Here is a 288358-nt window from a genome sequence, read left to right as displayed (position 1 = left end):
CTGGGCAGGTGCAGGTGTCAGTATTCCAGGGTCCCAGCACCTCTAAACCTTAACAATACAACTGATACTATAGTATATATGGTACCTGGGTCACCTCCTTCTCACAAGTGGGTTCCCCAGAAAAGCTGCCAAAGGTTCTATGTTCTAAGTGGACATACCTCTTTTAAAACTATCTCAAGGTCCCCCAGTAATGTTTTCCTTTGTATTAATAAAAGAACTCTATTTGAAGAAAGGAAATTTAATAAAATATCATCATAAGAAAAAAGAGCAATAGAACATTTCCCCCCATAAACAAGGAGAAAACTCATTTGGAAATATGCAAATCAGCAGTGGGAAGACTGGACATGAATATATCCGGAACATGTGTGAGCATGATAAAAGTGTGGAGCAGCATAATACTCCGGGGCCATTTATGTCTTCTGTGAATGTCTTTATACTGTTGATCTCAAGTAGTTAGATGAGGAAGAATGGTCTCTGTTAGCTTTCTTTTACTTCTGGGATCATAGATTAAAATTTTAGCTCTTGTAGTGGAGGGAGACTGGTCTTTCACTCACCTGGTCTTTCTAGACTAATGAGGAAAAAGAGAATTTTAATTGCTTTCTTAATTTTTTTTTTTCTCTTGATCCACACCTGAGAGTTCATCTGTGTATAAAGTTACTAGGGAAAAATCTCCTACTAATTCAGAGCAGCTACTGATCTGTATCTTGATCTGAATGATCTATAGACATACTAAACTTGACATGCCTAGAATTGAACACATCATCTGTCCCCCAAAACCACCTCCTGTTCCTAACTTCCCTATTTCTATAGAGGGTACTACATTTCTCCCATCACCCAGGCTAACAATCTAGGAGTCATCCACAAGCTTTCTCTCCCACCACCCCATATACAATTTGATGTATAGATTATTGATTTTACGTTCGTAATATTTCTCACATATGTCCTCTCATTTACACAGTGACCCATTATTCCCAGCCCTGATTATCAATCAGTTTTGAGGAGGCTGTGCTGACTAAAGTGACAGTCAGTCTGCAGTTTTTTGCATTACCTGTTCTTTGCCACACACTTGGACTTGTGGACTGTTGCATCGTCAAGGCAATATTCACAACACTGGTGTTGACTAAGAATATATTGGCACAGTTCTCAATCGCAAAACATAAAAGACTCTCCATATAGAAGGCAGAAGAAAAACATTTATTTAGACACCAGAAAGCCAAATCCCGGAACCAGAAAGCAAAATCCATCATGGTGACCAAGATGTTAATAAACACGATCACTACAGGGAACAAAGCCATTTCCAAGCCTCTGCCCCCTCAGCCAGGGTCTTCTCATAAGCAAATACTCACAAGCCTGAGCCTTGCTGCTAGCACCTGCCTGAGTCTTCTCTCCTCTGCCCTGACCATACTCACTCACTTCCTCCTGGTTCTGCTCCACCCTTTCTGTTCCACCTGTTCAGCAAGTTCCTCCCATCACACATAACTTAGGCTTCCAGGTGATTTAAGCAGATCATATGGGCATATTAATGAATGAGAAAGATCTTTGTATTTACATTACTTCAACACATGTATACCCCTCCAGCAAATCCTCACACACTTGCTACCTTGCAAAGGAGCTGAGATGGAAGGGCCCAGCTTCTTTTGCTGACATGGACCTATCTTAATTGTCTTTATCTCATTATGAAAATTATCCATAAAAGCTGGTCCTACCTTGAAGACATCACTGATCTTTAGTGATCAACCCATCAACATGTTGTTACCTAGGCATGTTTATAATAAATTCAAATTCTCTTCAACCTGGGTTTTGCTTCATTAATTACAGTAAAAATTCCAGACAAAGAATTTTCCTTTCAATAAAGGACAAAGGCAGCTTGAAGTTTTGTTTTATTTTTGGTTTTCTGAGGGGTTTTCACATCTGGATCTATCTGTGGGATGGCCTGTTCCACCCTGAAAGCCTTCATTCAAGCATTGCCTGAGAGTGGGTTAGAGTGGATCTCTCCTCCCCACAGAGGTGAGTTAAGCAGTGAAGTGTCAAAAACTTTAGCTCCCCAGAACTCAGGGCAAGAAGGAGAAATAGGTCCCAAAGTCCAAATTTTTATTTTTTTTCATTTGTGCAAGGGAGAAAGGAAAACTAAAGAAAAGGTACAGAGCTGATGGGGCAGTTGAGTAAAGGCCTTGCATATATTTGCATGGAAGTATCAGTATTCATAAAGGTAATGGTACTCTTAGGGAATCAAACCCTAAAAGCTTGCTATTATCCAAACAGATAAGTCCACAACTGAGACATGATGCTCAGTAGAGACTGGGAGAAAAAAGCCATATTTTATTCAGATAAGAGATGGGACCTTTGTTCCTAATCAGAGGTTCATTCAAAGCTTGATTTTCAGTCATGCTGAGAGAACCTTTGAAATAAAAATATCCTCATTTTCATAAGACAAAGACCAGTATGCCCTGGAGGATAACAGAAAGAGGTGAAAGGTTTAAGGAATGGAAAGGTATATTTATACATCCCGATACCAATGAACCCCACCCCCCAGCCACCAGGAACAGCTTTTCCCACTTCAACCAATGCTTGAGCACAGCCCCAGCTATATATAATAAGAATAAGATTGACTATGAGAGCCTACCGGAAGTAACTAAAAACTGAGAGGAATTCATGGAGTAAGGAATAGACTACAATATGATTGGTAGGGTAAGTGTTTGATCAGGATGCTAAAGAAACAAGACAGGTGCAGGGTTTTTAAAAGCTTTGTTTAAAAGAAAGAATGAGACATTTAAAGAAGCTAGAAGAGGAAATGAGTAGAAGGTTAAGGAAAGTTGTGTAGTCTGAAGTAAAGAGTTTTGAGGTTTGGAGAGAAGTGAGCAAGGGTCTTGATTTCATCTAGATGGGGATATGAGAAACTGTATCTGGTTATTCTTTGATGTGCAGCTTTGAATTAATTCCCAGCTCTGGGCTCCAAAGCTGAGACATGGATCTGGGAAAACCGTAGCTAATCCTTATCTGGAAAGCCTCAGGGAAAGGTAAACAAGGCTGGGGAGTAAGAATTCGTGCCACTCTTTGAGGAAATTAAGGGACAAAGTTATAGGGAGCTTGGAATTGTTACCAAAAATCTCTAAAAATTAGTTTATTGATTATAATGGGCTCTCTTTTGTGAAGTGCTAACATTGCTACTGAGAAAATGGAACATAAACCGACTTTGCACAAAATCGGGATGAAATTTTTCAGCCTACTTATAATGTGGAGTGAGTTTCATCTAAGCTTGTTTGCCTGTAATTTGGTATATTTTGAACCAATTTTGTCTTAACAAACTTGAGCCTTATTTATTTTTGCTTTAGGAGGTAAATATAAAATACCTTAAGAGATGGCTGTGTCTGTTAGTCTGGGAGGTTTATAGCAATTGGCCAGTGTTGTTTTTTGTAGGATTTTAATTAAACTATCTTATATTTACTATATGTGTGGGATTGCAGAACATAATTATTTTCTTAATTTCTAGTGACAGATTTTATAATAGGATGAGTGTAAACTCTAGAAGAAGAAGGAAAGGAAAGAAGATATTGAGTGAGTTTAAAGGCTTGGTAAACTCCATTATTGCAACACTATGAGAGGATTAATAATAACTTATCACTAAGTTGTATTTAGTGAACTTTGTTATTTGAGGTAATATTTTGTGGGATTGTAATCTTATTTTATTTTGAGTTTTGATTTCAAGTATGATTGTCTGCATTGTCATGAGTCCAATAGTCTACCATTCAAGAATGATACTTTTTAATGCCTAGAGAAAGTGCAGTCTGGAAACTATTACACATGGGATGTCTACATCTAGGAAAAGCTGAGAAGACAACCTTGGCATGGCCAAAGGTAATATCCTCTTGACTTAGTTTCCCCATTGAGTTACTTCCTCCTGAATAGCAATGTTTTCCTTATCGTTAAATCCTGAGTCAAGCTTTGACACACTAAAAAGAAGTGGGACTTTACCTTGAACTTAACTATGACTCTTAACTGAACCCAAACAGAGCTAAAGATGCTTTATTCTTGTATACCTGTGTTGAGTCATTTTATGGTCTTTTACTTTAACCTAGAGAATCTGTTTTGATGTTGTTATAATCATGTCCCTGCTTCTTCCTTTCATGTAGCTATATATTCATGTGAAGAATGAACTCTTCAAAGTATCTCCTATTCCTATAGAGAAAATTAGCAAGAGTGGAAAGTTTTGAGAAAGCAACAAGACCTGATGATTATATATGTCAACTATAACTGGTTATATGTGTGTGTTTGTGTATGGATGTATATGTGTGTATATAGATATATATACATATTCACATACATATACATGTATATGTGTATATTGCATGTATTCATATATTCCTTGAACATGTTATGATAAATTTTAAGAATTAGGTAAAGGATTTTAAATATAAAATTACATTGATAATTATAAAGGAGATAGAAATAGCAAGAGCTATGTTTTAACTGAAATCCTCTGAAGTTTCAAGTGAACTGTGGGTTACTAAATTGATGTTTTTCTTGAGGATCTATTGTTAATAAGATCAGAATTATGAAGTTTGAGCTGATTTTCACCACATGACCTAAGGAAAAACAAATTTAGAAGGGTGCACTAAATTGTATTGAATCCTGACCATTACTGACAGACTGTAGAAGAATCACTGAGGATTCTGCAGGTGACTTGGAGCCAGAGAATCAACTTCACTGGCAAGAAACTACTCCAGAGCTGTCTGAGAACAACGTCTATTTAGGAATGTCCAGGGAAGGAGGGTTCCAGGGACCAGACAACTCCACAGGACATCTGGGTCTCAAGACGAAATGTGCTGATTAACTGAACATTGGGAGAGGGTTATATCAGGTTATAAAGAGGACTGATGTTATTTGAAATTAATGATCATTATTGTATTGCTTTACTCTTTTGCTTCATGGCATTTATATTTACTTATTTTTCTTTAGTATGCATTGTGCTCTATAAAATGACTTTATCTGTAACATTCTTTAGTTTACCTGTAGAGCCTATTTAACAAGGTTTGTCTCTTTGGGGGATAATGATTGTAAGTTTATTCACCTTCATTGTAGAGATGGAAATAAGGGATTATGATTTTTGATACACAACATGCTTGTTTCCTAATATGAGTTTAAGTCCCCTAGTTTATAAGCTCTAATGCTTGCTCAAGTTCATCTGGCACAAGTGACAAAGATTAGGTTGTTATAGTTGGGCATAAAGGTGCAATACAAGACTGAATATGGTGCTGAACCATGTATATATTTTGTTTTATTATCCAGTCATTTCCATAAGTATAGTTCACACCAAAGGCGGGAATTATTGAAAGTTATTTTGACTCAGTGACCCTTTATTCCCAAAGAATTTTCTTTCAACAATTTTCTCTCTGACATGGCCATTTCCTGTTATAGGCACCCATTACCTCAAGCATGGACTATTGTAAAAGCCTATTGCTTAGTCACTCTGACACAAATCTCACCCCACTTTAATCCATCCTCTCCTCAGCTATCAAAGTTATTATCCTAAAATTTAGGTCTGATTATGTGACCACCATCATAACCACCACCCCACCGACCCCTGCAAAATATGCACACATACTCATAAACTCCAATGGATATCACAAATCCTATGTTTGGAATTCAAAACCATTTATAACTTGCTCACAGTCTTTATACTTTACTCTCTAACACATATTTTGTGATTCAGTGACTCTGGCCTCTTTCTAGTTCCTTGAACAAAAAACTTAATCTCTTAACAGGACATTTGTTCTGGTTATCCACCAAGTCTGGAATACTTTCTCTGTTTATCTCTGCCTCCGGACTTCCCTTGTTTCATGTCCCACCTAAAATATCACCCACTTTAGGAAACCTTTCCCAATGCCTTGTGATCTAATGTCTAACCTCTAATGATTATTTTAAATATATCCTGTATATAGTTTATTTATACATAGTTATCCTCATGCTGTATCCTTTATGTGTTATTACTTAGTCGTTTTACAGTTCTATACAACTATGACCCCATTTGGGGTTTTCTTGGGAGAGATACCAGAGTAGTTAGGCAATTTTCTTTTCCAGCTCATTTTACAGATGAGGAAATTGAGGCAAAGAGGATTAAGTGACTTGCCCAGGGTCATGTAGCTTGGAACTACCTATGGCCAGATTAGAACTCAGAAAAATGAGTCTTCCTGACTCCAGACCCAACACTCTATTCAATGTTCCACCTAGCTGCCCTGGGTATCCTATATATAGTTTGTTTATGCATAGTTGTTTCCATGTTGTCTCCCCCACTGTCATCAGCTCTTTGAGGGCAAGGACTGTTTTTCACCTTTCTTTGTGTTCCCAGCTCTTAGCCCTATGCCTAACACATAGTAGATACCTAATGTGTGTGCGTGTGTGTGTGTGTTCGTGTTCGTCTTCGTCCTTCATTGCCGAAGAAGACCATGCCATCAGAGAAATAATGACATGACTTGCACTTGACTTTGTTTTGAGGGAGGGAGGGTTGTGCAGGTCACCAGCCTCACTTCTCCTCCAGAGCCATCTGAATCCAGTGACCAGATATTCATCAGGATAACTGGAGATTACCCAGGATGAGGCGATTGGGGTTAAGTGACTTGCCCAAGGTCACACAGTTAGTGAGTGTGAAGTGTCTGAGGTGAAATTTGAACTCAGGTCCTCCTGACTCCTGCACTGGTGCTCTATTCATTGCACCACTTAGCTGCCCTAGGTACCTACTAAATGTTTACTGACTGACTGATTCATAGTCTTATAGATTTGCTTGGAGCACTGAGGAGTTAAATAACTTAATGAAAGGCATGCAGTAAGAATGATTTAGAGGAGAGTTTTGTGCTCAGATTGCCCTGGTACATAAATGCTTTATGAACGCATTTTCTCCCTCTATGCTGAAAGAAGTCTGTCAGATATAAGTTTTTACTGTGTGCAACTTTTCTTTCCAGAAGGGCAGAATTTGCCTTTTTAGTACCAGTTCTTTGGGACCATAGAATAGTTGTTTCACTAAGTAGAACCATAAGAATTTAATCTATCTTTGATCAAACTTCTTCCTACTCACCAGTTGCAAAATGTCTGTTCCAAAATATTATGTGTCTTAAGATTAGAAAGTTCACTTCAGTTTCTGGCAATTGGCAATCTCTAACCTATGCTCTAATATTTCTGAAATGTTGCTAAATGCAAGAAGAAAAAAAAAATCATCCCTGTCCTCAAGAAACTTACATCTTAATTGAGGGAGGACAATACATAGATATGTAAAACTGAGTTAAAAAGAAGGCAACCAATATAGAAAAAATTATGATCTTTAATCGGAGCAAGGACATTGCAATAAGAGTATCACCCAGTAGTAGTACTGGGAGGAGAGTGGGTTGGGCATGGGGTTCTAATAACATATTAGGATTGAAGGAGAGGGGTGCAGGAGGTTGGGATGTAGGTTTCACAAGGTAAATAGTTTTGCATAACAACTGAAAGTCCACAGAGAAAGGTTGGGAATCCCTGAGTGGGATAAAATCTGGTGAGCCTCAGGCAATTCATGGGTCTGGGAATGGGAGCGAGATTAGCTTCACTAAGGTTGTATTCTACAGTGTTTGACAGCCAAAAGCTGGAAAAAAAAAAAAAAAGCAGATTATTGATGAAGAGATACCTATCTTTGGGGCATGGTCAAGAAAAGCCCTGGAAAGAAATAAGAGGAAACTGACCTCAGCACTTTCCTTAAATGGAGGTCCTGGGAGAAGTGACCCAATCAGGGAGAGACCAAAGCAACTGAGGGTATTTCCAAATGTGTGAATTCCCCAGGTAGAATGAACTTCTAGGATTAAGAAGTTACTAGGGCCTGCCAGAGAAATTCTGAAGCAAAAATGAAACTAGTATGAGCTATTGGGGTAGGATCCTGCCTGATTTTTTTTCTCTCGCCCTTCCTCTTCACTCCATCTGATTATTCCTTTATTGTTTTGGAATCTAAGGATATGTTTTGTGTGTGAAAAGTGGGAAAAGATAGCATCAGCCTCCATCACTACCACAGCAACAAAACAAACAACAACAGCAAATACAATAACAAACCATGTGGAGTCAAATGCATTGCCTTCTACTTTCATTCTTTATTAAAAAAATTCTACTTTTATTATATAGAGTAGTCAGTTACAAGCCTCTAAGGCTTTGAACTGCTTTAACTAGTGAATAAAAACTTGCTGAATGATTCACAGCTACACGACAGAAGTCAAAGGAATTGATTGGAAAAATTGCACTGAAATGATCTTAAATAAGTTAGCCTTGAAAACCTAGAAGTCTTCTACTAAAACCAGCCATTATAAGAAAATAAAAATCCCCAAATTGTGCTAACTCAAAGCTGTAAATCCCAGGGTTCTGTTTTCAACAAAATACCAAGGGATGTTCTTGAAGGATGGAGTTGTCTTCCTTTCCTTGATATCAATTTCCAAGTATATACTTCATACAAATCTTTCTATCCTATTTCGATGCCAGGTCTTTACACCATACTAACAACTGAGGAGAGTTTGAAAGGATTCATATAAGAAGATATTTGAGCTGAACTTTAAAGGAAATTAGACATTCCAAGAGCAGAGGTGATGAGAGATTATATTCAAGGTATGGAGGACAGTCTTTGTAAAAATGCAGACAGAAGATGGGGTGCTCTGAGTGAAGAGCAGCAAAACATCCAGTTTAGCTATGATTGGGTATGATATAATTAGCTATGATAGGGTGCACAAAGCTGGAAAGTGGATTGAAGTCAATTTTTAAGAGACTTACATGCCAAACATAGGTCTCTATATCTGAACCTACAAATAAAAGGAAGCCCCAGGCATTTATTCATTAGCAAACTGACATGGTATGACCTGGGCCTTAAGAATGTCCCTCTAGGATCTGTGTGGAGGCAGAATTGGAAAGAAGAAAAACTCAAGGCAGTGATAACAATTAGGAGGTAAATGATCATTCCAGATTTGTAGGACAGACTATACAAATCATGTAGATGGGAATGTTGCAGTCTAGGGGTTCTGGGAACCTTGAAATTCAAGGACAAAAGGCATGGATCTGCCTGGAAAGAATTTGACTTAAACCTTGCTGTCAGGGACAAGGTTGTCAGAGACAAGGTTTATTGTATTGCCAACAGAAGCTGGCCAGATTCTTAAGGAATCTGACCTATTTGTGACGCTAATACAAATTCTTAAGGAATCTTAGCAATGTAATATAAAATGGACACTTATGTACAGAAAGACTGTGGGAAGATCTGGATGTGGAGAAGGAATGGCCAATAGTTTGAGATGACTGAGAGGTAATGGAGAAGTGGTCTCGATGCAGTTAAGGAGTGATGAAATAGTGGGACTTAGTGCAACCAAAGAGAGCTACAATGAAAGGGTAGTTAAAAGGATTATACTGGGATGAGATGAGATGCCTCAGACAAATGCCAGAGACTTGGTTCAGGGGCTTTGGGGTTTTTTTAAGGGTCTTGGGTGAATCCCATCCCCCATCAGGAAATGGAATTCTGTGTATAGGAAATTAAAGTTAGAATAGCTTGTCTAGCATAGGTTCCCAAAGGGAACAATGCCACCCCCTGGGAGAGGCTGGAATGATCTGGGGAAGGGAGGTCGTAATAGATTTCCAGGGTGGTGCTGAATATTTTTTTTAAAGCAGCAGTAGGCCAAATAAGTTTGGGAATCTCTGATAAAATGTAAAACACTGCTTTGAAAAGTGTAAAACACTGCTTTGGCATGTGGTACTATTTGGGCCACTATTTCTTAAAATGATAAATGGCACTAGTGAATTGATTTTTGCATTGATTTTTCTGTCAACTTATAACTTAGTCTATAATTTAATACTTCAGATTCTTCACTTGCCCAGAGAAGTTATAATCATGCAAAAACAATAACAAAAAATCTTTTAATCACCCATAAGCTACAGTCAAGAATTTTTATTTCCAGTGAAAAAAAGTGTTTATCAAGAACATTCCTCGGTTTACAAATGAAGAAATGGAGACCACAACAGGGGACTTAAGATCATTCAATAGTAGTTAGAAGAGCTGGGATTTTAATCCAAGCACCTTAGTTCTAAATTCAACTTTTTCTATTGTACTATGCTAGACAAGCTTCATGAATAAGATGTAGCTTAAATTGCAACTTTAAAGGTGTATAGGATTTGAAAAGTGCAAAATTGATCAGGATATTTCAAAAGAGTTTACTGTGTGGGAAAAGAGGAGAAAGACACCCCTTCCATATGAACATCAGGCAAATTGTCTTGAGCTATTTTCTTGTAAGTGAGCTAAAAGACACAGCTGCAGCTGTATTTTTTTAGTGTTTCATTCTCACCTGTTATCATAACCAAAAGACTTAGCTACTGAAGGTAGAGAATTCTAGAGTCTTGGGAAAGTTCTCCTCCCTGCCTGGTCCAACAGGCAGATTAATTTAAATGAAACCAGTTATACTAGATGATAATTCCTTTATCTTTCTCCAATGGTGCAGAATACACATTTTTCTCCAAAAATATAATATTGTTTTTACATAACCACCTATTTTATGAAAAGCCATCTTTCTTTTCTTTGTTTTACACAAATATTACTTTGAATAATGTTTAGCTTGTGAATGATGCCCTAAAAATCTGATTATAAGGAGACATGTCATGCTTGGAATAGATTGCTGTCCCTTTTGCAATCTGCCCGAGCCTGCCAAAATAAACAGCTACTTGCTTCACTCTTAATTGACTTCTCACTAAGATTATGCTACCCTTAACTCAAAGATCCTGATTGATTAGTAATGACCCTCTTGGATCCCTAAAAATTTCACTACAATTGCTACCCAATTGGAAATCACATTATGAGGCAGCAATAAATAGAGTATTGGACCTGGAGCCAAGAGGAATGAATTCAAACACTACCTCAGATACTTTCTTAATTATCTCCTATCAAATTGTACTGCAAACTCCATGAGACTGAGATGACTGTTGTCATTATTGTCATATGTGTTTGCATTTACATTAAATAGCATCATTGCACACATGAGGGCTTAAGCTGGATGAGAATCCTTGTATTTTCCTCATTGACATACTTAAGGTCTTAAATAAGTTGTTGAATGAATGTTGGGTGAGTGAGGAAGGGAAAGTGTGGGCACAGACTTGTCTCATTCTATTGAATTTTTCAAACAGCTGCCAGAAGCTAAAAAGAGGAATGCAGCTTCTCTTATTAGTCTACTATTTGAGGTCTAGTTTTGACCACTTGATGTAGGCAGGACATTGTGTACATTAAATTTGTACTTCCAAAATGGGAATCAGATCAGTGGTTCTATGAGGAACACCTGTGATCATTGAATGTAGAGTCTTAGAATTGCCCAGTGGAAAATTACCCTTGGCCATCCACATGGTATTTTGTTGTCCTCTATTATTCTTCAATAGCTTAGTATCTCCATTTGTAAGTGCCTGCATTAAGTCCAGAAGCAAACATTGTGAATACATAATATCTAGCTGTGCTAGAGCAGTTTTAAAAGGCTATAAAATGCTTCCTAGTGGTTAATTTTATTGTGAGGTAAGGTCTATGGTGTTTTTCCTCTAACAAAGTACTCCTATAGAAGTAGAAATTAAAATTCACTCAGCTTATCCAAAAACAAATACCTAATGCCCAATCAATAGGTCAGTGATCCTACTTGGGTAGGGAACAGTGGGCAGTAGGACGATATTCCTTTGTTATGTTTTCAACTTAGTGAAGCCTTTAATATAGTGATTTTATTTTTTCCCCAAAGAGTTGTTTCTAGTACAGGTTAGAGGAAACACAGACTAAATGAATGATGGTTAATGGTTTCCACAGTACTAAAGGGATTGCTTGACAAATAGTTATGCAATGACCAGAACTCAGAGATTATATTTATGCTACTGCAAGTCAATGAAAAGCTTATTAACTAAAAAGCTGGTACCTTATCCTGCCAGGTGATCTTCAGAATCTTCCTAAGACAATTCAAATGGACATGATTCAATTCCCTGTCATGGCACCGGTAGACTGTTCAGGTCTCACAGGCATACAACAATGAGGTCAGCACAATGACTCTGTAGACCTTCAATCTGGTAATCTATTTAATAGCTATCCTTTCCTCTGGAGTCTCTCAAAAATTTAGCTAGCTCTGGCAATGCTTGCATCAACTTTCTTATCAACGTGTACATCCCTAGAAAGTGCACTACCAAGGTAAGTGAACTTATCCACAGCATTCAGAACTTCTCCCTTTGCTCTAATTAATGGTTCAATGTATGGGTGGTGTGGTAGTGGCTGATGGAGCACCTGTTTTTCTTCATGTTAATTGTTAGGCCAAATTCAGCTAATTACATGGTTCTTACATTAAGTAATCATCCTCAGTCAGAAGCTGGGACCTCCAAGTAGAACTCTGAGTGTTGCCATATCTCTGCTCTTACTAGTTTTGACAGCATTCCTAATGGGATATAAGCACGACTATATCTCACCATCATCCACCCTGCCCAAGGAATTTATTGTCAATACAATTCTATTCTACCTTATTTTGCTAATATCCATACTTTAGGAAAATGAAAATAATCTCATCATCAAAAAAGTAATCAGAAACACCTTCTCTCTCTGTTGTATTTTTGTTCAATCATTTTTCAATCTTCTGACTCTTTGTGATTCTATTTGGGGTTTTCTTGAAATACTGAATACTGGAGTGGTTTGCCATTTCCTTTTCTACCTGATTTTACAGATTAAGAATTGAGGCAAACAGGGTGAAGTGACTTGCCCAGGGTAATCCACACAGTTAGTAAGTGTCTAGGGCTAGATTTGAGGACATAAAAACGAGTCTTCCTGATTCAGATCCCAGTGCTCTGTCCACTGCACTACCTAGCTACCCTCTTCTTTTGTCTACACATATTTATTAAGTACCTACTATGTACAGGGCATTGAGCTGAGTCTTGAGGAGGACACTAAGAACAAATAAGGCATTGTCCCCTTCTTCATGGAACTGACAATCTAGCAGGGCCAGCATGATATTGTAGTAAGTACACTCAACAAGGTTTTTTGAGATCTATATATTTTGAGCAAGTCACTTAAGCTCCCTAAGTTTCTTTCCTCATTTGTAAAATGACAAAAGTAGATACTGCCATACCATCTTTAAAAGCTGATTAAATTTAAAATGTTTTATAAATATTAAAATATTCATATCAAGGTCAACTATTAGTGCAAGATATAACGAACAAAAATAATGCAAATTGACATATAGTGTGTTAAAATGGTGAAAATTAGGTGCTAAGACGGAAAAGGTAATTACTACTTGGAAGGGATTAGGAAAACTTCACAGAGTAGATAGCACTGTGGCTGTGCCAAAAAGAGTGGTAGAATATCAATAGGCAGAAAGGGGCTACAGAGAAGGAGAGTGAACCAAGACATGGAGATAAACAGTATATGACACGTCCAGCGAATGATGACTAATCCAACTTGGTGAGAACATTGCTCACATGAAGAGGTATGAGGTAAGACTGGAAAGTTACAGTGACACAATATTGTGGAATGTATTGAATGCCATATTGAAGAGCTTAAATCTTAAATGTGGGCAGTAGGAAGCTATTGAACATTTTTGACTGGAGAAGTAACATGGCCAGATTGAAGGAAAAAAAAAAGATTAACTGTCAGAGGAGCAAAGAATAGGTTGAAATACTGAGAAAGTGAAGGTAGGGGGACCTACTAGGAAGTTACTGCAAAAGTCCAGACATGGTAATGGAAACCAAATATTGGAACAGGGAGGAGGTGACAGATGTGATAATGTAGAGATAGAATGAACTGAATTTAACAACATTTTGGACATAACAAGTTCTTAAGAAATGTTAGTTGAATCTTTAGCTAATTAGATGTAAAAAGTAAAAAAAGAAGGGGTAGTTCAGTGATATACTTAATAGACTGCTAGATATGTAAGGAAAAAAAAACTTGAATTCTAATCTTTCTTTAAATAGAAATTAACTCTTTGACAGTGGGCATATTACTTAACCTTTCTGTTTTGGTTTCCTCTTCTGTAAAATGAAAGAGTAGGAGTTGATGAATTCCAAGATCACTTCTGGCTCTAAATCTACTATCCTATGAAGGAAGAAAAATGGAACACGGCACCAGTATTTCAAACATAGGTTACCAGGTGAACGGGGTAGGGGGAGTGGGAGGGGATACCTTTGACAGAAATACAGAACAAATCAATAGGCAGATAGTATGCATTAGCTACCATGGGAAGTTAAATAAAAATTGTGGCACTCCTAGGCTTCAAATCTACATTTAACAGGAGAATGCAACATATTAACTCATGAGTAGATAAAATATGTCTACCAACTAACAATGAGAAGAATCAGAATCAAAAGGTAGCTCTTGATTTGAGCCTTGTGGGAGCAAGATTTTCAAGACTTCATAAGGAATTTGTCCCCCATGGGGGACAGCTTATATAAAAGGATAGACTAAGGAGAGAGATCTTTTATATATATATATATATATATATATATATATATATATATATATATATATATATATATATATATATATATATATATATATATATATATATATATATGCAGAACAGAGTTGGCTGGAATGCAGAAAGTGTGCTGGAGAGAAATGACAATTGGACTCGAATTAACTAGTAGGACATACAAAAGCTTTGTCAGACACAGGAGTTCTATTCTATTCTATTATTCTATTCTATTCTATTCTATTCTTTCTATTCTATTCTATTCATCTAGTGTTAGGGTACGTGGGGGTTTAAGAAAACATGTAATAAAGTCTGTATTAAACATTTTGTTTGAAATAACTGTGGCACTTCCAGGAAGAGAATGTTTTAAATAAATAAATTTATTTATATCTAATCTTTTTTTTTAACATTTTGAGCTCCAAATTCTCTCCCTCACTTCAGTAACCCCTCTCTCATTGAAAAGGAAAGCAATATATAAATTATACTTATGCAGTCATATAAAACATATTTCCATATAAGTCACGTTGCAAAAAACAATCAAAAGAAAAAATGCTTCACTAAGAATTCAGCTAATCAGTTCATTCTTTGGAATTTTCTTGTGTCATAATATTATTAGAGTAGCTAAGATTTTCACAGTTGATCATCCTTACAAAATTGCTGTTACTCATGGTAATATTCTCCGGATTCTGCTCATTTCACTTTGTGTAATTATATACATCTTTTCAAATTTTTCTGAAACGATCCTCTTCCTCATTTCTTATAGCACATTAGCTTTCCATCAGAATCAAATACCATGACTTGTTCACTCATTCTCCAGCTGATGGACATTCCTTCAATTTCCAGTTCTTTGTCTCCACAAAAAGAACTGCTGTAGATATTTTTATGCATATAGGTCATTTTCCCTTTTTCTTTGATTTCTTTGGGGTACGTATCTATTGCTGGTTCAAAGGGTATGTGCAGTTCTATGAGCTTTTGAGTAGAGTTCCAAGTTGTTCTCCAGAATGATGGGACCACCTCACAATTCCACCAGTAGTGCATTAGTGTATTTAATATTCCACATTCCCTCCTCCATTTGTCATTTTCTTTTTCTGTCATGTTAGTCAATCTGATAGTTGTGAGATGCTACACAAGAGTTGTTTTAAATTTGTGCTTCTCTAATCAATAGTAATGTTGAAAATTTTGTACGACTATTTATAACAATTTCTTCTTTTAAAAACTACCTGTTTATATCCTTTGATCATTTATCAATTGGGGATTGCCTTTGTTTCTTTCTTTCTTTGTTTGTTTATAAATTTAGCTCAATTCACTATGTATTTGAGAAATTTTTATTAGAGGAATTTCTCATGATTCTTCCCCCCACCCCACCCCGCCCCAGTCTCCTGCTTTCCTTCTAATTTTCATTGTATTATTTTTTTGGAGCGTAGGAAATGCTTTTTAATTTCATGTAATCAAAATTATCTATTTTACTTCCTGTAATCCTCTCTGTCTCTTGTATGATTTTTCTCTTCTTTTATTCATAGATCTGGCAGGTATTTTTTTTTTCTCATCTTTCCTTAATTTGCTTAGGGTATCGTTTATGGCTAAATCATGTACCCCATTTGACCTTGTCTAGGGATATCATGTGAAATAATGTTCTGCACCTAGTTTCTGCCAAACTGCATACCAGTTTTTCTAGCAATTTTTTTTTATCAAATAATGAATTCTTGCATAAGATTATTATGGCCATTCACTACTATTTATTGTATGCTTAATCTATTCCAATAATTAATTACTTTATTTCTTAGCCAGTACTAGATCGAATTTTGCTTTGCAGAATAGTTTGAAATCTGCTACTGGTAGGCTGCCTTCCATCAGAGTTTTGTTGTTGTTGTTTTGTTTATTTTCGTTAATTTTTTTGACATTCTTGACCTTTTGTTCTTCTAGATGAATTTTGTTACTATTTTTTTCTCACTCTATAAAATAATTCTTTGGTAGTTTGATTGGTATGGTACTGGAAATGCAAATTAACTTAGGTAGAATTGTCATTTTTATTACATGGGTTTGGCCTACCCATGAGTAATTAATATTTCTCCAACTCTTTGGATCTATCTTTATTTGTGTGAAAAAAAATATTTAGTAACATTATTCATATAGTTCCTGAGTTTTGCAAAGGCTATTTGCCTTTGCAAGTGGACTCCCAAAAATTTTATCCTGTTAATAGTTACTTTAAATGGAACTTTCTTTTCTATCTCTTCCTACCAGATTTTGTTGGTGATATATAGAAAAGTAGATGATTTTTGTGAGTTTTTTAAAATACTGCTACTTTGCTAGAGTTAATTGTTTCAATTAGTTTTTTCTGGGGTTCTCTAAATATAGCATCCTATTGTCTTCTAGAAGTGACAGTTTTATTTCTTGCTTGTCTATTCTTATTTTCATTTTCTTATTTTATTGCTATAGTTAGCATTTCTATTACAATATTAAATAATGGTAATAATGGACATCCTTCTTTCACTCCTGATCTTATTGGGATGGATTCTAGTTTATCCTCATTGCAGACAGTACTTGCTCTTGTAGTTAGATAGGTATGACTTATTGATTTACAAAGGCTTGCATTTATTCCTGTACTTTCTAGTATTTTTACATAAATGGATGTTGTATTTTCTTAAAAGCTTTCTCTATAACTATTGATATAGTAACATATTTTTTGTTATAGTTATTGATATAGTCAATATAGTTTTCCCAGTATTGAACCAGCCCTACATTCTTGGTAGAAATCTCACCTGGTTATGGGATCTTTGTGATATATTGGTGTAATATCCTTGCTAGTATTGCATTTAAATTTTTTTGCATCAATATTCATTTTCAAAATTGGTGTATAGTTTTCTTTTTATATTTCTTTCTTATTTTATTGTCAATTTTATTTAATATTTTATTTTCCAATTACATGTAAAAACAATCTTACATTCTTTTTTTTCAAATTTTGAGTTCCAAATTCTCTCCATTCCTCCACTTTTCCCAATTGAGAATGCAAGCAATTTAACATAGATTATACATGTGCAGTCATGCAAAATACATTTTATGTAAGTCATTCTATAAAAGAAAACACAGGCAAAACACCAAGAAAAAGAGAGAAAGTAAAGAAAAAATATCTTTGATCTACATTTAGGCTCTACCACTTCTCTCTCTGGAGATGCATGGCACCTTTCATCATAAGTCCTGCAGAATTGTCTTAGATCATTGCATTGTTAGGAATAGCTGTTATTCATAGTAGATCATCACACAATGTTGCTGTTACTATGTGCAATACCCTGAGTCTACTCTTTTCACTTTGCATCAGTTCATATCTCTCCATGTTTTTCTAATAGGATCCTGCTCATTTTTTTTTCTTAAAACACAATAATGTTCTATTGAAATCCTATTCAACAGTTTGTTCAGTATTCCCCAACTGATGGATATCCATGAAATTTCCAATTCTTTGTCAGCACCAAAATAGTTGCTATAAATGTTTTTGTACACATAGATCCTTTTCATTTTTTTAAAGTTCTCTTTGGGATATAGATCTAGTGGTCATGTTCTTGGTCAAAGGGTATTTTCATGGTTTTATAACCCTTTTGACATATCTCCAAGTTGCTCTCCAGAATAGTGGAATGAGAATAAAACTTCAACAACAGTGGATTAGTATTTTAATTTTCCCACATTGCCTCCAACATTTGTTATTTTCCTGTACTACCCTATTAACTAATCTGACAGGTGTAAGGTGGTAGCTCAGAGTTATTTTAATTAACATTTCTCTCACCAATAGTGATTTAGAGTATTTTTTATGTGACTATAGATAGCTTTGCCTCCTTTGTCTGAAAACTGCCTGTTGATATCCTTTAACCATTTATCAGTTGAGGAATGGATCTTATTTCTACAAATTTGACTCTGTTTTCTATAAGTTTGAGAAGTGAACTCTTTATTTAGTGAAATTTACTGTAATTATTTTTCAAAGTCATTAATTACCAACTATGTATTTCCCTCCATCCTATCCCCCCTGTCCATTCTCAAAAGTGTTTTATTTCTAACTTTTAGCTCCCCTAAACAGCCCTTCATTCTATCATCCTCTCCCTTATCTCCATCCCTTTGTTATGTGGTAAGATAGATTTCTATACCCACCTGAGCCTGTACATTATTCCCTCTTTGAGCCAATTCCAATGAGAGTAAGGTTCATGTGACCCCCTCCCTGCTTCCCCCACTTATCCCTCCACTGTAAAATCTCTTTCAGGTCTCTTTTATTCCAGACAATTTATCCCATTCTACCTATTCCTTTCCCCTTCTCACAGTGCATTCTTCTTTTTCATCCCTTTATTTTTTAAGGATAATCATACCATCACACTCAACCCACACCTCTGCATTTTGTCTATGTATGTTCCCTCTAACAGCTCTAATGATAAGTAAGTTTTTAGTATAGTATAGTATAGTAGTATAGTATAGTATAGTATAGTATAGTATAGTATAGTATAGTATAGTATAGTATAGTATAGTATAGTATAGTATAGTATAATATATATCATTTTCTCATGTAGGAATATAAACAGTTTAACCTTAGTAAATCCCTTGTGATTGTTCTTTCCTGTTGTAACAACAAGTGAAGTAGGATTTTTTTATTGCTGTTCTAGATTGAGTTTTAGCCAATCAAGTGCCTTTTATTGAGTCTTGCCTTTGATTGAATCAATCAAGAATCCATGATTGGAAACAGTGTGTGTGTGTGTGTGTGTGTGTGTGTGTATACATATATATGTATATATGTATGTGTGTGTGTGTGTGTGTGTGTGTGTATATATACACACACATATATTGTATTGCTTAGAGAGAAAGAATAGAGCAGTCAAAAGCAGAGTGGAGTGATAGAAGTAAACATGAGTGGGCTAGGGAAACTTGCTTGGGTAGAACCTAACAGAAATAATGATTGTGATGTTGGAAGCCCTGTCTGTTGATCTTTGTTAATTCCTCAGACAGAAATCCTGTTTGTTAGTCTGTGTTAACTTCTCAGACACAAGCCCTGTCTGTTGGGCTTCATGAATGAATTGAAGTGATGGTGCTTGTGATTTGTATAAATATTGTTATAGCCCTGTTAAGTTTTGTTTTTCTAGAAACAGAAGCTGCAATCAGGAGACCCTGGAATTTGTTGTCAGGCAGAAGCAGGAAACCTTTGGAGTGGAATAGTCCCCATGAGCTGAGATAAGGAGCAGGAGCAGAGAACTGCCTGATGTGAACCCAGGCAAGAGCCAGGAGCAGTCAGCCCCTGGAGGATGAGAAATGACGTTTGGAAGTCAGCCTCGAGTCAAGATGAGAGAGAACTTTACTTGGACACTGTGTATTTACTAAGGAAATTGTTCTCACAGTGTCCTAGGGGTGGATGGTGTGGTATGTTCTGCTACCCCTTAAGGATGTATCATGTTAAGGAAGACCCTAACTGGGACCTCCTGACTTTGTGGATTCAATGGTAAATGCTATGTGCCATATGACGTACTGAGTATTATGAGACACATATATGTATTAGATGATATCTTTTGCTTAATGATTTTGCTATGAATGTTATATTTTATTTTATTGAACAATGTTTAGGTAATTGCTGAATAGAGTTCATCATACTATACAATTAGACCCTTAAAATTATTCACAGCAGTAGTCTTCAGGTGTGCTGCCCTGGTTGGCTTTATATGTTTACCTTTTTATGCTGCTTTTGAGTCTTCTGTTTGAAAGTCAAATTGACCATTCAGCTCTGGTCTTTTCATCAAGGATGCTTGAATGTCTTCTGTTTCATGGAATATCCATTTTCTCCCTGAAGGATTATACTCATTTATTTATTTTCTATTTATTTCTATATATTTCTATTTATTATCTATTTGTTTTCTATTCCACTCTGGTCTTTTCATCAGGGATGTTTGAAAGTCCTCTATTTCATTGCATATCCATTTTTCCCCCTGAAGCATTATACTCATATACTGTTGGGCAGGTGATTCTTGGTTGTAATCCTACCTCCTTTGCCCTCTGGAATTTCATATTTCAAACCCTCCAGTACTTTAGGGGAGAAACTGCCAAATCTTTTGTTATACAGACTATGGTTTCACAATTTTTAATTGTTTCATTTTGGTTGCTTGTAGCATTTTTTCCTTGATCTGGTCCATCTGGAATTTAGCCATAGTATTGCTGGAAGTTTTCATTTGAGAATCTCTTTCAGGAGGTGATTGGTAGATTCTTTCAATTTCTATTTTCCTCCCTGGTTCTAGAATATCAGGGCAATTTTCCTTGATAATTTCTTTAAAGCTGATGTCTAAGCTGTTTATTTCATCATAACTTTTGGGTAGTTCAATAATTTTTAAATTGTCTCTCCTAGATCTATTTTCCAGGTCAACTATTTCTTCCAATGAGATATGTCACATTTCTATTTTTTTCATTCCTTTGATTTTGTTTGATGTTTTCTTCATGTCTCATAAAGTCAATAGCCTCCACTTGCTGAATTCTAACTTTTAAGGAATTATTTCCTTCCAGTTAACTTTTGTACCCCTTTTTTTGTTTGGACAATTCTACTTTTTAAGGAGTTCTTCTCTTCAGTGAATTTTTTTATATATCTTTTTTCCATTTGGCTAATTCTCCTTTTCAACTCATTCTTTTCTTCGTTGAAGTTTTGTGCCTCTTTTATTATTTGGCCTATTCTATTTTTAAGGTGTTATTTTCTTCAGTATTTTTTTTTGTGCCTCCCTTCCTTTACCAGTCTGTTTACACATTTTTCATGATTTTCTTACATCACTCTCATTTCTCTTCTCAGTTTTTCCTCTAACTCTCTTACTTGATTTTTAAAGTCTTTTTTGAGTCCTTCCATGGCCTGAGACTAATTCACAGTTTTCTTTAAGGCTTTTATTGTGGGGGTTTTGATTTTCTTGTCTTCTAAATGTGCATCATAATCTTCTTTGTTACCATATTAACTTTATATGGTAAGAATTTTTTTCTCTGTTTGCTCATTTTCCATCCTATTTCTTGATTTTTTTTACTTTATGCTAAAGTAGAGCTCTGCTTCCCAAGTGGGAGGTGCACTGCCCCATGCTTCAAAGGTTTTCTGCAATTATATTCTTAGGTAATTCTGGAAGTGTGTAAGTTTTGGCTCTTCCAAGGTGGTATGATCTTCGTACTGTGCACTGATATGTGAGAGACCACAAGCAAATTTTTCCAACCTGGAACTGTGACCAGGATCCCTGCTCTTCTGTAATCATAAGCTCACTGCAATATTCCTCCTTGTACTGGGACTAAGACAAAGGACTATGACCTAGATGCAAGTATTGGCAATGCAACAAGAGTCCTGTCTTTGGTGCCAGCAAAAGGATCCTGTAAATCTTCTAATCCATCGCTCAGTCCCTTTATCATCAGTGGGATGAGAGGTCTGGAAACCACTATTGCTGCCACTGATTCATTCACACCAAGACCAGCTCCTGGTTTGCTGTGGCCTAGTCTGCACTTTCACTGCCTGCACTTAACTACAATCCTCTCTCATATTGGCACAACAGAACATTCCTGCTGACCTTTTAAGTTTCTTCGTCTGGAGAATTGTTTCATTTTCTGTGTGTGTGTGTGTGTGTGTGTGTGTGTGTGTGTGTGTGTTTTGTAAGTTCTACTGCTCTAAAATTTGTTTAGTCATTATTTAAAGATATTTTGAGATGTTTGGGGGATAACTCAGTTGAGTGACTTCCTTTACTCTGCCACCTTGGCTCCAACTCCCAGTGTATATCTTTCTTTCTGGATTTTGGCACTCTCTGGTTTACATACCAAGCCTTCATTTGTGTCATAGAAAGAATTTGGTAGGAATCATTCTTTATTCATATTTTTTTTTCAAATATTTTATGTAGCTTTGGAATTAATTGTTCTTTAAATGTTTGGTAGAATTTATTTGTAAATCCATCTGGACCTGGCAGTTTTTTCTCAGAGAGCTCATTTATGGCTTGTTCAATTTTGTTTTTTCTAAGATAGGGTTATTTAAGGATTTTATTTCTTCTTTTAATCTTCCCATCTATTTCACTTAGATTTTTAGTTTTATTGGTACATAACTAGGCAAAGTAACTTTTGACAAATTCCTTTAATTTTATCTTCATTGGTGGTGAGTTCTCTTTTTCATTTAAAAAATTATTATTAATTTATTTGATTTTAGTTTTCAACAATCTACATGTTTTCAGTTTTCTCCTCTTCCCTCCCCACTCCAAGCCCAAGATAGTATGCAATCTTACATGGGTTCTACACACACATTCTTATTAAGCACATTTTCACATTAATCATTTTGCATAGAAGAATTAAAATGAATAGGAGAAACCATGAGAAAAGCCAAAACAAAGCAAAACATAATGAAAGAGAAAATAATCTGCTTCATTCTGCATTCTAATTTTTTAGGTTCTTCTCTGGATGTACCATTTCACATCAAGAGGCCTTTGGATTGGTTTTAGGTCCTTGCATTGCTGTGAAAGGCTAAGTCTATCAGAAACAGGCTTTGCACACTGTGGCTCTTACTGTGTATAATGTTCTCCTGGTTCTGCTCATTTCACTCTGAATCAGTTCATATAAGGCTTTCCAGGTTTTTCTGAAGTCCACCTGTTCATCCTTTCTTACAGTCCTTTTCATTTTTTACTGGAAATTTGGTATTCTTCAAATTTAAAAATCAGATTAATCAATGTTTTATTTTCTTTCTGTTTTATTGGGTTTTTTTCATAAAACTAACTGCTAGTGTTATTTATTAGTTCAATTTTTGTCTTCTATTTTTTTAATCCCTCTAATTTTTAGGATTTCTATTTTTGGTGTTTACGTTTTTAAAAAATTGTTTCTAGGTTTTTTCTTTTTGTAATTGATTTGGACTTTCCCTTTTTTAATTGTTGTAAATATTTAGAGATATAAATATTCTCCTAAGTGATGCTTTGAGTACAACCCCCAGATTTCAGTATATCATCTCATTGTTGTCACTAGCTTTCATTAAGTGATTGATCTATTCCTTGTTCTATTCATTCTTTAGGATTAAATCACTTAGTTTCCATTTAATTTTTAATCTATGCTTCCAATGCCTTTTATTAAGTATAATTTTTGTCACATTGTAGTCTGAAATGGTAGCATTTAATATTTATACTTTTCTGAATTTCTTGAGGTTTTTATGCCCTAATATAATACAAATTTTATTTTTCTGAAAACACCATGTATAGATTAGAAAACAAAAATTGTTTTTGTTCCTATTCATTTTCCCCCAAAGGTCTATCTTATTTAACTTTTCTAAAATTCTATATATCTCCTTAACTTTATTTTTATTTTTAATTGGATTTATCCAGTTCTGAGAGGGGAAAATTGAGGCCCCATACTAGTATAGTTCTATTGTCAATTTCCTACTGTAATTCATGTATGTGTATATATATATATATAATGTATTTGTTTTTTATGAATGTGAATGCTGTGACATTTTTACATAAATGTTTAATATTGATGTTACTTCACTATCCATGATACCTTTCAGCAAAATTTAGTTTTCCTGATTATTTTACTTTAGTCTATTTTTCCTTTTTTTTGTTTTTGAGATCATGATTGCTAATTCTGACATTTCTATTCAGTTTCAACACAATGAATTCTGTCCTAGACCTTAATTTTAACTCAGTAGGTATCTTTATGACTCTTTATTTTAATTCAGTGGGCGTCTTTCTTTTCAGGTATGTCTATTGTAAGCAATGTATTGTTGGTTTCTAATTCATTCTCCTATCCACTTCCTTTTATGGATGAATTCATTCCATTCACATTCACTATTTTGATCACTAACTGTATTTGCTTACATCTTATTTTCTTCTGTTTGTCTCTCTCCCTCTTTTTTAACCCTGTTCTTTCTCAAAAATGTATTTTGTTTCTGACCACTGCTTCCTTTATTCCCCCCTCCCACTTATCACCCCATTCATGTCTCTTATCCTCTTTCTCTCTCACTTCTCTGTTCTATCATCTATTTTAATTATCTAGAAACCTATTTTGCTTCTATAATAGACACAAATATGTTGGTGCATGCTATACACATTAATTTATGGTTATTCAATCATTTCAGTCATTTCTGATACTTTGTGACATCATCTGGGGTTTTCTTGGCAAAGCTGCTGGAGTGATATGTATGTGTATATGGCCACAGAGGAGGAACATACTCTGAAAGATGGGAGATGTACTCTAAACCACCCTTCTAATAATGGGAAACTTAAACCTTGATCTTGGTAGCTGCCTAGAGTTGTCCAATTTGCATGTTAAGGTTCAAGGCACCTAGGGAATATTTGATGTACATAGGTACAGGGTGAGGCTCAGATGGGATGGAACAAATTAGTGGATGGTAAGATTTTATTTTTAGACACACAGCTGAATTATTTTTTAAATTATTACTAATCTTATAGCAGTTGTTTCCATATATAAATTCTCTGAACTACAGCTTTCCTTAAAAGGTGATTATCATGGTAGATTCAGGAACACTAGGTCTTATATTAAATTATTATATTTCCTCTTTGAAGCTGTTTAAATGAGAGTAAAATTCAAGCATTACCACTCCCTCCATTTTTTCCTCCACCTTAAATACTTTCCCTTGAGCACTTCTTTTATGTGACATAGTTTCTTCCATCCTTCCATTATTTTCCCTCTTTACTTTTCCTTTATTTTTTTGAGGTCCAAACAAAACTGACCCACACCCATACCCCCTGCCTATGTAGACTCCTTTTAACTGTGCTAATAATGACTAAATTCTTAGGAGTTATATGTATCATCTTCCCATATAGAAATGTAAATAGTTAATCATTATGCAGTCCTTTCTTATTTCTCTTTCATGTTTAGTTTTCCCAACTTCTCTTGTATATAAATTACATATTTTCTATTCAGCTTTGGTCTTTCCATCAGTAATGCTTGAAATTTATTTCACTAAATGTCCTTTTTTTCTCCTGAAGGATTATATTCAGTTTTCCTGCGTAGATTATTCTTGGTTGTAATCTTATCTCCTTTGCATTCCAAAATATCACATTCTAAGTCCTCCATTTCTTTAGTGTTGGCTGCTAAATCTTGTGCAATCCTGACTATCCCTCATCTTATTTGAATGGTTAGTTTCCAGCTGCTTTTTGTGTTTTATCCTTGACTCAGGAGTACTGAAATTTGATTATAATATTCCTGGAAGTTTTCACTTTGGGATCTCTTTGAGAAAATGATTGGTGGATTCTTTCCATTTCTATTTTACCCTCTGTATTTAAGGTATAAGGGCAGCTTTCCTTTAAAGGTTTTTTGACATAAATTACCTAGACCTTTTTAATTTACAGTTTTTATCTAGTCCAAAAATTTTGATTTTTCTCTATTTCATGTTTTCCAGATCATATTTTTTTCTGCTGAGATATTCACTTCTTATTCTATTTATTTTTATTCTTTGACTTTTTCCCTTGATGAATCATGGAGTCATTAGCTTCTATTTGCTCAGTTCTAATTATTAGGGGATTATTTTCTTCAGTGCTCTTTTGTATCTCTTTTTTCCAATTGGCCAATTCTTTTTAAGGAATTCTTTTCTTCAGTAAATTTCTGTGCCTCTTACCATTTGGACAATTCTATTTATTAAGGGTTTTTTTTTTCCAGTTCTTTTCTGTGCCTCTTTTAAGAAGCTGTTAATTTTTTATTTCATGATTTTCTTGTATCACTTTTCCCATTTTTTCCTCCACCACTGCTACTTTTTTTTTTTGGTAAATCTTTGTTTGATCTTTTTTTTTTTTATCTCTTCAAGGAATTCTTACTGGGCTTATGTTCAATTTGTAATATTTCTTTAAGACTTTGCTTGTTGCTCTTTTTATGTTTCTGTCTTCTTTTAAGTTTGTGTCTTTGTCTTCTCTGTCACCATACCTTTTTTTATTGTCATTTTCTTTTGTTGCTGCTTGCTCATTTTTTTTTTTCCAATTTATTTCTTGACTTTAAACTTTATGTTACAGTTTTGCTCTTCTCACCTGGTGGGGAAAGGCAGGATCACTACGCTAACCTTCAGGCTTTTTTATGCTTCTGCGTTCATGGCTAATTTTAGGGGTTTGGAAGTTTTTATTGCTTCCAAAGTGATGAGATCTAGAGAGAGGCAAAGTTAGTGTTCTCCTGGTTTGTACTATGGTCCTTACGCAGAAAAGGACCCTGATTCCTTTTAGTTGCAAGTGCCACTACTCTTCTTAGCTCTGTAACTGTGATTTAAAGATGGGTATGATCAGCATAGCCAAGATGGAGGAGTAAAAACAAGGACTTGGTTGAGGTCTCCTCCAAACCCCTCCAAATACCTGTTAAAAATGACTCTAAACAAACTCTGGAACTGCAGAACCTACATAATGATGAAGTGAAACAAATATTTAGCTAAAGAGAGCATGGAAGATCAACAGGAAGTGTCTATCACACCAGGCTGGGAGCAGAGTCCAGTTTAGTGTGGGCCATGCTGACAGAGACAGGGCCTAAACAGGCCTCAGAGGATTGAATCATTGGCAGCTGTGGCAGTTCCCAAATTTCTTGACCCCCAAATACTGAGTGCAACTTAGAAGGTGAGTGGAAGAAACTCATCAGACCTGTGTGATAGAGTAGTGTGGTCCAGACCCAGCCCCTAGGTGACTGAGCCTGTGGTAGCCACAGCAGCATCAGTGGCAATTTCTGGAGCTCAAGGCCCATAGACTGTGAGGAGAGTAAGCAGATGATTGGATGGTGATAGCAGGGATCTCTTTGCCAGTGCTGAGGAAGAATTCTCTTGCTTTGTCCTTGGACCTGGGCTGCAATCCTGTAGGGCAAAAAGCAGTGCTAGCATGGTGGAGCTTTTAGCAGCAGTGGAGAGGGATATTTCTCATGGTTCCAGGGCACACAGGTATGCTTGGGGTTCCTCACAGACAAGGGCACAGACCAGGAGAGGAATAACCCCTTCTCCTTTGATCATATAACCTTGGAAGAACTGAAAATTTGCAGCTCCCTAGAGGTATTTCTGAAAACAGCTGCACAAAACCCCTGAAACTTGGGACAGTATACCCCCCACCATCTCTGGAAGCAGAGCACTACATTGACAATGAGCTCAAAAGTCAAGTAATTGGTTGGAGAAATGAGCAAACAGCAGTGGAAAAAATCAGGCTATAGAATCTTACTTTGGTAACAAGAAGATCAAAATATACAATCAGAAGAAGACAAAAAAGTCAAAGCTCTTACATCCAAAGCCTTCAAAAAAAAAATGAATTGGTCTCAGTTCATGGAAGAACTCATAAAGTATTTTGAAAATCAAATAAGAGAAGTAGAGGAAAAACTGGAAATAGAAATGAGAGTGATGCAAGAAAATCATGAACAAATGAATCAACTGCTTGCTAAAGGGGACCCAAAAAATGCGAAGAAAATAACGCCATTAAAATATGTTAACCCAAATAGCAAAAGGGGACCAAAAAACCAATGAGGAGAAGAATGCATTAAAAAGCAAAATGGCCAAATGGAAAAGGAGGCCCAAAAGCTCACTGAAGAAAATAATTCCTTGAAAATTATAATGGAGCTTATGGAAGCTAATGACTTTTTGAAAAATCAAGGAATTAAAACAAAACCAAAAGATGAAAAAAATAGAAGACAGTTTGAAGTATCTCATTGGAAAAACAGCTGACCTGGAAAATGGATCCAGGAGAGACAATTTAAAAATTATTGGAATTCCTGAAAGTCACAATAAAAAAAAGAGCCTAGATATCATCTTTCAAGAAATTATCAACATAAACTGCCTTCATATTCTAGAGCCAGAGGATAAAAGACATATTGAAAAATCTACAAATTGCCTCCTGAAAGAGAAGGCTCCCCCAAAAATTCCTAGAAATATTGTAGCAAAATTTCAAAGTTAAGGTCAAAGAGAAAATACTGCAAGCAGCCAAAAAGAAGCAATTTGAATATTGTGGAAACACAAGGAGGATAACACAAGTACTAGCAGTTCCTGCATTAAGGGATTGAAGGACTGGGAATATGATATTTCAGAGGTCAAAGGAGCTAGGATTCAAACCAAGAATCACCTACCCAGCAAAACTGAGTATAAAACTTTAGGGGAAAACATAGCTATTCAATGAAATACAGGACTTTCAAGCATTCTTACTTAAAAGATCAGAGCTGAATAGAAAATTTAAATTTCAAATTGAAGAATCAAGAGAAGCATGCAAAGGTTAAAAGGAAAGTGAAATCATAAGGAACTTACTAAAGCTGAATTGTTTGCATTCATACATGGAAAGATTATGTATATATATGTATATATATATATATGTATATATATATATACATATATACACACACACACACACACACACAGATATATAAAGGAAGTGATATCTGAAAAATAAAATTAAGGGGTCAGAGAGGAATATATTGGGAAAAGGAGAAAGGGAGAAATAGAATAGGGTAAATTACCTCACATAAAAGAGGAAAGAAAAAGCTTGTATACTGGAGGGGAAGAGAGGGGAGGCAAGAGGGAATGAATGAACTTTACTCTCATCAGATGTGGCTTAAGGAGAGAATAACATGCACAGTCAGTTGGGTATGAAAATCTAAAAATCTGTTTTACCCTACGGGTAGGGGGAAAGGAGAAATGAGTGGGAGGAGGCTGATAGAAGGGAGGGCAAATGGGAGGAGCTGGTAATTAGAAGTAAACACTTTTGAGGAGGGACAGGATCAAAAGAGAGAAAAGAATAAATGCAGGGCAAGATAGGGTGCAGGGAAATATAGTTAGTCTTTCACAATATGACTGTTATGGAAGTGTTTTGCATGACCACACATGTATTACCTATATCAAATTGCTTGCCTGTTCAATGGGAATGGGTGGAGAGGGAGGGAGGGAGAGAATTTGGAATTCAAAAATTAAAAATTGTTTTTACATGCAACTGGGAAATAAGACATGCAGGAAATGGGATATAGAAATCTCTTGTCCTACAAGAAAATAAAGAGGAAGGGGATAAGAGAAGGGGTGTGTGTGATAAAAGAGAGGGCAGATTGGTGGAAGGGGTAATCAGAATGTGTAATGTATAGGGGGAGGGGTGAGATAGGGATAAAATTTGGAACTCAAAATCTTGTGGAAGTAAATATGGAAAACTAATAAATTAATTAGCTAACAAAAAGGAAACATTTTGGTTATTGTCAATGAGGTTGCCAAGTAGTGCTAGTCTTGTGTCCAAGGACAATACAAAAGTTCCCTGAATTCTCTTTTTGACTGGCTTTCCAATCCCCTTACTGTTTTTGGTCTAAGAGCTTCTGGAGAAGCTGTTTATGCTGCTGTCACTCCCAAGGTCTACAGCTGTTACTGTTGCTGCCCATGCTTTGAGCCAGTCCCCATCCCAGTGTTACAAACCTCTCTTCTCAATCTCAGAAGTTGTCTTGAGATAGTAAAATGTCTGCACCAACATTTTTATTCTTATTTTGCTTATGCTCCTCCAAAATCTGATCTGAGGCATTATTTTAAAATTATTTGGAGGATAATGTTGGAAGAGCTCAGCTCTTCCATGTTGGTTCTGAGGTAGAGATGTTGAGAATGCTGTTGGAGATGTAGACAAAAGATGACCCAGAAAGAGACCTGGAGTACACTTATAATAGGGTATGGGGAATAGATGATATACTTAATAAAGAAAGGAAAAGGATTCATCCCAGAGGCAGGAAGAGCCTCATGAAAAAGAAATGTATGGAAGAGGAAGTATCAAAAAGGAAAGTGTGGTCAACTTTTCCAAATGCTGCAGAGGAGTCAAAAAGGATAAGAAATGAGAAAAAAATTGCATCTGAAAATAGATCATTAATATCTTTGGAGAAATACTTTCAGTTGACTCAGAAGTGCAGTTGTAAGGAATGTGAGTGGGAAGTGAAATATAAAGAATAAACTTTTGAGAGCTACATATGTTAAATTTAATATATGTGAGGGGTATGCCAGTGGAGAAGCTGTTCAGGGAGTTGGACGTTTTGGTTTGGAACTGTCAACATTTCAAGGATTTCTCTCTCCCTCTCTCCCTTTCTCTCCCTCTCCCTCTCCCTCTCCCTCTCCCTCTCCCTCTCCCTCTCCCCCCCCCTCTGTCTCTGTCTCTGTCTCTCTCTGTAAGTGTGTGTGTGTGATTTGCATTAAAAGAGTGATTAAAGTTACATGACCAAATAAGATGTCCTGTAGAGAGAATATTCCAACAGAGAAGAGATGAAGGCAGAGGAAGTGTACCATCTCAGCTAATATTTACCTTAAATAGTAAAGATGGGAAAAAAAAAAACATTAAATGAGAGTGGTAAGTGTTTAGAGGAATAAGAGAATTGAAGGAATATGAGAATCAGGAGAGTGAAGCATCTTGGAAGAAAATAGAGGAGAATGTAATAAGGAGGACTGACTAAGTATCAAAAGTTGCTGAGATTTTAAGAAATTGAAGACAAGTAAAGATCCACTGGAATTAGTGATAAAAGAGGTTACTGGTCACCTTAGAGAAAGAAGTTTACATGTATTTAATAGGTGCCTCTTGTGGATTATATTTTCTTTTCTAAATAGCAAGAAAACTGAATAATTCTTCATGATCATCAAAATTAGCCATCATTTCCTTTCAACAGAAAGTCATCACTTGAAAGGTAAGAGATAGAGGTTAAGTAAATGTGAGTAAGAATGTTTTCAGGTCAGCTATATTCTATATTCCATTCCTAAATCTGTCTATGAGTTATATGTTTATTTCACTGATTTTGTTTTCATTTTGAAAAATAGAGTAGCAATATTTCTTTCAAATTTATTGGTGAAAATGATTTGTCTAGCTTTTCCAGATTGTAGAAAATGAGAAGCAAAAATACTGTTACACACCACCTTAAAAATCTGATCAACAACCTTCTGCCTTAAAATCATGCTCAAAATTGCTCAAGAACATGACAGGATGTAAATACCCAGGATTTTTTCCATTAACCTAGCAGTTCTAAGGCTTCAAACCTTGATAAATAAGGTATATATTGTCTCTACTTAAATTTCATTAGGTCATTTTTTTAAAATCCCAGACAAAATATTCAGATATATTGTATAATTTAATCTTTAATAAGATTTCTTCTTCAGTAGCTTAATAGTTTTATTCTGGAGATTCACTTGTACAATTCTTGTCTATTAATTAACTTGCTCAAGGAGATAGCAAAAGGGTGTATGTTCTTAGAATAATAATATTTTGCATTTAGATGATACCTACAAAATTTTTCCCCAGCAAATATTTATTGAATGAATGAATGAACAAATGAATAAGGAATCCCAATAGAAGAGTATATGAATTGTTCATAGAGGAAGGGGTTTAGTGTGCTACTTTCTGAATCATAAACAGGAAAATAAAGATATTTAAACAATCAATTTACTTCAATGCATCTGAGATCTTCCATAATTTTTTACTCCCTCTCCACCCACAGCAATATATCTATTATATGGTGCCAGGCCTAGAGCTCTGTATTGGGCTACCCGAGTCTTTCTTACCTCACCTCCCGAGGTCTTTGGCTGGCCAAAACCGGATGCACATATGAGAGAAAGGACGTTCCAGAGTCGAACAAGGGTTGAGCTTTATTACAGGGTCTAGTTACAAGTGCAGGGGGGTCTTCCTTAGGAGGAAGAGGGGGAGATTTCCTAAGGAGGCTAAGCTTAAGGGATTGGAAGTAGAAGTACAAGCGGGGAGAGAGGGGGAGGGGAGAGAGGAAAGAAGAGGAGCGGAGCCTACTGTCCTCTTGGCTCCACACGTGCTAAGAGAGAGCTTTCAGGCTTCCTCAATCCTACTTAACCTTCAGCCGCACAGTTTGCATCTCAATACCGTGCTGTTAGGTAACTAGGTGTGCTCCAATCCGGGACAATCTCGAGGGCAGGGAGACTCCACCCATCAGGTATCTCCGGGGGAGAGGCGGAAATACCCGAGCTAGCCGAGCTAGCTCAGTCTAACCTTCTCGAATCCCCGCTGTTCATGGAGGGCCTCGTAAGACTCTAAGATTTAGAAGTCCCACTTTTACCCGCCCGAGACCGTCCACACAGAATTGAGCTTCCAATCCCAACAATATGGTGTACAAATTCTCCCCATTCCCTTGTATGTACAATTCTTATCCATGCTTTTCCCTTACTCCTGCATAAATTGTTCACCCAACGTCTAAGAAGGTTTTCCTGATTCTTTCTCAATTTTGTGCAAATCAATACAATCTTTGGCTTGTCTATTAGGTATAGCTCAAGGTCACTACAGAACTATATTATCTACTTTTCTAATTCGTGGTGTCACTATATAGATACATTACCTTAGTGTGGGGAAATTCCATATATGCAAGATGATAAATCATTTTATAATGTTTGAGAGATACCTGGGCAACAGAAAGATTTAGTGACTTGTCCATGGCCTTATGACTGCATATATCAGAAACAGGACTTGAATCCAGGTATTCTTACTTCTAAAGCTCGTGTCCCATCCAGTCTTAGTTATTACTTGAACACTTGCATTTCAGAATAATTGGCATCATTTCAGTTCAACATGTTTCCATTTATAGATAATATGAAAACTCCCCATAGTTTGAAATTCCTCAGAACTTTTGCATTTTCCTATACTATAAAAATACTGTTCTAAAAGGTCAGAGGTAGTCAAGGGTTTAGCTTGCTCTGTCTATTCAGAGTTTTACCAGATCCGTTAACAAAAAGTAACATCGTTTTGGTACTGTCCAAACACTGAACCAAGTTAACTGTTCTCTTAATAGTTTAAGCAAAAGTCGGCATGAGATTTAGAGCTCAAAGCTTCTTAGATGTTAACATCCAATTCTCTGTTATACATTTAAGGAAGTGGAGGTACAAATAAGTTATGTCTGAAGTCACACAATTAGTAAGTATAGGAGATGGGATTTGAGTCTATGTCCTCTGATTCTAATTAAGAACCTTTCTCACATATCACAATGAGTACCTCCTACTAGTCAGATTATGAGATGCACTTAGGATGCAATAATAAAATAGTGCAAGAGTTAAAAACAACAAATTGGCTAACTCATTCCCATGTATTAGTTATTTTTTTCTGATGAAGAGAACAATCAGAAATAAATATAGCTACAAGCAGCTACAGTGGTCAATATTCTTCCCATTTGACCAGAAGAATCTGGGATAGGTGATTGAGATTTAATGAAAATTAGTTGACATTAATTTTATTGTGCAATATATCTTCACCTGCCTTAGTTGAAATGCCCCCTATGCTTCTTTAACTGAGCATGTGAGAAGCTATAAAGCCCAGTTATGTTCCAATAGAGATAAAGTTAATTGTATCAGGAGGGAAGTATTCAATGACTCCCAAGATGAGAATAGCTGATCCTTGCACGGCCCCAAGGTGACAGTATTATGCTAGAAAGTCTGATTAGCAGGATGTACTGAACCTTTTATGCTGAGAATGGGTAGAGACACTTTAAAGGGCAATTCAGTATAATCTCCTTTGAAAGGAATAAGCCTGAAACACTGCAGAAGGTTCAACATAGCTGAGGCAATACACCTTGCCAATAAATGATTTAAAGAAACTTTGGGCCAGTGCCCAGTAGGAGTTAAGGAATTGAAAATTATTACTGAAGTAGAATAGCATAAAGGTATCTTCTAGAAAAAAATTAGGACTAATAAGAGCCAACAATAGAAGTTAAAATATATTTTGGAGACCTGCCGACTGGCTGATAATCTCTATTGTAAAGAACACAAGATAAAAAGTGATGGAGTGGAAGATATAAGACAGAATGGTTGGTTTGGCAGAGCAGATTCTATAATTTAAATTTAGAGAAAAGTAAGAAATTGACCAATAAATTCATTAGCAATTATTTATAAAATACCTACTGTGTGTCAGATACTGGAGTAGGTGCTGAGGATGTAAAGACAAAATTAAAGCAGTCTCTTCCCTCAAGAATCCTACGTTCAGTGCCCCGATTCTGAACTACTAGAAATTCTAAACTAATAATTGCCTGTCCTATAAATGCCATATCATGGCATAAGGAAAACTTTCTGAATCTAAAATTATGTATAGGAAATAATTCTTACTATTTCTAGATTATTGGCACCTTCTTCTCTTTAGTGGATACTATGTAGCATACAGTGTTTACATTTTTAAAAATGAACTAAAATTAGTTGTCTTTTTACATTTAACAATTTCCCATTAGATAAAATAATGGAAGAACCAGGCTTGAGAAACATTGAGTTAGACATCACCTGGTAGATTATTTCAAACTAGCCATATCACTGAAATCATAGTTTGGTGGGGGTGGTAGGAAGGGAACAATAAATTCTACTTCCCAACATCTCTTTGTATTGGTCCCTTTCTCTTCACTCATATAGCACACCACAATAGGGACTTTTTATCAGATCTTGTCTAGGCTATTGCAATAGTCTTCTCACAGTCCTCTGGCATCCAAGTCTCTCTTCATTCTAATTCATCCTCCATCTGCCAAAGTGATAAAAACTAGTTCTACCTGTGTCATGCCACACCCTACTCAATAAAATCCACTGGCTCCCTATTGCCTCCAGGACAGTATATAAAATATTCTAGCATTTAAAGCCCTTCAAACTTAGATCCTTCTTACTTTTCAATTCTTCTTAACCTTTGCTTGCTTCTATGCATTCTATGATCCAACAATACTTCTGTACTTGCTATTTTTCCATATAATATTCCATCACCCAACCCTGTGCTTTTGAGAATATTTTCTTTCCTCAGCTCTTTACTACTAGCTCTCCTTGTTTCCCTCAAGGCCGATCTCAAATTTCACCTTCTATAGAAGCTTTCTTTAGTGGACTTCACTGACTCCTGCTTTCTCTTAAGATTGTCATTGTTGTATGCTATTTATCTATCTATACATATATGTATAAGCATATGCTTTATATTATTAATATGTATACTCTCTATATATATACTCATTCATATATCATATACTTATACATTTATTTGCATATTCCCCATTAAAATATCTTTGACCACAAGGAAAATGTTTCTTTTTATATGCATGTGTAGTATATTGTACATACATAGCATATATACGTATGTACATGTGTTATATATATGTATATTGTAGCTATATGTGTGTAATATATCATATACATAGGCATCTATTATATATTTACATAGTTATGTATATGTTGTGTCCTCCATTAGAGTGTACCGCACCTTGAGGGCACACTCAGCAGAGTGCCTCACATATAGTAAGACACCGTAAACAGTTGTTGACGAAACTAGGTGTTGGAGTGAATAGAGTGCTGAGCCTAGAATCTGAAGGCATGCATTCAACCCAGCCTCTGACATTTACTGTGTGGTCCTGGGAAAGTCACTTAGTTTCCACAACTGAATGGGGATAATAATGTCACCTACCTTGCAGGGTTGTTGTGAGGATCAAATGAGACAATAATTGTGAAGTACTTAGTACAGTGCTTGACTATAGTACGTAATTGTAGGTGTTTAGTACATGCTTATTTCCTTCCTCTTATTCTCTTGTTAACTAATTGGTTTCCTCATCTATAAAATGAGGGGGTTGGACTAGATGACCCCAAAGGTTTCTTCAAACTCTAAATCAATGATTCTCTGACCTAGCTATATTTCTTTATGATGTACCATAATCTTCAATAAAGTCTACCACTTGTACTCTTTTGATTCTTCATTATCCCAAGGAGGTAATCTTGCACTCTTGATGGCTATGGCAGGTTACCACAAATGCTGTCAGATTCCACCAAGGTGGAAAGTCCCAAGTATATACTGGCTGTCAAGCTGTGTGTTTTTTGACCACCAGCCTATCTAAGTATAAAGAGTCTCTTCAACTTGTTGACTCAAGTGTGATGATTTTATCAGTCATGAAAATTCTCAAGACTGAATCTGGAGGGATTGAGTTTTGCATTATTGGATGGGATAGCCACACTGCTGAAATTATAGATAATCAAAATTTTGTATCAATTGAAATCAAACAACTTACTGAATTGATTCTCATTCACACTCTATCCCTTCTTATCACTGAATTTATTAATGTGACTGACTGCTTTGTTTTACTATATAAAAATAGGCACTAGACATTCATATTATTTTATTTAGTTTTATTATCATGTTCCCTCTCAATGATCTGTCTTAAAATTATCTTCTGTTGTTTATATAAATTTGTCTGATAGGCTTTCCTTCTCCTTTACTGAACTCAGTCTGTTGCTTTATGGCTCAGCTGAAATGCTACAAACTCCATGAAGACTTCCTTATGATCTTTTTCTGTCCCCAGCAAGAAATAATTCATGACTTCCTGTAAATTCCCATTGTACAGATGAGGAAATGTATTAAGCAGGGTTTAATGACTTGCCCAGGGTCACATAACTAGTAAGTCTCTGGGGCAAGATTTGAACTCAGGAAGATAAGTCTGCTCTATGTACTGTACCATCTAGCTGTCCTGTAAACTCTCATACCAGTTTGCATATTTCTTGTACTTTTATTTATAACCTTAAATTACATTTATTCCTGCATAAATTCAATCTCCTTTAGTAGACTGTTAGGAACAGGAGGATAGGGATTATGTCTTATTATTCATGCCCCACAGAGCCTCGAAAATGTAATTTCTCAATGATTATTTGTGGGTTGATTGAATGAATGATGGGAAGTGAATGCAACAAAAGTGTAGGGTGTATCAGTGAATTAGTTAATAATGTAATTTTATTGTGTGTTCATGAAGGAATTATCTGTGCCACATTTAGGTATTAAAAGAGACTGCAATTATTTCATATTTACTCTGGACTCCACAGAATTGTTAGTTATTTTAAAAATTACCCCTGAAGTAAAAATAGGTCTTTTATTAAAATTTGACAGAATTGTCCATCTCTTCTATATTTTTTTCTACTAATTTTCTACAAGGAAAGAAGGAGGATTCAGAGAGAAATTAAAAATTCAGTGCTAGTCAATAATTTAGTCTCCTCTCCCTATCAAATCTTCTCCTAGATCCACTAAAATCTGTTATGTCCTGTGGTATGAATTTTGACTGTGACATATTTAACAACAGCTTGGAGTAGGGGGAGGGGATCATGACGTAAAAGAAGCTATGAAAAGAGAAATGTTAAGTGTTATAGAATAGAATGACCTCTGTTAGTTTGTTTGTTTATTTATTTTTTTTAGTCTTTCTGGTAAAAGGTTATCTTTGTTGTAGAGATTAGTACTTCTCCAGTCTAACATGTCCCTTTCCCTTAAATCTTCCAGGGAACTTAAATCTCTGTCATAATCTCACTGATTTTTACCTTCTTGCCTTTCACATCAGGGGTGGGAACTACTGATGCAACCACAGATTGTTTTTGTTGTGTTTGTCCTTAGTTGCTGAAGAAGACCGTGCCATCAGAGAAATGATGACATGACTTGCACTTGACTTTGCTTTGAGTGAAAGAGGACTGTGCAAGTCACCAGACTCACTTCTCCTCCAGAGCCATCTGAATCCAGTGATCAGATATTCATCAGGATGACTGGAGATGACCCAGAATGCACTGGGAGAATTTGGCCCCTTTTGGCCAAGGTCTTTGCATGACTCACTTAGGGTTAGGTAATGCCCATTCATGGAATAGACCTGTTTAAGAAGTAGCCAGGGGATGGCCCCTTTAATGAGGCAAAGAAAAAGAAAGGCATCAGATTGGGAGGGTAAGAGCAACAATTACTATTGGTAATCACTCTTAAGCCAGGAGGGTCCAGAAGAGAGCCAATAGGCAGGGGCCCAATGTTGTCCGAGCTTCAGAGTACAGTAGGTTTAAGGTTTGGGGAAAGAAAAGGGAAGGGAAGAGAAGGGAAGGGAAGGGAAGTGAAAGGAAGGAAAGGGAAAGAAAGGAAAATCACACAAAAATATATGTGTTCTCATTCAGATTGTCCTCCCTCCCTTCCTTCCTGCCTGCCTGCCTCTCTCCCTCCCTCTTTTCCTTCCTTCCTTCCTTCCTTCCTTCCTTCCTTCCTTCCTTCCTTCCTTCCTTCCTTCCTTCCTTCCTTCCTTCCTTCCTTCCTTCCTTCCTTCCTTCCTTTTTCTTTCTTCCTTTCTTTCACAACTGCAACAGTCATTCACAGGCAAGGTCCCTGGCTTGGTGGCCTCTTCCTATTGGGATTTCATATTGGTTGCAGACTTAGTGCAGATATTCATTCAGTTAAGCCTATCAACAATCCTTAGCCTATCAGACAGCAATGATCATAAGAATGTGCCACTATGCCTAACAAATATATATTTTCTTTTGACAATATGACACTATATTTAAAAGTATAATCATTAATATCATTTGCATGTATCCATCATGATAGTTAATAACAGGAAAATTGTTCAATAAAAGTTCTTTTTTCAGTCTCTATACCTTTTACCTTCAGAAAAAAAATTATCCATGAGTTGTAATATTTCATAATTATTTTTGTCATTGAACTTTTGTTCTAAGTTTTGGTTCTTTTAATAACCGATTAGTTGCCTTACTCCAAGAGTATTCCAGAACATATTCTGGTTATGTTTTCAATTTCATTTCATATTCTTTTATGAGCCTTGATAGAATTCACAACCTCAGTTTGACAATTTAAGAACTATTTAGGAAATCTTTTCAAATTTATTTCAAATGCCCAGAAAGGTTGCATTCCCTAACGAATATTCCACAATATATTCTAGTATTATTTTGATTATATGAGATTTATGTATTTTTTTCTAAATTATCTGTTCCCTTCCAAGTGAAAAAATACCTCTCTGAACTGTACAATGATATGCCATTCATAGCAGAAAGCTGAATGCTTTTGATTCTGCTAAGGATTTTAAGTTTAGAAAGAGTTAGTGCTGTCTGGAACAGAATTTATAATGAGCATCTACATCTGAGTTAATGAGGCTGATAAAATACTCACTGAAGTTATTATCTTGAATTAGGGTATCTTATCAACATAAAAATATATAGTTTTGAGAATATATGGAGTCCATTTTTGTGACTCTTCCTGTGTAACCATGGTGTTGGATAAAGAAATATATGGCACCTTTTATTGGAAATATTTTTGAAGTGTGTTAAAAAATAAGGCATTGTCAAGGATATAACCCTCAAAATCTAAGGAATAGATCACATGAGATACTAGGGACTCCATTTGGTCACTAGATGCATACAAAATTAATCTTCCTGAGCTCTCATATTTTTATCTGCAAACCTGAACTGATCAACTCAATAGATATTTTTCTAACTTTACTCCAAGTGAATACTGCACTCATTTGAGAACAGAATCAAAGATGCATCTCATTTGCTCTTTTCAGTTATCTCATTTTCTCTTTGCTTGGACTTGATGATACACATGTGCCAGAATCTGCTTTTCCCCAAAGATCAGTTATTGGGAGATCATTGATTATAATGGACTCTTTGAATGCTAAGAACAACCATGATTTGAGGGTTTGAAAAAGATATTTGAATCACAAGGGCACATTTATCTACATAGTAGATTTTTGTTATGCTGTCCCAATGATTTCTGATTTGTAAAATTTGATCTCCCAAATTAGCTACATTGGTAATTCAGTGAGGTAGAAAAATGAATTAGCAAAGATGCACAAGTATTTCCCATTTATTCTTTATTATTATATAAATGGATGATGATGAGTATATTTTACATGATTTACATAATATAAGCATTTCTACTAAACATATCTTGGTTTAAGACTAAGAATTAGACAATATCTGCAACAGAGGAAGACTTAGAAAACTCCTTGAGCATCATCTTTTCCCTGTTGATATAAATACTTAAAATTTGTATGGTTTTTAATAGGCTATTCTGACTTCATAGAGGTATGTGTAAATTACATTTTTTAAAAAATTTTACACGTTTGATTTTTATAATAAAACACATAAATGGATCTGTGATCTGATCATGGTACTATCACCTCCAGTATATAGATCACAAGCCTTGTCCATCTTGTGCAACTCTTGTCCATGTCCTCCTACACGTACCCCACATAAAGCCCATCCAATATGCTAGGGATTTTCTTTACTCTAGGATAACCTTCAGTGTTCTAGCAGAACAAAGACGATACCATCTAGAAAATAAAAACATTTAAAAGATCTTAGCATTTTTATAGATATCCCAAGGATAGTAGCAATGTGCAAATCTACCTTTTGGTTATCCCTTACTTTCACAAGAGAATCGAATGATCTTCATTATCAATCAAACATTTCTTTGGTATTATACTTTCCTCAGGTTCTCTTTCAAAATGATTTTCACTTTTGTTTTGCAATTTCCTTGTGCCCACCATCTACATCTCGACTATCTTTTTGGTGATACATTTCATTTTTTTGACCCATCCCATGTCACTTCCATGACTAATAAACATAAAATAATACTTTTAGAATGTGGGTGTTAAAGCTGTAGTGTGACTTTGCTGTACAAGTCACACAATATAGAGTAATATGGGAAATGGAAAGCAACTGATTCTGGGAGAAGACATTCTATTTCCCATACGGTATATTTCTTAGTCTGTACTAGAGGCATTCTTGTTTCATTTTGTTTCCGCTTTGTAGATGGTTAGGCCAAACTCTTAAGTGTTTTTTTTTTCTTTGTATCTTTTCTAGGAGGTTCTTCAGTGTTCTGAGGTTTGATAAAACAAGGGCAAGGGGACTCACAAAACAAACATTTGGAAGATGCCAACCCTTTTAAAGAATTCTTTGATTTGGGCTCTGTTCTGCATCTTCTTTATGACAGTAGTGAAATGTTTTAGGAACTCAGTTCTCAATCTTTACTACTTTGAGATAAATGAGTGTTGAGTTGTTAAACAATGTTGTTGTATTCTAAGGAATTTTACATAATATTGAAGGATTTTTGTTTGTGCAGTGTGTGTGTGTGCATACACATGTGTGTTTGTGTGGTTATTAAATAGCTTGTAAGAGTTTTACACACTTATTTCAGAGCAGTGGTCAATAACTGGTCAACCTTTGCACCCCCCCCAAAGATATTAACAGTAATTTATTTATAAGCTCATAAAAGAATTTAAGACAGAATTGATGTAGTAATAACCTCAAACAGAGAAGTTTTTATTTATTCTGAAATTTGATGATTAGTTTGTGTTCCAATTTTAGCTGACATATTTATATTAAACCCCCCTTTGATTCTTCATATAACATAAAGAGAAAGAGAATTATTAAACATTAATAACTGTAGAAAGGATGATCTTCTCATTTGATTTTTGATACTTAGGTATTGGAATGTGCTAAAATGGTAGCACTGACCACTTCCACCCCCAGGTTAGCATAGAAAGTAAGTTTATAAGTACATAGTATATGGTGACGTATATATGTATGCATCATTAGTTGTTGTCCTTTGTTCTTGAAGAGGAACAAAATGACATCTCCATGATAAAGTGAAGTTTCAGTGTGTCTGACTATGGCTGATCAGACCAAAATGAGCTCAGAATACTTTACCACAGATTGGGCATAGATAGTCCACGTGAATATTTGTAGTGGTTACTCCAGATTTGCACCTCCAGTGTTTCCTTTGTGCTATCTCAATTCTGCTTTGCTCGTAGAGCACAGCACCTTTTCTGACGTGGGCACACCATACCGAGTGATCCTGTGCTAGTGTCTCCCATGTTGCACAGTCTAATCCAAAGTTCTTGAGACCTTGAGAGTGTCTTTGTATCGCTTCTTCTGACCACCACGTGATCACCCACCCCATGTGAGTTCTCCATAAAATTGTCTTTTTGGCAAGCATACATTTTGCATTTGGACAACATGGCCAGCCCATTGGAGTTGCGCTCTCTGAAGCATAGTTTGAATGCTTGACACTTCAGCTTGAGCAAGGATTTCAGTGTCTGGTACCTTATCCTGCCAGGTGATCCTCAGAATCTTCCTAAGACAGTTCAAATGGAAGTGATTCAGTTTTCCAGCATGGCTCTGGTAGACTGTCCATGTTTCACAGGTATATAACAATGAGGTCAGCACAATGGCTGTGTAGACCTTCAGTATGATAGTCAGCCTAATACCTCTTCTCTCCCAAACTTTTCTTTGGAGCTTCCCAAACACTTAGCTAGCTCTGGCAATGTGTGCATCAACCTCATTGTCAATGTGTACATCCCTGGAAAGTACACTACCAAGGTAAGTGAACTTATCCACAGCATTCAAAACTTCTCCATTTGTTGTAACTGATGGTTCCATGTATGGATGATGTGGTGGTGGCTGATGGAGCATCTGTGTTTTCTTGGTGTTAATTATTAGGCCAAAATTAACACAGGCAGCTGAGAACTGATCTATACTTTATTGTATCTCAGCTTCAGAGGCTGCATTGAGTGCACAATCATCTGTAAACAGAAAATCATGCACCAGCTCTTCCTCCACTTTGGTCTTGGCTTGTAGCCTTTTCAAACTGAAGACCTTACCATCAGTATGATAGTTGACCTTGTATATGTATATGACATGCATTGGAAGTAAGATTGTAAAAGAAGAAACTAGATGTCACAAACTGCCTTATATATGGTTATGTAAGTGACTTTCTGAGCCCCTCTCCCTTTCCATCCTCTTTACCTTACTACCTGTCTCCCTCTATCGCCTCATGCCTGTTTCTACGATATCTACCTTACTCCCTGAGTCATTTGCCTCTGTATTGTCTGTTTTACTAAAGTGTAATTAAAGCATCATTCCCCAGTTACTTCTTTCTGTTCTTTCCCCAGAGAGTAACTTAAGAACAAAATGGGCTTGCCTCCAAAAGAACCCCCTTGTAGTTCTTTCCCTTAGCTCATAAACTCAAATTACCAGAGCTGAGACTAATTCAGTCATATAGCTGACCTGAGCATGGCTCTATGAATTCAGTGGTAGAATTCAAGGGTGGGCAGATGACCCACACCCTTATGGGAAAGACTTCCCCATTACTGGGTCACAATAAATGTAGTAATAATTTAATAAATTAATTAATAGTTTGCAGAGTTACCACCCAAAATTTAGTAAACCATTATGGCATAAGAAATAATATTCTTCATGGGCACAGCTTGATCCTTACAAGCATAAAAAAATATAAGAAAACAAATAATACATTCCTTTATTTTAAAGGACATTAATAAGGGAAGTGTCTTTGGTGCAATACAAATTTGAGGTTTGGGACTAGACCAATTGTTCTGAGTGAATAAATAACTCCCTGATTCTCCATATTTTCATAGCAAATAGAATATGTCATTTTAGTCTTTATATTCAGAGACTTTCCCCCTTATTTCTAATTAATCTACTTTATATGACATACAGAGAGAATGAGGCACAAATAAAATTATTTTTTAATAAGTATTTCAGTAATGAATCATGTCCTAAATATAATTAAGTGAGAAGACATTTTGAAAATATTGACACTGTATATGTACCAGTGGATATGTTTGGAAACCAGTCGGATTTTGTGACTGAAAACAATCTTAGCAAGTATATAGCATGCTATAACCCTGCTGCGATACAAGAAGCTAAAAATTTTCTTGTTTTCAATTGAGTTTCACCCTGATTGACTGAGTTAAAACTTCAAATAAACTTTTAAGATATATAGGATTTTGTTGAAGTAACAAGAGAGAAAAGTAACATAGGAGATAACTGTTCTCTTGCAGTTACCAATAGTGTACCTTCCATATACCCTCCCTCACTCAAAACAAAGTCAAGTGCAAGTTATGTCATCATTTCTCCAATGTCATGGTCTTCTTCAACAACAAGGGACAAACGCAGTCAGATATAGATGTATAGATATAGATATTTGAGATCTAGATATGGAACAGACAATGAGCCAGTGTGTTTCTTAGAGGTAAAGAATAGGATATTATGGTCATTCCAAATACTGTTGTAGGCATGGACAATATAAATATACTTTTCCCCACTAGATGGAGTTGTAATATATCACAGCTTATGGGAGGGTTACGAATCGGTTTTATTCATATTGATTCCATTCCATTCAGTTCAATTCAAGGTCCCCTCCAACTCTAAATATGTGATCCTATTATCCCATAATCTTAATAAATCTAACAAAAGTTTATTAAGTGAAGACTCTGTTCAAGTTTCTAAATATAAAAGTGTCTGTTCTAAAAGACTGTTTACTTTTTAAAAATTTTAGTTTTACTACTACAACTTCCTATTTGTCTTTTCTTCCCTTTCTTTCCTTGCTTCCTTCCTTCCTTTTTTCTCTCTTTCCTTCCTTCCCTGCCTCCCTCTTGTGCTATATCTATGGCACTTTTATCTGTCTGTCCATAATGGACTCAAAAGGAACACCTAGTTTTAGGTGACTGGCTATTAACACTTACCAGCCAACTCAGTGCTATCCTACGTGTTCCTGACCCCTGGAAATTCAATCCTTATTTTACAGGGCCTGTTAATTGAGATCTGACATCTTAATTAATGTCTTAAAGAATGACAATTTATCATTCATTATAGAATAGAAAAAATATTTTCTTTTAAAAATTCACTAATAGTCACTGAATAACAACTCATTTGTTAAAATGATGTCTGAATATTTTCCCCCAGTTTCCAGGGTCAAAAGTAGAATTAAGTTTTTTGAATGACTTCTAAACACAATGAAGTTTCTAAAACAAGTGACAACAGAATAATTAACTTGTTAGTAACCTCTAAAAGAGTGAATTACTGGAGATTTAAAGACAGACAGACAAACAAAAACCGAGTAGCCTTTCATTTACTTTTGCTTGGGCAACAGACCACTTCTAGGTATCAAAATATGAGAATGGTCAGCAATATAATCAGTGGTGTTGACATCAAAATTTGATGTACTTCAAGAACATTCAAAAACTACTGGAGCATTTAAAGATAGACTTAGTCAAGAACTGAAAAACAGTTGGTGGGAAGTTACAACACACCAGTGGAATGTTTTTGTATTTATTGATTAATCTGTCTTAGTTTCACAATATTAGCATAATGGAGAATTTCTCTGTACAATAACAAAGCATTCATTTGGAATGTTCCATTTCATTTATGAGCCCTTATTATCTGAATATGTTCAGCCTTTTAAATTAATAAGGACAATACTGCCAATGATGATGCCTGTGGGAAGGGAATAAATGACAAATGTGAATGTCTATTAACTCTTTCTATCCCTCTTTGAAACAGCTATCACAATCAGGGCACTCATTATATTCATTGGACAAACATTTACTAAATACCTATTGAGTAACTATAATTTTCTAAAGAAGTAACAGTGAATATCTACTTCACGTAATCATTCTACTTGGAACCACTACAATCACTGCTGCAGAAGGCTGGAGTTTGACATCTGGCTTGGCTTTATACTAGCTTTAACCTTGGAAAATTATTTCTCTGAGCTTCCATGAAATGATGAAGACAATACTTTTATTTGCAGTTTGTGAAGGCAGTGTACTCTAGTGAATATAGCATTAGACATGGCATTAGGAAGGCTAGCTTTAAGTCACAATCTCTGTGGGTTTCAGACAACTCCCTAGGAATTATTTATTGACCTATAGCTAGGCTGTGATAGAAAGTGTTTAAAGCTGGACTACAGTTCTGGGCTTTAGTAGAATGAGTTCCCACATTAGTTCACCACAATTATGAAATCACAATTCCCGTGAGGTAACTCAAGTCACTTATTTTGTAACTGGAGAGTGCTACATAGATGTAATCTAACAGTCCACAATATAAATCATTTGTACTAAGAAAATATCTGTATATTAGAGATTTGTGACTTCTAAATCTGCTGGAATCTCTTCTTTCTAACCCCTAGCTACCCTGTGCTTACTCAAAAGGCATAATTGCTTATATACTAAAGATGCCAAGATCACAATATGCTTCCTGTACGAGCTTCAACCTTTTCAGGCCACAATGGTATATGTGCACCTTCTTTCATGAGAAAGGTACATTTTTTTTTCTAGGTAGAAGCAAGTGAACCACCTTAAGAGGATCAAGGTAGGAGAACTACAAACTCACTATTACTTCTCTCAATCAATTATTTATACTTTGTAAAATGTAGATATTAGTACTATGTCATTGTTGAGTTATTTTTCAGTTGTGCCTGACCCTTTGTTACCCCATTTGGGGTTTTCTTGGTAAAGACACTGAAATGGTTTGCTATTTTCTTATCCAGCTCATTTGACAGATGAGGAAATTTAGTCAATCAGGGTATGATAGCTAGTACGCGTTTGAAGTCAGATTTGGATTTTAGAAGATGAGTATTCCTGATTCCAGATCCAACACTCTATCCATTGTACTCCCTAACTACCTCTATTTAATATTTACACTTGTAAAAAATGATGAACTTGAAGCCTCTTTAGACTTTAACTATCCCTATCTACATATAAAAGCCTATGATTGTGGCACGACTGATAGAAGATGTAATTTCCAGGTATCTTGAGTTTTGTCTCTATATCTTTCTTTTATCTGCTCATTTACTTGAGAAAGTGGGAATCTGGAAAAGCTAGTGGTTTGGCACTTTTTGGATAACAAAGCCTAGACATCAGAGGTTATAATTAAGAAGTATACAGAATAGTGAATATAACCTTATACTGAGGTCATCCATGGAGACCAAAGCACAATGACCAAGAAGCTCAGTTTATAAAGAAAGACTTGAGTTTGGGGACATTAGCTGTTTAGTTAATAATGTCTCTTCACTGCAAAAAGCTTAAAACCTGGGTTTAAGACTCACCAGTATGTGAAGTTTCATAGCCAAGAATCTGAAGGGGAAAAAAGAACAATGTCTTGTAAGGCGAAATGCCAAGAAAGTATTTTTGTTTTGTTTTGTTTTGTTTTCCCTTAGAGATATTTTTACTGGTTCCTTTGAATGGCTATTTTTAATTATAAAAAGCAAAACAAAACAAAACAAACAAAAACTATAAAGCCAAAAAAGCTTCTGACATTGAAAATAAAAGAACAACAAAAGGATTGATACATGGGCTTGATTGAAGTGACTGTTAAACCCTCAAAAATTGCCTTTCCTTTTGGGAATGCAGATCTCAGTACCTGTGATAGCAGCCCCCGCTGTATTTGTTGGGGTGCTTACTAATACAAGGGTGTTTGCCACAAAAATACCACACTATCCACTATTTAACTCTCAGGGTCTTTATAAGGCAAGTGTTCTATAAATTATAAATTGAGTAGGAGATAAGGCTTGCACCTGTGGTTTGAAAGCTGCTGTATGACAATTCTCTCTATCAATGCAGGTCAGCATTTTTTTTTTCCTGTAATTCACAGACAGAGTCACCTAGAACTCTGAGAAATTACATATCTTGTCCAAAGTTACCCAGCATGTGTCTGAGCTGAGACTTGAGCCTACATCTTCTTGGGTTTGATGCCATTCAATATGCAACATTGCCTTTCATAAACACTATATGAATATAAAGTCTTAATGTGATTTTACCATCTGTAAAATGAGGAGGTTGGACTACATAATCCCTAACTATAATTCCAGTTCTAATATCCTATTAATAATTGATATTATGATCCCAATTCAACTACTGGAAGGAGGCTTTTAATAGTTTCAGCTGCTATTGTAATTCCTTGCACTATGATTGCTTTATGTAGCACTAGGCCTACCAGAAAGCCATGCTGTGCGTATGTCCTGCCCCCCCTTATCAGCATGACATTCAGCCAAAATAAGGCTGAAATAAGTATCAAGGGCAAACTTAAATGAAAAAAAAAGAGGTGCCACAAGAGAGTCACATATAGTCTGAGAATGTCTAAGAAGGGGAAAATGTGGCTAGACAATTAGCCACAGAGTGATAACTACATGTGCATAAGCCCCATCCTTTACTATTATTGTTACAACTATGCCTTATGACAGTGACGACTGTCTACTAAAGTCAGGGGTATTTTGGAGCCTGTTAGTGAGAACCAATTGTTAAATTTTTGGTGTGAGCATTTGCAATGGAAATTAGCAGCTATAATTCGAAGCTTGATTTGTTGTTTTGTTGATTGTCTTGAATGAAGAAAGTGATGGAGAAAGATCACAATAATGTCAATCTAGCTTTAAAGTACAAGGCATATCTTTTTTTTGGGGGCGGGGGGGCTGTTACTCTTTTATTTTCCTGGAAAGATGGTTGTTGAATATTTACCAGCATCCCACTGACTAAAGTCCTATTCTTATGCTTCATGATGGTATGGAGGTCTGAATTTTTAAAGACTACATGGGCATGTCTTTGTGGAACATAGACACTGATAAGTTTTAAAAGTTGGGAAAAAAGCTTTGGATGGCAGGCCAGCAATGTACCACTTCTATGTCAGACCTGTCAAACACTCATCCCACAACAGTACCAAGTATGGCCTGAATCAGTTTAAAATGTAATTGGGCAATATTTAATAGAATAAATTAAAATACAATAAAAATTAGACAACATTATATTTTAAAATTAAGCCAACATAAAAGTCCTTACATATAGTTTAATGTCCCTTGTTTCTATCTAAGTTTACCACCAATGATTTATGTAATACAAGGATTAGCCTAATTACATATAGAGGGACTCATCGCTAGAGAGTGAATGAGTGAATACATTTTATAGCTATTATTTCATTTGATCTTTACAACAATCCATGATGGTTAAATACTGTTATTTTAAATATGAGGAAACTGAGGCGAACAGAACTTTAGTGATTTGCCAGCATCATACAGTACTTAAGTACATGTCAGAATTCAGATTTAAAGTCTTCTTGACTCCAGGGCCGGAACTGTATCCACCCTACCACCTAGCTACCAGCTGATATGTGTATGTGCATTTGCATGCATACATATCTATTTCTCTAACCAATCTATCTTATCCCTTCAAATGAACAATGAGTTGGGTCCAAAATTAAATGGGAGAAGATAAATCTCAATTGATTTGGAGAAATTAGTGATGTCAACCTGCTCAGAGTCAGAAAAGTCCTTTTATAAAGAGTAACATTTTCCTGGAAAAGCTGTTATATAGAAATGAATTATGGAACATAGTGATGTCAGGAGAACTCAGTTACTATTGGCACTACTTCTACATTTTATTTTATTTCTACAAAATACTTTATACTCATTTGCTTATTTTATTTACTTGTAAAGACTCAGTCACTACTTCTTTATTTCTCACCTTCTTCTTCCCTGACCCATTCCAGCTAGGGTTGCAATAGAATCATAGTAATTTCAAACACCTTCCTCAATAAACACACATTCTTAAAGGGGAACTAAGACAATTGTCAGAATTCTCTGTTCCTAAGGCTTCCCTGTCTTAAAACAGACACAGAAGCTTCATTCTGCTGTAGATTCAAGACACTCCACAAATGAGAACAATGGAACACAGTGATTTTATTATTTGCCCTTTCCCTGATAAATACTTAACAAGGAATTTGGGGGCTGTGGTGGAGAGACTTAACATGAAGATAATGCATTTTGTAGACAAACGCCTTAAGACTTCATCACTCCTCTTTGGAAACCCATTCTAATTTCCATTTTTTCCTTTTTCCTTTCATTTCTCAGTCTTCTTCCTTATTTCATTCTTGTCTTTTCCTTAAGTGTCTTCTCTTTGTTCCCTCTTTTAATGATGCCTCCAGATGTTTTTGATCTCCTTCAGAGCTCTGATTTCTTTGAGATGTGTTCATATCCTTGTTTATTCAGTGCTCAGTATTTATGAGAGCTGTGAACTTCACTTGAAGTTTCTGTATTTTATACATCTTTGTTTCCCCCACAACACTATAGATGGGCCCTTGACTGAAGGTAAGATCTTAGTAGAAATGTGCTGAATGAAGGAATATCTTCAGAGGGAACAGCTAGTTACTGTTTCCCAAAGCATAGGGGCTTCATGCCAATAATATCAGTACATTCAGGGCAGTGCAAGTGAAAAATTGTGAAGTAACTAACATTTGTCCATATTATTCCCTATTTCTTTTCCTACACACCATTAATGATATTCCTCCATCCTTGTTGCATAACCAGTATTATCTTCCCCCAAAAACCTGCTCTTTGATCCTTCATTCATTCCAGGGTAAATAAACAACAACAGAGTTGTGTTGTGACTGCTGCAACAGCGCACTCAATGGGTATGGATACAATGACAGTGAATAGAACATAGTATATTATGGGCATAGACAAAAACACAGTATTTGAGGTAGAAAGAGCTGAACTAAAAAAAGGCAAGATGAGGGATAATGAAAAATGAAGTTAGAGACATAAAGAATTATTTGACCTGAAGGGCATTAAGTTTTTATGCAAGAAGAACCACGATAGGTATTTTAGAAAAGCAGTAACTGAATAAAAATTGTGTTTGAAAAACTGCATTTTGGCATCATAAGACCAATTTTCTTGGCCTGCCATGTTATAGCCTAATAATGATTGTACTAATTATGGAAAATGTAGAGCAAAATTGCACAAAGTGTTTTTGTCAACATAATGAACTTGTTGCCTGGTAAAATTTAATTTGACTATTCTGATGTTCTGTGGCAATGTATGCTAAGTTAAATGTCCTCTGGTAAATTAATTTAGTTCAAATTTGGTAGTTTTTACATCAAAATCTCCATTTTCTTTTTCTTTCCCCTATGGCATTAGTATAAGGGCAAGAGATATTTTTGATTGACTTGTTGAAGTATCAAGTTTCTCTGTATCTATTAACTCAGAGTTATTCTGGGTAATATATGTGTATGTTTATGTGAATATATATGTGTGTATATATATACGTATATGTATATATACGTATATATATGCATATATATACATACATATATACATATATATGTGTGTGTGTGTGTGTGTGTGTATATATATATATGCGTGTGTGTGTGTGTTCATACCTTTTCTAACAGAATTCTGGACATAAAGCATGGTAGGTTCAAAAGAATCTTCTCTTGATAGGAAATATTTTATAATGAGATTAATATGTATCTGTATGTTTTCATTTAACATAGAGATGATTCCATTGGTATATACGTGTTGCCTCCATGAGGAATGAGATAGGTATTTTAGTCCTGTTCTGAAGAACATGAGCAGTCAATCTCATGGGCCTCCCCCTCCACCTTCACAGGGTATTACTTTAAAGAAAAGTAGCCTCTGAGCCAGGAAATGCTGCTCACTAAGAACTTAAAGAACGATTTGATTGTTTGTCTATCTCTACATCTTACATACAAACATACATACATACATACATGCATACATACATACACACAAACCGGATCACATTTTAGAGAAGTGAAGAGAATAAACATTTATCTAGCACTTATTATGTTCCAGGACCTGTACTGAGAGTTGGATATACAGATAAAAGCAAAAAGAAAGACAGTCACTACCCTCCAGGAGTTTTCATTCTAATGAGAGTAGACTATGCAAAAAAAAAAAGAAGAAGAAGAAGAAGAAAAGAAAAAGAAAGAAAAGAAAGAAAGAGGTAGAGTCTGGAAAGTGAAGGGGGTAAGAAAGGATGCATGTACCTAGTACAAGGTCATGGTTTTCAAGTTCAAAATTCAGAAATAGAGCCAAGAGGAAAATGATGGTTATAAAATGGGAGACTTAGGAAGAATTTACAAAAGAAATAGTGGGCTGGCTGGGTGAAGAAATGTTTCAGGGTGAATGTCACAGGCATATCTGTGACAGTTGAATTTTCTGTGCCAGGGAGGTAACTCCTCTGCGTCGTCTTCATGACAGTTAAACATACATGCATGCTTCCTAGATGAGAACAGCCTGGATATCAGACACTTAGTTATTTTTCTGCTTGCAGTTTCTTCCCTGAGTATAAATGACTGAACATTAATCTGGAGATGATCTATCCCTGGAGACAAGTTCATGAGGTCCAGAAGTCCAAATCTCTTAGTTTCTTCAATTAAGCCTACTGTGTCACTTGTAGCTACTGCAAAGTTTCTTAGAGGAGAAGATGACCACTATCCGAGAGATAAGCTCAACCCTTGACCTGGCTAGAACATTAGACTCTGAGTTAGGAAAATGTGGATTTAAATCTTAGCTTGTTATCTTTGTGATGCTGGACAAGGCAGTAAAACTTGCTGTGTCTTAAATTCCTTATCTGCAAAATGAGGGCGTTTGAATGAATGATCTCTAAAGTCCCTTCCAACTCTAAATATAGAAATTTAGGGAATTCTAGGTAATTGTTCTAAAGTCACAACATTGAAGCGGGAACAAAATGACTGTTCAGCTTCCCAAATATGGTTTCATGGTTTGATATTTTAAGTATAATTCTATTGGAAGAGTATAATAGGAATTATGGGTCACTCCATTATGATTTAACTCTGTCAATTTTCTCTTGTGAGACTTCTGTTTTAAATATTTCTTTTGTGTGCAAAAAATAAAGCACTTTCATACTGGTTCTACATTGTACATTGAATACCTTTCTAGAATCCTATAGTTCTCTTCTGGGGAAACTCTAGACATGAATGTATCCTAATCTTTTTTGAAAGAGGTTATCTGCAGAGTACTACTGGGGGCATAGAAAGCTGATAATAACAAGAAAGTCTCTATAGTGGTCAGACTTGTCCAAAAATGTAATTGTTCCATTCCATAATGTAGAAAACATCCCCTTAGTGAGATTGGGCAAACTTAACTACCTTCCCTTCTGGCCTTCCAGACTAATTTTTTTAGATGACAGTACTTTGAAGACTTTCCATCTGACTCTAATGCACCTATGAGGTTCACAGTAGTTAACATGTTGACTGTAATTCTGAGTATAAATCTTAGTTACTCTTCCGAGTTCCAGAGGTAAGAGACTTCCAACAAGAAATCTCAGTCACCTCAAACTCAACAAGTCCAAAATAGAACTTGTTATTTAACCTCCAACCCTCATTTTCCCCCCTTCATTTCAGCATTTCTATCAAAAATAACATCCTGTTTTTCAGTCACTCAGGTTCACAGTCTCAGGATTAACTTTGACATCTCCCTCTTCTTCATGGCCCAAGTATGTAACTTGTCTTCAGTCTTAAAACTAATAAAACTTAGAGACAGGATTCAACTACAGATTACCTGTCTCCAAGTCCAGTAGACTTTTCACTAAACATATGCTGCCTTTAGAATCATTACCAATAAATGGACATAAATGATTTTATTTGATCCTCACAACATCAATTTGAGAAAAGCAATGTAAGTGCTTGCATTCAATATTTTAAATTTTACTTAGTCCTCTGCAATTTGTCATCACTCTCCTGCCATTCTACTGAGAAAGCTTCATCAAATGTCACCAATGATGTTTTAATCATTAATCTCATTAGATTATTGGCAGTTTCTATTGTCTTTCATTTTTTGATACATTTGATTCTCTGGATTTGCCCTAATTCTATATATCTTCTGTTTCCTTGACTTCATAATTTCATATTGGTGTGACTATTTCTATGATGTTTCCTTTACTTACATATTTTCCTCTTTTCTGCCACTTAAAAGGACATTTCCAAAGATTCTGTTATCATTTCTCACCTTTTTTCTCTTTATAGATTTGTGGCTGGAATTTTTACTTACTCCCTAGCTTCAACTATCTATCTTGAAAAATGACAATGACTTTTATTTTTTAGATAATAGTCATTTCCTGGTATACTACCCATTCACCCAGTATCCCTCCTCCACAAAATTGAATTAAGTAGATGAATGGTATTCTTAGAAGGAAAGATTTTAATATGTAGGGAACCAGGAAAGTCTTCTTGTAGAATTCAATGTTTGGGCAGTCTTGAAGGAAATCAAGAATTCTATGAAAAAGAATGAAGAGCCTTTCTTATATCCCTAGAATTACTAGGGACAATTAGATAAGGACAGAAACAGGAGATGAGTGTTCTATATGAGGTACAGTAAGTAGGAGACTGTGAAGAAGAGTGAAATAGAAAAAAAAATCAAAATTAAGAAGTGGTTACATTTTGAAAAATTTCAAGCACCAAAGTGCCTTTTAACCTGCTGTTGGGTTTGCTTGCCTCAAGTCTTTCCCTCCTACAATTCATCCTTCATTTAGCCATTTCCATAAAGGGCAGGTCTGACCATGTCACCTCCCTACTCAATAAGCTCCAAGCCGCTCTCTAGCATCTCCAGGATCAAATACAAAATCCTCTGGCATTCAAAGTCTTTCTTAATATAGTTTCCTCTTACTGATACCTTACTTCTTGCCATATAATTTTTCATCCAATAACACTTGCCTCCTTGTTACTCCACCAACAAGACACTTCATTTCTTAACTCCAGGCATTTTCTCTCACTATTCCTCATCCCTACAATTCTCTCCTATCTCATCTCTGCCTATTGCCTTCCCTTGCCTTTGCTCGCCAAAATCTTCTGCAGGAAACGTTTCCCAACATATTCCCCACTCCCCTCTTTTTCTTACATTAATACATATTTATGGAATAAAACAAGCATTTACATAACATAGTATAATAAAAAGATGACTGTACATGAAATTACAAATCTACTAAGTACAACTTGCTATTCCTTTCAAATGTGCAACAAAATTATCATGTCAATTTGTTTTTTTTTTCTTTTTTCTACCCTCCCCCCATCCCACCCTAGAGGTGACTACCATTAGATCCAAATAGATGTGTGTGTGCATAAATTTTTTCTATATATACTTCTGTTTATCAGTTCTTTTTCTAGATGTAGATAGCTTCTTTCTTCATATATCCTTTATACTGAATTTGAGTATTTATTATAATATAACATCTTCACTCAAAGTCAATCTTAAAACAATATTATTGTTACTATATACAAGGTTCTCTTGGTTCTGTTTATTTTGCTCTTCATTATTTTATGCAAGTCTTTCCATGTTTTTCTATGATCACTGAGTTCATCATTTCTTATTGAACAGCAGTGTTCCATCACTATCATATACCACTACTTGTTCAGAGATTCACCAATTGATGGGCATCCTTATAATTTCCAGTTCTTCGCCACCACAAAGAGAGCTGGTATAAACATTTTAAAACATATGGCTCTCTTCCTTTTTTCCTAATCATCTTTGGAAATAGACCTAAATTTCCTAACTTTGAAGTACCTATGGTTAAAGAAAACTGAAACAAACAAAACATCCTGTCTTCACCATGAAGCTTTCCCAAAATATTTTAAATATAGTATTTGCTCCCTCTTAATCATTTCCTATTCATCCTTTATGTAGTTTGCTTGTATATATGTGTTTGCTTGTTGTCTCCTATGTTAAATTGTCAAGACCTTGAGGGCAGACACCGTCTTTTGCTCTTTTTGTATTCTGAGTGCTTGTCACAGTGCCTATACACATACACACAAACACATACATATGTATAGGTACATGAGTGTATACATATATATGTGTGTGTGTGTGTATGTATATATGTGTATATGTGTGTATGTATGTAGGAAGTGCTTAATAAATGGTTTTTTTCCACCCTCTCATTTTATTTATTTATTTTTTACTTTCAGTGTTCTACTATCACTACCATATCACTTAGATTTTTTTTCCCTCCCTCTCCCTCCTTCCCCCTCCCTCCCTGAGAGGGCATACAATTTTATATAGATTCTATACATACATTCCTATTAAATACATTTTCACCATAGTCATGTTGCATAGAAAAATTAAAATGAATGGGAGAAATCATATAACAAACCAAAATGTAATGCAAAGAAAATGTCCTGCTATATTCTGCGATTAAATTCTACAGTTCTTTCTCTGGATGTGGAAGGAATTTTGCCTTAAAAAACCATTGGGAATTTTTTTAAGTCCTTGCATTGAAATGAAGTTCTAAGTCTACCAGAAAAAAATCCTCCCACACTGTGGTTGTTGCTATGTACAAAGTTGTCCTGGTTCTGCTCCTTTCCCTCAGCATAAGATTTTAAAAGTCTTTCCAGGCCTCTCTAAAGTTTTTCTGTTCATCATTTCTTATAGCACAATAGTATTCCATTACATTCATATGCCACAATTTCTTCAGCTATTCCCCAATTGATTGGCATCCCCTTAATTTCCAGTTTTTGGCCACCAAACAGAGAGCTGCTATAAATATTTTTGTACATGTGGGACCCTTTCCCATTTTTATGATCTCTTGGGCATACAGTCTTAGAAGTGGTATTGCTGGGTCAAAGGGTATTTAATAAATGTTTATTGACTGATTTTTAACTTCTGTCAACCTCTGATAATTAATCTAAGTAAGATAAACAGGGTTATATCATCTGAGTTCCTGTTTTATTCTCTCAAAGCAGGTGGTCATGCAATACATGGGAAGTAGCAGTATAGAACTGAGATCTCATTTTAGGGGTGGGATGCACAGTTTCCATACCTTCTCAACAGACGCTGATATCATTTCATCATCATCTGCTGAAAGAGGAAATAACTCTTTTATCAGATTGCCTCCAAGATTTGGGATATCTAGACAGAAGAATGTATCTCCACCTAAACCTGAGGAGAACACAGTGGGGATTCTGTACTATAAATTAAGTTACTTGCATGCTTGTGTTGGGGTTTGACCAGGATAAGGAGAGTCAATGCAGTCTGATATTCAGAAATGTTCTTCTGAAGAAAAATGAAACTTAAAGTTAGGACTTTGAAAGAAAGGGGCTGGGGGAAGCTCTGAATCTTCAGGATAATGATTATTAAAGATCATTCCCCACACTTGCTTCTGCCTTTACATTATTTTAAACAATGGAAGCACTGTTAATGAACCCATTCCCCCATGGTTTTGTATCATGTTCAATTTTTTTTTCCACTTCAGCGTACTTTTGCAATATCTGTTTATACCTTTGCAATACTTATTTATACCTTATAGTTATATCTTATTTACTTCTCATGGCATTAATTTGTACCATAATTATTTTTCAATGAAATGTACCTCTAAAAGTCAATAAAAATTAATCACAATGACCAATATCAGTTCTATAGAGATAATATTAATATTTAATAAATAATAATAATAAAGATAATAATTGTTGCTCCTCTTAGTTATAAAATGGGTAACTCAAGATTTGCAATGTCATTTTGCATCCTAAGAGATATAGTCACTGCATTAGTAGGTTTTGCTGATTTTTTTCCCCTCCATTATTATAAGAGAGAGTGCAGGATGGGGAAGGGAGGATGACTTTGATATATAAACAAGGGACAATAATACTACTTTAAATTATACGTGTTTATGTGTACTACTCATCTACTAGATTATAATCTCCATAAGGACATGGAACACATTTTATAAAAGCTTGGCATCTTATAAAGCTTTGCATTTTTATAATACTCTACAAAAAGTACATATTAAAAATTGTTAGGTTGTTGTGTTCATCCTCTGTTGCCAAAGAAGACCATAGCATCAGAGAAATGATGACATGACTTGCACTTGACTTTGTTTTGAGTGAGTGAGGGCTGTGCAAGGTCACCAGCCTCACTTCTCCTCAGAACCGAAGTATTACCATCCCCATCTGGCACATGAGAAAACTGCTGGTCTAGGTTGCCTGTGACTTTTTTGAAGTGATAAAGGTATCTTGTACGGTAGAAACCGTACAAGAATTTATCTCATCAAGCTACAACTTCAATTTCATTTGTACCATATGTCTTACGTCTATAGTGACCCATGCATACTTAGACATAGTGCCACTCTAGGATTGGTAGAAATCAAATTTCTATCTAATGTCAAAGTTCCTATGAACAAACAAAACTACTTAAACTAAAGAAAATAAATCATATCTTCTCCATAAAATGTTACAATTGTGCAATTACAGGAAGTTTTGCTAAATACTTGGAGTTATAGAAGGAAGAAGTACATTCCATATGTATTTAGGTTGGAAAAATAAAGAAAAAAATAGTTTGCATGCTGAAGAGAAAACCCTGTTTCCTTCTCTTTCTCCTCTTCCTTTTTCTCTTCTCCTGTTTTTCTTTGCTACCTTTTATCTGCTTTTATTCAACCTTTTTGGTGGGCTCAGCTTACCTTCTCAATCTCCTTCAATGTCACCTTCATTCTTACAGCAGGATATCTATCTCTCTATCTCTCTATCTATTTATAAAGAGATAGAAAGTCTGAGTGAGAAAGATGAAAAAAATGAAATGGGGTTAGGGACAGGGATAAGAGAAAAGAGTAAAGAGAGAAAGATTCTAGCAGCAATTCAAGAAATTATTTGAGAAATTGAGCCTAACCATCATTTGGAAGCTTTCCCAGCCCCATCTCTACTGTTCTCATTTATGGACCATCAATAGAAATTGCATTGTCTAAGAATGGAGACTCTAAGGTAGAGCTGAGCTACTTATGCAAGCCTGTGGTTTTTGTGAATTGTTTTTCTGCCAGGCTGAGATCTTAATATAGACTCCCTATAAAGTACTAAGTAAAACACATGTTAAAAGGGGCATCCAGCTGCTTTTTCTCCTTGCCATATATTAACTCTGGGCAGTTATGTTAACTGAAAATGTACCACATAGACCCCAGTCAGAATGTCTAGCACGGGAAGGATACTTAACAAATTTGTGAATTATTCTTTGTTTACAATCCAAGTAAACAGGTATTTTGTTTGTTTGTCTACTTTTTGGTTTGTACTGTGGCATTACGGACAGCTTGAAGGCAAAATGGTTAGAGTGCCAGTCTTGGAGTAGAGACGAGCTCAGTTCAAATCTGGCCTCAGACCCTTACTAGCTGTATGTCCTTTGGAAAGTGACTTAACCCTGTTTGCCTCAGTTTCTTCATCTGTAAAATGAACTGGAGAAGAAAATAGCAAACTACTACAGCATCTTTGCTAAGGAAACCCCAAATGCAGTCAGGAAGAATTGAACACAACTGAAATGACTCAACAGCTACAACAATAACTGTGATATTAAAGACTGTTGATAAATGGAATGTATCTTGTCCAATTTTTTTCCCTTTTAGAGCAACATATTAGCATGCCCAACAATCAAACAAATTTGAATTGAATGGTAGCAGGAAGGGAACCCAGTGCATTACATGTACCTACTAGGGTTACCCTTACCCTTTCCCCTTCTTATCATTAGGCCAGTTTTTCCATTTAACTGAGAAACATAAGACGAATTTTTACCTTAGGGTTAGACAATCCTCCCTCTACTTTGGGGAATTATTGGAAATGAACACAAATTACATGTAATATCTATTAAGCATCAATGATTGTCTAGTATATGTCAACCCATAAATGCCAGCCTAAATTGCTTCATCTGCTTCCAGTAAACTTCCATGCCTCATTTCTGCCACTTACCTGGATAGGTTATGGCAAGCAACAACAGGAGCAGCACCAACAAAAGCAACAAGAAGTTTAAAACAAACATTCTCAATAACTTCATTATCAAATACATCCTAACATCCAATCATTTGATAATATGATCTTGTTGTATTCTTTTGTCAACTTTCTCTTCTTCAGATATCTAGAAATTAGATCCCCATTTTGGGGGAGTGACATTTTTTATTATCTCCATGTCACAGTTCTTATCCATCACTTCAATTATTTGTTATATTTCTATAACTTGTAAGTTCTGTGATGCAGTAATAGAGATAGTCCATCCATCAGTGCAATATACAACCGACCAATGATTTCTTTACCTGTGCAACTCTGGCTCACATATTTACTGTATTTTTCTACATATTATCTAATTATCATTAAGAAAATAAACTTTTTGAGGGCAAGAGCTATTTAGATAAGGTTATTTTAAAAAATTGTCTTTAAAAATAATCATCTTGGCAAGCATCAACAAAAATAAATATTTCCATATCCAGAGAACAGAAGAAAAAGAGGACTATATATGACATTGGGAATATCTATTACATAGAATTTTCCTAAAAATAATATTGAATTTAATATGACAAATCTGTGTCCCCTTATGAAATTCCTTCTTTCCTTTTCTGCACATTTTAATTACCTCATTGGCATTATGATCTCTTCTTTCTCCTTCTCCTTCTTCTTTCTCTTCTTCTTTGCATCAAGATCATTTCACTTTTACTTTTCCTTTAACTCTCTCCAAGAAAAGCAAAACAAAAAATAACAAAAAGAAAAACCTAAATTTCCTGCCTTGTAAAATAAGTAGGTATAATCAAGTAAAACAAATCTAAACACTGACCAGACTGAAAATACTTTTTTTCATTCTGCACCTCTAGTCTATCACCTTTTTGAAAGAAATAGAAGCCATGTGTAATCCTAAGTCTCCTGGGAGCATAATTCTACTCATTATATATTTTGCCTTATGAATCTCTTCATCAGTTCACACAAGTCTTACAAGGTTTCTCTGAACTTTCATCAATTCTTGTAATACAATAATATTCCATTTAATTCATGTACCCTAATTTGTTCAGACATTCCCCACTTGGAGAGTATTCACTTTGTTTCCAGTTCTTAACTACAACAAAGAATGATACTGTAACAATTTTTGTCTATATGGGTCTTCTCTTTTAAAAATAATCTCGGGGGTGGAGCCAAGATGGCGGAGTAGAAAGACGCACATACGCATAGCTCCGAACCCACAACCCACAGAACGGCTAGAGGGGACCAACCCATGGTGAATTCTGCACCCAGACGCCACGGAATATTGGAGCAATGGAGATTTCTGTTCCGGAGAGACCTGCAAACCTCTCGCAAAAGGTCCGTCGCGCTGCAGACGCGGAGCCCAGCCCGGACCTGCGGCCGCCGCGGCTCTGAGAGGTACAGATCCAAGCAGGATTTAGGGACAGGATCTCCAGCAGCGGCACAAGCCCCCCCACCCAGAGGTGATGAGGGTCAGTGAGAGAGTCTCTTTGGTGGGTCAAGAGGGGAGTGGGGTGCCCCCATGGTTCAGGCCCCCCCCGGGAGATAGAAGCTGAGAGGCGGCTGCAGACAGGGGCTCCCCAAGCAGGCGGGAGCCTGGATCCATCGTGGAAGGTCTGTGCATAAACCCCCTGAGGGAAATGGGCCTGAGAGGCGGCCCTGCCCTGACCTGACCATCTGAACTTAATTCTCACACTGAATAGCAGCCCTGCCCCCGCTAAAAGCCCTAAGGTGGGAAGCAGCATTTGAATCTCAGTCCCCAAACCCTGGCTGGGAGGACCAGGAGGTAAGGTGGGTGTGAGGAGAATATTCAGAGGTCAAGCCACTGGCTGGGGAGAATGCCCAGAAAAGGGAAAAGAAATAAAACTATTGAAGGGTACTTTCTCGGAGAAAAGACACCTCCTCCCTTCCTTTCTGACGAGGAAGAACAATGCTTACCATCAGGCAAAGACACAGAAATCAAGGATTCTGTGTCCCAGCCCACCCAATGGGGTCAGGCCATGGAAGAACTCAAAAAGAATTTTGAAAGTCAAGTTGGAGAGGTGGAGGAAAAACTGGGAAGAGAAATGAGAGGGATGAAAGAGTAGCATGAAAGGCAGATCAGCTCCCTGCTAAAGGAGAACCAAAAAAATGTTGAAGAAATTAACACCTTGAAAACTAGCCTAACTCAATTGGCAAAAGAGGTTCAAAAGGCCAATGAAGAGAAGAATGCTTTCAAAAGCAGAATTAGCCAAATGGAAAAGGAGATTCAAAAGCTCACTGAAGAAAATAGATCTTTCAAAACTGGAATGGTACAGATGGACGCTAAGGACTTTATGAGAAAGACAGATATCACAAAACATAGCGTGAAGATTTGAAAAATGGAAGATAATGTGAAATATCTTATTGGAAAAGCAACTGACCTGGAAAATAGAATCAGGAGAGACAGTGTAAAAATTCTGGGACTACCTGAAAACCATGATCAAAAGAAGAGCCTAGACATCATCTTCCATGAAATTATCAAGGAAAACTGCCCTGAGATTCTAGAACCAGAGGGCAAAATAAATATTCAAGGAATCCACAGAACACCGCATGAAAGAGATCCAAAAAGAGAAACTCCTAGGAACATTGTGGCCAAATTCCAGAACTCCCAGGTGAAAGAGAAAATATTGCAAGCAGCTAGAAAGAAACAATTCAAGTATTGTGGAAATACAGTCAGGATAACACAAGATCTAGCGCCCTCTGCATTAAGGGATCGAAGGGAATGGAATAGGATATTCCAGAAGTCAAAGGAACTAGGACTAAAACCAAGAATCACCTACCCAGCAAAACTGAGTATAATACTTCAGGAGAAAAAATGGTCTTTCAATGAAATAGAGGATTTTCAAATTTTCTTGATGAAAAGACCTGAGCTGAAAAGAAAATTTGACTTTCTAACACAAGAATGAAGAGAACCATGAAAAGGTGAACAGCAAAGAGAAGTCATAAGGGACTTACTAAAGTTGAACTGTTTACATTCCTATATAGAAAGACAATATTTGTAACTGTTGAAACATTTCAGTATCTGGGTACTGGGTGGGAGTACACACATACACATGCACACACGCACACATACATAGAGACAGAGTGCACATAGTGAATTGAAGAGGATGGGATCATATCTTAAAAAAATAAAATAAAATCAAGCAGTGAGAGAGAAATATTGGGAGGAGAAAGGGAGAAGTTGAATGGGGCAAATTATCTCTCATAAAAGAGGCAAGCAAAAGACTTATTAGTGGAGGGATAAAGAGGGGAGGCAAGAGAAAAACATGAGGTCTACTCTCATCACATTCCACTAAAGGAAAGAATAAAATGCACACTCATTTTGATAGGAAAACCTATCTCATAATACAGGAGAGTGGGGGACAGGGGCACAAGCAGGGTGGGGGGGAGGATGGAGGGGAGGGCATGGGGAGGAGAATGCAATCCAAGGTCGACACTCATGGGGAGGGAAAGGATCATAAGAGAATAGAAGTAATGGGGGTCAGGATAGGATGGAGGGAAATATAATTAGTCCTATACAACACAACTAGTATGGAAATCTTTTGCAAAACTACACAGATTTGGCTTATATTGAATTGCTTGCCTTCCAAAGGGAAGGGGTGGCGAGGGAGGGAGCTAAAGAAGTTGGAACTCAAAGTGTTAGGATCAAATGTAATGTTCTTACCACTGGGAAATAAGAAATACAGGTTAAGGGGTCAAGAAAGCTATCTGGCCCTACAGGACAAAAGAGAAGACGGAGACAAGGGCAGAGAGGGAGGATAGAAGAGAGAGCAGATTGGTCACAGGGGCAATTAGAATGCTTGGGTTTGGGGGGGGGGGGAAGGGATAAAAGGGGAGAAAATTTGTAACCCAAAATGTTGTGAAAATAAATGTTAAAAGTTAAATTAAAAAAAAAAAAAGAAAATGGGAAAAAAAAATAAAATAAATAAAATAAATAAATAAAAAAAATAAAAATAATCTCTTTGAGCCATATTCCTAGTACAGATTCCTGTCAGTCATGTTGTTTTCTTTCTTCCTATTCTCCAACGTCTAGTGCAGAGCCTTTCATATAACAAAAGCTTAATGAGTATTGGTGAAATTAATTTTAGGGATTCTTTTATGTCTCTAATTTTTTTCCTGGCTACTCATACAACACTTGGGCTATCTTTATATTATTTCTTAATCTTGCTACATAAAGATCTACCTACTTTTCTTCCTTTAAATATAAGTCAGGCTGGTTAAAGGTTAAATTAAATCCTCCTTGCACCCTTCTCTTAGCCTTAAGCTTTGGTGTACGGTAAGCCAGCTGTCAGATTTTCTATTCTTAGCTTCTGACCCAGAAGGAAGATTTACTGAAGGCTGTTGCTTTTTTCTTTAAACACATTTACATCCAGAGTAACAGTTTGTTTTTGTTTTTAATGTTGCAAAGCAGTTTCTTGACAAATGAGACTTTGAAGCATCATAGATCATAGCATTTGAAGATGTTAGGGACACTAGAGATCATCTAATTCAATAGTGTTGAACAAATAGAAATAGTTATCCCTGTGAGTAGCACATTGATTTAAAAAAACATGTTAATATTACCTACGTTTTATTGTTATTTTTTAAATATTTCCCAATTAGATTCAAATTTACTTTCAGGAAGCACTCAGGAGTGTTGTGGGCCCCATTTATGGACATGTATTTAACACCTTGATCTAATCCAACCCTTTTATTTTACAAGTGAGAAAAATAAAAACTAGAGGAGAGCTTAAATTATTTGTAATGAGTAAGTAATGAGCTGATCCAGGATTGGAAGTAGGTCCCCATTTCTATTCTAGTGCTTATATTATCCTATCCTATCCTATCGTATCCTATCATATCCTATCCTATCCTGTCCTATCCTATCCTATCCTATCCTGTTGTTTTCGATCATAGCCTATTCTCCTATTCTATTTTACAAAGACTTATTAAGTATCTAACATGCTCTGGGCACTGCTTTAAAAAATGAAATAGTTCTATCTTGAAGGGCTGCTTTTTATTACTAACCCGCCTTTCTTCCTATATCTTTGTATATCTTTTTTATTTTCTAGAGATACCCAATTCCCATACATTACTCTCTTGTTGCCTATGCTTCATCTTCTAGTACCATTCAAATTTGCCCTACATAGGCAATATCCTATGTATTAGGTATATCTTCCTTACTATATCTTTATTAGCTTGTTTTTTGTTTTATTCACTAAGGGGCCTATTTTTCGTTGTGAGTTATTACCTATTTTTTTCATATCTGCAGAGGTGATGTTTCATGAACTTGTGAACATATAGATATAGGAACTTGTTTCACCAATGAAGATCATCTATACCCTTTCATCCTGCACAGCTCTCATTGATCTTTCTCCATACAGAACTCTTCATATTTGTAAGTAGCAGAAATATTCAGGAGACATTCTGTTTATTTTGGCACCTCATCCAATCAACTTGATGGAATTACATGACATGGAACATTTTTAGAAGGGAATACATGAACCTTTGTCCCATGTTGGATGACACAGAAAGCTCCTCTGAATGATTGCCATTGTCTAGGTTGTCTTGAAGATAATTGTAAATGGAAAAGCAAGGGATAAGACTTGTCAAAGGATGTTCCTCTGCTCCAGTCTATAAGAAACAATATTTCCCACATCCTACTAGACACTTCTCTCTTTTGACAGATTTCTCTCCTTTAGAGTTTTAACAAAGGTTTATGGGAAGTGCAGGAAGCTGAGGAAGAGATTTTTCTTTCTTCTCCCCTCTAATATTCCTCTCCCCATCATGACCCCCAAATTTTACATAAGGAAAATTTGGCAGTGGAAGACATGGTGGCCTGAGAAAAACTGAGGCTGAAAGTTCTTATACCTTGAATTTTTGACTGCTTTATTCTGCTTTTCTCTTCCATTTTCTGAGCTACACTCATAGTTAGCCAGTTAGCAATTCTGGGGGGGAGGGGGAGAGGATGGTTGTTATCAGCTTTGGAGTTTACTTTATGAATAAACCTAAATTCAAGATGTGAGAGCTAGTCACCCAGAGGGAGATTTTTTTTTTTAACAGTATACTTCTCTGAAGAGATCATCAAAAGGAGAATCCTTCAGCTGGAGAACTATACCCAAGTCAGGGCTGGCCAAGAGATCTGGACCCTGCCAACACTGTACGATAGTGCTATGACATCTTGCTCAAACCACACAGATCCAAAGGAAATGCAAAATATCCATTCGGCAATCCCATGTAAAGTCTTTATTTTCAGGTAAGTATAATGATTTTAGTGAGCTACTTATATGCTCTATTTTCCATAGTTTTTCATGTGTACTTATGAATCTTTTGAATCTTGTGAAATTTATGTAAGAAAGGACATAAAAATCCATCCCATATCTAATCCTCATATCATATGCTGAGTTTCCCTGTAGGAATAAACGCTCTTAAATTTGGAGAAACACTGATCATACACCAAATATAAATTTTCCTTTATAAACTTTCCAGAAGAAATAAAATTGGGGTCATTAGTGAATCAAACGAAACCTACTGACTTCTGAGTTTGGCCCACCAAGGATAGAATCTGGTGCCTGTGAACCCTGAGTCAGTGTGGGAAGTCTGACTCTAGGGTATATGTAAATGTTTCTGAACACCCCATTCTGGGTATCGGCTTGTTTGATTCTTAGTAGCCATCTATTTGTCAGCAAATCTCTTTTCTTCCAGGAGAATAGGTTCCCTCATTAATTAAATGGAGACAATATTAGCATAATTGACCTCACATAGATCGTTATTAGGAAAAGAAAATATGAACTCCAAGGTACAATGCAAATATTATCTTTTATTTTTGTTATTATGAGGATTTGGGTAACTCCAGTAGCTATTCAGCCATTTTAGCTGAGAAAATTTTATATAGCCCTCTTAGGCCCCTGCTTATATTTTAGGTTGCCTGAGGGCAGAGCCTTTGCTTTAATGGCATTGAATGTTTTTTAACTGTTTGTTCCCCATCCCCCACCCCAAGGGGTTGCTTGGTATAAACTGAGAATGAACTACTTTTATTGTCTGAGGATATTTAATGCTACATATATATTTTTCTTGTTATAGAAATAAGTGGTCTATTTTTTGACTTATTATGACATGAAAACTGAGGGAGAAAAAATAGCATTGTCTCAATCTTGATTCTTGCCTGTTCCTTCACCCCTAAACATCTGTTACTTTGATATTTGGCATAAGGTAAGAGGAAAGAGGAGATGGTAAAAGAGATAGAAATGTACTTCACCTGATCAAAATAAGGAAAACAAAGTTCTCTCATCTAAGAAGAAAACTGGAAAGGCGTTCCCCCAACACTTCTTCCCTTCTATCACATTACAGAAGTATAAAATTCGATGGCCTACCAAGGGTGAGGAACCTGTGGCCCCAAGGCTACATAATGACTTTCTAGATCCTTGGGTATGACCTTTTGACACAGTCCAAGTTTTACAGAAAAAATCCTTCTATTAAGAGAACTTGTTCTGTGAAATTTGGATTCAGGTAAAGGGGCACACTTGAGGACCTAGAGGGCCACATGTGGCCTCAAGGCTGCAATTTCCCCACCCTGACCTAGGCAGGGAAAGAAATGACCCATTGTCTTTGCCTCTGAATTTGTCTTGCATGACTATAATTCCATTCTATTTTCTCTGTCCTTTCCTAACCTACTTCCTAAAACTTTTGATAGTGATTGTCTTCAATTTTCAAAATCATTCTGAAGGAAAGTCTTTGGTTTTTAAAGGTTCATTATTACCTTCCTATCTTGAGCTACTCAGAAATGTATATCTAAAAATATAGAACATATTGAATACTTTTGGACCTCTTAGGAGAAAAAGATATTTAATATCAAGGAGGGTATTGTGAAACACATTTCTTCAATATTAACTGAATTAGGCACTTTGAGACACTATCTAACAAAGAACTGTTTTGTAGCGAATTTGCTTCTGCCTTTACAACCATGTCACTCTTGAGGCTTTTTCTTGCTATGTAGCAAGCTCATGGGGTAGGGGATGGGAAGTGGGAGAGAGTAGGGAGTAATACATAACCCATCCTGGACACTTGGGAAAAATTATATGACTAAGAGAATAGAGAGGATTCAGAAATTCACTCAGTAATTTGCACAGTAGGGATGTGAGAAAGAGTAGCTGATGAAAGGATTATAAAAATTCAGGTGTGTGTTTTCATTGACACTGAACAATTAGATTGAAGTGTCTCTGGTGTCACAGCTGGGCACCTAAACATCCTGATCTGGGAACTTTTGAGCCAATGGGGAATCTGATGCCCTCAACTCTGACCATACCACCTTCCCAGATTACTCATGGAATTCTGAATCATTTCAAAATCATTCTGAAGGAAAGCCTTCAGTTTTTAAAGCTTCATTATCACCTCACTATCTTGAGCTATTCGGAAATGCATAATAATCTACAGATGGATTGTCTTTTCATTAGCCAGGGAAATTAAAGCCTAGTGATGGGTATGACAGCCTTTCAGCTGACATGCTTTTTATGGGAAAGAAATTACAAAGTAATAACAAAGTCTTATATTTATAAGATTATATATGTATGTATGTACATTAATAATAATTTAATATCATTTTTGAACTTTAATAAGGGCCAAAGCCTGAACTATTCAATTAAACTGCTTTGCTTTGCTCTAAAATGCCCTTTTCTGTGTTAGAATTTCAAGAACCTGTTTATGACAGCATATCTGTAATCAGAGTGGTAGAACTTATCTTATCTTGCTATGTAGAGACAGAGAAAAACAGACATCCAGGGATCATAATGTCCAACTGACTCTACCATGTCAATTGTCTTGTCTCACTGTATTTATGGCCTATTCAATTAAGAAAATAGTTAAACATATATAGAAACCATAAATCTGAAGGACAAAGAATCTTGGGATTTCCTTAAAACAGATTTAAGCCTGGTCATTCTTGTATCAGTCAGTCAGAACTTACATTTTGGCTCCTTGTACAATTTTGCTAGCTTAGACTAGCTTAAAGGGAATAAACTATATGCATTAACATATTACCTAGTCTGTTTGCCTCCTTTAAACAAATTTCCTAGGTTGACAACATGTAAGCATACACACACATATACATACATATAAAAACATCACAAAATATGCACATGTGATATCTATATGTCTCATATATATCATAATTATGTATGTCTATATCATATGAATATCATACATACCTATATATAGTTCACATATCAGATTCCTCCTTCTTTCATCAAATGCATACAATGTTGTCATGCGCTGGGAGATATCTGTAAAGTATATTTCAAAAATACCTTCATTTATTATTATCTCATTTGGTCCCTTCAAAATAGGTAGGATGTTTTTTGTTTGTATGCTTTAATTTTTCACTTCTTATTTTAGATGAGATACTCATGAATTCTGGAGAGGTAAAATGACTTGCCCAAGGTCATTCTGTTAACTTTTGGCTAAACAGTTACCACAATCTAGGCCTACTGACTCTCAATACAGGACTTTTTCAAATGTGCTCTCTAGTTCAGGTCAATTCAACACACATTTATTAAGTGTCTATAAAATATCAGGTTCTGTGCTGGGTTCTGGGCATAGTAAGACCAAAACTGTACACTTCCTGTGCTTAAGATATTTTTATTCTACTGAGGGAGATTAAAAGAACTATGTAATTCAGTTAGCTATTTCTGAGATTTGACAGTTCAGCTTCACAAAATAAAAAAGCCATAGCAAACAAACAAAAGCCAGCAGCAGTAACTGCTATCTATTTACATAGAATGAGTTAGTGTTTTGGCATGGATTAAGACTGTTGGATAAGAGTGTTGCATTTCATTTTTAAAACACTGCTCCCAGGCTATAAATGGCAAAGAAAGTTTGTCTTTTCAGTGTTTAATGGATACAAGTAGTTATTTCAGATCCTATCAATGCAACTTGCCAAGTCTTTCATCAACTATGGCTCAAGTTTCTGTCAGGACTTGTCATCTTTACTAAAGTGATGACCTGATGTAAAGACACTTTATTCTAATCTTATTCACATTGAATTTGGCAGTTTTGTTATATGACCATTTCCATTGTACATTCTTTAGATGGATTATTACCAAACAGATTTCTCTTTTGGAAATTATCTATTTCTTAATTGCTTTTGGTACGATCATAAGGTAGTCAAAAGTTGTGAATTAAAAGAAAACGTTGCCCAATTTTCTTTTGTTTGGGTGAATATGCAAACTTAAAGAAATAGGTATAGTTTATTTGTCAGGAAAGAAATAGATAATTAAATACAATATAATAGCTGAGAACTCCCTAGAGAATTCTATCTCAATCCACTGAAGATTCACTTTAGAATGCTTATTGTTGTGTTCACCACTTCCCCAACCTTGAACACCTAGATAGATTTTCCTATCCACCTAGACAGAATTGTTCAGTTGGAGTTAATAAGAAATACCTTAAAATGCTTATTTGAAATTATTAAATTAATAGTGCTAGAAGACTTCCACTCTTACAGGCTTCTTTTCCCACTGGCAAATTCTTCCTGGAACCACCAGTGTTGAGAAATGTCCCAGTATAATACTTTTTATTTCTTTGGACTTAGGCACCATGTCTCAGCTGCCTTTTTTACTTTTCTCTTTCTGGCCTCTTCCCTCAGAGTTCTTGCCAGAACCTCAATTTTCAGGAAGGGCTCCAGATTAGCCATTCCTCATTCTTGGAATATAGCCATCATGCTCCCTACCCTATACCTCTTCGTTTCACTCCAGAAAAGGATCTCTTTTTTGTGACATCTCCCCTGTATTAGAATGCAGGTTCTTTGAGGGCACAGGTCAGTGTTATGCTCATAAATGTTTTATAATTAGCTCTCTGAATTGGGAAAATCTACTTGGAACTCTCCTTGAATCTTTGGGCAGTCTCTTGGGGTGAATAAGCTTTTCATTATCACTATGGCCAAATCTCTATTATACTTCCCACCCTTGATCCTATCAAAATCCCATTCTCTAAGCTACTGGTCACTCCCATCAAGATCCTCGCTAGATTCTATCTTTATTCACCCCAGGGTACTGGTTATTCCCATCAAGACCTCTAGACACCCCAGGCTACTGACCACTTCCATTAAGAACATCCCTGGAACCCCCAGACTACTAGACCACCCCCAGATCCCTCCCACAGTCTTTCTGTATATAAGATTCATCTCACCTCCATGAAAGCACTCAGATTCAATCCAGCTCAGACTCTGTCTAGCTGAGATTCTATCTGGCCTGCTTGTTAATACAAGCATTGATGAGGTCTGGAAGGTGGTAGTGGTGAGACCCCCACAAAGACCAGGGTACCAGGGGCAGGCCACCTAGAAGGACTTCACGGACTCAAGCATTGTTGAAGTCAAGGTAAAGATTTATTACACTTTTCAGCAGGCAAGAGTTCTTAGGGAAACTGCAACCTTAGAAGGATACAGGTAAAGTTTATATAGTATGTTCTATAGTGAAACACATACCAAATATGCTAACTAGGTGGGTTTAGGTGGGGTGGGATTAGGGAGTGGTCAGTTTTTAAGAGAACATGCATTTTTGGTATCTACTGCTCAGGCATTTTACCCAAAACTCATTGAGAAATAGCCCAAGGGGGTGACTACCTGAAGGTGTGGTTTTGGGCCTGAAACATCATTTCATCAACTATCATTCAGGGCTGGCTAAGAAATAACTGGTTGCTCTCATCAATGTCTTGTTAGATAAGATAAATGTAAGGTAGTATGGGTGTCTAAGTCTAGGATACGTATGATTAGTCAGAGAGTAATAAATGTCGTTATGACCCAGTGCACAGTCAGTTCAGTCAGTACATAGTTGTTTCAGACTAATAAATTCTATAGTTAAAACTGGTTGCTGTATCAGGAAGGGAGATAATGATTGTTGCTGGGGTAAGCTGTGTCCTTGGGCTGGGGAGAACTGTCTGGGATAGTGTTTTGAGGGTAAGGAGAAATGTGATTTTTAAAGAGACATGTGATTTTAGACTTGGGGCCCAAGCACATGCACCCAAGCACCCCATCAGCATTGCAAATGCTTAGGCTCCTATGATTCAACCTGATATGGCAAATCTTTAATAAATTTTGTTTTACTTTGGTTGAAAGAAGGTTTGAGTTGAATTCATTCAAGCAGGACCTAGTCTGTTGGTATTTTGGGGTCTCCAGCATCCCAAACCTCAACAGACACATTTTTATGTTTAATTTGCTTTATTAAATATTTTCTCTATGACTTTCTTAAGTGTAGATAATTAACAAATCAGTGGTTGTTGGTGGTTATGTCCTTTTTTCTCAGAGGACCCAATGACATCACTATGTTAGAGCTGAGTTACAATGTGTCCAGCTGTGATTGATCAGACCAGAATACTCTACCACAGGTCATACACAAATATTCCATGTGAGTACTTGGGATGGATTCTTTAAATTTGTGTATCTTGTGTTTCTTTCAAGCTACTTTTATTCTACTTTGTTGAAATCAATGCTGCTTTGCTGCTTTCCTTTTGGTGCAGGGTGTGTTCAGGGAAGCATAGTACCTCTGGTGTGAGGGATGCTTTCCACCTTTGGTATATACCTAGTCTACCTAACTGTGGCACCAAGAAACTGGAGCAAGCTCAGTGGGCCACACCCTGGTAAAAAAAACAATAAACAAATTCTGATTGAGCATTTGCTTTCCCTGAAGTGTAAATGTTCAGAATGAAAATGGTTCTGCTGGCTTGATCACTTGTCTAACAAGGATTGTTTTTCTTTATGCTTGTTTAACCTGTGGCTCAAAGTCCATTTATATAAGACTCTCCTTGGTGGAGACTCATTACTCAATGCTTTTCCTCTAAATGAGGTGAGGAGTTTCAGGATCTTAGAGAAAAAAGAAATTCTGGTTTTCTGACTTTTAGTTTAGAGAAATGGTTTGAAATTCTCTTTAGGACCTTGAAGGGAGAGAAATACTCTGGGAAGAAGCCAACACAAAGAGAAGACTGGCACCTCAATCATGTCCCAAAAGATGATTTCTCCTAAGCTAACAATAAGTAGTGGGGCAAACAGATATATCAGTTCTCCCTCCCTCTCATTAGAGAAAGTGACCAGCTTCTAGTCCCATTCTATTGTTTCCCTGCCTGGTAGGAATCATAACGTCTCTTTGAGAAGGATGGGTGGAAAATCAATGCCTCCCTGTGAGCCACATTTAGACTAAGTCATGTGGACAGATATAATTTACATGATCAGTACATACTTTTTAAACTTGTATTTCTATCTCTAGCTTTTAACATAATGCCAGCCCCATAGAAAGTACCTAATAAATGCTTGTTGACTGGCTTTTGCTTGACTAGACCATCAATAACCTATAAATTGTCTGTTTCTTGGTAAGAGAAAGTTAAATGTTAAGAAAAAAACCAACTTTACTAGTCCTATATATTTTCCCCTTTTCCCAGCCAGAATCCTAGGAAAAAGATATTTACATTCTTTACCTTCAGTCTCTCACCTCACATTTACTTCTCATCCCCTACATTCTGGTTTCTGACCTCATTACTCCACTGAAATTGTTCTTTCTGACAAAACCAATAATCTTTTAGTAGCCAAATCTGGTGGCCTTTTATCAATCCTCATCCTTCTGGACCACTCTGACATTTGACACTCTTTACTAACCTGTCCTCCAACCCATTCTGGTTCTTCCTTAGGCTTTCATGACACTCCTCTCCCTTAACTCTCTCTCCACTTGTGTGGCCACTTTTTCTATTTCTAGATCTATTGCTACATCATTATCCATGTTGTACTGCATATGCACATGTGTGTGTGCCCCAGGAATTTGCCTGAAATCTTTTTTCTCTTCTATTTCTAGTCTTCTTAGTTCAATTATCATCTGTAATTCTGTCTATTCAGGTCTAAATGTCAGTCTCAGACCACCAATCGTCCATTAGACATCTCTAACTGGATATCCCATAGGTGTCTCAAATTCAACATGTCCTAAATAGAATTATTTATGTAAATAACAGGAACAATAACAACAACAAACCATTAGCTCTTATATTCTTCCTGCTATGTGCCAGGTAAGGTGCTAAGAATTTTACAAATATAATTTCATTTTATGCTCACGACAAACCTGGAAAGTAGCTGCTATTATAATGATCATTTTATATTTGAAGTAACTCAGAGAAACAGAGGTTAACTGTCTAACATCACACAACCAGTAAGTTTCTAATGTCTGATTTAAATCTTTCTGACTCCAGGCTCAGTGCTTTTATATATTGAGCCACCTGGCTGCCCCACCACCCCAAAACCTCCCCTGTGTCCTCAACTTTCCTATTTCTGTCAGTCATCCTCAGCTCAGTTTTTCCTTACCCCTCATATGCTATCAGTTGCCAAATCTTGTTGATTTTACCCCTGCAATAGAGCTTCTTAAATTATGGGAGTGTATCACCAAGGAAATATTCACAGAACTGTTGTTGACTATGAATATGCCGGCACAGTTCTCAATCACAAAGTATAACAGACTCTCCATGTAGAAGGCAGAAGAAAAACATTTATTTAGATACCAGAAAGCCATATCCCAGAACCAAAAGGCAAAATCTGTCATAGCAACCAAGAAGTCAATACAGGTTACGATCACAGGGAACAAAGCCATTCCCAAGCCTCCTTGCCCTCTGCTGGGACCTTCCCACAAAGAAACAAATACTCAGGAGCCTAAATTGGGCCTGCTCTACAACATCTCTAACATCCATTTCCTACTCTTCCTTCATTTAGCCATCCACCACCCTACCTCAGGCCCTCCTCACTTCTCATTTGAATTATTGAAATGGTTTCCTAATATGTCTCTGTTTCCAGTTGGATAATATACAAACTCTATTTTCATATTTACTATTCTCCAAAATCTTAAATTTCTTTCTGGATACTTTTACATTATTACTCCCACAATGGATTCTATATTCCAGAAAACAAAAATATGAACAAAAATAATCCCCCATAACAACAAAAAAATACCTTCCTTGATGTTTCCTGTACATAATATTCCATGCCCTGCCTCTGTGCTTTTGTACAGATTGCCCACCCATGGGCAACTTTGCCCTTGGTGTCCCTTCTCAACTTTGCCCTTGGTGTCCCTAGTTCCCTTGAGTACTTTGCTCAAGCGCAACTTCCTATGTAAAGCCAATACTGAATAATCTTGTTGCTAATGTCCCTTGAAATTACTTTGTACTTACTCTATTTTTTTCTATGTTACATTTGTTCATGATTGCCCATTCTGCCCTGTAGTATGTAAGTTCCCTGAGGGTAAAGATTGTTGTACTACTTTTCTTTGTTCCCCCAGTGCTTCCCACAGTACCTGGCATTTAGTGGGCTCTCAATAAATGTATTTTGAATAAGTGAATTCCAGAAACTTAAATCTCATCTCTGTTACCATTTGCTCTTTGGATCTTTATGACTACTAATCTGGTCATGATCTCAATAACTCTAAGTCTCTCTCCAACATTGGTTGCAACATTTTCATGGCAGCATAAGAAGAGAAGCAATATTACTTAAGGTGTAGAGTGCAGGGAATTCACTCTGGTAAATCTGAGTCTAAGTATTGCTTCTGATAATTAAAACCTGTATAACCATAGTCCAGTGGCAACCTCTCTGAGACTCAGATAGCTTTCTTATTCAATGGTAGGTTTATAAAGTTCCCACATGTGCTGAAATGACATGTACTTCATATATGAGAATACCTCACATATGATGAATATGGCTGATAGTATTTTTGAATGTAAATGGGACTGAAGGCACGGGTTACTGATTGTCAGCTTGTCATTCACTGTCGTTACTGTAGTTTCATATGCAAAGTAGAGTTCTGATGAAGGTTTGTTGAAGGTCTATGGAGAAGGAAATCAGAAGAGTGATACCATAGTGCCTACCTTCCATCTGTTAAGGAGAAAAATGTTCAGCCATCTTAATAATGACATTTTTTAACCTACTGCCCACCTTTCCCCACCTTTGTCCTCAACACCAGGTGATTGAAAAATGTTAGAATTAGAATAAAGACCGTCTACTCTTCATTTATAATTTTTCAGCCAATGAAATGAGATATAGAGGGATAAGATATATCAAAATATGTTCCATCATTACTTAATGGTGGAGCCTGAAGTATAATCTAGGGTTTTATTTTTTAATATTTTTCTGAAGCTTTGAATTTTTTATTACAATATAGATGTGGTGTTAGGACCTGGAACTTTGTTGTGTCTTAGAGCCATGGAAAGATTAAAAACAAAGTATTTCTTACCTTCATCTATTCCCTTCTGTGTGTGTGTGTGTGTGTGTGTCTGTGTCTGTGTGTGTGTGTGTGTGTACATTTATATATGTGTGTGTGAATATGTAAATGGTTCTTTTTTTTCTTTTTCATAGCTAATTAATCCCTTGAAAATTCTTCCCAAATTAGAAAGAGAAAAACAAAGAAAACCCTTGTAACAAATATGAATAATCAAGCAAAACACATATCCATACTGGTCATGACTGAAAATGTTTATTCAGCAACTTGAGTACCTCATTTCTCTGTTCACAGAGTGGTAATATGTTTTATCATTGGTTCTCTGCAATTGTGATGATCACACATTGATCAGAATTCTTAAATTTTTCAAGATGGTCTTTATTTTACTGTTGCTATTGTAGTATTGAAGTATTATTTCAGCTTCAGTCAGTCTGCATCACTTGATACAAGTCTTCCCAAGATTGTCTAAATCTGTTTATTTCATTTTTTATGGCACAATAATATCGCATTAATTCACATATCATAATTTATTCAGCCATCTACTATTTGATTACTTCCTATTCTTAATTTCTAATTTATTGATATTTTTTAAAATGGTATAGGTATTCTTGAATATTTTTCCTAAATTGAATTCCTGATTTTCTTTATTATGTAGGTTTATCCTCCTTCAGGTTATTGTCATGTTTCAACCCACTATTTCATCTTCCTTTCATATGTTGTCTCCTCCTAATAAGATGCAAGCTCTTTGAAGACAGGAACTATCTTTCTGTTTGTATTTGTATTTCTAGCATATATGTACATACATCTTATTGTTCATCATTCATTTTTGGAAAGGACCAATGACTTCACAGGGTGATTTCTTTACTTGCGTGTGAACTGGATTTAAGTGAGGCAAAGTTTCACAAAGTCATCAACCTCTCTCTTCTGGAGTCATCAAATTCAGTGGCAAGACAAAGCCAGGACAGCTGATGATGGCCCAGGATGCAGCGAACAACCTTGGCATCTTTGATGTCCGACCAAGTTCTAAATATTCTATAGCTCTTGCTTCAGCCACCTTCATGTCCACTGGAACAAATTGTTCTCATCTGCCAATTGTGCCAGGAAAATTTTTAGATGCTTAGGGTAGGCATCCCTCTAATTCAACAACAGATTTGAGTACTTTCAGTTACCCTCAACCTGGTTTAGCCCAAAGAAGATTTTACCAGAGTGTGGTCTCTGTATATTTTATAACTTCTTGGAGCCAGAGGTGACAGTTGGGGAACAGGTAGACAGTAGAAGTAGATGAGCTGCCCTGAAAAGGTCTTGACAAGCCCTCACAGCAGAGGTACTAGTCCTTCATGAATATCCCATGCCCTTGCCCCCCCACACACATACATGTAGTCTTTCTCTGTACAGATATAGATAAAGATGTATAATGTCCAATTCTCTCATATATGTATGTATACATACTCACACACACACACACACACACACACACACACACACATATATATATACACATATAAACACATACACATATGCATTTGTATATGCATTGGTTCTGGAGTAAGATTTATTGATTTATTCCTTGGATAGCATTTCGTGCCATAGAATCCTACCCTAATTCTGGGAAGATAATGGGGATGAGAACATGAAGGATCAAAAGTGGTATGGAAAACTTGTCTGGATGTATGTTTTTAGACGTGCACCAAGAACTTCTATGTTCAGTAGTTGAAAATGCTTCAATATATCAGATATCCACACTTTCATTTGAGTGAATACAATTTCTGATACTATTTATTGGAATTCTTCCAGACCTTCATAGACAATTTCATTAGTTTCTCTGTCTAAGTTATTTAATTCCTTAATGGTTTACCCTTTGGTGATGAACCACTCAAATTAATTATATAGAGTTCAAAAGGGGGCATATTTAGACTTGACATTGGATGAAAGGTATAATCCTAATAATTAGAACTATTAAATACTAGAAAAGGATACTTAAAAAAAAAGTAATGGCTTTCTTTTCTTTTGAGGCTTTCAAGCAAAAACTGGATTCTAACTTTTTGGTATTTTATGTTGAAGATTCTATTTAGGGTTTGGTTTGAACTACATGGCCTCTGAGGTCCCTTCTAATGCTGAAATTCTGTGATTATGAGATACTCAAATAACTGCTATGTACTTGAGTTGAACTCTCATAGTCTTTGAAAGTTTAGAGACATATCTATGCCAAGATGAGGTACTGAAGTTGGAGTCGGTACACCGGAGCTAAAATATGATATTTCTAGTTTTGTTATTATTACTTGAATTAGGAAGAAAAAGCTGGGGAGAGAAAAGGACTGATAGCTTCAAGCCCCTTTAGCCTGATGCAAATTATGTATGAATAAATAAATCTGTCTCTGTCTCTGACTCTGTCTCTCGTCTCTCTGTCTTTCTGGATTAAAAAATGTTCATGTTTCTATCCTTCGGGGAGAGAGGGAATGCCAACAACATTGTCCAGTCTTCCCTGTAGACCTTATTTATAATATATAGAAGACATACGTACATGCATAATGTGCCATATATATGTATGTATGTACATTTATCCATTGATAAAAAGAAATGTGGCAATCAATTTATACTTCTCAATACAATTTGTTTGCATTTTTGTCCCTTTTTCTGAATTAATGAAGTGCTAATCCCTGCCCTTCCTCCCTTGCCCAATGACTATGCTACTTTGGTTGGTTTCTACCCTTCATTAAATTTAGATTAAGCATTTTACTCGCATTCCTAATGACAAAATGAATCTCAGACTTCATTAAAGTTACGTGGCTTCAACTCAATCCTAAGAAAAGGACAGGAGAAGGAGCTAAAGAAAAGATGACAAAAACAGATTCTACACAGCTGGAAATCCTTCTGTCTGATCCTCCCATCCACTTTGTCAGAACTTGCATAAAAATTGTTAGAGACAACTAAGACACAGGATGTCCTTTTGGAGCCATCTCTTTGGAAGTCACTACTAATAGTACAAGACAGGCTGTCTTTGAACCAGTGAGGAGATTCACAGCAATTCAGTCTATAGTTTAAGAATGTGACATGAGATTTCACTGAGAGTAATTAGGTAATTTTTACAAATTTCACCCAATGGAGCACCCCATTTCTGCACTATTTATAATCCCAGACAAAATGATTTACTCATCAGAGCTCAGAAGAGCCAGAATAAAAGCTGGATAATCAGGAAAATAACCATTTTGCAAGGGTTGAAATATCTTTAGCCTTTTACTCCTCTAATTACATTTTGTATGGTGTAGATTATTTCCTACTAAAGTTAAACAAAAGCAAGGAAAACCTAATTGTATTCAAAATTAACTATTGAATTCATTGATTTTGTCTCCACCAATCAAATTTTGCTTTGCCCTCTATTTCCTCACCTCTCTGAAATTAGTATCAGCAAACTGAGTTTTGCTTTTTGTCTTCCCATTTGATCTATGAAGCACTGTGTCCCTGCCTCAAGAGGTCCCATTCAAGGGGTCAGTTCTTTAGCTGGCATCCAGAGCTTGGTCAACACCAGGTCCAGGGGTGACACATCACAGTTGTGGACAGGGGGTGACATCTGGTTTGAGCAATCAGGCATCTGCAGGATGGAGAGTATAAGCCTGCAGAAAACAAATCCAACAAAACGAAGAGACAAAAAGTCAAAAAGAAACAGGGAGACATAGGGTCAACCTTGCTTCTGGAGTCCATAAACTCACCACCACAGCCTCATCCATTGTTGTTTACTGTTTTCTAACTTGCAGTGTAGGGGTCATCATTCTGGCTAGAGGCATACTTTCTTTAATCTGAGGCGAGACTTGGCCAACTTCCCATTTTCCCTGCATATGTTCTGAACTTGAATATATTGTTTCAGGGGGATCTGCAGGGGCAGTTCTCACTTCTCTGCTCAGTCTAAAATCAAGCCTCTTTCCGCCATACATTTTATATAGCTCATTAGTTGGAATGACATCTATTCTTCCAAAATCTACCCCTGCTCTCAATAGAGCAGTAAACAATTCTTTTCTTGTCAATCTATTCTGACTTTGAATCCACTGGCTATTTACTCTTCTCTCTTGAGGAAATTTATCTTTTTCACTGATTCTCACCATCCAAGGTACCAACAATTTTCCCATTCTTTGGGTGAATCAACTCAAAATATCTGGGGGCTCCTGCTGAGTAATATCTTCAATTACCTGCCCAAACACTGTGGGGGCCTCCTGATTCTCCTGCTTCCTTCTTAGTACTGGCAACCATCAACTTCCTTATTTGTTTCATTCTCCTCCCAAGCATCCTCCTGGCCTGTCTTTAGATGAGTATGAAGCCCAGCCTGTGCAAGGGCTACATTCACTTTCCCATTGTTAACTTTTCACCTCTTGTGAGCCAAAACAACAGCAGCTTTTCCTACTACCTGAAACCCTCCAGCTTGCTTTGCTAAAGGAGAGTTTGAATGCCGCAGCATAAAAAGCCTTTCATGCAAACCAGCCAACTCCCTTTCCATCTGAATCTTCTCCTCCAGCAGCTTGTCTCTGTTTTTATGTATAATTCTATAGATTGTTAGTAAGACCCAGCCCTCCTACACACTCTTGTCATTTCTTTCCCTGTTTCTATTGGTATTCCTTGAAAACCTGTTTCTAAATCTCTAGGTTCTCCTTTCTGTAGCCTCAGTTTTTAGTTTTCACAAAGCCCCATGCCTTTAGGTCATTCTCTTGCTAGGGAGGAATAAAACAAATCCCCTCACCCTGGAAGGTCCGTTTCTTCCTCTGTCTCCTCTGCCTTTCTGTTTCTAAATAGAGGTTTGATATTTTGGATCCCTTCCCCCTTGCCATGGGTAGTGCCAATGCAATATTCATAGCACCTATGGTGGCCATGAATATCCCAGCGCAATTCTGAATCAGGAAATACCACATGGAAGACAGAACAAAAATATTTATGCGAACACCAGAAAGCCAAATCCATTACAGCAACAAAAAAATACACAATAACAATGCAGACGACAACACCATCCCCAAGCCTTCCCCCTGCTAGGCTTTCCACAAACCAGCTCCCTTAAACAAAATCACAAACAAGCCCTTTTACTCACGCTAGCCAGCTGCCTGCTTGACTGCATCCTTCCTAGCTCTGACTGCTCTCATGATTCACTTCCTTTCAACTCTGCTCTAGATACTACTCTTCCTGTTCCACCCATTCAGCAAATTCTTCCCATCACAGGCTCCCTGTGACTCAGATTCATGTGACTCAGGCTTCTATGTGACTTAGGTCTACGGTCACATGGGCCTATTAATGAATATGAAAGATTTCCTCATTTTAAATTAGCATTATAAGTCATCACTGAATCTCCTCTTTCACCCCACATAAGTAAATACTGGCCAAGTCCTAGCATGTTGAGAGAGAGAGAGAGAGAGAGAGAGAGAGAGAGAGAGAGAGAGAGAGAGGAAGGGAAAAAGAGAGAGATAGAGAGACAGAGAAAGAAATGAGAGAGGATTTACTAAGCAGTTGGTATATGTCAAGTACTGTGCTAAGCAATGGACATATAAATACCTTCAAGGAACTTACATTTTATTGGATAAACACAATTTTAATTAAAATATTTTGTTTTTACATCATCTAAATTTCTTCCTCTATCTTGTGCCCCCCCCAAAAATCTGTAACATAAAATAGACTTTTTTTTAAAGCAAGAAGAAGAAAAAAAAAGGCTGACAGCACATCCAGTGTTAACCATCTGTAGAACTCCCACTCTGCAAAGGAGTGAGGAGACTTGCTTTCTCTTGTATTTTTTAGGGTTCATTGTTCAGTCTTTCAGTCATCTCTGTATGGATTTACTTGCAAAGATATTGGAGTGGTTCACTATTTTTTTCTCCAGTGGATTAAGGAAAACAGAGGTTAAGTGACTTGCCCAGCACCGCACAGCTAGTGAGTGTCTGAGGGCCAGATTTTAAACTCAGGTCTTCCAGGCTCCCTGCCCAGATCTCTATGCATGGAGCCACCTAGCTGCCTTTGTAATTTTACAACATTCACTTTCAATTCTTTTAAATTTGTTGTTCTTTCCATTTATATTGTTGCAGTCATTATGAATATTGTTTTCTGCTTAATTCACTTCACATCAGTTTAGGTAAATCGTTCCATATTTCTCTATATTTATCATATTCTTGGTTTCTTTTACCATGGAAATATTCCACTGAATTTTTGAATTTGTTTAGCCACTCCTCAATCATAGATATATACTTTATTTCTAGTTCTTTGCTACCACAAGAATTGTTGCTATTAATATTTTAGTCAATTATGCTCATTTTATCAAAGATGTCCTTGAAATTAAACACACATACATACGCACATATGTGTGTATATATATCCACAAAGTGTATACATGTATATATGTGTATATATGTATGTAGGTACATATGTACACATATGTTTATACATGTGTATATACACATATGTGTATACATATACACATATATACATACATGTATGCACATAGTCTTTGGTGACCAAGAATATAATGGCATCTTTGCAAGAAATAGAGAAGTTACAAAGAGAGGAGGCTGTATGGGTAAATAAAATAAGTTCATTATCTGAGAGTGTTCTTACTGATTTTCTATCACACAGTCTGTATCTTTTCTAATCCATTCACACAAGTGTGAAAATAACCTTTCCCAACCCATTTACTGGTAGGGAACCTGTGGCCTCAAGGCCACATCTGGCTTTCTAGGTCCTTGGGTGCAACATTTTGACTATGTTCAAGTTTTACAAAACAAATCCTTTTATTATGGGGAATTGTTCTGTAAAGTTTAGATATAGTCAAAGGGTTGCACTTGAGGACCTAGAAGGTCACATGTGGCTTCAAGGTTGCAGGTTCCCCATTACTGCATTATTAGATCATAAAATCCTTGAGAGCAGGAACTTTTTTTTTTGCCTTTCTTTACATCCCCAATTCTTTGCACAGAGCTTGACACATTGCAAGTACTTAATAAATGCCTACTGACCTGAATGAACAATTATAATCATATTGTGGGTCTACTTATAAACCTTCAGTGGTTTCTCATTGACTAACAAAGTTTAAAATAATGACCCTTTTCATGCAAAGCCATCCACAATCTAATGTCATCTGCTTGTCAGGTCTTTTTACATGTTGTTCTACTTTCTATACTCTATGTTCTAATATAAGTATTGTGTCCTGAATCTCCCATTCTCCTTTGGCTTTCTACTACATCTTTACCCTTATTCATTACCTTCTCTGTCATGCTTAAAACAAACTTCCCAATCTCCATTCTCTATCCATTAACATCTCTTTTTTTCCTTTATAAACTAATCCAGATTCCACCTCTTCCATGAAATATTCCTTCACTTATTCTAAGTAATAGTCACCTGTGCCTCCTCAAATTTCTCATAACACTTTGTCCAACTCCCTTCAAATATATTTTATGTTGCTTTATAATTGTGTATTGTTCATGTGTTTTGTCACATCTTTCATTTTTCCTGTCACTAGTATTCAAACTCCTTGAGGACGATAGGATATTGGGGTTTTAAAAAATATAATTTTTTATCTTTGCATCCTCAGAACCTACCACATTAGTAGGTGCTTAAATATTTGTTAAAATAAGCTAAATTAACTGTCATTATTTTTGTTACTGAGTAAAGAGTATTATTTATATGTGATTATAAAATACCATAAACTTAATTAAAGCATGTAGGAGACAATGTCATATATGTGCCTCAGAAATAATAACCAGGTTCAAGGTAATCTGGACTTCAGGATCCTCTCAAAACCATAGCTCACCAGTTGAGCCAGAATACACATTGACACGTATGTGTATGTGAATAGCAAAAAAAGAGACAACAAAAGTTCCCACTACTCATAAGCTGGGTACTCTCTCCAAGAAGTTATCATACCTGCAAATAGGTAGAAAACATAAACAAAGAACACATTTTTCTAGAGAATGCACAAGAAAGGCTCATACGTTAGACAAATGCATGTGGGAAGGGCAAATGCATGCATGGGTATAAATCACGTCTCAAATGTTTCGGAGCTATCCTTTCTTTTGATGATGTCCTTGAACTTCTAAAGACTGTTTGTTATGTGTTTTCTCTCTGTTGTCCCCTATATGCACCATTTATGCTGGGTCTCTACCTGTCTCCTGGATATTGAGCTGATCTCTGCCACTCTTGTTCATTGACCTTTACAATAACAATTTTACAAAAACAATTACAATAATACCTCTGCCTTTATTAAAGTTCAGCTGAAGCATATTAGATTTTGCTCTAGTCCTTCATTTTTTAAAATATATAATTTATTTACTTTTCAGTTGGCAACATTCACTTCCATAAGAATTTAAATTCCAAATTTTCTCCCCATCTCTCCCCAACCCTGCACCCCAGGACAGTGTGCACCCCATCCACCCCTTCCTAGTCTGTGCTCTCTTCTATCACTCCCCTTCTGCCATTCCCTTCCCCTCAATTTGCCTGTAGGGCAAAATAGGTTTCTATAACTCATTGCCTATACACCTTATTTCCCAGTTTCATGCAAAAACAATTTTTAACGTTCGTTTTTAAAGCTTTGAGTTCCATCTCCTCCACCTTCTTCCCTCCCTACCCACCCTCATTGAGAAAGGAAGCAATTTCATATAGGTTATACGTGTATAATCATGCAAAACACTTCCATAACAGTCTTGTTACAAAAGACTAAAAACATTTCCCTCTGTCCTGTCCTGCCCTCCATTTATTCCATTCTCGCCCTTGATCTGTCCCCCTACAATAGTGTTTGCTTCTGATTATCCTTTTCCCCAATTTACTGTCCCTTCTATTATCTTCTTTCTCCTATCTCCTTCCTCTCTGCCTTCCTACAGGGTAAAATAGATTTCCATAACCAATTGAGTGTTTATTATTCCCTCCTTAAGCAAAATCCCATGAGAGTAAGGCTCTCTTATTTCTTTTCATCTCCTCATTTTCCCCTCCATTGTAAAAGCTCTGTCTTGCCTATTTTATGTAAGATGATTTGCTACATTCTACCTCTCCCTTTCTCTTACTCCTAGTACATTTCACTCAATAATAAATTTTATTTTTTAGCTGTTCTCCTTTCATATTCAGCTCACCCTGTGCAGTCTCACTCTCTCTCTCTCTCTCTCTCTCTCTCTTTTTCCCTCTTTGTCTCTCTCTTTCCTTGTCTCCTTCTCTCTGTCTCTATCCCTCTCTCTCTATATATATCTATATACACACACATATGTACCCACACATACCTACCTACACTTATACATGAACATATATAATATATACACATATACATACCTATATGTTAATATATAAATGATTAATATTAACTAATATAATAATTAATACAATAATAACTAATATATTAATATTATATAGCAATATAATATATATTCTCTCTATGCTAATACTGAAAAAGGTCTCATAAGTTACAAATATCATCTTTCCATGTAAGAATGTAAAGAGTTCAACTTTAATAAGTTCTTTATGGCTTGTCTTCCCTATTTATCTTTTATGTTTCTCTTCATTCTTGTATTTGAAAGTCATATTTTCTATTCAGCTCTGGTCTTTTCAACAAAAATGCTTGGAAGTCCTCTATTTCATTGAAATTCCATTTTTTTTCCTGAAGTATTATACTCACTTTTACTAGGTAGGTGATTCTTGGTTTTTATCCTATCTCCTTTGACCTCTGGAATATCATATTCCAAGCCCTTCAATCCCTCAGTGTAGAAGCTGCTAAATCCTGTGTTATCTTGATTGTTTTCCAAAATAATTGAATTGTTTCTTTCTGATTCCTTATAATAGTTTCTCCTTGACCTGGGAGCTCTGGAATTTGGTTTCAATATTTCCAGGAATTTTCCTTTTGGGATCTCTTTCAGGAGGTGATTGTTGGATTCTTTCCATTTCTATTTTACCCTCTAGTTCTAGAATATCAGGGCAGTTTTCCTTGATAATTTTTTGGAAGATGATGTCTTGACTCTTTTTTTTATCATGTTTTTTAGGTAGACCAATAATTTTTAAATTATCTTTCCTGGATTTGTTTTCCAGGTCAGTTGCTTTTCCAATGAGATATTGCACATTGTCTTCTATTTTTCATTCTTTTGGTTTTATTTTATAATTTCTTGATTTTTCATAAAGGCATTAGCTTTCATCTGCTCCATTCTAATTTTTAAAGAACAGTTTTCTTCATTGAGCTTTTGGACTTCCTTTTCTATTTGGCCAGTTCTTATATTTAAGGCATTCTTTTCCTCATTGGCCTTTTGGACCTCTTTTGCTATTTGGGTTAGTCTATTTTTAAAGGTGTTATTTTCTTCAGCATTGCTTTTGGGTCTCCTTTGGCAAGCTGTTGACTTGTTTTTCATGATTTTGTTGCATTGCTCTCATTTCTCTTCCCATTTTTCCTCTGCTTCTCTTACTTGATTTTCAAAATTCTTTTTCAGTTCTTCCATGGCCTGAGGCCATTTGGTATTTTTTTTGGAGGCTTTGGATTTAGGAGCATTGACCTTGCTGTCTTCCTCTGCATGTATGTTTTCTTCTTCCTCTTGTTATGTGCTTTGATCTTCCTCATCTAAAAGGATGGAAGAAAATGGCTTTTCACCAGAAAGTAACCTCTTATACTCCAATTTTTCCTCTTTTGGAGCATTTTCCCAGCCAGTTACTTGACTTCTGAGCCCTTTGTTAAGTGGTGAATATTCTACCCCAGGTTTCAGAAGTTTTGTGCAAGTGTTTCTCAAAATATCTCTAGGGACCTGTAAGTTCTCAGTTCCTCCAAACTAGTATAATCAAGGGAGAGGTGTTTACTACTCTTAAGGCCTGCACTCTGGTCTGTTAACCACTACAAGCACTGTTATCTGCCCTGGAATTATGAGTAAGATTCCCTTTCCACAGCCTCCACTAACTCCACCATACCACCACTCCTCCTCACCCCAAGACCACTACTCATGACTGAGACCCAGATCAGCCACTTGATTCCTCCACCATCTGTAGGCCCAGAGAGTCAGAAGCAACTGTTGCTGCAGTAGTGGTTGCTGCTGCCCTGGGGATGGGGCTGGACCATGCTCCCCTCTCACCCATGTGAGAGAGTTATCTCACTGACCTTTGAAACTGTCTTTGGCATTTGTGGGTTGAGAAATCTGGAAACCACAGCAGCTGCCAGTGTGCTGAGGCCTGCTCCAATCCTGTCTGTGCAGGCTTGGCCCATACTGGTCTGCTCTCTGCTCCAAGCTCCATGCAATAAACCCTTCCTATCAGTCTTCCAGGTTGTCTTGGGCTGGAAATGTCTTTCACTCTATCATTTTTTGGCTTCTGCTGCTCTAGACTTTGTTTAGAGTCATTTTTTACATGTATTTTGAGGGCTTTGGGTGAGAGAGCTCAAGAAGGTCCACACTTCTACCCCACCATCTTGGCTCTGCTCATTTAAACCATAATTTTAAAACTGATTTTTAGTTTGCATCTATAGTCCTGTGGTTTTGAATGAATACATATAACCTCTTGGTCGTTAGATTTTCTTGGTGCTTTTGTGCATCAACATACATAATTTATCTTTTACAAGTTTTTGGCTGAATACCCTTTCCGAGTTGGAGATGGAGCTGAGCATGAAGGCTCACTGGAGGATGTGAAGGAGAGAGATCAGAGACAAGTGGGTAGCCAGAGTCCAGAAAGTGGAATGGACTCTCCAGTCCTTTATTTTAACTCTGTGCTTGTCTTTCTATTTCAAGCATGTGTCTTACTAGCAATTTCTTGTTGGATTCTGGCTTCTAATCCATTCAGCTCTTCACTCCTGTTTTATGGGTGATCTCAATACATTCATGTTTGCAATTAAGATTACTGTGTATTTCCTTCCATCTCATTTTCTTCTGTCTCTTTTTCTTCTCTCTTTATCCTTATCATTTTAATCCTTTTCATAAGTCTATTTTGTTTCTAATCACTGCTTCCCTCATCTATCCTCCCTTTTTATCACTTGATCTCCTTTCTCTTATCCAACCCTTCTTCTCCTTTTTCCTACTAAGCTACATCTCTATACAACATTCTATGTGTGTGTTTGTATGAGTGTTTTATATATACGTATACACATATATATGTATGTATACACACATATGTGTATATATATATACATATATATGTATGTATACACACATATGTGTATATATATATATATATGTACACTCATATATGTGTATGGATGTATGTACATAGTTTATATATAATACATTTTTTTTTTGCTCTTTGAACCAATTGTGATGAGAGTGAAGTTGTTCAAGCTTTGCCTACAAAACTTCACCACCAATTGTCTTTTTAATAAAAAATCTCTTCCTCATGCACCTCTTTTTTGTGAGAAAACTATCCTTGTTCCACCTGTTGCCTCCCCCTTTTTCCAAGTGCATCCCTCTTTCTCACCCCTTCATTAGTTTGGAGATCATTTGCATATAATCAAATCATATCCATGCCCTCTTGTCTATGTAAGCTCCTTTTACCTGCCTTAATAATGATAAAATTTTTAGAAGATTTACATGCATTATCTGCCATATTGTAATTTAAATGGTTTAAATTTATTGGGAACCATATGATTATTTTTCCTGTTTACTTTTTTATTCTTCTCATGAGTGTTGTGTCTGCATGTAAATTTTTCTATTTAGCTCTTGTATTTTCAAAAGGAATGCTTGAAAGTCTTCTATTGTATTAAATATTCATTTCCCCCAAAAGAATTTTACTCAGTTTTGTTGGTGTAGGTTATTCTTGGTTGTACTCCTAGCTAATTTGCCTTCCAGAGTATTCTGTTCAAAGCCTTCCACTCCTTTAAGATGGAAGCCACTGACTCTTGTGTGATTCTGACCATAGATACACAATAATTTACTTTTTCTGTATTCTTTCAATATTTTCTCTTTGACCTGGGAACTTAGGAATTTTTCTGGGCATTTCTCATTTTGCACCATCTTTCAGGAGACTATCAGTGGATTCCTTTCATTTCTATTTTACACTCTGGATGTAAGATACCCAGACATTTTTTCTTGATAATTTATTGAAATATGATGTCTAGACTTTTTTCTTTGATCATGAATTTAAGGTAGTCCAAAAAGTTTTAACCTGTTTATTCTTGATCTGTTTTCCTGGTCAGTTGTTTTTCTGATGAGATATTTCATATTTTGTTTTATTTTGTTTTCATTTTTTTACTTTGCTTTATTGTTTCCTGAAGTCTCATAGAAATTTCACTTGTCCAATTTTAATTTTTAAGGAATTATTTTCTTCAAAGGTCTACCATATCTAGCTTTTCTAAATTTTTTTCACCTCTTTAACTTCTTTCTTGATTATTTTGTGGTTATATTTATCTAGTTCACAGAAGGGGAGGTTGAGGTGCCTCAATAGTGTAATGTTGTTGTCAGTTTCTTCCTGTAACTTCCTTAACTTCTTTAAGTATTTAAAACTTAGACATCTTGGTTTATGTAAGTTTGGTAATGATATTGCTTCTTGGTCTATGGTGTCTTTTAACAGGTTATAATTTCCTTATCTCTTTTAATTAGATACATTTTTGCTTTTTCTTTATCTGAGATCAGAATTGCTACTCCTGTTTTTTTTTCACTTCAGCTGAAGCATAATACAATCTACTCCAGTCTTTTACCTTTATTCTGTATATATCCTTCTGTTTCAAATGTGTTTCTTGTAAACAGCATATTGTACGATTATGATTTTTAATCCATCCTGCTATCCATTTCCATTTTCTGGGAGAGTTCATCCTATTCACATCTACAGTTATGACTACTCTCTTTGTCTTTCTCTCTATCCTTTCCCCCACCTGTTTATACTTTTCTTTCTTCTTTATCCCTTTCTCTCCTCACTAGAGCTTTGCTTTTGCCCTCCCTTCTATGAGTTCTCCTCCCTTTTCTTTCCCTTTTCCCTTATGACTTCTTCCCTCCCTTCTATTCCATCCTCCTTTTTTCTCTTTCCTCTCCAAATGCCTATAGTCAAGTTATATTTCTATACCTAAATGAGTATGTTATTTCTTCCTTGAGCCAAATCACGAGAGTAAATTTTAAACAATACTTATCACCATCTCTTCTTTCCCTCTACGTTAATATATCTTTGTGCCTCTTCATGTGATATAATTTACACTTTCCCCTCCTCCGTTTCTCTTCTCCCATTGCAATCCTTTTTTCAGTGCTTAGCTAGATTTTTTATCATCACATCTAATTCAACTTAAACCCACTCCCTCTGCTATATATTTCCCTTCTGTGTGTTATAATAAAGATACGGTTCTCAAGAGCTGTGTTCCTTCCCATGTAGGGATGCAAACAGTTTGTCCTTATTGAATAGCACACTTTGTTCTGTTTTTCCCTTTCCTGTTTACCTTGTTATGCCTCTCTTGAGTCTTGTATTTGAGGATCAAGCTTTCCATTGAGCTTTGTTCTTTTTATCAGGACATTTTGTAATTTCACTTTTTCATTGAATGTTCATCTTCTGCCCTGAAAGATTATGATCAATTTTGCTGAGTAGTTGATCCTTGGTTGCACTCCAAGCTCTTTTGCCTTGCAGAATATCATATTCCAAGTCCTCTGATTTTTTAGTGTAGAATCTTCAAGGTCCTGCATAATCCTAACTATGGTTCCACAATATTTGAATTGTTTCTTTCTGGCTGCTTGCAGTGATTTCTCCTTGATTTGATAATTCTGGAATTTGGCTACAGTATTCTTTGGCATTTTCAATTTGGGATCTCTTTCAGGAGGTGACTGGTGGACTCTTTCAATGACTATTTTACCCTCTGGTTCTAGGATATCAGGGCAGTTTGTCTTGATTATTTCTTGGAAGATGCTTCTCAGGCTCTCTGTTTCACCATGATTCTTAGGAAGCCCAATAATTCTTAAAGTATCTCTCCTGGATCTGTTTTCCAGATCAGTTGTTTTTCCAGTGCGGTATTTTATTTTTTCTTCTATTTTTTCATTCTTTCAATTTTGTTTGATTGATTCTTGATGTCTCATGGAGTCATTAGCTTCCACTTGCCCAATTCTAATTTTTTTTCTTTTTTTATTTAACTTTTAACATTTATTTTCACACAATTTTGGGTTACAAATTTTCTCCCCTTTTCTCCCCTCCCCCCCCCCAAACCCGAGCTTTCTGATTGCCCCTGTGACCTATCTGCTCTCTCCTCTATCCTCCCTCCCTGCCCTTGTCTCCGTCTTCTCTTTTGTCCTGTAGGGCCAGATAGCTTTCTTGACCCCTTAACCTGTATTTCTTGTTACCCAGTGGTAAGAACATTACATTTGGTCCTAACACTTTGAGTTCCAACTTCTTTGGCTCCCTCCCTCTCCGCCCCTTCCCCTTGGAAGACAGGCAATTCAATACAGGCCATATCTGTTTAGTTTTGCAAATGATTTCCATACTAGTTGAGTTGTATAGGACTAACTATATTTCCCTCCATCCTATCCTGTCCCCCTTTACTTCTATTTTCTTATGGTCCTTTCCCTCCCCATGAGTGTCGACCTCGTATTGCATTCTCCTCCCCATGCCCTCCCCTCCATCCTCCCCCCCACCCTGCTTGTGCCCCTGTCCCCTACTCTCCTGTATTATGAGATTGATTTTCCTATCAAAATGAGTGTGCATTATATTCTTTCCTTTAGTGGAATGTGATGAGAGTAGACTTCATGTTTTTCTCTTGCCTCCCCTCTTTATCTCACCACTAATAGGTCTTTTGCTTGCCTCTTTTATGAGAGATAATTTGCCCCATATAACTTCTCCCTTTCTCCTCCCAATATTTCTCTCTCACTGCTTGATTTCATTTTATTTTTTTTAAGATATGATCCCATCCTCTTCAATTCACTCTGTACACTCTGTCTCTATGTATGTGTGCATGTGTGCATGTGTGTGTGTGTGTACTCCCACCCAGTACCCAGATACTGAAATGTTTCAAGAGTTACAAATATTGTCTTTCCATGTAGGAATGTAAACAGTTCAACTTTAGTGAGTCCCTTATGACTTCTCTTTGCTGTTCACCTTTTCATGGTTCTTCTTCATTCTTGTGTTAGAAAGTCAAATTTTCTTTCCAGCTCTGGTCTTTTCATCAGGAAAATTTGAAAGTCCTCTATTTCATTGAAAGACCATTTTTTCTCCTGAAGTATTATACTCAGTTTTGCTGGGTAGGTGATTCTTGGCTTCAGTCCTAGTTCCTTTGACTTCTGGAATATCGTATTCCATTCCCTTCTATCCCTCAATGTAGAGGGTGCCAGATCTTGTGCTATCCTGATTGTATTTCCACAATACTTGAATTGTTTCTTTCTAGCTGCTTGCAATATTTTCTCTTTCACCTGGGAATTCTGGAGTTTGGCCACAATGCTCCTAGGAGTTTCTCTTTTTGGATCTCTTTCGTGCGGTGTTCTGCGGATTCCTTGAATATTTATTTTGCCTTCTGGTTCTAGAATCTCAGGGCAGTTTTCCTTGATAATTTCATGGAAGATGATGTCTAGGCTCTTCTTTTGATCATGGCTTTCAGGTAGTCCCAGAATTTTTACATTGTCTCTCCTGATTCTATTTTCCAGGTCAGTTGTTTTTCCAATAAGATATTTCACATTATCTTCCATTTTTCGAATCTGCGCGGTATGTTCTGAGATATCTGTCTTTCTCGAAAAGTCCTTAGTGTCCATCCATACCATTCCAGATTTGAAAGATTTATTTTCTTCAGTGAGCTTTTGAATCTCCTTTTCCATTTGGTTAATTCTGCTTTTGAAAGCATTCTTCTCCTCATTGGCTTTTTGAACCTCTTTTGTCAATTGAGTTAGCCTATTTTTCAAGATGTTATTTTCTTCAGCATTTTTTTGGGTCTCCTTTAGTAAGATGTTGACCTGTTTTTCATGCATTTCTTTCATCTCTCTCATTTCTCTTCCCAGTTTTTCCTCCACCTCTCTAACTTGATTTTCCAAATCCTTTTTGAGCTCTTCCATGGCCTGAGCCTATGGAATATTTATTTTGCCTGTTTGGGATACAGAAGCCTTGATTTCTATGTCTTTCCCTGATGGTAAGCATTGTTCTTCCTCATCTGAAAGGAAGAGGGAGGAGATATCTGTTCACCAAGAAAGTAACTTTCTATGGTCTTATTTTTTTTCCCTTTTCTGGGCATTTTCCCAGCCAGTGACTTGACTTCTGAGCTTCCTCTTCACACCCACCTCGCCTCCAGATCTGCACAGACAGCACTTGGGGTCTGAGATTCAAATGCTGCTTCCCAGCCTCAGGGCTTTTGGTGGGGAAGGGCTGCTATTCAGTGTGAGATTAAGTTCAGGTGCTCAGGTTGGGGCAGTGCCACCACATGGGGCTCAGTTCCCTCAGGGGGTTTATGTGGAGACCTTCAACAATGGATGTGGGCTCCTGCTTGCTTTGGGAGCCCTGGTCTACTGCCGCCTCTGCTGTTGCCTCCCAAGGGGGTCTGAATTATGGGGACACCCCACTCCCCTCTCAGCCACCCAAAAAGACTCTCTCACTCACCCCTGGTGCCTGTGGTTGGAGGGACCAGCACGGCTGGTGCAGATTCTTTCCCTGAAGCCTGCTCAGATCTGTTCCTCTCGGTTCCGCGAGGCCAAGGCAGGGCTGGGTTCTGCTCACGGTCTGGTGCATGACAGACCTTTTGGGTCAGTTTTTCATTTCTTTCTGGAACAGAAATCTCCTCCACTCCATTGTTCTGTGGCTTCTGCTGCTCGAGAATTTGTTGGGAGTTCTTCTTTACAGGTAATTTTTGGGCTGTGGGTTTGGAGCTAGTATATGTGTGTCTTTCTACTCCACCATCTTGGCTCCTTCCCCCCCCAATTCTACTTTTTAAGGAGTTGTTTTCTTCAGCATGTTTCCCTCCCCCCTCCCATTTTGTCAATTGTATTTTTAGAGGAACTGTTCAATTTTTCTTCTAGCTCTCTTATTTGACTTGGAACATCCTTCTTGAGCTCTTCCAAGAACACTTTTGCAGCTTGAGACTAGTTCATACTCCCTTTTGTGGTTTCAGATGTGGGGATATGGACTATGTTGTCCTCTCCTGAATTTGTTTTTTGATCGTCCCTGTCACTAAGATATTTCTCTATGGTCGTTTTTCTGTGATTCTTCTTACTCATGTAGTTTGTCTTTTTTCTGACTTTTAAATTTGATCTCTCTTTCTGGGGCATGGGGGCACTGTCCCAGACTTCTTGTGCTGGGAGCTACAGACCTGCTCACTGGTTTTCTGTACTGGGGTCTCAGGAACTCCCAGGTGGATGTTGTAGTGGTCTAGTAGTTTACCTCATGCTGAGTTGTGGTTGTGGCTGGTGTGTCACTGGTGTTGGCACTTACCTGCTCCTCCACCCTGGTGCTCAGGATCTCCCACTGGTCCTCTGAGGAGGGGGTCTTGTTGCTGGCTTGCTAGGATGCTTGTTGTCCTGTATTTGTCCTCTTCAGCCAGTCCACTTCAGCCACAGCAAAACCTTTCCTGTTAATTCCCCTAGCCTCCTGAAGCAAAAGGTTGCTGTATCCCATCTTTCTGCTGGCTCCACTATTTGAGGACTTTTCCTGGGGTAATATTCTTTGGATTTTTCAAAGACTATAAGGGAGGGTGCCAGTAACTTACTACTTACTCTACCATCTTGGCTCCCGAATGTTAAAATAGGAGATCAAGGAATTATTTTCTTCAGTGATATTTTTTGTGCCTCTTTCACTATTAGTCCAATTCTGTTTTTTTTTTAAAGGTATTAGTTTCTTCAGCATTTTTTTGTGAGGGTGTTAATATTCTTCAAAAATTTTTTGCATTATTTATTTCTTTTTCCAATTTTTCATCAACCACTCATCTCTTTCTTTAATTCTTTCAGGAATTCTTGTTGCCCTTGAGTTCAATTGATATTTTTATTTGTTTGTAGCTTTTTTTTTTCACATTGTTGTCTTCTTTGGAGTTTATGTTTGGTATTCCCTGACACTGAAGTGACTTTTTATGGTCAAATACTTTGTTGTTATTGTTTTCTCATTTTTCCAGTCTGTTGGTCTAACTTTATGTTAAATTGGGCTTTGCTCACCAAAGTGTGGGGAAGCAATGTTCCATGTTTGTGTGTGTGTGTGTGTGTGTGTGTGTGTGTGTGTATGTGTGTATGTGTATGTGTGTATGCTGTTGTTTTCAGAGCTAGATCTGGCAGTCTAAAATTTTTTGTTGCCTCTAAGGGGGTGTGATCTTGGGAGAGGTATAGTCACTGTTCTACAAGTCTACACTCTGGTCTTTACTCAGGAAAAGCTCCTGGTATCCTGCAGCTATAAGCATTAGAGCTCTTTTTGCCTGGAAATGTGAGCAGGACTCCTTTTCCCTTTTGATTACTCCCCAGTACTTTTCTCTATTTTGAAAGTGTGAGTAAGAACTGCATCTGGACAATAACACTGAAAATCATAGCCAATCTTACTGTCAGTAAAGGGTCCCTTGTATTCTCTTTCTGATCAGTTAATCAGCTCCTTTCCCACCTCTGGGCCAAGTAATCCCAAAACTGCTGCCACTGTTTATGTTGCTCTGTGCCTGGGCTCTGGAGAGGCTTTTCCCCTAAGAGGTACAAATTTCTCCTGCCAATCTAATGTTTCTTAGGTAGGAAAAACATCTCACTTCGACCTTTTTTATTATTATTTTTACTTTTTGCCCTGACACTCCAAAATTTTATTTTAAGCATTATTTTAAAATTGTTTGGAGGGGAATGTTGAGATCGTCCAGCTGAGTTGCTTCTAATCCTCCATCTTGACTCCCATACCAACCCAGTTATTCATAGTCATCAGAACTATCACACTGCAATGATGAGAAAGCTTCCCCCAGACAGTGAGAACTATCTTTTACAACACTGAGCAGGGCTATGAGCCACCACAGCCAGCTAGCAGTGGTCAAAAAAATCTAAAGTATCCCAATGGAATATTAAACGTACATGTTTAACTACCTATGCCTAATACTAAGTAAAGCCATTGGTCAAGAAAATTATCTGAATTAGGGTAATAAAATTCTGTTTTAATTTTTATTACTGACTGAGATCTTGTGTCTTTAAGGGTTATGTCAAAGGATATATGGCCAAAAACAGAGTGTGAGCCACACTGTGACTGGGGCCACAGATTCCATCCAAATCATGTTTGAAAGCATTCCAATGAAGTTGGTCAAGAACAAAAGGTTGAGTGGAAAAGAAAAGACCATCATTACCTATTGTTCCACATCACATTGCTGCCTTTATTTCTAATGCCAGGCAGCCATGAAGCTCTTGATTTCATTGATTTTTTTAACACACCCTCAGTATCTGGCTGGACATTTGCATGATATGTCAGCCATGTGCCTCTCTACAAAAGTTTGTACCAATGGATTGATTACCTCCTAAATAGAAAATAGGAATCCCCTGATTTGACAAGATCTCTAAGGTAAATCAGATACTCATTTTATGAGTCAAGAAAATTGCTTAAATTTGATTTTGTGACAGGAAAATTCCTAAACTATGGAGCTTTCTATAGTTCATTAATCCTTTTATTAAATATGAATGATCTATGAAACATTTGAAAATAATTTCTCTATTTTTTGGCCTTCTTTTCCTTGCTACTGTCACAAACTTGGAACATTTTAATCACCACAGAATCATAGAACTAGAGCAGGAAAGGACCTGAAAGAACATCTAGCATTAATATCCCAACCCCTCTACCTCTAACCCTGTATAATTGGAAAGTGAAGCCCATGGGGATCAAGTGACTTGCCTCATTTCACAGAAGGAGTAAATTATAGATGGAATTCAAACTAAAGATCTCTGATAACAGAGCCAGTACTCTTTCTACTGTCTTTAGAAACCCAAGATTTCATAGTGTAGGATTAGGAAGGCCATTTTATGCATAGGTAGCATAGACAACCAACTATAATGTATGATTTGAAAAATATCTGAAAGGCTTCTATATATACATACACAGATATGCACATACATTGATACATACATACACATGTTTACAGATACATAACCCATAGTACATACATGCATGTTTATTTTACCCACACCTGTACATGTTGTTACATATTTAGAAACCCACACAAGGTACATGCCTGTGTATTAGATACATGCGTGATATATGCATGAAACATGCATGTAGAGGCATCATGATGCACGTGTGCACTTCTATATATGCACATGGAATGTGATGTGTTCATATTCACACATGTACTCAGTTATATAACACATGTAGACATACATATGAATGAGTCTTTATATACATATGCATTTAAACACACACATATGCATGTATATGTCTGTATATGTATAAGGATACACACATATGTACATGTATACTACTAATGATGTGCAGGTTTGTGTGTGAGTACATGCATATGTGAATGTATACATGTTTGCATATGTATATGTATATGTGTATATGTCTATGTACATGTATATGTATATAAATATGCAAATGTTAATTTACTGCCAAATCCAGGAAAAGTTAGAGATAATATCTTTGACTTCCTCGCTTTTATTTAGTTGTCCCCTTGTGATACAAAATTTAAACAAAAGATACCTAATTATTTTATATGGTTATTTGAAATAATTTCCTTCCCAGTGAAAGAAGCTTTAAATTCTAGTATTATTCTGACTTTTTTTCTCCTTTATTACCCTTATACGATTGATGAGCAAGTCAATTTATCCTTGGCAAAGCTATCAGTTCTATATTTTCCTTTCTGTTCCCAGTGAATGCTATTTGAAATCCTTATCATCTCACGTCAAGGCTGTTGTGATAATCTCCTATTTATTCCATGTACCTCTATATTTTCTCCTAGTAATTTATCTTCATCGTTACAACTCAATTTATATATCAATATTTCTCTTGACTCATTCTCATTTGTATGAAATCTAAAAATGAAAAATGTAAAAATAATGTAAAAAATTTAAAGCTCATTCCCCTCGTCCCCTAAGTCACTTCCTTGTTGTGACAGACAGCTCAATGAAATCTTGAACTATGCTGTGCAGGGTTACCAAGATGGAGAGGTCATAATGGACAGTTCTGGCAAAAGGAGAAGGAAATAGCAAACCACTCCAGCATCTTTGTCAAGAAAACCCTATAGACTGTATTAATATGATAAAAAAAAGAAAAAAAAAGATGACACTGGAAGATGAGTGCCCAAGGTCAGAAGCTGTCTAAAACATTAGTGAGGAACAGTGAGAGAAAACTATAAGTAGTTCCATAAAGACTGAAGCCTCTGGGCCAGAACCAAAGGGAAACTGAGTTGCAGATGGTGATGAAAGGAAAGTTCAATGCTGTAAAGATCAACAATGCATAAGAACATTGTATGTAAGATCTATGAACCACAGTAAGCTGCATGTGGTCAGGTAGGACATGGAAAGAATAAATATAAACATCTTTGGTGTCAGTAAACTTGAATGAATGAGAATAGAATTTAATTCAGGTGATCATGACATATATTTGTTATTGTTCTTCTTTGTTCTTGAAGAGGACAAATGATATGAAGTGGTTGATGTCTTGATTTGCAAGTGAATTATATTTAAATGAGGCAGAACCTTGCAAAGTCATCAGCTCTTCTCTCTCACAATCATCAGTCTAATGGCAAGACAGGTCAGGATAACTAGCAATGGCCCCAGATGTGTGGGAGAACTTGGCCTTTTAAAGCTAGTCATTACCAGGTCTCAGTTTGTCTCAGGTAATACCATTCAGTATTTAAAGGTTAGATAAGCATTGAGGCAAAAGATGGCTTAGTTTGCCTTCACAAAAGAATCAATCAGGATCAGAAAAACCCTCAGACTTTCTGGTCAGAACTGAAACAATTGCTATTTACACTCACTCTTAACCATCAAAACTCAAGTAATGAGAAAGAGGAGGCTTGCACTGAGACCTGTTATTGGTCGATCAGTGAAAGCCAGAGTAATTTGGGCTTAAAGGGATAGTGAACTAACTCTGAATCCCAATGGGCTTTATCAAAGCCTAGATTTCTAGAGCTGTACTTCAAGAAATGATAATTCCAAGAGCAGGAATCCCTTTGGAAAAAGAAAAAGAAGTAGCCTTCATAGTGAATAAAATGGTGAGAAAAGCAGTAATGGAGAATAATCTTATAAAAAGATTGAATGATATTTGTTCAAATCCAAGACAAACCATTCAACTGCATAGGAATTCAAGTCTATACTTCCACCCCTGATGCTGAAGAAACCAGTGTTGATCTGTTTTATGAAGACCTATATCTTCTAGAAATAACATTAAAAAAAAAAAAGATGTCACATTCATCATAGGGGATTGGAATGCTAGAGTAGGAAATCAAAAGATAATTGGAATAAAATGGAAGTTTCCTTGGAGTACAAAATGAAGCAGGGCAGAAACTAATAACATTTTTTTCAAGACAGGTCACTGGCCATAGCAAACACTGTTTTTCATCAATTCTAATGGTGACTCTTTACATAGAAATCAGATTCATTATATACTACGCAGCCAAAGGTGAAGAAGCTCTATACAATCAGTTTAAACAAGACCTGGAGCTAACTGTGGCTTAGAACATAAGCTTCTTATTTTAAAATGCAGACTTTAATTGAAGAAAGTAAGGAAAACCATCAGACTATATGTGTATGACCTAAATAACATCCCTTATGAGTATGAAGTCGTGGTGATGAATTGATTTAAGTAGATAGAGTGTTTGAAGAAGTATGGACAAAGGTTCACTGTATTATATAGAAAGCAGCAACAATAAAAATTTCCAAAGAAAAAGAAGAGTAAGAAAGAAAATAGATGTCTGATAAGACTTTACAAATATGTGAAGAAAAAAAGGAAGCTAAGGAGAAAGGAAAAAGGGAAAGATATACCTAATTGAATGCAGAATTCCAGAGAATAGAAAGGTGAGATAAGGTTTTCTTAAATGACCAATGCAAAGAAATAGAAGAAAACAACAGAGTGGGAAAGACAAGAGAGCAATTCAAGAAAATTAGAGATATCAAGGGAATCTTTCATTCAAAAATGGGCATGATAATACACAAAAATGGTAGGAACTTGACATAAGTAGTAGATATTAAGAAAATACAAAGAAATGCAAGAAAATACAGAACTATAGAAGAAATATCTTAAAATTACCAATAATCACAATGATATGGTTATTGATCTATAGTCAGGTATTTTGGAGAATAAAGTCAAATGAGCCTTAGGAAGCATTGCTAACATTAAGGTTGGTAGAAATGATGAAATTCCAGCTAAGCTATTTAAAATCCTAAGAGATGATGTCAACAATTCAATATTCCAACAAATTTGGAAAACTCAACAGTGGCTAGTGGATTAAAAAAAGATCAGTTTACATCCCAGTGTAATGCCAATGAATGTTCAAATTACCAGACAATTGCTCTTGCTTCTCACATCAGCAAGGTTATGCTTAAGATTCTGCAAGCCAGGCTTCAGCAATATGTGAAACAAGAATTACCAGATGTGGAGGCTGTTTTTCAAAGAGACAGAGAACCAGAGACTAAATTGACAATATTTGCTGGATTATGGAGAAAGCAAGGGAGTTCCAGGAAAAAAAGCAAAACAAAACAAAACATCTACTTGTGCTTAATGACTACAGTAAAGCCTTTGATTGTGTGGATCATAACAAATTGTGACAAGTCCTCAAAGAGATGTTAGTATCAGATCATCTTACTTTTCTCTTGAGGGACCTGTATTCAGGTAAGAAGCAATAGTTAGAACTGAACATGGAACAACTTGATTAGTTTTAAACTGGAAAAGGAGTACGACAAGGCTCTGTATTGTCATCTTGTTTATTTAACTTCTATACAGAGTATATCATGTGAAATGCCAGGTTTGAGGAATGAAAAGGTGGAATTAAGGGTGCTGGGAGAAATAGCAACTGTTTCACAAATGCAGATGATACCACTTTGATGGCAGAAAGAAAAGAAGAATTAAGAAGTCACTTGATGAGGGTGAAAGATGAGGGTATAAAAGCTGGTTTAAAACTTAACATAAAATAAACAAATTAACAAAACCTAAGATCTTGGCAAGCAGACCCATCACTTCCTGGTAAATTGAGAGAAAAGAAATGGAAGCATCATCAGACTTTATATTTTTGGGCACAAGAATTGCTGTAGATAGTGACAACAGTCATGAAATTAAACGATTCTTGCTCCTTGGAGGGAAAACTATGACAAATCTGGACAGTATGCTAAAAAGCAGAGACATCACCTTGCCAACAAAGATTCAAAAAGTAAAAGTTGTGGTTTTTCCAGTATGGCTGTGAGAGTTTGACTCAAAGGAAGAGCTGCAGAGTTGACACTTTCAAATTGTGATGTTAGAGAAGACTTTTGAGAGTCCTTTGGACAACGATGAGATCAAATTGATCAATACTTAAGAAAGTAATTAATTCATACCACTCACGGGAAGAGCAAACACTGAAACTGAAACTTAAATACTTCGGACACATAATGAGAAGACAGAACTCACTGGAAAAGATCCTGATATTGGGAAACATTGTTGGCAAAGATGTTGGCAAAAGGAGAAGGAGACAGCAGAAAATGAGATAAATAAATAGTGTCAAGGAAACAATGAATATGAGTTTGGACAGACCCAGGAGATAGTGGAAGATAGAAAGTCCTGGCATTCTGTGGTCCATGGGGTCAGAAAGAGTTTGACACTACCAGACAAATGAACAGCAAAACTCATTCTTCACTATCTCTCCCCAGTGGCATGCTATTTATTTATGACCTTGTACATGTTCTCCATAAATCATGTACTCCTCATGCTTGAAATTTCAAATGTTGAAGGTGCAAGGGCCGAACAATACATAAAGTTGCCAACTGTGACCTGTGACTATGTAATGACATGGGAAAGAAAGTAATCTCAGAGTTAACATTAATCATCATTGGTTATAAACTGACCTAAATGTCATGGAGAAGGAGTATTTTAGCCTGTCTTCTTCATTTGTCACTTTGCTTTATCTTTCCCAGCTTAAAGATTGTTCTTCTTGGTAGATTAACCAGAAGTTAAATCAGAGGTGAGTAGTTCTGTCTTCTATCTATCATACAATATATTCATTTCAGAAAGGGTATAAGGGCAAGGACTAAGTAAATAAAATGATTAAACCTAATGATGTGTTTTTATCCATATTTAATGATGTATTGTGTATTTTTTTTATTTTTCTATTGCTTGCACTATATTATATACACATACACACATATATACATATGTGTATTTATGTATGCATATGTATATGTGTGGAAGATCTATGTGTTTCACTTTTTTACTCACTCCAGTCACCAAAGTGATTTCCTTAAATCCAGGTCTGATCACGTGATCCTCCTTTTCAAATTCCAGTGGCTCACTGTTGCCTCCAAGAGCAAATAAAAAATCCCTTGCCTGTGGATTTTACTTTTCATAACCCAGCTCAGACCCTACCTTTCTTGTCTTTTTACATCTTACTCTTTGCCACATGCTCTTTGATCCAGTGATATTGACTTCCAAATTATTTTTTGAATGGGGCACTCCATTTCTCAGCTCCAAACATTTTCTTTGGCTGTCCTCCATGTGTGGAATGCTCTTCTTCCACATCTTTATCTACTGGCTTCCCTGACTTCTTTCAAGCCTTAATCTAAATCTCATCTTTTAGAGGAAGGCTTTCTCAAGCCCCCTTTATTCTAGTGCCTTCTTCTTTTTAAGTTATTTTCTATTTACCTGTATGTAGTTGTTTGTTTGTTGTCTCCAACATTAGATTGTGAGCTCCTTGAGGGCTGGGACTGTTTTTTACCTCTTTTTGTAGCCCCAGAGTTTTGCACACTGCCTGACACATAGTAAATGCTTAATACATGTTTATTGATTGGTTTTATTTTGTTTTGTTTTTGTATCCAAATCCATTCCCATTGCTGTTGGTAGCAGTCAGGTGAGAAGAGACCAAGGAGAATAGGGAAAATTTAAACAATACCTTCTAATGTTTGTGGATTATAGACATTATCTTCAAATGTGAAAGAAGGTTATTTAGTGTTACTATTCGGGTAGACAAGAACCAATAGTTAATCAGTCTTAAGCTTCTACCATCAGACAGGAAAAATTCTATAAAATTTTTTTGATCAGGTAAATGGCACAAATAGTTCTGGCTTATTGAAACATATATACTGTAACCTACTTTTCAATTTCCAGATGATGTTATTTCAGAATCATTTAAAAGAAAATATCAAGGTTGTATAAAATAATTTTAATTCCATTGTACCTCAGAGTTTCAGTGATGGATATTAGTGATGAATATTAAGAAATCACTGTATCCTTCAAGGCTATAATTCTGAATTATTCCATGAGAACTTTCAAAGATTTCAAATAAATCAGTCTGGAGGTATTAGGTGAATGAGATGTGGAGGCCCCAAATAGCTCCTGAAAATGTCGTCTGAAGAAGGAAGAAACTGAGACATTGACAAGGGAAAATACTGAAGAATAAAGGGATTTTTAAAAGTTAAAAATTTCAGCCTCTAGTTTGAAAAAAAAAAAAACAACTTCTAACTAACTTTAGAGACTAAAGGATTTTTTTTTAAAAGAGAATCTTCCAGAAAGAGCTGACACTTACTTACTCCAAAGGATCAGATTTCTAGACCTTGTTTTTATCTTGCCTTCTTTCAGTCTATGATTTTCTCTGTCTTTATGTTAGACTATTTAAAAATTTTGGCTCTTTATCTTAACAATGTTTAAATAACTGATTTTTTTGTTTCCTTAAATCTCTTAATGAACTGTTTAATGCTCATTGATTGAAAATTAGTGATTGACTGTACATCATTAGTGGTATATCTCATTGTACTATTGCAGTTAATGTAGACAAATACCTGCAAAAAATGGTCTGCTAAATGAGAAAAAAATGGTTTTTTTTCCTGCTTTGTTATAATTAAAATCATATACTTAAACCTAGGATACAGGTTGTGTACAGAAACTAGAAAATTTACATGAGATTTTTTGACAGGTATATATGAATATAGGTCAATGATATAATGTACATACATGCATCAGCTTTTAGACAGTTTTGATTTGGGATTGCATACATAGGAGGATCTCTTGGTATGAAATCCATTTTGTACCAATGCAGATCAGTGATACATCTAGAACTTATAGCATTAGAAAGCTACCTGAGATGCTGAGAAGTTAGGTGACGTGTATTTTGTTGTTATCTACCCAATATGTGTCAGAACCTTTATCTATCTATCTATCTATCTATCTATCTATCTATCTATCTATCTATCTATCTATCTGTCTGTCTGTCTGTCTGTCTGTCTGTCTGTCTGTCTATCTATCTATCTATCTATCTATCCATTTGTTTGTGTGTTTACTTATTTTTGACTTGGCAATCAGGCTTAAATTACTTGCCTAGGGTCATACAGCTAATGTTAAGTGTCTGAGGTCATATTTGAACTCAGGTCCCTCTGACTCTAGGGTCATTGTGTCACCTAGCTGCCCCATTACGTGTCATAATTAGAACTTTAACTCAGGTCTTCATGCTTTCAAAGTTGGCCATCAATCTTAACAAGTTCATAAGATCACAAGTTTAGAACTAGAAAGGAACTTAGAAGTCATATATTTAAAGTGTCTTATTTTACAAATGAAGAAACTGAGACCTAGAGACTTGAAAAGACTTGCTCAAAGTGACCCAAGTAGTAAATGATAGAAGTAGTATTTGAACTCAGTCCCTCTGACTCCCAAGTGATACTCTTTTCACTGTGACACTCCATCCCAAATATAAAATAGTACATATCATAGATTTAACTCTGTGCATGTGTATATATATATATATGTGTGTGTGTGTGTGTGTGTGTGTGTGTGTGTATATAGATGTAATGTGTGTGTGTATGTATTTACACACATATATAATGATCACCCACATTTTAATTCCAAATTTTTAAGGGAACAACTATTTAAAAAATCACATAGAAAAATATAGTAAGAGAGAAATGTGTAGTGTGGCCATAGGAAAGCAAAAATAAATTGAACTAAATTTTTCCATGAAGTGCTACTTTTCATTAAAATTGAAAAGTATACTTTCACCTACAGGGAGTGGTATTATCTGAAGTTTTAAAGATGAACAACTAGACAAGAGTTTATCCTTTCACTCTGCTTTGCATCTGCTACCCTGCCTGGTTTCACCTGCAAGGGACTTGATGCCCTTCCCTGGGTAAGCTCATCACTTCCAAACTTACTACCATGCTTATTTCTAACTCGAACCTTGATCACCACCTTCCTCAGCCTCCTCTCTCCTCTGGTTGAAAGGCTGGAAGGCAGAGTACCAGACTCCTCCCAATGCCTTCCCTTAGAGAGGGCAGAGACTGAACTCTTGGTTCATTCCACCTTGCACCTGCTGCCCTGCTTGGTTTCATCTCCATGGAACAAAATAGCCCCATGCCAGGTAACTCCTGGTGTCTCCCCTTCCCAGTCTTCCACTTTCCTGAGTCCTTTTGGGTATTGTCTCCTACTTTAGACTGTAAGCTCCTGGAGGGCAGGAACTTTATTTTTTTCTATTAGTTGTATCCTCAGAGCTTCACACTGTTCCAGGGTCATCATAAACATTTAATAAAGGCTTATTGGATTTATTACACTGGATTAGAATCAAGCTATATTGAAACAGTTTCTTCAGCTCTTTCCTCCTAGGCAGCCAGGGGACCCAATGGCTAGAGCACTGGTTTTGAAATTTAAAAACATCAAAGTTCGTTTCCTGCTTCAGCCTCTTACTAGATTTGTGGCCCTAGAAAAGTCATGTAACCTCTCTCAGCCTCAGTTTCCTCATCTGTTGGATGAGGACAAAGATAGAACTTACCTAACATCTACTTGTTTTGAGGATCAATTGTAATAATGTAAAGAGCTTATATGCGTATACACTTGGAGAAGACAGAAGACTCCATTGGGGACCAAAAGGACCCCTATTAGGTACTCGGAGACCTTAATTGCTGCCTAAGTTTGGCCTAAGAAGCAATAACTTCTTAAGAGGGTTTTATACACACACACATACATGCACACGTGTGTATACACATATTTTTGTGTATATATAGGTACAAATACACACACATATATACATACATATACACACATATGTTTATATGTATACACATATACACACATGTGTATTTGTATCTATATATGTATGTATATACATGTATACACACATATATGTAAATATATCTATACTTACATACTCTAAGTAAAAAGAATAGAGTAAATGGGAAATGAAGTCCTTGAAAATAAAAATATTTTTGTTTCATGGAAAGAAGATTAAATTCAATATCAGAGGACTTCCATTTGAATACTTCTGTTATTTACTAGCTTTGTGCTTTTAGGACCCTTTAGGGTCAGAGTTCCTTCATCTATAAACAGAGTCAACCACACATCTCTTGACTTCTAATGTCCCCTCCAGATGTCTGTGATTCTATTATTTAGAAACTGCTGAAAGAGACTAATGAATCATAATTTCCTAATTGTCTTTATTACAAAAAACCCATACTGGAATATAAATTGTCTTGGCTAATATGGACATGAGATTTACTGGTTTGGGGTAGGGCTATGGGAAAGGTCATAGATGGTTCTAACCTGAGGGAATGGATAAAAAATTGATAAATTTTATTTCTGAATCATGTTAGCTTTAGTTACATTAGATAGAAGCTACTACTCAACTATTCAGCTGTTCCCTACAGAAAAGGATTCAGGCAAGAATAGTTGGCTATTGTGGTTGCTATTTATTCCTAATGTATCCAGATGATCTTACTAGTTTTTCCAAAATGGCCCATTCTCAATCAGGTGATATTGGCCTTGATGATAGGTTTACTTTATAATTTCAAGGCTATCTTTGACTTTCATTTCTGCGGTCATTTTTTTCCAGAGGAAAACAAAGAAAGGATTTTTTCTTTCAGGATCACATATGTCTTGTACATTTTTAAAACAATAATTTCAAAAAAACAATCTGGTCAGGTCAGCATTTGGTGTTTTATTTTAAAAAGGCAGCTCATCCTTCACATCACTCCTGAGATTGCTTGAGTATTGATTTTCATAATTGCATCCTGAATTTTAAACACCCTTCAAGGTTCCTTAGTGTTTAGATCCTAAGGAAGATAATGGCATCCTCATATGTAGCAGCATTTCAACATTTGATTTGTTGACAATGCTATCAGTATAAAAATATACTCAGAGAAAAATAAATTGCTCTTAAATTCTCAGAACCTGCCCAGTATTAAGGGACATATTGTCTTTATTTTAAGGAGCTATTAACATTGTGTGAACTTGGCAAAGTGACAATTGAAGGGCCTCTAGTCCCTTTTTCTGCAAATTAAGGTGTTTGATTTAGAGGACTTCTAATGTCCAACCCAAGATTTATCAGAATTATATTATCTCCAGTAATATTCAACAATACTCAATTGCTCTTCATTTGATAGGAATACTTTCACAGACCAGAAACATCTTTTCTTTTTAATTCATAAGAGCAGAAAAAAACATAAAATTTAATTTGAATTGGGAGAAAGTTGGTTTCTTCCCCTTGATGGGACAAGGGGAGATGTTCTGTGATAGAACATGTAGACACCAATCTTCTGATCATAGCTCTTTTTTTTTGTGGTGTGGTGAAAAGGCCAGCCAGCTCTCAGATTTGGCATCAGAAGACCTGAATCAGTTTTGCTATTGGCTCTGTTAACTTAACCTAGTTCTTTTACTTCTGAGAGTTGATGCTTTCTCATCTGGAATAATAACAATAATGAACATTTATATAGTACCTTCTATTACAGATGTCTTCTGATTTGATTTTCACAATAGTTCTATAAGATAGGAGCTATTATTATTTTACAGATGAGGAAACTGAAGCAAACAGAATAATTTGCTTAAGGTAACACAGCTAAGAAGTGTTTGGGTCCACCTATAAGATTGGCAAACATGACAGAACAAGAAAATGATAAATGCTGGAGAGGATGTGGGAGAGTTGGAACACTAATTCATTGTTGGTGGAGCTGTGAGCGCATCCAACCATTCTGGAGAGCAATTTGGAACTATGCCCAAAGGGCTACAAAAATGTGCATACCCTTTGACCCAGCAATATCGCTACTAGGACTATATCCCCAAGAGATCATAAAAATGGGAAAGGGTCCCACATGTACAAAAATATTTATAGCAGCACTCTATGTAGTTGCCAAAAACTGGAAGTCAAGGGGATGTCCATCAATTGGGGAATGGCTGAATAAATTATGGTATATGAATGTAATGGAGTACTATTGTGCCATAAGAAATGATGAACAAGAAGACTTCAGAGAGGCCTGGAAGGACTTATATGACCTGATGCTGAGTGAAAGGAGCAGAACCAGGAGAACTTTATGCACAGCAACAACCACAGTGTGTGAGAGTTTTTTCTGGTAGACTTAGACTTTTGTAATAACACAAGAACTTCTGAAAAAAAAAAAAAATCCCAATGGTGGACCTCAAGGCAAAAAGCCTTCCACACTCAGAGAGAGAAATATGGAAGTCACTCACATAATGTAGCAGATCATGTTTGTGTATGTGTATCTGTTTGTGTATCATGTTCTGATTTGTTATACGGATTCTTTCATTTATCTTAGTCTGACTACATAGCATGACGATAGTGAAAATATACTCAATAGGAAAGTATATGTAGAATCTATACAGAATTGTATGCAGTCGTGGGGAGGGAGGGAGGTAGTGGGGGGTGGGTGGGGAGGGATAAAATCGCAATTGTATGGCAGTGATTGTTAAACATTAAAAAAATAAAAAAATTAATAAAAAAAAAAAAAAAAAAAAAAGAAGTGTTTGGGTCAAGATTTGAACTCAGGTCATCCTGACTCCTTACCCAGTGAACTGTACCACAAATGAAGGGAATTAATTGGATGGTCTCTAAGGTCCCATTGAACTCCCATATTCTGTAATTATATTGAAGGAGGAAGAAAATGTTGGTAGAATTGTGGAAGATAGGGAGAAGTGGAGGAAACCAATTTTAAAAGCAATTTCATATGGCAGCCTATTATAAGAACTTAATTCCTCCTGTGACTTTCAAAGAAGAGTTGTTCAATTAGGAAATTGATGCTTTAGACCCATTTAACTCAAGGCTCTGAGTGCCAATTGAGGAACAATCTGTTCCCTAAATGATTCAATGGTCCTCAATGAAGGTAAGTGAAGTCATGCCAGTTAATTTTTAACTGCCCCTATAAGAATTATGTTAGCAGAAATGAGATTGGAACTGTGCTATTTTTTTAATAACTGTCTAAGAATAGAATAACATCTCTGAGACTGAGATGATTTGGCTTTTGAGGGTTTTTTTTTTTCCCTAAAATTCTATAGTTCATAGCTGCTGTCTTCTGAGTTTACAATGACCATCAAAGAGAAACGTACAAATGCTAATATTCATCCCAAAGGTCTAGCTCTCATTCATAAATGACAAAATAATGTATCTTGAAATAGGTGCCTTTGCTCTTTTGCTGACAGGATATCCCAAGGCTCCTTGTTCATTAAAACATATTCCAAAGGATTGTCTAAGGAAATGATTTAAAGTGAATTTGAAAATGTGCTATAGCATGTGTATTATATAATATAAAACTCGTATTCTTCCCTGAAGGCTCTGTATCACTCTCCTGAACTAACTTTGAAATGTGCAACCAAATAACTTTTCTTCCCCAGAGGTATTATTATCCCTCTCAAGAGTATTCATTTAGCACCTAATTGCACATGGCACTGTGCTGGGCATTAAACAAAGGAAAAATGTAACAACTTGTCAGAACAGTACAGTGTTAAGCACACAGTAGGTGTTTGATAAGCACCTGCTAGTTGTTTGTTTGATTGATTGGTTCAGTCTATGCATTGTAGGAGAATTAAATTATCAGAGTAGAAAGAAGCTGATTTTCTTTATGACTTTCACTTCTAAATAACTGCCTGAATTTTAGTTAATCACTTATCTCTCTAGGCCTTGTTTTCCTTATCTGTAAAATAAAGTGGTTCTCTCTCTCTCTCTCTCTCTCTCTCTCTCTCTCTCTCTCTCTCTCTCTCTCTCTCTCCTCTCTCTCCCTCTCTCTCTCTCTCCCTCTCTCTCTCTCTCCTCTCTCTCTCCTCTCTCCTCTCTGTCTCTCTCTCTCTCCCTCTCTCTCTGTCTCTGTCTCTCTGTCTCTCTCTTCTCTCTCTCTCCTCTCTCTCTCCCTCCCTTCCTCCTTCCCTCCCTCCCTCTCTCTCTGTCTCTCTCTCTCTGTCTCTCTCTGTGTCTCTGTCTCTGTCTCTCTCTGTCTCTGTCTCTCTGTCTGTCTCTGTCTGTCTCTGTCTCTCTCTCTCTCTCTCTCTCTCTGTCTGTCTCTGTCTCTCTCTCTCTCTCTCTCTCTCCCCTTCTCTTTCTCAGGATCAACAAACACTCTTCAACAAATAGGCTTAGAAATTTGTCCAACCACTGAGAGAAAAAATAACTGGGTCACAAGACTAGTAAGGGTCAGAAGTGAGATTTCAATCCAGATCTTTTCTGATATCAAGAACACTAAAGTCATGAATGTATGAATTATAGTCCAAGATTGTCACCCTGATATCAACAGATGTATGACATATACATAGAAAAATTGAAACCATGAATAAATATTTGAATTTATAGGGAATCATCTATATCAAATGCCTGTCAGAGGGAAATCCATTCCTAATAACTACATAACTGCGATGGAGCCTGGATGGGTCTTTACCCATAGGAAGATGATGTCCAGACTGGGAACGGTGAAAGAAAGCAGAGAACTTGTCCCTGATTAATCTTGGAAGGTCTCTTGAGGGAGGCAGATCTTTAAGTGAAAGCCTATTGACTGAAAGAAGAATATTCTAAGCATGTGGCATAGTATACGAGAAGACTCAAAAAGGAAAACAGACCAAATGGGCAAAGAAGACTTGAAGTACATGTGTCTGAGGTAACGTAAAAGGACAATGTGAAGTGTAGTGGTTAGGAAATAAGGGAGGAGAAATAGAGTAAGAAAAGAGAAAAGGGTTAGAATAAAAGAATATTAAAGCTGAAAGGGACCTACTCGAGATAACTGAGGATACCCTCTTCTTACCCACCTCTCCAACTCACTTGTATGGATGAGGAAATCGAGAAACAGTTAAGATGAAATGCCTTATTGTAGGACAAACAATTAAGATCTCTAAGACTCAAGAGTCATGACCACTGACTCCCATACCAATCCTCTTTCCATTCTGTTTCTCATAATGGATTGCAGGGCTTTAAAGTGAAATTAGATAGCAAAGGCCTTTTAGGAGCAAAATAGCCATCTTAGATAAAACCCAAGGTCCATTTCAGTTTCATATTTTATTAAATATTAACAACAACAACAAAAAACAGAGGTGGTGACTGTGTTCCTCATAATCTATATTATTTGATTAATTTAATATTGTTTGAAAGAGAAAATTGACCCTTCCCCTAGACAATAATTGTCTTTACTAGTAAGAATAGGAGGAGGAAGAGGAAGAACAGGAGAAAGGAGAAGTAAAAGGGAGAAGAGAAAGAAGCTGCCCTTTCCCATTCTATGTTGGTATCTGGCGCAAAGTTATAGCAATCTCATGATCATTCAGGCAATGGCACCAGAGAGGATGACAGTAAAAGGAAAAGGAAGGAAAATCTGGGGGAAAAAAACTACAAACAAATTTCACCTACTTTGTAAATTTTTAGCATCAAACTTCTTTTTTTCCTTTTTTTTAACTTACTCCTTCCTATATTACACATCCCAGTTTTTCATGTCCCCCATCCTGAACAACAAAATGACTATATTTTGTGTGTCTGCATATATGTATTTATATGCTTGTGTGTATATATGTATGTATGTATCTGTACTTATTTATCTACATGTTTCCTGCCCATATAGGCATTCACAAGTCTAAATGAAGAAAGAAGCTGTATTATTTTGGTCTTATATTCCCAGTTCCTAATACAGTGTCTGGTATATGGATAATGCTTAAGTAATGCTTAATGACTGAGTAGTGATTCTATTAACAGCCTTCCCCACCCTTATGCACTACAAAACAAATAGCTTAAAAATAAAAGATAATGAGACAGAAGGGAAGACCCACCTTTTAAAACAGCATAGTCCAAAGACACCAGCAAGGAGATGGCACCTTCTTGTATTTAAGAGCAGCAGTTTTATTGTAAAAGTCCACAGGTGTGTGCAATTCCTTTTGGAAAAGGACTTCAAACACATTTAACAAAGATAGACGGTGATTCAGAATTAGTTTATCTTTCTGTATATGTGAATTTCCAAACCTATACAAACATTGGAAAACAAGCTTTTTTGTGCCTTCTTCGGTCATAAAACAATTGTGTCATGACAACTAGCACACATCTCTCGTTACTGAAATTTGCCGACAACTCTCCTAAAGTAGACATTTTAATACTTTGACAACTAGAGAAAAAATATTCAAAGAGAATTGATTTCATTTACATTGGCATAAGGTTGCATAATTGAGCATATCAGATATGATCAAAGGTTGGAAAACCTGTGGCTGAATAAGTTTCAAGATTCATCCAGATGGAATAGATGGTTTAAAATATACAAACTACACATAGCTTGTTTATTAGCAAAGACACTTTTTATTCCCCTCTGATTATTTGGGGTCATCTCTAAATTGTGTACTAGCAATGGTTAGATTTTGTCTTATGGTAACCACACCACAGAAGACGACCATGGTAAAGGAATATTGCTGTACAGAAACAAAGCTATGAGGTGGAACAAACTGTTGACATGGCACAATTTATCATATTTCAAAGTCATTAGTTGATTAGCTCACTAAGTGTATAGTCTAACAAGTCAAGGTCATTGGTTTAATGCCTATGTGGGTCACTCTTTCAATGAAAATTTATTGAATGCTTGTTGTGTATAGAACACTCTGTTCTTAGCTATCCTTTTAAGCCCATCCTTTTAACCCCAGTCATATATGAATTTTTGAAATCTGTGCCAGTGATTCATGTGAGAGAATGTGGTTGAATTGGCTCCAACCCATTCCCACAGATGGGAAAAAAATCAAAACAAATGCTCAAGTGATTAGGTGTTAGTAACATCATTTCTACATACATAAAGGAAAAGAAAAAAAAAAGAAAAAGAAATCCTATCGTGTAGTTGAAAAACAAAAATGAGCTTTGCCTGAGAAAGAAATAAAAATTTCAGATGACAATGACTTAAAACTGAAGTTCCTTCTGACCCTTCTGGTTATTTCCAAGAGATCATGTATCACTCCACAAATACCCCATGTGAGATGACTAATTATCATTTGAGCTTAGTATGGAAGGAGTCACCAGCAGCTTATGTATTAATAGCCTGAAGCAGATCTTGTGATGGAGAATAATTTCTATTGCAATCTAATGGACTAGAAAGCAAGAAAAAATAGCATCAAGCACATACAGTCACTTAATAAACTAGATAAGAAATCGACAATCCTTTTTGATGTATAGACTATTTAGAAGAAGAAATGTAGATTGCTTTTATATATGTATATATATTAAGGTATCTTAAACAGTAATACACAAAAATGCTGTTTTAATCTTCATGCATGAGAGGGCAGCTAAGTTTTCCTCCCCAATCCCAAACTCAGACCTGATTCTTTATGATTCTATTCACATTTTTCACTTATAGCCCAAAGCCACAAAATAAAAGACAATACTTTATGGTATCTTTGCTTCATTTATTTTGGCCCTAAAATGATGCATGCACTACTTTAAGCATTATAAGGTATTTCAATATTTACAACATTTTACATGTGCTCTTAAAAGGATAGTATTTTGTTCTTCTATCTTTAGCTTGGGGGTATGGGAGGATAACTTGTCTAGACTAGTGACACTTATTTGATTTGAGAGATGATGCTTCTCAAAATAAAAAGATTCTAAAGGGTAAAGATTGACCATGTCTCTCTACCCTAAGCAAACACATTTCTTGTAAATTTTTTTGTGTGTGTATATTTCTACAATGGAAGGGAAAAGGTATCTCACTATGTCAATTTCATACCCCCTCCATTTCTGTTACAGCTGCCATTGCTACATGTTGATCTATTTTTATTATCAGCATTCTTATTTTTCATTTACGTAACAGTTTTCATATATTCAATCAGTGATATCCAAATCCCACTAACCAAAGGAAAGTTGGGGACAAATGACATGGCATGATTAGGATATTTTGTATTATGGCACAAATGAATTGAGACCAATATAAAGCATATGAGAGATTATATTAAGTGGACATTTAAAGGAAACCTTTAAACCATCTCCCCATGGGAGTCATTGAGTATGACTCTTATTTGTTACTACACTTTTGTTTAAAGGTAAAGATAGGAAACCCAGTAGACCAGGTTGAATAAACAGAAGGCAGTGGGAAAGAAGATCCGGGCATAAGAGTCCATTTTTGCAATACGGATATGTATTCTTCCATGACGCCATGCCCCTGTTCGGCAATCTTCAAAGCAGCAGAAAAAACTGGCACAGTCCTTGCCATCAAGACATTCATAACCATACTCTTCATCTCTCTCCTGCAGGTGTGTGGCATTGTTCATTTGAATAGTGGCTGACCTAGGTCGAATATCAATTGTTGGTGCCTAAGAGGATAATACAAAGGCAAGGGAATGAAAGAGTTGGTTAGAATTCTCAGAGGCAGACGTTTTTTGTCTACAGTATGGTCAATGGGAATGATGATTCAGCAAATGGGGACTCAGGAAATTGCTATGACATCGTGATCTACCATGATAAAATTTAAATTATGAAGAGAGCACATTTGCGTATTTCAAATTTCGAGCTAAGCAATGCAGCTGAAAATAATATTATCAAGCTAATAGCTATAGCAAGGAAATTGAACAACAAATGAACTCAAAGATCTAAAGGGTTAGACCAAACAACTACATGAGACTTTATTCCACTAACTATTGGAGGTGATGTTGGAGACATGAAGGCATCAAATGGAATGGAGAATTACTTTTTTAAATGAATACTTTCTTTGAAACCAAGGCATCTGTCATGCTTATATGTATGCAAATAGCCTGTTAAAATGAACAAAGATGGTGCTAATGGCAAATTTTATTTTAACTATATTAGACTATAACTCCATGGTATGGCTAATGCATTATAGAAATGAAATTTCTAATTAAATGGTAACTATTAAGGAATATGAAAATGTTAGCTAAGTTCACCCACATGAATGAGCATTTTCAATGAGTTTCACCATCTAGAATGGCAAAACATTGTAAGTGTTTGGTGAACAGAAATTGGCATTCCCTTCTATTTGGTGTAATTGAATCCTTGCCCTTCTTCTAATGGAAAATGAATTAGAGGACAAAGGAGTTTCTTCAGCATTATCAATTCAGTTGTTAAAGATTTTGGAAAAATTAGGTATGTTGACATTTAGGAAGAAGCTTCCAAAATTCCAATAAAATTGATAATTATCATAATTTGCTATCTCGAATGATGGCAGTGTATTTAGAGCCAGCTACAACACTTGCATGGATAAGTTTGTTCAAGTATAAAACATTTTCAGTTCCAGTACTTTTCCCAAAGGACTCTAATGTGCTTTTTTTACATGCAAGAAAAAAAAACATTAAAATATATTTTATTAGAAAGGGATTGACTATGTCTTGAAACATAATTTTCAAAGATTTAAGATGTTCATTTGCCTTCTAAAGACCATAGTATAGCACTATCTCCAGTGCTGGTGGAATGGAGGTTTCTAAGGAAAAAGGCCAAATCATTTAACAAAGTCCCACTTTGTTCAAGGTGCTGGCTGCTCTTGAATTACAAATGAATTCAAAACATCTGTGACGTGGTGTAGGAGCTGCTGAATCAACTCTACAAATTTATTTCTAAATCTGTAGAACTTTCTACTTCTTAGATATGTTACCTGGAGTAGAATGCTTAAATGTCTACTTTTTAAAAAAATCTCATTTAAGCGTTAATAGTTAAATTCAGCAGTGGCATGCAGTGAATTTCCATTCCAAAAACATTATACCTTGAAGGAAAACATCCGAAGAAGCTTTGATTTTGTAGACAGAAAAGAGAATAACATTTTTTTTACAAGGAAAGGAAAACAAAGAAGAGGAAGAGACAAAATAAGATAAATTAAAGATACATTCCCAAAACATAGTAAGTAAAAAAGAACTGAAATTATAAACAGAGGACAGTCCTGAACTATAATAAAACCTGTGACTAGGGTGGAAGAAAAAGAAAAATCTGGTAATTGATGATGAATTTCCAGTTAAGTCAATATTATTCTGATTTAAAATTATCTTGACCCTAAACTATAATATAGTTACAAAACTCAGTGCGTTGCAACCTAACTTCCTATTGCCTATTTATCCAATATGGAAACATGTTTTATGATTATTTTTCTAAACCTTTTCATCAGCACGACCTGATTAGCGTAAGCCTTTACACAATTAGCATCACTACATCATTACAGAAGAATTAAATACTTTATTTCCTCATTGAAGAGTCTTAGTACTTGCCAGGTCCCTTGACTAAGTAATGAATTACATTATACAATTTATTTAAAGCATGAAAATATGCATTTGATCATCATAGCAATTTATATTTTCTCTGTTGCATTTTGTCAGCCTTCTTCTCTTCCCACTCATCCTTGCCAATTCTTTCTTCATCTGATCTACCCAAATCTCCAGATTTTAGAATATAAGTATTTCTCATCTTTGAAACACAATGTGTGATTATGGAAATTAGAATATTTCTTATGTACTTTTAGTTCCTGTTAGCATAACCTTATTGTTTTGAGAATAGTACTGAAAGATATCAATACAACTAACTTGTTAGGAGAAGAAAATGGAAAAGTGAGGAAGTCAAGTAAGAAACAGGACAAAAATGAAATAAAATCAAGGAGAGAAAATGAAAAGGTAGGTAAAACAAAAGAAGAAAAGGAGGAACAGACCTGCGAAGAGTAAGCATGTTGCATATCTGGGAAATGAAAGGTAAGTATTTCCTAAAGTTAATAATAGTTCTAGAGACAGTAATACTTAATAGAGGACTAGTTTCAAAGCCAGAAAGAACTGGATTTAAGTTATTCTTCTGATACCTGTCATTTGATTCTGGGCAACTCAGTGAACCAAACAATGCTCTAGGTAGTTCTCTAAGACTGTGACTCCCAAAGAAGGTGCCAATTTGCGTTGGTTAGGTCAGGTTTCTCTGCCTAAAAGTTCTCAATACCAGTGAAATCGCAGACTCAATTCCTATCTTTAATGTGTGTGATATAGACACCTTTGTCCATTATATACTGTAATGTTTAATTACATACTTCCTCATTGCAGTAATTTCAGCCATTTTACCTGGAGTGCCATAAGGAAAGAAACCATAATTTAAGAGACTCTCAAAAGGATTCAATCAATACATGTAATGGCTCAAATACTTGCCAAAATGTCAGCCTTCCCCTCACATTGCCTTTTGGGGCAAAATAAGGGGAAGGTCACCCCATCCTCTTGCCCTGGTGTATAAATTTATGTCTACTTACTCTTTCCTCCCTTATCCCCATCATAGCAATTGTAGAATATAAAAAGCTCTCATGGGTATTTATCAGCAAGTTGTCCTTGATGATATGAAAGCTAGCTGGATAAATGCGGCTATTCAACAGGAGAGTGGCCTTTCTTTTCTAAACAATCAAGGAAAACACTTAAACACAATTCCTGGTCAAAGAAATACTTCAGGTAGATATCTATTCCCAAGAGGTCCAGAATATATAGTTCATATTCAAAGCATCTATGTTTCCCTGTAAAATTATGTGGGATTTCTCAAACAAAAACAAAACCAAAAGTTTTGTTATTTTTTTTCTCTTTGCAACAGAACATTGTTGTCATGATCCTGGTTACATTTCAGACTTAAGACACCTACCTGGAGAGCTGCCTAGGATGTGAATTTGGTCCTGAAATATCAACAGTTTAAAAAAAAATTGGGGAGAAGGATTGGAAGGCCTAGGGGTAGGTATATGGGTGAAATCCAATGGAGTCTTGTCTATTAATGACTGGATGATAGATAAACTCTGCCATCAGTGAATATACTTTTCATAAAATGAAGATAGCATAAAATTGCCCCATTTTATGTAACCATTATAATCCCAAGGAATGCGTCAATTATATACAGGCGAGTCCTAAGAAACACATATCTCTGTTGTCTCTAATGACCATAATAGATCAGTTATGGCTGGCTAAACTTAAATTATTGTTCCCATCTTTGAGCTAAATAGCCCAAGCTCATGTGTCTGAAGACTAACAAAAGCCATAGTTTAGATATGCACTTAAAAGTACCCTGGAAGTCTAGCTACATCAATATTGCGAAGAGTCTCAAAAGAGAACTGTACGTACTGGGTTTTTCTTCTTTTTGTCTTTGTCCTTGCTTGGCTTCCGATTGCTGACAAAGTAATGCAGGGTGCCATATTCCACCAAGGCAGAAAAGACAAAAATAAAGCAGACAGACACAAAGAGATCCATGGCTGTCACATAAGAGACCTTGGGGAGAGATTTACGGGCAATCGTGCTAAGAGTAGTCATCGTCAGGACAGTGGTAATACCTAGGAAGGAAACATGATAAAATAGAAAAAGAAAAAGTATTATTGTACCAATTGGTGATCAGGATGAGACCATGAAACACCATAATGCTCAAACTCTCTACATGTAATGGGGAAGGGAGAGAATACTGGACCAAGGAAGTTATTCCTTGAATCAGAACATGTTGGCTGTGAATTCCTAAAATTGGATCTGTAATTGCTTCTCATCTACAAATATACCATGGAAACTAAACATGTCTAGTATGATAAAATTGTAGAAACACAGATGGAGAGTTGGAAAGTAATTTAGTGAATACTTAGTCCACTTTTTTTTTTATTTTATAGAGGATGGAACTGAGGCTCAGAAAGATTACATGACCTGATTCCAAAACATATAGGAAGCAAATAGAAGAACTGGGATTAGAACTCACATCTTGTGACTTTGAGGTTCATTGTTATTAATCAACAACACTGTTCATCTCATTCTAGAGAATAAAGTTAACTCAATGAAGCCTGCCAACATGAGGAATGTAGGACAGGATTTTCAGCATGATTAATTAATGAATGCATACATAAATGAAGGAAAGAATGAAAAACATTAAATGCTTACCATGTGTCAGGTTCTACGCTGAATTCTGGGGAATACGAATGCACAAGAGAGATAAACTTTGCCCATAAGAGTCTGATATTTTCAAAAGGGGGCAGATGTTTACAGGGGAAAGATGACAGAGAAGGGTGAAGTCACAGATGGCAAGTGGATTTAACAGAGCAATTGATGGTGAAAAGACCACTAAACTAGGAATTAGGAGTCTTGAATTCTTATCCTGATTCTGACACTACCCAGGGGCCTAAGCTGCTTAACTTTTGTCAACCTCAGTTTCCTCATTTGTACATTAAATGCTTTTTACTTTATATTTTCTAAGGTTTCCTCTAGCAATCAGTATGTTATGATTTTATTTTTGCATTTCTTAGCCCAGTCAAAATTACAGACAAGTTTATTTTTAAGAATCAGTAGCTGGTCAGTCTTGATGATATAAGACTTTGCTGTGCTGAGCTTTATGATTCACTATCCCAAAGGAAAAACAAAAACAAAAGCACAAAAATCTCATCATCTAAAGTACTATGTTGTGTCCATCAGAATTGTTCCTAGACATAGAGAAAACTAGGAGGCAATTAACTACCAGACACTCAAACACAGAAAATCAATATTTTCTGGGAGCAAATTTTCTTGAAGCAAATTCAATATTCTATTTCAGTAGAATACAAGCCAAAAAGAAAGAGGAATGGATAGATTTCTGAGTATGGGGACAGGGAGAACTGCTGGAACAGTTTCATAAGTCTAGAGAAAAAATTACTTTCTTTTCATATCTAGATAAAGATCATGTTTTGGTCACTGACTAGCACAATCAATGCATGCTCTCATTGATTAGGGAACTGTCCCAAGATCTATATAGGTTTTCCTCCAACCTATTAAGTGTCTTTCTCCTTAAAATATTTTCTGTCTTTTCTAACCCGCTAAAACATGGAAACTACAATTCTTACTTTGATCACATAATTCAGGCTTGAATTCAAGTCAAGTGTGGTGGTTGTTTTTAGGGATTTAAGTTCAGCAGGGGTAACAGTTAGAGATGTAAGAGACCTTAAAAACCATTCAGGCCAACTTCCTCATTTTACAATAGAGGAATCTGAGTAAAAGAGAGGTTCATTTACATTCCCCTAGTCACACTTATAGTAACTAATGAATGCAGGATCCAAATTCAGATCTTCTGATTCAAATTTATTTTTTTCTCTCCTCTCTATTTTCCTGCTTTGGGCAGAGAGCATTTAATTTTGACTGAAGTAACTAGGGAAAGATTGGTAAAGGATAAGAATTTTGAATTAGTGCTTAAAATAAAGGTGGGAAATTTGGTAGATAATAAGAGGTAGGAAGAGAGAATATGTATTCATTCATTCCAAAGACACTGATTAAAAATATCTACTATAAATTAAGAGGAAATGAAAGGAAGAGAGAAGGAAAGAAAGAAAGGAAGGAAGGAAGGAAGGAAAGAAGGAAGAAAGAAAGAAAAAAAGAAAGGAAACAGGAGAAAGAGAGGAAGAAAGAAAAAGAATGTGTAATACATCTGATAATAGTGTTATATTTAGAGTCAGCATGATCTGAGTTCAAATTCTGCCTCCAACTTTTATCAGATGTGTGACCATGAGCAAATCACATGACCTCTTAGTCTGATGTGTAAAAGGGCGGAAATAATAGCAACTACCTCTCAGAGTTGTTGTGAAGATCAGATGAAGTGAACCGAAAAGCATTTTGGAAAACTGCCGAGTGCTATATAAATGCTACTTTTTGTTTTCTTCCTGTTTTTATTACCCAATCCTATATCTGTTTGTACATCCAGAATCATAGAATCTTGGACTCAGAGGCCCCCTGTGTTTGGATAAGAGTCCTCTTTACAGCATTCCTGGCCATTATTCATCTAGACTTTTTCAAAAGACCTGTGGTGAACCAACATATTCTGAGGTGGGCTGTTCCTCATTTACATGGTTGTAATTGGTCAGAATATTCCTTATATCAAGTCAAAATTTGGTTCTCTGCAGCTTTTTAAATATTACTCTTCTGTCTACACTAAGGGATCAAGAAGAACATTCTAATCCTTCTTCCCTATGATAGCTTTTCAATTCCTTGAAGATGGTTCTCATCTTTTTATATAGTGTGAGACATAGATCTAGATTTCTTTATATATACACATATATGTATGCATGGATGCTATGTTTATGCATATGTAAATATACATACACATATGTAATATGATTTATTCCTCTAGGAAAATTTTAGTAAAGATTGAGTTTTCCAGACTTCATTAACATTAATACCTGTAAAAAAAAAGATGATAATATTTGGGATGAGGATGGTTATTTTATTCATTAAAAATAACCAAAATAAACCTTGCAGACAGAATGAAATTAAGATAAGAAAATAAAAAAATAGTTTTTAACATCTCCTGATGGACTGGTGTGAATGAATGAAATCACATTTCTAGTCTATGAAACTTTGACAAATGAAATATCCCTTATTAAAACTATTTCTGCATATGTGTGGTGCAAGTTAATACTTTTAGCCATGATGCAAAAGAAATACCATCAGTTTTCACATTTTCTATTGTAATGTGGACTTGACACATATTCATGCGTCATATTTATATATTTGGGTACAGTCTTTTGAAAAATTATCATAGGCAGGCAATTACATATTCACTGTAGCAAATTCTCACCCTTTGACATTTTGATACACACATATATGAACAATGGAAAGCAACTCACCTAATGAGGTTCTGGCTGGAACAGCATCCTTATTGATCCAGAAAGACACCCAGGATAAAACAACAATGAGCGTGCAGGGAATGTAAGTCTGAATAGTAAAATATCCCATTCTTCTGCTCAGGTCAAAGTACACAGACATTACAACATAATCTCCTAGAAAATAACATAGAGACATTTGAACCAGTGTAAAAATTATTAAAAATACACCAATAAATAGCCCATTTAGTGTTTTCAAAACCCATTAACACGTATACTAGATAAGCAGTTTATGTAAATAAACTACCCAACCTTTAAATGTTATGGTTCTCTGGAAGTTCTCTGCCTATATACTACATGTATCTTTCTAAGCAGATTACCTGCCAATACTTTTTTTGGTCTTCACTGATTTGTGGATTTAGTTTTCACTGAAGGCAAGATCATTTGGAATCCTTGTGAAAAGCATTGTTTTGTTTTGTTTTTTTTCCATAGATCCCAAGGATAGCCCCACTAGGTCTGACAGCTTATGCAATGTTCTGTAACCATATTCTTCCATCTCTTCAAGGATAGGAAGAAAGTGCATTTTCCCAATTTTTCTTCAGGACCAAACTTGGTAAATATCATTATAAAGAGCTTAGTTTTTTGTTGTTGTTGTTATTTATGATATTATTACTGTTCTTTCATTTGCATTGTCATCATTGTGTATATTGCTTTTTTGGTTCTGTTTACTTTATTTGAAATTAATTTAAAAAAAAAACTTGCCTATGCTTCTCTGAATTCTTTTAATCATTTCTTAGAGTGTAGGAATGCTTTATTATACTCATAAATCACAATATGTTTATCCACATCCTAAAATAAATATTTATCTACTGGTGCATATGGAGCCTTTCTTCCTATTCTATTTTCTCTTTAAAATATCTGCAATTCAATTTCATTTCCAAAGTTATTAGATACATAATATGTGCAAGCCGCAAGATAGTTGTTTGTTGAATCTGGAATCTCCAGAATAATGACCACAAAAAGATAACTTATAAGTGAAATTTGGGATCTTACAAGACTATCAGTATCTTATTAATTCATTCATAGGGAATAGTTAGGTAGCAAACATTGGAGAACGTCTTAAAAATGGAGAATAGTAATTTGTAGTGCATGAAAAATGGACTTTGATCGACTCTGTGGTATTTTCCTTAATCCTCAGTTAGTTAATTAATAATTAAATATTATGTACCTACAATGTGTCAGGCACTGTGATAAACTCATAGAATAAATGCTCATTTTTAACTGAAGGTTTGATGTGCAATCAATCAACAAGTCAAGTCAACAAACATTTAAGACCTGACTCTTTAGGCAATGTGCTAAGGGCTAGGAACACAAATTCAAGGAGAAAGTTATTGCCTGCCCTTGAGCAACTTGCATTCTAATAGGGGAAGGGGAAGGGAGGAGAAAAGGTAAAGGAGTAAACTTTTGTCGTAACTATTATGTACTAAGCACAATGCTAAATAAACATCTCATTTGATATTTACAACAAAACGATTATTCTCTTTTTATAGGTGAAGAACCTGAGACAAACAGAAGTTAAGGGACTTGCTCTGGGTCACACAGCTCATAAATATCCGAGGATAGATTTGAACTCAGGTATTCCTGCCTCCAGGCCCAGTACTCTATATACTACACTGAAAAGCAAAGATGCACAACCACACAGGGACATGGTAGAAAAGAATCTAAGGTCAGGAGTATAGTCCGGATGGGAATAAGGCATGGTTGACCTGAAGGACTCTAGCATTTGGAGGAAACATAGAAAGACTTAATGCTGGTGCTTGTTAAGCTGTCTTGAAGTATAGGATTCTATTGCCCAGAGGTGATGATGGAATATATTTCAGGTATGAGGGACAGCCAACCAATGCAATGCTTCAGAGGGAGGAGAGCGAGCATCTTGTGTGAGCAAAGCTTGCTGTTGTATTCATTCTTCGTTTTTGAAGAAGACCATGACATCAGAGAAATGATGACATGACTTGTACTTGACTTTGTTTTGAGGGAGGGAGGGCTGTGCAGATCATCAGCCTCACTTTCTCCTCCTTAGCCACCTGAGAAGACTGACCAGGCTACTGTTTATAGATTTAGAAAGTGACCTAGAGTTTAAACGATTTGCCTAATCTTGCAAAACGAGTTTGTAAAAGAGGCAGCACTTGAGCCTAGCAGAAGTTCTCAAAGTGGGCAATACCTCCCCCTGCGGGTCACTGGAATGATCTGAGGGGATGGTAGGCATGAGTGCTACTGGAGTGCATTGAATAAAATAAGGGGTGGTGGAAGTGTAAGGAAAGAAGATAGGAAAATTTTGAAAAACCATTTGTACATGTTTATGATGTTAACTTATGAATACTTATGATGTTAACTTTTTCTCAGTTCTTAAGATACTTGTCCTAACAAAAAAAAAAAAAATGTACCCCCAGAAGCTAAAAGCTGTTCAAACTGTTGTTTCTGGTGACTAGAAATCTGCTGGTATCAAGAAACTGGCACAGAGAATTTTGGAGCTATGAGATCAAACCAATTGTTTTATAATCTTAAAAAAAATCATCTAACTTTTCTGTGTCTTCTTGTCTTAGCTGTTTAAGAAAAGAACCGCTATTCTCTGTCCCCTACCTATCATGGAGAATCTTTGGTCCAGTGATTTGTTTGCACACATTAAACTCCCTTACCTGAGACTCTCTTCCATAACTGTGACCTTTTAATCTAGGTAGGCAAGACAATGTTACTTGTGCATGCCCCCTGCAACAGGCTTTGGAAAAGGCTAAATGCATAATAAACTGTATGAGTCAATGTTTTGGTTCTTTTCTATTGTAGTAAACTTAGAATGAAAATTCTAACAAAAGAATCAGTTTCAAGTTAACGTATTTCATTGTTCCTGACACTAATCCAGTCCTTTTTGACCCTCCACCTGCCTCCCACCATCTCAAACACCTTTGCTCCTTGGTAAAATTCTCACTTCCTAGGGGACCCTGCTGAGCAGCCCTGTGAGTGTCATAAGGCAGCAGTAGGGGCCACCATGGTTTCTCACTCCCCAATCTGTGGCAAAAAAACCAAAACAAAACATCAAAATGGTAAAGAGTCTTTAGATTACCTAAGAGGCTTCAAGGTGAACTTGCTATTTTTACACATTGCCATTCAGATATGTAAAACAGGTCCAGGCTTTGGAACAGGCTGGCAGGAAATTATGCATAAAGGCAAGCTGCATGGGGCCATGTACTTGAGAAGCACTCAGGGTAAGATTGGATTTCCCCAAAGAATAAAGTGAAAAAAACGGATTTTGAAACCTTGCTGTTAACATGGCACCCTACAATTCTATCCCAGCTAAGGCCATAGAGATTCCCTATTTTACACACACACACACACACACACACACACACACACACACACACACACACACATAATGTGTGTATGTATATATGTGTATGTGTAAAATAAAATATAGAGTGCTTTCTATATGTTCACAATTGAGAGAGCTAAAAAAATATAAAATGTGTTCCCTATCCTACTATGTTACAAGTGGTTTGGTCCTAGTTATTCCTGTCATAGATTATTGCATATATGTTCTCATGAAAATCACTGTACTTTTTTCTGGAATTCAATTTCCTCTTTGGAAAATGATAAAATTAGCACTTTTCTCTCCCTCTAATACTCCAATTAACTGATCTCCCTGGATTTTTTTAAGCCCCAAAATAAAATCCCACCTTCTATAGAAAGCCCTTCTTAATTACAATGCCTTTTCTCTATTATTTTCTATTTATCACATATATGGCTTGCTGTGTGTCTGTGTGTATTTGTGTGTTGTGTGTTGTCTGGCTCATTAGTTTGTAAGATCTTTGAGGACGATGACTGTCTTTTGCCTCTTTCTATATCTTTAGAACTTAGTACAGAGCTGGGTACATAGTAAGTGTTTAATAAAATTTTTATATTTATTGATTGATGACATCTAAGTTCCCTTTAGCTCTCAACTAGTCATCCCATAATGCTGTAATTTAATAGAAAGGTGAGCTCTTATTGGATGAAATATGGAGTCAAAGAATTTCCAAGTTTCAGGGCATTTCAAAATCATCTCTTACACTATCCTAATTTTACTAATGAAGAAAATGGGACCAGGAGAGGGTAAAAATATTTTGCTCAAGGTCACATAGCAAGGTATAGGCAAAAGTAGAACTAGGGCAAGATTTCCAGTTCCATGTTCTTTTCACTACACTACATTGCATTTATGTTTTGTAGTCAAGGAGGAGGTGCTGGATTTCAAAGTATTTTGGAAGACAAGATGGAGGTGGTAGAAAGGAAAAATAATCTAAACAGTCACATGATACTGCAAGTAAGCAGGGGACAGATAGAGAAGAGGAAAAAACAATTAGTTTGTCTGTAGCATAGTCAAGTAGATGGTGCAATGGACAGAGCACTCTACCTAGGGCCATGAAGATCTCAGGTGAATATGGCCTTAGACATATACTGGTTGTGGAATACTAGGCAAGTTACTTAACTTCTCTCTGCCTGTTTGTTTGTTTTCATTTGAAGAACCATAATAACAGTAGCTAACTTGGAGGATTGTTATGAGGACAAAATCAGATAGTATTTATAAAGTGCTTTGGAAACATTTAGCCTCTATTTAAATGCTAACTACTATTACTATTAGTAGTACTAGTAGTAGTACTAATAGTAGTAGCAGTGCTTTGTATGGAGACAAAGCAAAGAAATTCAATTTGGAGATAGACATAAAAAATAGCCAGTTTAGAGAGAGGTCAAACCTAAAGTCCTACCCGAAGAATTACTTTTATTAACTTCTGTTTCTGAGTGGATGGGGAAAGTTTATGTGGTTGTATGCACTTATATATTGAGACATACAATGTTGATAACTACTGTACCAACTATTGTCTTTCTTGTGAAATACAGACACAGATTTAGGCAAAAGAAAGCTCAGTTATTATCTAAGTGTCAGAGTGTTGTTTTTTTTTTTTAAAGACAGAATGAGTCATTTGAAGAAAAAAATAGTTTTCTATATTTAATATTAGTATGACTCTTTAAAAGATGTACATACATCATTATTTCATTTGATTCTCACAACAATCCTGTGAGGTAAGTGCTATTATTTTCTTCAATTTACAGGTGAGGAAACTGATCCCCTGAGCTAATAAATGTGTTAAGGGACTACAAACTTAAATATTTCTGACATCTAGTCTGTCTGCTGCTCTATCCCCTCCAGCACAACAACATATAAACACTTGGAAGTGGAAAAACTGCTATTTTTCCTGTTCTTCTCATAACATTTTCAGAGTTTTCTATTCCATTATAAGGTGTTTTTGGAGCTTCTGTTCCAAATAGTAAATTGACCAGCAAATGCTAAAAATACGGAATAAATCTCCTCCAACATAAGTATCTTCTATGCTCAGAAAACTAAAATTGCAGTGACAGAGTGACTTCAGTGTTTTGGATTGTATAAGTTGTGCTTTCCCTTTATGTATTACTGAATCCACCCAATTCTTACAATGGCGATTTGGACCTAAAGTTATTTCTATAAAAGCCTTGGTGAAGTCCTTATTTTAACCAAATAAGATATGCATACAACTGCCTATTGAATATGTTTTTTTGCAAAAGCAAATACTGTGAGTGCATGTGTATGTGTGTGTGTGTGTGTGTGTGTCTCTGAGACAGAAATAGAGAAAAAGAGAGAAAAAGAGAGAGAGAGAGAGAGAGAGAGAGAGAGAGAGAGAGAGAGAGAGAGAGAGAGAGAAAGAGAGAGACAGAGACAGAGACACAGAGACACAGAGACAGAGAGACAGAGAGAATATGTGTGTGTGAACTTCATTGGCAAGTATCCTGTTGAAGGATTGGTTAAAAGACCACCTGCAGGCTCCTGGGAGAATGATAAACCAATCAATCATGCCCCTGTATTTGTATAGTCAACAATGTATCCTAAATCCATAACAACCATTAATTCACTCCAGTTATTTTAATAAGTAGGTTACAGATTTGCTGCAATAAAATTATGTTCTTCTTTTATTCAACTTAGAATCTAAAATGCAGACTAATTACGTATCAGTGCCAGATGTATAGTCACAGGTAGTAATAAAATATTCTTTTATATGTAGCTTCTCTGTGGGTTCTTTACTACTGGGATGTCAGAAGGTCTACTCATTCATCCTCTTCAAAAATTCCAGGAATGTAGTTTTGCTATGTCTCAGGAGAAATCTTATAATATGATGTATGTTCCATACAATACCTCAGGATTAAAACCCTTGAAATCCTTCTGAACAAAAATTCTGTTTAGGTTTGCCCATATCATTTGGATTTAAAACAATTCAGCTGACATCTTAGATATTAAGATGAGAGATATTCCAGAAAGAGGAACAGAATCTACAGAGGTTATGATGAAATCCTGAGAAATTCTCTGAAAGACAGCAGCTCTATAGCTTTAATTTATCATGCAAATCCTACATTTGTTTCTCTAGTATATGAATATAATCATTCCAACTGGGTAATTCTAGCACAAAAGGAGAAAACTGTAATGGAAAGAATTCTGGCCTGGGAGTCAGGAAGCCTGAGCCTTGCTCCTAGTTCTGCAACTTACTGACTGTGTGACATTGAGGAATTCATTTGCTCTCTCTAGGTCTTAGTTTTCTTGTCTATAAAATGAGGTGCTGGGATCCTGGTCTCTTGTAAATATGTATAATGAAACAGGAGACAAGAGATCTTTAAAAGTGAAAGGATAGGGATGGGATCTGTGCTTTCATTTGTGCAAGGAATTTCCATATGGGGAAATGCCATCTACTAATACAAGTCCCTCTCTCTAATTTAAAATCTTCCAGTGGTGGGGAACTTGCAGTCTCTAGGTCCACAAATGAGGCTTTTTGACTGAATCCAAACTTCATAAAACAACACATGTGGTAAGAGAATTTGTTCTGTGAGGTTTGGATTCAGTCAAAAGGTTGCACTTGAGGCTCTAGAGGGCCACATGTGGCTTCCAGGCTGAAGATTTGTCAGTCTTGTTCAGACTTAGACAGTTGTCTAGAGCACCAAGAGGCTGAATGACTTGTCATATAGACAGTATGTGCCAAATTCCAGATGGTTAAACTCAGCTTTTCCTGACTCCAAGGCTAACGCTCTATCCACCATGCTACACTGTGGACATATTGTAACAAAAATAACATTCAGGGAAGCCAGTTTTTCCTCAGCAAATGTCCCATCAGTGCCTAGCCCATATCCTTGCACACAGGACCTGGTAGAATGGTTGCTTGATTAGATTGAAATCAAGCAGAAGCCAGAAAGGAGGGATTTAAGATAATGATGGCAAGGGCATATGTTTATATAGTGCATTATAGTCCAAAAAGAGCTTTAATTCATTATCTCATTTGAGAGGTAGGTATTACAAATATTATTATCTTGATTTTGTAAAAGAATTCAGAAAAAGTGAATGTGTCCAAGGTTAAGAAACCAGCAACTGGCAGAGCTCTGATCTGAGTTCACTTCTCACTCAGAATACAGTGTTCATTCCCTTACACTGAAGCTGCCTCCAGTATAATGTCAGTTGGAAAAAAATTTAAATCCATCAAATACCTGATATAGATCAGGGAACAATCAAGAAGGGAAAATGATTGACTACAAGATTAGTGTGGCTCCCCAGAGCTTAGCACAATGCCTAGCACATAGTAGGTTCTTAATACCGACTGATTTAAATACATCATATTGCCTCCCTTTCCTCTGTTCCATACATATTCCTTCCTTCCTTTACTTGTTCTAATGCCTATTTCTTAAATTGGAATTCAGGATGAAAAAGGAAAGCTAGCATGACCCCATAGATAGAATATGTTTTTGAAAGTCAGAAGATTTGTCTCTTGACCTGCTCAACATTAAAGCTATCAAACTGCTTTTTGAGCAAACCTCTGTACCCAAGGAATGGAGTGGTTTAAGTTGTATGTTATCTCACAAACAGAGATGTAGAATAATTCAGTTCTATGACCAAGAAATCACAGTTCCACTGCTGCAGGCACTGCTCAGTCCTGAAATATAGTGCCATCTTTGAATAGATAGGGGTCAATTAGTAAGCAGCTCTGACTATGTACTTCCATTCTAAATGCAAAGTGAATATGTTGAAGGTTATTATTGCAAGATGCAGAATGGGGGTGGGGTGTAGAAATCATATGGAAGAATGGAGTGGATGAAGTGGTTTCCTGCTAAGTGACCTTTAAATGATCATATATTAGTCACAGAATGTGATACTTTGGGAGTCAAACGCATTTGCACAGACACACCCCAACTCTCTGATGGAAATGAAACTTAGACAATGCCTGCTGCAGGGCCAATTGAAAAACATATTCATGCTTATGGAATAAATGTTTAAAAAATCATTTGGCAGTATATAGTTTAGAATTATACAGCTTTCTTAGTCTCATACATCTATTGGAATTTGGAAATCAAACAGTGAAATACAACCTTAAGAGGGCAGCAGGATGTCAAAATTGAAGAATTCATTATCCACAAATATGTCCTTGGAAAATGGCATCTTAAAGTAATACCAACATATTCTCCCCAGTAATCTCACAGATCTCAACCATTACTATGAGGAGAACATGAGAATATCTGTAATTCATGAAAACCACTGAGCAGAAATTAAGCACGTAGGAGTCAGGGAACCAATGTTTTCACCCCAGTTCTACCACCGACTAAAGAAATGGCTATTAACATCTCTGGGCCTATTTTCCCATTCACCTAAAAGGAAAATGAGGGAAAGGGCAAATAAGCTAATACACTCACATATACACACATATACATATATGTGTATATGTTTGTGTGTACATATATATACATAATATACATCATAACTAGATAAGAGTTAATAAAATGAATTTATAATATAATATAATGCAATGTACAATAAAATAATACACAAAATAGAAAAAATAGAATTAAAATAAAATTTATGAATATATTTATAATCATAAGTAGATATCTATATAAGTAAATATATATGATTTATATGCCCACATATATCTCTATATGTTTAAATTTTACAAAGAATAAAAGGTTTACATGTAGTATTTACAAACATATAATATAAAAATGTAAGATATTACTATTAAAATAATTAAATATGAATGCAAATAGGAATTCAGGTAATTTCTATCTTGAAGAAATCTTAAAGTAGTCATCTTCTGATAGAGAATTTGACAAACCAGAAAAGGTTAAAGAATTAATTGGATGGAAGTATCTTTAGAAAAGAAAATAGTCTTGAGGAGATGTGCCGTGTGGGTGTGAGTGTGCTAAAGCATACTTGCAAGTGTGCATGGTAATTCTTTCATGTGCTTTGGAATGGATTTTAGTTTGAAGTTTGAAGTCTAGTACTACCATTGACATCTGAGAGAAGGGGGAAAAAGTTTCTAGAGAAACTCAGAAAAGGAGTTAGAAGGTGAATGTTCAAATATTGTTTTGACAGTTCAAAAGGGTGATTACTGAAAGACTAACTTTGAAAAGGTTAAAAATGCAAAATAACATAGTCCTAAGGAGATACTTTTGAGATTTGTGTTTCTTGAAAGTGATAGTCTGGTTCTTGACTAGAGCATTAAAGTTTGGTTTGTTGTTCCTGGTCAGGATTATTCTAATCAATTTCACATGGTCATTTAGAAATCAGGAGATGCTGTTATAACCCTCTGACCTATTCCATCATTCTGTGAAGTAATATTTATAGTATAAAACATCTGACTATAACCAGTTAAGTTTAAATAGAATATCTAACTAAATCCACAAGCTTTTTAAAAAATTAAAACACCCTCCACCAAGCTTTTTTCCCTGAAAGACTTAGTTCTACAGTCATGTCCCAGTTTCCTGATGACTGTACTCTTCTAAAAAAGTCATTGCTAACCTCAGAAGATTATCACAGAGTGCTGTGATGGAAATTGTGTTGAGAGTTCTATTGCTACCACATTTGTGTGTCTGTGTGCGTGTGTGTGTGTGTGATGTGTGTGAAAAAGTGCTGGCTCTGGAGTCAGAGGACCATCTCTGATGCATGTCATCTTTGTAACCATGGGCAAATCATTTAGCCTCTTTGAGTCTCAGTTTTATTCTCTGTAAAATGAGGGAGTTGGATTAAGATCAGGGGTGAGGAATCTGCAGCTTCAAGGCCACATGTGATTCTCTAGGTCCTCAAGTACCACTCTTTGACTGAATTCAAACTTCACAGAACAAATCCACTTAATATAAGTATTTGTTCTGTAAAACATGGACTCAGTCAAAAGGCCACACCCAAGTACCTAGAAGGCCACATGTGGCCTGGAGGTCACAGGTTCCCCAACCCTGGACTACATCATCTTTGAAACTCTTTGTAGATCTAGTTCTGTGATCCATTAATGTCTTTGATTTTTACATCACTGCCGTTTTGTATCTCCCCCTGCCCATATCCCATGCCATATGGGAATTGCACATGCCCTTTTAAGTAAATAATACTAGTTAAGCAAAAATGATAGCTATCTGATAATGCATGATACCTCTGTCCCCATTCAAAGGGGATAATGATACCTGTCCACTCACAAAAAGAAATAAGGCAGAAGAAATGACATTTGTTTTTTCCAATATTTTCAAATATCTCAGGATGTTCTCTATAATTATGACTGTGTAATTCAATTGCTGAATTGGCTATTCATTTTGACTTTATTGAAATTTAATAGTTACTTGTTTAAAAATGCCTTACAAAGGCAGTACTGCATAGTAGATAGAAGATGATTCTCACAGTTGAGAACACCTGGGGTCAAGTCTGGCCTCTGACCCTGGTCAGGCGAGCCTGGGCCAAGTGCTTACTAGCCTCTCAATGCCCTTAAGTTGGTAAGTTGCAGAGGATTCTGATTTCTATGGTATAGGAAGTTTCTTCATTTGGGAGTTCCTTATATCAATGAAATCAAAGGTTCAATCCTTATTCCCTAACCTATTCCCATTCCTTCTACTCTATCACAGTATTTTCTCTAATTAATCTACATATAAGTGCTTCTGAAACTGTCCAGTTAGCAGGGCAAGTTTCCCTTACCCTAGCAACATTTGTCTTTCTTCATTAGGACCCCTCCATTGTTAGTCTTATGAGCAAAGGAATCTACTCCAGACATAGGGTCATTTGGTAGGGAGAGATTGGCTGTGTGATGCAAAGAAGGGTCTCTGTTTCTTTTCTTTCCGTCTGCCTGTCTGCCCACCTGTCTGCCCGCCCATCAGACAGTAGCAGTCTTATGCTCACTATGTGTCTATTTGGAGACAGAGGAAGAGGCCAAAACTACTGATGGAATGACAGCTGTACTGTCTCAGCTCTATTGCAGGGCCCAGTCTCCTCCTAATATTCATTTCTAAGCCTTGATTGTGGCTTGATTATGTAATGAAATAAAGCAATGTGAAGGCTTTGGGAAAAGCTTGCACTGGAATCCATTTTCACAAGATTATCTTTGGGACTCAGATCTCAGTGAGGATGGTTTTCAATTTAGATGTCAAAGAATGAATTCCAATTACAACCTGTTATATGTGTGGGGAACCATTTTTCTTTTTTTAAAGGATTGATTTGCTTGCAGGCCTGAAATTAAGCACACTCCGTCCATAGGGAAAGGAAAAGATTTTGTGTCTGTGGAGTACCAGGCCCAGTAAAAACTGAATCTGAGAGAGAAACATTTGAGATGCATAGTATTGAGATATATTTGCACACAGTCTTTCATTTTTCCTATCGGCTCCATGCTGCCTGGAATTCACAGAAAGGATTGAAAACAAGGTCCGTCAATAATGTCTTATAATTGGTTGTTGCTTCATTCCATAGTTGGCATTCTAGCTCTAATTAGATTTCTTAATGTTGGCGTGATGTGGGCTATATGTTTTCAGCCTCCTTGTTTAAAGAGGCACAGGGATTTTAATTCAATTAATTTTCAAATTGTAATTTAATTTCTGGTTTTAAATCACTAAGTCTTAGAGGTAGAAAAGAACTTCGGATCATCTTGACTCCCATTTTATAGATGATGAAACTGAAGCTCAGAGAGGGAAAATTATTTTCATAAAGGCAAATAGGTAGGGCTAGATTGAGGTCCCTTTTTTTCCAGAGCAGAAGTCTTCTCCCCAAAACTTCTCCTCCCTCCCATCATGTTTCCATTTAAATAACTTATTGAGAGTTCCAAATTCAAACCAGAGTATAGAAACAATGATAGATTATTGGACTTTTCTTACTTTTTTGTCTGATGATGATATTTTCTAAGGGAGAAGTGCCTAAATCTGTTTTGAGCTAATTGTGTTTGCTATTTTGAAATTAGAGAGAGGGGAAATAATGGACAAAGCAAAGAGCCATTTTATCCAGTGAAGATGATGGTCTCCCCAGCATCTATGGGAACTTGCTAGTTTGTATATCAGGAAGATATTCACAGGGCTAGATTAATGCTCCAGTATGATGAAGGCCTTAATGTAAGTGATTGTAACCGCTTGGAAGGAATCTGGTATGTAAATAATGTGCAAATTAAAACCTGTTTTTTTTTCCTCTCCCTCTCTGCATTCTGGAAATGAAATCTCACAGTTTCAGTTCCAAGCTCTTTAGAGAGGATCTGGGCCTTGCAGAGCCCTTCCTCATCACTCATTATCTATTTTGTCCCCACAAGCACCTGGACAACATACAGTCCTTGGTGGTGGTGGAGGATATTAATGGGTACATGGTGAAGAATGATTCACTAGCTGTAGTATTTCAAAGAGTGAAAAGAAAATAGCAAATAAAGGTTACTAATTCTAAGCAGGATGATCTTGTGACTGATGTAGTGCTTAAATTAGATGGAGGGGCTAAAAACTTCCCCTCTGGCGTTCTGGATATATGCATCCATGCTTCCAAATGTCTGATTCAACAAACTCACATAGCCCATCCCTTTTTAGAGGGTCAGAGGAGGTCTTCAAGAGATTTTTCAATTCTCTATCAAAAGCAACAACCCTTGAAGGTTACCTCGGATAAAAGGAGATCAGAAATAAAATACTGTAGGCTAGGGTGACCCAATTTGATTTGGAGGTTGTTGCAAAAGGATCTTGGGTTTCTCTAGGGATAGAGGAATACAAGAGATTTAAAGAAAGTTGGACTTGGAAGAAAAGACAGTATCAGGAAAAGATAGGGAAAATAGCCTGATTATACTATTTCCCCATAAAACTCCTGTGTTTTTTGTTTTTCTTTTTTGGAAAAAGTAGCCCAGGGCTAGAGATATCCTCTCAACAAACACTCAAGATACTCATGATTCCATAAGTCCTTTGACTCACATAGATCCCAACTCTACTATGCCCTATGAAACTATTCTAACGAGCTGTGAACCATACAATTATACTTTCAAATTTTTATTAGGCTGATCATAAGATAACAGAAACCTGGTGCCATAAGTCTGACAGTAAAAGTACCAGGGTGAACCCTTCTAATCTTTATCCAAATGCAACCTCAACCAACTTCCTCCCTTTTCTGACTCCTTCTCCTCACCTTTGTTCTCCTTCCCCTTCCTCTTCCTCTTCTTCTTCTTCTTCTTTCCTCTCTCTAAACTTCAAAACCTCCTTATCTTTTCTTTTGTTCTCTAAAGACTTCAAATATTCCCAAGTCTACCTCATCCTAAAAACAAAACAAAGCAACCCTTTTTCTGGACTTTAGAGATGCCTCAAATTATTGTACTATGTCTTTCCTACCTTTATCAGCTACATTCCTAGAAATAGAAATCTATGCTTACTCATCTTTCACTCACTCCACAACTCTTTACAATCTGGTTTCCATTCTCTTAACTTAATCAAACTGCTCCCTTCAAAATTATCAAAGATTTGTTTTCCAAATATGATGTTCTTATTTCAGAACTTATTCTTCTCTAACTATCTCCTGCATTTGATACCTTTTCCTAAGGACTGCCTTGCCTTTCTAGATTTTCTGACAGTACCATATGCTGTGGGAGGCATTGAACTGTATTGGTGAAAGGGGAAATATTTTCTTCTGCTGCTTACTTTTTTTATCCCAGGTCCAAGAAATGCTCCTGGCACTTCTGGTTTCTGTTCTGTGTTGTTTGGCCTCAGTTTCAGGTACAATAAATTATCCTGACTCTATGGGAGTTGGAGCCAGGATTGCAGTCAAGGTAGTTTAGTCAGTTGGTCTGGTAGGGAGACTATGAGAAGACAGAGTACCTGAGATTTAAACCCAAGGAGGAGATTTTATACTTGGAAATAGGACTGTAATCTATGGGAACCAAGCTAAGTTATGAATTTGATCCCATGCTCTTCCCAGAGACTGAGATGGTGCAGTGGGGTGGGGGTGGGGGGGCTACCTTGAATTAGTAAATTTGAATATTTGTGATTTTACTTTATGAAGTAAATATTCCTTCATAAAATATCCAATGTTATACAATCAGCTCCAGTTGTTACCTACTGCCACTAGGAAAAAATCTTCCATTTAGCTTTTTCAGGGTTGTCTAAAGAGGCAGATGGGTAGCTAGAGTGCATAGAGGATGGAAAAGTGGACTTAGAATTGGGAGGGCTCATTTTCATAAGTTCAAATCCACCATCAGACAGTTACTAGCTATGTGACCCTGGGTAAGTCACTTGATTCTGTTTGTTCAATTTTCTCATCTATAAAAAGAGATGGAAAAGGAAACAGCAAACCAATACAATACCTTTGCCAAGGAAACCCCCAAATGGGGTCATGAAAAATCAGACACAAATGAAATGCCCCAATAACAGCAGCAACAACAACAAAAAAAGGCAGATAGGAAGATCCTAGCCATATCTGAAATCAGCAAGAAGGAATCCAACTATCTTCCCTTTACAACATGCCCCTTACCTATCTTAATAGTCTTAATTAACATTTCTTTCCTCTCTGAATTCTGTGGTCTAGTCAAAATGGCCTTGTCTCTTTCTCATAAATGACATTCCAGCTTTCACTTCTATGCCTTTGCACAAGCCTCAAATATACTTTTTTATCTCCAACTCATAGAAACTCTTTTTTTCCATGACTCATTGTCAATATCTTGAAAATGAAATCTTGGTTTATTTCTCCCAACTGCTAATACCCTCCCTCAACTACTTTGCATTTATTGTCTTTATTTTCATGTGTATCTTTGTTACAACATCCACTGGCATGTGATTTTCTTCTTTTTGGTTGTGATCAATACCCTGCCCTGCATGAGGGCCTGGGCAGATTTGTCAAGAAATGGGAGAATTACATCTTTCAATCATTTTCTTTGAGTCCCTTCTGGGACTGTCCAAATGAGAGTCTTTGATTCTTCAGCAGGCTACCAGCCTTGAGAAAAATGATGAGAGGTCATATCCATGATCAGAAAGAGAAGTCTTTATCATGTCCCTATTTGCTACACTAAAGCCTTCAGATACTTTCCCCTTGAGTGAAATCCAACTCATTCTTTCTTGTTTGAGATGAGTTATCACACTGCAAACTGGAAAACTCCTTCACTCTGTATTGTCTGATATATATTCTTGTATGTATGCTTTATCTGATTTCTCTTTAGTCACAATTTGGATAAATGGGTTTCTTAGCTGTTCTCTATGTGTGTTCATTGTGGAATTAATATTTTGTGGGAAAAGGATCAAATTTTGGATATAGTGCACCCCCACCTTTCTGCCAGATTTATAAAGCCATTAAACATTAGATGGAACTCAATCATATCCTCTAGATGAATAATATTTAAAGATCCAACAGATATAATTCTAGTCTGGTATCCCATCTCACTGAGGAGAGCAGAGTAACCTCAGCCCCAACTTCCTGCTTCCCCTCTTGGAAAGAATGAAAGTCTCCTGTTAAGGAGGGTGGGAAAAGAAGAAACTGGAGATGTCTATTCTGCCTCCCTTCGAGCCATATACAAGAATAGCCCTCTTACCACTGATAGGTTCTCTCTACACGTCTGGGGCCCACTTTCTACCTCTACACATGTAGTGACATTTATTCTATATTCACCTATATATGTGCTACTTGGCTCTATGATTAGAATGTGAGTTCATTGTGAGTAGGGACTGTTTCATTTTTTCTTTTTGTATCCTTACTGGCTAGCACAGTCCCTGGCACATAGTGAGGCTTTAATAAATATTGAATAACTATTTATCATTGGGAAAATACTTAAAGATTTTTCCATCTTTTCAGATTCTGAGAAAGATTCTGATGCACTGTCAAAATGTTTGAGAAACTCAGGTCCATTCTTATGTTATGTCATTAAGGTAGGATGCTAGTGGAATCCAAGAAAGTGAAGGCAGCAGTGATTTAAATATATGGATAAAATGTAATACTTTAGTAGTGGCATTCAAAATAATAGTCTAATACGTAGGTTGATGCGGGTCTTATTAGCCTCATTTTATTCTCTGAGGCTAGAGAGAAGAAAACACTGAGAAGCAGCACAGTTTATAAGATAGAGCCTGGAATTGGAGGCAGGAGGGCCTGAGTTTGAATTCTTCCTCAGATGACAATACGTAACCCTAGACAGGTCTTTCATTAGCTCTGGGCCTCAATTTCCCTCACCTCTAAAATGAAGAGATTTTATTTGAAGATCTCTAGTGTTCCTGCTAGCTTTAAATCTATGATCCACTGAATTGCCCAAGCACTTATTGCTACTGTCAGGATCCATGCCTAAACTCTAGGCTGCTCATTCTAACATCACTACTCTTCCTTCATACTGCCTATATTTTTGGTTCAGACAGGAGCTATGATAGCTGCAACAACTTTTTAACTTATCTCTCTGCTTCTAGCTTTTCCATCCTCTAACACTACATTTAGCTTTCAAAAGTATTCCAGTCTCCATGCCACTGTTGTAAGTAGGTTGAGGACACATCTCCCCCTACATTCCCTATGGAAAGAAATTGAAGAAGAATAAGAGCTATGAGAATTTCAGCTAATCAAAGAAACCACTGGGGAGGATGTTAAACTACCAATATTTTTTTTCATAGCAGAATGCATTAAATCATTGGCAAAGAAGAGAAAACTAGGGGTGAAATCATAAACAAAAGCAAAAGAAGTGAAGATTCTAACAACCACCAAAAGGTCACTAGCCTCCTGGGAAACATGAGGAGGCAGAGAAGACAGTTCTTGTTATGTCTAAAAAGAGTAAGAGAGAATCCAAGGATATATCTCCAGTTTAAGAAACTATCCTTTTCTTCTTGTCTTATGAATTGGAAAATAGCAACAAAATCAAGTAAACATACTTTATAATTAAATTAATATTGAGAAAAGGAGCTCTCACAGAGGAGGATCATGAGTGCTTATGCGCAGTATCACTTAATAAAACATCAGGAAGTAGCAAAAATTGAGCTTATAAAAAGTTTCACAAGAGACCCACATAAGAAGCATCATCAGAAATATATTTAAAAATGTAACTAAATTTTCAGTGAATCAAATTTAGACCTGGGATAAAAAAAAAGTCCTAATATAGTTACCTGCCAGTGGAATGAGCTTTCAAGCAAAGACTGGATGACCACCCATTGAGTATGTAATCATATTTCTTTGGCTGCTATAAAACCTTCTGATTCTAAAATTCCATAATTCTGCTCAGGAACTTTCTGCAGACTTCCATTACTTACATGATAAATGCCAAAGTTTTAAGCCTGACATTCGCCATCTGTCACAATTCAACTCTAACTCTCCCTTTGCTATCATATCTCTAGAGGTAGGTGCATTCCTTTGAGCTATTAATCATAGACCATCTCTTATATAGTGTTGAATTGTGATTATCTTTCATGTTCGATATGATATCACAGACCTTGAAGGGACTTTGGACATTGCTGAGTCCAATCCCTTCATTTTAAAGGGAGGAAACTAAAACTGAGAGAAGGTCAGTGGATAACCTAATGTCAATTTTCTGCCTCCTGCTCAAGGAAATGAAAAATTTGGTGTAAATTCTTTAGAAGAATCTCGGGTGCACCAAGTACTCTCTCCATTGCTCATTTTACCATGTAGAGCAGGGGAAGGAGGGAGAGAAAAAGAAAGGGACTTGGCATATGGACAAGCTGATTGACTAGTTGCCAGAAGTGAATACAGGAGGAACAGAATTTCTCAAATACTGATACTGCCGCACTCCTAGTTGTCAGGAAAAGTGGAGCCTGGGCAGTTTCCAACATCATTTCTTCAAGTGTTGTGGCATGCTGTTATGTAAAACAAACCAATACATGAGGAGAAATAACAACAGACAGCTTCACCACACTTAGGCTTAGTACTCCAGGGAGAGCCTGGTGGTGTCTATTTCTCTAACATGGGATGAGCACTACAAGTTGAGTTTAGGTTGAGTGACCTAGATGAGTATCTGAGATGAAATCAATACACCCCCTCACTGCATCTCAGACATAGAATGAAACTCTGAATGACAGAGCAGGGAAATGCCTTATTTGTCACATAGCCAAATCCTTCACCCTTCAGGAAAGGAAAGGCTCTGAGGAAATTGGACTGGTAATTATAAGCAAAAAGAATGCTCTTTCCTTTTGTCCTGTGGTATTTGCACATACCCTAAAGCAAAAGTAGCTTGTTTGGGGTGTCCCCTCACCTCTTGCTTAAAAAATATTATCCTCCTCTTGTTGCCAACCCTCTCCCCTAGGTGTGCAAAACTCCTGCCCTAATTTCAGCAACTTACCTAAGACCTGCCAAAAGACAGCTCTGAACATTTGATTCCCTCCTCCCCAAACCCAAGGTCCCTGCTCTGCCTTCTTACCTCACATTGAGCTATCTTTTGGAAGAATTCTCTAACAAAATTCTTTGGAGAAAAGAACTGATGAATGACCTACTACAGGGGCAATAATATTTTAACAGGGGACTCTTGAAGACACAATGTTTTAGAACAGGACGATCAGAGAAGAATGTCTAATCATGCAATTTCAGTCAGTTAGGGCAAGTCAATAGCAAGAAGTTGATAGGGGAAAAGCAAATGACTAGTGAAAAATAACAATGATTAAAATTCACAGTTTGCATAGCATTCTGAGATTTATAAAGCACTTTCATTAAAAACAACCCAATGAGGTAAAGTAAAATAGGTACTATTGTATCCATTTTGCAGATAAGGAAACAAATTCCATGTGTAGTTCTATGTCACCTTCCTATCCTCAAATTCAAGTGGTTTCCCATTACTTATTGGATAAAATATGCTAAAAGGGCAAGGGTCTCCCATTGCATTTTGGGCTATCTCCAGTCATTCTGGTGAACATCTGGTCACTGGATCCAGATGGTTCAGGAGGAGAAAGTGAGGCTGGTGACCTTGCACAGCCCTCCCTCACTCAAATCAAAGTCAACTGCAAGTTGTGTCATCACTTCTTTGATGTCATGGTCCTCCTCGAAAACAAAGGACATAATACAATAACCAGACTCCTTTTCAGTTTTCTTAGACATTTATTCTACGTTTTGTTCTATGATCAGTGACAATGGATCCCATCTAGCTAAATTCCTCTGCATTTTTCTATCATACCCCAGGAAGCAATTCACCCTGTAAGACCTAACAGCTCATTAGCAACCTCTGCCTTCAGGGCCCCTTTAATTGGAGGGCAGAGTAAAGAGCTCCTCCTCCCAAAACCTACTTTTAAGAAGGTAGTAAGGCTAGCCACCCCTTCATTTTCCACCCAACTGAATTCCTTTGGATTTTTCTATTGTTCCCCCATTTGTCCCACTTCCACTTTTCTGCGTGTGTGTGTCTGTGTGTGTGTTTTGTCTTTTCTTTTGAGTGTAAGCCCCCAGAGGGCAGGAACTGTCCTTTTGTTTTAGATATTTTTAAAATTTTATCAGTACTGACATACAGTAGACACTGAACGATAGTTTGTTAACACTGACCCCTTTGATGTTCCTAGAACAAGACCTCTTTGCTCAAAACTCAGAGCCTTTTCATTGGTTGCCCCTGATTCTTAGAATTTTTTTTTTCTCTTTTCATGTCTGCCCCTGAGCTTCCTTGGATTCCTTGAAATCTTACATGAAACCTTCTCATTTGCAATAAACCTTTCTTGATTCCTCTTAATGGTAGTGCCTTCCTCCTGAGACTAGCTCTAATTCAACCAGGCTATATCTATATCCTGTCTATGTCTTTACATAGTTGTTTGCGTGTTATTCCCTGACTCCAACCCACCCCCATCTCCCACTTTGGAATATGAGCTCCTTGAGAGAAGAGTCTGTTTTTGCCTTTCTTTGCATTGTATCCCCAGAGCTTATGAGGCACAGGACTTGCAGATAGTAGCTCTTAATAAATGCTTGTTGACCTGATTTAAAAGAGAAATTGACTTGTCAAGCTAATTAATAAGTATGTCTACATATGTCTCCCTAATATATACATATATATATTTATACACCATACAGACATTATAGTTTGTCAACTAGATATGCTGGATTTTGTTCTTTACACACATGTGTGTGTACCTATATATGTATGTCTGTATACATACATATATACACACATATTATATACATACACATATATGTTATAAACACATTTGTATCAATATCCATACACACATAGAGAACAGGACAAAATGCAATATATCTAGCTAACAAACTATAACATATTAAGAGAGAATAGCTGTTTGGTTAGGTGATAATAAAAAAGAAAAGATTTGTAAAAATAAGTTCTTAGGTCATAAAGAACACACTTAGATCTCTGACCTTATCAATATCAGGATTCTTTCCATATTTGTATATCAGAAGCCCACCATGTTCTCTCAGCCTATATGATTCTTATTTATAAATCTTTTCCATAAATTTGTCTTCCACAAATTCACCAGGGACAATATAGCACAATAGTGCTATTGTGTAAAAAAATCTACTATTTTTTTAAGTTCAAATTGTTTCCCTTTCATTAAGGTCCAAGTAAATATTATATAGACTGGGACTCAATAAAGAAAAACATGCTCAAATAATTTTAATTATCAACATCTCCAGGTAAATGTGTATAATCAAGTAGCATTACCAATAAATCTTTAGGAATCCCATCCATGAAAGTTTATGTTTTGTCCAGGCCCAGTTCCTCTGGAGTAGAGATTCCCAATTCATCTAAAGTTGGTATAAGTTCCTAAATAATACATGAGGAGATTTCCTTATGAGGTCCTGCTTTGTCCTTTACAACCTCTAGATGCAAACTGCACTAGCAAAATCATGAAATGTATCTGTATACCCTCAAAGCTGCATCAAGGATTTTGGGTTCTGGAACCAGGTCATAACGAACCAATGTATTCATTCCTTTTTGTAATTCCTAGGTATTAAAATCTGGTTTACTAAAGTATGTCACCCAGTGAACATCAAACTCCTCATCTGTCTCATGGGACCCATGGGAATAGTAGCAAACTGAGCCAAAGAGGCAGAGGATGACCAGGAGAAAGAGGCTACAGCCCCCGACTTTGGCAGCAGGACCAGCGCTGAGGTGGAGTATTAGTGGAGAGCGGTGGCCAGCATGGTAACAGTGGATGAGGGCAACAGAACTGGCCTCTGGTAGATTATTTTTAAAAAATAGTTCATAGATCAACACATACTCCCCATGTGTTATACCTCATGTTGCATAACTAGTCCATTTCTTCCCCTATTCATATTTGTCTTTAATGTATTTTTTTCCATGTTTCATGGGCAAATCATAACTGGTAACAGAACAGCAATCATGAAATTAAGGAGCTAGAAGGAAACTCAGAAGTCTAGTTCTCCCCTCCATAGTAAAGTAAAGTAGATGGGAACACTTTACCCAGGAGTCGAGACCATCTCAAAATTAGAGGGCCTTCCATGCATTAAAGAATGTGTTCAAACCTGGGAATATAGTGGCTCTTCTCTTTCTTTCAAAAGCCCCTAAAGAATTATTGCACAAGAAATCATATTTGAAAAGTCCTTTGCAGTTGAAATTTAATCAGACTGAGGTGATTTGAGATAAAACTTAGGATGATGAAATTTATAAATTACGTGTGAAAACTGACCTCAGGGAAGAAAGATCAAGGAGAGAAGTCAAAAGAATCACTCGTGAGTGTCTGGTGGAATAAAGATGATGTCCTGAAATATTTGAACTGTAGACCCTATAACACCAAAAATATATTGCCCTAGGACTCAACAAATAAAAAGCTCTCCAGCCCATGCCTCCAGATGTCTCCCTGATTTAAAAAAAAATGAAAGCTCCTACAATGTCAGAAAACAACGTCCTTATTCCAAGGACTTATCTTTTCAAGCTTAAGTGTTTGAGTTGATAGACACACACAAGGAAAGTGTGGCTCCATGTTAAAAGAATTTTCTACCATTTAGCATTTCATCGGTTTAGGTACAAACACACACAGAACAAATGTCTTCACATTTCAGAGAGAACCATGTGTTTTATAGACTTCAAGACCGCACTCCAAAATCAATTCTGTCTTTTATAAATACTAGATTAAATTTTCAGGAACTCCCATTTGCAAAGTAAATTTTCAGTCTTTACAGGCACAATGACTCCAGTGAAAAAATGATTCAGATTTCTGTGGGAAGGGCTAGTTTTTCTCACCCCTCGCTCTGAATAATGATTCTGTTGGAAAGTGAAGAGCTGTGCAAGTTATCTATTCATCTAGACCACTAGCATTGGAAGCACAGGGTGGGTCTTTTTAACTATGCCACTGAATAGTGCTTCTTACTGTTTGCCTCCACAATGTCACACAAATTGTTCCCCTTCCCTGCATCTCTTTATTCTCTTCCTGAGCTTATCTAAACTGATCACTCAAGATCTAGTCCAAGGCGACCTACCCTATATAATTTAAATGTATATTATATGATTGGCTAATTTATTTATGATTTTTCCGATTAACAAGCATTTATTTTCTCCTCAATCCACCCAAAATTGGAAGAGAAAATATCAACAACTTTCAAACACATATGCATAATCAAGTAAAAAACAATCTCCATATTGGTGATGTCTTTTCATGAATGAGAGAAGTAGAACTTCCACATTTGGATTCTGCTACATGAGTATCACATAAAAATATAGAAAACTTGAGAAGAGAACTTAGAAGATAAAATCCACAAGAGTTGTTGCTCTTGATTAAATGTATCCAAATATATGTCAGATGGCAGAGATAAACCAAGGTCTTCCTAGGAAGGAAAGAAGAAGAAGAAGAAGAAGAAGAAGAAGAGAGAGAGAGAGAGAGAGAGAGAGAGAGAGAGAGAGAGAGAGGAAAAGCAAGAAAGCAAGTAACCAAATATCAATTATTGACCCATATGACTACTTCATCATTTCTACAATCATTATGAAAATTGTCTATGAAATAATTGAGACTATATATGTTGAAAACATGGGAAGGAAATAGTTTTTCAGACAGTTTCCTACAACAGACTACAGCTTCACAGTTACACAACTAAATGAGATGATTAGAGATTAATAAAATGTAAGTAGATCTATTGTTTGTCTGTCACTGGATGATATGATTCAGTAGGATGAAATGAAAATATAAATATCTTCTTCAAGCAAGATGACTTTCACAATATCATAAAACCATATGTCAATGGCAGATGTGACAGTAGTGACCATATTATTCTATGTTCTCCTGACCATCAACATCAGTGCTTACAGCCATCATCCTGTGAAGAATAGGTCAACTATCCCCCAAAACTGCCAAACAACTACCACTTTTATGGCAGGCAAATCAGCCTAATTGATCCAGCAAAACCCTGAGGGAGGGACAAGAAACAGCATGTGCTGGACAATTCAAACCCAACCATGGCTTTGACCACTATTTCCTCTTACACTCTGATAGGGACAGCTCAGGACCCTGAAACCAGAACCTTGAAAATCACAGTGGTTCCAGTCCAGGAAAATCATCGTCTTGGGAAGCAACCCCCCTTGGACATGCAGTTAGCAATTGCTCCTGCAAATGCTATAAGCATGGATGCTAAAGATTAAGAAAAGAAAGTTTCTGGTCCCAAAGTCAAGTGGCTCAACATCAGAAAGTGTGATTTGCACATAGTAAGTGTTTGATAAAGGCTTTGTTAATGCATTTACTCAAATTGGTATAAAACAGACAGACATATTTTCATCAAAGGGGTGTGCACTGTAATGTAGGAAATCCTTCAACAAGTCCAAATAAAAGAGTTTTTCCTTATTGGTAGACAAGGTGTCTCAGAGTCTCATTTGTAGATTATATTGTGTTGCTTCTAATGTAAGTAGAACAGTCTACTCAAAGGGATCAATTAAAAATATATATTTATCCAAATTGGAAAGTCAAAATGAATGAAAATAAATATTATGACTTTTCATTAAAGGGGCATCATATTGGATTAGTCTATTAGTTAATGTATCATTGGATAGGTACTACAGGCAGACAATAAATTGGAAAGGGATGAAGAAATGGGGTGACCTTCATTTGAGGTTGTTTTGTTTCTATTATCATTTTCCATTTTCTTCTAATCTAAATAATTACTTTCCCTTATAAAACAGTTGAACAAATATGGTTGAGCATTAACCAGATCTTGGTGAAAATCCCCAAGTCATTCAAAAAGGGGTTAAGTAATTAGGTGAACAGAAGTCTTTAAATTTCACCCGTAAAATCTCTAGAAGTCATAAAAGGAAAAGATTGACTTTCACAATACTTAACTTTCATGAAAGCTTGAGTCAATTTCATTCAGTTGTAAAGGTGAGAATAAGGAGGTGGGAGAAGTATGCCCATTTTCTAATCTTTTGAGGGTAAAAGGGATAACATCTAAATCCATTTTCAAAAATTTCTGTAAAGGAATAATATGGCACATGTCTCTCAATATAAGAATGTAGGAAAATTAGAAACAATAACCATTAGGGACCAGAAATTGAATCAAACACTTTATCTTGTTATAGACCTCAGTCAAGAAGAATGACTTTAAATTATCCTCGAGATCTGTAACTAGATTTGAAAGCAAAAGCTTTGCTAATTAAGTTAAAGTGGGAATAAAAATTAGAGAAGTATCTGGGTTATATGTAATAGCTTTACACTACCCAGTTCTGATACAGTTGCAGTGAAAAGGAAAAGCAGATATAAGAGGCATAGTCATATAAAGGAAAACCATTTTGAAAAAGTAAAGAACTCTGATCAAGGTCCTGATTACAGATAACGAAACATATTTACCATATCTTGGTTGATAAGTGATGATCTAGAGGTGCAGAAAAAAATATGACTTTTCAGACATGGCCATTTTAAAATTTGTTTTGCATTAACTAAATTCATTTGTTATAAGGGAAGAAGTCTATGGTGAAGTTACTGGAGGCAAAGGGATAGAGGATAGAGATTAAAAAGAAGAAATGAACATCAATAAAAATTTAAAACACAAGGAGAAAATTTTAAAAAAAAGATGGCAAAGTGAAAAGAAAACTTTGGAAACAAAAGATCTTGTTCCACCTCTGCCGCTGTGTGACCTTTGGCCAGTCACCTGACCTCCCTAGAATTTAGTTTCTTCACCTGTAAAATAAGAGGATAGGAATATATGGCCCCTCAGTTCTCTGGCAGTTCTAGATCTATGAACCTATGAGGAGATAGAAACAAATCGAATAATTGTATTACTGCCATGTTACATTTCATATACACTTGATTTAAAACAAAAACAAAAAAAGATCTATATAATGTAAGTAGATTTTTGTTGCTGTTTGTATATTGAAATAAGTGTATTTATTAATTATTAATTTCATAATAAAGATGTAAAAAAAAAAGAGAAAATAAATTAATATCTATATTTCCAGAGTAAGGTTGTAGCGAGATTTGAAATTAGGATTTCTGACTCCAAATGTGGTTTTTGGAGTATAACATTTAATTTTTTCCCCAGTGACATGTCAAAGAAAATTTTAGCATTCATTTTTTACAAGACTTGAAGTTTCAAATATTTCTCCCTTTCTCCCTTCTTCTGAAAATGGTAGGCAGTTTGATATAGTTTATATATGTAAATCTAGTATTCTTATTTTGTTTCTTTTCTTTTACCCATTTTAAATCTATGTGGACAGAGCATAAGGTTCTACCAAATACTCCTGCTTTGATACTTTCATAGAAAGTAGGAAAATTGTGGAGATTCTCTTATACAAATTTCAGGGGTTTGTAACAATATTAACATAATGATGCTAAAAGGTATAAAGGAAGAGATGTGGTAAAAAAAAAAAAACATGAATAAAATGACACACTAGTCTTGTCAGAGAAGCATTTTGCATTTTGGCAGCTAGGTGGTACAGTGGATAGCGTGCTGAACTTTGAGGCAGGAAGACTCATTTTCCTGAGTTCAAACCCTCCCTCAGGCAGTTACTAAGCTGTGTGACCCTGGGCAAGTCACTTAACCCTATTTGCTTCAGTTTCCTCATCCATAAAATGGGCTGGAGAAGGAAATAACAAATCATTCCATTACCTTTGTCAAGAAATTCCCACATGGGTTCCCTAAGTCTCAGATATAACAGAATTATAAAAGTAATTTTAGATCTCAAAGACCAAGTCATACTTCCTTTTATTTTTTTTTTTCTCAGATGAGAAAATTAAGGCTGAAAGAGGTCCAGTGACTTACCTAGGAATCCTGGTCTTCTGATCTTGGAACCAGTGTCATTCCTAATATGTCACACTGTCACTGAACCAACCTGTTATGGGATCATGTACGTCTATTTCTCCCTTCAAAATTAATGCTGCACTAACCAGGAGAAATTGTGATGGACAGGGGTGGTGACTATTTGAAACTGAGGAAGAAAGCAAGGGAGAGGCAGAGAACAGGAACTATGACAACCAAACAATGAGTGAGAGGATTCAAGAAGTCATAATTTCATATTGCTAATAACAATGCAGATAATTTCTTAGCTCATAATTTACTGAAGTGAGAGTAAGAAATTATTACATTTTCATACCAACAGATCATATTTTAGACATTGGATGAAAATACTATATAAAATAAATAAAATCGTGTCTCATAGGGTGATAATATTAAAGATTTAGAGATGGGAAAGATCTTAGAGATCGGCTAGCCCAAGCATCTAACTTTCTAGAATAAAAACTAAGGTCCAGGGTGTTTTAGTGATTTGCCCAGTGTCATATAAGAATTAAGAAGTCGAGCCAGGTTTGAGCCGAACACTAACTCTATTTCAGTCTGACTTCAAATCCAATACTCTTTTCAGGACATTATACTTCCTCCAAAAGGAGAAAGTGAAAAACATCATAGTAAGAGACAGGTCTCCTAATCTTTAAAGTAGCATGATGAATCAGGGAACCTGGAAGGTGGGGAATATTGTCAACCTGCCTAGAGTATTAGACCTATAGCTCCCCTGGCTGGCCCGAGTCTTAGCCCCAGACTCTAAATCACCCAGAATGCTATGGGAAGACTAGGTCTGAGGTTTCAAAGATCTCTATGGTGAATGCAGGAGGGTATCTATAGTCCTTTTGCATTTATTGTGGAAGGAGGTAGGTTTTTACCTTAGGGACAGGACTAATGGAGGGCCTTTGATCCTAAAGAATGCAGTACCATAAGTACCATCTCCATAAAAAGGAAAGAACCAGTAGTTCTCCCCCATCCCAATTATTACCTGAGCCCTATGTTAAGATTTGTAGGTATAGACAGGTGCCTGTGGCTTTATGTGGAACCTTGCAAGGTGGAGGAGAAGGCAAAGGAGGGTCAATGTTTTCTCTCTGGATACCTGGAAGTTGGAAACAGAGCAGCCCTTTCTCCTGTCACCCCACTCCCCCCTCCAACTAGCTGAAATAATTTGCCAAGTGTGTCTCAACTTGAACTTGAGCCTCAATGAAAAGAGGGGGCATTTAGGCAAGAATTCTACTTGAAAATAATTAATAATTATGGGTATTCTTCCCCTCTCTCCTCCCCAGGTCATGTCCATCCCTCAACAACCCTTTTGCTTTGCCGTTTGTGAAATAATGCTTTAAACAGAGGGAACAATGTGAATTTGATCCCTTGATAGTCCTAGGAGAATGCTAGAACGAGAAATATGAGCAAGGCTTCAAGAACATAATTGGCTACCTCACATATATGCATACTCATTTTGGCTTTTGCTGATCTGAATAAGGTTTTGTTGTTGTTGTTGTGGTTACATGCAGATGCCAAACTGGATGGCTTGGGAGCAATTTTGTACCAGGAATGTGTTGGCCTACTGAAGCCTATTTCATTTTGACAATTGTACTACCCATTATCCTATTTGAAAATTGTGAGTCTTTGCCATTAAATGGGATATCCCTGAAAGGTTTGGAGACTTCACAGACTGAGGGCAATTCCAGGTATAGCTGGACAACAACCAAATGACCTACATCTTTTCCAAGTGACAAATTGGATGCTATCAACTAGAGATGGATAACTGCCCTTGCTAACTATGAGATCAGTGTATATCACAGCTCAAAAAGGTACAGGAATGCAAATATACTGTCTTAAAGACCTCACATCCAGAGAAAAGGGTGATCAATTCAGAGATGACTAAGAAAGTGAGCCCCTTAACCATGCACAAAAATGAGAGCAAGTCTCAGACTTCCCTGGAAAGTTGACCAATGGTGGAAGTAAACTACATGTACAATTTCTCCCATAGCATGTAAACACTTTAAAGGGAATGGACTATTATTGTTGTTGTGGTACTACTGCTGTCTTTTAAGTGCCTATCACAGGCCCTTGCATAGAGTATCTATCATCTTAATAAATGTTTGTTGAATTAAACTGAACATAGCTTCAAACAATCCTCCATATCAAGAAGAATAGGAATGACTGTGTATAAAGTCTCTTTAAAGGGTAATACCATACAAGTTAGATTGTTAGACAAAAGGAAAGGATGTCATTGCTAAAAAAATTGTTCTTACCTCATAAGAAGTCAAACCACTGTTACAGGAGGAGCAGGGATTAGAATACAATAACAGAAAAATCATATAGTAAGAGAGCACATGCATAATACCTAAAGAGAATAACATCTAAAAAAATATTATGAGGTTTGTACTATTTGTCACTTCTGTGCAAAACCCTTGTTTGATCTTTCATCTGTGCTTTGGCATGTCAGGGGATGGAAATATAAGGATCCACAGATAGTATGATATGAGACTGAGAGGTTGAGAGAGGCTGACTGCCTGGTTATGACTTCAGGATGGAAGAACACCAAGAACAAATGGCATTAATGAGATCTGGGTTCATTGCCAGGAACTCCAGCCATGAGATGGACTCTTGCTACTGTAATAATGGTGTCACTGGAAAACACAAAATATCTTACTAATGGTTAGTCATACCATAGTAAGTAGTTAAGATATTAAGACTACAAGTCAATAGAATAGCACCAGAAAGTGACCAAAGCCCTAAAGAGACATTGAATCTCAATTATTGGCAGCCTAGAGGGGACACAGTTGGATCATGAAGCAAACAGAAGCAAGTGAATACAGAAGGAGCTGAACCAATGAAGATCTCAGCACAGTATCTAGGATATGGTAAGTTCTTAATAAATGTTTAATGATTAGTTGATGGTTTCTATCCATACACTGTAAATAAACAGCTATTTCCAGAGGAAATTCAATATGGATATGGACCTGCTGAATATGGACCTGCTGAACATAGGACTAAATCTGGGTCCTTTACTGGGGAATGTGGAAAGCCACTAAAGCTACAGCAATGTGAAGGGGAAAAATATCTTAAAAGAACAGAGAAGCTAGATCCATAGGCTTAGATATCACCTTCTTCATAGCTACTCTACCTGTACTGGAAATTGTAGGGAGACAGAGATCACATGTGATGCCTTATCACATCTCAAATGTGACAGAGAGTCCAGACAAGTTTTGAGTTTTCATGGGGGAAGAATTAGGCTGCTAGGCAAGAACCTTGACACGCCTCCTCAAAAAAAAATGTCTCAAACATTGGAAATTGAGGCAGATATTTCAGAAGTAGCACAGACATTTGGCAGAATTCTTTGTTTTGGATAACTAATGATTAGTCAAATACCTGATGTCCCTGGAGGGATAAGGAGTGAGTCTTGTAGCATGTAGGCCCCTACAAGTCTAAAGCAGCATTCTGCATTCTAGAAAGGGTAATAAGTGATTGATAGAATAATGTACTGTAAATTCTGTAAGAATAAAACAATGTGACTATTATGTGTAATGTCCCATATAATTTGTAAGGGGCATTTCTTTTCACTTGGGTGTGAAAATACAGTATTCAATGCGAGGATATTATCCCCTTCCTCCTTTCTCAGAATAAGATTTGTTTTTTTCCTGAGGATATGCATGCACAGTAAAGACTGGGAATTTTAAATGGTGGAAACTTAAAAAGAAAAGTACACAGATGGAATATAAATTCTCTGGGGGGAGGGCGCTTTTTTGTTCTTGTCATTGTACCCTCAGTGTTTAGTACAGTATCTTGCACATAACAAGAACTTCATAAAAATGTATGCTAACTTGAATAGAATGGAATGGAAAGTCATGGAGTAGGAGCCATGGCACCTGGAGAACAGAACTTTGGAGGCTTTTCCTTTATTTTGCACAATGAAAATGGCATTTAAATATTGGAGAACTTTAGAGATTCGAAATAAAGCATTTCCCTTGAGAAAGTGGTGGACCAAGTGGACTTATAAGGGAGTCATGAGACAATAGCAGGAAGCTAGAGATAAACATGGAGAGAGAAATTCAACCTGACCCCCTCTGCAGGATAAAGCAGACCCAAATCATACTTGGTGGTAAAGGGTCCATATTGTAGGACAATAAATGATAATGTGTATTTATGTATAACCTTGAGAGCAATGGCTGCTATTTTAAGAGTCAGTTTGGGTTTTCTTCCTTTAGTAAAATTATTCTATATGTGTAACATTGAGAATTAAATAGTTGCTGATAGTCAGTCTTAGTATCTTGGAAGATGGGTACCATAGCTACACTTCTCTAGGCATCCTGATTGGGATCTACAAGTCAAGAAAAGGAGAAAATATCCCTCCTCCTTCCTCCAATAAATCTAGAGACTTCATATCTTCAAAGACATTCTAACTTAAAAGTTATATGAATGTGATATAAATGCCATGATGGTTATATTTTATTCATATGGTTGATATAGTACAATTCTGAGATTATGGGATTGTCGTGTAGAAACCATCATGGACTCTTGAAAGGCCTACCAACTGAAAGAAAGTGAGGGTAGCTCTCACAAGGTTGGAAAGGCTGTTAAGTTATGGCCATAGCAACAATGATATCCCTATTATCTAATAGCCTTCCTAACTAAATTCAGAGATCGACATCACCAGAGGGTTAAATTATTGATTTTTTGTTTGTTTGTCTGTTCATAGGAACCCATGGAAACTATGGACTACAGCAAAGAATGGGGATAGTAGCAAGAGCACTGAATTTAAAGTGAGAGGAGATGGGTTTTAATCTTGGCTCTTCAGTTGACTAGCTCTATGAACTTGGGCAAATAACTTAACCTCTCCAGATCTTCTTAGCTTCCTCAGTTTCGAGGGTTGAGAAGGGGAAAGAGGAGGGAGGTAGTAATTGATATCACAGTTTCCTTCTAGCTCTGAATTTAAAATCATAAGGTGTTATGTAATATAATTAGTATAGTAGTCATACTATTATTGCAGAAGTTCATAATGAAAACTATACTGAGAGACAAAAAGATCTGCTAGCACAAAAATAGTAAAAAATAGTAATATTGTACTCTAGCTATTATGTTGAATTGCAAGATATATCTTTTTTTTTTTAATGACATCTCTGACCATTGTCTTCTAAAACTATAAAATCATTAATGGCTCCACATCCTCCATGCTATAGCTATATTTTCAAGGCTCTCTAAAATAGATGTTCTTGATTCTCTCTCTCTTTCTCTCTCTCACTCTCTTAACATGGGCCCTTTGGCAATCTGCTTAAGCCTATGGACTTCCTCAGTATTGTTTTTAATAAAATTCATAACATTATAAAGGAATCCAATCATATTTAATGCAGTTTTTCTTCAAATTCACTGAACCCAGCCTACTACATTCTAGTTCCATCTTTTCTTTCCATGCATATCTCACACTCTTTCCCTTCACACACTTTATACTCATTTGAAACTAGACCAATTACCACCCTGCAAACAAATCCCACCCTATCGGGTCCTGTATGCTGTGATCATTTTGTCTTCTATTTCTAGAATATTCTTTGCCTTATAGATCTTGAGCAAGATGCTCCCAGAAAAATGTGGAAAGACTTACTTATATGAACTGAAGCAGAAGGAAATGAGCAGAACCAGGAGAACACTGTACACATTAACTGCAATATGTATGATGATTAATTGTGAATGAATTAGCTATTCTCAACAATATAATGATCCAAGACAATTTCAAAAGGTTTACAATGAAAAATGCTATCCATCTCCAGAGAAATAACTGATGGAGTCTGAATGCAGATCGAATCATGCTTTTTTATTCTTTATTTTTGTTTGTTTTGATCTGTATTTCCTTCACAACTAACGTGAAAATATGTTTTTCATGATTGAACATGTATAACATATACAGCTTACTGTCTCAGGGAGAGAGAAGAAGGAGAGAGGGAGGGAGAGAATTTGGAACTCAATATTTTCAAAAAAATCAAATGTTAAAAACCTTCTTTGTATATAATTGGGAAAAATAAAATACTAAATAATATTAAAAAATAAAATGAGTGGGTTAGATGATCTCTAAGGCCTCTTCTATGAATGTTTTTTTCCTTCTGTTCCTCCCACTGTAGTCACTTAATAAAGGTATATTGATTGTCTGAGAGATTGTTTCTCTGCAAAGAATTTGTGGAAAGACTCATAAAAGGCATACACTGCAAAATGGAATGGACTAGTTAAAAATCATACTGATCAAGGAATACACTTTTGAGAGCCAATGAAGGAACAGCTTAGAAGGCAATTAAGTCCCGAATGAATAAGACAAAACATCGACAAATTTGCTGTAAATAAATTTGACAAAATTTAATAAATTCTATGACTCTTTGACTTTCCTGTACCATTGTGACCTTTCATAGAAATTCTGCTGGACCCTGGGGAAGAATTCAATGTCAGTGAGAAATGAATATGGATAACACATTTCTTACCTAACATCTGTTCCTTTTACCACTGATACCATCTGGGACAGTAGGAAATGAGACAAATTCACCCATTAACAATGCTTTGAATTTCCACAGTAACAGGGTGGTTCATGACATTTTCCTCTCTAACATTGCCTTTGTCCTCATAGCTTTCTTAGGAGAGGCATGGTATAATTAGACTCATTATGCAGATGGAGAAATCAAGGCTTAAAGATCAAGGTCACAGAGATTTAATGCTTAGTTAGCTCTCATTCTCCTGAAGTGCTGCTCTAGTTCTGACCTTTGGCAAAACTATATAAATGGACTATGAAAAACCCTCACAGAACAATATAATTTCAAGATAAAAAAGACATTAGAGATCGCTAGTCCAACCCTTTCATCTTAAAGATGAGGAAATGAAACCAGAGCATGCTAAATGTTTAGCTCCAAATCAGGTAAACAGTAATTAACAGAGCCAACATCAGAATCCAGATCTTCTGGATTTAGGTCGAGCAGCCTTTCAACTACAGGATGACCCTCCTCCCATCTTCCTTTTTTTCTCTTTTATGTATCATATAATTTTTCTTCTTTACTTCTAGAGTTACCACTGAAATAATTCATCCTGATTTACCATTCTCAGGGCAATACCTTTTGAATTAATCATTTCCTGATCCTCACATCAAATTTGGCCATATTTTGTCTCATTCACTCAGGGCTCTACTTTTTGTTTTCTAAAGTAACAACCAATTTCATTATGGGCTAAGTTATTCTTTCACTGGATCTAAACAGTGTACTCCCTTGACTAGTGTACTATTTAACTATTCTATGCCATCTTGCAGTATATGCCTCTTGTCTTTTCACAAATTCTCTACTGAGGAACAATTAATCCCTCAGTCAATTTATTAAGTGACTTCTCTCTGTTAGGTACAGTGGGAAGGCAAGGAACAAGCATTCATTAAGTACCTACTATGTGACAGGCACTGTGCTAGGCATTTAAAAAATATGTCATCTGATGATCAAAACAATCTTGAAAGATAAATACTATTATTGTCCCCATTTTAGTTGAGCAAACTGATGCTGACAGAGACTAAGTGACTTGCCTAGGGTCACACAGCTAGTTAAGTACTTGAGATCACATTTGAACTCAGGAAGTGGAGACTTCCTGGCTTCAGGTCCAGTACTCCATCCATTGTGCCCTGTGACCTCTAGGTATTTAAAAACAAATGAACAAAAAACATTATCACCAACAACAAAAATAGACTTCCTGTGTCATGAAATTTACATTTGAATGGATAAAAGGACCTCCTTTAAATGCAGTAGGCTTTCTCCTGGTCTTTTTAAATATTTTATTTAATAAAACATTTAGAATATACAAACCTATAATCTTTTAAAACACATAAATATTTAATATGAATAATAATGTTAATCTTAGACATCTGTAACTTTTTTACTTTTTCTATATGACTAGACTCCTTTATTATGCAGTCATAAATATCCTAAATATTTTTGTAACTTTTAATGTGAAATTCATTCTTGTCATATATTGCAACCTAGTTATTCTCAACCTTTTTTCAGTGTCTTTTAGTAAGGAGGTGAGAAGTCAGTAAACCAGTAGCACAAAGTTCAAAAATCCTAATTAGCCAATATACAATATCAAATAAAAAAAAAATCCAGCAATGTCCTTTTAGTCTATTGCAATTTTACATTTTCTAATAATGTGATATTTCATGATTTCAAGGCATAAAATATTATTATGTGAATATTGGTGGTCTAATGACAGGCTTTTGTGGAAGTGAGAAACTCGAACATTTCCCACTTTCTCAAATATAACTTAGCCCCATTTCTATCACCTATTTGATTGAAGGCTTAGCTTCCTGGCTAAATACAGCCCAAATCTGTCCAGTATTTTCCATTGTGATTAATTGAACCTTCCTTACCTATCCAAACTGAAAGCTTCAAAATGGACACTATATCTTCATGATCTAACGACCAGAGAGCAATTTAATATTAAAATTTGCAACATTGATTATGATCAATATACCAGGAGTTTTGGAGAATGTGAGGTAAACGGAGGTAGGGAAAATTTAAGGAAATAATTAGATTTAAACTAGGTTTGCAGTAAGGATAATTTTAGATTGGTAGGTGTAAGAAGAACATATCTGAAAAAGAGGAAGTACCATAAATAAAGGTGAGACTGCAAGGCCTATTTATGGGATTGTTAGATGATAATCTAACTAGTCAATCTGTCAACAAGCTCTTATAAAGCATTTACTATGTAAGGCACCTTGCCAAGTACTGGGGGTACAAAGAAAGGCAAAAAAAAAAAATAGCACCTGCCATCGTGGAATACTAACTTTTGTCCTGCTGCTGCACTTTGATGAGTCTGGAAGAGAGAGTGAGGCTGACAACTTTGCACAATACTGCCTCTTTTAAGTCCAATTCATAAGCAAATTAAAGCATCACCCCTTGATGTCAGTGGTCCTCTTTGAAAATGAAGTATGACAACAACACATAAGATATATATAAATTAGATCCAAAGTAATCTGAGAGGGGAAAAGTGTTGGCAGCTGGTTGGAGGTGAAAGCAGAGGCTTAACAGTTTCCTTCAAAAGGTAACAATTCAACTGATTTTTGAGAGAAGCCAGAGAAACTAAGCAGCAAAATGAGAATTCTAGGCATGGTGGATAGTCAGTATAAGGGTATAGGGACACAAGATTATGTGACATATTTGGGGAACTGTAAGTAGTACTGCAAGTAGGGAACTATATTTTATTTGTATTTTAGAATGTATGGAGAGAGTGAAATGAAAGAAGATTGGAAAGGGAATAAGGGACCAGATTATAAAGTGCTTAAAATGTCAGAAAGAAAGCTTAATATTTGTTCCTGGAGGTAATAGGAAGCCACGAGATCTCATTAAGGAGGATGTGACATGATCAGTGCTAAGTTTTAAGAAAACATTTTGGTTGAGGAATGGAGGATCTATTTGTGACAAACGAATTTCTGGCCCAGGTTTTTTGCTGCCACTGTGATAAGAGAAATATTGTGATGGAAAGGAAACTCTGTCTCAGACTTCTTGCCACCACTATTGACAAAATGAGGACATTGCCCCAGTCTCTGTTTTGTGTTTCTGGACATTGCTCCTAGAAGCTCGAAGGTCATAACACCTGCAAAATCAAAGCTGGGAACGAAGCCATACCTTTTGTTTTGTTTTGACCAGCTGGCAGGTGTCCTTATCTTCTCCTTCTGTTACTTCTTTCCAGACATGCATACTCTTATCTTTCCCTCTTGCTTTCTGTAAAATTCCATTTTTCGAACCTATTCATGTATTAACATTCTATACAAGATTGTAGAAAATGGTCCTCTACACTCTGATTTTTCCTACAGATCACCTAGCACTCTAAGCTTAAATAAAATCTATAGATAACAAGCTCTGTTTGTTGATTTGGTGACAAGATTTAATTTGGTAAATTTGATTTGATTTGATTGGTACCAAATCACATGACCTATTGGATAATTTTTTTACATCAGATTTGAGTCAGATTGGGAGTGTGAAGGGACTTTAGGCAAAGAAATCAGTTAAAAAGCAAAAACAGTACTCTAGGCTAGAGATGATGAAGCCCTGAACTAGTGTTGAAACCATGAGACTGACAGGAAGAGTAAGTATACAAAGCATTTGTTTGAAAGCATTGAAGTTACAAGCAACAAAATTTGACAATGTAGTGGATTTGTGGGGTAAGATTAAGGAGTAAAGGATGACCCAAAGGTTTTGTAGTTGAGTGACTAGGAAGAATGAAAAATAATAGGGAATATCTGAAGGAGGAGGAAGGTTTTTTGGGAAAATATAAATGCTTCTGCTTTGGACATGCCAAGTTTGAGATGCCTATAAGATATCCATTTTAAAAGACTGGAGAGGCATTTGAAAATATGTGAGTGTAGCTCAAGAGAGAGACTAGGTCCAGATAGATCTGGAAATCATTTGCATAGAGTTCTAAACGGAAACCATGGTATCAATTAAAACAATGACATCACTAAGTGAGAAAGCATAGTGTGAAAGGAGCAGGGGGCCTAGAAAAGAGCATTAGGGGTCAATCACATCTAGTAAATGTGACAGATTAGGAACAAGTAATTAATGGTGAGAAGGTATAATCAATAGTTTGGAGATCCAGGAAAGAGCAGTGCACAAAAACCTAGAAAAGAGAGTATCCAGAAGGAAAAAGTGATGTGTAATGTCAAAGACTTCGGAGAGGTTAAGGACAATCAGGATTGGCACAAGGTCATTAGATTTGGCAGTTAAGAGATCACTGGAATGTGGGAAAAGAAAGTGTCAGTTCACTGAAAACTTCAGAAGCCAGACTGAAGAGGATTATGTGTGTTTGTCCTTCGTTTTGAAAGAAGACCATGACATCAGAGAAATGATGACATGACTTGCACCACTTAACTTTGCTTTAAGTGAGGGAGGACTGCAAGATCACCAGCTTCATTTTCTCCTCCTGAGTTGTCTAGATCCAGTGACCAGATATTCATCTGAATGACTGAAGATGGCCCAGGATATAATGGGAGATATTGGCCATTTCAGGTGAAGAGAATTTAGCGGAAGGTAGAAACACTGCATACTACTTCATCAGTGAAAGCAAAGAGTTTATATTAAGGTATAATAGAGCTGAGGCTAGCCAGGTAAGGTTGCAGAATGCCTGAAATGCAAGCCAGTGAAGTTAAAAGGGCTTTTAGTTTAGAACAAAATTTGTTAACAGAGACAATAGAAAACATGTAAGAAGCTAGGTGATATATTGGATAAAGTGCTGGGCTTGAAGTCAGGAAGACTCGTCCTCCTGATTCACATCTGGCTTTGGAAATTTGCTAGCTGTGTGACCCTGGGGAAGTCACTGAATCCTATTTGCCTTAGTCCTTTATCTGTAAAATGAACTGGAGAAAGACATAGCAAAACACTCCAGTACCTTTTGCCAAGAAAATCCCAAATAGGGTCATGAAAAGACAGACATGACTAAAACAACTGAACAACAACATAAAAAAAGTCATACTCTCTCTCCAAGAATCTCATGAACATTTTGCAAAATCACATAACTTGAGAACATAATGCTAAGCAAAGTTCCCCAACTTCAGGATAGACATTTATTTTCTCATGTCTCTGTTTCAAAGGTGCTAATAAAGAAGATGTCTATGCTACTACTAGCAACCCACACTCAAATAAATTTTGAAAGGGAAGCAGTGGGTAGAAAGTAGACAAGTTGTAAAATGGCAAGGCATTGTTTGACTCTTACCAATCAACAACTTTCATTCATTCCAGACAGTGTCTTTTAGTAAAAAGGTGAGAAGAAGAAGTCAGTAAACTAGCAGTCCAAATTTCAAAAATCCTAATTAGTCAATATACATCAAACAGTTATAATACCCAGCAATGTTCTTTGTTTTTACTGAGATATTATGTTAGAAGAAACACAGAGCATTTTTAATCTTTCTTTTTATGCAGACTTAAAAGCAATCATTTTTAGAGTTCACACTAACTATCTGTGCATTAGACATGTAATGAGGGAGATTCAAAGACATATTTATTGCTATTCTTCTCTTGATCATCCTGTAGATGATATAAAGAACTTTTTGGTAATAAAATATAAAGTGAGACTAGGAAAGAAACTATTGCAAACAGCAGCAGCAGCAGCAGAAGCATCCACAGCTTGCATTTCTAAAGAATTTTAACATTTTATCTCATCTGATCCTCAAACAACCCTGTAAAGTGGGTGCTATTACCGCGTTTTAGAGATAAATGAACTGAGGCTGACAATGATTAAAATGACTTGCTCAGGGTCACAATTTAGAGTATTTTATGATGATGATGTTATTACACCTCTGAGAAATATAAGATCAAGTCTAAGAATAAAAGCTGATAAGTGAATCTGATGGTTTAAGGACATTGGGGAGGAATAGTCGGCTATCCATTTGTATGTGCAGTATTTAGCACAGTGCTTGGCATATGTGTTTGGTAAAACATTTTTCATTCATTCTCTTTTTTTTCCTTTTTCCTAATCTTTACTTGCTAGCATCCTAAGATTGAATGGACTGATTTTCTATAAACTGAAAAGAAATAAAGAAGGCCAATGGGCAGGATGGAAAGCTGAATGTATTTCTCAGCATTTCTGTAATCATCAAAGGCAATGAAACCACTATATTTAGACTCTAACACCTCAGTCCCTAACGTCCTATTTGAAGAAGCAGAAACGGTAATTAAGAAGACGAAATTCAATAGAGTGGCAGTACTCATACAAATACAGATACAGGAAAGCTGTGCTGGATACAGTAAAATCATGAAAACCAGAAGGGGACATTTTAGAAGTTATCCCAGAAGGAGTAATATGTAAAAAGATTAAAAAAACAATTTTATTACTATCCCCCACCTCCAAAAAGCAACCAAGAGAACAACAATAACTAGTAGCATACCTGCCTACTTAACATATACAGGGTATCCCAAAATTAATAGTGCAGTTTTAACTTATTAAAACTTAAACTTGAACTAAGCCTTTTGAGACCGTCTGTATAATGCAGGAAGCATATGACGGGGAAATGAAGTATTCTGCCTCTTTAGTGGGAGTAGAGAATAATAGATCACATTTCTAGATATAACCCTGGAAGCCCTCTCAAATAAAAGCCTTAAGTGAAAGGTCTCTAGCATATTGCTTATAGTCTCAGTTGGAGAAAATGGCATAGTTGGTAGAACTCTGGACTGGAGTCAGAAAAGTAGGGGATCAAATTCTGGCTCTAATAATTCCTAGCTAGACAATGCTCGACAAGTTGTTTAAATGATTCAATACACATTTATTAAACACTGTGTCTCAGGTACCTTGCTGGAATACAAAAAAAAGCAAAATAAGAGCAGTCCTTGCCTTCAAGGATTGTACATTTTAACACAGGAGGCAACATTATCATGGCATATGCAAGCTATATACAAAGCAGATGGAAGGTAATATGAAAGGGGAGAAGTCTAGCATCTGAACTTCAGAAAGACATACCATGGAAGGTAAGATTTCAGTTGGGCCTTAAAAGAAGCCTGGAGTTTTAAAGAGGTGGAGTTTAGGGGGAAGGTCTTATCAGGCATAGGAAGAGGGGGAAACCAGTGCAAAGGCATGGGACCAAAGATAAAATGACATGTTAAAGTAAGATTTATTGTCCTAGTATTCATGGACTCATGTGACATCAACAAATAAATTTTGGGAATCCATGAACTTGGATGAGGAAAAAATACATCTTTCTTTTCACTAATGTTTGCTTTATTTTATAATCCTGTGTAGTTTATTTTATACATTTACTCACTATTCTGAGAAGGGTACCATATGCTTCACCAAATTGCCAAAAGAGCCCATTATATTACAATGTTAAGAACCCTTTTATTACAGGAATAGCAAGAAAGTCATTGTTGCTAAATTTTAGAGTACATGGAGAGAAAATAAAACACAAAAAGGCTAGAAAGGTAGGAAAAAGCTATCTTGTGAAGAGATTTTGATATTAAACTGAGTTTATATTTGAGCCTAAAGATAATAGGATGGCTCAGTAGATAGAGTCCTGGGCCTGCAGTTAGGGAAACCTAAGTTCAAATCCGACCTCAAACACTTACTAGCTGTGTGACCCTGGACAAATCACTTAACCATATTTCCCTCGGTTTCCTCATCTGTAAAATGAGCTGTAGAAGGAAATGACAAACCACTCCAGTATCTTTGCCAAGAAAAATGATCCACAATGGCATGGTCAAAAAAACTAAATCATTGAACAACAACATAAGTAATAGGGAGCCAGAGGAGCTTACTGATGAGAGAAGGAAAATTGTTAGAGCTACCCTTTAGAAAATTACCTTGAAAGCTGAAGATGGTGAATTACAATGGGGAAAGATGAGTCTGGGAAATAAATTAGAGTTTGTTGCCACAGTTTAGAGGTCTTATGATAAAGACTTGAATTAGAGTGGTGGTTGTATGAGTAGGGAAAAAAAAAGATAGATATTGTAAAGGTAGAAACAAGAAGATTTGACAATGTTTAGATATGTGAACATCAAATGCTGGATGAATAAGAATTGCAGGAAGAAACCAAGCTTGAAAACATGAGTGACTGGGAGAAATGATGATGTTCTTGGCAATAATAGGGGAGTTCAGAAGAGGCGAAAGATAATGGGTTCTGTTTTAGATTTGTTGAGTGTGAGATTAGTGAGATATGCATGTGTCTGTGCTTTCCCTTGGAATATATAGTATAAACTAACCTAATTCAGTGAGAGACAGAGCAAAGCAGTGGAAAAAATGGCATGCTTAGAGTAGGAGAACCTTCCACTTAATACCAGCACGACCTGAGTCAGGTCTTTTAATGTCTCTAGGCCTCAGTTTCCTCATCTGTAAAATGAGGAGGCTAGACTGGATGACTTTTAAAGACCTTTCAGCTTTGATTCTAAGATCCTGCTTTATATTCATGTCAAAGGGACACAAAGAGTTCAGGGATATGGAGCACATGACACACGCTATTTGGGATGAAAGAGTACATATGCACATGTGTATATTTATACACACACTTGTATGTATGTATGTATGTATGTGTGTATTTGTGTATATATTTCCATATAGAGATATATCCAAGTTCACATATATACATGTTTTATTCTTGTTATATGTGTATTGCATATATAGATATACACACAATTATATTTCAATATAATTGGCTTCCTTTATATTTTATTTTATATAATTAAAAGACATTATTCTTAAAGAGGTCTTTAGGTTTCATCACAGTGCCAGAAAGGATAAGAAGCTCTAGTCTAATTTTTTAAGTCCAACTCCAGTGGCATCTTCCTATACTCACTAGTCAATTTTATAATGGAATTCTGCCCATAAAGAAATGACCCAATAATTTGCTAGTTGGATGAGAGATATTTGGGAGGTAGGAAACTCTTTCCCAAGTCTCTTCAAGTTATGTCATGCAACTGACTGCCTATATACATAAGAAAGGCATTAATTTTTGAGGTTAATAAATTAAACTAAGAAAGAACTGTTGATCATTCTTCTCTATTGAAGTCTCTTACTGGAGCTCAAGTTAGCATTACTGGTATCACAGACAGAAGGAACATTGTAAGTCAACTGAAAATAAGTCAACACTTAATCTTAGATAAAAATGGAAATGTGTTTCCTATATTTGACCAATCTTTGTGAAATAACCAAATTTTTAGAGACTGTACCCCAGAAGGAATCATATTTTTTGGCATTTGAGATCCAGCACTTCAGAATCCTTGTCATTTATGAATTTGCCAACAACCATCACAGAATTATGTGTACAACATATATATGACAAGTACTGTTGTGGTTTTTGAATAACAATTGGATGACAACAGACTTTTCAATCTAAAGCAAAGAGAGCTGAAAAGAAGGAAAGGGATTAAAATATTTTCTTTTCATTTGGAGAATGGTAGAAAAGAGAGACCCAAGATGCCTCTTTCTTTCTCTCACTCATTTCTTATTTTTGGAAAATGGAACAGTAGGAAAGCCACCTCTGTTCCTCATCTCTTTACCTTGACCTGCCTTTGTGTTGTTGTTCCATAGATTCGGTTGTGACTGACTCTTCGTGATCTATCCTGGATTTTCTTGACAAAGTCATTGGAGTGATTTGCTATTTCCCTCTTCAGTTCATTTTACACATGACTAAACTGAAGCAGAGTTAAGTAACTTGACCCAGGTTCACATTACTAGTAACAAAGATCTTCCTGATTCCAAACCTGGTGATCTATCCACTTTACCACCTAGTTGTCCTGAATTAGTGTAGGTTATTTGATTTCTCTAGAAGTGCTCACGTTCAGTAGTACCTTAGATGGTAATAAATGAAATCTCAGAAGAGTTTTCCAAATGTATGTATAAAAGAAGTACAGTAACTGAGAGCAGAGACTGGCAGGGAGATGGATAGCCTCTTTCTCTAGCCCCTCCACTGTGATTTCAGTGAAGCAATGCACGGTAGCAGCACATCTATCCAGAGGACTTGTAAACAAATAACAAGCTTTTTCTGGGCCTTCAACCAAGTATCAAGTGAGATAGGTTATAGTCTAAGAATGATTACATATGATACAATCTCCAGTCCACTATCTCTTTGTAGTCTCCAAATAAAGAAGAGGAGGAAAAGACCTTTAAAGAAATCTAGTTCTGGACAGGACCCCAGTTAGCATGCATCTACTGAGAATACTCAGTTTAGACTTAGGGTTTAGACCAAGAACTTTAAGGTATAACATTTCAGAGACAAAGCAATATTTGAGATTTCCCTTTATGTCACCCATGACAAAGACATAAGCAGACTCTTTGATCCAGGGAACTACTCTACTCTCAAACCTACTTGATTCATGTTGGGAAATGCATGGATTTGATGCCTAAAGTTTCAAAGGGCAGACATGCTTACCTCTTTCTGACTTCCTAAGCCGCACTGGAAAGATGTTTCTCCTAACAGCTAAAACATTAGTAAGTACTAAAGAGAAAAGTTATTTAGGAATATTAGTTTCAGCTTAATTTGCTCTTATTAGTTTGTCCAAAGCCTTGTGCAAATTAGTTAGAAATAGGGGATCTTGGTCTACCCTTGGCCTTTGCATAGTATCTCTGGGTGAGTATAAATTTCTCTTTTGCTTAGGTCCACTGGGACTTAAAGGACAATAATAGTAGCAGTAGCCAGAAGAATTCTAAAGGGAAATGTCGTTAGCTTATCTAAAAGATGATTTTTGCTTCTTTATTAATTATCTTTATTACCTGAGATTCTTTTGCCCCCCCATTTAACCCTGATTAGCATAAATAAAATTAATACAAATAAAAGTTATGATTCTAGACACCATAATCCACTTCAGTGCTGATATGAGTATATCAGGAAACTTGGCCCTAAAGTGGACTTAGACAATTCCACAAATGTCTTAAGGTCATTTTTGCCACCTATAAAGAAAACTCCCATGAAGATAATCTAAAGTGCTTGACAAAATGCGTTTATGTGTCGAGATTCTAGGAATTCAAAAGCCTTTTTAAAGCAACTTGAATTTTCTTCAGTATTTTGCACATTTGATCACTGAGAAATTCTTATATTCCTTTATTTGCAAGATATTTCCCGCTTCTAGTTCTCCTCTTGCTTCTCTCACTGCTAATTCTTAAGCATCAGATTGTTTCCTGTTCCTGCCTCGTAGTTGTGTATGTCTGAAAAGACTCTATCCTAAGTCCTTTCCTCTATTCTCTCTACATGCTCTCCTTTGAGAATCCCACTGAGCTCAATAATCCCTAAACATTTATTATGTGCCTATAAGTCAGGCATTGCATTAAGCATGGGGGACACAAAAGAGGCAAAATGATAGATTTTCCTCTCCAGAAGCTCACAGTCTGATGGGAGATAATATAATAATAAGCAAATATATACAAACCAGCTATACACAAGATAAAAAGGAAATAATTCAAAGAGGGAAGACACAAGAATTCAGAGGGGTTGTAGAAGGTTTCATGTAGAAGACGGGATTTTATCTGAGACTTCAAGGAATCCAAGGAAGACAGTAGGCAGAGAAGAGGGGAGAGCATTCCAGGCATGGAGGACAGCAAGAGGAAATCTCTGGAGCTCAGAGTTGGAGTGTCTTGCTTGTGAAGAAGCAAAGAGGCCAGTGCCACTGAATTGAAATTGAAGAGTATGTGATAAGCAATAAGGTTCAAGAAGAATGAAATGATGGGAGTAGTTTAGATCATGAAGTGCTCTGAACACCAGAGAGAATTGTTTTTATTTGATTTGGGAGGTGATACAGAGTCATTTGAGTTTATTGATAGGAAGGTGATATGGTTGGAGCTGAGTTTTAGGAAAATAACTTTGGTAGCTTAATGGAAGAAGGATTGGAATGGGGAGAGACTAGAGGTAGACAGTCCACTAGATGTCTATTTGTGAGGTGATGAGGGTCTGTAGGTTAGAAAAAGCAGTGTCAGTCAAGAGGAAAATCATATTGTAGAGTATCAGAGAAATGTTGCTAAGGTAAAGTCAATAGGACTTGGCAATGGATTGGATATGAAGGAATGGGAAATAGTGAAGAATCAAGGATGACACCTGGCTTGGGAGCCTGAGCCATGAATTCAATTTTTAACTCCACATAGATAACTCACAAATCTATAAATATAGTACTTCTCCTTCTACTGAGATTTTGTGCATAGTTTCCAAATATGCTGGCTGTCTTTACCTGCTTGTTTCATTAGTATCTCAAAATCAACAATCATTTCCCTCATTAGGTCTGACTTTCATCTCACCTTTCAAATTTCTGTTGATGGCATCACAATTCTCCTAAGCTATCAAGATTTAAAGCCTGTGTCATCTTCAAGTAGTTCTTCTCTTCTCTTTTCCCTCAAACAAATATTTCACTGTTTTAGGCCCACTGGTTATACTTCCACAATAGCACTTAAAACCATTCCATCCTTTCCATTCAAGATGCCACCACGTGACAAAGATTTGGAAATTGAGGGGAAGTCCATTAGATAAGGAATAGTTGAACAAGTTGTAGTAGGTGATTGTAATGAGATACTATTGTGCTATAAGGAATGATGAGGGAGAGTGTTTCAGGAAAACCTAGAAAGAACTACATGAAATGATGCTGAGTGAAGTGAGAAGAATCAGATCATTTCACACAGTAACAGCAATATTTTAGTGATGATCAACTGTGAAATATTTAGCTACTTTGATCTATACAATGATCCAAGACAATTCTGAAGGACTCATGATGAAAAGGACTATCCATCTCCACAGAAACAACTGATGAACTCAGTGAAAACTGAAGTATAATTTTCTCACTTCATTTTTCTTGCTTTTTGCAGTGTGGCTAATATGTAGATATATTTTGCATTATTTTACATGTGTGGCTGATACATTTCATTCCTCTTCAGTGGGTGGGGGAGCTGCTGGATGGAGGCAGAAATTAGCACTCATTTTTTAAATGAATGTTAAAAATAGACTAAAAATGTGTTTTAAAAAACAAAGCAAAAACAAATGTCGCCACTGTAGTTCAGGCATTTATAATTTCTTGGATTATTTAAATATTTCCTAAATGATTCCTCTGATGAGTCTCTCTTGGAAAAAAGAAGAAAAGGAAAAAACAAAAGAAAGTAATCACTGGAAATTCAAGGCAGAGAATGTGTCAGCTTTGTTGCTTAACAAAGAAAAGTGTTTTATTTTTCATACTTAGTTGCAAGGTCTACATAGTCCAAAGTTGAAAATTTGAATGCCCTCATCTCTGAAAAGTAGCCTATCTTCAATGAAAGAGATAGCATGGGTAGTATCACACAAATAGCTGTCCAACAGATTGACCACCAGGGATGTTAGACATAGTTATTCATAAACAACAACTAATCTTATATGTGTTCTCTCCTTGCTGAACATTTGGCAACAGCAGGTGGGCAAAGTGATAGAAAGAGGCATAATTCCCTATTATTTTAATATCCTGATGCTATCATTGTGTGGGCATCCCTAGAACAATCAACTTTCTGTTTATCCCTTCTTGGACAGAAAATTGCCAATGTGAAGTCTTCCTGAGATACTTTAGCAAAGGCCTTTGCTATGCTTTCTATGTTTCCCATCTCTTTATCAGATGAATAACCTGGAATTCTCCCTATTTACTGAGAATTTTTTTTCTGGTGTAGGCTGGGCAGATAGTTTCTAATCTTATAATTCTGTGATTCAGTGACTTTACAGAAAGTGAATAGTCAGTTGTAAAGAAAGAAAATGTGACATTTATGTGTGCAGCTACAAGAGATTCATCTATATACCAATCCTATAGGGGTAACTGACCACAGACATCAAGCAAGCATAAATAATGAAAACCACAAAAAGATATAGGGATAAGTGAACGTAAATAATGCCACTATCCCTGTTAGAGGAACCCTCCAACGGAACAAAAGAAAAATGTTTTTACCACTCTAATGAAGCTGACATTTTATGAAAGGCAGCCTGAATTGAAGAGGCTGCTGGCCTGGCAGCTGATGTCTGCATACATAGCCCTCTGTGTTCCCATAGCACCATTCTACCAGTCAATGTTTATAAACTCTTTTAATTCACAGGCATATATACATGTGTGTCCCTGTTCATACACATTCACACACCAAAAAGCTGGGAAAGAAATGGGATGGGGTAGGGAAGTTAACTAAAATGAGAATGCCTTGATAATCACAATTCAAAAGGAACGATAGGTTTTATCTGTGTAATTATTTCACTGATACTCTCAAATTATTCTCCTGAACCAACCCTATGCTGAGTTATTTTTAGGATAATAGTTTCTTGATTCAGATGAAATTCAGGATGCTACTCTTTGAAGCAGGTAACACTAAATGTATTCTAATGGATTTAAGCTAAGGAGGTCCTTTAAAATTATTCATACTAATCCTGTGAGCATATATCTTGAAAACATTAAAATATTAGTGATATCTAGCTTCTTGTCACTCATCAACCACTATACCTATAATTATCATCCAAAGAAATAAGGCTCAACAGGAATGCTCCCCCGTACTCACTGGAGGGTAATAATTCAGCACAGTAATGAAGTCTTGAACCCTCATTACTCTCCACAGTACAGTATCAAACATTTATTTGCAATGGAGGAAGATTCTAAACCAGCAAGGCTGGCAAAAACCCAATCAACAAAGCACACTGTTATGTCTATTATCCTCTGTAAAGTGTTTATCTACTGACTAATTTGTATACCTCTGTAATCCACAATGGGTCTCAGACCATTCATAAAGTTAGTGAAATTCAGCAGTAACATGGATAAGAAATAGGAATTCTTAAGTCTGTATAAATTCTCTTTTGGCTGTGATTTATGAGGTTCATTGGATTTTTTTCTTCTCTTCTCTCCTTCCCTTCTTTCCTCCCTCTTTAACTCTCTTCCTTCATCTTTCCCTCATTCCTTCGTTCCCTCTCTCATTTCTTTCTTTTCTCTCTCTCCTTTTCTTCCTTCCTTCCTTCCTTCCTTCCTTCCTTCCCTCCTTCCTTCCTTCTTAGCATAGAGTGATAGCAGATCTAACAATAACGTTTGGTGAGACCTGCTCATATCAGAACCATTGAAGACAAAAGTTCTCTGGGAAAGCAGCAGCTTGCTCATATTTGACCATAACCAAAGCAGTCAGGGCCTTTCAGAACCAAGAAGGCAGTAGCTGTCACCAATCCCCCTATTCAGTACAGCAGCCACAATTATTCTCAGGCTGCCTGAAAACAGCAAATAAAGGCAGTAAAACTCAAAATTTCTCTACTAAATTGACCCTTATATTGTGAATGCTGAGTTACATTAAGTGAGTAACTAAGTTCAACAAAGCAGAACATTAGACTGAATCTTACGAGGTGAATATAATACAGATAAATGAAGCTTTACATGAGGGGCTAGAAAAACCATCTTATAAGTGTTTGATAGAGAAAATGTGGTTAGACAAGTAAAAAGTTCAATACACATTTATTTTGCAGTCCCAAAATGTGATGAAGATCAAGATATAGACTGAATTAAGAAAAACTTTGAATCTAGGCCTAGAGAGATGATGGTTCTATAGTATTCTGCCTTATTCATATCATATCTGGAATATTGTGTGTAGTTTTAGAGATGATATTAATAAACTAGAAAGAATTGTTAGGAAGGCAACCAGAATGATGAAGTACCATACCATAGAAGTAATGGTTGAAGGGATTTGGACTACTTATCCTGAGTAATAGGATACTCAAGTGTTTCATCACTGCTGAAATCTATAGGAGAAAAATTATTTTAGGTGAACATTACTTCATACTACATCAATTACCTAAATTCAGATGAGTTTTACTTACTCTACAGTGATAAACAATTTCTTGTTCCCTATTTTCTAAATTAAACCTTGATCTGTTAATAGATATAACATCAGAAAAAAATAAATGTCCCTTTTGTATCATTTAATAATATATATTATTGGAAGGGAGGGGAAGAAGAGGAGATCAGACTGTAATGCCAAATGATACAACCTGATTATCAAAGCCAGTGTAGTATCCAGAGAGTAAAAGGTCCTAATCCCCTCTCTGCTACTCTTGGAAGCATTAGAACAAATTATTTCCATGTAAAATCCCTGTTTCAACACTAGGTGGATCTTGAAGTCCCTCCAAGCAAAATATCTATGATCCCATGATAAACTGAGTCAGTCAAGGGGAAATACTTTTCCTAAAGTCACACAATTTAGTCAAGGGAAATGTTAAATCTAGAACTCAGATGTCTTGATTTGCATTCTAATATTCTATTATATGTATATATATATATATATATGTATGTATTTACACACATACACATATATAGTTTAAAAATTGTGTTCTTACATAAAGACTTCCAGAAACACGGGATTCCTGTGTTCCTAGGTATATAGCACATCATTCATTTCCCAGAGAACTCAGTAGTAATTATGTCATTTTACTAAGTTCCAGAGTCATGGAATTACAGTATCTGAGTTAGAAGGGATCTCAGAAAAAAAGTTTAGTTCAACTTCAGTAAAATGTACGCTCCCCAGGCGAAGAGATTTTTTTCTATCTCCAATACTTATCATAGTGCTTCATGCATGGGAGTGTTTAATAACTTTTATTGAAATGCAGTTGAAATGAACTGCAACTCAACCCTGAATCTCCTCTCAATTCTGACAAATGGTCATCCAGTCTTTAGCTGAACCCTAGAAAGTCCAGAGTGCTTAATACCTCCTGTAGTGAGCTAATCCACTTCTATTTTTTTCTTTTTTTATTACAGTTCTAAAAATTCAAAAATTCAGAAAGTTCCTCCTAACTTCAAAGTGAAGCCTGACTGTCTTTTCCCCTTTTTCCTTTATTTCACTGGCTTCAGTAAATCTTTGGACATTTAGAAAAGTCAACATCTTGGCTAAGTAGGTTACCATAACACTCAGTGTCACCCTCATGATGAGTAACAGTCATGCTTAATGAATGACAGGATGTAATTGGCAAGAATGACTTTGCAGGCATATCTGTTTATTTAGGACTAGAATCTGCCAGAGGCAAACCCAGTTTATGTGAGATGAACAGTCCTTTTACTAGCCAAACTTGTTAAACCAAATTGCTAATGCCTGTCAGTGAAAGCTAAGACTTTGCGTATTGCAGTCAACTCTCATTTATTCAAGTATATCAGTGCCCCAAACTAATATTAACAATGAGAAGTCATTCCTTAAACCAAAACTCTGTATCACCACTAACAAACTCATGTAAAGTCATAGAATGGCAACACATTATGCATTTTAGTTTAGCCCCAGAGTGTGATTTTAGTGAACACTAGATAAAGGGTTAAGAAAACAGGAATAAATGTAATTCCATTTTTACCTAACAAATATGTCATCAGTCAATTAGCTTCTCTGGGCCTCAGTTTCTCTCTTGGCATAATGGTAATAACTCATAGAAATGTCATTAGCCAAAAACCAAAACAAAACATGCTAGTTCAAATGCACTCTGGAAAAATAAGTATTTTAGTCTGCCAAAAGACTTATCACCAAACCATCTGTTAGTATTTGGAAAATCTTCCTAAGCTAAATATAAATAATTTGGGGGTTATTCAGAGTTTTAAAATATCTATGACATGGTTCCTCTCAAGAAGCATAGTTAATCATAGATTAGTATATAATTAGTCAATATTATTGAATGTGCTGTGTTTCTAATTTTCAGAGATAGTATGATGATAACACAGAGGCACTGGCCTTGTAATCAGGACATTTCAACTCAAATTCTGGACACTTGCTAAATGTGTAATCTTGAGTAAGTCACTCTGTGTCCTTGAGCTTCCGTTTCCTCATCTGTAAAGTAGGGATAATAATCAAAACTAGGGCTGCTTCTAGGAAAATTAATCAAACACTTAGAGCTGAAAGGCACAATAGAGGTCATCAAATCTAAATCCCTCATTTTAAAGATAAGAGAATTTAGACCACGATATTGATCAAGGTCACACAAATAACAAGTGGCAGAGAGAAGATTCAAACTCAGATCTGACTCCAGACTCAACACATTCTTAAATTGCTAGAGAAATGTGAAATATTGTTAATTGCTTGGATTTAGATATGTTTCTTCCAATCTAGTATAAAGTAAATTTGGACATTGATTTCTTTTTTTATGTGATTGCTAATTGTGTCATTTTCTCTTTTCATGTGAAGAAAGATCTCCTTTACAGTTTGTCCTAGTTTTAATTTTAGCACAGCAAATGAGTCCACTGTTCTCAGTCCTGAAAAAATGATCAAGGGATAAACTTCTTTTGAATGCAAGGGAATTTCAGAACCGATTAATGTCCTAATGTTGTCTGACACTTTCAAAACACTTTGACATCTACCATATCTTTGTCTTCCCAACAAAAGAATTGTAGAAGATGTTCTTTTTATTTGACAGACAAGGAAACTGAGGAAAAGAAATATCAAGGAACTTGCCTGACTTTATAGACTTAGGTGGAAACACTAACATATGGGGGTGAAGGAAGGGGAAAGATCTCCAGAAGATGTCACTTGAATTGGGTCTTAAAGGAAACCACTGATTCTATGTATAAGAAGTATGGAGCGAAAGTATTCCAGACATGGAGGACAGAAAAAGCAAAGGTAGATATGAAAGATGCATCATCTATTGTGAGGAACAAACAAGTAGACTAGTATGGATTGGAGTTGGGAGAGACTTGGGACAAGAAGACCTCTTATATTAGTCCAAGTGAGAGGTAATGAAGGCCTGAACTACATTGAAAACTGTGTGAGTGGAGGGACTAGGAAATATGTCACCTCTCTACTCAACAAACTTCTCTCTCCAGGATGAAATAAAGTCCTGTTTGTTGTTCAAAATCTTCCATAATCTTGCTTTCCCCTACTTTTTCATTATCCTTACACATTACAATCTCACTCAAAGTCTTTGATCAGGACACTGGGCTCTTTGCTGTTCCTTGAAAAAGAAAGTCCATCTTTAGATTCTAAGTATTTTCACTGGCTGTTCCCGCATTTCCCTGGAATGCTCTCCCTTAATCATTTTTACCGTCTGGCTTTCATGACTCCCTGTAAGTCTCAGTTAAAATCCAGCTTTCTACAAGAAGCTTTTCCTAAAGTTTCTTCATTCTAGGACCTTCCTTCTGTTGATTATTTCCAATTTATCCTGTTATTTAGCTTATTCATAACACAGTTGTTTGCATGTTGCCCCCACCACCAGGCTGAGTTCCTTAAGAATAGAGGCTGTTTTTTTGCTTTTCTTTGTATCTTTTGTATTTGTAGCTCAGTTTCTGACACTTGGTAAATGCTTAATAATTGTTGATTGATCAATTGACTGAGATACTGTAGAGAAAGGTAGTATACAATTTGACAACTGATTGGATGGATAGGATGAATGAGAAAACAGAGTAGAGGAGGATTCAAAGGATGAAAGCTTGTGAACATTTCATTATGTTATATCTTGCCTTTAAGGATTTCCAGTTTGGAGAGATCTCAACAGAGTCAAATAAAAATAAAACTGAATTAAATTACAATTCATTTAATTAATAAAACATTAATTTAGAAGTCTATGGCCAGGACCTCTGAAGAATTTTTAAAAAGGAAGATACTAAAATGATGGTACATTATGTTGTTACTTAATTAAGAGAACATATGAGTCAGTGAATCATCTTTGAGACCATTTAATTCTTTTTTTTAAAGAAATTTCTTACATAAATGTAATACAGGGTTGGGATTTTTGAAATTCACATAATAATATTTTTGTTCTGGTTTGTTTTTTTCACCTCCTACCCCTTCCCTTGAATAGCAAAGCAAACACATAAGCTAGCCTAACTTTTCATTATTGTGTATCTATTCATTATTCAATATGATCTAATTATTTTTCCTACTTCTAAGATAAAGATTTTATTTTCTACCATATCTAAGAAGTCCTTTGTCTCTTCTATCTGGAAAATTGAATTTTGCATGGGGTTGGTATTTTGTGTCTTATTTTTGTTGTTATTAATGAAGTCATTTCAAGAACAGGGCAGCCAAAGCTTTTCAAGTCATTCTACTGTTTTGAAAGTGTTTTTCATATTACAAGGATATTGGTTTTTAAAAATATCAAGTATAGTACAGAGAAAAATGTGCTAGATTTATTATCAAAGGACCTGGTCTCCAATAATGCGTTAGTCACTTACCACCTATGTGAGATCTTGGCAAGCTACTTAACCTCTCTATGTCTCAGGTTCCTCATCTATAAAATGTGTGGTTTGGACTAGATGAACTATGAGTTCTATACCAGCTTAACCTATGATATTGCAATCTTTTCTCCTTACCTTCTCCATAAACAATAATTATGGAATCAGAGGATCCAGGTTCAAATCTCACTTCTGTCACTTTCTACCTGGCTTATCTTGGGAAAGTCACTTAATGTCTCTGGAAACTAGTCACAATTATCATTTATAAAATGAAGTAGAGGAAGTTGGAACTCTGAGGTTCCTTTCCACCTCTAAATGTAGTATCATAAGAATATTCCCCACTTGTCATGATTCTTAGTAAGTTGTAAGTCCTAAGACATCTGATTATGTTACTCCTCTGCTGAGCAAAATTTAGTGCCTCAATTTTGCTTAAAAGATACTCCATTTGGAGGCAAAAACAAACTTAATCTGTCATTTAGAACTTTACACAATCAAGCTCTTCCAGTCTTTCTATCCTATGCACATTCAGTCAAACTGAACTGGTGGATCTTCCCCTAGACCATCAATCACTCTCCTGTTTTCATATATTTGATCAGATTATCCTATAAAGTTGAATGGATCACATTTATGCCACATTTCTTACTACTGAAATAATTTCATTCCTCCAAGGTGAATCTTAATTACTACCTTTTTCAGGAATTTTTAAAATTTTCCCATGTTAAAAGTGATCTCAAATTCTCCCTAAGAACTTGGATCTTCATTTTATCTTATCATATTTTGCTTATTCTTGTATTTATCTGATACCCTTAGTCAGACTAAATTATTTGAGAGAAGAGAAAGGGACATATTATATTTTTGAATCTCTGGTACATGGCATAATAGTTTCTGCATTAAGCAGCAAGTCATCAGTCAATGAGTGAGCCTTGTTTCACTGAGGTCTGGTGCAGGTGCAGACCCTTTTAGCTTGCTAAATGAATGCAACCACTCTATGGAGCCTTCTAGGATAAGCATGATGTAGTATAAGGGACATGCCTTGGAGAGAAGGTAAAGCATGCATAGACATTGAATATTTACTTCTGGTTGGCTAGCCATGTTCTATGACTGACCTGGGCAGAATTAAAAAAAGTGTCAAAATTAGTTGCTCTGGTTTGGCTCGGTCATTTTTTAAGGGAATTCAGTGGCTTTCACTCATTGCATCAGGTAAGAGACCAGGTAGCATCTATTCCCCAAGGAGCAAGTAGTGACTTTCAGGAACAACTTTCAGGATCCCAGTTCCATAGTAGTTGAGATGAGGATTCTTTCAGCACTAATGCTGCCTCTCTACTCATGAATTTGATGAAAAACCAAAACTTGGTAGTAGCTGAGCTACGTTTGTTCCAGAGACCCAGGAGATATACGAGAGAGCATATACCCTCAAAAAATTAGGGAAAATGTTTATGTATTTGTCCTTGTTATATTTTTGAAATAAATATCCCTTTGTAAAAGTTATTTGATATGAAGTGTTTAAATTGGTCTGGGGCACTAGTTACTGTTCTTTAACAATGTAAGAGGAACCTGTAAGTAGCAGAAACTAAGTCAATGGCATTTAAGGAAAGTGATACCACAAACTCCTTAGGATTATTCCTTAGCACCCTTAGGGGCAGATGTAGCAAGCCTGGCTATAAATGCTACACTTGAATGGAATTAGCTTAAGCAGTCAGGATTTGGCACTGAGCCCTGTATTCCCAGAGCCATCATTTTTCTCTGTAGAGAGTAGACCTACTGGAATTTGCATAGTATTGACATCAAGAAACCTGTCAATCAGTTACAGTCTCTAGTCAAACAAATAACAAACCTAGGAGCTTTATCCATAAGAAGAAAAGTCTAGTCAAATGCATCTGAGTGTCAAAACTTGACTGAAATATAGTAGTTAGTGGATTAAATTGAATTTGTGCCTGAATGTCTTAGTTATTTAAATGACTGTTGAATAATAACAATAATTCCCATTTATTTGGTGCTTTAAGTTTTATTAAGCACTTTCTTTGTGATAACTCTGTACAAGTATTATTTTGGCCATTATGCATGACTTCCCAACATCATATAGCTAGGATGTGACAAAAGTGAGGTTTGATCCAAGATCAGTAAGTGCTACTTGCAATTTTCCCCCCTATCATGACTTACTGCCTCTCACACTTGCTTTGTTTTAGTCAGGTAAAAATGTTGCTGTGAAAACAATTAGCTCTGCCATATTTTTCAGTTTCAAAATATTTGCAATTCTGAAATAATTACTGCTTTACCTCCTTAGGCAGCTGCTAAAGAAAAATATAATTCCCTTGTGTTCTCCATTTTGACTAATTTTTTCTTAACTTTTCATGGTCCCTTACATTTGTCAGGAAGCTCTAGGTGAGTTTACTCTGGCCAGAAAAAAGTGGAGAAATTTGTTTATGTCATACTACAAATTAGTAGCCAGGAAATGATCTTATTTCAACTCTAGTGCTTTTTCCACCTCACACCACAGGACGTGGTCATAAGTTAGTCTCTAATGATCCAATGATTCCATCTCATTTCTCTAGGGTCAATTTAAAATGATTGACTCGGTATGAATCTATGTATATACACACATTAATATGTATATGCATGCATGTTATATATGTATACCTATGCATATATATCTATACATGCATATTTATGTATGTATGTACATAGGTATATGTATATAGTGAAAGGGAAAGTAAACTATTGAATGAGGGAACATAATGCAAAGAACACAGCTTAGAAGACTGATCCCTAGAGTTTTACTTGGTTGAAGGGAAACAATAGGATTGAAATTAATTAGACTGAAGTAGGCAATATGGTATAACAGAAAGAGTACTGAATTTACAGGTAAAGAATCTGGGTTCAAATTGTTATTCTGCTATTTCCCACTTATGTGGATCTTAAACAAGTTACATTATGACTCTTGATCTACTTTCCTTCTTTATAAAATGAGAAAGTTGAACTAGAAAATTTCCATGGTTCCTTATAACTCTAAATCTCTGATTCTGTTTTTACCTTGGTCAGATTCAAGTTTGTGGGATCATAGATTTAAAATTAGACGAGGCATCAGAGGTCATCTAGTTCAACACCCTCTGGAGAGACATTTTACATCTCTAGGCTATAATGATATTCTTATGAAGACATTAACCTAGATACTTTCTCAAGTCCCTTCCAACTGAGAAATTCATTTTGAGATTGTCTTCATTTTTGATGATGGTGGGTAATTGAAGTATCATTATATACCCATCTGTCTATAAAACATCAATAACCTTAACCAAAAACCTAAGTCTTCCAAAGCAGAAAAAACGGATTTTCCCTCATGCCTGATGATAACCAACCACTCCTGACAACATACACACACACATACACACACACACACACACACACACACACACACATCAAGCAAAGACCCCTGGAAATCAAACCATGCTCATTTTAAAAGTAAACACAATATTATTTACAACAATTCTAAAATGCTTTTGTCCACCTTATTATCAAGCATCTAGACTAGGGGGCTTGTGTTAGCACTAATAATCTATTTTGACCATAACCTCTTCCCACCTAGTTAGCATGCCATATGCTTGTGGTATAAATAAGCTCATTAAAGATATAAACTAATTCCAGAACCTTTATGATTCATGAATCTATGATTGGTTCAATGAAAAGAAGTTCAGTGGAAAGATTTGGAGTCAGAGGAAGTATGTTCAAGTTTTAGCTCTGATTCTAACTACTTACATGATATTAAGTAAATTTTTGAACTTTTGTGAGCTTCAATTTCAGCTATAAAATAGACATTGAACTCAGTAGTCATAAGGGGCTTTTCAAGTTATAAATCAATGGGACTACAATTTTACCTTTATATCTGCCAGTAACATAATCATACAAGAAACTGTTCATCCAAGTTAAAGTACAGATGAATTGGAGCATAATTTAATTAAGTGGCATTTTACAAAGGAGCTTACAAATTCAGTCCCAAAATATCAGTTCACCTCTTCAGATTTAATTGATTTTCAATGTTCTTATCCTATTTCTTTTCTTCTTTCCTTAAAATTCTTTGTTATTATTGCAATAGGGCCCGAGATTCTCAATTCATCAAAATGTTTTTAACATCCTGTCTCTCCCGGGCCTTTCTCTGAACGTTTTCCTCCCCAGGTGTGTATGTGTGTGTGTGTGTGTGTGTGTGTGTGTGTGTATTTGAAACCATGTCTAATGTGCCAACCACTGCTATTGGTCACATTTCTCTAACATTTCTCACTAGGAAACTTCAGATATGCCACATGAAATATAATTATTGTTTTTTTCTTTAATTTAACCAGATGTAACTTTGTTAAGAATTCTAGGGACACTCAATGCATCATTCCTTGCCAAAGATTTATTTCATTTCATTGACAGAATAAAATTTACTCAGTATGTACAAAAATAGAATTATAGAAACTGATACATGGAAGATACCTGCAAATTCATCTTGCCCACTCAGAGAAAGAAATGGAGTCCCAAGGAAGTGAAGTGAGTTGGCCAACATAATGTAATAGATTATATATTATGAAATATGTGAGAAAGAGCACTGAACTCTGAGTAATAAGGTTATTGAATCTGGAGGTTAGAGGAAGTTTTAGAAGTTATCACATCCAAACTCTACCCAAGAAAGAGTTCCATATACAGCATTCCCCAAAAGTTACCATCTATTTTCTGTTTGAGTAATGGAGATTCCAGTAATGAAGATCACAGTATGTCCTAAGGCAATATATTCCATTTTTGAAGAAAAAGTGTTTCCTTGTATCAAGCACTTTCCATAATTTAGTAACCCACCACACCTAGGTTTGATATTTGATACCCAACACAATAAATCTAATGAATCTTCACAGCTACTACTCCCCTTCCCTCCTGCCAAGACTCTTTTTCTCCAGGATAAACATCCATAGTCCCTTCAACAAATCATTATGTGTCAAACTTTGGTTACCCACATCACATTCCTATGAACAGAGTCAAACAAACGAGTGGCATCCCAAAAATGCAACTTGAGAACAGAACATGTTAATCTTGATTTATCCTATTTCCATCAGAGAAAAGTACAGTAACACTGTCATTGTATCATTTTGAGTAGTAAGCTTCAATGCAACCTAAGATCAAATGAGTTTTTTTATGGCTATCATTCAATAACTTTGATATTGCCTTTAAAATTCTGTTATAATGATAGGTCTTTTTGACCTAATATTATGTTATGTTTCTCACATGCTCTACTTATATGCAGTTGATTTCTGAATCCAGATATAAAACAATGGTTTTCTTTACTGTATTTAGACTATATAATATATTGACTCTATCTCCTAAATTTATCCTCCACACATTTGTAAAGCAGATTATTTATGTTTTCAGGTAATTTACTGAGGAGATAGAAGAGAAATATGAAGAGTGCCTGATTTAAGTCAAGTCAACAAGCATTTATCAAGGATCTCTATGTGTCAGACACTGGAATAGGTTCTTGGATACAAGGCAAGCAAAACAAAACAAACCCTCCCATGCTCACATGGAACTCACAGTCTAATGGGGCATACAAAATGTATTCAACTATGTGCAAATGAACTATATAAAGAGTAATTTTGGAATTATCTGGGAGGGGAGAAGAACTAAGTTTGAGGAGAATTGGTAAAAGCTTCTTTCAGATGGTTAGAATTTAGCTGAGACTTAAAGGAAGACAAAGAAGCCAGGAATTGGATATGAAGAAGGAAAGAGTACCATATGTGAGGTATGGCCAATGAAAAAGTCCAGATTTGGGGGGTGATATGTCAGAAGGGAAGAAGAGTAGGAGGTTAATGACACTGGCTAGCAAACTACATGGAGGACAGTAAGTTGTGACAAGACAGGAAAGATAGGAAAGGGAACAGCTTAGGAAAGGCTTTAAAAGTCAAAGTAGAATTTTATATTCTGAAGACAATACAGACAAAATTGGAGTTTATTGAATGGAGAAATGTTTAAAATATTCAGATCTGCTTGTGCTTTAGGAAAATCAATTTGGCAGCTGAGTAGAGAATGGATTGCAGTAGGGAGAAGATTTTGGCAGGGAGACAAATCAACAGATTATTTCAATAGTCTGGTCTGAAGATAGCAGACATAGCAGCTGCACTGGGGCAGTAGTCCAAGGCTTTGGCCAAACCCTTGTCAGGCAGAGAAGATATGCACTACCATTTTATAACTGAAACCTAGAATAAAAAAAAGAATTAGGCACAAAAGAAAATGGGATTGCAGGTCACACTAAGCCATTATTTGGCATTTAGCCTTCGATACTCAGAAAGAAAGAATGATGTATCTGGTGAACTGCCTTTGTCATGTGCTTTAGAGCATTAGTCTTGAATTCCTCCTCACCTAGTTGTAGTTCTGCCTGCTTCTTTTATTTCCCTTCTTTCTCCAGCATTTTATTGTAATATTTATACATAAAATACAAATAATCCAGGCATGAGGAGATAAGAGTCTGTACCAGGGTGGTAACAGTGTCGGAAGAGGTGGTATTTATGAGAGACGAGATAGACATAGAGACAACAGCATTCTATATGGTGTTTGACAGAGAATGAACAGTTGAACATCATACCAATGTTGTGAACCAGCATGACTTGAAGGAAGGGTGGCACAATAGAAAATAACAAAGAAGTTAAAAGGAAGAGGTCACTTAGGTGAGAGAAATAATGAATTCAGTTTTGGGCATATTGACCTTAAGACATCCAATAAGCAGTTAGAGATGTGAAACTTGAGGTCAGGAAAGATGGCAAGGAAAACAATTTGCCAAAGGATGATAGTTGAATTCATCAGAGATAATATAAAAGCAGAAGAAAAGAAAATGCAGGAGAGAGCCTTGGGAAAAAACCCAGAGTTAGGAGGGGTGAATTGAATGATAATATTGCAAATAAAACTGAGAAGTTATCAGACAGATAGGAAAAGAGAGGGATGACATCAAAACCTAGAGAAAAGAATGTATCAGGGAAAAGAAGTTTATCAAAAGTATGATTAAAAGATCATTGATAACTTTGGAGAAAGTAGTTTTTCACAATAAGGTCAGAAACCATGCTATAAAGTTAAGGACAGAAGAAAGGAAGTTGAAGTACATATTGTAGATGACCTCAGATTAAAAATGAAAGGTAGAAGGGCTATAGGATGATAGCTAGCAAGCATGGATGGGTCATGTGAGGGCGGTTTAACAATAGGAGAAATATGGGTATATTTGTAGGCAGTAGGGAAGCAGTAAGTAGACAGGGAGTCATCAAAGGATTAGTGAGATAGTAAGGATGATAGAGGACCAATCTAGTGGAGAAGACAGGGCAGAACAGGATCACTTTAGCATGTAGAGGGATTTGTCTTGCTAAAGAAAAGGGTTACCTGCATATGTAAAAGAAGAGTTAATGGATGAGATAATAGTGAAAGACACCTAAATGATGTGAGATTAGGTGGAAAGAAGATGGAGCTCTTGAAAAATGGCCTCAATTTTTTTCAGTCAAATATAAAAATATCAGCTATATGAGAGGGATGCAGAGGGATGAAAAGCTTCTTAAAACTCACTACGGTTAGTGAAATGGTGGATTGATTAGGTATAAAAGAATTGTTTTGTCTCAGGAATGACCTAATTCATATTACATGACATAAATTGATAGTGGACCCAGTCAGAATAGTTTAATGACTTTGTCATTAATTCAGGAGCAACTGCACTTTAAAAGAGTCAGCTGATTGTGGGAATTGGATTGGGGATTGGCAGGATAAGGAGACAAGGGACTTAGAAGTGAACAGTGTAGAGTTGCATTGGCTTACCAAGGGACCAAGATGAGGAAAGGAAGTGAGTTTAGCCAATGCAGGAGGGACTGCCTATGAAAGAAATGAAAATTGAATGGAGGTTACAGGTAAGATGACGAAAATTTGGAGGTACAAGCAGTTAGAGACGGAATAAAATCAGAATGTGACCAGAAAAAGGAATTTTAGAGTTCATGAACATGGAGGTGGAACACTTTTGGTGGCAAGGTCAAGGACATTGCCATTTCTATTTGGGGAGCAAGGTGGTGCAGTACCATACCTGGAATCAGCAGGACCTGAGTTGAAATATGCCTTTTAACATTTATGAGTTGTCTGATCCTAGGCAAATCCCTTAATCTCAATTACCTCATTTTATTCATCTGTAAAATGGGGATAATGATATCACTTACCTTCTAGTACACTACCTGGCATGTAATAGGTAAGTATTACATAAATATTAGCTATTATTATTGTTATTATTAGTAGTATTATTATTAACTGTAGTGATATAGAGGAATAAGGTCATAAAAAATGAACTACTATGGAGAATTGTGAGGCTAACTTGTTTGAGAGGATATCAGTACACATGTTGAAATTCCTTAGTATGAAGGCAGGAGCTTTGGCAGAGGGAATGATGGTAAAATATTTATTTTACTCATTAAGGAAGACATGTGAATGACCAGGAGTTTGGGAGGCAAAAGCCACTAGAATCTTGTTTGAATGATATAAAAAAATTGAATGAACTTCAGAGGAGGAAAGTTTACTGAGTGATGGTGAGCCTGAAAGGGGAAGAAGGAGAGCCTAGAAGTGATATCAGGGAAGAAATATTCAAACTCTCCTGCTGTGACCAATAAGATTACACACGTGAATCAATACATGGACCTTAAAGTGCTTGAAATTATCATTACCAACAACAATAGTAATTAGCTTTACTATCTTGTGACTGTGGTTCTAAGCTTCCTTGCCTCCAAAATAGAAATTGAACTAGATGGCCCCTAAGCTCCCTTGCAGTTCTAACCATTTCTGTTTTTATGATCCTTTGTGACCAAAATGGAAGTAGAACATAGGTCCCCATATTCCCATTCAAGTGCTCTTTCCATTACTTGAGTACATCTCCTTTCATAAGACAAAAGCAAATCCTCAACTTTGTGTTCTGATGCAGATGGGATTCCCAGCAACTGATATATGTCCTTAGATCTGCGTGTATTTAGAAACTGAAGCAAAATAAATCATTAATTAGCAATGTGGCACTGCTAATCAGTGACATGCAGAAGAATAAAAACAAAGCTTTGACTACATAGTTCTGAAGAGTGGGAAAGGAATGAAAAAAAGTTAGAGAGAAGTCTTTAGACACCAACAGTCTTATACAGAATGTAATTCATAAATTTTTTCTTCTTTTTAAAGTTATCTTTAAAGAAAAAGGTTAATTCAACTCTACATATTCTGCATTATACAAACTTGAGAAATAATATAGCTGATTGAAAGAGCATTGTACTGGATGCCAGCAGGCCTGTACTTTATAGTCTTATCTTTGTCACTACTCTACTAAACCCTATAACCTTGGCCATATCATTTCACTTCTCAATCCTTCATTTTCCTCATTTGGAAAGCTATGGGATTAACAAGATCTTTAAATATAGCTTCAAATTTCTGTGATTTAAAGGTCCAGTTTCCGTTTTTTAACCATGAGCTGGACAATATAAAAACATCGGCTAAGGAAATGGAATGATAAGTTTATTTCACTCAGTGTAGTGACAGGATAACAGTGTCCAACCCAGTAATTATACATTTTCCCGTTTTCTAACCTGCCTCTTTTCCATTCAGAAATGAACACTTAGTAGACTGTTGCTCATTAAGATGTTCATAGTTTTGTCATATAAGGACAGTTAGTTCTACCCTGTGTGGAAAACAATTTAGATAAATTAATTTATTTGCATTTTGAATCTTATTGTTCTTTATTTGGCCCTTAAACAATACTTAAAAGACCTTTATTTACTCTAAATAATGGATTCTTTACTGTTTTGGGGGTGTCATGTATCCCATCTCAGAATAACGTTTTTAAATCTATAAGATACACAGGATTGCAAAAGAAGTCAGTCTAGTTCAAATTTAGCCTTAGACATTTACTAGCTGTGTGATCCTGTGTAATCACTTAAGCCTTCAGTTTCCTGTGTAAAATGAACTGGAGGAATTATTCCATACTCCTCCAGTATCTTTGCTAAGAAAACCCCAAACAGGTTCATGAAGAGTTGAGCATGATTGAAATGATTGAACAAAACAAATCTAGACTTCGAGAAGAACCAAAATGCCAAAACATTTCTTTCTCCTTTACAAAATAAAAAGTACCTTATAAATGTGAACTATTAATTTCAAGTTGTTGCTGTTACTGTTTTTTAATGTCACCATTAGTAAATACTTGAATTGAGCAGAGGGGAAAAATGAGAAGCTAAAATCATCATAAATTTTTATGAATATTTTGTTTATAGGTCTAATATGTCCCTAGCCTTATAATGTTTTCATACCACATTACTAATGCTGAAAACCAAAAGGCAGAGTAGAGGAGAGTGGAACAGAAATGGAGGAAAAAGAGAACAAATCTTTCATGATTATCAATGCCACTGAAATGGTTGCTTTTAGCAGCAATGAAATTGGTCATTTAATTGAATTAGGAGGCATCAACAACTGAGAAAAAAATGGTTTATTTTTCCCCGTCTGTTTCTCTATATTAACAGACATATTAGTCTTCTAAATTATAGTCAATGGTAGTTATGCAAATTTATTTCAAGTGAATTTTTTTCCTATATGAACAGTTATGCTGTAACATAATAGACTAAAATAAAATTCAGATGTAGCAATATCCATATTCAAAATACAACTAAATGTGAGTTTTCCCCAAGGATCTGTCCTGAGTCTTCTCTTCTCCATCTATTCTGTCAGTTCTCATGGATTAAATTATTGTCTCCAAGTGCATGATTTCCAGTTTGACTCATGTATCTGCACTCTCACTACTGAACTACAGTCATACATTACCAATCTCCTTTTGGACATCTTGAACTAGATGTACTATATGCATCCCAAATGTGACATGGCCAAAACAAAGCTCATGTTTTTCCAAAACCTTTCCCTCTTCCCAACTTTCCTATTATTGACAAAGGCTAAACTATTTCCTTGGGCACCCAAACTAAACTTTAGTGTCATCCTTACTTCCTCATCCAAACTCACCCCAACAATATAATCTGTTTTAAATCTTGTCTTTTCTTTTCTCCCTTCATAGTTTCCCTCACATAGGTCCTGTTGTCTCTGCTCACACAACAACAACCTTGAACAGTAACCATTACCTCATGGCTGCACTATGACAATAACCTTTCAGTTGCCTCAAATCTTTCCTCACTGTGATCTATCTGTCATTAAGATGCCTAAATGGTTTTCCTCAAATGTAAGGTTAACCATGCCATCTCCATGGTCAATTAACCCTAGTGGGTCCCTATTACCTTCAGAATCAAATTTAAAATCCTCTGATTTTTAAAGCCTTTCATAATCTTACTCCATTTTACCTTTGCAGTCTTCTTACATTTTACTCCACTCTGTATACTTTACAACTCAGCCAAATTAGCCACTTCTTTTTCTGTTCTTAGCGCCCAATAATCCAGCTCCTGGCTGTATATGCAATGTCTGTCCTCCATACCTGAAATACTCTTTGTCTTTGAAGATGTACATATCTGGAGAAAGTTTCTGTATAATCAGTTTCCCACATAAGTGAAATCACAGATTTAGAGTGAACAACAATCACAAAAAATACACTTATATAAATGTATATATCTATATTCTTATACACACATGCATAAATATATAGGTATGTACATATATATGTACACACATATGCACACATAAATTTGCACACATTCATGTACAGAAATATACACATACATATATGTATTTTATTATATGTATGTGTGTATGTGTAGGTAGATATAGTGTTTGTGAAAGCACTGAAGTACAGGACATCTAAAGTGAAATCCATTTGCCATTAAATTTGGCTTTACTAAGAACAAAGAAAATCTCAGAAAGGAATACAACTTTCTCAAATTAAAAAACTTAAAGGTCAAGAGCTGTGTTTCAGCATTAAAGTTGTTTAGAAAACATGTTAAGTTCTTACAGAGTGAAAAAAGAAGACACTTTAGGGAAACCTTTAAAAATAAAGAAGAAAGCATGTGCTAAGAAGAAAACAGTTGTTAAGCTAGTAAGTTTGGCAATATACTCAGTCATAGTGATCTCTGGAGGTTGACTTAAGTGATAATAGGGGGAAAACCTCTCACAATTTAAGCTGGTTTTCATTTTAGAGATGTTAGGAACAACCTTTTAAAAAATTAAAGATGAGGACACCGAGACTTGAGACAAAACGCCAAAGTTATAATGTTCAAGGTGTAAGGGAAGTTAGAATTTATTTAGTCCAACAAATTCATCCTGCCAATGAGGAAAAGGAAGTTCAGAACTTTGAGTTGACATTGTGATGACTATGGGACAATAGGATCATATATCTAGGAAACAAATGATACTCAAAAGACATGAAGTACAAAATTCTGAATTTACAAGGATTACATTAGTAGTAAACAGTAGAACTGGGAGTTTGACCTCAAATTCTTTGCACTTCCTACTAAATAAAACTGACATGCTTAAGATAACACAACTTTTTATTAGCCAACCTCAGATGGAAGGTCAGCAGTCTTGCCCAATGCCTAGCAACTCTCCAAGTTCACATTTTTTTTCTTCTGAACCACCCTATTTCCTACCCAAACACTACTGTTTCTTGCTTCTCTGCAAAACTTAAAACTCCCTAAGAAAATTAAAACCCACCATTTCTTCAGCTATCTCCTGATTTATTTATAAGATATAATGTAGCTCTTTCAGTAAACTGGCTTCTGTTTTAAAAGTTCAGTATTGACTAAAATAGATTCACAATTTCTAATGACTCAAGGGATGACTGTAGACCTTTTCATTGATTGTGGCACATTTTTCTTCTTTTTCTTTTCTTCCTAATGCACAGTGTGAACAGTTTAATTCTTTCAACATCTTCAGAGAACAATATCATTATCATGTGCCTTTTTCATAAATAACCCACTCAAATGATGAGTCAAATGTGTTGGGGGCTTTTGCAGGGCAATATGTGCACTGTGACTTTACAAAGATATCTAAATTACTGCAGTTTGAAAGAATCAAGCTGCTTTCCTCAACAAACCAATTTAAGAGTTGGAAAGGGCTTTGGAGGTTATCTAATGATTGCTCCATAGAAATGTTATGAGGAAAGAAGTACATAAGTGAATCATTGTTCAGATTATTATCATTTTATTCTACATGAATAAGGCAGTTAGATGATATGGTGGATAAAATGTGATCATTGTGAAAACCAGGAAAAAGAACTTTACTGCTCTATACCTCAGTTTCCTCATGTGCTGAATGAGTCAATAGTACTTAATTATCTCTAACACCCCTTCTGTCTTCTAGATTTATGATCCTTTTACTTCCGGTTGGAATCTTTTCTGAAAGATATAGGGTGTCCCAGAAGTCTTTGTTCAGTTTTAAATTATTAAAGCCTGAAACTGAGTGAAGACTTTCAGATCACCTCTTACTTGATAAAGTGCCAGTAGTTTTCAAGTGGTAGGTAGTTCACCATCTCTTGATATATTCCATTTCACTACATAATTGCTAAAGCCACATTTTCCCTCTCTAAAACCTCCTATATGTTCACCCTTATAGCCGTTAACTATTTTACTTATGTTTCTGTGCCTACATAGGGTGTCTAATCTTCACTCCATATTGACAAGCTCTTGAATTCATTGCTAACAGAAACTATGTTCCACTTAAAATTTTATCTTAAAGATAGGAAAATGAGCTTTGGTCCCATATTTGAAGAGGTGATGGATTATGGATGTTGAACCTGGAGTAGTCATGGGATAATTAATAGGATAATCAGGCTTCACTAATGGTTTGGTTTGTTTCATTAAACTATTTTTTCTATATATTTTTTTCATTCTTTCTCATGAGGGATGAGCTTGGTTTATAACAAAGGATAGATATTTTGGAAAATAATGATGACATAAAAACAAAAATAAGACTAAAAAATAGTCACATCTAAAAGAAAAATGCCTTCTTTAGAATATGTACCCCAAGTTGTTCTTTAATTCTTCCTTATATGAAATATTTTCTTATTCCTTGCATATCCTCTACTGTCTATATGTCTGTCAATGTGTAGTCAAATTGTAAAGAAAACATACAAATGAATCTAAATCACATCAACATGAAACTCGCCTCAACAAAGTAGATCACAACTTATACTCAAGAAGCAGATGATTCCTATATTTCTCTCCATCTCTTCTGTATTCTGCTTAAATCTAATTATTTCATTTCTATAGGGAAGTAATAGTGATGAATTCCCTCTGAGAGTATAAAACAGAACTTAATGTAACTTAATGTTCTAGTGAGTTGTTTGGGAGCACTGAGAGGTTTTGTCCAAGGTCACACAGTCAATGTATGAGAAAGGCAGCACTTGAACCCAGATCTTCCTGAATTTGAATATAACTTCCATCCTCTATATCATGTTGTATATATTGGGAAAGAGATAGAGGTTAGATATGTGGTTTCATCTGTACTGGGACATCCTGGATGATGAAACTCCTAAAGCAATTTAGGTCAGCATTTTCTCTAAAACTTTGAATCTTAAAGATGGTTATCTAGAGTCCAAAGATAAAGTTCATTCTGCCTGTCATACATATTAGGCACTAAGTAAATATTTCTGACATTTAGTTGAATTTGACCAGAATATGGTAGTAAAACGATATTTAGGGTTAGAAGGAATATTTGAAATAATCTACTCAATTCTTATGTTTTACAGATAGAGAAATTGAGGCTTTTGGGGTGAGTTATTCAAGGTCATACCAGTAGTAAGTGACAGAGCAAGGATTTAAATCCAGGTTGTCTGACTCCAAATTCAGCGTATTTTCTGTACTCTATCATGCAGCCTTCCATTAGTCTTATGAACATAAGATCATGTATTAAGAGGCAGAAGGGACCTCCGAGACTCCTTTTACTAATGAAGAAACTGAGGTACATAAATGTTAAGTGACTTGTCAAGAAAGGTTACTAAGTGCCTGAGTTGGGTCGTTGTGATTCTAAAGAGCAGTGCTCTGTCCTCTAAGTCATACTGCTAATACATTGACTGTCTCTCACCTCTTTTGTTCTGTATGTTTTGCTTCTAGCAAAGGAGTCCAAAACCATCAAAATGGTACAAGGGAAAGAGCACCTACTCTGGAGTTGGAGAACATGCTTATGTACTCAGTGAAGTTCTTAATGGCTTGATTGACCTTGGTTCAGTCATTGCCTCCTTAGGCCCCTGTTTCCTCATTTATAAAATGCATCGTTGGGATTTCTGTGGTCCCTTCCAACTTTTAATCTATGATCCCAAGATTTAATTTCCATCCTTAAAGGTAGAGGAAATAGAGACTTTGCATCACTTATCCAGTGTTGTAGTTAGGGAGTGACCCTAACTGCACAAACTGTTCTCCATTCTCAGCCATTTGACTTTGACTCAGAATACTCTACATTTGGTTTAAGGTTTAAAATGTAAAATAATTATTTGCAAATGATGCTTTGTAAATCCCCCATAAAGTAGGCTTATTTCTTCCCCTACTTAGAACTTTGACTCAATCTCCAAATAAACATATGCAACATTTCCCTATTAATATTCTCATGCCCTTCCCAGTTTCTTGTGATCCAGTAGAAAAACAGATCTGCATTATACTTTAGGTACACTTACTGCAAGAATTGGAACACAGAAATTTTCTTTTCCTTTCTTTTCTTTTTTTTTATTCCAGTGGACTATGGCATGGTTTGGAGAGAAAATAGAATCACACACACACACACACACACACACATTCTTTAATGGTGCAGTGGGGATTGCCATTGATTTGAAGTTTGGCATGTACTTTTTGGTGAGATTATTGTATTATTAATTGTATGTTATTAGTTTTACTTAACTGTTTTACTTTGTAATAAGAGACCTCTTGTGAAGTGGGAGGAATCTGTAAATGTTTGTAATGTAAAAGCAAAACACATCAAGAAGTCTTTTAAAAAACATAGAGCAAACTATTGAGACTTCCCAAATGATTGCTCACAATTCTGGCAAAAGAATCAGCTACCAGCAAGCCTACTTTCTAGCAGTCCTGTGTTAATGGCTAAGTGCTGGCGGTTGTGCTTCCCGAGAGAACTGACCATGTGGCCTGGATTCCTCCCAAAGGAAGGAGCCTTCTGGAAGTTGTTGGCAAAAGAGCACAATTAGTCATTCTTCAATTCTTGCTGCCACCCATGCCATATTAACATTCAAGGAGGGAAAGGATGATCTTTATCCCACAAAACAAGTGAGAATAATGGCAGGTAGTTCCTTCTTTTACATTTTAAAAACTCTAGTAGAGTTGCTCCTTCCCCCCGATATTCCCTTAAACTCTTATTGTATATAACAAGAACAACCCTGTTTCTCCTTTTGATGTACTCGGAGAAGTCACTGATTTTTCCAGAGCTTCCAACAGTAGGCTTCCCCAAACACTGAAGAAATATATTGTGAGTTAGCTATAGAAAAGGTAACCTATCACATTGCACATAGTATGCCTCACTTCTTAATCACATGTGTTTCTCTTTTTTGCCCTTTCCCCAGCAGCAATAAGCTATGTGGTACAATTTGTTTTTTAAAGCACTCCCACTCAGTGAAATATTTTATGATTGTAGGTCTTTTCAAGTACAGATATAACCTCTTAGTATTCTAGATTGACTTTCTATAGTATGCAGTCCCAGAAGAACCACAGAACACCAAAATTATACCTATCTAAGCATGGGTTAACTTCATATGGTACTTTATACTTTGACTAAGTTCTACATTATGGCATTTAATCACACAAATAAATATTTGATATTGATGTTCGAATATCAAATATTTGAATGCAATGTCTGTAGTGTCCCTTTCCAGAGAGTTTCCTTGAGCAAAATTTACAGACATTATTCAAAATCAATTAGGGATCAGAACATGCTGTCAACTTTGTTTATGCTTGTAACCAAGTGTCATAAAAAGAACAGTACTTCAGATGAGGGTGCCATAGGGAAGACTAAAAAGAATTGACTCCTCTGCTTAGACCAAGGATGAGAAGTGATATACGTTTTCTAATGCACTGGAACTTTCTTTATCACTTGTGACCTTCTCACCTTGAAACATCCCTTTGTCATACATTTTCCACTCCCTTCCTTCTTCTCCTGGTTTTACTCCTGATGCTCAATATTTTGCCAACATATCCTAGAATAGGAACTTACCCCTACCCTTTATCAGTTTTATTTTAAGTTCTATTTCTCCAATTAAGAATGCAATATTTTGAGGCCAGGAACTATCTTTATTTTTGCTTATATTTTGATGCCTGGCTCTTAGGAGAGTATTTGGCAGTACTAAGTGTTAAATACATTTGTATTGACTGACTGAGTAATCTCTATTATTTCAGTCTACGCTTGCTTACTTAATTAGTTAAGATGAGCCATACTAACAGTCCCACTATTAAAGGTTATTGATTGTAAAGTTAGTATTTTCCCTGTCTTACTAACTCATACTGCTTCACATTTTTTTTGATGAATATGTTCTATCAAATGGGATATCAAACTGCTATCCTATTTAGATCAATATTTTAAAGAATTAGAATGAAGATACTATTAATTTCTCTTTTTATGATTACATAATATTTTTCTGTTACAAGGAGTTATCAATTTCTTTTATTTTTAAACTTGGACCTTTATCTCTGATTTACTGTTTTCTAAAAGCATAACTTTCACAATAACTATTGGCATTACTTGTAAAAAGGAGAGGGTGTAACTTTGACCAGATCAGAAGGAAGTGTTAAGGATGGATAGACCATCAGAATAGTGGGCAGTAGCATTAAATTAACCCATACGATCATTTCTAGCCTCTTATGCAATCTAATCTTTCTATATCAAATCAAAATTCTACCATTTCACCAAGCAGAATCAAACAAATGGCAAAATCATGCACAGAATTGTGCCAAAATATTAGGAGAGCAAGGTGTAAATGAATGCTGAAGTTTGGGATGTTCGGCTATCTTTATACTCAGTGCACACATGAAATAGAATATGAAATCTGATATCTGCCATATTAGGGTATCTCTGTAATTTCTGAGAAAGATTAATAGTCTTGGGAGAGCATAGTTATTCTTTGTACTTTAAGTGCATCACTTTCTTCATAGAGAAACTCTTTCTGAGGGTAAGTGGTCTCTGTCTCCAGCGACAAGATATTATGGGACTCTAGTATTGCAACCCATTTTCATTTGTCCATTTGATCTTGATATAGTTATTAGAGGCACTTTGGGCTTTCACCCTTTAAGTAAAAGATGTGTCTTTCATGTTGAAGTACTATGAATATGCTGTCCACAGATTGTCAGGTGCTGAAGATTTTTCTTTTAAATGAAATATTATTTTGGATGATCATAATGCCAGAATCCTCTGAGAGACCATTTAGAACAAGTTCCTTTTTTATTTAATGTCCCTTCCTTCATAAAAGTAAGGCCCTCTGATTGCTTCCTTCAGGATGAAGGATTAGAATATATAAGCAACACAACCTGTCCCATCCCCTCCCTTTGTGCCCATGCTGTTACAATCAACAACTCTCACCAATACAACCTTTATTTATTAACTGCTCACTCTATCGCAAGAATTGTGCTAGAGTTTGGGAGAGATGTAAAGGGCAACATTATAATTTTCTTATGAAGAAAAACTGTGGTCATAATAGGAAGATCTTCAGAAAGAGCAATGTTTTATCAGGTTAGATTGGACCAAGAACTGAATATTATGTTTTGCTTCATTTTGATAAATTCATATCTACTTTACAAGTATAGATATGTTACAAAAACTTAAGACCAGAAAAAAGATGATTAAAGATTAACAGATAGAACATGGAGTGATCATACTTGTATTCACAAAATTTGAAAAGAACAAGAGGAAGACCTCCAGACCATTGAGTATATCCTATGGGAAGAACTTAACTCTCTACAGTCTGACTACAAGCCTTGTCATTCAAACAAAATCTCAATGATCAACATTACCAATGATCTATTAATTATGAAATGTAATGGTTTTTCATCATTCTCATCATTCTGAACCTGTCTGTAGCCTTTGAAACTCTCAGTCACACTCTCATTTCCTTGATTAAATCTTTCCCTAAGTTTTTATGATTCTACTTTCTACTTGATTCTCCTCTTACCTATTTAATTGCTTCTTCTCAGTCTCCTTTGCTGAATCTTCATTCAGGTCTTTCCCTATGACTGTGGCATCTCCCAAGGCTCTATCTGTACCTTCTACCCTTCTACTTCTATACCATTCCTCTTGGTGATTACATCGTCTCCCATGTATTCAATTATCTCTGTGCTAATGATTCCCAGATACATATATCCAGGCCCAGACCTTTAGCCTCACAATACATTTTAAACTGAATATTTCATAGTCATCTTTAACTTAACATGGCCCAAATTGAGCTCATCTTTCTCTCAAGCTATATTTTCTTTCCAATCCTTTTGTTTCTTTCAAGGTCGCTGTCATCCTTCAAATAAACCAGGTTCACAACCTAAGTATTGTCTTAAACTTCTCACCTTCTCTCACTACTCATCTACCAACTCATATGCAATTAATTGCCAAATCCTGTCAACTCTACTTTGTAACATCTCTTGAATTCCTTCTCTGACAATGACACCTTCCTGGTTTAGGCCTGCAGACCCTTATCTCCTCTCACTTAGATTATTGCAATAGTTGCTTAGTTGGACCCCTGACTTCAAGTCTTTTTTCACTCCAATCCATCAACTCAGCTGTTAAATTGATTTTTTTCTGAAGTTCAGGTCTAACCATGCCACTCCTCACCAACATTTAATGCAATCCAACAGCTTTCCATCTCCTCCAGCATCAAAAAAAAATCCATTGTTTAGCACTTCATAACCTATGTCTTTTCTGCCTTTCCAGTTTTGTTACAATTTACTCCAATCCATGAGTTGCACAATCCAATGATATTGGCCTCTTTTTATTCCTTGAACAAGTGATTCCATCTCTTGACCATGAGCATTTTTAGTGGTTGGTCCTCATGCCTAGAAATCTCTTCTTCCTCATCTCTATGTCCTGATTTCCCTATCTTCCCTCAAAGTTTAGCTAAAATCTCACCTTCTACAATCAGTCTTTCCCAGTCCAAACCCATTGCTACCATCTATTTATCCTGATAGGATCTAGTTTGTCGATAGTTGTTTGCATATCATGTCCCCCATTTTATTGTGAGCAAGGAATTTTGCTTTAGTTTTTGCCTTTCTTGGTGTCCCCATTTACCCTGACACATAATAGGTGATAAATAAATGCTTTTTGTTTTGTTGTTGACATATGGAAAAGACATGAACAAGAATTAAATGGAATAAAAAAGATAGAGGTTTGCCGTATACACCAGTGAAAGGTAACTTTTGAGATCATGGATTCCTTTAAATATTAAAGAAGTAACATTCCTGGGTCACTTTTCTACAGTGCCACATTCTTGTAGGCATTGTGAGCTCTTGTATACTTTGACTAGCACCTTTGTGTCATATTATTTCGTCTTCTAAACTGGCCCTGAATGCCAGAAAGAATAATCTTTAGAAATGAAACACTGTAATTTCATACTTACCTTCAGACTTGTTATATCACTATGGCTAAATTTATATTAACCAGGAGCTTATGTAATAATCCTAGAAATACTCTGTTATTCAGAGTGACATAATGATGACAGCAACCTCATGGGCTACATCTTTGACTAACTCTATTACTTTCACTCTGCTAATGGAAATAACTCAAAACTATATTCCTAAATTCATCTGACCTCACAAATCTACTATTATACTTGCAGAAGCTCGAGCAAAGACTGTATGAATGAACACAAACTACTAATGGAAAAAATAAAACTACTCTTTGAGTTAACGATGATTAGAGTATTATCAGCTCAGTGGATTTGGGTTCCTCTCATAACAATATATCAAAAGCATCATTTTTCTGAATGAATTAAATACAACTCTCTAACAACATTCAGATAAAATTTAAGAAGTTTCTTTTAGAAAATAATACTTATTTATCTTATTTCATTAACATATAAAATTATGAGTCCTTTCATATTTAGCAACCACTCATGTTTTTGTAGTCATTAATGGCTGATTGTTTTAAACGCTAAATGTATACTTTTGATAAAGGTCATTTAAGTGAGGGTAAATCTACAATAGCCATGGCAGGTTCTAATGAATCCTACAATAGTGTTTAATAACTAGATTACAACTTGTTATTGTAAGAAACAATACAAACCTCTTTCTCAATGCACACATGATGATATCAATCTCCTTAAAACTAAATTACCCAAATTCCAATGGCAATTCTCTCTAGGGAATTAGAATAATTTTATTGAGCCTGGATTTTAGTGCTTCACGTTTTAGACTGACATAAAACAGATCACATATTCTCACATGCTATGGATAGCTCCAACTTCTTTTCTGCTTTATCTTTCTTAACGAGAAAGGTTCTACTATCTTACCTGAAGTTGTCTTCACCACCTCAGTCGTATTTCTTAGTCCAACAAATGAAAATTGATAGAGCCTCCAAGACCTTGTGTCTCCTACTTCAACAGAGCTACGCTTCCATTGATAAACAATTTCTTCCTGTGGGTAGCCATCTTCCATGCAATGAAAGAGAGGTTTATAATGATCATTTAGAACATTTATAATGTGCTTACAAGAAAACAAATCTTGTGATTTTAAAATACCATTTTAAAGTTTTCACAGGATTTTAAAATATATCATTTCATTTGACAGCCACAGCTTTTTGTAAACTCAATGATGTCAGTGTCTAGTTTGTTTGCGTATTTGTGGAAAAGCCCTGTACTTAGGAGTTCCTAAATAAATGTTTGCTGAATTGATTTTCTTAAAGATAAAGGCATATAGCAATAGTTATTGTAATTACAATACTGAGCCTCATTCAAGGTAAGTGAATTGTTTAATACTAGACAGTAAAGTGACATCTATGGGATAAAAGTTTAGCTTTTATGACTTTGAATGCTTTTATTTTTCCACTTATATAATTGGCTGTTTTTAAATTTTTCTTTATCTTTTACTTGTAATACTTATATTTACTTATAATATTTATGACTTATGATACTTATATTTAGCTTGAACACTTATAAGATGAAAATATATCATGAAAGTATCATTGTTATTTCACTTTTCTGAAGACTATCACTAAGAAGATTTATGATTTCTTAGGAACTATCTATGCAGAGTGAATTGCCTAATCTTATATTTTTTTAAATCTGGTCTTATGGCCTTTTTTATCTTCCACATAACCTTGCCAGAGAATGCAAGGAGATAAGATGGAAGAGAGAAATCAATTAAATGCTGGTAGATGAAAATTGATGGCAAAAATCAGACTGGAGAATTATTTATATATAAGCTGAATTAGGCAACATTATTTTAGAGATGGCATAATTTTGAGTTTAATGCTCTAAGGACAGAAAAAAGTTTAGAATGTGAAAAGTCCATAACTTAAATATACATTGAAGAAAAGACCCTTAATTCCAATCCTACTCTGCCAAGAATATTAGCTTTCTTAATTTTGCCCACATAAAAATTGTGACAAAATATCTATGATTTAAGGCAGCAATAGGTTTTGTATTTGTTATTAAATGAATCAAATTTATGACTGTGCAGAGGGGAACAAATTAAAATAAAAATGTGACAGGAAAAAAATGTAAATTTATACAGTTGCATGGTGACATTGTTTTTTCTTGATTTTCTGATCTGTCAGTGGATGAAGTTTTATCTTTGGAAAGCTTTAAGGAGATGTACTGTCCAATGTGTTAATAACAGGAAACTGTATTTACTAAATGCAAGTTAGATGAATGTTGTGCTTCCCATACTACTTCTAAACCTTTGCATGACCAGGTAATATCAGGAATCCTAGAATTATCCTTAATATTTTAATAGAATTCATTATCTAACAGTGGATCATGTTTCTAAGAACACAATATTTAATTTCCCATCAAGTCATAAATTCTACTTGTTCAAAATGCCAACCACAATTCTGTGTCTCAGAGGGCTGATGCCAAAAAAATAATGTGGTCTAACATGCATAATCTATGAAATTCAACTAATTAAATATTCATTAAGTGGTTACTATGTGTAAGGCATTATTCTAGGCACTGGAAATACAGAGACAAAAATGAAATTACCCCTGCCTTTAAGGAACTTGCATTATCCTTTAAGATGTTGGTGATGGTAGAATAAAACAAATATACAGATAAGTAAATGAAACATATGTACAAGATAATATAAAAATTCAATGAGGGAAAGGGCATAAATAATGAGGGAAAAGGAAGGTGGTGGGTGATACCCACAGGTGGTGGGTGATACCCACAGGAGGTGGGTGATACCTTATCTGTGAAAAAAGACTTTAAGGATTCCCTAGGACAGATTTTGAATTTTTTTTTATATATATTATTCTACACAGTTAAAAAAAAAATGTCTGTTCCCATTGCAGTTGGCTAAAAAGCAAACCAGAGCCTTAATGGAAAGCATAATTTAAATCCAGTGAAGGAAAATGTTATTTCCTTTACGATTTCTTTTCTTCTTTCATAGGAATTCCAGGTTCAGAAGCTACATAGGGCACTGATTTTTGAAATGTTTTACAATAATTGTGAAAAATCAGATGTGGCTAAAATCTTTAGTTTTTCCCAATGTATTGTAATTTAGGAAACCTAGACTTTTAAGAGTCAGAAATTTCTGTTGTTGTTGTTTTAATAAATTTGGCTGTTTCCCAAATGTGAATCAGATATATGAGGTCATAATAACTGAATTTATAATTGATGATAATTGAATTAATAAGTGGATATAATAATTTATTTTCAGAGTTAGAAGAGAAATCAGAAGTTGTGTAGTTCAATGCTTACTTGAAACATGAATTTCTTCTTCCATCTTCCCTTCCTAATATTCATAGAGCTTTTGATTTTAAGAAAACAAACAAATTTCAAGTATTTTACCACTCTCCTTGCTTATATGTAAATCAAATCCCATCTATGAATACTTCCAGTTGTGCATGTTCTACTTTATTTGATACCACCGGCATTTTGAAAGAGCTCTAGTGGTAAAAATGTTTTTTTAGTATCTTATTTAACCTTAAATACATTTTTGGTCCAGTTTCTATAGCACAAGTATGGATCCTTACTATTTTAAAATAATTAACTTTTATCAGAATGGATAGTATTTATCCCTTTTCCTATTAAAATAGGAAATGATCATGGAGATATTTAAAGGGAGTCATTACTTACAGCTGGAGAATTCCAGGGGGCAGGAATGTTCATCCATTGGGAAGTTATGCAGCTGTAACTGGCACTCAGCATCTATTGTCAGCCTATGGAAAGAAAATGTCTAATGTTTAAACTGGTCAAAATGAAAACTTATCAAAAATTTCTACTGAGTTGACAGGCAGCAATGGACCTAAGAGAGAAAATCTCTCGTGAATAGACAAGAATGAAATTTGAAAGGAAAAATAATGGTTACCTTAAGAATTATTGAACACAGCATTTATATAAACTAAATAGTAAAATCTCACTTATTTCAAACCAATAATTCAGAATTCGTGATCATTTCACCAGACAAATATTAGAAATTATTTTCCCCTGTCTATTAGTTATTGGTAAATTAATGTAAGGAAAGGTGGCAGGAGAGCATAATTAGTCTCCTTAAGAGAACAAATAGATTTCAAGTATTTTAGCACACTCATTGTGTATATGCAAATAAAGTCTGATCTATTAATTAATGAGAACCTTCTATTTGGAATTCCATTGTTATAAAAAAGTATAAGTCAATTAAAAGTACTTTAAAGCTGGTTTGTTTTTAAAATCTCCAAATCAAACTTCTTTATGACTCCCAGTTGGTGAGGTTTTACTGTACCCAGGAAAAAGATAACCTTTTTGCTGGTTATGGACAGTTTCCTTTCTTTAATAAAGCTCATTAATGCTACACTAAGATAATATCTGAACCATCATGACATTTCATCCTTAATTTAGCTTTATCTGAGGGAAACTAAAAAGGAAACATTGAAAGGGAAAAGGATAAAGCTGGAAAAAAAGAAAGAATTGAAGTGAGCATAAACCTATCCCCATAAGTAGCTTCATACGTCTTAGGTGACATATGTCTAGAAGTCACATCTTAGTGACTGTCCTTTTACTTAATGACATCAGTATGACTAATGACTGATTGATAAGAAGAGACAAATTAATGCCAGAGAAATAGTATGAGACATTGTCCTCTGAAGAGAATGCTAATTGGGCTGCAGATAGTAAAACTAATTTAATATTTCAAAAGCTCTGTCCTACTTCTTTGATATATCAGACAGATTTTGATCTCCAGTGGATTTTTAATTACAATTATGCCTCTCTTATCTACTATTGAAATATATTGCTTAATGAATATAAAATAACCATCAATCATCCTCTTTGTAAATGAGATTGTTTTTTTTTCTAATATCTATAAAATCAGTATGACTAGGATTTGATAGTCACTTTTAAGGGACTATATTTTAAATAACATTAAATAATATATAATATTTTACATTTGCAGAAAATATGCAATCCAAGTTGACTGGTAGTGATTTTGTAAATACTATGCCCAGCGCTTAAAGAATAAACAAATTTGAAAGAGCACTCATCCAATATTACATAGTCTTAGGTACTCAAGGTATTTAGGGCCTAGCATTATTACATTAGAATGAATACAAAATAATTGAGATATTTAAGATTCAAGTACTCTTACTTGTCAAATTAACTAATGTAAAAAACTATGAATTTGCATAAATATGTGATACCAATTATGTAGAAAAATTATATGGCAATAACTTATATAGGAAACTTTTAAAAACATTTTCATCCAAGTAATTCATCTATCCTTCATGTTTTTGCAAAAACTGTGTAGAGATGAGACCCAGCTAACTAGTCAAATCAATGAGGAAAATAATTAGTTAAATTTAATATTTGGCATTGTGAAGAACAGCAACAAAATGAGGTTAAAGAGAATTTTTCTACCATTTTTCAACCAACCACATATGTTAGTCATATAAACATGGTCAAGGTTACAGATACTTCATTATTCAAAAATGTCCCTGCAGTAATGGTCTCCATTGAAACTAAGGCATTTTAAAGCACATCAACTATTCATTGATCCTAGAAATGACTTATTCAGTCCACACTTTGGTAGTTCTCAATTAGTGGAACTCATTATAAAATGATAACAATATAGAAAGGACACATATGCTGTTAATGGCAGAAAGCCACAATAAATGTCATCAGGGCATGACTGAATATCCTACTATTAATTCACATAAGGATTGCTGCCAATAATCCTCTTCATATTTGGATATCTACAGGAACTTGTCAGGACTGTCTGAGGGTGGGGAGGAGAACTCATTTTACAAGGTTAGAATGCTTTGATGTTGATCTGAAATGTGCTAAAAATTCACATTATGCATTTAAACACTGAGAATAATATTCTCTCCCCTTTTCCTTAATGTCACCCAAAGCTTTGAACAGAAAAAAAAGCACCTCAGTGTGTAAAGTACACGGCCATCATTCCAGATTCTGAGCATGCGATTAGGCGTCGTGATCCAGTGGGCATCAGCTTTTTTGGAGTTTCGGAAAAAAGTGTCTGGTATCCAAATCTTCCCAACCATGTTGCTATTGAGCCTGAGGACCTTTATGGTACTGTTAAATTTCAGGCGTCTGTCGTACCAGGTTTGCGCAAAAAAAATGTCAATTGTATACTCCTGTTGTTTGAAAGACAAATATGAAGTGAGTCAGTTTAAGATCATCAAAAAGATATTTTGATGTCATCTTTCATCCAGTTTACTGAATTTAAGAGGAGGACAAAAAAACTTTTTATTTGTTTGACCGTGTTAACTAATTTAACTGCACTGAAAATTTGGTTTTTGGCCTTGAGCAGCAAAGGAACATTCCCCAAAATCAATAAAAGGCTACTACAAAGAGACATTAGTAAGTGAATTATTTCACAAGAATCTAACACTGATGTGAGCCAAACAATTTCACATCCTATGGTGATAATAAAAGCTCAAAATTCTTCTTAAAGTAACACTGTCACCCTTAGATCCCCTTAAGTTCTTTTCCAAATAAGTTGAGAAAGGAGCCATATTAAACTAAGTCCTATGCACAATATTACTTATTTTTTTCTCAAAATCCTACCAATTGAAAGGTGCCTTCTTGTGGATGCCCTGTCTTTTTCTTAGACTATTTTACATGCAGTCCAACATTACAGACCTGCTTAAAAAGAGAGACACCGTGGATATCAGAAAGAATATTGGCTGGATTTGGAAGCACAAGAGGGAGATTCCATTCTTGTCAGTAGCTAACTATGAGACTTTGAGCACAGATGCAGAAGCATTATATATCAATACAGAGTGTGTGCCATATATGAGGAATAGCAAGTAGGCCAATTTGGCTGGGATGAAGAAGGCATGATAGAGCTAACATTTTGTCATATGCACAAAATCCATTTTCACTGTCCATGTATTTTATTGTGCATGTTTCTTTTATTTAAATATCAAATGACAGAAATAACTGGAAAAATAGTTATTAGGGGGAAGTTCCAATATCAGAGATAAGCCTTCATTCATTTTGTTTTGTTACACATGTACAAACCTTAAAAATGAGAATCTAATTTTCTATAATCCTTTATCAACTAATTACCATTTATCTCAATAGTACAATTTAAGGCATAACATTATTTAGTCTACTATCAGATATTTCTGATATAAATAATAGGTAACATAACATATAAGGTTTTGTATTTTATTCTATAGCCAATTATATATTTATATATATTGTCTCTCTCTCTCTCTCTCTCTCTCTCTCTCTCTCTCTCTCTGTATATATATATATATATATATATATATATATATATATATATATATATATATATATATATATATATATATATATTCTATAGCCTTACTGATCAGTTATCTTTTATATCAGTTACCTTTTATGGAATTCAGCGCACTGTTTATATTTATGACATCTTGGTATTGCTAATTCATCTACAGGATTTGCTGAGAAATTTCCAATTTGAAGCTAACTAGTTCTTCTCCATTTCCAAAAGTAGATTAATAATCAATTAAAAATAAAATTTCCTTTTCAGCACACAGCATAGTGCCTTGAAAACAAGAGTTACTCAAGAAATATTTGTTGAAAGTGAGAGAATTTTAGACAATTACAAGACTAAACACAAAACCCTGACAGCTTTTCAAATGATCAGTTTTTGAAATTAACATGTTAATGGCACCAAAATATTGGTTAAATATTTGAAACTCACCATGTTAATAGCATTCACTGGTCCAATGCTGTTTACATACATATCAGTGTGAATTAATGTTGGTTTTACTGTGAAGAAAGCAAAAAAAATTGTTTGAATAAGTAAAAATCACAAATATTGATGTTATTATATGGTTTGGTTTGATTGAATAATTTTCATCTATGATGACAGAAATGTATCTTTAACTTTAACCAATGAGCAAACAATGTAACTTTCACAAAAATTCCTTTGAAAATTGCCAATATTGCACATATATTTGATTGTTCCTCTCAAAATTATATTTGTTTAAAACGTGTAACTTGGGAAACATCTTTGTTTCCTGGATTTCTTACATTCTTCTTTAGCTATGAATTGTCCATTCTATACTCAACATGAGAAGGGAATTTGCTCAGCACAACTTCCGTAGAAGTTACAGATTACTAACCACTTTACATCGTTAGAATTGGAGTTCTAAGTATAGAGTATATTATACAACAATAGTTAAATGAGTTGATGGATTGTTTTCATCCAGCTCCATTACTTTAACTAGCTTTGCTTCACCTCTGCCTTTCTTCTTTTAATTCATCTCATTTGTAAATCAGCAAGTATTGAACTCAATGCTCACTAAAACTTTGGTTTCTTCTTTGGATTGAGACATGATATCTCCACACTAATTCATGTCTGAGATTGGAAACTTGTATGTAGCTTACAGTCTTAGTGTTTCCTGTGAAAGATGAAGTTCCTTGATCAAGGTCTCACAGTTGGCATATTTCGTATGATATGAATTCAACAATATTGTAACTTCAGGAATAGACTCTTATCCCCTTTACCACATTGTCTCTCAAGGTTCTATAAATCTGAAAAATTCTATGGTTCTTTCCATACAGCTCTGACCAACATAATCCTTGTTTCCTAATGATATAGTAGAAGTTAGAACTTTATCCATAATACTAGAGTGCCATATAAAACACACACGACTTTGTGAGAGGATACTGACATTGGACATATGTAAGTTAATTCTCATATCCCAATTCATAGCTCTGTATGCATTTAAAATTAGACAATGTAAATGTGTGCTGGAGCAAGTTCTAACCAACTTTAAAGAAACTATTGTTAAAGTTTTTGATGTGAATATTTGCTACAAATTAGGGCTTAGTTTATTGCTTTGCTGATTGTGTAGACTCAAGAAAATGGTGATAATTCATATTAAACTTAAAAGCAAGTAATCATACATTTATCCCTCACAGTCTCCCCAGAGAGTTAGTTTTTAACCTTTACTGACACAGTCCTGAGTGGCATGATCAACATTGTTTGAGCTCAACAGCAGTAGAGTAGAAGGTGCAGGGAATGACATCATCACCAAGTAGTTAGACCAGATTCTTGGTGATTGTAGGCTAATAGTAATAATTACAATTGGAATTTCAAAAGAGCTTTAATATTTACATCTTTCTATGCATTTACTTTCCATGCATTTTCTCATTTGAACCTCACAATCTCCCTGGTCTCCTCTCTTTTCTTGTTTTCCAGAAATTTCTATGTACTAGATGAATCTTTACCCTATATGTACTCCTAAGCCATTCATTAGCAGCAAGTCTATCTCCCTTTTCTTTGTCCTTTGACATGTGTTCTTTGCTCATATTGATCACTAAATTCAAAATGACACTAAAAATGTTATTTCCCTCCCCTTTCATTACTGATGTTCCCTCTCTGTCCCTTCCTCAAGGCTCTTGATTACTGAGCATCAGGGATTTTTGAAATAGCTAAAGAGATTAGCGTAAAAAGGTCCCAGTAATGTCTATGAAATGACTCAGGCTCCCAAGCTCTTCTGATCTCTATTTCTTATATAGCTACTTTCATAAGAACCATTAGGAAAGGATTTGAAAACATACCTCCAATGTCAGGCCTCAGCTTGTTGTCATATCCTTCCAGTAAGCCATTTAAGATGAAAGTGACATCTCCTTCTGGCACTTTTGGAGTTAAAACCCATGTTTTGTTTGAAGCATAATCTTCATAGTCATCATCGGATTTCTGGCTACTGAGGCTAAAAGAACAAAAGATAAATAATAAATCCATGGAGAGACCAAGTTATCTATATTATACTATACACAGACCCTTAGTGGGCATGACAAACAGTGTAAATTCATAGAAAATCAGCACAATGAAAATGTTCACCAATAGATTCATTGTAATGCACTTACATTGCATGAACAGTGTTTAGACATGATTCTAGTACATTCTCTTATCTCATGTACTTTCCATCCCAATATACCTGGTCAACTATAATTAACCTAGAATTTATGTATCTTCTCTGTACTTTAACACTTTTCCTCTCCTCTTTCCTCCCTGCACCCAGAAAGTAAAGGAGGTATTAAAAAATCTTGTCAATGCATAAATGAAAAGTGTGCAGTTTGGGAGTACAGCTATAAGGTCTACATTTCCCTCCTTTGAGAGGTTAACTTGATCCAGCCTATTAATGAGAGCAAGAGACTCTTAATTAGATTCACTCCCACAAACTGTCAAGCAGCTATGCCTGACACAAAGTACAAGGGAAAGATTTGAACTTTACATATGCAAATGTACACATACACAACATATACACATACAGGGTGTTTGCATTTTTGGTACAATTTGCACAATGGTGAAAAAGAATTTCATTTCTCTTTTACTAAGAGCCACAGGATACCATTTTAAAAGCCATCATTTTTTTTTCTTTTGGCTAAACAGCAAGTAAACACAAATTTTGCTATGATGCAAACCCTCACAGCTAGAGTTCCAGGATATTTTTATGTGATAAGATCCTGTTTGTTGAATTTCCAAACAACAAATCATCTCAATGCACTATGTGTGTATACAGGTACATATACAAATATCTATATATCTATATCTATATGTATATACACATGTGCATATATACATATACATGTATGTATTATTTCTTGAATACTATTATGAAATTTCCTATATTAGTTTATTTCTCATAGTTAATCTCATAAAAAATCCCTTCAAGTACTATAATAGGGTCAATATCACTTTATCCCAATACCTTCTTTCTACAGCCACAGTGCTGAATGGTAAAAATCAATGTTCATCATGGTGACTGAGGCTTTACATGACCTTGGTGACCCTTCTGAATTTTAAAAGGGAATATAGTTTTCATTTGATCAGAATATTAAACTAACAAGAACATTGAGTTCATCTCTTCAGATACATAGGACTTGATATATCACTGCCTTACTTAGCCTGCTGTTCCACATAAATATTATCCTGTATATACAGACGTCTGTGGCTATATTAAACCTGAAATACAGTATGATTTCTTCACTGCTGCCTCCTGTTAGATATCATATGTCTCAAATTTTGCAAACTTGAAGTACATAGATTTTTTCCCACAAAACCTAAGGAATACTTAAAGATAATTTAATGATAATAACTGCCATATTCATACCATCTCAAAATATGAAAAGCATCTCACATATAGTACATTATCTCATTTAAATGGCACAATAATCCTGTAGGGTATACTTTGAACATTTTTGTAGATAAAAATATTGAAATTAAGAGAGGTCATTTGTCCATGTCACCTATCTATAAAATATTAGTGGAGGTCTTCAAACCCAGGTCTTTATGACTCCAAGTTTAGTACTCTATCTGCTGTGTTGCTCTGCCTCTATTAAATATCTAATCTCTTATTCAGAATAGATTATCAATTGGTTTATTAGTTTTTACAATATATTTCACCTTGAAAGATGGAGATTATAGATATGAAATCTATACTTGTTTGAGTAGGCACACACACACACATTCAATTATACAAATATTGTGCCTATGACATATATAAAACTACCAAAGATACAAAGGTAAAATAACACTTGACCCCTGACATAATATAGGGTTATAAGTTTAGAGTTGGGAGGAACCTTAAAGGCCATCATTTTAAAGATGAGGAAACTGAAGCAAAAAAAAGGTAAATTTCCTTGGTCATTATCAAAGAAGTAATAAAGATCTGAGATGGATTTTAAATACAGGCTTTCATCACTCTAAACACAATACTGAACCCACTATGCTGTGCTACCATGGCAAACATCCAACCTTAAGAAACTTATCATCTTACGGGAGATGTCACTTAGCAGGATGCCTGTCATACAGTAGGTACTTAATAAGTATTTATTGATTGTTTCATGTTCCTTACACAATTACATATAATCGAAGTTAGAGAAAAGAAATTATAGAAGAGAAAGTGAATAGGATGACCTACCAACCAACCTCTACCATGTTAGAATGCCTTGAGATAAACTTCAATGGACTTTAATAAACTTTCAAGTGGAAACTTTTGATTCTCTCATAGCAGAATAAGCTCTCTTCTCTCCCCCCTTTTCTGTTTCCTTTAAATTAATGTCAGTTTTAATTAATTAAGTTTCATTGAGTTCCTACAGGGGAGATAGCACTGTGCTGGGCATCTTTTCAGACTTGGCCAATCCCCAAATCCTGTTGTGTGCTGGGGCTTGATCAAAGCTTTGTCACCTTCAGGAAAAAGTCACTAGTTCACACAGAGAAATTCCATTCTGCCAGGCAGGGAAAGGGACTATTAGCCAAGAAAATACCTTTCCAACAATTTTGGCCTCAGTTCATCAACCTTCCAGAGCATCTGCCTGTAAATTCTCCATAGAAATAAAATCTTGTGGCAAGTCTCATTACAATGAAAATCTCTCCATTACAAAAGATAATTCTAAGTCCTAGCCAAAGCATTTGGCTCGTAAAGAGTGATTTTGGAAATGTTCTTAAATCTTATCTTTGCTATTCCTCCCATTACATTGAAACTTTTTAAGGTCATAGATCACTAGAGCTGAAAGGGAGATTACTAATTCAGATGTTGAAACTGAGACCCAGTGAAGGAGAAAGAAATTGCTGATCACTACATAGTCATAGAATTAGGGGTAGAAAGTAGGTCTCTTGACTCCTATGCCAATATACTTTTGATTTGACCAGACTACCTCTAATTTTCTTTTGCACGTCTCCAGTACCTGTTCAGTAACCTATACAAAAAGATATTTGATTAACGGTATGAACCAACTGGCATAATGGACTTGGAATAAGTGGATAAAATATTTTAAATGAGGAGATCATATGGAAATTACTTAAAAGAACATTGCTTTCCCAGAATTTCATTCACATTTCTCTCATGGAGCCATACACTTTAGAATCTTCTCCATGATCAGACAAAACAATGGGCAAAAACATCTGAGTACTGAAAGTTCTTTAACTGAATTTCCTACCTTTTAGTTTACTATGATCTTTACTTTCTCAATGTGAAAACCTAGTTATACTGTAGCTCCCCTGATACACAAGAAGGGCCTCATTTACTCTTCTGAGATCCCTAGATGATGCCTTCAGGCCTTCATCCAAGGTAGGCTGGGCAAAACCATACACAGATGTTTTCCAGGAAGAAAAATAATGGACTCCTCACTATAAATACACTAAGCTATTCTTCCTTGGAGCTTTCTACTTTGAGGTCTAAATTAGAGGGGCAGATGCATAATCTGGGATGTTTTCCAGGATTTCTTATCCTAAAAAGAAAAAGAAAAGCTTTTCTCTCATTCAGCATTGGTTTTTGTGATCTTTAAGGATTCTCTCAGCAGCAGTGTTCTCATCACCACTGGTGTAGCAACCTACAAAAGTTATAACAAAAGTTATGTGGTAGATAGTACTGTTTGAAATAAATGCACCATTTTCATTGGCATTTGCTAGTGGATTTATGAGGGCCTGATATGCTAAACAATTAGTTTTCATACTAAGGGATATCAAAATCTATCCATGACTCCAGAAAATCAGTGATCACGTATGCTATCTATCTCTTGATAGAGAGATGATGAATTCAAGGATAAAAATGAGACTTTTTAAAAAACATGATCAATGAGAGAATTTTTTTTTGTTGTGATGGTGTATATTTGCTTTTCTTATTCTTTTTTCTTATTTCTTTTTTCAAGCTGGGGCTTGGGAGAAAGAAAGATAAAATTTTAAAAGATCATAGCATATAGATTAATCCATTTAAAATAGTACTTTTGAAAAATGCAAAATATTATTTTTTTTATTCCTTCCCAATAAACTTAACACTTAATATATGGTCATTTAATGTAATATGTATTTTGGCATGGGAATAAAGATATTGGTCTTGGAGTAAAGAAGACTTTAGCTCAAACTTTATCTGAAACTTACTAGCTATACAACCCTGAACAATTCATTAAATTCTCAATGCTCCATGCAGTCCCCTAGAATTTATTTACAAAGTCAGAATAGATATTGTCATTACTGTTAAAAATTATGCCTTTTTACATATTTAAATTGGCTTTTAACTCAGAGGTCAATAAAGCCAAACCACTTTATAATTCAGCATTTCCTATGACCAGGAAAATATCTTTGTGTAATGTGAAACTGACCTCCAGAGTGTGACCTGATCACTCCAGGGAATGATAATGTGAAAAAAGGGGGAAAAAATCAATGACACATTTGAAAATATACAGACAAAATTAGAAGAAATTTCGAAAAGGGACACCCGAAAAAGAGCAGTTTGGGAACTATTTTGTTAAATATAAACTATAATTAAATGTTATGTGTGATAGTCATAGTTTAATGTTCAGCCCTTCCTCTCTATCCTTCCTATATAGAAGTTTCATGCTTGTTAACTACTTTCAAGTTCATAGTTTGAAAAATTCCATTACGTATAATATGTATATGCATACATATATATCTATATATGTATACATATATAGATATAAATCTCTCTCTATATATATACATATATAGATATAAATCTATATATAGGTAATAGGAGAACTCATAACAGTTTCTCTGTTGTTAGGCTATCCCAAAGAATAGACATTCAATCATTGCATTACTTCTTGGTTTGAAAGCTGTAATGGTCATTTTTGAACAATGACATTCAACAGTGGTGCCTCTGGTTTGTTTTCCTTCTTGCCTTTAAAATATCTTTATTTTTAAGCCTTTTTCCACAATGCCTTTTGAGCAAAATTTACTCTGACTTTCCCCAAGTTAAGAATATGTAATATGATACTCTTTGGTGCCAACATTTCTTTGAGGATTTTGGGTGACATGAAAATCCTGGTGCCAACAACTGACTGACTACCAGTTGGTTCTGAACCAATACTCTCTTACGTTCAGTGTAAATCACAGAGCTGAGTACATTAACTAGTGACGCCATGATGCCTCAGGCAGTCCTTACAAAGCGAGATTTCCTTAGATGTTGAGGAAAGCTAACTGTAAGTCACACTCAGATTTTTTTTGAGTTGTGAATATAAAAGGAAATATAATGTAAGTTTCTCCTTGCTTCTAAGCTGTTCTCCAGTGACCAATTATTTAGCAACACAGGATATACCCCAAAGGCTTCTTCTGTAAGCCATTATGAGTATATATCCAGACACTGGTCTTCTAACAAGGGTCAAGATGTACAATAACAAAAATAATTAAAATGTGTAGAAAACTTCTGCTGAGGTTTTCCTCAACTTTAAATGAGGCAGTACTGTACTATGAAGCAAAACGTGGAGTGAGACTTGGGTTTATGTCATGCATATCACAGTTACTAAGAGTAAGACCACAGACAAGTCATTTAACTTAACTGAGTTTTAGTTGTTTCATCTTTTATTTAGATAAAAATATGTACTCTCATGATCTTATTAGACAAAAATGAAATCATGCATGTAAAAGATAATAAAATGCTAGTAGGTTTATCCTTTCCAGGGAATGGACATTTCTAGAGATGGAGATGAAGGGAATTCTCAAATACTTGTAGTTCTACACAGACCTAAAGGTACCACCCTGGAATGAAAGTCTTCTTTATCAGATGGAAAATTCAACACAGAATTTTGAATAGAGTCCTGCAAAAAGGACTGGAGTATTAACTGACATTTAGCTATTTGAAAATATACAGATATTTGAACTTAGCAAGTTAGGGAAGCTTATTTTTCAAAATCACTTTTCCAATAATACAAATTACTAAAACTCATTTTTTTTTCCTATTTTTCACTTCCCAAGACCTCCCAGTCTCTAGCTCATTATAAAAGCAATAAGAATATATGGCAAAAATTTCATTAGTCACACAAAAAATGTTTGGTGTTATCAATGATCAAATAAATAGGTAACTAATTTATTCTAATGCTTTTACTACCTCTCAGTAGTTTCTTTAATACTCCTTTAAAGAAGATTATTTCTTCATAACACAAAAATAGTGAAAGAGTCTGTCCACCTTTTAGAATATTCAATCCAAATTGCATTATCTGGTTCAAATATCTGTATATTTTCAAATAGTTAAATGTCAGCTAACATTCCAGTTATTTGACCTCATAAATATCTGGACTCCACTAAAGTCTTATATCTGTGCAATTCAACACTTTAGGCAAAATATTTGGGTCCACAATGTTTGTGGATGATTGGGAGCTAAGTATCAGGATCCAAATGAAAAATACTGTTTTGTTTATTTTGTTTTGATTTTTGTCAGAGTGACAGTAAACCAGATGACCTCTGTACTCGAGAATTACTCAAGTGACCAAATCCAAGAATGGGGATGAAAACTCCAAATTCAGGGGGAGGGGAGTTAGGAGTCAGTATAGTATTTGGAACACCACTCTATCAAAGGGAGTGGTAGGCATTAGTGGAATGATGTTTTATCCTTAATGATAGCAATGCATTAGGTATATTCCCATAGAGTAGAATAAACCTCAGTTCTTCCTCATGGCTTGGATGTAATGCACAATTCTCAAAAGCCATGTCATGGAAGTATAAGCTATAGAAGATTTTATCAAGCTAGAATGATGTGGAATATGACCCTTAAAACAGCCTGTGTTTCTCATACATGGAATAGCATAGCTAAATTTATGAGAAACTGGGAAGTTGGTTGTGAGAGTATGTATTTTCTTGGCCAGAATAACTGTTTACTCTAGTATGGAGGGGTTAGCATCTGTGTTGGGGGGTGGAGTATGTATATTGATAAAATCATAAGTCTTTAAAAATATCAAAGTAAATATATGGTAAGCACCATCATTATGATGCTTTATATTTATCATCCATATGTTCTGGTATTGTACAGATATAATCATAAATAATAGAGTGAAGTAATGATTGCTGTTTCATTGCTAGTAGCAAACATTCAGATGTAAGGAAAAATTCTATCTTGAGGGAGTTATAGCCACATACATAGATGTTAGATATAATTTACATGACTACATGTAATATGTTTCTCTGATCAAATGGCAAGTAAGAAGTCCTTTTAAAAAACGTTCACAAATTCATGGTCGATATTTTATGTAATTAATTATGGAATCAATATTAACTATATGTGGTATATAAATATAATATAAATAAATATATAATTAATTAATTGTGTGATTAATATGTGATACCTAATTAGTTTTTCATAAGGGCAGATATGAAAGTACTTTTTTATTTTGTGACTTCAGATCCCACACTTCTGCTTAGCTTTATGCTAAAAGAGCATATGCTGTTCTATTTTTTATGGGTGTTATGAATGAAAAAAATTGTCCCCAAACATCTGGAAGTCAAACAAAAGCCTTAAAATATCCATATTAATTAATATATTATCCTTTTCCCTAACAAGGATTGACTTCTCTGCTCCCCTCATGTTATTGTATCATCAATTTTTCCTATCCCTCCACTTTCTCATTCTTTGTTTGCAAAGAGATTTTCTATCACCCAAAATTTAAAAATAAAATAACTGTCAAAGAAATTTTATGGGTGTGAACATTAAAATTGTTATATACATGTGACATATCACCTTCATCATTATTAGCCCAGCCATCTTCTCTTTTTATGTTTTCTGACTTGATCAATTATGTTAATTATCAACCTTATGAAAGTGACTCCTAGGTCTATATACTCAGCCCTTTCTCTCCTGAGTCCCATATCACAAAATGGGGGATTGGTGAATAAACATTTATGTAGTGTCTACTACGTAACAGTAAATTTGCTAATTATTTTATCAATATTATCTTATTTCATCTTTACAGTAATCCTATGAAGTAGGTTCTCTTATTGTCTTCCTTTTACAATTGAAGAAACTGAGGCAAACAGAAGTTAAGTGGCTTGCCCAGGGTCTCACTGCTAATAAGTGTCTAAGAGTGGAATTGAACTATGTACAAATTAACAATTATTATTTTATTGTAAATAAACACGAAATTTGGCTCACTAAGAGAACTTTAAAGTCATGATATAAGTACACAAAAACAAGCAAGATTGTTAGTTCCTGTGCTATATCATAATAAGTCAAGGACATTAGAATTAGGGGAAATAGTAAAAAAAAAAAAATGCATGGGCTGGGATATGTGTTTACCAAGAGTAATAATTCTTTAACTCTAAGGTATAGCACAGAGGAAGAACTGTAAACTACAAGAGCATTATTTGGCCATTTCTAAAAGGTAATGGAAAAAGTATGGGGAGACATATATAGGATAAAACATATTACCAGCAGTGACGTGCATAGGAGAATTGGTTTAAATATACCATTAACCACATATATAAACATGAAAGGAATGATAGGGTTAGGGACATCCAAAATGTTGCACACATGTGCATAAAATGTTAATAAATCAAGAGAAATCTCTCCATTGTGTTTGGAGAGTAGGGCATCCTCTAAAGAGAAATTATTGAAAGACATACAAATAAAATTAGACAAGTCAATGTTGCTCCATTATATTCTTTACTGGTGTTTAAAGCATCCACACCAATAAATGCAACTAGTGGTACAGGAGGTAATGATCCAGAATGCATACACATGTGTATAGGTATATATGTATACATATGCACATATATGTATATATACACACATACGTACATGTTCATATATACATAAACACATATACAAAGGGAAAAAGGAAATAATTCAATCATATTGCTAGAGTGCGGAATGAGAAGTGGAAATTCTGAGTATAAGTCTGGTGCCCATAAAATGTTAAAAGACATAAAGGAAGGCTTCCAGCTTATTGGAATTGGATCTGCTCTGGAGGAATCATAGGACCATACGGATAGGAATCTAATAAGATGAGTTGGCACAGACGGGTTGCTATATGTCATTGTTTGTTTATATTAACATTTTATTGATGCTTTTTGTTTTTAGACCTGTCATTCCATATGTATCATTTTCCCAAGAACCCACTTAGTCAGCTTTTGCTACAACAATAAAAATAATAACCAGCTCAACTTGCAACCATATCTGACAGCTTATGCAAAATACTGTACTCAGAGCTGCACCCTTCCAAGGAAGTGATAGAGGTGTTTTTCCTCCTTGATTCTTTTGAACCAAGATTGGTCATTATAATGACATATTTGTATTAATATTGACACTGTCATTTGTGTCCTTATAGTTATTGTGTGTATGTATGTATATATATGTGTATGTATACACACACATGCACATACATATATATGTGTGTATGCATGTGTATATGCATACATATTCTTGTGTTTACTTTCTTCATTCTGCATAAATTCAAGCAAATCTTTAATGGATTGATATTTGTACCATTGAAAGTCATACCAATATCAATCAAATCGAACTAATTCAATGAAGTGTAAAATTGAGGACAAGTTACACTACTGGGTGTCACGGAGGACACATAGAGTGATAAAACATAATTTCTGTTGTCACAGAACTAAAAACGTAATTAGAAATACAAGATATAAATGCAAGAACAGTTCAACAACAAGAAAAGAACTAGTTATCTTTGCAAGTAAATGTTATTATATGCAACAAGGAAATACGTGATAAATTACTGAAACAATTCTATAGATAATGATTTCTCTTTGTTCAAAAGTGGGAGTAGAGGAGGCAGAGAAGCCTTCTTTCAGAGAGAATTTGAGTTAATCCTTAAACAACAGCAAGAATTTGATTTTTATTGTATTTTTCAATGTTTTATAGATTTTTTTATTCGTCTATCTCAATCAGCTAACTTGTCTGCATTCACCTTACAAGTAGATGCCATCTTTAAAATATATGTATAGCCATCTAAAACAAACCCACATATTGGCCATGTCTTAGGATTTATGTTCTATTTGTTATCTCTAGTCTATAACCTCTCTTAGATGGTGTATTTTTAAAATGATGACATTTGCTTTTATAAACCATTCATTTCTAAATATACCCTTATTCCTTTCTTTATGCAACTGTATGTTCATTCACAATTAAGCTTAATTTGTTTCTATCATGATAAACATGGGATACATGGTCTGAGTCTGATAGCATATGTAGATTTTAATAGGTGGAGAAGAGTGGGAGAATATGCTAGTACTAGGAGTGATAAAAACAAAACAAATATATGGGCAATATAGCATAATACATATTTAGGGACAGTATGAATAGGTTAGTTTCAATAGAATGCTAAATAAGATGTTTAGATTGGATGAGAGATGGATCATTATATAATGCACTTCAATATAGTGTGTTTAGTATCATAAGCGATGTTCCAATATCTGCAGCTATAGCAAAGGAACAAAGGGAATGTAATTTTCAAAAGACTTATTCAACATGGACCTCTATGCTGACAAGTTAGCACCCTTCTTTCTTCTACAAATATTGATTGCCATTTCTCAAAGCTTTTGCTTCATCAGGACAAAGGTATTTTTTAAAATTCTCTGTCCCTCAGTTTTTACATCTTTGGTATAAAGTCAGCAGCTTCCAGTGGCAGAATAAGAATTCTTCCAATATTGAACAAATTTTCCGTAAATTCTTCTTTTTAATAACCTAATCAAAGCACCAAAGTATTATTAATCAATCAACTAATGTTTATTAACTGTTCAATATATGCCAGGCACTGTGCAGTGTGTTTGAGATACAAAGATGAAAACTGGGACAATTTTAGTGATGCACAATACTCTCTCTTAATCTAAGATCATCATTTTGAAGTGATTGCCTTTTAAGTGGAAGAAACTGGGTAAGGCTAATACTGTGAAATTGCCATACAATACTTCTATATATTGGCCTAATTAAAATTGGCTATGCATTTTGTTTCAGTTCTGCTCTCTATCTATATGTTGGAGTATGTACCTGCACTAAAACAAGCATGAATGTGTTTTCAAATACCTGCATGTCCAATGACATTTACGTTAGGTACTTTGGTGATTAACTGAGTTTTTCATTTTTATCACTGTCCTTTGACATCATGAAAGCATAACTTGAGAATTCATACATGCATCAGGACAGTTTTTCCTAGGCTTTGAATACTCACTTCAACTCATCTATAATGCAGAATCTCAAAATCTGCTTCTCTGAAGCTGACTGTTTCTAGGAGACGATTCTTACCCTTTCATCAACTTGCTAGTCCTGGGTAAAATATTGTATTGAAGTCAAAGTTTTATTGCTCATTTATAACATTTTTAATCATAGAGGCTTGTCTTATCTCTTCAGACTTATTACTGTAATATACCCCCAAGACATTCTCTCAGATAAGTAACTGCTCAACTCTGGAACTCTCTATAATATAAATTTTCTTCCCTGGGTATTCAACACACTATGTGGTGCACCCATTACACTGTGATATGCCTAAAATAACAAGAACTTTTTTCTATACCAAATTAATTGGGGTCTTCAATAACCTAATTAATTGTGTTTTATTTTTAATAGAGTTTTTTGGAAATAGGCATATATAAGTATTACAGGAAAGTATTTGTTTTAATACAAGACCATGTGATTTGTACAATTATGCTTTAAGAACTGATGAAGGGATTCTGAAAAACTGACGTTAGAATTACATATCACTGTATTTGAAACACTGTTTTAAGAATGTCCCAAAATATCCTTCCAGGTCAATTGGTGACCATCAAAGTATATGCAGTAGAAAGAGAACAGATTAATAGACTGTAGGTTTACATCTTTATATACTTACAGGAAGAACTCTTCTGCTGTAAACATGTTGAAAAGTCTAATGACTGAGTATGAAAAATTCCTTAATATAGTATGATGTAATTAAAAAAATAATGGAACTCTTGTCTGAGAGTGAGTACTTTCTACCATTCCTGTGTAGGATCTTAATGTTGTGTTCTACAAAATCACATCATCTTTTTCAATGAGCCATAACCCTAATCACCTGTAAAGAATATAAAGTGATGCCAAATTAAAGCTCTATTTTTTCACATTTTATAAATGGAATATGAAATAGTGGCTTGAATTCTGGCCTAAAATCATGAATTGGGCTCAAATCCCTCTTCAGACCCTTAATAGCCATGTAACTCTTAGCAAGTCACCATAAACTATGTGCCTCAGACCAGTTCTTCAAAATCAAAGGATTATGTATGGGGAGCTGGAAGGGTCTTCATTGACCATGAATCCTAGATCTTCACCTTAGAGATGAGGAAACTAAGGCCTGGGCAAGTTAAGTGATTTATTCTAGCACACACAAGCCCTTTATACTAGAAGTGAGATTTAAACCCTGAATAAAGAATTCCAAAGCCAGTGATAATTATGCTGTGGAATGACTTCTGCTGAGCTATTAACACGACCAAGGCATAAACTGGTTTCAGGCTGAAATAATGAGAGAGTTAACATTTCTTGTGTTTCCTACGATGTGTGTTCATCTTTTGTTGCCGAAGAAGACCATGCCATCAGAGAAATGGTGACATGACTTGCACTTGACTTCATTTTGAGTGAAGGAGTGCTGTGTAGTTCACTAGCCTCACTTCTCCTCCAGAGCCATCTGAATCCAATGACCAGATATTCATCAGAATGACTGGAGATGACCCAGAATGAGGCAATTGAGGTTAAGTGACTTGCCCAAGATCACACAGCTAGTGAGTGTCAAGTGTCTGAGGTGAGATTTGAACTCAGGTCCTCCTGACTCCTGCACTGGTGCTCTATCCACTATACCACCTAGCTGCTCTTCCTTTGATGACAAATACAATGAACAGCTACTAAAATCCTTCCCAGTTTTCAATACCACAGAACTTTCTCTATGAAAGCAAGTCACTTAATCAGATTTAAATTTAGTCCTCACTATTATATTAAAAATGAACCTAAATTCAATTCTAAGGTGTTTGTTACTTAATGAAGTTGGCATCATTATTATTTATAATGCATATTATCCATTATTATTTACAATGCCAATAATAGTTAGCATTTATGTAAAGTATGCTACAAATAGCATGTCATTTGATCTTTTAAATAATCTTGAGATGTAGATGCAATTATTATCTCCATTTTATAGATAAGGAAAATGAGACAGATGAGGTTAAGTCACTTACTCAGAGTCACACAGCTAATGAATTTCTTAGGCTAGATTTGAACTCAGGTCTTCATAGCTCCAGGTATATACCTAATGTTCCATGTAACTCCAAAATGCCATTTCAAAAAACACTTACACAAAAAAGGACAACTTCTATTTAAGGGAAAATCATAGAATTTAGGCCTTACTCTAGTTTTATATTATTTCTGTGTTTATAAAGTGAACTCTTCTCTCTTGATAATATGACAGGCCAGATGATTTCATTTAAAAGGCTATTACCTAATTTTTTGCCTATTTTCCATTTTCAAATGAATTCCTAAGAAACGTATTCCATATATCCTCCAAGATGAAATTTTATGAAATCTTTTGACACTAAAGTTTTAAGTTATTAGCCACTAATAATCTAAAAGACAGAAGGAAAGAAAGATAGCTTTGTTACTAAAATGCTATTAAGGTCACTTTTAAATCTGATGAACAGATTTTTGTTTCAGTTCCAGACTATGAAGTATTTTTCCCAGGGATGGTGTGAGGAAAAATGAGCCACAGAGTTGTACGTGAATCTTCTTGAGCTTCAGAATTAATGTACTATTTCACTCAGGCATTATTACTACCCTTAGTTATGGACAAGCCATGCTTTATACAGATAAGAACTAGCAATGTTTTATGGTTTAGGGAGGAAATATGCTTTTTGTTACCGGCAGCCAGTAGAGAATCTTGACAACCTTGGGAAACTACTACTAGCATCCTTGACATAGCAAGGTGACAAGAATACTCAATTTACCTGCAGAGCTTATTTCCTCTAAATTGCAAGAGTTCTTCCTCCTTGATTTGCATTATCCTTTATCCCTTATTATCCCAATGTATGATATTAAATCCCTAAATGCCCAAAATTAAACCAAAGTCACCCCCCAAGCTTCATTGAGGATTCTCTTCCCCTCACTTACATGACCCCTTCTCTGACAACCCTAGTCCAGACCCTCATTATCTCATGGCTGGATTATCGAAATATCACTCTAGTTGATCTCCCTCTTTCAAGTCTCTCCCCACTCTAATCTATCCTTCATTCTACCACAGAATTAATCTTCCTAATGAAGAAATCTGATGATGTTATTCTTTCTCCTTATTCAGTAAACTCCAGTCCTCCAAATCTTCTTCAGGATCATATATAAAACTCTGTCTGGCTTTCGAAGTCTTTTACCATCTTACCCTCTCCTATTTTTCTAGCCTTCTTACTCCTTACTCTCCCCTCTCTCCTTTTGCTTTGATCCAGTAACACTGACCTCCTTACTCTATCTTGCACAAGACCCTTCAACTCTTAACTCAAAATTTTCACTGACTGTTCCAAATGCCTGGAATCATCTCTTTTCTGACCTCTGCCTCTTACCCTCCATGGTTTTCTTTAAGTCTGAGCTAAAATCCCACTTTTTACCAAAAATGTTCCCTGATCACTATTATTGCTTGTCACTTTCCTCGGATGATTTTCTGTATTTTCTACTGTACAGCTGTTGCTTATGTATAATTGATTACATGTTGTCTTCCCCTTAGACTTTGAACCCTATGTCAGCAAGGACTCTTGTTCTTATTTTTGTTATTTCCAGTGCTTAGAGTAGTTGCTAAATAAATGCATATTGACAGACTGACTGACCTCAATCTAACTGCTCTGTTGTCATAGTCCAATTTTATCTGCCCTTTCCACTAACTCCTGTAAAATTCCCATTCCATAATGTACTTCCCTTCATTTTAGAAAACTTTCTCCTTTCTGGCATTAGCTACAACTACAATCTTGTCTGTCTTTCCACATCTGGTTAGACATCCTCACATAATCTCAATATATTGTTTTTGGAGAAATAATCAGAATTCTTACATCTATCTATTGCTTTTTTTTTTTAAAAGAAACTTTCTGTCACTATCCTTTAGTTATCTCTCCACCTTTGAGATTCACTCACTTCAAATTTATGACACAATTCATGCCCTCCTATCTATTATCTGTTGGACCCCAAGATATTTTTCCTCCTTTCTAAAGGAGTTCAATACATGGCCATGGTTTTTCCTTGCTATCAGAAATTCTGTTTTTTGTTAGATGTCAAAAGAAATAGTGATGCTTCCTCAAACCCCCTAACCTTTCAGTTCCTCAACATTCTACTCCTGTAACCTACTCCTCCATTCTGTCTCAGTTCTACAAAGAGAAAATCATAGCCTTGACCTTGATATCCCCCACAACTGCTCAATTTTCATGATTAAATACACTTAAATTCTTTTTCTTTGATTAACCTCCTGCTCCTCTCCCTATGACTCACTCCTAAACTTATCCTTCTTCCTCAGAATAACTTCTAATCTCTACATTTCTCAATATTTTGAGTGTTACAGAAAATTTATGTCTCATTCTTGTAAATAGTTCAATGCATCACTTTTTATTTCTCCTAAATCTTTCATTTCATTGTCCTGTTATCACTGTAATTTTGAAGAACTTAAACTCTTGATAATTTCCATCATTTTGCTCCTCTGGTCCAATGAAAGTGTTTCATGAATGAAGTTGCCAAAAGTCAAATAAAACAAACATGCTCATTAAGATGATTTCAGATTTGTTATGAAATCTCTACTGCTGCCTCAGTGAAGAAAGTATTGAATTTCTTTTTATGCTTTCCTATTTGATTTTCTACCATATTCACAACACAGTATTCTAAACCTTCTCTTCTCTCCTCAGCTCTCCTTTGCCAATCCTCCTTCTATCCTTCCAAATGAAAGTACGACTTCATGCATTAATGAAAAAAATAGTCACCATTCTTTTTTGAGTTCCTTTTTTTATCCCTTCTCTATATTTCACATTCTTTTCTCTCCATCTAAAATTCCATCCTCTTTTTCTCTATGCCCTAATTAAGAACTGATGTTTCTCTTCAGCAAAGCAAGCCCCTCTACATGAGCTCTATATTTGAGCATCCCTTCCTGTAATCTCAAATTGTGCCCACCAAATCCCCTCTTTTTCCTTTATCTTCAGTTTCTCCCTATGCATTGGTACTTAGTTTTTGGTACTCCTATTCTCCATATGGTTCTTTCTCAGTTTTATTTGCTGGATCTTCATCAATTTCCTAAAAATAATTTATTGAATAATGTATACTAGAACTCGAAGCTTGAAGAGAGTCTTTAATTCAAACTCTGGGAAGTGGAAAACTTGATGTTTTGCCTTTGTTGTTGTTAAAGGCTTGCTTTTTTTTAATCTCAACCATGTGTGTATTAAATAGGTATTTAATGATGTTGTTCTTTACTTTTTCAATATGGTTATTAATGACTTTTGCAAATGTTAATGAAGCAGATTGGTAAGAAAATGAACCATGCCACTAAAATCATGAGGCACAGATTGATTCATAAGAGAGATCAACAGCAAAATGTTCAAAGTGGAAGAGATCAGAAGCTCAGAAAACAGCCCATAATAAAAGTAGTTAAGGAGGGAAGAAAAATATTTTTGTAAAATCAGTCATGGAAAAAAGTGAAATGATTTTGTTATTACTCAGGAAGGAAAAATATAATGTGAAATTGCTACTTGATATATTTACTAAAATTCTTGATTGGAAAGATGGCAAAAGTCTAAATAGACAAAAGAAATAGTTGATATTTGGGGGAGGGGAGCCTTTGGAAAAAAGGAAAAATATACTTATACACATTTTGTATTGCTGGAGCTATGGATTAATTCTATCATTATGGGGAAAACTTTGAATTATCTGAGAATATCTCTGAATCATTTATATAATTTGCCCCAGAGATACAATTACTGGGGATATGCCATATGGAAGTCAAATATAGGAATGACAGGTAAGTCTTCTGTACCTAAATATTTATAGCAGTACTTTTTATAGCATCATGGAAAGTGAAGTAAAGGAGATACCATTGCATGGAGTAACAGCTAAAAAAATCACAATATAAAAATATAATAGTTTGAGTTTTCCCCAAAAGAAATGAGGAATAATAAGAATTCATAGAAATATAGGAAGAAATGTCAAAATGGCAAGAGTGGCCTAAGCAGAACCAGAGATGATAATATGCACAATAACTATGATAATGTAGAATAAAATAACAGCAAAAAATTACAGCCAAATGTGGTACCTGGTAGTTATAGTGACCAATTTTGGCTCCAGAGAAAGGAGGATCAGATCCACCTGCCTTCTTTCCTTTAAAGAGGTAGTGGACCAGGAGATGCAATGTTACACATACAATAAGTTATATTAATTATGTTTATTGTTTTTACTTAACTGTTTATTTTATTACAAGAATAACTTCACTGAATGGGTTGTTGATCTGGATATCATCACAATGAAAGAACAAAAGCCATAATTAAATGTTTTTTTTGAAGAATTGCTGGGCATGTTTTCCTCTGGAGCTTACAATATTCCTAGGAAAAGTGCTTTTATTTGTATCCAGTGATCCGAAGTTATTTTTTAATATTTTGAAATTTAAATTTCATTTTAATCACCAACAAAACTGCCAAATATACTTACATTGTATATTTAATTGATTGATTTGACATGTAAATATCCACATTTTTTTTTCATTTCATTTCATTTTTCTCCTGCTAAGTATTTGTCAGGAGGCCTTGCCGACTCATTCACATTCTCTTTTCCTATAGTTAGCCTTTGCTCTATTCTTCTGCTTTTGTTTTAACTCATCTTGAAAACTGTGAAGTAGACCATTTGAATAACATGGTGGAGTAGATCAATACATTGCCTGCCTAAAATCTGCTCATTTCTAAAACATAGAGAACTAGGGAGAGAAAGGATTGTATCCATTTTAATATGTGTACATTACTCATTGAAAAGAGAAAAGGGGGATGGTGTGAGGAATACAAAAAATAAGCAATTCAACAAGAAAAAATAACTTCTCAGATAAAAGTACTTGAGGAGAAAAAGAGTCATTTAAGGACCTCAAGGAAAACAAGCCCTTTAAAGGCACAGCACTGCCAGAAAGTGAATGTGTTTGACTACAATGCATTTGTTCATTTCCATATTAGTGTGTTCAGGGATTTAGGATAATTTGTTGTGAAACTGCATCAAAGAACTATTTTGGCACAATTTAATAAAATTTGTCTTATACATGATAGAAATGTGAATTTAGGGTTTCTTAGCATGTTTGAGACTGGTCATTACTCATAAGGAGGTAATAATTTTATGCATTAGAAGTCAGAGAGCGAGGTTAGATTGAAGAAGAGATAAGAAAAATAAAAATATAGATTAACCACTTGAATACAGAACCTACTGACTGAGACAGAAATAGAGTTCAGACTCCCCCCTTCAGAGCGGTGTGAAGGACAAAGAAAAGAGCAGCTATTTCAGATTGAACCAGGCAAAACAATTGACAGAAGCCTGAATGGGCTTTATAATTGCTGCTGGGACTCACTGGAAGAGAACTCTGTAACTGCTAGAAGGTGATTGGAGAAAGCAAAATCAAACTATGCTAAAAAACTGACTGTGCTCATCTGTGTTGCTCTTCTGTGCCATATACAGTGAGAGAGAGAGAGAGAGAGAGAGAGAGAGAGAGAGAGAGAGAGAGAGAGAGAGAAACCTTCAGAGGTCTGAAAGCAGATTAGAGAAGCTTTGCAATTTTCTGCTTTAAGAGAACTGTTTTTCATTAAAACAGCTTAATATTTTAACCTTCAGCTCAGTTAAGTACTATGAGCAGACCTAGAAAGCTACAGACTCCAAGCTTAGCACAACTGTTTCAGTGAAAGCATGCAATACTGCTCTTTATTAAAAGAAGTTAACACTGCTTCATGGACCAAGAGTATCAGAGAATGGCATTCACCAGAAGGGGAGTGAAAGGCCCAGAAGAAAGGTGATCATGCCTAGCAAGTAACACATTGCAGATTTTCCATAAAGGAAAAAAGGACCTCAAAACCTATAGCTCATATGCATTATTTGTCCCCAGGCACTTGGGTTTCCCTATGCATGTTCTTTCCTGCTATGTTTCTTTATGTCTGTGTTCATTCTTCCTGCCTTCTTGCTTCATTCCCTGTAGTCACTGTGTACACTGGTAGGAGAAAGTGATCCAGGATTTGGGAGGAATTTTTATGTCATGATTATACAAAATTTTGATGTTTATTAAATAAATGATTTTTTTTCTGCTGATGAGTTTTCTTCTTCATGCATGAGGTTATGAAGGGCTGAACCACAATAGTAGGGATAGGGATCAGGAAAGGTGAATGTATTTACAGATGCTGTGGAGATAGAATACACAAATCTTGACAACTATTTGAATACAGAAAGCTGAGGTAGAAGGAAGAGCCAAGAATGACTCTGAATTTTCAAATTTTGGTAAGTGGAAGAGTGATGGTGTTATCAAAAATCATACTGTTTTAAAAAATGATCATTTACAGGGACAAGAGTTAACAAGTTTTATTTGGGATGTGTAGCAAGGAGTTGGTTATATGAGACTGAAAGGAAAAACTAGATATATAAGTTTGGTTGATATTCATATGAAGATGATAATTGAGTTAATATAATTTAATTAAATCAACAAGAAAAAGTTTAAAGAGAAAAGACTGAGCTCAAGGGATATTGATGCTTTGCGGGAGGTAAACAAATTATAATCTATCAAAAGAAACTGTGATTAAATAGTCACATAGGTAAGAGGAAAATTCATCAGGAATGAGAATTATCAGAAAAGAAAAAGGACAGGATTGAGGAGAAAGGGCTGATAACAATGTCAAAAGCTGAAAAAGATTAACTAGGCTGAGCTTGAATTAGACTTAGACATTAGACTTAGCAGATAAAAGGACATAGCTAAACGTGAAAATAGCAATTTCAGACAAGTATTTGGGTCAAAAGTCATATTACAAAGGTTTGAGATGAAGAGGTCAAGAAGTAGAAACAATCAGTACAAATGACATTTTCTCCCTAATGTTTGGTCGTGATGAGAAGAGATATAAGAGATGAAAAGGCCAGTAAAGTTTTTTTCTTCAGCTGCTCATGCTTTAAGGATCATAAAAGTCTAGAAATCATTTTAGGCAGTAGGGAAGGAGGAAATAAGGAAAATTTAAAGAGGGTTGAGTAAAGGGAATGATTAAAAAAGTAAGCTTCCAGGGGTAATCTCAGGGAATGAGATCAAAGGCACAAGTATCCTCAGATATCATAATGAATGGGAATAGAAATGTATCTTGAGATACATAACTTGTAAAAAATAGTGAACTTATAGTTGAAAAGATTTGTATTTCTCAATAAAAGAGCAGAAAAATGCACAGAATTTAGAACTTTTCCTATAAAAACACTATATAAAGTGCATTTGGGAAGAATAAAAGGTTTTCATACAACAGTATTTGGGTATTATTAGATAACATGAATTTTTAACACACCCCTGCAAGTATGGTTGCTTAACTTTCTGAAATGGTATTCAGAAGATTATAAGTAGGAATAGAGTTGTTGCTCAACTTTTTGTTCACAGGTGATTGTGCATTCCATGCAGACTCTAAGGCTGAGATATAACAGAGTATGGATTGATTTTCTGCCACTTGTGTTACTTTCAGTCTTACAATTAATGCCAAGAAAAGAGGTTGTCCTTCAGCCAAGCACTACACCATCTATATGTACAGCCATCAGTTATAGCAAATGGAGAAATTTTGAATGCTATAGATGATTTCACTTATCTCAGTAATATAGTTGCCAAGGAGGTACACACAGAAGATGAGATTGAAGCATATATTGTCAAAGCTAGATTGGTGTTTTGGAGTCTCTAAAGGAAAATGTGAGAGAGAAGAACTCTTACGCTACCTACCAAACTGAAGGTCTATAGAGTCATTTTGCTGCCATCATTGTTGTATGCCTATGAAACCTGGAGAATATACCAGTGCTATGCCAGGAAACTAAATTGCTTCCTTTTAAATTATATTATAAAGATTCTAAAGATCACCTTGAAAGATAAGGTACTGGACACTGAAGTACTTTCTGGGCTAAACCAGTAAGCATTTAAATACTTCTGCAGAGAGCACAACTCAGGTGGACCGGCCATGTTTGAATGTCAAATGTATACTTTTCTAAAAGACTATTTTACAAGGAACTCACACAAAGCAAGTGCTCACACAGAGACAAGAAGAGGTGATCCAAGGAGACTCATAAGGTATCTCTGAAGAACTTTGGAATCGATGGTAAGATTTGGGAAACATTGGTAAATGATCATCTAGCATAACATGCTCACAGCAAAGAAATTGTTGTGCTCTATAAGAAATAGAGTAGTTCAAAGGAAACATGAGATGGGCAAATTAAGAGAATCTTGATTCCAAATTTTCATGTGGCCTGTTTGTGCCCAGCACATGGTAGAGCTTTCCAAGGTCATATAGGTTTGATCAGTCACAGTCACATGCATTGTACATTCACTTCATGATGTCATGTTGGCTTTCTTCAAGTGGGAAAGACAACACCCACGTACTAGTTGTCTCCTTTGATAGAATGCAAACTCTTTGAAGGAAAGAACTGTTGCTTTTTTGTCTTTCTAGAAACTCTGTATTCCATAGAGTAGTTACTGAATAAATGCCTAGTGATTTACCAAACAAGGAACAAGAAGGGTGAAAACTATTACCAATAATTGTGAGATGTGTTTCAATATTTTTTTTTCTTTGGACATATGTGAATTCACAGTAAGCAAGTAACCAACTCAAGTACACTGTTAGTATGGAGATGAGTATAGCAACTTCTGTACTGATTACCTGTTGCTTTCCTACTATGGATATTAATATTTGCTTCACTGAGATCATGGTCCATTTGGAAGGGGATTGCAATTAATTGTAGTGTGTCTGTGTCTCTCTTCTTCATATGTTTCTCATATAATTGGGTATTTTCCTGGGAAAGGGAGTTTAATCTCCACTTTATCCCTTCAAAAGCATGCTTGAAAAAACTAGATATGTCATCCTCACTATGCCACATGGGCATGAAAAATATTAACAGGATCATAAGCATTGAGGACACAAAAAGAAATGAAATCAGAATACATAAATTTCCTATTTGAAAAGCATAATTTTGATCTAAAAACAGCAGTCAAAATTAGCAACATTTAAGCCTCTGCCTTTTCCTCCCTCACTATATTAAATCAGGTGCAATTTGGTTAATTTTACATAAACAAAATCTCTCACATCTTTCTGTTTATTTTCATTTACATAGTTATTGTCCTAATACAAGATTTTATCATTTAGTTTCAGGACTGTTTTTATTTCTTAATTGTTATTCCTTCTCCCAATGTCTGTCTTTCTTAATTCATCCTTCATATAGCTATCATAATAATCTTCCTAAGCCACAGTTTGAGCTATTTCATCGCTGGAAGAAAAATATTCAGTAATCCTTTACAACTCTAAGAAACAGTTAGATTATCATTTAAGGCCTTCCCCAATGTTGCCCCATCTACATTCCTTGACTGGTTTCACACTATTTCACTTATACAATTCTATACTTATTTAAAACTGGACAACTTTCCAGAATTTAGTATCCCATTTCCCATTTCTGTACACGTGTATGGACTGTCTCTTTATTCCTAGAGTCTACCTTTCCCTATCCATATTTTCTTAATGCATAAGATTCTTCCAAGCCAGAGGCAGGCAGCCTGTGGCCTGGAGGTCTCATGAAGTGAGGCCTTCTAGGTCTTGGGTGTGGCCTTGTGACTGAGTTCAAATTTTACAGAACAGATCCTTTTATTAAGGGAACTTGTTCTATAATGTTTATATTTAGTCAAAAGGGCACACTTGAGGACCTAGATGGTCATGTGTAGCCTCTGGGCTGCAGGGTCCCCACCTCTGTTAAGCCTTGAACTTCCTATAAAAAATTATTTTCTCTCTCATTTTCTTTACTTGATGATTTTATTACCTTGCATGGATTTAATTACTATCAATAACATCAAATATTTTTTTCAGATGACCCGAGAAAGAATCCTGGAGGATTTCTATGGATACAGAATATGATCTGTTGGAAGATCCAACAAAGGAGACAGAGAAAGAGCAATGGAATAGGTAGGAGGAAAACTCGGAAAGAGTGTTGAACTAACAACCTAGAGAGGAGTATAAAGAAGGAGAGAGTGATCAAGTGTGAAAGGCTGAAAAGAAGTCAAGGAGTATAAGATGGAGAAAAGGCCATTTGATATGCCAACCAAGAGATCATTAACAAATTTGGAGAGAAGGAGCCATGGTGGGGGAATAGGGTAGGAACTCACCTGAAATCCCCCCCAAATTAACCTTCAAACAGCTATAATATAATACCTCAAAATGAATTCTGGAGTAGCAGAACCAAGAAAAGGATGGGGTAAAACAAATTTCCATCCCAAGACAACTTAGAAGGCCAGCAGGAAAAATCAGTTTCAGTATGGTAAAAGGGAAGCAAAATCTAGTGTGGATGACATCCTGTTAAGCCAGCAGCAGATCATGCCCCAGAAAGCCAATAGTGAAGTTCCAAATTATGAAAAAAAAGAGTTAATAAAGAAAGCACAAAAATAAAAGGAAAAAGTATGGACAAAAAAATCACTGAAGAAAACAACTCCTTAAAAAGTAGAATTGCCAAATGAAAAAAGACATGTTAAAAATTCACCAAAGAAAGCAACTCTTTAAAAATTGGAATTGAGTAAGTGGAGGCTAATGAGTCCATAAGACATCAAGGAACAATAAAACAAAATCAAAAGAAAGAAAAAATAGAAGAAAATGTGGAATTTCTCATTGGAAAAAAAAAAAAAACAATTGACCTGGAAAATAGGTTCAGTAGCTGTAATTAAAGAATTACTAGACTATGTGGTCTATGATTTAAAAAAAAAGAGCTTGAGAATCATATTTCAAGAAATTACCAAGGAAAACTTCCTTGACATCCTAGAATTGGAGGGTAAAACAGAAATTAAAAGAATCCACCAATCACTTCCCCAAAGAAATCCCAAAATGAAAACTCCCATGAATATTATAGCCAAGTGCCAGAGCTCACAGCTGAAGTAGAACATATTTCACGCAGTCAGAAAAAAGCAATTCAAGGATCACGGAGCCACAGGCAGAATAACACAAAATTTAGCAGCTTCCACATTAAAAATTCATAGGGTTTGGTATGTGATGTTCTGGAATGTAAATGACCCAGAATTACAGCCAAAAAAATCACCTACCCAGCAAAACTCAGCATGATTATTCAGGAGAAAAAAATGGATGTTCAATGAAAAAGAGGACATTCAAGCATTCCTGATTAAATGACCAGAGCTGAATAGAAAATGTGACTTTCAAATATAAGACAAGAGAAACATAAAAAGGTAAACAGGAAAAAGAAATCATAAGGATTCAATAAGATTAACTTATTTTCATTCTTGTATGAGAAGATGATACTAGTAATTCTAAAGAACTTTCACATTGTTAGGGCAGGTGAAAGTATACATAGAAGATCTGGGTATGAGTTGAATATGATGGGATGATATCTTAAAAAATAAAAAATAAAGTAAAGGAATGAGGCAGAGGAATGAACTGGAAGAAGTAGAATAGGGTAAACTATCTCACATAAAAGAAGGCATAAAAGTTTTTTACAAAAATGGGAAGATGGTAGATATAGGAAGGTTAGCGCTTGGACCTTACTCTCACTGGAGTTGGATCAAAAAGGAAATAACGTGCATACTCAATTATGTATAAAAATCTATTTCATCCTACAGAAAAATAGGAGGTTAAGGGGATGGAGGTGATAGAAGGGAGAACAGATTAGGGGAGGCAGCTATCAAAAGTAAAGTACTTCTGAAGATAGACAAAGTGAAAGGAGAGGGAGAGAGAGATTGAAGATAAATGAAAGAGTGTTTATGACAAAATCTTTGAAGGACACAAAATGGAATGGATTGCTTGAACAAGTAGAAAGGATAACCTTGTTAAGAAGTAAATCCACTTCTTCTTGTGAGATGGGCTGAAGGAAAAAAAGTGGCAGAAGTTACTTGAGTGATAGGAGATAAAGAGGGGATAAAAATGAGGCAAGATTCTTAGCAGAGAAAGTGAGGGGAAGGAGAACAATCAGGATTAAGGAAGTCTGAAAATTTTTTGGAAAAGCTGCTATGGAGAGTGGAATAGTAAATTGATAAGGAAGAAATATTATGATTGCCTAGCAGCAGTGAGGAACCAGTTGTGATTATACGACATATATTTATAGTGGACCTAATCAGAAAGATTATTTGAATTTCTCTACCTTCACTCTTCATCATTTGTGTAGGCAAGAAGATAATGAATGGTTTCAGTGATTCAAGTCAGTGAATTGTCATGGGGGAATCAGTGACATGATAACAAAGTTAGCGATTCATGAGACAATAAGTGTCCAGTTGAATTGGTTTACCAAAGAGTCAAGATGAGGAGAAAATTCATGGCTATTATAGGGGAAATGATCTGGGATAGAACTGAAGAGTCAGGGTCACAATGTGGATGAATAGAGTTTTTAAGGTAAGGCAAAGAAAGAGTTGAAAAAAATCAATAGATTATCATAGAATATGGGGAGTTAAGAATTCTTGAACACAGAGGTGGTCATTAGTGATGGCAAGATTGAGAGTATGTGTATATGTGTACATATACCATATGAAGTGTGTGTGTGTGTGTATGTGTTTATGTGTGTGGCTGAGATGGGGTAGAGGAGTTCATTGTGGGACTTGAGTAAGTTAAGAAACTGAGTGATTAGGATATTTGAGAGAGTATATATATATGTATATATATATACATATATATATACACATATGTATGTGTATATATATATATGTATATGTATATACATATACATATATATATATATACACATACATATGTAAATTCCCGTAGTATTGGGGCAGGAGTTGGGGAAGAGAGAAAAGTTGTAAGCTAGTTATGAAACTCATTGAAGAAAGACAAGTGACTCTGCAGTCTGTAGAAAACAGCAAACATGGTTTTCTTTGGATAGCAGATATGAACAGCACAAATCTCAAAAGAAAGGCTAAGTGAAGGAAGAAAAAGCAGAATCTAAGAGTGATGATGGGAGCAAAGAATACTTTACCTCCTCTGCCTACATGCCTATATACATACATACATACATACATACATATACACATACATACAAGAACTTGAAGGACACTTCAAATTTTCCAGGATGCTGGGGTTTCTGGTTACAGTATATATTAGTTATTGGAATGTGAGAGTTAAAGGGAACCTTAAAGATCAGCATCTAGTTCCACTCCTTTATTTTATAGTCAGAGAAACAAACCTAAGCAATGAAGTGATTTATAATCTAATATAACTAACTTTCAATAGAAAGTCAGATTAGAACACAGGTCTTCTGAAATCAGGGTGCTTTCTTTAATAACATAATGCCTTTCAAGATCCCCAAAGAGATTAAGTCTAATTTGACTCCAAAGAGCACTCATATACATATCAACAAAGAAAGAAGAATAAATAATTTTCACCTATTTCCTAATCTTTTCATGATAATTCCTGATTCAAACATCCATTTATTAGTGTCAATAACCTATGTCACTGTTTTAATATATTTTATTTGAAATATGTATCAGTCAAGAGGTCTTGAGAATGTTTACTCTAGGTTCAAAGAAGGAAAGGATTCCACAGTTGCTCAATTTTTTCTTGCATCATTCTATTTCTATATTCAATCTTTCCATTCTCTTCATACAAATTAATAATGTCACCTCTATTTATCCTCCAACTGAAATCCCAAAGCATTATCCCAGTCCTAAATATATCCCTGAAATTTTCTGGATTTGTAAAATACACTGAAACTACATCATCTTAAAAAAATTCTCTTACTAGTTATCAAAGGGAAAAAAAAAACAATGATGTTTCTTTTAGGCAAAAAAAGTATCTTTTGCTAATACGTAATCCAGACATTTGAAGTCTTAAACCATGTTTATGCTTGGTGATAAACAAACACCTAAAAATCCAATAGTCCCAAATTAACACAGTGACAATGACTACCCACATTGTGGTAGTGAATCACAGGTCAGAGTGAAGGTCATTTTGGACTCCCATCTCCATATCACATGTGTGTTTCTATAATCATCCATCATATTTCACTCTCACTCATTTTCAGTTGTTGTCAGGACAGCATCAGATTTTCTGAGTGACTGATATCTTCCTGTCACTGCTATTCACAGAATCAAAACAAGCCCAGCTTTCAGCTGTAAGCAATCTTATCCCATATACCTGATTTTAAATTATAAATCCTTGAAAAGATGTACCTAACTCAAACACATAGGGAAATTTCATTTAAAAACAAACAAAAATAAATTTGGATGATATAAAGCTTTGTAGGTACTGATATCCTATTTTTCATTTTGTATTTCAAAAAAAGATAAAGATGGAAATATAGATGATGAAAGAAGTGGAAGATTCAGTTCTTGTAGTCTCCAGTCCATATAAACAATTCAATTAAATAATCTGAATACAAAATTTGTGTTTCAGTAGACTTGGTTTTCCACTGATCTTTACAGCAGAAATTGTGTAATTTATATGCTTCAATAATTTAAAGAATTTCTCCTTATTCCACCCCTTGTTAAACATGACTATGCTATTTGGATTTCATATGGTTCTGTATAGATGGGTGGGAGTGTTAGAAGTGGCTATTTAGAATTTGTATAGTACTTTATCCACACACAGTTATACAACAAAGTTTATAATAATATACAATTATAACTATATTATGTACTCCTTTATTATAATAGCAAAATAATTTCTATTATTGTATAATTTCATTTCTCTCATAATCTACTAGTATGTGCAACTTAGTAGGAAATTTTCCATTCTTTTTTTTAAAGGATATTAGCTCTCAGCACTGTTGAAGAAAAAGTTGAAGTAAAGTGAATAGCAAATTTTCTTGTAAGATGGAAGATTTCAGCGCTTTGCATTCAAAATTCAATGGATAAACGTATTTTAAATTATTTTAAAATGTTATTAGAAGTAAAGGAAAAATGACTTAAATTTGTGTGATTGGTATTATAACAAAAATAATGAAAGGTCTTTCTGATAGGAATGAAGTGCCATCCTGTATATCTACGTACATATTATGTATTTATATTACTGTCTGGGTTCTGGTGCTGGTTCCACAATTCCCTAGACCTTGAACAATATGAAAAGCAATTAAATTTTTAATATTGAGTTCCTGCAACTATTAAATGGAAATATGAGCACCTGTAACTATTTTTTTTACCATAAAATTGTAGTAATCAAAATAAGTGAATTGATGCAATAGGGTTTTGAAAATTACAAATCATCATGCAAACTATAGGTGTTATGTCATTGAAACATGAAAGAATTTGAGATAATTTAACATGCAGTACATGAGTTCTTCAAAATTCAATCTATTGGACGCTTTCATGGTATCTTCACGAATAAAGCAATTACTTATAGGCAGAAGCATTTTTACTTTAAATACATAGATATTTAAGGCAACAATATTATTTTTTGAATTATTCTTAAAATTGTTTCACTATTTAAATTTGAATATGATCACTATTTAAATTTTTTTGTAAGATAAAAGTTGACTCAACATCTTTCCAGTGAATTTGACCCATCTGCAAATTTTCAGAGGAGAGTGGAAAATTTTGCTTCTTCTATAAACAGATAACAGGTTATGTACTTATTTAACATCTGAATTACTATTGCTTGACTCTGATTCTATAACCACAGCATAATGGGGGAGAAAATATATTTCTAAAACTTCTTTTAAAAATACATATACAAAGGGTCTATTTTGCCACCATTTGTTGTTAACAACAATGAAAAAAATAGGAACTAGACTTGTGACTTCTGCAGAATAGCACTAGGTACAATTCAGAATTTAACTTTCAAAAATGCAGATAACAGGCACTTAATACATATTGACAGGAACTGAAAAAAATGTTCTCAACAATAGTATGCTCAGAGCCTCAAAATGATTAGTCTTTGATCATAAAACTGGACAGATAGACTGTTCTGTGGAATGCCTTGGTATAAAGCAACCTTGTTTATTGCATACATGTCAAATTCATCCCAGCAGAACCAGATTAAAATGTAATTAAGAAATTTTAAGAAAATAAAAAATACAATACAACATAGATATTATTGATATGTTATTTACTGTGGCTGTAGGGATTCATTTTTATTTAAGCATGACATTACTGGTCTAACAGCTCCATACTCTGTCATTTAATTTATTGACTGAATTTGGGCAAGTCACCATTGTAATCTATATCTTTTTTCCCTTCATCTGTGATGACTATTTAATGGGATTAAAAAAATCAATTCAGTTATCATTCATTGCCCTCCTACTATGTGCAAGGCACTAAAATAGGTGCAGAGGGTGAAAAGACAAGTTTAAAATTGCGTCTGCCTTCAAGATGCTGACAGTCCACTGGAAGATAACACATTTCTATAGATTATGAGGATCAAATGTGATAAGAAATGATAGGATGCTTTGAAATTTTAAGGGAAATTTGGAATTTTTATCTTGGAACTACTCTATTGCTAAGCTTAGAAAGTCTCTTGTACTCTGTAAAATGCAGGCTGTAATTCCCTTCTTCCCACATGTCCATTTATAAGATATCAAAATGGAGAAATCTAGCCTCATTGAAGCAAACAGACTCAAACTTGAACAGTATGATTTATGAACTATTTCTACTGTAATTTTAGTCTAGCATTGTCAGTTCTCCAATCAACTCATTTTTAATAATTCTTGGCCATTCCATTCATAACTCCATAGAGATTTATTTATGACAAATATTTACTTTGGAAGACTTTGAAAGCAATTCTGCTATGATAATAGACCTAGGATCAGAAAATTGTAAATGCTAGAGCTTAGAGGTGAAATAGACTGTAGAGATTATCCAGCTCCAGTTCTTCATTTTAAAAGAAAGTAAATAAAGCCTCTTTTGTCTCTTTACCTTGGAGAATATGCTTTATTAAGAGGGAGAAATAGAAAAGTAATTTTGGGAAGAAAATTGGTGAGCTGGGAAAAGGAAATTTTTATTTCTATTAACTGATTAATTGTTATCAGATTTCAAATCCTTGCCCAGGCTGGAAGTGCTTTGCCACCTTGAGACCAATTGCACTGTAGATCAGAGTGAAAGCTGTAATCTCCTTTGTTTCTTACCTGAAAGGTTTTTTTAGGCAGCCTACTTCATTTTTCACTATTACTACCACTGCTGAGGCTCACTACATTGGTATGGGACTTATTTTGTATTTTTGAATAATTCTACTTTACTCAGAAATTCCTATCCTAAACTATCAAACAAATTCATTCTTTCTAAGAGGAGGGATTATAAGAATGTGATACCATGCCCAATGAGGGGAGGTTTCTAGAGGTCAGTGCCTATTTGTGTATGGGAATAGAACCCATCACTTAACTTGAACAAAGGAAATTTCCATTGGCAAAGTTGTATGTGTCTGTATGAATAACATTGTACATGTTCTTCCCTCCACTGGGACAATGTTTTTGTCTGTTTTTCTTTCCCAAATGATTAGTAACATGATTGGCATGTAATAAACCCTTAAAAATGCTAGTTAATTAACTGATCAACTTTTAGTGAAGGTCTTGAGTAAAAAGCAAAAAAGATAAAATATATGAGATCACAGACACATATTTTAAGTAAAATGATTGTACAATAGCTTAGTTGCATCTTTTCTCCTCTTAAATTAACTTTAAAATAGTATATATCTGTCTATGTGACAAATCATTTGAATGAAATTTTAAAAGTCCAGTGAATAAATGATGGGTTTTTTAAGCCATTTGATGTCGATTAGCTTGATATTGGGAAACACTTAACTAATAGACTGAAGTTTTCAACTTTTTTCTGGATATTTGTCATTGGATAGTGAGAAATGTCAAGTTTATATGTTTTATTTTCCAAATAATGAAGGATGTTAATAATAATGATTATATCAATATTAGAAAGTTCATTGAATCATTTAACCGACGTGAATTAAGCAGCAACAAAGTTTCATTTCCATATATGCTCATAGTCTCAAAAATATCACCACAAGGTTATTATATTCACTTAAACACAAAATGTTGGAAAATTTTAAAATACAATTTAGCATTTTTGAGAATTTTGAAAATGTTTCTAACAATATAATTTGTTATAATAAAAATTGGAAGAGATAACTGGTTTTCTTCAAAATATGTTGATTAATATTGACAAATAATGAGCTTTTTTATAACTTTAGTGAAAGATAGGAACCCTTGGATTCTTATTGAATTTTTAAAATCACCTTTACTTTTGACTCTTATTCCAATTCATTGTCTGTAAAGAAATTTCTAGAGTGAATTGGCATCTCATTTTCCTTAGGCCAAGGGCAGGTGGGAAGGGAGGTCCTGGAGGTAATATAATTGCAAATATTGAAGCTTATAAAGACTGGTTTTGAAACTTTTGTATTTCTTATCTGTTAAATAAGAGATTTGGACTCGCTGATCTCTAAGTTCTCTTTGTCTCTATTTCTATCTCTTTGTCTTTATTTCTCTGTCTCCCTTCATCACCTTCTGTATCTGTCTCTGTGTTTATATATCTCTCTGTCTCTCTTTCATTCTGCTCTAGTATTTTATATAATTATATGATCTGAATGATTGCAAATTCTGATTAGTTGAAAGTTCTTAACTTTTGTCAAATGACAACATATGTAGAGTAGGTTAATTTTCCTGTGGTATGTCACAATTACTTAAAATAGATCTGCAAAGGAAAGGTAAATCCCATATCATATATCCCATATATAGTGATTTATATAAGAATGAGACACGTGTGTTAGTTAATTAAGATATTATTTATGGTTATTTAAATGACAGATTGTTCAATAGCGTAGTTGTAATAAACATTCTACATGTATTGAACTGATTTTCTTGAGTTTATGTAAATGCAGTTTAAATTGTCAATGCAGTTCTGGGTAATTTTTTAATTTAGTCATTTCCTGTCCAGCTTTTCATATAAGTGTTAGCTATGATTTTCAGTCAAATTACATAATTTTCTTAGTTTGCATTTACATAAAACCCATATAACAAATACATGAAATCAATTTGCAGGGGGTTAAGGGAGGAAGGAAAAAAAAACTGGTTTAAAGTTTTATAAATATGACATTGACTTATTTTTTTCATTGTTTGACATTGTATAACCATAATGGTATTTTCCCCCCTAAGAATCCCACCAAAACTAACTCTTTTCAGTGCTGGCTCCACAATTGCCAGATTTATTATATCCTGACTTCCTTTTTACTTTAACAAAGTAAACACTCATAAATGGAGGAAATATTATTCATTTATGTTGATATAGGCATAGTAATTGGAAAGGACATTTTTATGTACACATTAAGAACTGTGATTATTTGGTCATAAAAGAGGACTTTTAAAAATCACATCTTTTACACCAAAGATCTCTCACTATCACAGAAGTAAATTCAATTAACACTTGATATAATAAGAATATTCCTGAACATTTATAGTTTTATCATTTTAATAATTTTTAAAGTTTCCTTTTCCTGTTCTGGAAGCAAAAAAATGCCACCAAGTCATATATTTTATCTGATATTAGAATACAGGGAGGGGTAGGAAGAAGAGGAAAATCAGAAAATATTTTAAATTATGTGTGTGCATATATATATTATTTATACGTATATATTATATATCATGAACACTATTGCTTTGTTTTAACTGATAATATGGACTAAGAGCCCTTATATAAACAGATACACACACAGTGATTAAAAACAGAAATTTTAGGATAAAACCTCTAATGCATTTAACTGAATGAAAATTTACTGACCACCCTACTAAGAAGTGCAATAAAGGTAATATAAATGATTCTGCATGTACAGAAATAGTAACCCAGAAACTATAACTCGCTATCCACAAACAAAGTTCAATTTTCCAATAGGCAAAAGGCTTATCGAAGAAAAACAACTTTTTTCCTATCAAAGGAACCACCTACTCTGAGACTCTTAATGAAAGTACGCTTTGATTTTTGTAGTAAAAAGGGGGAAATTGGTAGAGATAGAGAGGTAGTACTTCTGCCTGGTTCTACTTCTGCCTGGTACTCCTGCTCATTCAGATCCTTGTTTTGCTAGGCTCTCCATCCTTACTACAGACTGACACTTCCCATTGTCTTCCAAGGGACATATAAGGGGACAAGCAAAGAGGGTGGGTATTTATGGATTAATTAATGTCATTATTAATTGTCACTGTTCCCACCATTCCTTGCTACCTTCTACTCTACAACAGTCTACACTCCCAGTAAAAGTTTGGGCCTGGCCTTGGGATCCTGTCTTTTCCAGAGAGTTTTGTTTTCTAACTCTAGGAGAGATTAGTGCATGACTGTAGAAAAGGAATCTGTAATGGAAAATGAAAGCCACTGACCTAACTACCTGAGGTCACAGAGGTCCTGCTAAGAGAGTGATTTAGATGTTAATGAGAAGGCTTTTCTGCTGCTACTGATAACTGAAGTAGAAGGGGGGGGGGGAAGAAAATCCATTCAAAATATTGTTTTATTCTCTTCCCCTACCTCACACATATTCCAATAATTCCTATTTTCACTCACTTCAACGCAGACAAGTAGTAAGAAGTTAAATGTATATTACATAGTTCTGCTGAAACATATTCCAAATTCAACATATTCTTCAACACTGCGGCAGAACTCACTCTTTCCAAGGGATGCTTACATTCAATCAATCAGTTCTACTCTTAATCTGTCCCATACCAATTGAACACGAACTGGAAATATAGCGCCAGACAGAATGAGAGATAACATATAATTACAGTTGGCCGACTGTTGCAGCCTTTTTTTGTGGACCAGCTAACCTCCCCTACCCCATGCCCACTACAGTTAGGAAAGAAACGCTAATCCGCTGAGCTGATTTTGGCCCACAGCGTCTTGCTGCTGTCCTTGGTGCTGAAGGCTTTCTCTCAGTAGGAAACTGTAAGGGACAAAAAGGGTCCCAACGTTGGTCGACATGGGAGGGAGTATGGCACACTGAGAGAGGTTAAGGAAAATCGTTGGAAGTCAGGGCAAGGTTGTATTCAAATATCTCTTTCATGCTTCTAGTCCCTGAATGCTGACTTTCTCCATAGCCCCCCACCCAAACCTTACCATGGCCTCAAAATAAGGACATGGATAAATCTACTTAACCAAAAATCCAGCGGTAATGATGAGGAAAATATTCTGCAGTCCCCTGCATTATTCCCTGCATTATCCTTTTACACAGTGGTCGCTTACCGCCCCCTCCCCCATACCCAATATCTCCCAGGGAAAATGAAGACCACCCTTCCCCCTCCCCGAGTTCTCTCTCTCTCTCTCTCTCTCTCTCTCTCTCTCTCTCTCTCTCTCTCTCTCTCTCTCTCTCTCTCTCTCTCTCTCTCTCTCTCTCACACACACACACACACACACACACACACACACACACACACACACACACACACACACACCCCTACAGCCTCCAAACCCTCTATGTCCTGGGGATAGTTTCCAATACAAACTACAGGTCTCTCTCCTTACCCACTCCCACCTGCCTCCCATGCAATACGAACCCATAAGAAACGCATCTTACCCCGGGTGGAGGGCGAGTAGGAGCAGAACCCACACCATCATTTTCAGAGAAAATGCAGGAGACGAGAGTACCCAGCTTCCTGTTCTCGCAACTGGAGAACTCATCGTTTGGTGTTTTACTCCTCCTTTCCTCTTGGTTGCAGACGGGTCTCTCCTTTCTTTATTATTGCTATTAGTATGCTTATTATTATGTAGTGGCTCCCCCACCACCACCCTCCCCTACCAGGTTCCGTCAGTGGGAAAATGCATTGCTCCCAGTCACGGGAATTGATATTCAGAGTGCAGAAATAAGATCAACTGCAAAAACCCTTGCAGATACAATCAAAGCGCCAGCTCAGGCAGCAGCTCCCCAAATCTTGGAGAATAATATAATAGAGAGTAGAGAAAAGAGTGAGAGGTGGGGGTGGGGAAGGCACATAGAGGTAGTTAAAGGAGAGAACAACGTTCACAGACACATTCACATATACACTTGCCCCCCACACTCACGCATCACTTTCCCAATCCACCAGTTAAAAAAAAAAATGAAAATGAAAAGAAAATGACTGGAGCTGCTGCCTGAATGCAGATTAACTCTGAGGTCAAAGTGGAAGTGATGCACGCTGCTGCAGCGCAGATTAACACATGCGTGGTGTCTTCCTGGCTGCTTTTTAACGTCTGGTTACACACTCATTGCATGCAAGTCATGGCTTTCATGGAAAGGGGGTGATATGCAGACATCTCTTAGCTAAGGCCAGAAACAATGTTGCCAGGGACAAAATATCTGTCTCAATACGAGTCGAGAAGGATATTCCTTTTGGGTTTTGTAGTCTCAGAGATTGTGATTTAGATGAAGGGAGGAAGGGTGTTTGTTGCTATGTCACTCATCCATCCCCAGTGGGAGAACAGCATTGGTGGAGTCCTCATGAATGAGGTGATAAAGACTGAGATAGAACTAAAAGGAGGTTGTAGAAATTAAATTCTTTCAAACCCTTTCCCTCACCCTACTTTAAATTGAAGTAAGCAATGCAGAGACATAGTAGAGGAGGCTTCAAAACAATTCATGTGGGGGATGACTATATGACACCCTCATTCTTTAAGTGGAAATGACTGAGAAAGAAAATACCACTTAACTGTTGATTAAAAGGACCAAGATCACTTTGGAGGTGGTCCTTCACCCAGAGAACAGAGAGTAAAGAACCTAAATTAATTAGAAGTAAGGAACTTTAAGGAGATGAAGTCATTGCAAAACTGGTTTTTTTTTTGTTTGTTTTTTTACATTTCTTCTCATTGGTCACTATCCTAGAGATAGGAAAAGGATTATCTTCCTTCTTCCTCCCAAGGATGCATGACCATGGATACCGAATAAACCATAGATTACTGAAGTGTCAGTGGGAAACCTCTCATTATTTGAAAATATTTCTAAAACGGTAGGAAAAAACTACACCAAATTTCCTTCGTGGGGCCACAGTAATCTCAAGTTGACTGACCTTCATTTCTCCTTCCCAGTACATAGGCAAGGTAGAGGAGCTTTTAAAGGAGCTATAGTTGAGCATCCCAACCCAAACTTCCAGAGGTGTTACACAGACTTCTACGACCAGTAACTGTCACCTTTTGAAAAGTCCTTCTCAAAGGCATTTGGGGAGCTGATAGTCCTGCAGGGAATTTGGGTGACAGATGAATCAATCAGGCCCCTATCCTGTGTGTAACTCAGTTATTTAAAGTACTCTAATTAAAAAAATAGTTTGTTTAAGGCAGTGAAAGAATTTCTTTTTTTTTTGAGGGGGGAAGAACATCTGAAGAATGCAGCAATAAGTATCTCAGGAATGTTTCTGAAACCTTGGAGGCAGTCAGAAATCAGGGTTTATAGAAGTATTTTGGTGACTATATGCTAAAACCAGTGAAGAAACTCAATATCCACTTGAAAATCACTTGATTTCTTTCCCCAGCTGTTAAAAAAATTGAAGCAAAAATAAATCAATCACTGCTCTTTAGCAGCCCTGAATTTATACAAAATTATTTTACTTTGAATTCACTTATAAAAAAAAGAGACTAACACTTTTAAAAATGTAGAGCAACGCAATCTGAATAGCTAAACATATATCACAAGCCATTTTATAGTTTTGCCAAAGATACATTATTTTAAGTCTGAAAAGAAATAACTTTCAGGTGAATTGAATATGTAGGTAATGATCTATGAGTTTTCCTTGCAGTAACAATTTACAAATTAAAAAACAATAATTTTACTCTGTCTGATGTCTTTGTAAATGGCACATGTGTGAGGTATATGTAAATACTTCCTATTATATCAATTCTTTTTTAAAAATCTCCTCCTTTTCCTCTCTAAAATTGGAGACATTGGAGAATGCATAGTTATCAGTTGGACAATCTTATTAATCTCCGATCAGGCAAGATGGAAAACAGATGAAGAAAAAGTAAATTTGATGGTTGTTATGGATATTGAAATACTGTCACTATGAAGGGAAAAGCATTTTCCTGTATGATTTTCCTCTACAATGCAGAGATGATATCTTTAGTTCCACATTACTCCTCTATATATTGCTATCAATTATGCAACTAAAGGAGAAATTTGTGAAACCTACAACATGAAGTTTTTACAAACACACAAATTTTGAGCAACAAAGAAGAGCAGGAAACTGGTAAAAAAAAAATCTTTACATCAAGTTTATCTGGTGAAGATTTCATTTCAAAGATAGGTATGGAAATAATTACAATTTATAAGAACAAGAGCTATTCCCCAGATGATAAATGGTCAAAGGATATGAAAGGTAGTTTTCAGAGAAAGTCAAATAGAAAATATCCACAGAGTGGATAAACTTTATTCAAAGGAAATGGAAGAGGCAGGGGAAGGGTGAGGATTATGGTAGCACTGAATATTAAGAAAGAATACCCATGAGAAAATTTAAAAAGAAGGAAAAACATGGTATAAAGTATATGGATAAATGTCAATGAAGAGAAAAACGAGTTATTTTTATCAATAGGATAAATTACAAATAACTTGATTAGATATAGGAAATAAATGAAGAGTTAGGGAAATGGGGCACAGAGGCAAATTAGAATGATTATCAAGGGTTTCAATTATCCAGACCATTGGCTAGATTAGTATTTCGGTCAAACCATGATAGCTTTTTTTTTTCAGGTGCCTTAATGATACTTTTATTCTTCAACAGGTAGAAGAACCAGTCAGGCAGAATTCCATTCTCTGTTTCATTCCAACAGTTTATGGGGGTGGAAATGTTGGCAGCTTTTTTGAGAATTGAGATTTAATTCCAATGTTTGTAGTAGAGGAGAAGAAATACAGGCATGCCCTGACATATATTCCAGATTTGGGAAAACATACTTCAAAGGCTTCATTTAAAAAATAGGCACAATGCCATAGATCTAAAATGCTCCAAAGGAAGTCAGTTTGAGGGAGATGGAATATGGTCAAAATGTATTAACGTAGGCTCCAAAGTAAATGATTTTAATAAGGAGCAAAAATGATTTTTCATGATAAGACTTATGTAGAAATAAATGAAACTCACCAAGCTGTTCAGATTTTAAGTAAAATCTACAGAAGACTGAAATCAGGTCAAATATTTGAGGATATATATATATATATATATATACACACACATATATTTGTATGTGTGTGTGTGTGCATATACATAAACATATACACGCAGATATATATGTATATATGCATATATATGTGTCTATATACATCTATATATACATATATGTATACACACATATATACATATATGTGTGTGTGTATGTGTGTGTATATATATATACATACATATATATATATATATATATATATATATATATATATATATATATATATATATATATATATATATATATATATATATACATACACATATAGTATTGCCCTGAAAAAAAGTGTCATGAATGTTCAAGCTCAGAATGACTTGAGGTTGTTAGAGGAAGTTAAGGGCAACAAAAGGTGTGGATTTTTGTTTTGTTTTCTTTTTTTGTTAAGCTATATTGGAAAACATAAAATCAAAAAAGGGATAAGACATTTTTTTAGTACTAATAGATAATTGACAGCAGAGAGAGGGAGGAGCTCCTAAATTCTAATTTGGTTTCTGTTTTCTCTTCAAGGGAGAGCTTTCCTTGTACATGAGAAGATATATTAAAATGACTAATAAGAAATAGATTGCCTAGATAAATAAGAAAATGATAGGAGAGCACCTATGTATCCTGGAATTTGGTTCTTGTGTCTCAGATAAATTTCATCCACAATGTGCTGAAAGAATTGACAGATGTAATTTATGAGTTATTCTAAGTGATATTTGAAAGCTCATTGAAAATGGGAGAATCATAAGATTGCAAAGGTTCTGATTTAAAAAAAAATGGAAGAGAATAGGATATATAATCTATAGGCCAATGAGATTGATTCAATATTTGAGTATTCATTTTACTCAAAATGAATACTTAAATGTAAAATGAATACTTAAATCATGTTTGGTGCACATACAGTTGGAGAAGTGATAATTACAAAATGTAAGCATGGCTTCATCTAAAACAGGTCATGCCAGCTTGACCTCGTATCCATTTTAAGATTATTCCTTAGCGGTAGATAAGATAAAGGCTGTTGATATGGTTGAACTAGATTTATACTTTTTTTATTGAAATGTCTACTAATGCTGTTTTGGAGAAAATGGAGATATATGAATTAGACATTAAACATGTTGATGGATTCAGAATTGATTGGATGGGTAGAATCCAATAGTAATAGTTAGTGGTTCAATGTCAGCGGGGCAGACATTCAATAGTAATCCCTAGGGATTTGTATTTGGTCTCTCATGGCTTGAAAAATGTTTTATCAGTGACTTGATAAAGACATGGCTAGTATGGTCAACACATTCACAAATGACACAAAACTGAGAAGGAATGCTAAATCTGGATAACAGAGACAAAGTCCAAAGAATTCTTGATAGAATTCTTGAAGATGTGGCTGATTCTAATAAAATAAAATTAAAAAAGATAATATTAAATTTTATATTTGAGTAAATAAAATCACCTTTGATTTAGGGGTGGAGTATGATTACATAGTTAGGGTATTGCAAACTCAATGTTTTACCAGTATTATATGACAGCTAGAGAAGGTAAAGCAGTCTTAGACTGAATTAAAAGAGGCATAACTTCTAGATGACAGTGCAATGGCACACGCACCTCATCATACCTCATCTGATGTACTATACTCAATTCTGGGAGTCAAGGTTTATGAATCATACCGCCAAATTGTAGAATTTCAACAGGAGAGCAACCAGGATGTTGAAAAGCATTGACTGCATGTAAAATGATGCATTGTTGAAAGAAATAAAAATATTTAGCTTGGAGAAGAGAACCAGTCGCAATGAATGGGGATTTCAAAGAAGGCAACTTATGCTTGATTTAAGGAGAGGATGGGGAATCCCAACTAATTAGAACTTTCCAAAAGTAGGAGGGGCTAAAGATGGATATTTCCCTTGGAACTTTTCAAGCAGAGGTTGAATGACTGCTTGTCATATGTGATACAATGGACAATCCCTTTGTGCATGAGGCTGTGGAGGAATTGGACAGATTCAATGACTGGCACATGGTCAGTAGTCAACAAGTACTAGTTTATTCACTAACTGATATTGTAATATGTCAGGTAATATCATTGAGTCACTTTTCAGTCATGTCCGACTCTTTATGACCCCAGTTTGGATTTTCTTGGCAAAAATGTGGTTTGCCATTTTGTTCTCCAGCTCATTTTAGAGATGAAGAAACTGAGACAAACAGGATTGAGTGACTTGCCTAGGATCACACAGATAGTGTCTGAGTTTGGATTTGAATTCAGTTCTTCCTGACTTCAAATCTAGCCCTCTTTCCACTGCCCCACCTAGTTACCCAAGTCAGCTAATTGGCACACATTTATTAATTGTTTACTGTGTAGCAAGCAAGCCAAGATGTCAGAAAAAGACAAAGTACTACAGCTCAGCTCCCCACACAAATGCTCTAACAACAAACTTATAAGATCATAATACTAATGACTAATCAAACAAGAAAATACATTGGATTGTCTTTCCACTCCAAGATCACAAACTATGGAACAGAAATGAGTCAGGATGACAGACTCAGGGTTAAGCCCAAACCAATAGTAAAGGATCAGCCAGAAAGGAGCCCCCAAAGACCAGCTCAGAGTACTCTTCAGATTTAGTCTTAGATCCAGGAGAATTGTTGGTGCCAGGAATGTGGCCTCAGTGGCCTTGTTCTGACTAGAAGTTTTGGAAACCAGAGATGATTTCTCAATCTGAAGACCAAGTTAACAGTGAGAAATCTTTCAGAGGATCCAGGGCTCACCACCCAGAGCTCTGAGAGAGGTGTACAGCACAGACATATCCAGAATTGGTCTTTAACTCAGTCCTGTTTCAAGCCAGAATCTTGGAGACTTTAACAAAGACTCAGTGTAGGCTTAATGCCGCAAACTCACAACCAGAATTTCCCAAAGCAAATTTTGGACTCAGTATCCCACTCAGGAAAACTTTTCAATGGGGCCTGTCCAAAGGGTCTAGATAACAGACTCAGCTTAATAAAGCCTCCTAACTAGGCCCAGAGAAGATCAGTGCAAGAATTCTAAATTTAAAAAAAATGAGCTAATATAATACCAGCGATGCTCAACACAAACCCAGGCCAAGAAAATATGCTAAAACACATAAACTTATAAAACACTTATAAACAATGCCACAAAAATATACATAGCTTGCCTAACAGATCAACTAAACTGCAAGAACAAATTATATCAGTTTAAAATGAGTTGAGTTATATTATAAATGAAGCATGAGCAACAGAAAATTAATTAGAAAAGAAATGAGGGCTATGCAGGAAATATTTGTAAAGAAGATTAATAATTTCTTACTTATGTTATAAAACATTATGCAATTAATAGATTCTCTGAAAATTAAAATGTACCAAACAGAAGGCAATCATTCTACAAGACAATAAGAACTATTAAGAGTCAAAAGATATTTTTAAATAGAAGAAAATGTAAGATATCTCATACAAAAACTTTTGGCCTGGATGACAATTCAAGAAGACATGACACTGGAAACATTAGAATAACTGAAAGCAAAAATTCAGAGTTTTAGAAGAAAAGAGAGGGAAAAATACTGAATGTTTTCAGAAAAAAAAAAGAGTTTAAGTACAAAGGATCATGCAAAATTTAGCACCCAGAAACTCTGAAATGCAAGCACAAAGCTAACAGAAAGATTAAAAGGTAAATATAAGAAATCAGAAAATATGAGTAGGAAATGTTTGCATTCTAATGAAAGTGGGGATGATACAAGTATCCTCTAAGAACCATGATTTCAGCATAGGGTCAGAGAGAGAATCAAATCATGGATTTTTTTTTAATATTTTGTTTTAACATCATTAAAAGAAAAGAGAATGAGAGGATTTAAAAAAAATCAGGGAAGAAAAAGAGAATAATGTAGAAGATTATTACCTCATATAATTGAAGATATAAGCTGAAGTCTATACAAATATGGAAGGGGTGGGGGGAGAAGGTTTTATTTGAAACTCATTTTGAGGTGCTGCAGTGTGAAGTGAGAACTAGGAGAACAATTTATACTATTGCAGTAACATTGTGAAAAGGAATAATTTTGAAAGACAAGAACTATGTTCAATGCAGTAGTCAATCATAATTCTGAAGACTGATGATTAAAAAAGAAAATATTGTTTACTCTAACCGTAAGAAGAACTAGGAACACAAAGATATAAATGAAATATTCTCTTCTCTAAAGGATCATAGATTCTGTAAGTATAGAGAAAAATATTGTAGGGAAATCAAAGAAAGAAGAATGGATTTTAGTAAGAAAATCTGTTTCAGTCTTTGCATCTCATATTTTCTTACTTTGCTTACTGGGTCAAGTCACTTAGATTCTCTTAAGTCTGTTTTCTCGTGAGTTAAATGATTCTCCCATAACATACTTCAAAGGCTATTGTGAAAATTGTACAGGATAATATATGTGAATTACCTTGTACTAGAAATAAATATGAACTTTGCAATTGTTCGGTCATTTCAGTTATGCCCAACTCTTCATGACCAAGTTTTGAGGTTTTTCTTGGCAAAGATATTAGATTGGTTTGCCATTTTCTGCTTCAGCTCATTATATAGATAAGGACCTGATGAAAACAGGGTTAAGTCACTTGAACAGTCACACAGCTAGAAAGTATCTGAGGATGGATTTGAACTCATGAAAATAAACCTTTCTGATTCCAAACTTAGTGCTCTACTCTATGCCACTTTAATTGCCAAATATGAACTAAACATATCTATTGAAGAGAAAGATCGCAACTATTTTTTGTTAATGTAGTTACTTTGAATTTCACATAAACACATTAAAATTTCATTACATATAACCCAACTTCTAAGGGAAAACTTAACCTTTTTAACAAATAAAATTTGCAGTTCACTTGAGATTCTAAGCACTACATTTACATAGTGTCTCTTTTATAGTACATAACTCACAAACACTGTGTCTTCTGTGGCTTATGAAAAGCCTGGAAGCAAAGCCTATCAAGTGTTGTTATCGTCGTTTTACAAATTAGGCAGCTGATGATCAATAAATTTAAGTTACGTCAAAAGCTCACAAAGCTAGGAACCATGAAAACAAGGACTCAAGACTGAATCTTCTCTCAATTAGTTGGTGGAGCCCAAGCTTAAATGCTTATATTTTCATTCCATTCAGCTCCAGTGAAGAACTATCTCCACTATACTCACTACATCATGTTGTCTAAATTCAGTATAGAGCTAAATCCAGCAAATGTATGAAGTAGGCAATGTGTCCTTAGCATTAGAGTTTGTTGAAGCATTTTTATTTGTTTTAATAGAGATAACTGGAAAGGGGAAGTGACCAATCCTTCTTGTTCTTATTTTTTTTTTAATTTAGCAGAGCTATATTTTTCTTTATAAATGTGTGATTTTTCATAGCAATATTGTGGAAGAAAAACCTAAATGTGCAAAACTCACATATCATCCAAGTGAGATTTATTGGAGGATCTTCATAGCTGGCCAAGTTCCTGTGGAGGAAAAGAGAAGAAGGTCTGTACCAATATTTGTCTTTGAAAATTTTTGGGGTTTGTTCTCATACCCTTGCCTAGATTCAGCAAAACATGAGTGAAAATTTCCAAGAGTCCAATGAGCCATCCCTCCACAGAGATAACTATAGTTCATTAGTTGAGGTACTTATAGACTCATTAGATAAGGTACTTTCAAACAATATGTGATGTTAACATAGAAAAAAAAGGAACCATTTAGAATATTCTTGGTCTGGATTTCTGATTTAACTCAATATTGTTGAGTCAGTCTCTAGAGTCTAAGACATATTAGCACAATAGTAGGTGAACATTCTTTCAGGCTTATTTGTTCAGTACTTCACATTTTTAAGTTATCTTTCTTTTTTATAACAGATCAACAAGCACTTACTGAAACTTTAATGACACTTTCTCATGCAACATCAATATACTTTACCCCCACTGGAGTTTCAAAATTAATTCTTCACACATCTCTAAAGCCCTAACTTTTATACTTGCTTGGTTTTCCCAGTTCTATAGTCTTTTGTTTTGCACAACTCTACAAGAAAATTCCTTCTGAGATGATAATGTTGAAGGGTAAATCCTATGCATCTTATCTCTAACATAATAACAGATCCAAGAGTATTTGTATGCCAGACTTTTAAAGTCTTCAGGATCTGAAAGACTGAATTCTTAATGGTAGAATTAAAACTACTACGACTTGATAACATTATGGTCCTAGTTGCATGTCTCATCAAGGTTTGGAAAATAGAATCTATACAACCGGAATATGAATTTGGGAGGTTTCAAGCATGTACTTAGTGACAATTTGTGTCTGAGAGAGATTTAATTGTAAGTACAATATTGGAAGGAAAAGAAGGAATGGTTCTGCAGTAAGTTTTCTGAACAAGATCTACAGGATTTAAATAGCAAACTGGATTTTGATCAACAGTGTGATATGGCAGCCAAAAAAAAAAAAGCTCAAGAAATTTATGGCTATATTGGCTATATCTGGTATGTGTGTGTATACATACACTGACAGGCATATAATATGGCTATATTGGCACATATATATGTGTATGTGTGTATGTAAGTATATATATATATATATGGCTATATTGAGAGGCATATAATATGGTTATATTAGTATATGTGTGTGTATACATATACATATACATATGGCTTTATTGAGAAGCATACTTCTGAGGAACAAAGAAGACATAGTTTCATGGTGTTCTTTGTTTCTCACTCCATAAGTAGAGTATACTGTTTGATTCTGGATACATAATGTAGAATGGTGTTAATAAGATACAGAACAACTGAAATTGGAGGCCAATGAGGATGTGAAGTAATCTGAGTCCATGCTATATAATTAATGATTGAAAGAACTGGTACTGTTTAGTCTAGAGGGTACAAAAATCATGAGGGTCATTTAACGCTCTTTAAATTTTTAAACAAGAGCTAAAAGTAAAGAATGACTAGTTTTATTCCATTTGGATGTAGAGGGAAGAACTAGAAGTAATGAGGAGAAGTTGCAGAAAAGGCATATTTGGATTTCATTTGGGATGGGGGCAAACTTCACAACAACTAAATAGTTACTTTGGCTCCTTCCTAGAATTATGTGCTTTCTCATTCTGGGTCAACCTACCTGTATTTTGAGCAGCTTCTCATGTAACTCTTGAAGAGCATCTATGATTATTGCAGCCATGAAATTAAAAGACTACTAGTAATTTCTTGAAAGGAAAGCTATGGCAAATCTTGACAGCAGATTATAAAACAGGCATCACCTTGCTGACAAAGGTCCATATGGTCAAAGCTGTGTTTTGTTTTTTTTTTTCAGTAGCAATGAATGTCTGTGAGAAATGGATTATAAGGAAAAATGAGCACTACATAGTCCATGTTTTTGAATTGTGGTGTTGGAGAAAACTTTTCAGAGTCCTCTGGACAAGAAGAAGATCAAATCACTTCATACTTAAAGACACTGATCTAGATTATTCACTGGAAAGTCAAATACTGAAGCAGAAGCTTAAATACTTTGGCTTATAATGAGAAGAGAAGACTCATTGGCAAAGACCCTGATGTTGGGAAACAAGGCAACAAGAAAAGGGGTCAGCAGAAAATGAGATGGATAGATAGAGTAATGGAAACAATGAACATGAACTTGGATAGACTTTGAGAGATGGTAGAGGATAGAAGAGTCTGGTGTGTCTGTGGGGTCATAAAGAGTCAGACGCAAATGAACAACTGAATAATAACAAAAATCAAGGTCAGGATGGACTGTTATTTCTAAGACTGACATGGAATATCTGTGACAATGAAACTACAGATGCTTAAAACATTGAAAAATGTGCTAGATCAATGGCAAAACCATTTGAGATCCAGGTCTTCTTAGCATCTGTAATAATCTATATGTTTAGCAGCCTGCTTCTCATAGCACAGTATCCTTGTTTCTACCTGAATCCATTTGACGTAATCATTTTCATTGACTTCTGTAAATCCAAATGAAACTAAAGTTTTTTCAGGATCAGTTATAGCATGCATTCACTTCTCTATTCATGGTAATTTTCATTGTAAGTGTACTTGAATACTTTAGAAATGATATCTTTAGAAAGATGGAACATTTGAATGCAGTGAAACTTTAATAGGAAAGGACTGATAAATCCTTTCAGATATATATACTCTCAGTGGATTTCAGAATGAATTGCTATCACAACAAAAATATAGGAATATTATGGGATCAAAGATCTATAGCTTAAAGGAGTCTCAGAGGTTATCTAGTCCACCCTCCTCATTTTGTGTATGAGGCAACTTGGCCTAGAGATTATTACTGCATCACTTATCCAAGGTCACATAAGTACTAAGTATCAGAGATGGGATTTGAATCCATGTCTTATGTCTCAAAAGGTCCATTTTACAAAAGTGATCAAAACCTACATTTTGGAATATCAGTTTGGCAGTTATATGGGAAACAGATTAATGAAAGGTAATACCAAAGGCATGGAGACCAATTATGAAACCATTGCCAAAGTCTAGGCAAAGGATAATGAGGAACAGATTAACCAGAGTAATGGATGCATCAATAGAGAAAAATGGCTCTCTCCAGGCATCTTCACTCAAGTGATATTGTCTTTAATCCCTGAGTGGCAATCCCTGAATCACCATTTAGATTCCTAGGGAAGAGAGGGCTGCCTGGAAATCAAGATCACCCAGCTTTTGGATGATTATCCAAAATGCTTCGTTGTGGAAACAATGTGGTCTCCAAGCAGATGCAAAATTTGGATGTGCCTCTGTGGGAAGGTCATAGTATTAATGGGAGAAAACACCATCATGGACAAAGCTATTCATGGATATCTAGAGAACAACCCTGCTCTGGAGAAACTTCTGCCTCATATTCAGGGAAAAGTGAGCTTTGTGTTCACCAAGGAAGATCTTACTGAGATTAGGGATTTGCTTCTGGCTAATAAGTGACAACTGCTGCCTATGCCAGTGTCATCATCCCAAGTGATGTCACTGCGCCAGCCCAGAACACTGGTCTGGGTGCTGAAATGACATCCTTCCAGGCTCTAAGTATTGCCACCAAGATTTCTAAAGGCACCACTGAAATCTTCAGTGATGTGCAACTGATTAAGACTAGAGACAAAACAGGCACCAGTCATTGAACACGCTAAATATCTCCCCATTCTCCTTTGGGTTGATCATTCAGCTGTGTTTGATAATGGCAGCCTCTGAAACTCTGAAGTACTAGACATCATGGAGGAGACCTTGCACATTCAGTTCTTAGAAGGTGTATGCAATAATTGGCAGATTGCAGATTGGCTACCCAACTGTTGCATCAGTACCCCACTCAATCATCAAGTACAAGTGGGTCTTTGTTGTAGCGGTGGAGAAGAGGTACACCTTAACACTTGCTGAAAAAGTAAAGGTCTTCCTGACTGACCCTTCAGCATTTGCAGTGTATTGCTCTAGGTGCTGCTGTGCCTGCTGCTGCCACTCTGGCCAAAATGGAAGCCAAGGAGGAATCTGAGGAGTCTGATGAAGTTATGGATTTGGTCTGTTTTATTAGTCCACAGGAAGAAACTAATTCCGCCAGTGTATTTGTGAAACAAAGAAATAGAAGTGCTCATTTTGAGAGAGAGGCAGAGAGATAGAGACAGAGACAGAAATGGAATAGATATCTGAGAGTATTTTGGAGCTATAGCAGAATACAATTATCAAGATATTAGAAAAACCTGATTTTCCAGAGCTAAGGCCCAGCAAGCAAGCTGTGCCCTGAGCTTGGCATAACAACAATCCTTCACACTCACCCTCTGGATGATCTCAGCCTCAGCAAAATCCCAGAATTTTTCTGGTCATGAAGCCCTACTAGGAATCAAATTCGTCACATTTTTACTGTTATCCCTTATTGTCAGGGCTACAGTTCACTGCAGAGCCATATATGCGAGTATTAAGATCTTCCCACACTGCTTCACCCCAACCCCTCACTAGAGGCAGTGCTGTGGCATATGTGTACTTGCTTACAAGTCATTTCTCTCACTGAAATTAAGTTCCTGTTTAATTCCTGACCCTCCTGTCTCTAGCCTGCTTTGTCCAATTTCAGCCACCTGCAGGTTAGAAGCTAGTTCCATCCAATCGACATTAATTGATGCCAGAAGTGGGATTGGATATAGAATTGGGTCATTGACACTCTCGGGTACCAGTGAAAAACAGACTAGGAGTCTCCAGAAATTTATTTCTCAGGAATCCAACCCCACCTCATCTGGTGAGTCCTCTGCTCTGTGTTCTGGTTGTAGAAATTTATTGGCTATGTAATCTTAGACAAATTATCTTCTCTCTCTTTGCCCCAACTTCCTGAACTGTAAAAAAGAAAAATAATAATGGTAGCTACCTCCTAGAGTTGTTGTGAGATCAAAATATGATGATTATAAAGTGTCTAACACAATGACTGATGTATACTAAACACTATATTAATTATTATTTCTTTAAATAATGTAATTATTCCATACCTGATAAGTCCAAAATATTTTTAAAACATCCAAGGTAATAAAATTATAATGATTTTTATATGGGATAACATGGAAATACAATTAATTGTTGTCTAAAGTTTTGTTTCATGTTTTAAATATATGATGTTGTTTGTGTTATTATGATATTTCTAAATTACCTTGTATTGTGAAATTTGAGAGACCTTTGTAACAGAAATGCTGTTAGATAAAACTTTTTCATCTGGGTGCTGTTAGATTATGACTTAGGCTTTTAAAAGGAAATGATAAAAATAGTATTTGAAACATTTAATGAGGTATGTTTTGTTATAAAATAGATAAAAATAATTTTACTATAATATTGAATTTTCATTGGAAATTCTTGGCTATTATGAAGGTGTATAGGGTGGTTTAAAGATGTAGCTTCAACATATCAATGATGAGTCAACTATCAGGTATTTGTTGTATGCCTGAAGCCCCGGAATATAGAAAGTTTTTATTTATAAATAAAAGATAAATGAAATGTTAACAAGCAAACATCAGGAATGAAATACAAGCACTAAGTTGTGGTTACCTTATTTAAGGTAAACTTGCTATATTTAAAAAAAAATATTTTTACTAGTGTTTTAAGTTTTGATTTCAGGGATAGTTGTCTGATTGCCATGAAGCCAATAGTAGAAAATGGCATGTGATGCAATCTAGGAACTGCTAAAGCTCTATGTTTGTGCCTGGGAAAAGTTTTGGGGATGAGCTGGGAACAACCTAGGTGGAATTTTCCTGACTCCATTTCCCCACTATGCTATTTCCTTCCTGAAAAGAAAAATTCCTTTCCAGAATTCTAAACTCAGGTTTATACTGAACCTTGCTTTTAACACCCTATGTTAGGCTGTCAGATGTGACTTTTACCGGCAATCAAACAGAAGTAAGGAAGTTTTTCCTCCTGCTGTGATATGAGATTTTTTTTCTTTTATAGCAAATTTCTATAATCAATAAACTTTGTAAGTATAATGCGAAATCTACTAAATAGTAGGTTGATACTGGAACATCTCTGAGTTATTATAATAGGACACAAGTATGAACATCTTACAATTTTAACATTTATTTGTGATCAAATTATAATATAGGGATGCTATACTCCTGAGGAGAAAATGATTAGATGTAATAAGTCAAAGATGTGAAAGTTTTCTAAATAACTGCAATAGCAAATTTTGAGAAAGCAGCAGGATTACACTGTTTTCTCTAAGAACTATATACAGACATATGATGGACTTGCAAAATTTATCTATTATGAAAATTCAGGCTTTAAGCATGTTTTAGTAATAAGTTCTCAAAACTGGATTTTACACATATATTTTATTGATTCAATTAATAATATTAAATGACAGAAAAGTACTTTTATAGTTAGACCCTCACAAATTATTAAAAGATTCTTAAGCCAAGTACAGGATTTAGGTAAAGATAGAAGCGGCAAATGGTAATATAAACTGAAATTATCCGAAGTTTCAAAATTGGAGAACTAAATTTAAGTGATTGTACTAGGAACCTATAGATTTGAAACCAGAGAAGCAGAACTGCCTTTAGAGCTATCCTGAGAATAAGCATATTGTACAAGAAAAGACATCTATGATCAGATAACTACATGAGCCATCTGGGACTCAAAATGTGCTGGTTAAATTGACATTGGGAATGAGTTACTAAGATTCAAGGAGACTAGATGTTAATTAATATTGATGATAACCATTGTACTGCTTTGGTCTTTTGTTTCAAAATGTTTAGGTTTCAGTTTTCTTGGTTATCTTGTGATATGTAGATCTCCCTTCTCAGAACAATCTATTGTGAGAACTCGAAGTAGTTTGATCTGTACCTGACTTAGTACAATTATGCACATTGTTTTAACACATTTGTGTGGCTGGGAAACTGGATCATTTCTATGTGTTATTTAGAGACTCTTAACTAAGAATCTATGTTATGCTCAGATTGAAATTGATGGAAGGAGTTTTCTCTAAGGGTCCCTACCAGGTCCTTCTACTATTCCCACTGCTGACAAACTTGTGGGAGTGTAGCCCTGCATCATGTGAAGAAAGCCTATGCTCCTCAATGTACAGCAGAACCCTCCAGAGATCTTAAGGTTCATCTACTATAGATGGAACATCCAACATCCAGACAAGACAGCTGTCCCAACATTACAGATGAGAGCTGACTATATTGTCCTAGTTTCTTCTTTTTTCCATCTTCCTTTTCGTTATGTGACCAACCATCAAGGCTCTGATTCAAGCCTGTGTTGACACTTTTTCCCTCTACATTCTTGGCCTTCTCATCCCCCTTTTCTGCTTTCAAGAAAACTTATTTCTAAGAATGGTACCTGTGACACACTTCTGCAAGAGGTCCCCTCAAAGAACTAACACTCTGAGCAAAATCTTGTCCTGACCCAACTGGACTCTTGCGGCATCTTAGCTTATACTGACTTCTCCTTTATTGGCCATAAGGGTAGGGGTTCTTTCATGTGCCCTCCCCTTGACCAAGAGGGAAAAATGTCAAGATATTTGGAGGCACTATGCCCTGAGCTTTGCATAACAACAATCCTTTGCATTCACCATATGGATGATCTCAGCCTCAGCAAAATGCCAGAATTGTTTCTGGCCATGATGTCCCACTATAAATCAAATTTGTCACATTGTTACTGTTACTCCTCAGGGCTACAGCTCACTGTGCAGTCATAGATAAGTACTGATATCTCCCCACATTGCCTTTCCCTCCCTCCCCACCCCAACTAGGGGCAGTGCTCTGGCATATGTATCCTTGCTTACAAGTCATTTCCCTCACTTTGAAATTGAACTTCTAATTACCGACTTTCCTATCTCTAGCCAGCTTTGTTTGGCTCAGGCCACCTTTAGGTTAAAGACCAGTTTCCTCTAGTAGACATAGTCAATTGATAAGTATATATTAAGTGATTACTTTGCAGACTATTTGCTATGTTCTGGAGACAGAAATAAAAAGTAAAAGAAAATCCCTACTAACAAGATTTTATACATATAAATCAGTATATACAAGATCATTGTATCTTGGACAGTAGAGGAAGTGACAACCCATGGTACCCTGCAGTGACATCAGTAGAAAGGTGGTGAACCCTTCTCTTCCTCTCCTCTTAGCACCTCCCAAGGGCAGTCTAGACATCTACCCTGCAAGGTAATGCTTGAGCTGGATTTCTAAAAGCAGGAAAGGAGGGAAACGTGAAGTTGGCAGAAGTAGAAGATGCAGTGAAATATCATTTGTTTTTGTTAGCAGAAGAACCAAATGATGCAGAAAAATGCAAAGAGGTCCTTCAGAGGTCAATAATTACCCAGTGTGCATTTCAGCTTGTCTCCTGTATCTGGCAAAATCAGCCTTTTAATTTCAGGTACAAGCCAAGTAAGGTTAACATTCTTACTTATATTGTTGATATAACTAAGTTTGGGGATACATGTACCTAATAAAACAAATTATAAAGAAATTTCCAGAGTTAGTAGCAGGTATTGAAGGCAGCAAAGGCAAATGCTTGCTAATAGAAACTGCTGAATTTCTTCATAAATGCTTGCATACTATAAATAGCACCAATAGAGTGCTTTTGTTTTGTTTTGTTTTGTTTTTCCCCTGTGGACAGCTGTTCATTGTTCCAGCATCACAGAAACTGAGGAAATATCCTGGTTACCTGCCAAACCTCCCATGATCAATCCAGGCACTCTGAAAAAATCCTCACTTCAGAATCTATACAGGCAGCAGTGAACAGTCAAATCAAAGGATAACTAGAAAAAAATCCAAACATCCCCTCATTGAGCTCACTGCTTCCTTTCTCCCAGTTACTACGGTAGCAATTCTAAAGCAACATCCTTGGCAGCTAGCTGTAGTTGTCCAATCCTTTTGCTTAGGGATGATATTGATCCACAAATCTGCTGAATTTTAAAAATGTTCTTGCCAGAAGCACATGTAGTGATTTCTATCATATTCACAAAGTATATACATAGCTGGTGCATAGAAGTTTGTGCCAAACTTCCCCAGTGGGTATAGTCTGCCTTCCCAGTCACACTCCCAATATTGAGCAGATGAACTGAGCATTAAATTGGCTCATGGCTTTGAAATTTTGTATGCTAAATCAAGTCTACTTTCTGACTCCAAGAAGTTGCTAGTGACTACCACCTCTCTTTAGAAGGTCTTTTTTAACAGTCTGAAATTTTGAAGCTATTTTGAAGAAGAGGTAGAAGGCCCTGCTCAGTACCTGGTTAAACCACACATGGAAGAGAGCTACTTTCAACAATACGTGAATGGGCCAGAAAGCTTTCTTGACATAAACACAGAGGAAGACATTTGAACCATATGATAAACAATGTCCTTTGATCTGGGAGAACTTAAGGAAGAAGAAGCTATTCTCCTTTGAAAATGATGGTCAGGAGATGGAGCCAAGATAGCAGAGTAAAAGCAGGGACTTGCTTGAGCTCTCCCATGAACCTGTCCAAATATCTGCAAAAACGACTTCAAACAAATTCCAGAGCAGCAGAACCCACAGAGTGAAAGAAATTTCCAGACAACCTGGAAAATCAATAAGAAAGATCTTCTGCACTAGGCTAGGAGAGGAGCACAGTGCAGTGCACAGACCAGGCCCTAACAAACCTGGAGCAGGCCTCAGGGGTCTGAATCACAAGTATTTGTGGCAGTTTCCAGACTTAACCCATAGATGCCAAAAAATAACTTAGAAGTTCCATAGCAAAGGTCTGTAGGACCTTGATGAGAGAAGAGAGTGGTCCAGCCCCAGTCCTAGGGTGATGGCAAAAGGTTGTGAGGTAGCAGAAGTTTCTTCCATAGCTCTCAGCCCACAGATGGTGAGGGGATTGAGTGACTGATCAGGGGGTGATTGCAAGGCTCTCTTTGCTGGTGCTAAGTCAGCATTCTCTTGGTTTGCCAGTGCTTGGATCTGGGTAACAGTCCTGGGTGGCAGTCCTGAAGTGAGGAGGAGCACTGGTATGGCACAGCTTGTGGCAGTGGTGGAGAGGGAATCCTCCTCACATTTCCAAGGCAGGAAAAAGTGCTTGTTGTCACTCACAGGCTAGAGCACAGGCCAGGAGAGAAGTAACACCTCTCCTTTGACCATAGAAAATTTATATATCCATAGAAATATTTCTGAAAATAGCTACACAGAACCTCTGACACTTGGGACAGTACCTCCTCTACATTAGAATTAGAGTCTTACCTTAATAAAGAGCTAAAAAGTAAATTTTCACTTTAACAAAGAGTTAAAAGGGGAAAATAAGCAAACAGCAGAGAAAACCCTCAAACTGTAGAATCTCACTTATGGAATTGTTTTGACTACACATGTATACCTATATCAAATTTCTTGCTTTCTCAATGAAGGGTAGGTGGGGAGGGATAGAGGGAGAGAATTTGGAACTCAAAGTTTTAGAAATGAAAGCTAAAAATTATTTTTATATGCAACTGGGAAATAAGATATATTAACAACGGTGTATAGAAATCTATCTTGCATTACAAAAAAATAGAAGGGTAGGGCATAAAAGAAGGGGAGGTGGCAATAGAAGGAAGAGCAGACTGGAGGAAGGGGTAATCAGAATGCATGCTGTTTTGGGGAGAGGGAAAGGAGAGATGGGGAGAACATTTGGAACTCAAAATCTTGTGGAAGTGAATATTGAAAACTAAAAATAAATAATGTTTTTAAAAGAAAGGAAATAATGGTCAGTGGCTGTATATCTCACTGGATCAACAACAAGATTTTGAAGGAACCAACTGGTAAAGACTAAGTGGAGTAGACCTATGACTTTACCAAAGTTACAGAGAGTGCTAAGACATTTGAGTCCAAAATCTCACCAAGAAAAGTCTGAGGCGTGTGTCTCCTGTGATGTAAAGGAAAGCCTCGATAACTTTGACAAGATTAGGAGATCAGATTCTGGTGAATTAGACTCTGATGACTTAGACAATGATCTAGATGAGAAGGACTCTGAATGTCTGGACAGTGAAGATGACTTAGACCTTGGAACACAGTGCTCTGAGAGAAAAGCCTTTCCAATAGAAACTTCTTAGAGACTATTAAATCATACATGGCACAGATGCATTGAAAAATATTAACCACTTGGAAAAAAATAACAACTTGACAAAGGAACTTCCCTAAAATCTTGACAGTAATTCAGGTAATGATGAAGCTATAGCAAGTGGCCATATACTGGCACTTATGGACCTGGATCTGAACTTGACTTCAAATATTTTAGAATGCTATCATTCCCAAGATGGACTGGAAGACTCACTTGTGGCCCTTTACAAAAAGCATTGGTGTTGCAGCAATCTCATAACACAGATCACAGACGTGTCAGTAAGTAGCTTTAAGACTAATATGTAGCCAATAAAGAATTAGTCTGAAAAAATAAAAGAGATGAATGCAACAAGATGGAAGGGACTGGAAGCTGGTGTGGCAACCAGAAAAGACCTTCAAGAACCAATTAAATTTTCCATCTGCATAGGTGTGAAGTACAGTAAATGAAAGTATAAAGTCATAGATGACTTATAGATTATTACCTAGGTGATAAGAAGTTATCTTTGACAGAAATAAAGTTAGGGGAAAGAGTAAATTTCAGTGAAGAACTAATGAGTTTTCTCTTGAACTTACTGATTTTGTGATGTTTGGGCTTGTCTTGCTGATCAGGAGAGAGATTTGGGAGTCTGCTTAGAACTAATGATTGTACCCAGAGAAGTTGTTAAATTACCAATATTTATAATTAAAAATAAATTAGTTTATGGGTTTATATACTTGAAGGGTTAGTGAAATGAAGATCTTCCCTGTACATTTACAGGCCTACGTGTGTCCTTTCTCCTTGGAACAGGTGCTGTGTTCCCAGGACTGAAAGGTCAACTTATATGTAGATGATTCCTCTCGCTTGAAGGGTTGACCACGCTTCTAGGAATATACAGAATTAATCCTGTGTCCTTTTGGATGCAGATATTTTGCCTTATAAATCATAGATGTCTTGCTCCTTTGAACTCTGACCCAGTCCACAGCTGTAACACATCTTGTGCGAAGTTACACAGTCTTGTTGCCAAGTCAATCAGATGCTGAGTCATGTAGGTTCTGATGCCTTCTGGCACTGAGCCTATCAGTTGCTAAAATACACTGCACCAATTTTTCCTTTGTTTGAAACTGGCTATAATCTGGAAAAATCACTATGTTCTTTGGAGTACCACCTGGGATGTTCCGAGTCAGGACTCTGGGGGTTGAAAACAAGGGATTTCCCAGCATGTGAAACCAGAAATTTGTGCTTCCACAGTTTGGTGATGTATGTAAATATTTCTATTACTCTGTTAAATTTCATCTTTATCTTTCTATATTTCTTTAATACTGATATATATTGTCCTTGTGTATAGAATAAATGTTACACTGATCTTAATTTGGTATGAAGAGTGCTTATTATGTTGTGCAAGTAGATGCTGAAAGGTACCTAAAGCAACTGCATGTATCTCTTTAATGATACAATACTTGACATAATAAAAATAGTATACAAAATTTTACAAATACCTCAGAACCATCATTACAAATATTAACTGTCATTTCAAGGTGCTTCAAAAAATATTTTGGTTATTTGAAGATCTTTGTTGGTATAATACATTTTAAGTGGCCCCCATGGTAACATAAAACTATAAGATTTCACGATTCCTATCAAGGGCTTGTTGTCACTACTTCAAGTCAGTTTAGTTCTCTCCAACGGAATTAGAACATCAGTAGAGTATCTGTACATGGCCTTCTGCCTTAAACCCAGAAAAAAATCATTTGCTTTACTTCAACTTCTTTATAGCAGCCAAATTATCCCACTCCTGCCTGAATATTTCATCTTATTTCCTTTTAGGTCACTTTAATTAATTAGCCTCTTTTCTGAAGAGAAAAAAAAAAACATGAAACTACAAGAGGCAAAGTGTTTCATTTATCTAATGCACAGGAAATGTTTAGCACTGGTTAAAGATTTTGTTTCTCAGAAAATATGACTTGTTTCAAATAAGTTATTATGAAGCCTTTAACAGCAGCAAAAGAAAACTAGAAACAAAATGTTCTTTTGTAAGAAGTACATGTGTTACAAACATTTTATCATCCTTTAAAGACTATTAACCTTGTCATCTTCATCTCCCTATTGAAAACCTGTCTAGTCATTTTCCATCTTATTTCAGACTTCAGATTACGGTATACAAATGAAAGAATAAATTACCTGAGAATATCATTCCCATTGTTTTCTTTTCCTGAATTTGCTCGAAGACCATGAAATTTTTTCTTTTTTTTCTTTTTTTATCTTTTTTTTTAAATTTATTTAACTTTTAACATTCATTTTCACAAAATTTTGGGTTCCAAATTTTCTCCCCATTTGTCCCATCCCCCCACCCCAAAACACCTAGCATTCTAATTGCCTCTATCACCAATCTGCCCTCTCTTCTATCATCCCTCCCTTCCCTTGTCCCCATCTTTTCTTTTCTCCTGTAGGGCCAGATAACTTTCTATACTCCATTGCCTGTATTTCTTATTTCCTAGTAGCAAGAACAGTACTCGACAGTTGTTCCTAAAACTTTGAGTTCCAACTTCTCTTCATCCCTCCCTCCTCACCTATTCCCTTTGGAAGGCAAGTAATTCAATATAGGCCGTGTCTGTGTAGTTTTGCAAATGACTTCCATAATAGTCGTGTTGTGTATGACTAACTATAATTCCCTCCATCCTATCCTGCCCCCCATTGCTTCTATTCTCTCTTTTGATGCTGTCCCTCCCCAAGAGTGTTGACTTCAAATTGCTCCCTCTTATCATTGCCCTCCCTTCCATTATCCCCCCCAGCCTGCTTATCCCCTTCTCCCCCACTTCCCTCTATGGTAAAATAGGTTTTCATACCAAAATGAGTGTGCATTTTATTCCTTCCTTTAGTCGAATGTGATGAGTAAACTTCATATTTTTCTCTCATCTCCCCTCTTTTTCCCTCCACTAAAAAAGTTTTTTGCCTGCCTCTTTTATGAGCGATAATTTTTTAAGATATGACCCCATCTTATTCAATTCACTCTGTGCTGTCTCTCTGTGTGTGTGCCTGTGTGTGTGTGTGTGTGTGTGTGTGTGTGTATATAATCCCACCCACTACCCAGATACTGAAAAGTTTCAAGAGTTACAAATATTGTCTTTCCATGTAGGAATGTAAACAGTTCAACTTTAGTAAGTCCCTTATGACTTCTCTTTGCTGTTTACCTTTTCATGCTTCTCTTCATTCTTGTGTTTGAAAGTCAAATTTTCTTTTCAGCTCTGGTCTTTTCATCAAGAATGCTTGAAAGTCCTCTATTTCATTGAAAGACTATTTTTCCCCCTGAAGTATTATACTCAGTTTTGCTGGGTAGGTGATTCTTGGTTTTAGTCCTAGTTCCTTTGACTTCTGGAATATCATATTCCATGCCCTTCGATCCCTTAATGTAGAAGCTGTTAAATCTTGTGTTATCATGATTGTATTTCCACAGTACTTGAATTGTTTCTTTCTAGCTGCTTGCAATATTTTTTCCTTGACCAGGGAACTCTGAAATTTGGCCACAATGTTCCTAGGAGTTTCTCTTTTTGGATCTCTTTCAGGCAATGATCAGTGGATTCTTTCAATATTTATTTTGCCCTCTGGTTCTGGAATATCAGGGTAGTTTTCCTTGATAATTTCATGAAAGATGATGTCTAGGCTCTTTTTTAGACCATGGCTTTCAGGTAGTCCCATAATTTTTAAATTGTCTCTCCTGGATCTATTTTCCAGGTCAGTTGTTTTTCCAGTGAGATATTACCCATTATCTTCCATTGTTTCATTCTTTTGGTTTGTTTTGTGATTTCTTGGTTTCTCATAAAGTCATTAGCCTCCATCTGTTCCATTCTAATTTTGAAAGAACTATTTTCTTCAGTGAGCTTTTGAACCTCCTTTTCCATTTGGCTAATTCTGCTTTTGAAAGCATTCTTCTCCTCATTGCCTTTTAGAATCTTTTTTGCCAATTGAGTTAGCCCATTTTTCAACGTGTTATTTTCTTCAGCATTTTTTGAGTCTCCTTTAGCAGGGTGTTGACCTGCTTTTCATGCTTTTCTTGCATCTCTCTCATTTCTCTTCCTAGTTTTTCATCCACCTCTCTAATTTGATTTTCAAAATCCTTTTTGAATTTTTCCATGGCCTGAGCCCATTGAATATTAATTATGGATATTTGGGATACAGAAGCCTTGACGTTTATGTCTTTCCCTGATGGTAAGCATTGTTCTTCCTCAACCAAAAGGATGGGGGGAGATATCTGTTCACCAAGAAAGTAGCCTTCTATGGTCTTATTTTTTTTTCTCTTTTTTGGACATTTTCCTTGCCAGTGACTTGACTTCTGAATTTCCTTTCCTCACCCACCTCACCTCCAGATCTGCCCAGCTAGTGCTTAGGGGCTGAGATTCAAATGTTGCTTCCCAGGCTCAGGGTTTTTGGCAGGGGCAGGGCTGTTATGCAGTGTGGGATTAAGTTCAGCTGTTTGAGTGGGGGCAGGGCCACCACATGGGGCTCAATTGCCTCAGGGGGTTTATGCAGAGGCCTTCAAAAATGGATCCGAGCTCCTGTCTGCTTTGGGAGCCCCAGTCTGCTGCTGCCTCCTCTGCTGCCTCCCGAGAGGGCCTGAGTTATGGGGACACCCCACTCCCCTCTCAGAGAGCTGAGAAGACCCTTTCACTGACCTTTGGTGCCTGTGGGTGGAGGGACCTGCATGGCCACTGGAGATTCTGCCCCTGAAGCCTGCTCAGATCTGCTCCTCTCAGTGCCACAGCCAAGGCAGGGCTGGGCTGTGCTCTGAGTCCAGTGCGCGACGGACCTTTGGTGTTGGTTTTTTCAGGTCTCTCTGGAACAGAAATCTCCTCCACTCCACGTTCTATGGCTTCAGCTGCTCCAGAATTTGTTGGGATTGTTGGGAGTTCTTCTTTACAGGTATTTTATGGACTGTGGGTTCAGAGCTAGTATATGTGTATCTTTCTACTCCACCATCTTGGCTCCTCCCCCTGAAAATTTTTTTCAAGGAAATATTTTTGCTAGCATTGTCTCATACTTGAATTTTGAACATTTTTCAGGCTTGCATTTGGGGTGTGTGCAAAAAATACTATAATAAAATATCATGACTGTAAGGCCTATATAAAATTCTGTCAGAAAAACATTTAGGAGAAATCTTTAAGAAGATGCCAGGGACCATAAGAATTAATTTGAATTCATAGTTTTTCTAAACACTACAGAAGAATAGTAATAACCATACCTATCTCCTTGCTCATGAATATTTTATTCATACAGTTTGTTTTTAATAATAGAAACACCCCACCTCGCCCATTGCCACCCAATGAACCTACTATTATAAAAAACAAAACAAACTGATTACATGACTACATAAATTCCCTCATATTCCTCATATATTTTTACAGGGTAAAAATATTTCAAACATTACCTACACTTGGACCCAATGGAAGTTCATCCAATATGGTTTCATATTAGCTTTACTGTAATGTGATGCAATGGACATGCTATGGAATATCTGGGACACTGAAACGTGAATTTATTATATAGTGTCTTATTTGGAAAATGTGAATTTTATTTAGGTGTCCAGCTTCTAAATTACAGACCTATCTAAAGAAACAGCTTTATTTTACATTTTGAATATGAAATTCTTATTAATGACAATAATCCCAATTTTGTTTTGACAGTGGGTAATGCTTACTGCCATGATTCTGATCTTCAGAGAAGACACGTTTTAGTCTTTTTGCCCCTACTTGATTTGGGACAATAGTTTGTTTTAATGATTTTTATTAAGTTTAGGGAACCTACATGAAAATCCTAGATCTGTTATGAGTTATCAAAGTGTTTCTCCTTTGTAGATTTCAGTTTTCTCATTAAAAAAGGGTGTGTGTGTGTGTGTGTGTGTGTGTGTGTGTGTGTGTGTGTGTGTGTGTGGTATTGGACTAGATTGTCAAATCTCTGATATTCATGATCTCTACTTACTCTGACTTCTTATGGTGATTCATGTCTGAATCATATATGTTAGCACTTTATCATGAGTTATTCTCTAATCTACATATGCACACTTATTGCCTTGAAAATGAAACTGTAGACCTCTTAAGAATAGGGACCATAGCTTTTGTTTCTTTCTTATTCTCAACAATGAGTATAATTTAATTAAATTTAGCATGAATTTTTAACATTGCCAACTACCAGAAATTAATTCACTTATGACATATGTGTGTCAGAGTTTTTCTGGGTACAGAATAGAACCTCAATGCCATTATTCTTCCTTATACTTAAAAGTGAAGAAGACTAGATCAAGGGTTTGAATTTTCCCAGAAATATATAAGTTATATGGAATTATGCAAAATCATTGAACCACTCTTGGCCTTTGTTTCCTCAATAAATGAAGATGATTAGAGCATCTGCCTCAAAGGGATACTGTAAGAATCAAATGAGACAATATATGTAAAGTGCTTTGCAAACCTTAGAGACTATATGTATGCTAACTATTATTAGGCAACTAGGTGGCATGTTGGGTCGGGAGTCAGACAAACCTGAATTCAAAACTGAACTTCCACACTTATTAAATGTGTATAACCATGGGCAAGTCAATTAACTTATTTGCCTCAGTTTCCTCATCTGGAAAATGCAGATAATAATAGCACTTAACTCCCAAGATTATTGTGAGGATCAAATTATATAATAATTGTAAAGTGCTTAACAAAATGGCTAGCATATAGTAAGTGTTCTTTATGTGTTAGCTATTTTTAGCATTACATTTATTAGCTCAAATAATCATTATATTTTTTCTGAGTTTACAAGGCCTAAATAATATAACGTGGTAAAAGACAGATACGTTAATGAATATTATTGCAGAATGAACTTTTTAAAACAGTGTCTTAAAATATATAAAGAGCATGAAAAAATACTTTCAGGATTTCTTGTTTGTTTGTTTTTCTCTTCCAAGAAAACACATATTAAGTTGATTGGTAGCCAGTGTGACATATGTTTTCTCAGTTAAGAAAATGTCAGAAAAAATGTATTTACCATATATGCAAGTTCTCAACATATTCTTTCAGAAAAGAGAAGCTAAACAAGACTGTATTTTCTATTTTTCAATTAATCCCAGGACATGAGATGAGGTAAACTGTGAGACTTAGAAATGTTTGCTTCCACTCTAGATGGCTTAAATTCTATTATTTTTCTTCTAAACTGATATTCTATAAAGCCCCTCTCCCTCTTCTTCCTCTCTTTTTCTTTGTTTTCTTTTCTACCTTGTCACACAAAGCACAAAATGTGTGTGAAATGAGAGACTGCTGAGTTCAAGACTGGTTTGGAAAACAGCAAGAACCACTCTAGATAACTTTATTTTTTTTTAAGTTTCTACCTTATGCCTTGATTGGATGCTGGAGGATAACTAAGAAACACCTGACACTCTAGATTGGGTTGCCTCAGGTGGTAATTTGCTTTATCTCAACAGCTAGGTGGTGTAGTGAATAGAGACCTGGGCCTGAAGACAGGAAGAGCTGAATTCAAATCTAGCCTTAGATGGTTCCTAGCTGTATCTCCCTGGGCAAGTTACTTCACATATGTCTACCTCAGTTTTTATTCGAGTGGTAAATGAGTTACAGAATTTTTTACAGTTAAGTTTCTATGACATTCCATTATTCATGCATATGCCAGATAGTTGAAATGCTTCTGCTTTTCATAAACTTTCAAAGTTTGAAGGGTTCTCAGAAACTATTCACCCTCCCCCTGCCATCATACTTGAGTTACCTATAGTACATACCAACAAGTGGTCACTCAGCTCTGCTTGAAAACCTCTGTGGATGAATAACCTATCACTGTCAGAAGAGGCTCATTTCACTTTTCCAGAGTGGAATTGAAGAATCATTAGTTTTTATTAGATCATCATCATTATTATTAGAAAGATGATTGGGGGGGAGGAGCCAAGATGGCAGAGTGGAAAGATTCACATATGCTAGCTCCGAACCCACAGCCCATAAAATATCTTTAAAAAGAACTCCCAACAAATTCTGGAGCAGCAGAAGCCACAGAAGAGTGGAGCAGAGGAGGTTTCTGTTCCAGAGAGACCTGAAAAAACCAACACCAAAGGTCCATCCCGCACCAGACTCAGAGCAGAGCCCAGCCCTGCCTTGGCCACAAAGCACTGAGAGGAGCAGATCCCAGCAGGCCTCAGGGATGGAATCTCCAGCAGCCATGCAGGTCACTCCACCTACGTGCACTGGGGGTGAGTGAGAGAGTCTTTTTGGCTTGCTGGGAGGGGAGCAGGGTGTCTCCATAACTCAGGCCCCCTTGGGAGGCAGCAGCATAGGTGGCAGCAGACCAGGGCTCCCCAAGCAGGCAGGAGCTAGGATCCATTGTTCAAGATCTCCACATAAACCCCCTGAGGGAACTGAGGCCCATGAGGCAGCCCTGCCCCGACCTGAGCAACTGAGGTTGGGAAGTAGCATTTGAATCTCAGACCCCAAGAGCTGGCTGGGCAGTTCTGGAGGCGAAGTGGGTGTGAAGAGGACATTCAGAAGTCAAGTCACTGGCTGGGAAAATGCCCAGAAAAGGGAAAAAAAAAGACTATAGCAGGTTACTTTCTTGGTGAACACGTATTTCCTCCCTTTCTTTTGGATGAGGAAGAACAATGCTTACCATCAGGGAAAGACATAGAAATCAAGGCTTCTGTATCCCAGCCAACCCAATGGGCTCAGGCCATGGAAGAGCTCAAAAAGGATTTGGAAAATCAAGTTAGAGAGGTGGAGGAAAACTGGGAAGAGAAATGAGAGAGATGCAAGAAAAGCATGAAAAGCAGGTCAACACCCTGCTAAAGGAGACTCAAACAATGCTGAAGAAAATAACACCTTGAAAAATAGGCTAACTCAATTGGCAAAAGAGGTTCAAAAAGCCAATGAGGAGAAGAATGCTTTCAAAAGCAGAATTAGCCAAATGGAAAAGGAAGTTCAAAAACTCACTGAAGAAAATAGTTCTTTCAAAATTAGAATGGAACAGATGGAGGCTAATGACTTTATGAGAAACCAAGAAATCACAAAACAAAACCAAAAGAATGAAAAAATGGAAGATAAAGTGAAATATCTCATTGGAAAAACAACTGACCTGGAAAATAGATCCAGGAGAGACAATTTAAAAATTATGGGACTACCTGAAAGCCATGATCAAAAAAAGAGCTTAGATATCATCTTTCATGAAATTATCCAGGAAAACTGCCCTAGTATTCTAGAACCAGAGGGCAAAATAAATATTGAAAGAATCCACAGATCACCTCCTGAAAGAGATCCAATAGGAAAAAACTCCTAGGAACATTGTGGCCAAATTCCAGAGCTCCCTGGTCAAGGAGAAAATATTGCAAGCAGCTAGAAAGAAACAATTCAAGTATTGTGGAAATACAATCAGGATTACACAAGATGTAGCAGCTTCTACATTAAGTGATTGAAGGGCATGGAATATGATATTCCAGAAGTCAAAGGAACTAGGACTAAAACCAAGAATCACCTACCCAGCAAAACTGAGTATAATACTTCAGGGGAAAAAATAGTCTTTCAATGAAATAGAGGACTTTCAAGCATTCTTGATGAAAAGACCAGAGCTGAAAAGAAAATTTGACCTTCAAACACAAGAATGAAGAGAAGCATGAAAAGGTGAACAGCAAAGAGAAGTCATAAGGGACTTACTAAAGTTGAACTGTTTACATTCCTACATGGAAAGACAATATTTGTAACTCTTGAAACTTTTCAGTATCTGGGTAGTGGGTGGGATTACACACACACACACACACACACACACACACACACGCACATGCACACACACACACAGACAGAATGCACAGAGTGAATAGAAGAGAATGGGATCATAAGTTAAAAAGAATGAAATTAAGCAGTGAGAGAGAAATATATTGGGAGGAGAAAGGGAGAAATGGGATGGGGGAAATTATGTCTCATAAAAGAGGCAAGCAAAAGACTTTTTAGTGGAGGGGAAAAGAGGGGAAGTGAGAGAAAAATATGACGTTTACTCTCATCACATTCCACTAAAGGAAGGAATAAAATGCACACTCATTTTGGTATGAAAATCTATCTTACAATTATAGGAAAGTGGGGGAGAAGGGGATAAGCGGGGGCAGGGGGATGATGGAAGGGAGGGCAATGGGAGAAGGGAGCAATTTGAAGGCAACTCTCTTGGGGAGGGACAGCATCAAAAGAGAGAATAGAAGCAATGGGGGGCAGGATAGGATGGAAGGAAATATAGTTAGTCTGTACACAACACGACTATTATGGAAGTCATTTGCAAAACTACACAGATATGGCCTGTATTGAATTTCTTGCCTTCGAAAGGGAATGGGTGGGGAAGGAGGGATGAAGAGAAGTTGGAATTGAAAGTTTTAGGAACAACTGTCGAGTACTGTTCTTGTTACTAGGAAATAAGAAATACAGGTAAAGGGGTATAGAAAGTTATTTGGCCCTACAGGACAAAAGAAAAGAAGGGGACAAGGGCAGAGAGGGATGATAGAAGAGAGGGCAGATGGGTGATAGGGGTAATTAGAATGCTCGGTGTTTTGAGGTGGGGGAGGGGACAAATGGGGAGAAAATTTGAACCCAAAATTTTGTGAAAATGAATGTTAAAAGTTAAATAAACAAATTTTTAAAAAAATGAAAGATGATTAGAAAGTTATTTTATTATTACAAAGAGTTTCTTTTCCTCAAGCCTTACTTTTCCTTTTGTACTTCCATCTATTCTTTTCCTTTCTCTTTCTGTGGTCTAGAAGAACTGTTCTATTCCATCTTCCATGTTAGGCTTTCAAATACTTGAAAACTATCACATCAGTTAGAATTTCCCTATTCCTAGGCACTAGGCTTATTACAACATGACCTAAGTTTTCATCAACTTTTTTGGCTCCTATATCATAGAGCTGACTTATATCCATTAAAAATTTGAAGATTTCTTTCAAAGTGCGATTCAGTCTTTGCTATCCCATGTGATATTTTGAATTTGATTTATTTCAATCCAATTGTCCCTCATAAAATTTCACTTCATTAAATTTTATCCAAAAAAATACTTTAGGAAGTTACTTGAAGATTTCTAGGGGTGGAAATAAGATGAGGATAAGAGTAGCCCTCGACAAAACTTTCCCAACATTCACTGGTCAAAACTTTAAAATAATACCTCAATTCAAGTTCTGGAGTGCCTGAGACAAGAGACAAGGTGAGACATTTATCTAGTCCAAGATAGTTTAGGATGTCAGAAAATGAAATCAATTACATGGGAGTCAAAGCTGACCTGGAGCACACATAGACAAAACAGTACTGGTGGCAATAAGGCATGGTAACAGAAGCAGCAGCAGCTTCAGAAGCTAATTGGCCAGAGGAATCTGGCAACTGGTTAGGAAAGTATTACTGGAACCCCAAAGCTAGCACTGGACTCAGGGTCAGATGCTGTCTTGTAGCTCTATTGCCTATAGTCACTTCTAGGTCATAGTTCAAGGGTGAAGAGGAACACTTTCAGTCAAGAAATGAGAGGCCTGAGGAGCAATATTGTGTTTGGTCACAAGGAAGCAGGAATCCTGAGGAGCCATATCACTTCCAGTCAAAAGGTATGGGGGGGGGGAGAGCAGCCAAGATGGCAGAGTAGAAAGACAAAAAAAAAAATGCAGGCTTTCCCCACACAGCCCATAAAATACCTGTAGAGAGGGACTCTCAACAAATTTTGGAGCAGTAGAAGTGGAGAACAACAGAGTGGAGGAGATTTCCAACCCAGGGTGACCTGAAAGGCCCACAGGAAAGGTCAGTTGCACTGGCTGCAGAACTGAGAGCAGAGCCCAGCCCAGCACTGGCCACATGGCTTACCGCAACAAGACACAGAGGAGGATATCTCGTGGGCGGAAGCTCCATTCACAGCAGGGGGTCTCAAGATCCCTCAACCCACAGGTGCCAAAGGTCAGCGATGGGGTTTTTTCAGCTGGTCAGGAAAGGAGAAGGGCCTTCCCATAACTCTGGCCTCAGGCAGTGGCTGCAGAGGCCACATTGGGCGGGCAGCAGAAGATCTCAAGGCAGCCCCTACAGCAGCCCAGCCAGAGACTGTTGCTGGATCGTAACAACCCCTGGGGGCTCTGAGGGATCTGGTCTTTGTCTCGCACTGAATGGTGGCCCTGCCCCCACAGCTTGACTGAATCCCACCCTCCAGTGCTACCTTGGTGGAACTGGAGGTTAGGTGCCTGTGGAGAGGAAACTGCTAAGATTTTGGACACAAAAATCCTTTCCTGTGCACAGACCAGCACACGCTTGATTGTTTCGCCTTGGAGGAACTGATATCTTACAGATACCCAGATCATACCCTACTCTTGACAAAGGACCCAAAAGTCAAGTGACTGGTTGGGAAAATGCCCCCAAAATGGAAAAAAAATAAGACTACAGAAGGTTACTTTCTTGGTGAACAGATATCTCCTCCCATCCTTTTTGGATGAGGAAGCACAATGCTTACCATGAGGGAAAGACATAAACGTCAAGGCTTCTATATCCCAAACATCCAAAATAAATATTCAATGGCCTCAGACTATGGAACAGCTCAAAAAGGATTTTGAAAATCAAGTAAGAGAGGTGGAGGAAAAACTGGGAAGAGAAATGAGAGAGATGCAAAAAAAGTATGAAAAGCAAGTCAACACTTTGCTAAAGGAGACTCAAAAAACTGCTGAAGAAAATAACACCTTGAAAAATAGGCTAACTCAATTGGCAAAAGAGGTTCAAAAAGCCAATGAAGAAAATGTTTTCAGAAGCAGAATTAGCCAAATGGAAAAGGAGGTTCAAAAGCTCACTCAAGTAAGTAGTTCTTTAAAAATTAGAATGAAACAGATGGAGGCTAATGACTTTATGAAAAACCAAAAAATCACAAAACAAAACCAAAAGAATGAAAAAATGGAAGGTAATGGGAAATATCACATTGCAAAAACAACTGACCTGGAAAATAGATCCAGGAGAGACAATTTAAAAATTATGGGACTACCTAAAAGACATGATCAAAAAAAGAGCCTAGACATCATCTTTCATCAAATTATCAAGGAAAATTGCCCTGATATTCTAGAACCAGGAAGCAAAAGAAATATTGAAGGAATCCACCAAACACCTCCTGAAAGAGAACCAAAAGGAGAAACTCCTAGGAACATTGTGGCCAAATTCCAGAGCTCCCTGGTCAAGGAGAAAGTATTGCAAGCAGCTAGAAAGAAACAATTCAAGTATTGTGGAAATACAATCATGATAACACAAGATCTAGCAGCTTCTACATTAAGGGACTGAAGGGCATGGAATATAATATTCCAGAAGTCAAAGGAACTAGGACTAAAACCAAGAATCACCTACCCAGCAAAACTGAGTATAATACTTCAGGGGAAAAAAAATGGTCTTTCAATGAAATAGAGGACTTTCAAGCATTCTTGATGAAAAGACCAGAGCTGAAAAGAAAATTTGACCTTCAAACATAAGAATCAAGACAAGCATGAAAAGGTAAACAGCAAAAAAAATCATAAGGGAATTACTAAATTTCAGCTATTTACATTCCTGCGTGGAAAGACAATATTTGTAACTCTTGAAACTTTTTTCAGTATCTGGGTAATTGGTGGGATTACACACACACACACACACACACACACACACACACAGAGAGAGAGAGAGAGACAGAGACAGAGACAGAGACAGAGAGACAGAGAGCATGAGGTGAATTGAATAGGATGGGATCATGTCTTAAAAAATGAAATTAAGGGGTGAGAGAGAAATATATTGGAAGGAGAAAGGGAGAAATAGAATGGGGCAAATTATCTCTCAGAAAAGAGGCAAGTAAAAGACTTTTCAGTGGAGGGAAAAAAAGAGGAGATGAGAGAAAAACATGAAGCTTACTCTCATCCCAGTCGACTAAAGGAAGGAATAAAATGCAGACTCATTTTGGTATGAAAACCTATCTTACAATACAGGAAAGTGGTGGAGAAGAGGATAAGCAGGGTGAGGGGGATGATGGAAGGGAGGGCAGTGGAAGGAGGGAGCAATTTGAAGTCAACACACTTGGGGAGGGACAGCATCAAAAGAGAGAATAGAAGAAATGGGGGCAGGATAGGATGGAGGGAATTATAGTTAGTCTTACACAACACAACTATTATGGAAGTCATTTGCAAAACTACACAGACATGGCTTATATTGAATTGCCTGTCCTCCCAAAGGGAATGAGTGGGTAGGGAGGGATGGGGAGAAGTTGGAACTCAAAGTTTTAGGAACAACTGTTGAGTATTGTTCTTGCAACTAGGAAATAGAAATACAGGTAATGGGGTATAGAAAGTTATCTTGCCCTACAGGACAAAAGAGAAGATGGGGATAAGGGAAGGGAGGGATGTTAGAAGAGAGGGCAGATTGGTGATAGGGGTAATTAGGATGCTCAGCATTTTTGGGTGGGGGGAGGGGAAAAATAGGAAGAAAATTTGCTACCCAAAATTTTGTGGAAATGAATGTTGGAAAGTTAAATAAATAAATTTTTAAAAAAATGGTATAAGGGTCCCTGAGGATCAGTATCACTTCTGGTTCCTTAGAAGCAGTATTATCTGCAGTCGAAAGGGAACAGGGGTCCTGAGGAGCAGTATCAGTTGTAATCTCAAAGGATTCTTCCAGAGTAAGGACCAGAATACATACTGGGAGAGCAATGACCACTTCTGTCCCCAGATCACATCATCTTGGAAGCACTAAAAACTTCCAAACTCACAGAACTATCTCTGAAAGCAGCAGGAGAAAGAATACCAGAGTTTGGGACAAAATTTATCCCCCTAACCTCCTGGTGGAAACAAATCCTGATTTTACCATAAAGCTTTCAGGTATCACAAAATTGGGTAGAAAAACAATATGAGCAATCAACAACAACAAAAAAAATAACCTGATCATAAAATGAGGGAAGAATAAGACATGTATTCAGAAGAAGAAAATGAAGTCAAAACAGCTATAAGCTATAAGCTCAAGGAAAATAAAATGGTGAGAAGCTCAACAAGAATTTCTGGATAAACTAAAATTTGTTTTCAAAATCAAACAGAAGTAGTAGAGGAAAAATGAAGTAAAGAAGTGAGAGCAAATGAAGAAAACTATGAAAAGACAATTTGCAGTTTGGTCAAAAAACCACAAATATACTGAAGAAAATACTCTACAAACCAAAATTTGGTAAATAGAAAAATAAGTGCTAAAGTTCACAAGAGAAAAAATTCCTGAAGAAGCAGAATTGGGCAAGCAGAAGCTAATACCTCCATGAGATATACAGAATACAATAAGAGAAAGTCAAAAGATGGAAAAAAGAGGAAAATGTAAAATATCCCATTGGAAAAACAATTGGCCTGGAAAATAGATTGAGGAGAGGTAATTTAAGAATTTTTGGAATAATTGAAAGCTATGATTAAATAAAGATCCTAGATATCTTATTTCAAGAAAATCTCAAGGAAAAGCACCCTGACCTCCTAGAACCATAGCGTAAAATGAAATTGAAAGAATCCACGAGTAACTGCTGTAAAGAGATTCCAAAATAAAAACTCTTTGGTATATTTTAGCTAATTTCCATTACCCCCCAGGTCACAGAGAGAATACTTTAAGCATTCAAAAAGAAACCATTAAAATACCATGGAGCCGGAGTTGGGATCACACAAGATATAGCAACTACTATCTTAAAAAATAATTGGGGTGGAATAAAAATGGCAGTGTATAGGTAGCAATCTAACTGAGACCTTTTAACATTCCCCTCCAAAATAACTTTATAGCTCCTCAAGTCAAATTTTGGAGTGTTAGAGCCAACAAAAGGTCAGAGTTAAACATGTTTTTTTTCTAGGCTAAGACAACTTAGAAAATCAGGAGAGTTCTCTCCTCCTGGGTTAGGGGCCAGCCCAGAGCATAGCAATAGCAGAGGTGGGTCTCAGAGGCAGTCGCAATATTAGTAGCAGCAGCAAAAGCTTGGAGAGCTCTCAATACAGATATGATAAGGTGGTCAGACAACTAGTCAGAAGGAGATTATGAGGAATTCTTTGTTGCCAATGGATATAGCTAACACTAAGAACTCTATCATCCATAAGCAGTTCTGGATCATAATTTCAGGATGGAAAAGAGCATTTGGGTTCAGATACAAGGGAATAGGGGCCCTGGTCATAATTCTAAAACAAAGAGGATCATTAGCACATGTGGCTACAGGACAGCAGGGAACCTGGTAACAGTTGCAGGGCAAGCAAGTTGATCACCATTGTTTGGTCCTGAAAGGGAGCCCAGGACGTTCCTAGGTAAAGACCAAAGTGCAGACCAAAAGAACAGTGACCAAACCTCTCCCTAAATCATAACACCTTGGGAGAATTGAAACCTTGAAGATTCCTTAGAGCTGAAAATAGCACCACAAAAAAGCCTCAGACATGGGATAGTGCCTCCCCAAGAGAGCAGAGCCCAACTTTAACATAAAGTTCAAAGTCAATAAATAGGTTGGAAAATGAGCAATCAGCCAAAAAAGAACTTGACCATAAAAACTACTATTGTGACAGAAAAGGCCAAATGTAAACATAAGAAAAGGGAACAATGTGAAAATATTTATAAGCAAATTCTCAAAGAAAAATGCTAATTGGAAACAAACCCAACAGCACTCCTGTAAGAGTTAATAAAAAGGAGAGTGATAAGAATGACAGGAAAAATAAATAAGAATGATTCAAGAAAATTATCAAAAGTAAAAGGCTGAAACTTTCCCTTATTTGAGTTAGATAAATCTAAAGCATAAAATATCTTCAGATTAAGTCCTCTGAAATCAGCATATGTTGCTCCTTTGATCAGAGTTCCAAAGTTTTTCAAAGTTATTTTCATTTACATTGCTGTAGTCATCATAAATTATTCTTCTGCTATTGTTCATTTCAATCTCCTTCCATTAATAAAAATTCTTACATTTTTCTAAGTATTACTTATTATAGTAGAGCACATGATAACTATTAAATCATTTACCTAGATATTGCTCTGGTTTTGTTTTTTCACAACAACCTTGTGAAAGTAAACAGGATTAAAATTTGGAACTTGATTTATTGTCTAATATTTTTCTAGGGACTACTACTTTCATTTATTTCTTTAGTACTAGACTCCTAGACAATGTGGTAATCTTTAATGCTATAAAATGCAATGAGGAAGAAAATTAGATGACACATAAGGTTCACATGTAGAATTTGTGTCTATTTTTTAGAAATGTCCAGTGTGTTGGAGACAAGGGTAGCACCTAAGCTGTTTCATTCTTATGGCTGTGAAATATTTCTTAGATTTCTGTCAAAGAAAATGAATGGAAAAGTAATACAGTAATAGTAAGAAATACTGCTGAGTTTTCTTTTCTCCCTTAGTCACCACCAAATAAATCTAGAAAATGCAACATATTGAACACTGATTAGAAAATAAAAATAAAAAAGGAAAGGAAAGAAAAAAGGGGAAAATGTCATAATGAGTAATTTTTAAAGGCCAGATTGGCAGACAGAGTTCTATGGACAGTAGGGTTTGGCATCTAGCTAAAAATTTCCACTTGGAGCATTCATGCACAGGGAGAAATTGTGCACAAAGGTGAAAAGAGGTTCTAAATCAAGCAAAAAAGGCACCCAACTTTTATCAAGATATAAGAATGAATATAAACTGGCACTTCTGTTGGTCAACATCCATGTCCAGATCATAGATCAAGGACAGATTGTGATCTGTGTTTAGTGGTGATGCTCTAGGGTGTTCATGGTTACAGGATCTTAGCTGTGTATCAAGCAAGGAAATAATTCAGAAGCAAGCAGCAACTGTGTAATTTTGATCTTAGGAGTTTAAAAGGACATTAATGAAATAGATGACTTCCTAGCATTCCTGGTGACATTCCTGTAGCCATAGCTACATAGTAATTGTGAAGTGCCAAAGCAAGAGTTGAGAGAAAAACCAAAAGGAGAAAATGAGTGATCAATCATAAAAGCTAAACAAGGATAAATTGTCTATGTTCTAACATGGGGACATGATATATGTGTTCCCTCAGAAACTTGTCATCATCATCATCATCACCACACATCATGAAGGCTGTCTAGTTAGACAGAGGGCATGGCACTGTTTTTTGTATTTATGGTGCCATAAGAAGAATGTGGTGGGGTAAGGTGGCAGAATAAGAAAGGGACTCATCCGAACTCTCCCAAATTCACCCCCAAACAACTATAAATTAATGTGTCAAAAAGATTTCAACAGAACCAGAATCAATAAAAGGACACATTACACGTTTCACAGTTACACAGTATAAGGCAGTACACAGACAGGCAAGCAAACAGCCAGGACCTGAACTCTGGGACAGCCCAGTAGCATGATATTGTGTTCCTCAGTGCAGCCAAGCAGTAAGGCCGCACAGACCCAGGGCCCCCGTGCAGCCAGGTGGTGAGGCCCCATAGCCCCCAGTTCAGCTAAGTGGCAAGGCACTGCACCCTACACAAAATTGTGGGACAATAGTTTGCTCCAACACAGGAACAAAACCAAACTTTTATATAAAATTCATGTAAAAGGCTAGAAAAAAATGAGTGAAGAACAACAACAACAAAGAACTATTTACAGAATGTTACTATGGTGACAAGGACAATCAAAACACAAACATAGAATATGGCTATGATGTCAAAATGCCCACATGAAAAGACTTGAAGAAAAATTTGAATTGGTCTCAGGCTCCAAAAGACTAGCAGAAAAATCTCAAAGAGAATTTGAAAAATCAAATAAGATAGCTAGATGAAAAATTAAGGAAAGGAATAAGAGTGAAGCAGGACAATCATGAAAAAAGGAATCAACAGTTTTGTAAAGGAAACATAAAAAATGGAAAAAGTACAAGAAACTGTTGAAGAAAATAATTCCTTCAAAAGTAGAGTTGGACAAATGGAAAAGGAGATACAAAAGTATACAAAAGAAAATAATTCCTTAAAAATTAGACTTGGATAAGTGGAAGTTAATAAGTCCATGAGACATCAAGAAACAAACAAACAAAAGCAAAGCAAAGAAAAAAATAGAAGAAAATGTGAAATATCTCATTGGAAAAATGATTGATTGGGAAAACAGATACAACAGATCCAATCAAAGAATAACTTCACTACCTGAAAGCCTTGATAAAAAGAAGTTTGGAAAATTATGAGATACCTATCCTAAGGACATGGCTAAACAAGTGATAGTATATAAATGTAATGGAATATTGTTGCATTTTATTGAATTTTGAAAGGGGTGGTTTCGAAGAATCTGGGAAGCTTTGTGTGGACAAATGCAATGAAGTGAGCAGAATCATGCAAATGGATTGTACAGTGAGAATAAATATAAATGACTCCTAAAACTTTAAGAATTCTGATCAACAAAATGGCCAATCAGCATATGCATGTGTATGTGTATGTATGATTGTATGTATAAAATTGTGTAGCAATGCATCATACAGTATAGTATATATTAATAAAAGAAATTAACAGGTGGCATAAAGAGCAATTTTAGTTTTAGGTATTTAAATCATTGCTATAATGAGATAGAAGAGAAATTATTACTTAACAGTGTCATTGATTTAGAGTTTGAAGGGGTTTTATAGATAGGTCACCTAATCTAATCATCTCATTTTTATAGATAGGCAAACTGAGGTCCAATGACATGATTTAATTTGTCTAAGGTTACAGAAGTAGTAAATGCAGATCATGGATTTGTATCTGTCTTCTCATTTTAAACCGAGCATTCTCTCCTCCCAGGGGTGGGGAACCTGAAACCTCAAAGCCACATCTGGCCTTCCAGGTTCTTGGTTATGACCTTTTGACTGCGTCCAAGTTTTACAGAAGAAATCCTTTTATTAAGGGAATCTGTTCTGTGAAGTTTGGATTCAATCGAAGGGCTGCACTTGAGGACCTAGAGGACCACATGTGGCCTCAAGGCCACAGATTCCCCACCCCTGCCTATACCATAAAGATTGTAAGTTGGCCCAAATTCTAATTCTTGATGTTACCATGTTTTATCCATTCTATCTGTCTGAAAGGATTGTTCACACACAATAGTCACTTAACATGTAACTCTAAGCTCCTTAAGGAAAGGAGAAATTACATTTTTGCCTTGTTATCACAGAGACCTAGGACAGACGTTTATATACATCCGACATTTAATACCATAAATATTTGCTGTATTTCCCATGTTTCCTTTTCCTTTCCCATTCAGAGCAAATCTATTCTTAGACCAAGTGGATAATAATCTGGTACTATTTTATTCTACACTTAGGAGAAAGAGATTAGACAAAATTAAAGTAAAATGAGATGACCATGATTTTCAACACATTGGGAATAAAACATTTTAAGAACTCCCATGGGTTTACTCATCATTTCTATATAGAAGACTTTCAAGTTCTTACATCTAGCCTAATTTTCTCTTGAGTTTTAGTCATGAATATGAATTTAGTCATAAATATATTGTAGATGTTCCTGGGACATCTCAAATTCTGCATATCTGAAAGAGAACTCAATATCTTCTCTGCCCCAAATCTACCCTCTTAAAAACTTACTTATTTCTGTGAAGGGCACCACAATTCTTCCAGTAGCACTATTTTTTTCAATTCACAGAACAAAACAAGCATTTCCATAAAAGTACAATAAAAAGGATGACTGCATGTGAAATGATAAATCTACCATATACAGCTTGTTCTTCCATCCAAATATACAACAGTTATCATGTAAATTCTTTTTTTCTCTTTTTTCTTCCCCCACACAGATTCTATAATGTCAGCCTTATTTTTTCCCCTTCACTTTCTATCACTCAACATATTTACCTATTTACTAAATATTGTAAATCTTGATGTTTCTCCCTTCACAACACCTCTTTCATGTGACTAATTTTCTTTATTCATGGAAACACAACTTCAGTTGAATTCCTTATCACCTCTCATCTATAATGTTACCTTGACCTCCTACATAGCCTTTCAACTTTAAATCTTCCCCCTCTCCATACACCTGCCAAAGTGATTTCCCTTAAACTATCTAATCATGTCACACCTCTTCTCAATAAACTCCAGTACCCCTCTGTTGCTTCCAGGATAAAATATCATCTAATGTTTATCTTTTAAAGGCTTTCATAATTTATTCTCTATATCTCTCTGACATCATTATGTAAAATCACCCTTCCTGATTTCTAAGATCCAGACAAACTAGACTTCTCTATTTCTGGCTTATCACATTCCATCTAACATCTCATCTTGGTGATCTTCCATACTCTTCCAACCCCCTTTTATTTAGTTAACTTTCATGTATTTTGTATTTAATCACTGTCTCTTTCTGTGTCTATATAGACATACATATGTGCCTATACACACAAATACATATGGATCTATACATGTGTATCCATAACAATAGAGATTGTTCCAATTGAGCTCTTGTCTTCACATATGTCTAGCACTTTGCATAATGCCTGGCCCATAGTACTCACTTAATATAAATGTTTAATTGATTGATACCACTGATCATTTGACAATTATGGTCATATGGTTCCACTTTCGGATTCATTGGTAATAGCATATTATTGAGAGAAAGCAGAATCTCTTAGTTTATTTTTCTTCTAAGATAAACCTGAATTATTAAATGGCATAATATTACAAGGAAATAGATCCCTTCCTTTTTCTTTTTTTTTATTTTTTAATAAAATTTATTTATTTAACTTTTAACATTCATTTTGACAAAATTTTGGGTTACAAATTTTCTCCCCTTTTATCCCCTCCCTCCCCCCAAACACCAAGCATTCTAATTGCCCCTATGACCAATCTGCTCTCTCTTCTATCATCCCTCTCTGCCCTTGTCTCCATCTTCTCTTTTGTCCTGTAGGGCCAGATAGCTTTCTATACCCCTTTACCTGTATTTCTTATTTCCTAGTGGCAAGAACATTACTCGACAGTTGATCCTAACACTTTGAGTTCTAACTTCTTTAGCTCCCTCCCTCTCCACCCCTTCCCTTTGGAAGGCAAGCAATGCAATATAGGCCAAATCTGTGTAGTTGTGCAAATGACTTCCATAATAGTTGTGTTGTATAGGACTAACTATATTTCCCTCCATCCTATCCTGTCCCCCATTACTTCTATTCTCTTTTGATCCTATCCCTCTCCATGAGTGTCGACCTCGAATTGCACTCTCCTCCCCATGCCCTCCCTTCTATCATCCCCCCCAACCCTGCTTGTCCCCTTATCCCCCACTTTCCTGTATTGTGAGATAGGTTTTCCTACCAAAATGAGTGTGCATTTTATTCTTTCCTTTAGTGGAATGTGATGAGAGTAGACTTCATGTTTTTCTCTCACCTCCCCTCATTATCCCTCCACTAATGAGTCCTTTGTTTGCCTCTTTTATGAGAGATAATTTGCTCCATTCAATTTCTCCCTTTCTCCTCCCAATATATTTATCTCTCACTGCTTGATTTCATTTTTTTTAAGATATGATCCCATCCTCTTCAATTCACTCTGTGCACTCTGTCTCTATGTATGTGTGCGTGTGTGCATGTGTGTGTGTGTAATCCCACCCAGTACCCAAATACTGAAATGTTTCAAGAGTTACAAATATTGTCTTTCCATGTAGGAATGTAAACAGTTCAACTTTAATAAGTCCCTTATGACTTCTCTTTGCTATTCACCTTTTCATGGTTCTCTTCATTCTTGTGTTTGAAAGTCAAATTTTCTTTTCAGCTCTGGTCTTTTCATCAAGAATGCTTGAAAATCCTCTATTTCATTGAAAGACCAATTTTTACCCTGAAGTATTATACTCAGTTTTGCTGGATAGGTGATTCTTGGTTTTAGTCCTAGTTCCTTTGACTTCTGGAATATCCTATTCCATGCCCTTCGATCCCTTAATGTAGAGGCTGCTAGATCTTGTGTTATCATGATTGTATTTCCACAATACTTGAATTGTTTCTTTCTAGCTGCTTGCAATATTTTCTCTTTCACCTGGGAACTCTGGAATTTGGCCACAATGTTCCTAGGAGTTTCTCTTTTTGGATCTCTTTCATGCGGTGTTCTGTAGATTCCTTGAATATTTATTTTGCCCTCTGGTTCTAGAATCTCAGGGCAGTTTTCCTTGATAATTTCATGAAAGATGATGTCTAGGCTCTTCTTTTGATCATGGCTTTCAGGTAGTCCCATAATTTCTAAATTGTCTCTCCTGGATCTATTTTCCAGGTCAGTTGTTTTTCCAATGAGATATTTCACATTATCTTCCATTTTTCCATTCTTTTCTCTTTGTTCTGTGATTTCTTGGTTTTGCATAAAGTCATTAGCCTCCATCTGTGCCATTCTAATTTTGAAAGAACTATTTTCTTCAGTGAGCTTTTGAATCTCCTTTTGCATTTGGCTAATTCTTCTTTTGAAAGCATTCTTCTCCTCATTGGCTTTTTGAACCTCTTTTGCCAATTGAGTTAGGCTAGTTTTCAAGGTGTTAATTTCTTCAACATTTTTTGGGGTCTCCTTTAGCAGGGAGCTGATCTGCTGTTCATGCTTTGACTTCATGTCTCTCATTTCTCTTCCCAGCTTTTCCTCCACCTCTCTAACTTGATTTTCACAATTCTTTTTGTGCTCTTCCATGGCCTGAGCCCATTGGGTGGGCTGGGAAACAGAAGCCTTGATTTCTGTGTCTTTGTCTGATGGTAAGCATTGTTCTTCCTCATCAGAAAGGAAGAGAGGAAATGCCTGTTCTCCAAGAATGTACCCTTCAATAGTTTTATTTCTTTTCCCTTTTCTGGGCATTCTCCCCAGCCAGTGGCTTGACCTCTGAATATTCTCTTCACACCCACCTCACCTCCTGATCCTCCCAGCCAGTGTTTGGGGTCTGAGATTCAAATGCTGTTTCCCACCTTAGGGCTTTTGGTGGGGGCAGGGCTGCTATTCAGTGTGAGATTAAGTTCATTTGGTCAGGGCAGGGCAGGGCCGCCTCTCAGGCTCAGTTCCCTCAGGGGGTTTATGCACAGACCTTCCACAATGGATCCAGGCTCCCACCCACTTGGGCAACCCCTGTCTGCAGCCTCCTCTCAGCTTCTACCTCCCTGGGGGGCCTGAATTATGGGGGCACCCCACTCCCCTCTCGACCCACCAAAGAGATTCTCTCACTTACCCCTGTCACCTGTGGGTGGAGGGACTTGTGGGGCCGCTGGAGATCCTGTCCCTGAAACCTGCTCGGATCTGTATCTCTCGGTGCCGCGGCCGCAGCCGCAGCAGGTCTGGGCTGGGGTCCGCGTCTGAAGCGTGACGGACCTTTTGCGAGAGGTTTGTAGGTCCCTCTGTGGGTGGAGGGACCCGCGTGGCTGCTGGAGATCCCGTCCCTGAAGCCCACTCGGATCTTTTCCTCTCGGTGCCCCGGCCGCGGCAGGGCTGCACTCAGCTCCCAGTCCCGATGCCCAGTCCACAGGCCGAAGGACCCCCCGCGAGAGGTTTGCAGGTCCCTCCAGAACAGAAATCTCCCTCGCTCCAATATTCCGTGGCCTCTGGGTGCAGAATTCGCAGTGAGTTACTTCCCTGTAGCCGTTCTATGGGTTGTGGGTTTGGAGTTATGTGTATGTGCATCTTTCTACTCCGCCATCTTGGCTCCGCCCCTCTCCCTTCCTTTTTCTTCCAACACATACCTTTTCTTGAACCCTGTGCCCTTGTTAAACATGAATAAATACTTTTTTTCACTGAGACAATTGTTATCCGATAATAAAGCAATGAAATCTCCTACTCACTTTGCCTCCTACATTATATGCACATATATACACATATGAATATGTCATTGCTCAGAAATTCTGACACATCTTAAAATAAATGTCTAGTAAATGATTTAGAACTCTTAAGCACTGAAATTATTCTTCATTCTTCTAAATTAGAATAGTGGAAAACTTGTTAACTGGAAGTACTAGTTACTTGATACATAAGCCACATAGCTGCATGATTAGAACTGTTATAGTACATGGTTATCATTTCTTGAATTGTCATAATAAATTAACGGAACAATGCATAATTTATTTACCTTTCAGGGATAGATGAGGTAGGTATAATTAAAATAAAAAATGGATAGGCCAAATAAAAATCTTGAAGATCTAAATAGAATTCTATCTATATTACCCCTATTTCTGTTTTATAATACTAGGCCTCTATTTGGTGAGAAGTTTTGGGTATGTTTATTCAAAGATAACAGAATAAACAAAAGATAGTAGCAAAAAATAGCATGAAACAATAAATGTGGTAGTGGTAAAGGCCTGTCCAGATACAGAGGCAGAAGGAGAAATAGCTCATATAGTGTCCTCTCTTTGTGAGAAACTGGATAAATAGCTCTTTATTTGGTGTCCAAAGACATGAGTTTGCTTCTTATTGTGTCTATGATGTTGGATAAATAGCTAAACTTCTCTGTGCTCCAGTCAACTAGCCCACTGGACTGAGTAATCTCTAAATATTATTCCAAGTAAAAAAAATCTATGGTGTCAGAAGTACCAAGATGATTCTTGGCAAAAGCAAAAATGAAACAAAAAATATTCTTCCTGATATTTCAACTTCTTGTGTTATGCTTAATGTCTTTTCATCTTAGACATAATAGGGAGCTATTATATTTTTGTTGAGTAGGAACATGACCAGATCATTAGAAAAATTACTTTGGTGGCTGAATGGAGGATGAATTAGAGTGGAGAGAGATGAGGCAGACATTCTAACCAACAGGGTATTATCATAGTAGTCCTGCAAATGACAGGTGGCAATATCAGAGGAAAGAAGGAGCTAAATTTAAGAGATGTGAGTATGCAATGAATAGGCTTTGCCAACAGATTCATATGAGGTATGAGAAATAGTGAGGAATAGAAGATGACATCTAGGTTGCAATCTTGGAAGATTGGGAAGATAGTGTTCTCCTGTGTAGTAAGAGATGATTCAAATGGGAGGAGAATTTAGGGGAAAAGATGAGTTGGTTTTTGATATGCTGAGTTTAAAATATATATTGGACATCCAGTTTGAGTTGTCTGAAAGGTCATAGAAATGTGACATTAGAAGTGATCAGAGAGTTTAAGGTAATTTAGGTAAATTTAAGAATCATTTCAACAGAGATGACAATTAAATCCATGAGAGCTGATGAGGTCATGACATGAAGCAGCATAGAATGAGAAGAGAAGAAGGCTTAGGACAGAACCCTAGAGAGACCTATAATTTGAGGGAATAACCTGAATAAGGATACCATAAAGGAGACTAGGAAGGAGCAGACAGATAGATAGGATAAGAACCAGAGCATAGTTGTGTTCCAAAAACAGGAAAAAAAGAGTATCAAGGAAGAGAAGATGATCAAGAATGTGAAATGATAGAGGTCTTAGAGTATAAGGACTTAAAAAAGGCTATCGGATTTGAAAGTTAAGATATAATTGGTAACTTTAAAGAGAGTAGTTTCTGTGAAATGATGAGGTCGTAAAAAATTATAAGGAATTAAGAAGAGACTGAGAGGAAAAGATATGGAGATAATTATTGTAGATAACCTTTCAAAGGAGTATAAGTACAAAGGCCAGAGGAGATATAGGATAATAATTAGTAGGGAAAAAAGGATCAAGAATGATTTTTTTGAGAACAAAGGATAAATTGTCATATTTGTAAGAGAGATGGGGTCAGTAGTCAGGGAAAGATTGAAAATAAGTAAAAGAATGAAGATGATTGGGAGTGTCAATCTGCTTGAGAAGACAGGGTGGAATGGGATTTCCTGAGTAGGTAGAGGGGTTACCTTTGGTAAGGAGTAATGCCAACTCATCATGTGAGACAGGGTGAAGGAGGATATAGTGACAGAAGACAAGAGTGATGTGAGATGAGAAAGAGATGAGAAGAGGGACCTCATAGAAAATTGCCTCAGTTATTTTTTTCCTGTAAAATATGAGCTGAGAGAATGAAAAGAGGGTTAGCTATGGACAGTTGAAAGAAGAATGAAAAGATTTGGAAAGCTGTTGAGGATAGTGGAAAATGACTTCATCAGGTAGGTAAGTAAAATTGACTGCTAGAACTGAGTTGCCCAGTTGAGATTATAGAACATAAGTGTGTAGTGGACCTAGTCAGAATGGTCACATGATATTCTTTGCTTTCATTAACATGAAAGAATACATGAAAGAAGGCAGTGGAAGGCGGGAATGAACCAAGGCTAATGGTTGGCAGGGCCCAATTAAAGACATAATAGGTTGCTGGACACTGAAAAGAAGAGTACAGTGAGAGTTGAATTGTTTCACAAAGGAGTCAAGATAGGGGAAAAAAAGGAGGGAATGCTAATGAAGGATAGTTGATTTGGGAGAGAATAGTGGGGCAAGGGACTAGAGGTCACAGAGAAGACAAAAAGTAGGGTCTGTTAAGGGAAGGCAGAGGGAGAGTTTGCAAGCAAATAGAATATGTTCAGATAAAGGGATTTTGGAAATTTTGTACATGTAGGTAGTATATTTATGGGTGATGGCAAGATCAAAGATATAACTATCTTTGTGGCTGAGATATAGTACAGGAGTAAATCACAAGAAAAAAATTCATTTTGAATTTTTTTTGTGAAATTTGGGCATAACATCTTTTTTTTAAGCCCAATTTCCATGAGATATTTTTTTCTAGTGTTGACAAAAGTCCTTAGCAAAGAATTATTTCTTTCCTAAATGATTTGGATTCTAACTGTACAAAGCAATAAATTATTGAATATCAGTCTTTCTGGTTCTCCCATCTAGTCTTTCCCATTGTTCTGTACATGTGTAGAAATGAAGGCCATGTTTATTAAGAGTGATCTGTTGTTGTTACTTGGCTGGGCAAAATCAGCAATATACAAAGAGGACTGGATATTTAGGAGGAATACAGTGTAGTTAAGTTGATTCATCAAGGCATCAAAATGGGGGTAACAGGAAAAAGTGGCTAGAGTAGGGGAGATGTTCTGGAACAGAACTGATGGGTGAAAGAGGGATTAGAGGTTATGGCACAGATGAAAATTAAGATTTTGTAATGGAAGACAGAGGGAAAGATGAAAAATAAATAGATTATGGTCAGATAAGGGGATTTCAGAATTCTTAAAGATTATGATGGTACATTGTAGATGATGACAAGATCAAGGTAGGATGATCTTTGTATGTAATTAAGGGTGGTGCAGAAGCAGCTCATGGAAGGTGAGTAGGTTGATGAAATAAGTGGTTGGGAGAATAAATACACATACATTAAAGTTCCCTAGTGTGAAGACAGGATATGGGGAGGAGAGAAAAATTGTGAACTAGGTGTCAAAATCATTGAAGAAGGAAAGGGGTCTGTTGACAGCAGCTGCCAGACTTTTGTTTTGGTGGTAGATGTAAATACCACGGATGTCAAAGAAAAAGAGAGTACTGAATGATGGAGGAAGGGTAAGAACTAGGATGTAGTAGTGGGGAAGAAGGAAGCAAGCTTCCCCTAAATCAGTGAGCAGAGAAGAACAGATGAAGGTACAGCCAGTGTTGGAAAGTGCATCCAAGGAGGCTGGGTCATCAGAGGAAAGCCAGGTTTTAGTAAAAGATTCAAATGAAAGAATGGGAGAAGAAAACATTTAACATCCAGGGAAGTTTTTTGCCTATGTACAGGTATATCAGAGGTCATAGTGGAAGTTCTAGATGGAGCTAGGTTGAAATTTGGGGAAAGAATGGTTGAGGGGTATGAGAATGAGGAATTGAGTGGTAGGGGGTATGGAAAGGACTTTGGATGATGTTTAACAGAAGTTTTAAGTTACTGAGATGTGTGAGGTATGGTCACATGTGAAAATGTTCATCATTGTTTTGAAAAGTGCCACTCCTCTACCTTAAAAAGACAGGAAAATTAAAGGCTTGAAATTAAAAGAATTGCTCTTCTTTTCACTGGTGGTACTCCCATCACAGGGAAATTAAACTGACAGCAGGAGGTAGAAATTTACTTTTGTTGTCACAGATGGAAATGATTGCATTAGGGCAGATGGAAAATATTTGACCTAGCC

General features: G+C 35.9%; 1 protein-coding gene, 1 long non-coding RNA gene and 3 pseudogenes across 3 annotated transcripts; 4 read left to right on the top strand and 1 right to left on the bottom strand.

The window, feature by feature from the left end:
* Positions 1-2613: 2613 nt before the first annotated feature.
* On the top strand, positions 2614-5257 carry LOC140526060 (uncharacterized). 2 transcript variants are annotated; one of them, XR_011974227.1, is made up of 3 exons: positions 2614-2688; positions 3774-3855; positions 4647-5257. It is a non-coding gene; the product is annotated as an uncharacterized lncRNA (long non-coding RNA). The 2 variants fall into 2 exon arrangements; XR_011974226.1 differs by having other exon boundaries at positions 4131-5257.
* Positions 5258-112931: 107674 nt separating this feature from the next.
* On the bottom strand, positions 112932-239524 carry GABRG2 (gamma-aminobutyric acid type A receptor subunit gamma2). Its single transcript, XM_072630900.1, has 9 exons — positions 239347-239524; positions 204513-204664; positions 202645-202712; positions 200862-201082; positions 198591-198673; positions 195807-195944; positions 121391-121543; positions 117894-118099; positions 112932-114140 (listed from the first exon to the last, which is right to left on the bottom strand). The coding sequence occupies exons 1-9, from the start codon at positions 239448-239450 to the stop codon at positions 113865-113867; spliced, it is 1401 nt and encodes a 466-aa protein (XP_072487001.1). The 5' UTR covers positions 239451-239524; the 3' UTR covers positions 112932-113864.
* A 5348-nt stretch (positions 239525-244872) lies between these two features.
* On the top strand, positions 244873-252541 carry LOC140517875 (large ribosomal subunit protein uL10 pseudogene; annotated as a pseudogene).
* Positions 252542-253811: 1270 nt separating this feature from the next.
* Positions 253812-257726, top strand: LOC140517870 (protein ecdysoneless homolog pseudogene; annotated as a pseudogene).
* A 442-nt stretch (positions 257727-258168) lies between these two features.
* LOC140517862 (protein ecdysoneless homolog) lies at positions 258169-259777 on the top strand (annotated as a pseudogene).
* Positions 259778-288358: the final 28581 nt, after the last annotated feature.

Source organism: Notamacropus eugenii, chromosome 1, assembly GCF_028372415.1.
Source record: "Notamacropus eugenii isolate mMacEug1 chromosome 1, mMacEug1.pri_v2, whole genome shotgun sequence".
NCBI classification, from domain to species: domain Eukaryota; kingdom Metazoa; phylum Chordata; class Mammalia; order Diprotodontia; family Macropodidae; genus Notamacropus; species Notamacropus eugenii.
The sequence above is the reverse complement of the archived record's forward strand: the minus strand, read 5'-3'. Positions and strand labels throughout refer to the sequence as shown.

Bases quoted from the DNA above. Each gene is read 5' to 3' on its own strand.
- GABRG2 (XM_072630900.1), bottom strand. From the start codon at position 239,450: ATGAGTTCTCCAGTTGCGAGAACAGGAAGCTGGGTACTCTCGTCTCCT. The intron at 195,945-198,590 runs GTAAGTAATGAC...ATTGCATGGAAG, and splicing joins CCCCCTGGAATTCTCCAGCT to ATGGCTACCCACAGGAAGAA. The intron at 118,100-121,390 runs GTGAGTTGCTTT...TTTCCTTCCTAG, and splicing joins TCCAGCCAGAACCTCATTAG to GTATTACCACTGTCCTGACG.